Here is a 288,358-nt window from a genome sequence, read left to right on the forward strand (position 1 = left end):
TTTCACCAAAATCTATGCTGCCCCACAAGCACACTTAACCTTTCCATCTCGGCCCAGCATCCCCCCGGAGGAATTGCCTGTATGGCCTCCAGTTACCACTGAAGAAGTGGAGAATCTGATTGGACAGCTAAAGAGAGGCAAATCTCCAGGTGAAGACTACATTCCCCCTGATTTCTTAAGGGCCAATGTTAGCTGGTGGGCTCCGCTCTTAGCCTCCATATTCACTCATATAGACCGAACAACAAATATGCCCAATGGCTGGGGACAGGCCATTGTCGTTCCAATTCACAAAAAAGGCCCGTCTGATGACCCGTCAAATTATAGACCCATAAGTCTATTAAGCGTAATTGGTAAGCTATACGCTAAACATCTAAACTCAAAATTGTTGGACTGGATGGAGAAAGAAAACATTCTAGAACAAGAACAAGCGGGGTTCAGAAAAGGAAGATCTGTGATGGATCACTGTTTGGCCCTCCAGAGTTTAATAGAGAAATACGTTGAGGGCAGAAAGGCGCCGTTATATGTTGCCTTTATAGACTTTAAGAGTGCCTTTGACTCAATATCCAGGGATGCTCTGTGGGAGAAATTTGCAAACTCTTCTATCGACAAGAGATTGCTATCTCTAATATATAAACTCTACGAGAACACGAGTCTGAGAGTAAAATGTGACCACAATGGCCAATTATCCAGAAAGATCCCTGTAGAAAGGGGGGTCCGGCAGGGATGCATACTAGCCCCAGCTCTTTTCAATTTCTATGTAAACGGTCTAATCACCCATCTACGGCAAGTTGAAACTCATGCGCCAAAGATAGGGGACAGGTGTTTACCTATCCTGATGTATGCAGATGACACAGCCTTATTGTCACAGACCAGAGTTGGTCTAAAAAGAGCGTTAGAATGCTTGAGTTTGTTCTGCAATGAGGAATTTCTGGAAATTAACTAGACCAAAACTAAAATCGTGGGATTTGCAAAGAAGCAACGGGTTTTTAGATGGTCCATAGCTGGTGCCAGAGTGGAGCAGGTGAAGTCTTACAGATACCTGGGGGTGGTGTTTCAGTTTAATGGTGGTACCTCTACGCACACCAGTGCCGCTAAATTGAATGCCATTCGATCTTCCATGGCAATCAGGAAATTTTTCTGGGCACAAGGTGGTGGCTATATTCCGGCAGCTAATAAAGCCTTTCAGGCTAAAGTGATGCCTCAGCTGCTATATGGGATTCAGGTTAGACCACCAAAAGACTTACAAGCTTTAGAAAAAGTACAATCGGGCTTTCTGAGATCACTATTGGGGGTACCAAAATGTGTCCCGAACTCCTTAATACGGCTGGAGATTGGGCTATGGAAATTGGAGACCAGGGCCTGGCTGCTCATAATTCTGTATTGGATTAAGACTTATCTTTACCCGGCAGGACTTATACCTCATCTCCTTGCCGCTACCCCACAACCCCGTTGGTGTATGATGGTTGAGGAAAGACTCCGGAAGATGGGCTTCTGCCCAGTACAATTGTTAGAACAGGGCGAGTCAACAGCAAGATCCCTAGTTAAACAAAGGCTTAGGGACATAAATTTCCAGGAGGAAAGGGCCTCCGTAAATAGGCCGCTACAATTCCTAAGCACTAAGAAAGACTGGGTCACAGCCTCTTATTTCTATACAATCTATTCACCAAAGCTGCGCTGGGCGTTTACAAGAGCTCGCTTGAATGCTTTACCCTCAGCGATGCTAGTAGGGAAATTTGAGAGAAAACCCTATGAGGAGAGACTATGCCTTTGCGGAGCTGCTCCCGAAACACTGGCGCATTCACTGTTACATTGCCCACTTTATACAGATGAAAGAGATTTATTTTTATCTCAGTATCTGAAAGATCTCCAAAGCCACTCAGTGGAGACAATGCTTATATGCTTATTAGAAGACAGGGACCCAACAATATCCCTGGCGGTTGCTAAATTTTGTTATACATTGACCAAACTAAGAGAAGCTAGAGCACAGCAATCGGTTACTGTCAAAGATTCCTGATTTTATATATTTGATGACATTTTAGATTTTGTTTCCATTATTTTCTTTTTACTGTGTATATTCTGTGTATATTGATGTTTGATCTAAGATCGTAAATAAACAACAACAACAACATATAATGTGATGTGTTGTTCTTCCGTTTAGGTGTTATCTGAAGAAGTAATATTCAGTTACGAAACAGAAAATCCTTGTTTAAAAACAATAATACAAGGCAGTCTCCGGAAAATCTGTAATATTATGGTACATTGTTCGTATACTATGGTACATCGTTTGTTAAACGGTACATTATTCATACTGTACATTATTTGGGATATTGTACATTGTTTGGTCCCTGAAACGCATCATGGTTGAATTACTCATATTATCTCCACCTCTAACAAACTGAGAATGAGAATGCTTTACTGAGAATGAGAAAGAATTACTACGTCAGGATGAGACGTTTTCTCCCTGTTGGATTCAACTGGTATTGAACTCCATCAGTTGACTATCAGGACTACAAGTTCAGAACTGTTTACAACCAAGTGCCTATTGAACTATACTTCTGTTTGAGAATTTTGGATTATATTTTTATGCACTTTGTTACATCAAATGTAAATGTTACTCTAGCTCTGAGATGTCTAATATATAAAAGTATTGGGGGTATTAGTTTATGTCTTGAGCATTCCTCTTTTAATGTATTCCGTCACGGTGTGTAATACATTTATCTGACCTTCTCAAATGTTGACATTTGATCCACAAACCCAACCTTAAGATCCTTTTTATAAATTTCATTTAGCTGATGATACTGAAACCAATTACTAACCAAGTTTTGTACTTCATTTAATTTTTTTAATTTACAGCCCTTCTCTTGAAAACATAACAAATCCCTATGGGTACCCCATTCAGATTGCATATTGGTCTCTTTACGTGCCAAAGCTTCAATCGGGGATACCCATAATGGAGTTTTACATTCCAGCTATTTTTTATATTTTGCCCACACTCCCGCTTAACTCCCACTTATATTTTAACTCCCACTTATATTTATAACTCCCACTTATATTTTGCCCACACTCACACTTGCTTAATCACTCCTTCTTACATAGTGATTAAGAAAGTCTTTATGCACTTTGCTTTTATCATACCACAGATATGAGTGCCGACCAAACCTTCTTTCAAATCCTTCCAGATCAAGTATTCTGGGATTTCTTAATGTTATCCATTCTTTTAACCACGTCAAACAAACAGCATCGAAATACAACCTTAAATCAGGCAGGGTAAGACCACCTCTTTAGCTTCTGTTAAATTTTTAAATTTAATTCTTGGTCTTTTCCCTTGCCAAACAAATTTGGTTATGTCCTTATGCCATTGTTGAAAGAGGTTAACATGTTAATTATAGGAATAGTCTGAAAAAGAAACAACATTTTAGGTAAAACATTCATCTTCACAACTGAAATTCTTCCCATTAAAGAGAAGTTCATTCTAGTCCATCTTTGCAAATCAATTTTTACCGTATTCCATATTTTGATATAATTATTTGAAAACAACAAAGCATTTTTGTTTGTCAGCCAGATGCCCAAATATTTGATTTTCTTCTCCACTTTCAATTCGCTTATTTCATAAAGTCTGTCATTGGATTTCTGGTCCATATTTTTTGTCAGCACCTTTGCTTTACTCTTATTTTTTTTAAAAAGGCTATTGGTAGCCTGCCTTCTAAATTCCTTTCGGCCATATCACATTTTCTATCCAAAGTTGTAGAGATGTCCCCATTAAAATCTCCCAGAAAAACTAAATTAGCATTCAATAATTCAGCCATTTTCTGTTCTAAATATTTGTAGAATTCTAATTTTTCCCCATTACAGTAGGTGTATAAATTCCAATTATCACTGTTTTAACTCTGGAAACTATAATTTCTAGAGCTAGCACCCTGGAAGTGCCATTGGCTTCCACCCTTTGGGTAGTGCCCAATGGGTGGAAGCTACCACCCAAATTTCAAAGAAATTGGGCAAAGGGGAGATATTTAACAATTTTTTGAAGTTCACACATCTTTACGTTATTTCACATAGGGGGATAATTGGGATTTCAGCAGCCCCATAATGGGGATTTCTTTGAAATCTGGGTGGTAGCTTCCTTCTACCCATTGAGCACTACTACCCACCACAATCCACTCTCGGCCATCCTGGTGCCCCCCACATGGAATTATGAAGCTGCTGAATGGGCCAGGGGGGTTGAGTCTGGGTTTGGTCAGGGCAGGGGGTGGTTTGGTTTGACCTCAAACTGTCAAACCGAACCGGTTCAATGTCGAACTGAAGCAGTTCGATGTTCAACCTGTTTGCACATCCCTACTTAACAGCAGCATGTGCAAATAGAAACTCAGTGTCTTAGTGGACAATAAATCGACTATGAGTCATCAGTGTCTCATCTCTTTAGCAGAGATGCAGCTGCTAAAAAATAATAATGCAAACTTGGACTGCATTAATGGACACAAAGTGTCTAGCGAAAAATATCAATTGCCCTCTATTCTGTGCTAATCAGGTCTCACTTAGAATACCATTCCATTTTGACTTAAAATAACATATTTAATATATGTTTTGGTAATTTGTCATGATTTTGTATGGGCCATTTAATCCTATGGGATGATGCATGGACCCACTTGATTCACTTTGGACCTGGTTGATTCACTTTGGGCTAGTATTAATATTGGATTAACAATACCATAGTCATTTTCATTGGAATTGGATTGGTTCTGATGATTTGATCTGTGAACAGCCCCAGCAAGCACAGTGTTTGTCAGGATAGTAGCCACTATATAATTTATTTCTTGAAATTCAAAGTGTCTTACAAAACAGCAAATAAAAACAACAGCAGTTTACCAGTAAGTAAAGACCACCTTAAGTGGCGCAGCGAGGAAATGTTTGACTAACAAGCAGAAGGTTGCTGGTTTGAATGCCCGCTGGTATGTTCCCCAGATTATGGGAAACACCTATATTGGGCAGCAGCGACATAGGAAGATGCTGAAAGGCATCATTTCACACTGCGCTGGAGGAGGCAATGGTCAACACCTCCTGTATTCTACCAAAGACAACCACAGGGCTCTGTGATTGCCAGGAGTCGAAAGTGACTCGATGGCACACTTAACCTTTACCTAAACACATACCACTAGTCAAAAATAATGGCAAACCTCACATCTCACAGCAAATAAGATGTGGGAATGTCTGATGAAACAGACAAGTCTTTGCTGTCTTTCAAAGACTCCCACAGAGGGACAATTGATAGTTGTCTTCAAATATCTTCAGGGTTGCCACAAAGAGGGTGGAGCAGACTTATTCTCTGCTACTCTTTGAGGGCAGGACTAAAAGGAATGGGTTGACTTTACAAGGAAGCACATTCAGGCTAGACATTGGGAGGAATTTCCTGATGAAAGAACCATTTGCCAATGGAAGAGTTTGCCTTCCACAATGGTGGGGTCTCCTTTGCTAGAGGTTTTCAAACAGAGGCTGGACCACCATCTGTCTGGGATGCTGTAGCAGTTTTCTGCATTGAGCGGGGTGGTGGTGGTGGTAAGACTAGAAGATCTCCAAGGTCCCTTCCAACTCTATGATTCTATGAGAAACAGTATACTAGGAAGAGCACAGAATGTGAGCATACACATAGGAGAGGTGTGAACTAAACTGGAAAACCCGGTTTGACTGGAATTGAATAGGACTTGAGCTGAACTGGATCTGGTTCGGTTTTGTGTACACTGGATCCGAGCCCAGTTTGGTTAGAATCTGAACCGTTTTGGGCCCAGTTCGAGCAGGCAGGAGCCGTAAAAATTGTTTTTAAAAATGAATGACTTGCTGCTGCTGAGGGCTGTGGTGACCCCGAGGGTGGGTGCTGAAGTGGGTGCTCTCCTCCTGCCAGCCCCCCTCAAGTCTCCCTGGGTCATTTTGGGGAATATTCAGCCCTCTCTACATGCCCGGTGGCCATTTTTGTGGCCGCCGTGCATGCACACTGGCCATTTTCAGGACCCGGGTCACACAAATGGACAGTGTGCATATGTGGCAGCCCTTAAAAATGGCCACCATGTGCACACAGAGAGCCAAAATGGCCCCCAAACAGTTTGAACCAGCACGGTGAGCCACTGAGATCCCTCTACAGATCCTGCAGCACCATCTAGAGGCCACTGCAGTGCTTTTCAAAAACATTTTTACCCCCCTCCGCCACTCTTGAGCCAAGCCTTCAAGTTGACCTGGTTTGAGACCAAGCTGGCTCAATTTTGAGCCGGCTCACACACCTCAAACACACAGCCCTGATTGCATGTAGGTGAGGCTTGCTCAGATGTATAACACCGGGAGGTATTGAGATGAGGTTTGATGAACCTGAGGCTTTTATTGGTTCCATAATGTGTGAAGAAGCGGACGATGGACACAAGGGAGCTGAGAAATGCAAGCGAGCGGCATCTCATGAGCGTGGCACAGCACAGAGCTTGTAGGGCATTGGAGGTGTTGTAAACCCATCTGCAGGAGTTAGATCCAGGTCTTCTTTAGATGTTCCTGGGGCTGGCTGGAATGTGAATTTCTGCAGGAGACTTGCAAAGAAGAGGAAGAGCTCCATTTTGGCAAGGGTCTCACCTACACATATTCTCCGACCTGAAACAGTAAGTAGGATCAGGGAAAGTGGGCTTATTTCATTTATGTATGACAGGACTTTGTAAGCTTTATAATACTGTTACCTCTAAAATAGCATGCAAATTTACACGGCCCCGGGCTCCCTCTCCCCCGCATGTTCAAGCAGGGAGTTACGTAAAGATTCTAATCCTGATTTATGAATACTAGTCATAATGTCTGAATATGTTTTTAAAATGCTCCTATTTTGAAATTATTCTTCTGAATTTTGGAACTTGATCTGAGTCAGAAATAGATCAATGTTTCAACAATATGTTCTGATTTTGTGTCATCAAAATCCACACAATTTTTTCCCCTACCACCCAAATTGACAAAGTTGAGAGCAGACACAGCAGCAGTGCCTCTTTGGCCAATGGGTGGAAGAGAGTTCCCTCTCAGGACGCAAGCTCTTATGAGAGCTCGACTCCCAGGAGGGAACTTTCTTCCACCCATTGTCCAAAGAATTGCCACTGCTGGGTCTGCCCTTGGCCACCATCTCCAAGGCTCCAGGATGGTCAGGTGGTGATAGGAAGAAGACAATGAGACAGGAGACAACAACCACTCAGCTCCTCTGACACACCCAAAGCTGGAAGCAGTGATGCTTCTTTGGCTGCTGGGGCAAAGTTCCTCTCAGTAACTCTATTACACTCCATCAGCCAAAGAAGCACAGCTAGTATGCCTGTCCTTAGCTTTCTATGCATCAGAGGAGCAGGGTGGTTGTCAGCTGTTCCCCTGTCTCCCGCTCATTGCCCTTAAACATCCCTATGCCTTGGAGATGTCAATAAGAACCCTGCCTCCTGACAGCTCATGCCTGACCCCCTTATAAGATGCTTGTGACCCCTTAGGGTTCATTACTCACACTGAGAATCCTGAGGTATGATATTTTGAACTGCTTCCTATGACATGTGGCCCAAAACAATTTATGATCAAGCCAACAATAAAAAATATACTTAACATAAACACAGATTAAAGTACAGCAATAAAATAGTGGGTAATGGTACAGTAGAATAATGGTAATCATCCAAGAACAGTGAATTATTATCCAGTAAGACTGCTGTTTTATAGCTGCTCCCCTCACAAATACAAATAAATCTTACCTAAATTTAGCTAAAGGTTTATTCAGAAACAACTCAATCTTCTCCTTCTCCTTTCCCTTCCAATTTTTTCTCTCTGACTCCGCCTCCCACACTCTCTAAGGCAGGTGTGTCAAACTGTGGCCCTACAGCTGTTGTTGGCCTACAACTCCCATCATCCCCAGTCACCATGACCAGTAGCCAGGGATGATGGGAGTTGTAGGCCAGCAACAGCTGAATGGCCTCACTTTGACACCCCTGCTCTAAGGGATCCCCAATGGAACAAACTTCTCAACAACAAACCATAAAGGATTACTAGATAGATTACAACATATCCCTCCCCTTTATAACAACCAAAATTGAATTGGAAGTCAACATAAACAATCTGAAGTTTTATTCTGGAGACCTGGAAAATATTCCACTTGGAAATCAAAATTCATAAACCTGGTGATCCATTTGGCTATTCTTGGAGTTGCTTGTCTTGATCCCCAAGTAGAAAGAAAGCAGATGGGGGGTGGTGGCCTCACTGTAAATTGAATTTTCTGCCCCACAAGTAACATTTGAGCAGAGGAATTTGATGATAGGCCAAAGACAAGTCCAAAGTTCTGACCACTGAGACCTCCTTCAGAGTATGCAGCACTTCATTGATATTGTGTAATGGATGACAATCCACTACCATGCTGGAGTTCACAGCTCTTAAATCTATGCACATTCAAAGTGTATTGTTCAATTTTTGCACAAGAACATGGGAGAGACCCATTCTGATGAATCAACAGGTTCTATGAGGTCAGCATGCTGTAGTCTTAAGAGCTCCTCTCTAAGTGACTGGCACAATGTTCTGGGTACGTTCCTCATTTTGTGTTGTACAAATATTGCATTTGATTTCATCTGAGTTTTACGTTTGAAATGTATGGCAGTTCCAGGAGTATCAGCAACATTTCCCAAGAAATCAGCAGTCATATCAGCACAGGAATGCTCCATCATCTGTAAGATGGGCTACGTGCTATTAGGGGTTTAACACTGCCCGTAGATCTTCCAGCCCAATATTGAGACTCCTTTTTTTGACATATACACTTTCCCTTCTGAAGTACATCCTTTGTATTCCATGACAACAGTGAAGTATCCATTTATGGTAACAGGGGAACCTCTATATCCCCATGAGTGGATGAGTGAAGGCTTCAAGTGCAGATCTGATGTAGCAAGCAGTTTCTTGTAAAGAAGATGGGAAATGATAGTGTACGGAGAACAAGAATCAGCCAGCATTGGCACTTCATGACCATTAAGTTTAACTTGACAATATGGAGAAGCAGGCTCCAATTCTATCACACATAAAACACTTTCAGGAAGCAGTTCAGCTGCCTCATCCTTATCAGATGGTGAATCAATAATGGGGTGGACAGCAGACTTGCAAACCACAGCAAAGTGTCCTATTTTTTATTTATTTGTTTGCACCTTATTCAAGTGACCTCAGAATCATTTTATTTATGGCCATAAACCAAACAAAATTAAAACTCTCCCTTTCCCTCTCTTTGACACCAACCTGATACTCCCTACAGTATCCCCATTGGAACAAACATCTTAACAACACAACATAAAAGATTACTAGATAGAATACAACAACTGCGAAGAGCAAAGAGTGTAGGGAGTTGTTTGGTGTTGCTGAATGAGCAGCACAACAAGCACTCCGGTTTTCTAGAGCAGACAATAGTCCTCAAGGATGGTGCTCTTCCAGGTAAATGTGCTTAGGATGCCCTCTTAGTTAAGGCCATGTAGAATATGGAAGTTACCTGCAGAGAAAGGCATGAATGCATCCCTCTTTACAAATTTCCCATCAGAGTCGAGAAAATGCTCCGGGTAGAATTTGTATGGCTTCTCCCACTGGGTCTCATCTTGCAGCACAGAGGCCAGTAATGGCATGATCTCAGTTCCCTGCAAAACCAGAGCAGTGGGCAGTTTAAAAATGAACAAGTATGGTTCTGCAGCAAAATGTTGCCATGTTTCTCTTGTGTCCATGTGTTATCTGAGCCTGTGGCTGAGCATGATGAAAAAAAGGAAAAGGTTGTATCAAAATAAATAAATAAATAAATAAATAAATAAATACCGGCTCTAACTGGTTTTTTTTTTAACTGCATTTACACATTTCCTTTATTTGTGTTTTCTGGGTTTTGTTTTGTTTTTTGTGTGAAGGGCACTTGTTACTAGCTGTCTTTATTCTGCCTGTCTCCCAGGAGCCTCCCTGTTTGCAGTTGTATCCCCAGGCTTGGAGATTGCACCTTGGATATGCTCAGGAGCTTCACAGCAACATGAGCTCTCAATTTATGATACATGTGGGGACAGGTCATTTAGTTGGTAGTGGGCTAGTTGCCCCTAGATTTGGCTACAAACAAAGCAGATTGGAATGGGGATCAAGATGCACACCTCCGGGAGCCCCATCTAAGCAGACTCCAGGAATTAACTAACTCAGGTGAATTCCCAGGAGTCAACAAAGCAAGTTAACTCTCAAGGCCACCCTGCACTTAGAGTGAACTGCCTTAACTCCTCTCATCCTCTTGCAAGAGATAACAACGTGCTAACAAGCTGATTATGTCAAGCAGGAAGGAAAGTAGATAAGACAGTGAAGCAAGAGCCTCCCCATCACAAAGAAGATGAGTCAGTGACTCCATTGCAACAAGCGGTCACTTGTGCTCCACTTGCGACTCTTTCCAGCAATTTTCCTACTCTCCTTGTATGCTATACTTGGGACTCCATTGAGCATTCCATATGCTCTCCTGTAAAACCTACAAAGAGCCTGAAATCACTAGTTCTTTGGGCGATTCATGGTGCACATGCCATAGGCTCTGTTCAGTTTATCGTGCCACCTCCCAAATTGGTCCTTGTGCCAATCCACCCAGCTTGCCTTGCTCCCATAGGAAGCTGGACCCACGGAGAAACCCTTCTTGTGAGGACCTCTTTTCTACTAATACCTGCAACCCTCCTGCTTTCCATCTCACTTCCTTGGAGGACTGTTGAAGATTTTAGAAGGAGATATTTTGATTTTTTGAGATATGAATGCAGTCCTTAGTATGACTCAAGATATATCGGGAAAATATAAGAGGAGTACTGGCAAAGTACCTTGAAATGTGGAAGACTATATGTCATCATTATCGTTGGTTGATGCATGGAGATACAAAAACCCATTAGAAAAAGGATATACCTTCTTCTTGGCACTACATCAGACATATTCAAGAACTGATATGTGCTAGGTTTGTTTTACCCAAGTTTTACCCAAACTTGGTTTTACCCAGTTTTACCCAAGCTCATAGATGTGGAAGGGACTCTATTGGCATACACGGATCGTAATCCGAAAATTGTGAAACTGAAAAAAGAAAACTCTTCCCCAAGAAAATGGAGATTAAATAGCAGTTTGATATTACCAGAAGAAATCAAGCAGAAATGTCAATTTGAATTAGAGAGTTTCTTTCACATTAATATGATGGAGGTAGTCTCCTTATTTTTAGTTTGGGATTCAAGCAAAGCTTTTATGAGAGGACTCCTGATTTCATTGGCATCAAACAAAAAGAAAGTTCTGTGAGAGCAGAAAGAAACATTAGTAAATGAATTGCAGCAGCTTGAATTGAGACAAACAAAATCCTAAAGATGAGATTTCACAAAATCTGAAAGACCTTTGTAAACAAGTAGACTTAATGGATGCCAAAGAGAGTTATAAGAAAATGAATTTTGCCAAACAGAAATATTTTGAGAAGGGTAATAAACCAGATAAATTATTGGCGTATAAACTGAGAAAAGAGCAAGAGAGAAGGACTAGTGCTTCAATATGGAATGGCAAAGAATTTGTTTCGACTACGAATGAGATGACAGATCAATTTGTGGAGCACTGTTCTCAATTATATAAAACAAAAACTTCAATTAAGGACAAGATTCAGCCATATTTAGACAATTCACAAAGTAAAGAATTCACAGACCAACAAAAAGAGATATTAAATAACCAATTACAGAGGAAGAGACTAGCGAGGCGATACAGGGGTTAAAATTAGATGAATTGCCAGGCCTGGATGGATTTCCAGCATTTTATTACAGGACTTTTCAAGACATATTGGTTAAACCATTGACTCAGACAATGAATGAGATACAATATTGTCACAGTATACCCGACACATGGCAAGAAGCTTATATTACATTGATCCACAAAGAGGAACAGGATCCAACACATCCCGAATCCTATAGACCTATTTCACTATTAAATGTGGATTACAAACTTTCTGTGGCTATTTTGGTGGCAAGATTGAAGAGATTCTTAACAGAAAGAATGCATTCTGATCAGACTGGATTTGTTCCAAAGAGACACAAGATAATTTAAGTTATATTTTGAATGCTATTGAGGAGATAACTTTGAAAGGTAATAAGGCATCAATGGTCTTTCTTGATGCCGAGAAGGCCTTTGATAATTTGGAATGGCAATTTATGTTAACGGTGTTGGAAAAGATGAATTGTGGTCCGAATTTCATTTCTTGGATTCATGGTATCTATCAGGAGCAGACAGCGAAAGTAATAGTGAACAGGGCAATATCCCAAACATGTTCTGTTACGAAAGGGACAAGACAAGGATGTCCACTTTCCCCTTTATTGTTTATTTTGGCCTTGGAACAATTGATGTGGGAGTTTCAACAAGAGGAAAGAATATTGGGAATGAAGATTGTCAGGCAAGAACATAAGATAAAGAGGAGAACTGGTCTTGTGGTAGCAAGCATGACTTGTCCCCTTAGCTAAGCAGGGTCCACCCTGGTTGCATATGAATGGGAGACTAGATGTGTGAGGTGAGCACTGTAAGATATTCCCCTCAGGGGATAAAGCCACTCTGGGAAGAGCAGGAGGTTTCAAATTCCCTCTCTGGCATCTCCAAGATAGGGCTGAGAGAGATTCCTGCCTACAACCTTGGAGAAGCCGCTGCCAGTCTGTGAAGACAATACTGAGCTAGATAGACCAATGGTCTGACTCAGTATATGGCAGCTTCCTGTGTTCCTATATGCAGATGATGTAGTACTTGCAATTACTCAACCAGGGGTCTCACTAAACCATGTAATGGAGAAAATTCAGCAATATGGGAAGGTATCTGGATATAAATTGAATAACAGCAAGACACAGATGGTAACATGGAATATTAAAGATGAAGAACAGAAAGAATTGGGGGAAAGAACAGGATTCCAGTTTAGTGTTAAACCAGTAAAATACTTGGGGATTAATGTAATGGCAGTTAATAAAGACTTATTTAAAAACAACTATTTACCATTATGGGAGAATATACTGGCTGATCTGAACAGATGGAAAAAATTAAATCTTTCCTGGCTGGGAAGAATATCAGTGGTTAAAATGAATATTTTGCCCAAGTAATGTAGAAAATTCAGCAATATGGGAAAGTTTCTGGATATAAATTGAATAAGAGCAAGACACAGATGGTAACATGGAATATTAAAGATGAAGAACAGAAAGAATTGGGGGAAAGAACAGGATTCCAGTTTATTATTATTATTATTATTATTATTATTATTATTATTATTATTAATTCGATTTCTATACCACCCTTCCAAAAATGGCTCGGGGCAGTTTACAAAGAGAAATAAAACATAAAACAAACAAGATGGCTCCCTGTCCCCAAAGGGCTCACATTCTAAAAAGAAACATAGGACACACACCAGCAACAGTCACTGGAAGTACTGTGCTGGGGGTGGATTGGGCCAGTTACTCTCCCCCTGCTAAATAAAGTGAATCACCATGGTAAAAGGTGCCTCTTTGCCCAGTTAGCAGGGGTTTAGTGTTAAACCAGTAAAATACTTGTGCATTAATGTAATGGCATTTAATAAAGACTTATTTAAAAACAACTATTTACCATTATGGAAGAATATACTGGCTGATCTGAACAGATGGAAAAAATTAAATCTTTCCTGGCTGGGAAGAATATCAGCAGTTAAAATGAATGTTTTGCCCAAGATTAACTTCTTATGTCAAATGTTACCAATAAGAATTGAAGAGACGATACTAAATGAGTGGCAAAGACATGTCAACTCTTTTATTTGGGTGAATAAAAGACCCAGAGTGAAATTTAAGATCATGCAAGATGCAAAAGAATGTGGACGACTGGCTCTCCCAAATTTGAAATGATATTACCATGCCAGTTGCCTAACATGGATTGCAGAGTGGATCAAGGCACCATATGGATGGATTACAAATATGGAAGGGTCAGATATGATCAATGGCCTACACAGATATCTGTGAACAGATATAAAGAAAGTGGATGAAGAAATTAAAAAAAATTCCATTAGGAATAGCTTATTAAAGGTATGGGATAAATACAAATAAAAAGGTAAAGCCCTTCATTGTTGCCCATAGCTTCAATACTAAACACATATTTTCATAGAGAAGAACATAAGAGATGAAGCCTGTAACTTGCAAAGTCTTATGGTGGGAAGATCAAAAATGAAATCTATTCAATGTTTAAGTCATGAGTGGAATGTAACTCCTTCCTGGCTATTATATTCACAGATAAACAGCATAATTCAGGAAGAAGTATGGAAGCAATGTTGGGAAGTGAGAGATCTGACAGAATTCAAAATTTTCATAACAAAGCACTCAAAGCATATGTTAGGTCTTATATACAAACTATTATTGTATATATACTAAGTATATCTACTTAGTAGATATACTAAGCCGTATATTCCAGTAAAATATACTGAAATTTCTTTATATATGACAACGGCGGCAAGAATCCCTTATGCTTCCTGCTGGACAACAAATCTGTTTCCGACTTTAGATGACTGGCAACTCAAACTCTGGGAATATGCATCAATGGGGGAAATGACGACATATATGAAGAATAAATCTGAAGACTCTTTCTTTCAGACATGGGAACCATTTATTCAGTATAATATTTTGCAGGGTTTGGTACCTCATCTGAGATTTGGTTTTTCCTTATAGAAGAATTTGATGTAGACTGCATTTTATAGTATAGCAGGAATATCAATTTTATTACTTTTTAGTTTTGCAACTATCTGTTTTCAGCTATTAGAGAAGGAGAGGGGAGGATGAGATATGTGGGACCATAAAGTTGAAAAAGTTGAAAAAAATGAAGATGTAAAAATATTATGGGACTTCTGACTACAAACAGACAAACATCTGCCACACAATTACACCAGATATCACTGTAGTCGAGAAGAAAGAAAAACAAGTCAAAATAATCGACCTAGCAATACCAGGGGATAGCAGAATAGAAGAAAAAGTCTTCTGTAGGGACTATAGGGACTGTCTCTTCTATAGGGACTTACGAACTTGTTATATTTCCTCATTACTGACTGATTTCCCTGGTCATACAGATGCATTTTACGTCAACTATCTGCTCTCAGATCAGAAGGAGGAAGTAACATTTAAAGTTGCTAAGTTCTGTGAGGCAGCTAAGAAGGCTAGACAACAGATGGTAAACCAGATTATGCAAACGGGAAACTGCTGATTAGGATGAGTCCATGTTCCTGATTATATTATGTATATATTACTACTATATTATGTGTATTATTATGTATGTAAATATTGGTCTATGACCGTAAATAAACATGATGATGATGATGATGATGATGATGATGATGATGATGATGATGATGAAATAGAAAAAATCACAAAATACAAAGATCTACAAATTGAAATTGAAAGGCTGTGGCAGAAAAAGACCAAAGTAATCCCAGTGGTAATTGGCGCCCTGGGTGCAGTTCCAAAAAACCTTGAAGAGCAACTCAACACCATAGGGGCCACAGAAATCACCATCAGCCAATTACAAAAAGCAGCTATACTGGGAACAACATTTATTCTGCAATGATATCTATAACAACAGCAACAATATTGACAATAAAATTCAGCCATCTCAGGTCCTTGGGAAGGACTCGATGTCTGGATAAAACAAACCAGTCAATAACACCTGTCTGACTGTGTAAACAATAGTAATAATAATAATAATAATGCAGGAATAATAGACTGGACCCAGGCAGCGCTAGAGATGCTAGATCGTAAGACCAGGAAAATCATGACAATCAATCATGCTCTGCACCCCCGCAGTGATGTTGATAGGCTATACCTCCCTCGCAGCTCAGGTGGAAGAGGAATGCTGCAAGTCCATCAAAGAGTAGAGGAGGAGAAAAGAGGCCTTGAAGAATATATCAAGGACAGTGAAGAAGATGCACTTCAAATGGTCAATAACAAGAAACTATTCAACAACAATGAAACAAAGCAGGCCTACAAGAAAGAACAAGTCAAGAACCGAGCAGAAAAATGGAAAAAGAAGCCACTTCATGGTCAATATTTGCACAATATAATTGGAAAATCAGACATCACCAAGACCTGGCAATGGCTTAAGAATGGCAACTTGAAGAAAGAAACAGAGGGTTTAATACTGGCTGCACAAGAACAGGCACTAAGAACAAATGCAATAAGAGCAAAAGTCGAAAAGTCAAAAATAGGAGTTCACCATGCTTTACAGGCCTTAACTCTGCCAGCACCAAGTCTGTGGATTCCTCTGCCAAATGCCTTTGTGGGTCGTCTTAGTGGCAGAGAGCTGCAGCTGCATTAGTGACCTCTGCCTTTCCTTCCTCTAATGCAATACTTCTAGGGTCGCATCACTACCGGGTGTAGGAGCATTGCATGAAGGGTAAAACAGATGGCCAATAGTGCCCTTAACCAAGAGTGCTCCAGCTACTCCCACTGCCACTGCCACTCTTTTGGTACACCTCCAGTGTGGGGAACTTATCCATGTGTGGGCTTACCTCAGTGATGGTTTGTGGGAGGCTTACTATACCTTGAATGTAATGGCAGCAGCTTGGAATAATCCATGGTGACTGCCATCCTTTCCCAGCAATGTCTCAGGCGTTGGCTATGGCCTCTTGGAAGGTTCCAGCCCCTGATCAGTGCCCAAGCTGACCAGCTTCTGACAGTGCATCCAGCTCTCTCTGATGCTCAGCAACTTCCACCCCGTACTGTCCCTTTGACAGCTCTATTGACATATTGACAGCTCTACCATGGTGAACCAAAGTAAGATTGGAAAGGCAACACTGTGATTAAATCATACTGATCACCTTTGGGATGAAGTAGCCATTAAGAGTAACATCCACAGTGGTGGCATGTGGCAGGTTTGTTGGGATAATATTTCCAAATCTCTGAATTTCATGGATCACTGCATCTGCATAGGGCATTTTTGTCCGATGTTCAATCCGGGGCTGGGAAGACCCAACAACGGTTGCAATTTCCTCTTGGACTTTCCCTGAGAACATAAAATATCCCATGTTATTAATATAAGCTCCATGGTTTTCTATTTTGCACAAGTCCCTAAATAGATTAAACTCTAGGCTTACCCTCTATAATAAAAGCTTTGGGTGTGCGCCCGTGTCTCTGCGCCCGTGTCTTCCTCGGCCGTTCTGGGCATGCGCAGAGTTGAGGAGAGCGGCGGGCCGAGGACTGCTGGTGAGGGCAGAGGCGGCAGCGGCAGCGGGTCCGGGCCGACCGCAGGTAAGGGAAAGCCCGGCCAGAGCAGAGGCGGCAGTGATGGCCGCAGATGTGAGGCGGGGGCGAGGTGGCGGCGTGCCAGGCCGTGAGGCGGTGGCAGCCGGGCCCGGCCAACCAAGGCGGCCAACCAAGGCGGCCCGGCCGCAGATGTGAGGTGGGGGTGGTCCGGCCCGGCAGCTTGCCCATGGCAGCGGAGGCGGAGGCGAGGGGAAGGCTTGGCCCATGCCCACTAGCGGGCAGAAGGATTGGCTCCGCTGGTGGCGGCAGCTGCGGCGGGGGGACTGGTCCCGCTGGCGGCAGCGGCCGCAGCGGGAAAACTAAGGCTGCTGGCGGGGGCGGCCCGGCCGGCAGCGTGGCGAAGGCGACGTAGGCGAGGGATGTCTGGCCACGGGCCCACGAGCGGCCCACACAACTAACTCTCCCAGTGCCGGTCTGGACAAGGCGGTTGAGGAGGAGGTGTTGTCGGGAAAAGCCAAAGAGGAGTGTGGCAGGGGGAGGGGGAGGGGTAAGAGAGAGTGGGACAACCCTACTAGTGCCCGTTATTTAAACAGGCTTAAAAATACTAGTCAGTGTTATAAAACGCATATTCCCCAACTCAGTGATTGCTTAGTGTTGCCAGTGGTGCAATGTGGCATTTCGCCATTCACTCTGAGAAGGCAGCTCTGGGGTGCAGAAGGGGAGGCATACATGAAGCTGCCTCTCTGTATAGTTGGAGTACCATGTGGAGTATCATGCATTGTGCACTGAAGTGTGTTCCAGGTCCAAGCACTAATGCACCAACATCGTTCACCAACATCCTTTTGCAAAGAGTGGTTAGTGGCTTCAACTCACAGTACACTGCAAAAACCCAAAATGTGCTATTGTTACAGTATGTCTATTTTACAAAGGTAGAGGCCCATTCCAAATTTGCTAATTTGTCTCAGAATACTAAGCTATTTTAATCCAGGATGCGTGATTTCTAAATGTGTGGAATGTGGGATGCAGAGTAGAAGTCAGCAATACGTAATTTTAAATATGAAGTACCCACGTCCCTTGGAAGAACAGCCAGGGCAGGGCGAACAACAGAGATAGCTTCACTGGCTGGCATCCCATTGCCCTAGGAATCTCCCACCCCAGTCATAGTACCGACCCACCCGAGGATGTGGCTGCTCCAAGCCTTTGGCACTTCTTGATTGCAGCCTCTTGGAAACCCTCCTGTCAGCTAAGCAGCCACGGAGTTGCCAGGCTAGAGGGACACCGCCACACCCCACCCCACTCAGCCTGTCAAGCTGCACAGCCTTGTGAGAGAAGCTCCAAATCCCCCTCTGTCCCTTGTTCTCCCCAGACTGCAAGTGGTAGGGCCAGGGCATGGGATGACAGGAGGGGCGCTCAGTGCTTTGCTCCCCAAGAAGACAGCAACAGTCATGTATGTTCACAAGCGCAAGCACTCCAAGTGGCAACATAAGCAGGGCAACCCATCACAGCGCCAGGAGAGGAGCAAATGGCTGGGGGGGGGGGCAGGTGGAACCAGGGTTGGGTATGAAAGGCAGGCCCAAGCAGGGAACTTGGAGCAGCAAAGTTATATTTTTTCCCCCACAGAAAGTTTGGGAAAGCGGGTAAGCCCCTTCCCTGGGTGGGTATATTTTCTCCCTAGTCTTGCTCATGAGAAGAACTGTCTGTGAGGACTAATTGCAAATGTACAGGATGGCATCCCCGTTTTATGGGAAATGGCCACCACCATGCTGGAGACCTAGCCTGTTATCCCACAGACCACTCTCTCATGAGAGTGGCAGACCATGGGTGCTCTAAATAGAGCCAGGTTGCTGTATGCAAGTGAGTCATGGGGAAGGATACCCCGGAGACTGCTTTCCTCGTCTTCGTGACTGCAGACAAGCTGCTGCAAAACTGTTTCAACTGCCAGCCCGCCCGCCCATTTGTACAGGTTGCCATCACCCCAGAACAGCCACCCCGCTGTCCTGGTGTGGACGGAGAATGGGGGCTCACCTCTCCTTCGATTTCCCACACCTGTAGACCTGCATACAGTGCAATGACAGACCAGGACCCAGGATCACTACTGGCTTTAAAGGTCCATTCCAGTCTCACCCCCCTCTCCATTGCTCACTTGGCTGGGCAATGACATCTGGAGGTCAAATAGAACATCTGGATGTCCTTTGGATGCATGCAAGTCTGCACAGGGGAAGAGGGTGGGGAGGTTTAGGATATGTTCCATTTTGTTCAAAGAAAGTGTGGGGAAATGGGGCCCAGCCACTTTCCCTTGGGGATGGGGTGTTTACAACCCAGGCTTACTCATGAGCAGGGCCAGCAGAATCATGATCGATCTAGTTTTTGGAACAATTCTTCCTCTGTGATAATGATGGGTACCAACACCCCTGTTATGAGAGGGCTAGCCCACTCATCAGCAAGCTGCCAGACAGATTTAGAATGGGTCTGCATGGACTGCTTTGCCAGGGTTACCCCTCTCAACATCTTCCCTGGTTATGGCGGGACAGACTCCCCAGAAGCCTCTACATGCCCCCTTCTGCATATCCCCTACTAGCAAATGTGGATTTCACTCTCCCCTCCTGTAATGAAAGTGGAATTCCACTCTCCCCCCTGCCGTAGCCCCCAGACCAGCAGAGAATTCATGCTTGTGGGTATATTCAGGCTGGGGGTTACTTGCCGGGGGGCAGTGGTGCCATTGCTGGCATTGCGGGGCATTTAAAGGGCTTTAAATGCCCTTTCCCTACCAAGGGTTGGTAGATTGCTCTGAAAATTCACGATTGCACTTGGCATGCCCCCTTTGAGATCATGGCCAAACGTGGCCACCCCGCTGAAGTGGCGATGCTTTGCCCACAGTCTGGCCATGGAGCTGGATGGGATCTGCCTTGGAGGCCTCGCAGGACAGAGGGGCTCCTCTCTCTTGCAAACTGGAGTTTGGCAGGCTGCAGTTTGGTGAACATCTGTGGTGTGCTTTGGAGTTCCAGATTGAAACCTCAGTCACGTTTCCCTCTGGTTAGCTGTTACGTCTGAATGCAGCCATAGTTTGGTGAGAGTGGTGAGAATGTGTTTGAGATCTTTGGCTAATTCATAAAGAATTATGTTCAGGTTTTGATGTGGGGAGACTTAATATTTAAACCCAGTTAAGTGTAAAGATCAGATTTGGTGGCACATGTGCATGCCATGTGAAATGCCATCATTTCTACTAGACCTCCTTTGTCAGGAGTGCATAAAGTGTTCTATGGGTAAGGTGTTTCATGAAAAGCGGTGACTTCAGGATATATTGATCTTTGAATGGACATTTTTCAAATGATAGCAGGTATTCCCCTAATAGTGGTGAAGAGATGGCCTCTGCTAATGGTGGTGAAGAGATTTCCCCTTTTTCATGTGGAGTGAGACACACAGAGAATATTCAGACTCTGAATATGGTCAGCATGTTCTGTCCTTCATAGTCAAGCATTTTCAATCTTAGCTCATGCAGGGATGCTTTTTTTAGTTCCACTGAGCAGCAGTAATAGGGGAGGAGAACAAGAGAGCACAATATACACAGTGCCGGTACGACATTTGAAAATGTAAGCATACCGAGTCAGACCATTGGTCTATCTAGCTTAGTACTGTCTACACAGACTGGCAGGGGCTTCTCCAAGGTTACAGGCAGGAGTCTCTCTCATCCCTATCCTGGAGATGCCTGGAAGGGAACTTGGAACTTTCTGCATGCAAGCCTGCAAATGCTCTTCCCAGAGCAGCCCCATCTCCTGAGTGGAATAACTTATAGTCCTCACACACGGAGGCTATTCACATAGGTGTGCAAAACAGGGCTGAGGGAGCCCAGCCTGGTTTTGCATGCCCACGTGAACCGCCAGGATCAGGCCTGATCCCAGAGGCAAACCCACCTGTGAAGCCACCCTATAAAATGAGGTTAAGGGAGCGAGTGCTCCCGTAGGTTCATTTTTTTGCTTGTGTGGCAGCTGTGGCTGCCACACTGTGGGGAATCTGGAGAGGGGAGGGGGGTCCCCAGGATGCACCACGCACTTGTGCTGTGCATCCTGGTAGTTCCAGGGGCTGGGCCCCGAACCTCCCCACTGCCTTGTCGCATGGGGAATCATCTGGCCATGCGGGGAGCATGCCCAACACCGCTCATTCGATTGTGGGGAAGGTAAGCTTGACCTGCCTTCCCCGCAGACCGCCCTCTAGTCCTTCTCACTAATCGTGAGAAGAGGCTCAATGTCTCATTCAAATGCAAACCAGGGCAGAGCCTGCTTAGCAAAGGGAACAAGTCATGCTTGCTACCACAAGATCATGCTTCCTATCCATGCTCATTCCGATTTAGGAAGCAAGTTTAGGTTAGGTGTTAGGAGGAATTTCTTCTATATGAGTTGGTGAAATATCCTTCGCTGGAAGCTTTTCAAACAAAGCCTGGGCATCCATTTGCCAGATATACTATAGTAGATTCCTGACCTAGAGGGTTGAACTAGATTCCAAGGTCCCTTCCCGCTTTAAAATTGTATTATTCTATTTTGGTGACATCTTTGTCTTGTGGTAGCAAGCATGACTTGTCCCCTTAGCTAAGCAGGGTCTGCCCTGGTTGCATATGAAAGGGAGACTAGAAGTGTGATTACTGTCAGATATTCCCCTTAGGGGATGAAGCCTCTCTGGGAAGAGCAGAAGGTTTCAAGTTCCCTCCCTGGCATCTCCAAGATACGGCTGAGAGAGATTCCTGCCTGAACCTTGGAGAAGCCACGGCCAGTCTGTGTAGACAATACTGAACGAGATGAACCTATGGTTCGACTCAGTAAATGGCAGCTTCCTATGTTCCTTCAGTTCCTTCAACCAACCAACGGCAAAGCACTCACTCTGAATGTCAGGGTATTTCATCATTAGCAAGAGGCCCCAGCGCAGTGTGGTTGAAGTGGTCTCTGTTCCAGCAGCAAATAGGTTTGCCACCACACCTATTAGGTTATCATTATGGAAGTATCCATTAATATTGTTCTTCTTTTCCTAGATGGAATGGGGGGGGAAAGCAATAATTAAAACTTAGGGATGTGCACGTATCAATTTTTTTGGTTCCAAATCTGGCCAGCTAGCACAGGGGTGATTTGTTTTGTCCAGAAATCTCCCAAAACAGGTACATGTGGGTACAAATCATTTTGTACCCAAATTGATATGCACAGACAGCAGGTGCAGTCAGTGATTATCTTAGCAGCAGGAAGGGGTAGTACAAAATTCTCTTCTCTTTTCCTCAATCAGGAAAGCAGGAACAAAAAGTAGAGAATCCACTCCAGGCAACAGGCAAGCATGGCAAAGCAAAGCTCCTCTGGCTCTCTCTTCTCCCATGAGGCAGAAAGGCAGAATGGTGGCTGGTTGCCTCTTTAAGTCAATCCCTCCTTTGTACTCCTCCCACCCTTGTCCCTTCTTTGACCCTTCCCCTAGCCAATACGGGGTCAGTCACCCCTGGCAACACAAGATTTGAATGGAAAAAAGCCAGTCTGGAATCAGGGGGGAATCGCCAGCCAATCGTTGCACACTGTAAGTCACCAATCTGAAGCTTGGGAAGGCGGGATTTTTAAAAACATTTCCGACACAAAATTGAGACAGCAAGAGAGATTGCCACAAAATGGAGGTCTGCATCTGCTCATTTTTCAGGTCCGAAATCTAAATGATTTGTTTTGGACCCGAATCTGGCCAGCTAGCACAGAGCCGATTTGTTTTGTCCACTTATTGCCCCAAACAGGTAGATGTGAGTACAAAGCATTTTGAACCCAAATCGATTCACACATCCCTATTAAAACTAAATTAAATGGAGTGAAAGAATGAATCAGTAAAAATCAAAACAAATAGTAGAGGTCTGACAGGATCTCACAACATTCACAAGGATTAAAAGTCGAGGGATCATCTAGGACTGCCCTCTGCTCTAAGCCAAGACCAGCTACAGACAGGAATTATCTGCCCCAAAAGTAATCTCTCTACAGATTAAAAAATGTAAGAGAAGAAACATGTTGCCGAGGGTCAGCGATATGTTTCCTCCCAATCACTTCCAGAGTGCAGGGACAGTTCTACCACTTGTGCAAATGCACACATAATAGAGGGACTGGGGGAACTGTTTGCAGTCTATCAATGGCTACTAGTTTGGTGGCTATAGGACACCTCCAGTCTCAGAGGCAGGAAGCCCCTAAATACCAGTTTCAGGGGAGCAATAGTAGGAGAGAGAGCATGCTCTTGCCTGTTGGTTTCCTAGAGGTATCTGGTGGGTGACTGTTGGAAACAGGATGCTGGACTAGATGGGCCTTGGGCCTGATCCAGCAGGGCTGTTCTTATGTTCCTCTTTACATGTGTGCTTCAGGATATCAGCCACTATCTGCAACATGTGAACCACCTAGGAACTTGTATATTTATGGGGTGGTATAAAAATGTGTTACATACATAAATTCTATCTATCTATCTATGTATGTTAAGCATTGCTAGATGTTTGGAAATGCTTGCTAGCCTAATTTGTGTGGTTGCCTTTTCTTTAGATTTCTTGGGAACAGCATGTGCATCCACATCATGCACACATGCTTTGAAACCACAATGGGACAACTGCAATGCAATCAATGCCATATTTAAAAGTCTCCATTACCTCTTGCTGTCGGATAAGAAATGAATCAATAAAGCTTCTCTGGTCATTTTCATCCAATTCTTTGAGGTGTTCTATGAAGGTGGCAGTTACAAAGGCTTGAAATTCATCTCTGTTATTAAGGACCGTTTTGTGAGCTCCAGAAAGAAAGCCAAGAGCAGGAAACAGGCTATACAGCTGAAAAGAAGGACAAAGAACAAGATATATTAAGAGGGTTCAACAGTACATGATGTTACCAGGTGGACATCTCAAAGCAATTTTATCAAAATAGCTTTGTTCATATTCTAGAGAAGAATAAATAACGACACCGAAGGATTACTTAATACACCTGAAACTTTGTTTTGTGAATGTTCATTAGAGGCTAAGCTCTAAGAAATTGTGGATTAATCAGAAGATTGTATACAGACCACAGAAAAAGGGAGGTTGGGGAATTCCAAATTTAAGACTATATTATCAAGCAGCACACCTTGGACATATGATACCATTTATACTAGAAGATTCAACTAAACAGTGGGTCCAAATAGGGAATGCACAAGAGGCAGATGGTTTTTCAATACAAGTTCCTTTTTGTACATTTCCCCCCCAAAGACAGTCAATATTAATCATTTATTTACTAAAGCTATGTTCCTGATATGGAGGAAAAGATATAAGGAGTTGATGGGAACTATCTCCCCATTAACACTCTTGAAGATTTATGTTGACCTTGGTAATAAATATATGTCGACTCAGCTGGATTTATTGGGGAAATATAGGTGATGTAGATTTAGAGATTTTTTTAAATGGGGAGGGGTTATTTAATAGGGAACAGACTGAGTACAAGATAGGTTATCAAATACCATGGTTATTTTGGTTTCAAATAAAATCTGTTTTGAGTAACAAGGAGATAGTAAATTCAGTATCTCAATCACTTATGTTTTAAAAAGGAATTTTGTCATATCAGGATCAGCCAAAGGGGATTGTCTCCAAAATTTATATTTGATTGTTACAATTAGAAATAGGGGACCCTTCAAGAGTTTTGAAGGATATTTGGGAAATGGACTTGGGAAGTCCTATAGAAGAGAGTAAATGGCAATCATTATGGGAGCCTGGGGGATTCCTGTCTGCTTCCATACAAGAATTACAATGAAAGATCTTACATCGGTGGCATTTAACGCCAGTAAAATTGGCATATATCTCTCATAATTATTCTGCTCAGTGTCGGAGGGGGTGTAAGAAAAAGGGAACATTTTTTCATATGTGGTGGTCCTGTGAGAAGGTGGTTTGTTTTTGGCAGAAAATATTTGGAGAAATAAGAATTATAACAAAATGAAACACTGAGTGTTCTGCAGAGTTAGGGTTATTACATATGTTTGTAGGAAATAAGGCCAAGTGAAAAATTTGGAACTTGTAATTCTTTAAATTTTGGCAGAAAAAACACAAATTGGTCAACAATGGAAATATTTGGATCAATTAACAATTGAGCAATGGTATACTAAGGTGTGGTCAACTGCGCTTTTAGAAAATATCACTGATAAGATCAGATTAATGCAGGCTGTGAGAGTAGAACCACAGTTTCACCGTATTTGGGCAGTTTATATTTGTTATATTAACAGTACTAGATTTGATTCTGGATTTTCTTGGGATGTTTGGTAAACATGATTGTTAAATGTACTGTGTTATTATGTTACTGTTATATGTTATTATGTGCATATTGCAAATAAAAAATAAAATAAAATAAAATAAAAATAGAGGCTAAGGCTGCAATCCAGCAGTGTTACTCTGAGTGTGGGTGAGGCAGACTCAGGTTTGTGGTGGTCAAGAAATGATTAAAAGGGTCTGCAAACTGCTCTAATTGCAACTTGCTAAAAGCACAATAATTCTTGCTGACCTGCTGGAATGCAGGCAAAGGGGGCCCTCTGATATTTCTAGATAACAAGGCTCTGGCCAGCAGTAGGGCCACAATCTGTAAGGCAGTGAAAAATAGTTTGGTTGTATGGAGGGAGGAGGAGGGGAAAATGCTTAATTATAGCTTCGTGTCTGATTGGTATAATTGTAAGATGACGGTGCTTATTAATGAGAATTGTATCTACAATATGTAAATTGCTATGTATACAAAAGGCGAAGCCACAGTGTAAACGGGGCTCAGCCTTTGGGAAATTATTCCGCTGAGTCTAATTGCTAGCAATAAAATCTGATTTCTCTCAAACTGTTGGTGCCAGTCTCTGTCTATGAGAACGCGGGGGATTTCTACTACATGGGGCTGGGGGTGGTGGCGGTGGGTTTGGGGTTCTTCTTATCAGCTATAAAAATGAATGTATTAAGAACCATGTAGTCCCATGGGCAGCAATGAAAAAGATCCATTATAAGAGTGAATGTCATTCTTAGTTTAATGGTGCAACTGCAGGAACTGCAAAAACAGTTACAGTGTTGCTGGTGTATCCAGCCGAAGAAGGATTGCTGTGAGCCACACCCGCTTTGGTCTACTGCAGGCCTTTCCTTCTGGCTGGCTGTTTGCAAGTGCAGAAGCAGAGACATTATACGTGGCTGCAAGTGGGAAGGTCAAGACATTCTGCTGACCAAAAAACCTTTTGCTCTAGTCCTGGTGCATTGGCTGAAAAAAGCTGATTTGGCATCCTGAAATCTGATCAGTCTTCATCTACTGTCTACATCCACTGCATAGTTCAGGCCAAAGAGGGAGGAAAGGGAACAAATACTTCACAACAGCTTCTTACATTTTTTAAATTATTATTATTATTATTATTATTATTATTATTATTATTATTACATTTATATCCGGCTCTTCCTCCAAGGAGCCCAGAGCGGTGTACTACATACTTGAGTTTCTCTTTCACAACGACCGTGTTAAGTAGGTTAGGCTGAGAGAGAAGTGACTGGCCCAGAGTCACCCAGCTAGTCTCATGGCTGAATGGGGATTTCAACTCAGGTCTCCCCAGTCCTAGTCCAGCACTCTAACCACTACACCATGCTGGCTCTCTCATGAAATTTATGTTCATGCCCAAAATCCTCCTTTTCAAAGAACAAGATTTCTGGAATCTTAAGATTTTTAAAAGAATAATTGGAGAAGGAAAAGAGGTTTGTGGACAGAAGGCTATGGAGATTATGCACAAAGCAGAATATAATCTGTCTCAAGAAACAAATATCCTTTTTGTGGGAAATAGTTTGACAGAAAATGGAGTCAGGGAAAGGGAAATAACTCATCAATTTGTCAGTGCACACTTGCTTTTAAGCTTGAACATTATTATTTCTTGTTTACATAGTCAGGCAGGTGTTATTGACTGGTTGGTTTTATCCAGACATCGAGTCCTTCCCAAGGACCTGGGATGGCTGAATTTTATCATCAATGTTGTTGCTGTTATTATTATAGATATCATTGCAGAATATAGGCTGTTTCCCGCAGAGTTGCTTTCTGTTATTGGCTGATGGTGATTTTAGTGGCCCCTATGGTGTTGAGGTGCTCTTCAAAGTCTTTTGGAATTGCACCTAGGATGCCAATTACTACTGGGATTACTTTGGTCATTTCTGCCACAGCCTTTCAATTTCAATTTGTAGATCTTTGTATTTTGTTATTTATTCTATTTATATCATTATTATTTATTTATTTATTTACACAGTCAGACAGGTGTTATTGACTGGTTTGTTTTATACTGGGACCTGGGATGGCTGAATTTTGTTGTCAATTTCTATACCGCTCTTCCGAAAGTGGCTCAGGGCAGTTTACACAGAGAAATAATGAATAAGTAAGATGGCTCCCTGTCCCCAAAGGGCTCACAAACTAAAAAGAAACATAAGATACACACCAGCAACAGTTACTGGAGGTACTGTGCTGGGGTGAATAGGGCCAGTTACTCTCCCCCTTCTAAATAAAGAGAATCACCACGTTAAAAGGTGCCTCTTTGCCAAGTTAGCAGGGCATGACATGACAAATCTAAATATTGAAGCAATGAATGACAAGTTTATAGGAAGGTGCCAGGTTCATTTCGCTCCGTATTCTCTATCCTGACTGAGTGTCGTGCCCTATCTGGATATGCAAGGGACTGAAGCTGGGATCATCTGCATGGAAAGCATAGGTTCTCTCACTGAATGAAAGCCTATCCCTATAGCAGTGGGATGCGTAACTACTGAAGGCAGTGACGTTCTTCTCTTGAACCATCTGAAGCCCTCCTAAAAAGTGGTGCTTCTTTTCTGAACCTTCAGCATGTTTTCAGTCTTTTGAAACTGAGGACTAGAGAGTGGAGGAGGGGAATTTTGTGACAGGAAAACAAGGTGTGCAATAGAACATTCCTCAAGCCTGGGTGGGTGGGGTGAAGAATAGGCTAGAAGCTTTCTCTCTCTCTCATGTGAGACCATTTTTACATGAGGTTTTTACATAGGGGAAGCATCCAACATATGCTCACTCTCCTCTGTTCTGCAGTGGTACAGTTGTGGGGTGACTAGCACATGATTTCCCTACAAAATTGAATGAGCAAGTTCCTTGGAACAATTGGTTTTGTACCAGCCATTGGGTTCTGTGTTTATTCAGTGAATCATAGGAACACATGATTCATGAAGCTGCCTTATATTGAATCAGATCACAGGTTCACCTAGGCTGTATGATCTGACCAGTCTCAGCTCTTCGAGAACTCAGGGTTGTATCACACAGGCAGCAGAGCTGAGATTGTTTCACTTGCAAGTTGGAAATTAACCCTTTGCACGCAAAGCATACGGTTTACCACGGAACCATGACACCGCCAGTAACACATGGAATATACAAGATACAAAGTTATTCTGTGGAATGTACAAAATATGCACAGCCCTACCTACTCGTCATGCTCTGGAATTACAGCCAAGTGTTTTAGCAAGTTTAAAATTAACTATTGGTTACCAGGACTGAGGGAGTTCCCAAAAGCTGGATATTTTCATTGATCAACTGCAGCAGTCTTAAGAATGTGGGGTCTTCATATTCAAATCGCTTGCCAAGTAATATGGACACAATAATATTGGAAACAGAAGCATTCATGATTGTCTTAATTTCAAATGGTTTTCCTGTGCAAGATATTAAAATGAAACAGAAATATTTAGAGGAAATACACATTATGGAAATAGTATCACTATGAAAGTTACTCTTCACGGTCTTAAGATCCCCATGTCATCCTGTCTATGTTTAGTCTCCCTTTGTCTTAGAAATCAGTCCAATCCATACTTTGTGTTCAATGTGCATACAGTTTGTATACACTTCACACAGAATTGTTAACCTGTGCACAGTTATTCACACATTTACAAGTGATGTGTTCATTTTTGAGGGGACAAGTCCCCATATTGATTGTTAACATGAATGCTTGTAGAACCATTCATATGAAACCATTTAGACACATGTACAACACAATGTGGTTATTCACACAATGGGGTGAAATCGGGCTAGCGGAGGCTAGCTCGATTTCGCCCCATTGTGTGAATCACTGGGCTCGGCTTCGAGCCCGGTGGTTCCTAGGCGGGTAACCCACATAAGTACCCCTGCCCTAAAATCAGGTTTCAGAGCAAGCACTCTGCAAACCTGGTTTTTAAAATCATGAGTAGCCGCGCCGTGGCTCTGCACCATGGCTACTCATGAGGAGACCCCCGGAGGGGAGGTGAAAAGCCGCCTCCCGGCTCCGGGGGTCTCACCAGCATGCCCTGTGCGCTCGTGCAGGGCATGCTGGAGCTTCCAGGGGGCAATCGGCTCCCGCTCCCCCCAGCCCCTGCCGACTCCGTCACCCGGATCTCGCCCGGATCGCCCGGCTCCTGCCCAGATCGTCTGCAAGGTGAGCAGACTTAGCCCGCTCTCCTCACCAAACTGGGTCTCACCAATCATGAGACCCGGCTCATTGTGTGAATGACTTTATTGTTGGTGTATTTGGGGTTGTTTTGGCTAAGAATTGCTAGTATTGGTTTAAATGGCACAGGTACCCTTGAGATACATCTGCACACTACTGGCATAAGGAGGAGAACAAAATTATGCAAAACATCTTCGAATTAATACTCGCTAATCTTAACAATCTGCCAAAACAGGAGGCTCCTGTTGTAACCTATAACTGACAAAATACAGGAAGAATTACTGCTCTGGAGGTCCTCGGCTTCTAGCAGAGGACGTCCTATGTAGCCTGGAATGGAGCAGAAAAGGCACAACAAACCCCCTTAAGTTGTTGCAAGCAGACAATTATTCCTGACTGTTAATTAATATCTGGCAAGAAAACGGGGGTTTTAACAATGAGGAAGAAACAAACTAAAAACAAAAATAAACCGAATGGGAAAAAGGAACAGCAGAGTGTTAAACAAGCTGTTACTAGACCAACTACAAAGTCTGTGCAAACCAAGTTAGAATCCTATCTCCCAATGCGGCCATCAATTAGTGAATCCACAGATGGAACCTCAGACCAAAATTATAACCTACAAACTCACAACTCACAAATAGAATTTAATCCTACTGAAAGAACTGATTTAGAAAGAAGTATTTTTGAGGAACTGTTAAGCTCCCCACCTCCCAGGAATTTTGTTTCCCAATCTCCACTACTATCAGTGCTGCCAGAAGGCAATAAGAACGGAGCAACTCAGCCTGGCTACATGTCTGATAAATCTATAGTTGCTGATTTAGCCACAGACCCCACTTTAAAGACCTCTATTTTAATGGCCGAGACCTTAATCCATCTTTTCCAGAAGTTTTCAACAGTAATAGCTAAGTTGGATAACATCAGCACACAGATAAGTCATGTGACTATGCCTGATTCTAAAAAGAAGCAATTCACTACTCCAGAAGCCTATACTCAAACAGCAGATGCTGATCTAGAGATTGACTATCAAATCTTGAATATGAGTGATTCCTACAACAAATCAGAATCAGAGAATACTTTTCAGCCCTGCCAAAGTGAACTTACGATCATCCTGAACCATTACAATGACTATCGTTGGGAAGACTCCTTTAGTATAAGGAGATCCCTGGCACAGCTGTTAGGATTCTGTATGGAGTCTGTGGACTTAAAATTATATAAGAAACAGTCTGTGCGAAATCCTGACGTTTTAAAGTTACTCTTAATCTTTGAGTCCAGTTTGATACCTGCTTCCCTGATAAGGATGAAACAATTTCTGAACAAATGGAGAATTTTTCCAAACAGAGTATTTTCCAGGAATCCGATGACATCTCCGGCGAACGAATACCTGACTCAAGTCAAAAAGTGCATGAAACAATGGAGGAAGAAACTTGCCCCCAAATTTACCAGCAAACAAACTCAAGTTTATTCCCTTTTTAACGGGAAGATCTCTGAAACAGCAGACTCTGATCAGCATCTGGCGGACCTAGAAGACTCACATTTAGTTACGTTGTCCCAGATAGAGAGTTCTCTGGAGACCGTCGATTCTCTAGCTTCATCGTTGTTGGACATGCATGATGCTTCAACTGAGATTAATAGCATAACTCCTAAAGAAAATCACGAAAAGGCGAAGGCGACGGAAAAAAGTGTGCGACCTGCACACTGTTCTTCACCTCATGGCGACAAACAATTACAGCTATCTTTAGGAATCGGGAATAACCAACCCGTTGAGATTGATGAGACTTATAGTGGGAACTGCAATGTGGCAACTGTTGCTACCAATTTTTCGAATTATAATAAATCTGTTCCAAGATTGCCGCTGACAGCTGACCCGCACTTAGATGACTTCTTTTCAATATTGATACCTCCCAACTTTAATCGAATAGAGACTTCCTACAGACGATGATGGTCTGGGTTCGCAGAATCAACATAACAACTGCGACATACTGAAGCTACTTCATAGACCTGTGGAGGATTGATGCACAGCCCCTGATCCACATCAACAATCTGCCACCATAATCTCCTGGAACATCCACGGCTGGGGTTCAAAGTTGCTGGACTGTGATTTCTTAAACTTCATTTCGTCATTTGATATTATAATCATGCAAGAGACTTGGTGGATGGGCAAGTTAAGATTTCTGGATTATTCTCCCTTCACGGTGCCTGCCGCTGCGAGTCAGAAAGCTGGCAGACCACTTGGAGGTCTTACAATCCTTATAACTGCCAGTCTGAAAGGCCAGGTTGTAATGCTATCCTACCCAGTAGATTGGGCTTTGTCAGTGTTGGTCACCTCTCATAACACTAAATTTCTCTGTGTTGGTCTGTATGTCCCTACCCAGAGTTGCCATCGCCAAACAAAGGTATTATGGGAACAGATTGAGTTGTACATTTCAAGGCTAATTGAGGAATACCCCAATGTTCTGGTAATTATAGCCGGTGACTGTAATGCAAGATTGGGGTATGACGACGCTTCTCTCTATGGCAAATTTTCCCAGTGGCCCCCATTGAACGACATGGAGCTTAGTTCTTCAAATCGTGTCTCTCTGGATACTATGAGCAATTTTGCAGGACTGTGTCTAGCCCGTATGGCTAATAACCTGGATTTATTCCTGCTAAATGGAGTTGCTCCAGGTGATTGCCCAGGTCAATACACTTTTCATCGAGGGGAAAGTTTATCTACAATTGACTATGTGCTTGTCACAAGAGACGTCTTTGACTCAATAGACAACTTTAAAATTAGAGTTTGATAGAGCTATAAGAACTAATATGGATCTTTTCCCCACAAAATATCTGTCGACAAGTACTTTCTCTAAGTTTCGATGGATATTCACAAGAGTAAGGGTTAATTCCTTTCCATCCGCACTTCTAGCTGGGAGGTTTCAAGGTGTGCCTTTAGAAGAACGACACTGCCGTTGTGGGTCAGGAGATACAGAAACTGTCGCACATATCCTTCTCCACTGTAATCTTCATTTGTATCCCAGGGAACGCCTTATTGCTCCTCTAATATGTAAACTGGCAGATCAATCCGATGCTAACCTTGTAAAACATCTGCTTTCAGACAAAGATGCTTTAATTTCTATTCCTGTAGCTAAGTTTAGTTATATTGCTTTTAAAAGGTATAATGGGATATCACCCCAATCTTAAACTGTATATATGTATATATATATTTTAATGTTTACTGGTTTTTACTCTCTGTTTGGTCAATGACTGTAAATAAAATTACATTACATCTCCATGTCATTCTGTCTATGTTTAGTCTCCCTTCGTCTTAGAAATCAGTCCAATCCATACTTTGTGTTCAATGTACATACAGTTTGTATACACTTCACACAGAATTGTTAACCTGTGCACAGTTATTCACACATTTACAAGTGATGTGTTCATTTTTGAGGGGACAAGTCCCCATGTTGATTGTTAACATGAATGCTTGTAGAACCATTCATATGAAACCATTTAGACACATGTACAATGTGGCTATTCACACAATGGGGTGAAATCGGGCTAGCGGAGGCTAGCTCGATTTCGCCCCATTGTGTGAATCACTGGGCTCGGCTTCGAGCCCGGTGGTTCCTAGGCGGGTAACCCGCATAAGTACCCCTGCCCTAAAACCAGGTTTGCAGAGCAAGCACTCTGCAAACCTGGTTTTTAAAATCATGAGTAGCTGCGCCGTGGCTCTGCACCATGGCTACTCATGAGGAGACCCCCGGAGGGGAGGTGAAAAGCTGCCTCCCGGCTCCGGGGGTCTCACCAGCATGCCCTGTGCGCTCGTGCAGGGCATGCTGGAGCTTCCGGGGGGCAATCGGCCCCGCTCCCCCCAACCCCTGCCGACTCCGTCACCCGGATCTCGCCCGGATCACCCGGCTCCTGCCCAGATCGTCTGCAGGGCGAGCGGACTTAGCCCGCTCTCCTCACCAAACCGGGTCTCACCAATCATGAGACCCGGCTCAATGTGTGAATGACTTTATTGTTGGTGTATTTGGGGTTGTTTTGGCTAAGAACTGCTAGTATTGGTTTAAATGTCACAGGTACCCTTGAGATACATCTGCACACTACTGACATAAACTACTTTAATAGTCATTACTTCTCCCCAGGAAACCTTGAGAGTTACATTTCTTTGCATTGGGGATATGTGAGAAAACATTATCTGCAACTTTAAATTATTGGAACATAATTCTGCTCTCGAGTGCCAGAAGGAAACACCAACCTACCTTCATAAGTCTCAAATTTCCTTATTAGGAAACGGCACTCTTCAACAATTTTGTCTTCAATAGTCCTCTTGCCCATCCCATAGTCCCGTAACGTGGTTAATGTAAACCGCCTCATGACTTTCCAGTTTTCACCACGAGCAAAAACGAGACCTGATTAAAAGGTAGGGGAGCAACATTGAATGTCAGATCATTCTACGTTCTTTCGATTATATTCAGATCCCACCTTTTCCACATGGAAGTCAGGGTAGCATTCCTAAGGCTCTCAGGTACAGCGATGTGTCTACAATTGAACAATGGAGGAGCAAATGTCCCTGGGCACCTGAAGGAGGGGGGTTTGGTGGGCTTTAGACAGTGGTTTAGTGGTTTAGTGGTTTAGACAGCTTGCTTTTTGCCCTCCCCCTTTCACTCCTCTCTGAAGAAAAAGGTGAAGGGGCAAGGCCAATCTCCACCTTTTGTCCCATCCCAGGGCCCATGCTAACATGGCTATAGCCCTGCCAAGAGGTCTACTATGCAGGCACCAACCAGACTCAGATCTGCGTAGCCTCTGAGAAGTTACTGTAGCATGTTTTTTGATGGGTGGAAGGAGGCCCTGTACACTGTGAGGAATGGAGGGAGAACACAACGTGGACCTGTGGCGAGAGACACATTGTGGCTCCTTCATGGTCCCTCTCAGGTTGGGCTACAAGTTCAGGTTGGGCTACAGCTCAGGTTGGGCTACAGCTCAGGTTGGGCTACAAGTGTCAGAGGTGTTGGAGTAGTTTTCCCTCAGTGCAATAATACCCCTTTAGGTACCACTTTGTTTCCCCCTGTGGCAGCCATTCCTTTCTAGGAAAAATAAGGGGGCGAGTATGATGTTTTGCCCTCCTTAACAGTGTCCTGAATTACAGCCTGTTTTGCTTTAGCCCGTAACAGGCAATAGGATAAATCCACTTATATTGGGCAGTATATATGTATATATTCTCATATATATATATGTATGTGTGTGTATATATATATGTGTGTGTGTGTGTGTGTGTGTGTGTGTGTATATATATATATATATGAATATACACACACACACCTCTCTCTCTTTCTCTCTCTCTCAGGATATATATATATATATATATATATATATATATATATATATATATATATATATATATATGAATGAATATACACACACACCTCTCTCTCTCTCTCTCTCTCTCTCTCTCTCTCTCTCTCAGGATATATATATATATACACACACACACACACACACACACACACACGCACGCACACACACACACACACGCACACACACACACATACATACAGTATATGGTGCAGGTGCTGGCGGAGGTGTGGTGAGAGGCACCTTGAAGAGTAAATTAGTATACCTCCACTACCACTGCCCCGAGAGCTGCTCAGAGCAGCAGTTTAGCACACAGCACCTGCTGCAGCATGGGACCAGCTCTGTCACTCAGAGGCACCAGGCACTTGGGGTGCTGGACCATGTCCCCCTAGGTCCAGTGGGGCCTCCAAATGTCTGGGGGGGGCCTCCTGTGCCTGCCCCGCCTTGCTGATTTTTTCCATGATTGTCTCTGCCATGTGCACCGGGTGGGGCACGGAGTGAGCCATGCTGAGCCGGCCTCCCCCCATGTGGCAGCGGTGGCAGGCGGTGTAGCCACTGGGCCTGTCCATCTTGCCCAGCGGCCCTTGAGAACTGTGAGGCGCTCCAGAATGCATGCGGCACACCTGCACAGTAGGAATCGCGCATCGCAGGCCACTCTGCCCACTGCCCTCGCTTCTACACAGGGGGCGGGGAGGGCTGCTCATCTCACACACACCCCCACCTGCTGGCCATGCACGTGGTGGCTTCAATTATGGGGAAAAATCAGTACAGTCAGGCAGTGGCAGGCTTCTGAGAAGGACTTCCTGGACATTTGGAGGCCTCCCAAAATTCAGGTTTCTTTCTTTTTTCTTAAAAAATAAAAACTTGGAAAAAACTATATACTTTAAGGGGGGGCTTGTGATGGGGGCGGGGGTTCTTGTCTTCAGGTCTGGATGCCAAAATTACCTAGGTGCATCACTACCGCCACTCGGCTGGGGGAGGCCATTTAAGTGACCAGGAAATGGCCTCTACACATGTGCAGAGGTGGTGGAGCTGATCCTCCGCCACAGAGGTGCTGGGTAGTGTGCCACTGCTCCAAGCAGTGTTCAGGTGGAGCAGTAATGGAGATAAGCACCTACTAATTTACTCTCAAAGGTGCCTCTCTCCACACTCTCCCCCGCCCCCCATGACACCTGTACCGGCTGCTACTGATATCGGGCACTAGATAAATATGATAAATAAATAAATGAGCGATGCACTGCAGCAAGACGTCCAGTGCACTTTGTGAGGCTGTACTCACAAAGGCTGTATTCACTCTCTTTTAAAAATGTCTGAATAGGGCTTTTATCTTTTCTGCTGATTCTTTAATCTCCAACCACTCAGTGTGGTCACCATAATCTTTCTCCATTTCTCTGAGACTTTTCTAGTTGGAGGTTCTTCAGATCCTATGATAAATGATATAATGCAACTTCTTTCTGCTCTCTAACTCCCTAAGCCTTATGCTCTAGATGGCAAGGAGGGAGTGAAGGTGGCATGGGAAAGCATTTGCCCAGAACAATCTCTGGTTTGATTTATGCAAGAGTATCCCCTTGAGTTCATTGGTAACCATGTGTAGCTCCCAAGTAGGTTTACCAACTGATGGGAAAAGTCTGATTTGTGGATTTCCGGGACAATCCTGGTCAAACAGCGGTGGTTAAGCCACATTTAACCAGGACAGATCCCAGAGATCAGATCCTGGTGACCTGTCCTGGCTAAATGCAATTTAACACAGTAGTTTGACCAGGATTGTCTGGAAATTCTGGTTTCTCACAATCAGCTCTGTAGGCTTAGCGATCCTGGTTAATTATTTAACCTGGATTGCCATCATTGTAAGAATGCTGCCACCGTTACAGAGAGATATCTTTCTGTACAAGCTGTTTGAAAAACTGCAAAGTTACTCTCAGGCTACAGTTATACCCACAATTCTACAGAATGCCAAAAAAAGGTGGGGGACCTAAGGGGGAACTAAATGTCCACAATAACTTGTTGTGGGCATCTTGATTTTCCATTCCTGTTCATGAGTGCAAGCAACACAGACTCCTATGCAGAAGGAAGGACCTCACCATGGCCCTTGGAAATTTCATCAAGCATCGGGTTGAAGGGCCTCTCAGCAAATGCATCTGCCTGGTTCACCAATGCCTCCTTGACCGTCTCATATCCTGTCAGTACTACCACTTTCTTGAGTCCCATTTGGACACTGAAGATGGAGCCATACTGTTTTGACAACTGGAATTCAACAAAAGAAAACATAAAAACCAGTTCTGATCATCATGTCCCGCCCTATATGCTGAGGATGGAGTAACCTGATGCAAATCATCCCTCATGAGACTACAACCAGATGTGAACTTATGTAAACGTAAAGACCAGAGAGTCAAGAGATAACTGCTCATGCTAGTTGAAATGAGGTTGTTCAGTACATACCAGTGCACTCAGTGGCAGTCTAAGCTTCCCTCCTAGAGATAAGAGCTAGGGATGTGCAGGAAACAGATTTTGCATTTCTGAGATCCTCAGGGTGGCATGTTTAAATGTCATCAGCAAACCTGGCACACTTGATGATTTCTTCTAACTGCATGAAAGTGCCAGACCCACTGATGCATCCCTTCCTGTGGAAACTACTACACAAGACAAGAGATGAAAGTTTGGGGCCGTGTACAAATTTGAGGAAGAGAGAGAGAGAGAGAGAGAGAGAGAGAGAGAGATTGCACATGCAGCACCTGAAATATTTATTTATTTATTTATTTATTTACACAGTCAGACAGGTGTTATTGACTGGTTTGTTTTATCCAGACATCGAGTCCTTCCCAAGGACCTGGGATGTCAGAATTTTGTTATCAATATTGTTCTTGTTGTTATTATAGATATCGTCACAGAATATAGGCTGTTCCCAGTAAAGCTGCTTTTTGTAATTGGCTGATGGTGATTTCTGTGGCCCCTATGGTGTTGAGGTGCTCCTCAAGTTGTTTTGGAATTACACCTAGGGCGCCAATTATCACTGGGATTATTTGGGTCTTCTTCTGCCACAGCTTTTCAATTTCAATTTCAATTTGTAGATCTTTGTATTTTGTGATTTTTTCTATTTCTTGATTATTTTAACTTGACTTTCTTTATTCTCGACTACAGTTCTATCTGGTGTATTGTGTGGAAGATGTTTGTCTGTTTGTAGTCGGAAGTCCCATAAGATTTTCACATCTTCATTTTCTACCACTTTTTCAATTTTATGGTCCCACCAATCTTTGGCTACAGGTAGCTTGTATTTTTTGCAGATGTTCCAGTGTATCATCCCTGCTACCTTGTCATGCCTTTGTTTGTAGTTATCTTTTGACAACAGCTGATTAGGTGGTCCACTGTTTCATCTGCTTCTTTACAAAGGCAGCACTTGCTGTTTGTTGTGGATTTTTTGACTTTTGCTCTTATAGCATTTGTTCTTAGTGCCTGTTCTTGTGCAGCCAATATTAAACCCTCTGTTTCTTTCTTCAAGTAACCATTCTTAAGCCATTGCCAGGTCTTGGTGATGTCTGATTTTCCACTTATATTGTGCAAATATTGACAATGCAGGGGCTTCTTTTTCCATTTTTCTGCTAAGTTTTTGACTTCTTCTTTCTTGTAGGCCTGCTTTCTTTCATTGGTGTTGAATAGTTTCGTGTTATTGACCATTAGAAGTGCATTTTCTTCACTGTCCTTGATATATTCTTCAAGACCTCTTTTCTCCTCCTCTACTGTTTGATGGACTTGCAGCATTCCTCTTCCACCTGAGCTGCAAGGGAGGTATAGCCTATCTACATCACTGCGGGGGTGCAGAGCAGGATTGATAGTGATTTTCCTGGTCTTACGATCTAGCGTCTCTAGCTCTGCCTGGGTCCCGTCTATTATTCCTGCAGTGTATCTGATAACACGTATAGCCCAGGTGTTTATGGCTTGTATGGTGTTCCCACCATTGAGTTTGGACTTTAGGAATTTTCTAACTCTCCTGATGTATTAACTTCCAATTTTCTTTTAACTTCAATATGTGCAATGTTATCAGCCTGGATAATGTATTTGTAATGTTCTTTCTCTTCCAGGTTCTTGATCTTGCTTCCATTGGGCAGTTCTATTCCTTCTGTTTTTGTTGTTTTTCCTCTGTTCATTATTAATGCAGCACACTTATCTAGTTCAAACTCCATTGCTATATTGCTACTGAATATACGGACAGTATTTAGCAGTGATTCGATTTCTGTCTGGGACTTTCCATACAACTTCAGATCGTCCATGTACAGCAGATGGTTGATTTTACATGATGTTTTAGATGTTTGGTATCCGAGGCCTGTTTTGTTTAGTGTTTGTGAAAGTGGGATCATGGCAATTACAAACAACAGAGGGGATAGTGAGTCCCCTTGGAAAATGCCTCTTCTAATGCTAACCTGTCCAAGTGTCTTGCCATTGATTGTCAACTATGTACTCCACATGCTCATTACTTTTTTTTAATTTATAAATTTCTGAATGTTTTTGCTGACACCAGTTGTTTCTCAACATTTTAGTATCCATGTGTGAGGCAATGAATCAAAGGCTTTCTTGTAGTCAATCCATGCAACACTTAGATTGGTTTTTCTTCTCTTGCAATTTTCTAAAATCATTTTGTCAATCAGCAGCTGGTCTTTTGTGCCACTGGTGTTCGGGCAATTTCCTTTCTGTTCAACTGGAAGCTGTTTGTTAGTTAATAAGTGTTGCATCACTTCATCTGCTATTATTCCAGTTAATAATTTGAACATGGTTGGCAGGCAGGTTATCGGTGTATAATTACTTGGAACTGCACCTTTTGCTGGGTCTTTCATAATGAGATGAGTTTTCCCAGTTGTTAGCCATTGTTCAATATCACCGCCTTTCATAATGTGATTGAACTGTTTTGATAGTTGTTTATGAAGGCTTGTTAGGTGTTTAAGCCAAAGGCCATGCAGTTCATCGTCTCCTGGCGCTGTCCAATTCTTAATTTTCTTTGCTCTTTCACTTATTAATTCTGGTGTTATTATTAGGTCTTGCATTTGTTGGTTACATTTTTTGACCTCGTTCACCCAGCGTGCTTATTTATTATAATCTATTGGATTGTCCCATAATTTCCCCCAGAACTGCACTGTTCCTTCTTTATTTGGTGTTTCGACGTTTCTTGCAGTTTCTCCTTTTGTGCTTTGTTAGAAACGTCTCTGATTTGACTGGAATTGGAGATTCTACCTGTGTTGTGTAATTCTGGCTTCGTATCTGCTAATCTTCTTCGACACTGCTGTTATTTGCTGCTTTCCAGGACTTCTCTAATTTTCCAGGACTTCTCTAATTTTCCTTGAATCTAGGTGGTATTTTTGGATCAGATACTGTTTGGTGTTTTCATTCTTCAGCTTCTTGTTTTTCATATCTTTCAATTTACTAGCATCTGATCTAAGCTTGGAGATTTTATTTTCTAATCTAATCTTCCACTTAGGTGATGTACTGCTTTCTTTTTTTACAGGTCCACTGGTCTTATATCCGAGCTCTTGTGTTGTTATTGTTGCTGCACTGTACATTAGTTGGTTTGTTTCTTGCAAATTCTTGGTTGTTATTTCTGCAAGTGCAGCATTGACATCTTTTAATACCTGAGCAAGTTGTTTTTTGGCAACTGTTTTTAGAGCTGGAATTTGAACCCTGGTGGTTGTTTGGTTCATGTGCTCAGTTATTTTTTGCTTTAGTTCTTGTTGCTTTTCTGTTAAACAGCATTTGGGTTTTTGAGGTGAAGGCAAAGGGGCGGTTGCCTGGTTTTGATTTTGAAACAGTTCAGCAACAGTGGCTTCCTCGATTTCCAACACCTCCTCCACCTGTGCCTGAGCACCTTCTTCAATTGGTGGTAATTCTTCTTCCATATCTTGAGCCTGTGTTGCTCTTTCCAGTTCTTCCAGCTCAACTCCTGTGAATACTTTATTTCTTATTATGAATCTTCTCTGGTCTGCTAGCCTTTGTTCTGTTATTTCTGTATCTGGATGCTTCTCTTTCCAAATTTGGTACATTCTTTTTAAATAACCTCTTCTAGTTGGACTAGACTTGTAATAGCAGATCATTATTTCTTTGTTGGCGATTTTCGAATATATTTTTCGGTTAAGCGACGTTTCTTCCAGTAACCGTGCAGTCTCCAGCCCTGGTTGCTCAACTGAAGATCCTGAGTCCTGTTGCCCACTTGCCACCAGATGTCCAGGGACAATAGCACCTGGCATGGTCCTTGTTGACCCGGGCGACGACCGATCCGGTATAGATTTATTAAAGTTACATCTCACTATATTGTTGATGGGAGAAGCACTCTTTGTCTGGCTCCTCTGGTGAGACCTGTCCAGTATGGCTGGACCTCTGGCATAGCTCTCACCTTCATTATTATTATTATTATTATTATTATTATTATTATTATTTTACATTTTATATCCTGCTCTTCCTCCAACGAGCCCAGAGTGGTGTACTACATACTTATGTTTCTCTTCACAACAACCCTGTGAAGTAGGTTAGGCTGAGAGAGAAGTGACTGGCCCAGAGTCACCCAGCAAGTATCATGGCTGAGTTGAGATTTGAACTCAGGTCTTCCCGGTCCTAGTCCAGCACTCTAACCACGCTGGTGTAGTGCTTAGAATGTAGATAAGGAACACACAAGGCAGTGGATTGCCTTGACTACAGGGGTGGCTCATCCATGAGGCAAAGTGAGCTGACAGCTTCAAACAGTGGGATCTATTTTAGAAATGTATTGCTGATGCCTTAATAATGCATTCTGAGGCTTGTGTAGTACTAGTGGGAGATTTTAATGCAAGAATTAGCCCGGATGACAGGACCCTTTACTCTTACTACAATGCCCCCCCCCCCGAGAGTGAAGAGGAATTTCTTTTTTACTCCCACTTCAATCCAAAGGTCCGATATTTAACTGGTAGAGATTTTGGCTGCAACAAGTGGAAAGCAGACATTTATCTGGCCAGCTTAGAGAGTGGATGGACAATGAGGGAATAATTACTGAAGAACAGGCAGGGGTCAGAGAAGGGTGCTTTATGGTGGATCAGTGCTTGATTCTGCAATGTCTTATCGACAAATACTGTGCCTGGCCAAAGGGTGCCCTGTTTGTAGCATTCGTGCATTTTAAAGTGGCATTTAATTCGATAGCTAGGGACAGACACTATGGTGGAAATTGGAGGTCTCTTCCATAGACCATCACCTCTTGGCCCTTATACGTATGCTACATGATATCAACTGACTTATGATGCAATACAGTACCATTTAACACAGGCCATTTAACCATTTAACACAGGCCATTTAACACAGAGGATACCTGTTCAGTGGGGAGTGAGACTGGGTTGCATTTGACCCCTCCCCTCTTCATTTTTTATATAAACTAATTGACAGACTCTCTATTAGAGTCAGCTTTCCATCTTCTGAAATTTTTGAACGGCTGTACAAGCCTATCTATGTAAAGAAGAGAATTGTTCTGTCATCTGCATATAGCAGCACTAATACTGGTTGTTGGCCTAATTTTCAGTTTTGAATGGGTCTATTAAGAATGATCACCCGGATGAACTTACGTTGTGGTCTGGGTGCAGATCTAGCATGTTAGACTATATACTAGTTTCATACAAACTACTGAATTTTCTGGTTGATTTTGCCATGGGCCTCCAATCCCTCTCCCATTGCTGCCTTCCCCCTCCCCACAGCTGCTGCACAGTTGCTGCTCCCCCCAACTGCTGCCTCTCCCCTTGCTGCCTGTTTGCTGCGGCCGCCAACCACCACTGTGTAGTCTCTTGCCATGGGGAGATCAGCTCCCTCCTGCAAGCTAAGCAGTTCCACCCATTCTAGACGCAGAAAGTTTCCCCCGCTCTGGATGTGATATATATAGATGCACCTTGGAGCAGCAGAGTGTTTCCTTCTTCGATCTGCCTCCTAGAAATATCACATTTTTTGAGGTTGTGAAGTCATAGGAAAAATGAAATAGGTAAAAATGAAATATATGCAATATATATAAAATATATAAATAAAATTGCCCCACTTTTGATAAATTTTCCGGGTCGTGGAGAGGATTTCTATTGAAACTATTTGCTCACTAATCCTGATCCAGATGTTATTCATATCGTGGCCAAATATTGTTATATAATATGCCAAATGCGTATAAATGTAGTCTGATTTTATATTATCATCTTATTATTGTTATTATCATTATTATTTTAATATTGTTGTATTGCTGGTCTACGACCTAAATAAAGTTTTTTTAATATAAAATATATAAAATATATAGTCATAAGTAAAAATGTAATATATGCAATACAGTTAAAAATCAAGTCTAATTTTTATTTTTATTTTTGCACTAAGAACATGAAATGTGTAATGTAAAACGTCATTAGTTATCTTTGGGAAAATTATGAAATATAGAAGTATAAACATTCTAGTTTTATTTTAAAAATAATTACAGAAATGCCCAGTAGCTGCAACACAAGCTGCTACACCCTAAGATATCTAACTTCCTTCAAGTCCTCTCCATGGACTGACTTGATATTGAGCTTGGTTCACCTTCTGGAGTTAAGAGTGATGTCTGCCAATGGAAATGGATAGTGCAAATCTTTCACACCATTGTATTAGACAGGTACCCTATTTGGATATTCAGCTTGAATGTGTGGAGGAGAGAGTGATAGGACTCCACTGGCTAGCCAGATCCCTGCACCAGTCTGCTTCTCTAACTAGCCCCCTCCCCCCACCATTATCCCGGTGTTCAGGACTTGTCTGCAGAGGCAAGAGTGGAACCTGGGGATATTTCCCTTCTGTGATCTCAAATGCTGCAGACAAACTCTGAAACAGGGGAGATCCGCAGTGGGGGGTCATGGAATGTTCTGGCACAGGGGCATGACTGGCCACTCCTATCCCTCTCTGTTCTACAGGTCCATCTGAACTATGGATTATGTCCAGGTATTGTCTCTAGTGGATCATTTAAATGGTTCCATTCAATGGATGGTTTCCCTCACCTCCCCCTTCCCCCACCCCCTTCTCTCCAGCTATTCTCTAGTTGGAATGGGGTAGGATGACTACTCTCTGAGCTCTCTGACCAATATAGCACTGTGACATTTGCACACCCATGGAAAGAACACAAAGCTTTACCTTTAACATTGTTGTGTAGGGCTTCTTCATATCCATTATGTGGAGGTTTCCGATGATTGGTAGAGGTCTAGGTCCTGGTGGAAAATGTTTATTGTTCCTGCTATTCCAGAAACCTCCCATTTTCAAAAGGTACATAATTGTAAAGACAAAAAGAAACAATATGGAAATGGGATTAATCCAATCCATTTCAATAAGCAGTTTTCAATAGGAATTTAAAAAGGCAGTTTGCAATCCAGTCTGATCAAGGGCACTGTTGGTCAACTGAACTGAGTGACACAACTATATTCCTTCCAGTTGTACTAGACACTGCCTTCAGATTGTCTCTAGAGGATCATTTAAACCACCCAGTCTAAAGGAATTTGTTCCACTTTCCCACGTGTTTCAAGTCTACTCTTTATGGTTTACCTTCAGTTTAATGGTTATAGCTGAGTGGGTGGTGCCTGCTTTTCCAAAGAAAACATTGCAAAAGAGTCTTGAATGCCCTTGACTCCTAGCCGTAAAGATTAGTTAATTATTCTGGGTAGATAAAATGGCATTGGGAAATTACATTGAGTTGAACTGCAGCTAATCAGTCTCACACACACACACACACACACACACAGACACACACACACACAGTCTGGCATTTGTGTTTCTGAGCTTCCTGGGGACTCTTCCAACATTGAACCCTTTACAAATATTCTCTACTGCTGTAAGGAATTTCCCATTTATCAACCAGTCTAGAGATTGCGGCCGATTGCCTTGCCCTGCCCTGGGTGTGCTGGATTTGCCCTGTCCTTCTGTGAGTATGGGGTCGGGTGTGGGGGAGAGAATTGGCTGGGATTGGCTAGGAGGCGGCCGGGAGGCAGAACCAAAGTGTACATTGTGCCAGCCCTCAATCAGCTGCCATTCATCCGCCAAACATTATCACTCCCACCCACCCTAGATTGCAGTGTGGCTTGGTTGATCGTCCTTTTGGGGGCTGGATAGGAATACAGCAGGGGGGGCAAGTTCAGGGATTCTTTTTTGGCTGCCTCACACTCCTTCTCTTATATAGCCTTCCTGGTCACAACCGGCAGGAGCAGTGTGGGTCTCTTAAAACTTCGTGTAGACACCTGGTGGGCGGTACAGGGAGTTCTGTTTGGGGTTCCTTAACTTCAAAATATTGCTGGCCTTAAAGATTTCACAACTTGGGACTGGCAAGTTTTCCTAGCCTGTACCTTGACCTTGCTTGAGTGGCTAGGAAGAACAGCCCTTGGACTTAGTTCCGGGACATCGCTCTGAGTCCCAGTGCACTCGTCCAATAGATTTCAGCAGGAAGCCCAGAAGTGGCCTTTACCTTAGCATGGACCCATGCTGCTGGTGGGGATTGGTGGGTGGAGTACCATGCCCCATGCTTGAAATGTTTTACTATTCATTCAATAAAGCTGTGACCCTTTCCTTCCAACCCTTTCCTTCCAAAGTGTTTTTAGGGGTGTGGGGGCTATAGGATGGAAGGAGATGTGAATGTTTCTGTAGCATGATACACTTGGCTAGGGTTACCACATTCCTCAGAGAGAGGATTCCAGGACACAACTGTTTTGGGGCAGTGGGGAGGCCACAATTTTGTAAACCCTGCTTCTGCTGTTCTGTGCAGGGTTCCTTTCACAGGATGTTAGGAGCTCTCATATAGTTTTGGGAGCAGTAGCTGAGGGTGGAGCTTCTGCAGAGTTTCCTCTTTCATGTTGTAACAAAAAAGGACAGTTGTGTTTTAAGGCCTGTCAACCCCTGGCATTTCTTTTCTTTAATTGTTTTTTATTTTATTTTCAGACAACCAAGAAGCAACAACAAAAAGAAAAAAGAAAAAAGAAAAAAGAAAGCACATAAGGCATCTCACAGTTATCGAATACATCAGCTTGGATTCTGCTTCCCCATCATGTCTCATCTTTTTTCATTCTAACTCAATGACAATTAAATATCATGTCTACATATCTAAATAAACCTCAAAATTGGAAATATAAAACTTGTGGCCTTATTTACAAAGAAAATCCAAATCTCGGATGTGGTGTTAAACTATGTCCTGAATTATAATGTATAAACGGTTCCCATGTTACAACAAATTTATCCTCTGATTTGTTCTTTATGTATGAAGTAATCTTAGCCATTGATGCATTTCCCCATCGCTTAAGTTGCCACTCACCTAATGATGGAATTAAATTAACTTTCCAATATAAAGCATAAAGAATCGTAGCTGCTGCAGTTATCATATATAAAGACAGTGCTGTGTATTTTACCGCTACATAAGGTTTTGTCATACTTAACAAAAAAAAAATATGGTAGTAAAAGAAAGTTAATATTTAAGATTTGTTGCATCTTACAATGGATTGTCTTCCAAAATTGCTGGGCTTTACTGCATGTCCACCACATATGATAGAATGTTCCTGCCTGATTCATACATTTCCATCATTTTCCAGAAGATTTATTATCTGTCTTTGCAATCATCATGGGCGTAAGATACCAATAAAAATACATTTTGTATCAGTTTTCTCTTAAAGTGCTATTCACTTGTCAGACTCCCAGGGGACGAAGTGGGCTCCTAGCCCTTCTTGAATTCCAGAATGACTGGAGCAACCCCAAAAAGGTCAGCCTCGGGAACAGCCTGAGTCCTCCTCCTGGCTTGCTGCATTCAGCCAGTTCCCTCTCCTGGAGAGCTCCCGGCTCCCATACTCAGAAGCAGCCCCTCATCACCAGCTGCCTTGTCTTTAAATACCCCAGTGCAGAGCTGACAGGGCTTCAAGCCGACTTCCAGCCCCGCCCCCTTCCTGACCTGGCTTCCTGTTTCCTGCCACACCCAACCTAGCTGTCTCCCTGGAGCTGTTTCCTGCAGCTCTCCCTGCCTTGCCCTCTCAACCCCCCTGGGATCTGACCAGCTTGGGCCCTTCTCATCCCCACTGCCTCCTAAAGGGAACAAAAGCCTCAGGGGAGGGATGCTACGCCCTTCTCCAGCCTCCACAGGGACACCCAAGCAACCAGGTAACACGGCATCCCGACATCACTGTAAATTTAATGTTCACCTTCCATTGATACTTCCATTGATGCATATCAATCTTTTGGTTTATGTTTTGCATCCACTGAATCATGCAATCTTTTACCTGTTCCAATTCTGAGTCATACTTCAATGACAACTTGTATATAAGTCCTAATAAATGCTCTGAATTTTGTGTTATTAATATTTCAAATTGTATCAGTTCTCTAAGGTCCCCCCCCCTTGTTTTTGTATCTCTTTCTGAACTATACTGTTTATCTGCAAATATTGAAACCACGAAAGGGCACTTGTCCTGTCTGAAAAAAGATTCTCAGCTATTTCATTTTTATTTTACCAACATCGAGACTTTGCAAATCATTTGCCTGTTCTTTCCATTGTTCAAATTTCTTAATATATTCCTCTTTGTAAAATATATATATTTATTATTGAACCTAAAGGCGATAAAGTCGGACTTATTCGTTTTTATACTTGTCCCAAATATTTAGTAAACTATTTCTAATAGAATGATTTTTAATATCCACATCTGTTCTTTTTGTATTTGTCCATAAATATTTATGGACAAATACAATCCATCTGAAAGTCTTGCTCCTTCCATGTTCATGATCCATCCATATGTTGAGTTGATCCAATCTACAATTCACGTCAGAAAACTAGCTTGATAATATAACTTTAAGTTAGGGTCGGGCAGCTTGATAATATACAATATATATCCCAGCTGGGCAACTGGGATATAGGAAAATGCTGAAAGTCATCATCTCATACTGAGCAGGAGATGGCAGTGGTAAGCCCCTCCTGTATTCTAACAACTAAAACATGGCTCTGTGGTTGCCAGGAGTCGACCGACTCGACGGCACAACTTTACTTTAGGGACAGCTAATCCTCCACGTTCTTTTATGCCTTGCATGATCTTAAATTTAATTCTAGGCCCAAATAAGGTCCAAATAAAAGGATTGACATGTCTTTGTCACTCCTCCAGTGTCTTTTCTTTCATTCTTATTGGAATCATTAGGTTTATCCCCAGGTTTTTAATCGGTTTAGCACTAATATGGAATCCTGCTTTTTCTTTCGGGTATTGCTGTTCCTCCTCCGCTAAATTCCATTTAATAATCTGTGTTTTATTTTTATTAATCCTGTATCCTGAAACTATACTATCTTGCGTTCCACGTACCCACTGTAATTCTGTCTTTGCAGCTTTGGATTTTCTTTTCCCACATTGCAACACCAGCATCTAGACGTCCAAAAGGCTTTAACCTAACTGCGTCATAAACACCATCGGTACTCTCAAGGTTCCTCAGCTCATTCTCAGTAGCTTGTTGAGTACCATCCAACCTGAGGGGCCCATCACCCGGCACCACGTGGACAATCATTGTATCTTGTCTATCCATGTGGTTTTCCCTGAAAAAACCCGAGTGGTTTACCATTGCCGTCTCCTGCGCTGTATTTGTCGTTGTCACTAAAGTGATCGTCTGCCTGCAGCACCTTCCTACATCACTGCTGCCCATTATAGGTGCCTGCTTGCTTTAGCTGGGCAGCTGGGATGACCTTCATGCCTTGGATGACCCTACTGGGAGAATATCTACTGAAACATGATGAGGCAGCATTGCAGGACTTGGGGGGAGGGATTCTACATAGGGATTCATTATGTAGAATCTATGTGACATCACAGAATCTAATCCCCATTGTTCCCTATGGGAGAAATTAAAAACTTTTTAAAATAATTCAAAATAATTAGAAAATAGTCTCTTTGGCCGATTGCTCTGGGGCTTGGGTGGTAGTTGGCACCCATGGAGGCCTACCACACATCCCACTTTGGCACCCCTGGGTGCTACCCATAGGGAATAATGGGTCAGTTCAAGCCCCATTATTGTCTATGGAGAACATTTGAGACCCAGTTCTAGGGGGTTCTATTTGAACCAAATCACCGGCCATTTCTAACAGTTTAGAACCCAAACTGGTAGAACTGGTACATGTTCACTTTTAATTAAAACTGAACCACAAAAACTGGTTTTGTGCATATCCCTAAATGGCAATGTAACTGAGCTATTTACTCCTTACATGTCCTGCTCTCTTTTTCTCTGTTTCATGGCTAGTCTGTGTGTAATGGATATTAATCCTTGTTAATTGTGAGTGTGGAACCAGAGTCCATATTGAGGAACACAATCTCCTCAGTCACCCTATATTTAGAACTGGCTCCCTGAGAACTTGGGGGGAGGGAGAGGAACAGACCCAAAGGCTGGGCAAATTCTGGCTTATCTTCCCTCCAGTTTCCCTCTTCTTTCTCTTTTTTAACACTCTCATTAGTTTCAGTGGCAGTGGTTGTGTTGTCAGCCACTGGCTGTCAGCCAATATGCTTGTTTCAGATTTATTTTATTTATTTATTGTTAAATTTATATACCGCCTTTCATTAAAGCAATTCCAAGGAGGTTTACAGCAAAAGGTTTAAACACAAGATGGTAAAAAAGATACAATTAAAATATTTAGTGGAAAAAAATTAAACAAATCTGATTAAAAATTTAAAACAAAAGCATAAAAGCAGCAGCAGAGAATCAAATAAATGCCTGACCAAAAAGCCAAGATTTTACACTTTTTCTAAAAGCTGTGATGGAGACCGAGGAGCGAATAGCCACCCGGAGAGCATTCCAGAGTCTGGGGGCAGCAACAGAGAAGGCCCTGTCCCACGTGCACGACAACTGAGCCTATCTCATTGTCAGCAGAGCCCCCTCAGATGATTTCATTAAGCAAGCAGCAACCCTTGGAAGCAGGCGGTCCCTTAGGTATCCTGGGCCCAAACAGTTAAGGTCTTTAAAGGTCAAAACCAGCACCTTGAATTGGACCCGGAAACAAACTGGTAGCCAGTGCAGCTCTTTCAAAATGGGTGTGATGTGCTACCACCAGGCAGCTCCAGATAAAACCCTAGCTGCTGCATTTTGCACTAGCTGCAGTTTCCGGATATTCTTCAAGTGCAACCCCACATACAGCACGTTACAGTAATCCAGCCTTGATGTGACTAAGGCATGGGTAACTGTGGCCAGATCTGCCTTCTCGAGAAAGGGACGCAGCTGCACCAGCCGAAGCCGTGCAAATGTACATCTGGCCACTGCCTCCACCTGAGCTTCCAAAGCAGAGCCGGGTCCAGTAATACCCCCAAGCTGTGTACTTGCTCCTTCAAGGGGAGTGCAACCCCATCCAAAACCGGTAAAATCTCCTCATCCCGATTGGCTCTCCTACTGACCAACAATACCTCCGTCTTGTCTGGATTCAATTTCAGTTTGTTAGCCGACATCCAACCCATCACGGCCTCCAGCCCCCGATTCAGGACATCCAGCGCCTCCCCAGGATCAGGTGACAAGGAGAGATAGAGCTGAGTGTCATCCGCATATTGCTGACACCTCAGTCCAAGTCTCTGGATTACCTCTCCCAGTGGCTTCATGTAGATGTTAAACAGCATGGGGGACAAGACCGATCACTGCGGGACCCCACAGGTCAATGGCCACGGAGCCGAGCAGTAGTCCCCCAGCACCACCTTCTGGACCTCCCTCCAAGAAAGGACCAGAACCACTTCAATGCAGTACCTCTGATTCCCATACTCGAGAGGCGGCCCAGAAGGATACCATGGTCGATGGTTTTGAAAGCCACCGAGAGGTCCAGCAGAACCAACAGGGACACACTCCCTCTGTCTAGTTCCCGGCATAGGTCATCCACTAGAGCGACCAAGGCAGTCTCAGACCCATATCCAGGGCGGAAGCCAAATTGAAAAGGGTCCAGATAATCCATATCATCCAAGACCCTCTGCAGCTGGGACACCACTACACACTCTATCACCTTGCCCAAAAAGGGCAGGTTAGAGACTGGTCTATAGTTGTCCAGGTTGGAGGAATCAAGGGAGGGCTTTTTAAATAGTGGTCTTACCACTGCCTCCTTGAGGCACGATAGCATCTTGCCCTCCCTTAATGAAGCATTGATAATCACCGCCAACCATCTACCTGCCCCCTCCCTGGCAGCTTTTATTAGCCATGAAGGACAATGGTCAAGAGCACACGATGTCGCCCACACACTGCCCAGGATCTTGTCCACATCCTCAGGCTGCACCAACTGAAAAGAATCCAACACAATAGGACCAGATGGTACCAGAGGCACATCTGCCGGAACTGCCAAAACTCTGGAGTCCAAATCAGCATGGATGCGAGCTACTTTATCTGCAAAGTGACACACAAACTGAGCACAACGGGCTGTGGATGGTTCCTCCCCCATTACCTGGGGAGATGTGTGCAGCAATGTCTTAGCTACACGAAACAGCTTCGCCAGTCTGCACTGAGCAGAAGCAATGGAGGTGGAGAAAAAGCATGTATTCCTAGGTATTCCCAAGGGCATTCTGACAGCCTCAGTCAGCAGCCAGCAGGAAAACTGCTACTGCTGCTGTCACCTTTCACCCCTTTCTGCACCCTCCTCAACCCCAATACCTGAAATGCTTTCCATGCTCACTGTCTGCAAATTGGGTGGCAAAAATGCTGAGGAGAGCATTGAAGACCATTTATGACTGCAGTACTTGTCTGGGTTTGAAACTCTTTCCAATGGCTTATATGCTTGCCTATGGTGGATGAAGTGGGAGTTCTAATTCACTTCAAGCTTTTGCGAAGGAGAGTACAGAATCCAGTAGGTTATTGGTTGGGTTTTGGAGTCATAGTGACTCAGCATATTTCTTATCAATAAACCTACTTTCAAACTCCAAGGACTTTGCTGCCAGGCTGTGATTACAATAGAAGCACATTTATTCAGAAGATTTGTACTGTTTTCTGTCTAGTAACTCTGCATACAATAGTCAGAATACTCGAACTAGCTCATGACAATTGTTTGAAGTTTTATTTTTGCAGTGAGCTAATAGAGGAACCCCCCATCCCCCACCCTAAGGATGTGTGACTGTATGACGTATCTGGAAATGGCCACACTTCCACAAAACCCGTCCAGGCATGCTCAGAACAGGTGCAGAATAGGCTCCCTGCACCAATCTCAGACATTTATGGACCACTAGGAAATGGGTCCACCCATCCATTTTTTGCATTGTTACTGGCTGAAATGAGACACCGTGAGGCATTTTACACTTTTGCAGAGACCATGGTGGAGTTCAGGACACCACTGTGCCCTGTGGGTCTATTTTTACTGCTTGCATCCTTGAAACGTAGTAGGGCCCTGTCCATTTTTAGGATATCACAGAGCCAGCGTGGTGTAGTGCTGGACTAGGACCAGGGAGCCCCGAGTTCAAATCCCCATTCAGCCATGATACTTGCTGGGTGACTCTGGGCCAGTCACTTCTCTATCAGCCTAACATACTTCACAGGGTTGTTTTGAGGAGAAACTTAAATATGTAGTACACTGCTCTGGGCTCATTGGAAGAAGAGTGCAATAGAAAATGTAAAAAATAAGAATTAAAAAAAAAAATACTCCCCACCCTCAAGCATGATAAGATCTGGACTCCAGCACATCTCCTGAAGGAGTGGATATGGAATCTGAAAACAGAGATCATCAAGAAGCAGATATGGAATCTGAGAACCAAGAGCACAGAAAAGTGAGTTCCTCCGATTCTGAAACAGAAGCTCATGTGAAACAGAAGCTGCGTAGAAAAAAATGGGTGAATAGCAGACCCCATTATTCATGGTGTGACAAGCGATGCGATAGTTCATGTGGGGAGTATACTTATGATGATGAGCCCCTGGTGGCGCAGTGGTAAAACTGCCGCCCTGTAACCAGAAGGTTACAAGTTCGATCCTGACCAGGGGCTCAAGGTTGACTCAGCCTTCCATCCTTCCGAGGTCGGTAAAATGAGTACCCAGAATGTTGGGGGCAATATGCTAAAATCATTGTAAACCGCTTAGAGAGCTCCAGCTATAAAGCGGTATATAAATGTAAGTGCTATTGCTATTGCTATGAGTGTGGGTGTCATTCTGAACTAACAGACCCTGGGTATCTTATTGTTACCTTAAGTGCTGCAGGTCAAGTGAAGATTGGTCAGCATGTGTGTCCGGCTACATGTCCCTGTCCCCTTTACCAAGCCTGGGTAGGCTTACCGGGTCCAGCCTTAGAGCAGGGACAGGGAGGGAGCTGAGCGTCACCGTGTGCCTTCTCCATCCCATGCTGCTTGCTCCTTGTACCTGCCTCTTTTTATTCCCTGTAATTGTCTACCCTTTACAGCTGCTGCCAATGTCTCTCTCCCTCCTCCCTCCTCCTGCTGATGTTATCCTTGTGCGCCTCCCCTCTGGCCCTTTCTGTGCTCTGCGCCTCCTCCACTGGAGCCAAGCCCCACCCATTGGCAGTCATTCCTCCACTTCTCCCCGGCTGCCACCCGTTGCTGCCTCCTCGGACCCCCTCACCACTCCATCCTCAGAGGTAAGGAGAGCTGGCCTCGCCAGACACAGTGATTTTGAGATGCCAATTCCTGGCAATCCACAATTCTCTTACTGTAGGACTATATGCATTTCTTCATCATCGGAGAATGAGAGGGAGGTTTCTGATGACTGTGTACTTACAAAACCTGCAGAGAAAACACCAGCTGAGGAACTGTTGTGGAATCTGGGTGACCTTATGGGTGATAATACAAGGACTGAAAGGAAATGTCCATTAGGGATGTGCTATCGCCCTCTGGATCAAAACAATGAGAGTGACCTGGAGAAGAAACAAAGAGAGGCATCAAAAAGAAACAGAGCAGTAATAACTGGTGACTTCAATTACCAATACAAAGACAAATTTCTGTGCCTTAGAACAGTTAGTTGCAAAACCAATCAGAGAGATGGCGACCTTGGACTTAATCCTGAGTGATGCCCAGGATCTGGTGCAAGATGTCAGAGTTTTAGAATCATTGGGTAGCAGTGACCATAGTGTGATCCAATTCAGCTTATTTGCGAGTGGAGCATTGCCAAGGAAGTCCAAAGCTGATGCACTGGACTTCAGAAGAGGAAACTTCTCAAAATGAGAGCACTGGTAAAAAGGAAGCTGAAAGAGAAAGTCAGAAGGGTCAAATCACTCCAGAAAGAATGGAACTTATTTAAAACCAGAATAATAGAAGTTCATTTGGTATGCATACTGAGGAAAGGTATTGCCAAGTTCAGGAGGGCACCAACATGGCCAACAAGTAGAGTCAGGGAACCTATAAAAGGGAAGAAGACTTCCTTCAGAATATGGAAGTCCTGCCCAAATGAACAGGAAGGAACATAAACTCTGGCAAAATAAATGCAAGGAGACAATAACAAATGCAAAAAGAGAGTTTGAGGAGCATATAACCAGACGTGTCAAGGGGAATAAAAAAACCAAACTCCTTTAAATATATGAGCAGCAGAAAACTTGCCAGGGAGGTGGTTGGACCCTTAGATGATGAGGACATGAAAGGGATTATTAAGGAGGATAAGGAGATTGCAGCAGAGAAGCTGAATGAGTTCTTTGCATCTGTCTTCATGACAAAGAACACTGACCAGATACCCTCTCCAGAACGGAGCTTCCCAGGCGTGGAGGCTGAAGAACTGGGCCAATTTGATGTAATGAGAGAGGATGTTCTAAACTGTGTTGAGGAACTAAAAATTAAAACGACTCACCAGGGCCTGATGGCATCCACCCAAGATTTCTGAAGGAACCCAAATGTGAAATTGCTGATCTCCTAGCAAAAATATGTTACTTGTCCCTACAGTCAGGCTCTGTACCAGAGGACTGGAAAGTAGATAATGTAACTCCGATTTTCAAAAAGGGGTCCGGGGGGATCCAGGAAATTACTGGGTGGTTAGCTTAACTTCTGTGAAGGGTAAATTTATGGAAAGCATACTTAAGGACAAAATTGGTTAACACATAGAAGAATGGACCTTGCTGAAAGAGAAACAGCATGACTTCTGTAAGGGTAAGTCATGCCTCACAAAACCTTTGGAATTCTTTCATAGTGTCAACAGGAATGTGGATAAAGGTGATCCAGTTGACATAGTATACTTGGATTTGCAAATAGCTTTTGACAAAGTTCCCCACCAAAGTAAACTTAGGAGTTATGGAATAAGAGGACAGGTTCATGTCTGGATTGGTAACTGATCGAAAGACAGGAAACAGAGGGTAGGAATAAATAGACATTTTTCACAATGGAAGTAAGTAAGAAGTGGGGTCCCCCAGCAATCTGTAGTGGGAGCAGTGCTCTTTAACTTGTTCATAAATGATCTAGAAGTTGGGGTAAGCAGCCAAGTGGCCAAATTTGCAGATGACACTAAACTATTTAGGGTATTGAACTCCAAAACAGATAGTAAGAAGCTCCAAAAGGATCTCTCCAAACTTGGAGAGAGTGGCTGACAAAATGACAAATGCAGTTCAATATAAACAAGTGTGAAGTGATGCATTTGGGGGCAACCCCCCCCCCCCCAACATCACATATATGCTGATGGGATCTGAGCTGTCAGTGACTGACCAGGAGAGAGATCTTGAGGTTGTGGTGGACAACTCGTTGAAAGTGTCGACTCAGTGTGAAAGGCCAATTCCATGCTAGGGATCATTAAGAAGGGGATTGAAAATTAAAATGCTAATACTATAAGGCCCTTATACAACTCTATGGTGCAGCCACATTTGGAGTATTACGTACAGTTCTGGTCACTGTCATTTTAAGAAGGGTATTGTATAAAATTGTCAATGAGGATGGAACCAACCTTGCCCAGGACATAGTAGGCCTGGTGAATTTCAAATTACAAATTTGGAGATTCAGATGTTCATTTTGTGGCCACTGTGGGTTGGGTGGTAGTGCCCAATGGGTGGAAGCTGCCACCCAAATTTCAAAGAAATTGGGCAAAGGGGTTATTTTTAACAATTTTTTTGAAGTTCACACATCTTTTTGCTTTTAAAATTTTTTTTGGTTTTTACAATAGCTTTTACATTTCAAATTACATTCATTTATCTAATTCTAGATAAGTAATTATTGAATTCCCGCTTGCCTATCTGCGCAGCGCACAATAACTATACATATAAACTGTTGCTTTAATAAATCAAAACATACATACTCACAATGCTACTCGATTTTACCCAACCCAACCTGCTGTTAATTACTATATTTCAAACCCTAATGAAAAGTCCATATTGGAAAAATAATTCTTTAAATAAAGCAAAAATAGTTCCCAATCTTCTTTAAAACATTCCAAATTTTTGTTTCTTATAAATGCTGTAAGCTTTGCCATCTCAGCATATTCCAAAATTTTTATCAAACAGTCTTCTTTTGAGGGCATTTTAGTGTCTTTCCATTTCTGTGCATATACTATCCTGGCCGCCGTGGTTGCATACATAAAAAATGTTAAATTTCTTCTGGAGAACTCTCCTTGAGTTATTCCCAGCAGGAAGGATTCTGGCCTCTTGTCTCTTTAAAGATTTTCTTCAACTCATTATATAGCATATCCCCAAAAGCCTTTGCCTTCCAGCATGACCACCACATATGGAAAAAAGTTCCTTCACATTGTCCACATTTCCAACATTTGTTTGAAACATTTTTATACATTAATGCTAATTTGTTCGATGTCAGATACTACCTATACATCATCTTATAATAATCTTCTTTTAAAGTATAACATGCAGTAAACTTTAAATCAGTTTTCCATAATTTTCCCAAGCACCCATTTCTAAATTATGACCCACATCTTGAGCCCATTTTATCAGTCGTTTTAACCACTTCATCTCCTGTCTCCTCCAAAAGCAACAACTTATACATCTTAGAGACTAATCTTTCATCATTTTCATATAGCTCTTCTCAAATGTTACGCGATATATGCTCAGATAATAAATGCTCAAATAATGTTTAGACCTCAAATGGTAAGTGTTTTTAGTGGATTTGGGGGGGGGGGGTTTAACAGCACTTGGCAGAGATGTGAAAGTTGATGTGAGCTCATATAATGTGATGTGTTGTTCTTCCGTTTAGGTATTATCTCAAGAAGTAATATTCAGTTACGAAACAGAAAATCCTTGTTTAAAAACAATAATACAAGGCAGTCTCCGGAAAATCTGTAATATTATGGTACATTGTTCGTATACTATGGTACATCGTTTGTTATATGGTACATTATTCATACTGTACATTATTTGGGATATTGTACATTGTTTGGTCCCTGAAACGCATCATGGTTGAATTACTCATATTATCTCCACCTCTAACAAACTGAGAATGAGAATGCTTTACTGAGAATGAGAAAGAATTACTACGTCAGGATGAGAAGTTTTCTCCCTGTTGGATTCAACTGGTATTGAACTCCATCCGACTATGATAAAGTGGGCTCAAGATGTGGGGCGTAATATAGAAATGGCAGCCTGGGAAAAGTTATGGAACAATGATTTAAAATTTACTGCATGTTACGTTACTATTATAAAATGATGTATAGATGGTATCTGACACCAAAAAAATTGGCATTAATGTATAAAAATGTTTCAAACAAATGTTGGAAGTGTGGACACTTTGAAGGCACATTTTTTCATATGTGGTGGACCTGTGGGAAGGCTAAAGCCTATTGGGATATGATATATAATGAATTAAAGAAAATATTTAAAATGACATTTCCTAAGAAGCCAGAATCCTTCCTGCTGGGAGTAACACAAGGTGCAATTTCTACAACTAATTTAACATTTTTTATGTATGCCGCTATGGCGGCTAGAATTATATATGCACAGAAATGGAAGACTAGTGAACTGCCTTCAAAAGAAGACTGGCTGATAAAAATTTTGGAATATGTGGAGATGGCAAAACTCACAGCACTATTAAGAGATCAAAACTTGGAATGTTTTAAAGAAGATTGGAAACCATTCTTGTTGTATCTAAAGAATTTCTTTCCTACTATGGACTTGACAGCAGGGTTTGAAATTTAGTAAAAATTGCAGGTTGGTTAATTATGTTTGTAAGGGTTTGAATTTATGTCTTGAATTATTATTATAGCAAGGGTAAATTTTATAGTTGATGATTCACGAAGAAATGTGAGCGGGAAGTCTACCTTTTTTGTATGTATTTGTAATGAATGATAATATTACTATTGTTAAAATGAATAAAAATTAAATTTGAAAGAAAAAAAAAGGTCTTGAACTCCATCAGTTGACTATCAGGACTACAAGTTTAGAACTGTTTACACCCAAGTGCCTATTGAACTATACTTCTGTTTGAGAATTTTGGATTATATTTTTATGCACTTTGTTACATCAAGTGAAAATGTTACTCTAGCTCTGAGATGTCTAATATATAAAAGTATTGGGGGTATTAGTTTATGTCTTGAGCATTCCTCTTTTAATGTATTCCGTCACGGTGTGTAATACATTTATCTGACCTTCTCAAATGTTGACATTTGATTCACAAACCCAACCTTAAGATCCTTTTTATAAATTTCATTTAGCTGATGATACCGAAACCAATTACTAACCAAGTTTTGTACTTCATTTAATTTTTTAATTTACAGCCCTTCTCTTGAAAACATAACAAATCCCTATAGGTACCCCATTCAGATTGCATATTGGTCTCTTTACATGCCAAGGCTTCAATCGGGGATACCCATAATGGAGTTTTACATTCCAGCCATTTTTTATATTTTGCCCACTCTCCCGCTTAACTCCCACTTATATTTTGCCCACACTCACACTTGCTTAATCACTCCTTCTTACATAGTGATTAAGAAAGTCTTTACGCACTTTGCTTTTATCATACCACAGATGAGAGTGCCAACCAAACCTTCTATCAAATCCTTCCAGATCAAGTATTCTGGGATTTCTTAATGTTATCTATTCCTTTTACCACGTCAAACAAACAGCATCGAAATACAACCTTAAATCAGGCAGGGTAATAGCAATAGCAATAGCACTTACATTTATATACCGCTTTATAGCCGGAGCTCTCTAAGCGGTTTACAATGATTTAGCATATTGCCCCCAACATTCTGGGTACTCATTTTACCGACCTCGGAAGGATGGAAGGCTGAGTCAACCTTGAGCCCCTGGTCAGGATCGAACTTGTAACCTTCTGGTTACAGGGCGGCAGTTTTTTACCACTGCGCCACCAGGGTAAGACCAGCTCTTTAGCTTCTGTTAAATTTAAAAAATTAATTCTTGGTCTTTTCCCTTGCCAAACAAATTTAGTTATGTCCTTTTGCCATTGCTTGAAAGAGGTTAACGTGTTAATTATAGGAATAGTCTGAAAAAGAAACAACATTTTAGGTAAAACATTCATCTTCACAACTGAAATTCTTCCCATTAAAGATAAGTTCATTCATCTTTGCAAATCAATTTTTACCGTATTCCATATTTTGATATAATTATTTGAAAACAGCAAAGCATTTTTGTTTGTCAGCCAGATGCCCAAATATTTGATTTTCTTCTCCACTTTCAATTCGCTTATTTCATAAAGTCTGTCATTGGATTTCTGGTCCATATTTTTTGTCAGCACCTTTGTTTTACTCTTTTTTTTTTTTTTAAGGCTTTTGGTAGCCTGCCTTGTAAATTCCTTTCGGCCATATCAGATTTTCTATCCAAAGTTGTAGAGATGACCCCATTAAAATCTCCCAGAAAAACTGAATTAGCATTCAATAATTCAGCCATTTTCTGTTCTAAATATTTGTAGAATTCTAATTTTTCCCCATTACAGTAGGTGTATAAATTCCAATTATCACCATTTTAACTCTGGAAACTATAATTTCTAGAGCTAGCACCCTGGAAGTGGCATTGGCTTCCACCCATTGGGTAGTGCCCAATGGGTGGAAGATACCACTCAAATTTCGAAGAAATTGGGCAAAGGGGTGATATTTAACAATTTTTTGAAGTTCACACATCTTTATGTTTTTTCACATAGGGGGATAATTGGGATTTCAGCAGCCCCATAACGGGGATTTCTTTGAAATCTGGGTGGTAGCTTCCTTCTACCCATTGAGCACTACTACCCACCACAATCCACTCTGGGCCATCCTGGTGCCCCCTACATGGAATTATAAAGCTGCTGAATGGGCCGGGGGGGTTGAGTCTGGGTTTGGCCAGGGAAGGGGGTGGTTTGGTTTTACCTCAATCTGTCGAACCGAACCGGTTCAATGTCGAACTGAAGCAGTTCGATGTTCAACCTGTTTGCACATCCCTACTTAACAGTAGCATGTGCAAATAGAAACTCAGTGTCTTAGTGGACAATAAATTGACGATGAGTCATCAGTGTCTCATCTCTTTAGCAGAGATGCAGCTGCTAAAAAATAATAATGCAAACTTGGACTGCATTAATGGACACAAAGTGTCTAGCGAAAAATATCAATTGCCCTCTATTCTGTGCTAATCAGGTCTCACTTAGAATACCATTTCATTTTGACTTACAATAACATATTTAATATATGTTTTTGTAATTTGTCATGATTTTGTATGGGCCATTTAATCCTATGGGATGATGCATGGACCCACTTGATTCACTTTGGACCTGGTTGATTCACTTTGGGCTAGTATTAATATTGGATTAACAATACCATAGTCATTTTCATTGGAATTGGATTGGTTCTGATGATTTGATCTGTGAACAGCCCCAGCAAGCACAGTGTTTGTCAGGATAGTAGCCATTATATAATTTATTTCCTGAAATTCAAAGTGTCTTACAAAACAGCAATTAAAAACAACAGCAGTTTACCAGTAAGTAAAGACCACCTTAAGTGGCACAGCGAGGAAATGTTTGACTAACAAGCAGAAGGTTGCTGGTGTGAATACCTGCTGGTATGTTCCCCAGATTATGGGAAACACCTATATTGGGCAGCAGCGACATAGGAAGATGCTGAAAGGCATCATTTCACACTGCGCTGGAGGAGGCAATGGTCAACACCTCCTGTATTCTACCAAAGACAACCACAGGGCTCTGTGATTGCCAGGAGTTGAAAGCGACTCGATGGCACACTTTACCTTTACCTAAACACATACCACTAGTAAAAAATAATGGCAAACCTCACATCTCACAGCAAATAAGATGTGGGAATGTCTGATGAAACAGACAAGTCTTTGCTGTCTTTCAAAGACTCCCACAGAGGGACTATTGATAGTTGTCTTCAAATATCTTCAGGGTTGCCACAAAGAGGGTGTAGCACACTAATTCTCTGCTACTCTTTGAGGGCAGGACTAAAAGGAATGGGTTGACTTTACAAGGAAGCAGATTCAGGCTAGACATTGGGAGGAATTTCCTGATGAAAGAACCATTTGCCAATGGAAGAGTTTGCCTTCCACAATGGTGGGGTCTCCTTTGCTAGAGGTTTTCAAACAGAGGCTGGACCACCATCTGTCTGGGATGCTGCAGCAGTTTCCTGCATTGAGCGGGGTGGTGGTGGTGGTAAGACTAGAAGATCTCCAAGGTCCCTTCCAACTCTATGATTCTATGAGAAACAGTATACTAGGAAGAGCACAGAATGTGAGCATACACATAGTAGAGGTGTGAACAAAACTGGAAAACCCGGTTTGACTGGAATTGAATAGGACTTGAGCTGAACTGGATCTGGTTCGGTTTTGTGTACACTTGATCCGAGCCCAGTTTGGTTAGAATTTGAACCATTTTGGGCCCAGTTCGAGCAGGCAGGAGCCGTAAAAATTGTTTTTAAAAATGAATGACTTGCTGCTGCTGAGGGCTGTGGTGACCCCGGGGTGGGGGGTGCTGAAGTGGGTGCTCTCCTGCTGCCAGCCCCCCTCAAGTCTCCCTGGGTCATTTTGGGGAGGTGCCAGCCCTCTCTACATGCCCGGTGGCCATTTTTGTGGCTGCCGTGCATGCACACTGGTCATTTTCAGGACCCGGGTCACACAAATGGACAGTGTGCATGTGTGGCAGCCCTAAAAATGGCCACCATGTGCACACAGAGAGCCAAAATGGCCCCCAAACAGTTTGAACCAGCACAGGGAGACTCAGGGGAGGCCGGCAGGGGGAGGTGAGCCACTGAGATCCCTCTGCAGATGCTGCAGCACCATCTAGAGGCCACTGCGGTGCTTTTAAAAAACATTTTACCCCCCTCCGCCACTCTTGAGCCAAGCCTTCAAGTTGACCTGGTTTGAGATCAAGCTGGCTCAATTTTGAGCCGGCTCACACACCTCAAACACACAGCCCTGATTGCATGTAGGTGAGGCTTGCTCAGATGTATAACTCCTGGAAGTATTGAGATGAGGTTTGATGAAGCTGAGGCTTTGATTGGTTCCATAATGTGTGAAGAAGCGGATGATGGACACAAGGGAGCTGAGAAACGCAAGCGAGCGGCATCTCATGAGCGTGGCACAGCACAGAGCTTGTAGGGCATTGGAGGTGTTGTAAACCCATCTGCAGGAGTTAGATCCAGGTCTTCTTTAGATGTTCCTGGGGCTGGCTGGAATGTGAATTTCTGCAGGAGACTTGTAAAGAAGAGGAAGAGCTCCATTTTGGCAAGGGTCTCACCTACACATATTCTCTGACCTGAAACAATAAGTAGGATCTGTGGGCTTATTTCATTGATGCATGACAGGAATTTCTAAGCTTTATACTACTGTTACCTCTAAAATAGCATGCAAAGTTACATGGCCCCTGCCTTCCTCTCCCCCGCATGTTGAAGCAGGGAGTTACGTAAAGATTCTAATCTTGATTTCTGAATACTAGTCATAATGTCTGAATATGTTTTTAAAATGCTCCTATTTTGAAATTATTCTTCTGAATTTTGGAACTTGATCTGAGTCAGAAATAGAGAAATGTTTCAACAATATGTTCTGATTTTGTGTCAACAAAATCCACACATTTTTTTTCCTACCACCCAAATTGACAAAGTTGAGAGCAGACACAGCAGCAGTGCCTCTTTGGCCAATGGGTGGAAGAGAGTTTCCTCTCAGGAGGCAAGCTCTTATGAGAGCTCGACTCCCAGGAGGGAACTTTCTTCCACCCATTGGCCAAAGAATTGCCACTGCGGGGTCTGCCCTTGGCCACCATCTCCAAGGCTCCAGGATGGTCAGGTGTTGATAGGAAGCAGACAATGAGGCAGGAGACAACAACCACTGAGCTCCTCTGACACACCGAAAGCTGGAAGCAATGATGCTTCTTTGGCTGCTGGGGCAAAGTTCCTCTCAGGAACTCTCTTCCACTCCATCAGCCAAAGAAGCACAGCTAGTATGCCTGTCCTTAGCTTTCTATGCATCAGAGGAGCAGGGTGGTTGTCAGCTGTTCCCCTGTCTCCCGCTCATTGCCCTTAAACATCCCTATGCCTTGGAGATGCCAATAAGACCCCTGCCTCCTGACAGCACAAGCCTGACCCCCTTATAAGATGCTTGTGACCCCTTGGGGTTCATTACTCACACTGAGAATCCTGAGGTATGATATTTTGAACTGCTTCCTATGACATGTGGCCCAAAACAATTTATGATCAAGCCAACAATAAAAAATATACTTAACATAAACACAGATTAAAGTACAGCAATAAAATAATGGGTAATGGTACAGCAGAATAATGGTAATCATTGAAGAACAGTGAATTATTATCCAGTGAGACTGCTGTTTTATAGCTGCTCCCCTCTCAAATAATACAAATAAATCTTACCTAAATTTAGCTAAAGGTTTATTCAGAAACAACTCAATTTTCTCCTTCTCCTTTCCCTTCCAATTTCTCTCTCTGACTCCGCCTCCCACACTCTCTAAGGCAGGGGTGTCAAACTGTAGCCCTCCAGCTGTTGTTGGCCTACAACTCCCATCATCCCCAGTCACCATGGCCAGTAGCCAGGGATGATGGGAGTTGTAGGCCAGCAACAGCTGGAGGGCCTCACTTTGACACCCCTGCTCTAAGGGATCCCCAATGGGACAAACTTCTCAACAACAAACCATAAAGGATTACTAGATAGATTACAACATATCCCTCCCCTTTATAACAACCAAAATCGAATTGGAAGTCGACATAAACAATCTGCAGTTGTATTCCAGAGACCTGGAAAATATTCCACTTGGAAATCAAAATTCATGAACCTGGTGATCCATTTGGCTATTCTTGGAGTTGCTTGTCTTGATCCCCAAGTAGAAATAAAGCAGATGGGCAGTTGATATAGACAACCAGGAAGAGAAGGCTTGTTTACCATCTTTTTATAAACAAGTATATGCTAAGACGGATCTTGCCCCAGCAACGTATTTATTTACGATCACTTTGAGTAAATTCAGATGGGCCTTCTCCAGGGCTAGGATCAATGCTTTCCCAACTGCAATGCTGTATGGGAAGAATTTGAAGCTATTATATGAAGAACGGAAATGCCCCTGTGGAGAGGCGATCGAAACCATGGCCCACATACTTTTGAAGTGTTCAATATACCAAAACTTGAGATCTCAATTAATCAGCCCACTGTTAAATGATATGAGGGGACAACCTGAGGATCTTGCTGTCGCATATTTATTAGCAGATAAAGATGCAACTATTTCATACGTTGTGACTAAATTCTGTTATGTGGTCACCAGATTAAGAACTTCAAAAGAATAGAATACAGCTTTATATTCCTTACTGTTAATTTTAAATTATGCCTATACACTTACGCCTTACCAATGCCGTTATTTTATTTTTACGTGTAATTATTATTAATCAAAAGCTGCTAGCCATTTATGTGTAACTGACTTTCTTTTAATATTTTTCCTTTTAACTATGTAAAGATTTTTATTTCTTTTTTGGTCAAAGACCGTAAATAAAGTATGATGATGATGATGGGCGGTTGTGGCCTCACTTTTCTGAATTTTCTGCCCCACAAGTAACATTTGAGCAGAGGAATTTGATGATAGGCCAAAGACAAGTCCAAAGTTCTGAACACTGAGACCTCCTTCAGAGTATGCAGCACTTCATTGATATTGTGTAATGGATGACAATCCACTACCATGCTGGAGTTCACAGTTCTTAAATCTATGCACATTCAAAGTATATTGTTCAATTTTTGCACAAGAACCATTTTGCACAATTCACCATTCTGATGAATCAACAGGTTCTATGAGGTCAGCATGCTGTAGTCTTAAGAGCTCCTCTCTAAGTGACTGGCACAATGTTCTGGGTACGTTCCTCATTTTGTGTTGTACAGATATTGCATTTGATTTCATCTGAGTTTTATGTATGAAATGTATGGCAGTTCCAGGAGTATCAGCAAAATTTCCCAAGAAATCAGCAGTCATATCAGCACATGAATGCTCCATCATCTGTAAGATGGGCTCCGTGCTATTAGGGGTTTAACACTGCCCGTAGATCTTCCCGCCCAATATTGAGACTCCTTTTTTTGACATATACACTTTCCCTTCTGAAGTACATCCTTTGTATTCCATGACAACAGTGAAGTATCCATTTATGGTAACAGGGGAACCTCTATATCCCCATGAGTGGATGACTGAAGACTTCAAGTGCAGATCTGATGTAGCATGCAGTTTCTTGTAAAGAAGATGGGAAATGATAGTGTACGGATAACAAGTATCAGCCAACAGCATAGCCACTTCATGACCATTAAGTTTAACTTGACAATATGGAGAAGCAGGCTCCAATTCTGTCACACGTAAAACACTTTCAGGAAGCAGTTCAGCTGCCTCATCCTTATCAGATGGTGAATCAATAATGGGGTGGACAGCAGACTTGCAAACCACAGCAAAGTGTCCTATTTTTTATTTATTTGTTTGTACCTTTTTCAAGTGACCTCAGAATCATTTTATTTATGGCCATAAACCAAACAAAATTAAAACTCTCCCATTCCCTCTCTTTGACACCAACCTGATACTCCCTACAGTATCCCCATTGGAACAAACATCTTAACAACACAACATAAAAGATTACTAGATAGAATACAACAACTGCGAAGAGCAAAGAGTGTAGGGAGTTGTTTGGTGTTGCTGAATGAGCAGCACAACAAGCACTCCGGTTTTCTAGAGCAGACAATAGTCCTCAAGGATGGTGCTCTTCCAGGTAAATGTGCTTAGGATGCCCTCTTAGTTAAGGCCATGTAGAATATGGAAGTTACCTGCAGAGAAAGGCATGAATGCATCTCTCTTTACAAATTTCCCATCAGAGTCGAGAAAATGCTCCGGGTAGAATTTGTATGGCTTCTCCCACTGGGTCTCATCTTGCAGCACAGAGGCCAGTAATGGCATGATCTCAGTTCCCTGCAAAACCAGAGCAGTGGGCAGTTTAAAAATGAACAAGTATGGATCTGCAGCAAAATGTTGCTATATTTCTCTTGTGTCCATGTGTTATCTGAGCCTGTGGCTGAACATGATGAAAAAAAAAAAAAGGTTGCTATCAAAATAAATACATACATACATACCTGCTCTAACAGGGTTTTTACTGCATTTACACATTTACTTTATTTGTGTTTTCTGGGGTGTTTTTTATGTGAGGGGCACCTGTTACTAGCTGTCTTTATTCTGCCTGTCTCCCAGGAGCCTCCCTGTTTGCAGTTGTATCCCCAGGCTTAGAGATTGCACCTTGGATATGCTCAGATGCTTCACAGCAACATGAGCTCTCAATTTATGATACACATGGGGACAGGTCATTTAGTTGGTAGTGGGCTAGTTGCCCCTAGACTTGGCTACAAACAAAGGCGATTGGAATGGGGATAAAGATGCATGCCTCCGGGAGCCCCATCTAAGCAGACTCCAGGAATTAACTAACTCAGGTGAATTCCCAGGAGTCAACAAAGCAAGTTAACTCTCAAGGCCACCCTGCACTCAGGGTGAGCTGCCTTAACTCCTCTCATCCTCTTGCAAGAGATAACAATGTGCTAACAAGCTGATTATGTCAGGCAGGAAGGAAAGTAGATAAGACAGTGAGGCAATAGCCTCCCCATCACAAAGAAGATGAGTCAGTGATGTAGGTCTAGAGGTGTACCTATTGAAATTATTGATAGAATTACTAAAGAGCCCATCCCGGCACAGATACTCTTTGGCGCACCTGCACACTCTGATTTTCATCACAATCTGCCTTGCACACAAAAGGCAATCCCCACATTGTTACACCCAGGAAGAACACTTAGACACAATGCATTCCATGCTGGCCTGTCCTGGCACTTCTTATCAGCAAAGCAAAGCAAGAGGAATGTGCCCCCAAGGCACGTTTTCGGGTATAAATATCCTTAATTCCATGGCCCATTGTGCTCTCCCGTGCACTGGAGACTCCAAAGACCCCAGCAAGAAAACTTAATGCTCCCTTGGTTACTTCTCTTGGGACTCCATTGCAACAAGCAGTCTCTTGTGCTCCACTCGGGACTCCTTCCAGCAATTTTCCTACTCCCTCGTATGCTATACTTGGGACTCCATTGAGCATTCCGTATGCTCTCCTGCAACCTACAAAGAGCCTGAAATCACTAGTTCTTTGGGCGATTCATGGTGCACAGGCCATAGGCTGTGTTCAGTTTATCGTGCCACCTCCCAAATTGGTCCTTGTGCCAATCCACCCAGCTTGCCTTGCTCCCATAGGAAGCTGGACCCACGGAGAAACCCTTCTCGTGAGGACCTCTTTTCTACTAATACCTGCAACCCTCCTGCTTTCCATCTCACTACCTTGGAGGACTGTTGGAGATTTTTGAAGGAGATATTTTGATTTTTGGAGATATGAATGCAGTCCTTAGTATGACTCAAGATATATTGGGAAAATATAAGAGGAGTACTGGCAAAGTACCTTGAAATGTGGAAGACTATATGTCATCATTATCGTTGGTTGACGCATGGAGATACAAAAACCCATTAGAAAAAGGATATACCTTCTTCTTGGCACTACATCAGACATATTCAAGAATTGATATGTGCTAGGTTTGTTTTACCCACACTTGGTTTTACCCAGTTTTACCCACGCTCATAGATGTGAAAGGGACTCCACTGGCATACACGGATCATAATCCGAAAATTGTGAAACTGAAAAATGAAAACTCTTCCCCAAGAAAATGGAGATTAAATAGCAGTTTGATATTACCAGAAGAAATCAAGCAGAAATGTCAATTTGAATTAGAGAGTTTCTTTCAAATTAATATGATGGAGGTTGTCTCATTATTTTCAGTTTGGGATGTGAGCAAAGCTTTTATGAGAGGACTCCTGATTTCATTGGCATCAAACAAAAAGAAAGTTCTGTGAGAGCAGAAAGAAACATTAGTAAATGAATTGCAGCAGCTTGAATTGAGACAAACAAAATTCTAAAGATGAGATTTCACAAAATCTGAAAGAGCTTTGGAAACAAGTAGACTTAATGGATGCCAAAGAGAGTTATAAGAAAATGAATTTTGCCAAACAGAAATATTTTGAGAAGGGTAATAAACCAGATAAATTATTGGCGTATAAACTGAGAAAAGAGCAAGAGAGAAGGACTAGTGCTTCAATATGGAATGGCAAAGAATTTGTTTCGACTACGATTGAGATGACAGATCAATTTGTGGAGCACTATTCTCAATTATATAAAACAAAAACATCAATTAAGGACAAGATTCAGCCATATTTAGATAATTCACAAACTAAAGAATTCACAGACCAACAAAGAGAGATATTAAATAAACCAATTACAAAGGAAGAGACTAGCAAGGCGATACAGGGGTTAAAATTAAATGTATTGCCAGGCCTGGATGGATTTCCAGCATTTTATTACAGGACTTTTCAAGACATATTGGTTAAACCATTGACTCAGACAATGAATGAGATACAATATTGTCACAGTATACCCGACACATGGCAAGAAGCTTATATTACATTGATCCACAAAGAGGAACAGGATCCAACACATCCCAAATCCCATAGACCTATTTCACTATTAAATGTGGATTACAAACTTTTTGTGGCTATTTTGGTGGCAAGATTGAAGAGATTCTTAACAGACATAATACACTCTGATCAGACTGCATTTGTTCCAAAGAGACACATGAAAGATAATTTAACTTATATTTTGAATGCTATTAGATGCCGAGAAGGCCTTTGATAATTTGGAATGGCAATTTATGTTAACGGTGTTGGAAAAGATGAATTGTGGTCCAAATTTCATTTCTTGGATTCAGAGTATCTATCAGGAGCAGACAGCGAAAGTAATAGTGAACAGGGCAATATCCCAAACATGTTCTGTTACGAAAGGGACAAGACAAGGATGTCCACTTTCTCCTTTATTGTTTATTTTGGCCTTGGAACAATTGATGTGGGAGTTTCAACAAGAGGAAAGAATATTGGGAATGAAGATTGTCAGGCAATAACAAAAGATAAAGAGGAGAACTGGTCTTGTGGTAGCAAGCATGACTTGTCCCCTTAGCTAAGCAGGGTCCACCCTGGTTGCATATGAATGGGAGACTAGAATGGGAGACTAGCACTGTAAGATATTCCCCTCAGGGGATAAAGCCACTCTGGGAAGAGAGATTCCTGCCTACAACCTTGGAGAAGCCGCTGCCAGTCTGTGAAGACAATACTGAGCTAGATAGACCAATGGTCTGGCTCAGTATATGGCAGCTTCCTGTGTTCCTATATGCAGATGATGTAGTACTTGCAATTACTCAACCAGGGGTCTCACTAAACCATGTAATGGAGAAAATTCAGCAATCTGGGAAGGTTTCTGGGTATAAATTGAATAACAGCAAGACACAGATGGTAACATGGAATATTAAAGATGAAGAACAGAAAGAATTGGGGGAAAGAACAGGATTCCAGTTTAGTGTTAAACCAGTAAAATACTTGGGGATTAATGTAATGGCAGTTAATAAAGACTTATTTAAAAACAACTATTTACCATTATAGGAGAATGTACTGGCTGATCTGAACAGATGGAAAAAATTAAATCTTTCCTGGTTGGGAAGAATATCAGCGGTTAAAATGAATGTTTTGCCCAAGTAATGTAGAAAATTCAGCAATATGGGAATGTTTCTGGATATAAATTGAATAAGAGCAAGACACAGATGGTAACATGGAATATTAAAGATGAAGAACAGAAAGAATTGGGGAAAAGAACAGGATTCCAGATTATTATTATTATTATTATTATTATTATTATTATTATTATTAATAATAATAAGATTTCTATACCACCCTTCCAAAAATGGCTCGGGGCAGTTTACAAAGAGAAATAAAACATAAAACAAACAAGATGGCTCCCTTTCCCAAAGGGCTCACATTCTAAAAAGAAACATAGGACACACACCAGCAACAGTCACTGGAAGTACTGTGCTGGGGGTGGATTGGGCCAGTTACTCTCCCCCTGCTAAATAAAGAGAATCACCATGGTAAAAGGTGCCTCTTTGCCCAGTTAGCAGGGGTTTAGTGTTAAACCAGTAAAATACTTGTGCATTAATGTAATGGCAGTTAATAAAGACTTATTTAAAAACAACTATTTACCATTATGGAAGAATATACTGGCTGATCTGAACAGATGGAAAAAATTAAATCTTTCCTGGCTGGGAAGAATATCAGCAGTTAAAATGAATGTTTTGCCCAAGATTAACTTCTTATGTCAAATGTTACCAATAAGAATTGAAGAGACGATACTAAATGAGTGGCAAAGACATGTCAACTCTTTTATTTGGGTGAATAAAAGACCCAGAGTGAAATTTAAGATCATGCAAGATGCAAAAGAATGTGGACGACTGGCTCTCCCAAATTTGAAATGATATTACCATGCCAGTTGCCTAACATGGATTGCAGAGTGGATCAAGGCACCATATGGATGGATTACAAATATGGAAGGGTCAGATATGATCAATGGCCTACACAGATATCTGTGGACAGATATAAAGAAAGTGGATGAGGAAATAAAAAAAAATTCCATTAGGAACAGCTTATTAAAGGTATGGGATAAATAAATTTAAAAAAAGGATAAGCCCTTCATTGTTGCCCATAGCTTTGATACTAAACACATATTTTCATAGAGAAGAACATAAGAGATGAAGCCTGTAACTTGCAAAGTCTTATGGTGGGAAGATCAAAAATGAAATCTATTCAATGTTTAAGTCATGAGTGGAATGTAACTCCTTCCTGGCTATTATATTCACAGATAAACAGCATAATTCAGGAAGAAGTATGGAAGCAAGGTTGGGAAGTGAGAGATCTGACAGAATTCAAAATTTTCATAACAAAGCACTCAAAGCATATGTTAGGTCTTATATACAAACTATTATTGTATATATGCTAAGTATATCTACTTAGTAGATATACTAAGCCGTATATTCCAGTAAAATATACTGAAATTTCTTTATATATGACAACGGCGGCAAGAATCCCTTATGCTTCCTGCTGGACAACAAATCTGTTTCCGACTTTAGATGATTGGCAACTCAAACTCTGGGAATATGCATCAATGGGGGAAACGACTACATATATGAAGAATAAACCTGAAGACTCTTTCTTTCAGACATGGGAACCATTTATTCAGTATAATACGTTGCAGGCTTTGGTACCTCATCTGAGATTTGGTTTTTCCTTATAGAAGAATTTGATGTAGACTGCATTTTACAGTATAACAGAAATATCAATTTTGTTACTTTTTAGTTTTGCAACTATCTGTTTTCAGCTATTAAAGAAGGAGAGGGGAGGCTGAGATATGTTGGTTGGAAGAATCCAGGTGGATGTATACATACTGAAATGAGAATCAATGTATGTGCTGTGCTTGATTACTGTTTTTCTTTGTTTATATCTTTGTTAATAATAATAATAATAATAATAATAATAATAATAATAATAATAATAATAATGCTGCCTTTGGCTTAAACACCCAACAAGCCTTCATAAACAACTATCAAAACACTTCAATCACATTTTGCAAGGAGGTGATATTGAACAATGGCTAACAACTTGGGAAACTCATCTCATAATGAAAGACCCAGCAAAAGGTGCAGTTCCAAGTAATTATAGACTGATAACCTGCCTGCCAACCATGTTCAAATAATTAACTGGAATAATAGCAGATGAAGTGATGCAACACTTATTAACTAACAAACAGCTTCCAGTTGAACAGAAAGGAAATTGCGCAAACACCAGAGGCACAAAAGACCAGCTGCTGATTGACAAAATGACTTTAGAAAATTGCAAGAGAAGAAAAACCAATCTAAGTGTTGCATGGATTGACAAGAAAGCCTTTGATTTGTTGCCTCACACATGGATACTAAAATGTTTAGAAACAAATGGTGTCAGCAAAAACATTCAGAAATTTATTTAAAAAACCAATGAGCATGTGGAGTACACAGTTAACAATCAATGGCGAGACACTTGGACAGGTTAGCATTAGAAGAGGCATTTTCCAAGGGGACTCACTATCCTCTCTGTTGTTTGTAATTGCCATGACCCCACTTTCACAAATACTAAACAAAACAGGCCTCGGATACCAAACATCTAAAACATCAAGTCAAATCAACCATCTGCTGTACATGGACGATCTGAAGTTGTGTGGAAAGTCCCAGTCAGAAATCGAATCACTGCTAAGCACTGTCCGTATATTCAGTAGCGACATAGCAATGGAGTTTGGACTAGACAAGTGTGCTGCATTAATTATGAACAGAGGAAAAATAAGAAAAACAGAAGGAATAGAACTGCCCAATGGAAGCAAGATCAAGAACCTGGAAGAGAAAGAACATTACAAATACTTGGGCATTCTCCAGGCTGATAACATCGCACACACTGAAGTTAAAAGAAAAATTGGAAGTGAATACATCAGGAGAGTTAGAAAAATCCTCAGGTCCAAACTCAATGGTGGGAACACCATACAAGCCATAAGAGCCCCTGGTGGCGCAGTGGTAAAACTGCCGCCCTGTAACCAGAAGGTTACAAGTTCGATCCTGACCAGGGGCTCAAGGTTGACTCAGCATTCCATCCTTCCGAGGTCGGTAAAATGAGTACCCAGAATGTTGGGGGCAATATGCTAAAATCATTGTAAACCACTTAGAGAGCTCCGGCTATAGAGCGGTATATAAATGTAAGTGCTATTGCTATTGCTATAGCTAAATCAATTAATAATTAAAACAAAAAATTATAAAACATAAAACAATGATTAAGAATTAAAAACATCATAAAACAACAATTAAACAATCAGAACAATTTAAAAACAAGTTTTAAAAAGCTGAGGAATGCTGCAAGTCCATCAAACAGTAAAGGAGGAGAAAAGAGGCCTTGCAGAATATATCAAGGACAGTGAAGAAGATGCACTTCAAATGGTCAATAACAAGAAACTATTCAACACTAATGAAACAAAGCAAGCCTACAAGAAAGAACAAGTCAAGAACCGAGCAGAAAAATGGAAAAATAAGCCCCTGCATGGTCAATATTTGCACAATATAAGTGGAAAATCAGACATCACCAAGGCCTGGCAATGGCTTAAGAATGGCAACTTGAAGAAAGAAACAGAGGGTTTAATACTGGCTGCGCAAGAACAGGCACTAAGAACAAATGCAATAAGAGCAAAAGTGGAAAAATCAACAACAAACAGCAAGTGCCACCTTTGTAAAGAAGCAGATGAAACAGTGGACCACCTAATCAGCTGTTGTAAAAAGATCACACAGACTGACTACAAACAAAGGCATGACAAGGTAGCAGGGATGATACATTGGAACATCTGCAAAAAATACAAGCTACCTGTAGCCAAAGATTGGTGGGAGCAGAAAATGAAGATGTAAAAATCTTATGGGACTTCCGACTACAAACAGACAAATACCTGCCACACAATACACCAGATAGAACTGTAGTCAAGAAGAAAGAAAAACAAGTTAAAATAATCGACATAGCAATGCCAGGGGATAGCAGAATAGAAGAAAAAATAGAAAAAATCACAAAATACAAAGATCTACAAATTGAAATTGAAAGGCTGTGGCAGAAAAAGACCAAAGTAATCCCAGTGGTAATTGGCGCCCTGGGTGCAGTTCCAAAATACCCTGAAGAGCACCTCAACACCATAGGGGCCACAGAAATCACCATCAGCCAATAACAAAAAGCAACTTTACTGGGAACAACCTATATTCTGCAACGATATCTATTACAACAGCAACAACATTGACAATAGAATTCAGGCATCCGAGGTCCTTGGGAAGGACTCGATGTCTGGATAAAACAAACCAGTCAATAACACCTGTCTGACTCTGTAAATAAATAAAGAAATAAATATAATAATAATAATATTTCGGGTGCTGTATGTGCAATCTCTCTCTCTCTCTCTCTCTCTCTCTTCCTCAAATTTGTACACCGCCCCAAACTTTCTTTCCCCCCCTCAAATTCAATTTTTATTAATTTTTAAGAATAATAACCATTAACAATCATAATAAACACAAATGGACTTCCCGCGCACCCCCCTTCGTGAAATAACAACTATAAAGTTTAGCCTTATTATAATATTAATAAAAAACACAAATTTAAACCTTTAAAATAAAATAAAAAGAACCATTAATCTACCCAACCTGCATTTCAAATTTCAAATCCTGCTGTGAGATCAATAGTAGGAAAATAATTCTTTAAATACAACAAAAAAGGTCTCCAATCTTCCTTGAAACGTTCTAAGCTCTGATCTCTTATCAATGTTGTAAGTTTTGCCATCTCTGCATATTCCAAAGTTTTTATCAGCCAATCTTCTTTGGAAGGCAGTTCATTACTCTTCCATTTCTGTGCATATATTATTCTGGCCGCCGTAGATGCATACATGAAAAGAGTTAAGTTATTTGTAGAAATTACTCCTTGTGTTATTCCTAGCAGGAAGGATTCTGGCTTCTTAGGAAATGTCACTTTAAATATTTTCTTTAATTCATTATATATCATGTCCCAATAGGCCTTAGCCTTCCCACAGGTCCACCACATATGGAAAAAAGTACCTTCCGTGTGCCCACACTTCCAACATTTGTTTGAAACATTTTTATATATTAACTAGTATTTTTAAGGGCGCTAAAATAACGGGCGCTAGTACCCTTTTTTTTTTGTTTCTTTTATTCCTTTTCCCTCTCTCTCACCCTCCTTTCCTTCCTTCCCCCCCCCTTTCTCTCTCTCTCTCTTTCATTCCTTCCTTTTCTCTCCCTCTTCCACTCTTCCTTTCCTTACTTTCTTCCCTTTCCCTCTCCCTCTCTCTCCTTTCCTTCCTTTCTTCCACCTCTTCTCACTCCCATTTTTCTGTTTTCTTTCTCTTTTCCTCCTTTCTTTAACGGGCTCGCTCTTTGGGGCTGGCTGCTCCTCCCTCCCTCCTGTTTTTGGTTTTTTTTTTTTCCTTCTCCCTCACTCCTTTCTCCTTTTTTCCCCTTCTTCCTTCCTTCATTACTTCTCTCTTTCTTTCTTTTCCTCTCTCCCTCCTTGTTTCCCTTTTCCCTCCCTTCTCTCTCTTTTCTCTCCTTCCTTCTTTCCTTCTTTCTGTCTTTCTATTGTCCTGTCTCCCTCCCTCCCTCACTTCTCTCCCTCTCTCTCTGTCTGTCTTTGCCTTCCTCCCTCAGTCCTCCTGATCCCCTCCCGATCCCCCTGCTGCCGTCTCTTCCTTCTCCATAGTCTGTTCTGCACCCGCCGTTTTTCTCCTCTCTGTGGTGGGTGCTAGAAGGAGGAGGAGCCCACCCGGGAGTAGCTCTCTCTCGGAGCTGCACGCTTCAACGTCAGTCTGCCTGATGCGCTTCCTCCTTTCGGGCGCGCTTTTAGCTCCTCCGGCCGTTGCCTGCTCCAGGGACCTCCATGGCCGGCCGTGGTGGGTTCCCTCTCTCCCCACCGCCCACTTCCTCCTCCAACGCTGCTGCCCATCGTCACCCCGCCGGTCCTTTTTCCCCCGCCTGGCTTCGCCTCCCGTTCCCTCCATCTCTGGCGGGGCCGAGTGTGGCTGCTGCCACCAGTGGGCCCAGTCAGCCGCCAGCGGGCCAGTCCCAGTCCTCTCCCCGCCGCCGCCATTGGCCCCAGTCGCCCTGCAGCGGCCACCGCTGCCAGAGGCTGCCAGCGGGCTCAGTTCCCCCGGCGCCAGCGGGCCCAGTCTCGCAGCCGCTTGGCTGTACCCACCGCCTCTGCCTCTGCCCTCCCCGATCCCAGCTTCTCCCTCCCCATAGTTCCTTCTTGGCCCGCTGCTCCCTCAACATGGCCGCCGTGTCCCTGCGGCCATATCTTTCTCGGGTGTTCTGGGCATGCGCTCTGCGCATGCCCAGAATGCCCGAGAAAGACACGGGCAGGGACACGGGATCAGGCTCAAGCTCTTTATTATAGAGGATGCCAGTTTTTTTGGTGTCAGATACCATCTGTACATCATTTTATAATAATTTTCCTTCAAAGCATAACAAGCAGTAAATTTTAAATCACTCTTCCATAACTTTTCCCAAGCTGCCATTTCTATATTATGTCCAACATCTTGAGCCCACTTTATCATAGTTGTTTTAACTACTTCCTCTCTTGTCTCCTCTAAAAGTAACATTTTATACATTTTAGAAATCAGTTTTTCATCATCTTGGCATAATTCCTTCTCGAAATCCGAAATCTGATCTTCAAATCCAACTTTAAGGTCTTTCTTATAAATCTCATTTAACTGATAGTACTGAAACCAATCTCTAACCAAGTTTTGTATTTCAGTTAAGCTTTTAACTTACAATCCTTTCCATGAAAATACAACAAATCTCTGTAAGTACCCCAACACATCTGCATGTTTACTTCTTTACGCGAAAAAGCTTCGATCGGGGATATCCATAACGGAGTTTTTGGTTCTAACCAGTTTTTATATTTTAACCATACCCTCATTAAAATCCTTCTTACATAATGATTCAAAAAGTCTTTATGTATTTTACTTTTTTCATACCATAAGTAAGCATGCCATCCAAACCTTCTATCAAATCCCTCCAGATCAAGAACTCTGGGGTTTCTCAGTGTTATCCATTCCTTTAACCATGTCAAACAAACAGCTTCAAAATACAACCTTAAGTCTGGCAAGGTAAGACCACCTCTTTCCTTTGCATCTGTTAAGTTCTTAAAGTTTATTCTTGGTCTTTTCCCCTGCCAAACAAACTTAGTTATATCCTTCTGCCATTGCCTAAAACAAGTCAAATTATTAATTATAGGGATAGTGTGAAAGAGAAATAACATTTTAGGTAAAACATTCATCTTCACCACTGAGATTCTTCCCATTAAAGATAAATTCATTTTAGACCATCTTTGCAAATCATTTTTCACTGAGTTCCATGTTTTAACATAATTATTGGCAAACAACAAAGAGTTATTATTTGATAACCAAACTCCCAAATATTTCACGTTCTTCTCCACTCTTAACTCACTTATTTCAAAGAATCTGTCTTTAGTTTTCTGATCTATATTTTTAGTCAAGACCTTGGTTTTAGTCTTATTTATATAAAATCCAGCCAGCTGACCAAATTGTTGTATCTTATCCAAAAGTCTTTCAATCTTGTCCATTGGATTTTCTAAAAATAGCACAACATCATCTGCAAAGGCTCTCAACTTATAGTCTTGTTTCCCAATTTTGGGACCATGTAATTCATCATCTTCTCTAATACTTCTACAAAGCACTTCTAAAACCAATATAAAAAGCAATGGGGAAAGTGGACAACCTTGTCTAGTCCCTTTTTGTATTACAGAATTATCTGATGATTCCCCATTTGCAATAATCTTAGCGTATTGTTCCGAGTAAATAGTTTTAATTGCTCTAATAAAGTTATTGCCAGCAGTTATTTCCTCTAATAGTCCCCACATAAATTGCCATGAAATGTTATCAAAAGCTTTCTCTGCATCCAAAAAAATCATCGCTATCTGTTTATCATTATGTTTTTCGTAATACTCCAATACATTCAAAACTGTTCTAACATTGTCTCTCAATTGTCTCTTTGGCAAAAAGCCAGCTTGATCTTCATGAATGAAATCTCTTAATACAACTTTTATTCTTCTTGCCAAAACAGCAGCAAAAAGTTTATAATCATTATTTAAAAGTGAAATTGGTCTATAATTTTTAACTAATGTTAGATCTTGATCTGCCTTGGGGATTATTTCAATATTTGCATACTTCCACGAATCTGGAATAATCCCTTTTTGTAAAATGTCATTCATAGTCCATTGAAGAGGTTGTAAAATTTGATCTTTAAATAGTTTATAGTACAAGGCTGACAATCCATCAGGCCCAGGGGCCTTGTTGGATTTAGCTTGATTTATTGCTTCTGTTACTTCCATAAGTGTTATTGGAGCATTCATAATTTCTATCTGTTGCTGAGAAAGTTTTGGAATATTTTTGGTTCTAAGAAACTGCTCTATTTTTTTTTTGTCTTCTACTGTTTTACCTTTATATAATTCTGAGTAATATTTGAAAAATTCCATTCTTATCTCCTTTCCATTATAAGAGAGCCCATTTTTTGTAATGGGCTTTTGGATATAAAATTTTTCTTCCTCTCAAATCTAATTTTCCAAGCTAACAACTTGCCTGGTTTATTTGCAAACTCAAATGATCTTTGCTTAACATATTTCAAATTCTGTTCAAGTTCATTTGCTAGTAACATAGAAACTTGTTGTTGTAAGATCTTGATAGGTTGAGAAACCTTCTTCTTATCTTTAGCCAATAGCAGTCCCCTTTCCTTTTTGGAGATCTGCATCAATAATGCCTCTTTTTTCAATCCTCTTTGCTTTGTAAAATATGCATTTTGCTGTATGAAAAAACCTCTCATAACCGCTTTACTTGCATCCCAGAAAATTTTGTTATCCATTCCTTGATTTAGATTCAGTTCAAAGTAGTCCTTTAACTTCTTTTTAGCTTTCTCGACCACGTCTGCTTTTTTCAAGAGGTATTCATTCAGTCTCCACCGAAATGAAGTCACTCCTTCTTTCTTCCATGCAAAACAAATTGGATTATGATCTGAAAATGTCCTAGGTAAAATGTCCATTCTTTTCATATGAGATGTAATAGCTTTAGATGTCCAAACCATATCTATCCTTGAGTGTGATTGATGTCTTTAGGAAAAGTAGGTATATTCTTTTGCATTAGAATTTTTAATTCTCCATAAATCATAAAGATCCATATGTTCTACTAAGTCAAAGAATGCTTTAGGAAGTTTACCTTGTAAGTTCCTATCCGGTAAATCCGGTAAATCGGATTTTCTATCCAGAGATGTCAAAACAACTCCATTAAAATCTCCCAGTACAATCAGATTAACATTCAATAAATCTGCCATCTTTTGATCCAAATAGCTATAAAATTCAACTTTCTTTTCATTGGGGGCATTCCAATTATCACCGTTTTGATTCCGGAAATTAAAATTTCCAACGCTAATACCCTACCTTCTTCATCTTTAAAAATCAATTTAGGTTCAAATTGCTGTTTGACATAAAATACTACTCCTCTTTTTTTTTTTCTTGTCTAAAGAAACAAATTCTTGTCCCAGGGCCTTACTGACCAAAAATTTTTTATCTTGTTTTCTAATATGAGTCTCTTGTAGACACACAATGTCCAAATTTTGTTTTTTAAGAAAGTGAAAAACCTTATTTCTTTTAATTTTTGAATTCAACCCATTTACATTCCAAGAAAAAATTCTATAAGTATGTTTGTAATCCATATGAACTAATTTAGATTATGTGTTTATGGAGCAGGGTGCTCAGAGGCTAAGTCTTTTTTGTATTTCCGCCAAAATTCTTGTGCTTTGAGGAGCTCAGTGAATCTGTTCTTCTTGCTCTTGTAGAAAAAGGAGAGTCCCTCTGGTAATTCCCATCTGAAACGTTTTCCATTGGCATTTAATGCATCAGTCAAAAATTTGTAATCCTTGCGTTTTCTTAAAATTCTAGCTGGAATTTCCTTCAAAAAATTTATCTGGAGAGCTTGAATTGTTAAAGCTATGGTAAAATGAGCCTGGATGATTCGCTCAGCTATTGATTTAGTAGTGAATTGTACTAAACAGTCTTTAATTAGTTTATTTCTTATAGCAAAGTCTGAGTTTAGACAAAAAGCTATCTCAATCTGAGCCTCCATCTCTGCAGCTGTGATTCCCAAAAGTGATGCAAGTTCCTCTCCAAGTAGTTTCTTAATATTCTGGTTAGGAGTTTCTGGAATACCCCTAAACCTTAAAAATCTCTCTTTTTGTCTTAATTCCAACAAAGCCATTTGATCTAATAATTTTTCTTTATCCTCTTTCAGTGATCCCACATCCTTCTCTAAAGCTTCAACCCTTAATTTAAATTCTTTATTATCCTGTGCTAGTTTCTTGACAGTTTCATCAATATTTGAAGTTTTGTTATTTGTTATTGCAATCTCTCTCTCTCTCTCTCTCTCTCTCTCTCTCTCTCTCTCTCTCTCTCTCTCTCTCTCTTCCTCAAATTTGTACACCACCTCAAACTTTCATCTCTTGTCTTGTGTAGTAGTTTCCACAGGAAGGGATGCATCAGTTGGTCTGGCACTTTCATGCAGTTAGAAGAAATCATCAAGTGTGCCAGGTTAGCTGATGACATTTAAACATGCCACCCTGAGGATCTCAGAAATGCAAAATCTGTTTCTTGCACATCCCTAGCTCTTATCTCTAGGAGGGAAGCTTAGACTGCCACTGAGTGCACTGGTATGTACTGAACAACCTCATTTCAATTAGCATGAGCAGTTATCACTTGACTCTCTGGTCTTTACGTTTACATAAGTTCACATCTGGTTGTAGTCTCATGAGGGATGATTTGCATCAGGTTACTCCATCCTCAGCATATAGGGCGGGACATGATGATCAGAACTGGTTTTTATGTTTTCTTTTGTTGAATTCCAGTTGTCAAAACAGTATGGCTCCATCTTCAGTGTCCAAATGGGACTCAAGAAAGTGGTAGTACTGACAGGATATGAGACGGTCAAGGAGGCATTGGTGAACCAGGCAGATGCATTTGCTGAGAGGCCCTCCAACCCGATGCTTGACAAAATTTCCAAGGGCCATGGTGAGGTCCTTCCTTCTGCATAGGAGTCTGTGTTGCTTGCAGTCATGAACAGGAATGGAAAAATCAAGATGCCCACAACAAGTTATTGTGTACATTTAGTTCCCCCTTAGGTCCCCCGCCTTTTTTTGGCATTCTGTAGAATTGTGGGTATAACTGTAGCCTGAGAGTAACTTTGCAGTTTTTCAAACAGCTTGTACAGAAAGATATCTCTCTGCAACAGTGGCAGCATTCTTACAATGATGGGAATCCAGATTAAATAATTACCCAGGATCGCTAAGCCTACAGAGCTGATTGTGAGAAACCAGAATTTCCAGACAATCCTGGTCAAACTACTGTGTTAAATTGCATTTAGCCAGGACAGGTCACCAGGATCTGATCTCTGGGATCTGTCCTGGTTAAATGTGGCTTAACCACCGCTGTTTGACCAGGATTGTCCCGGAAATCCACAAATCAGACTTTTCCCATCAGTTGCTAAACCTACTTGGGAGCTACACATGGTTACCAATGAAATCAAGGGGATACACTTGCATAAATCAAACCAGAGATTGTTCTGGGCAAATGCTTCTCAGAGGCTAAGCAGATCTGAGTCTGGTTGGTGCCTGCATAGGAGACCTCTAGGCAGGGCTATAGCCATGTTTGCGTAGGCCCTGGGATGGGACAAAAGGTGGAGATTGGCCTTGCCCCTTCACCTTTTTCTTCAGAGAGGAGTGAAAGGGGGAGGGCAAAAAGCAAGCTGTCTAAACCACTAAACCACTGTCTAAAGCCCACCAAACCCCCCTCCTTCAGGTGCCCAGGGACATTTGCTCCTCCATTGTTCAATTGTAGACACATCGCTGCACCTGAGAGCCTTAGGAATGCTACCCTGACTTCCATGTGGGAAAGGTGGCATCTGAATATAATCGAAAGAACTTAGAATGATCTGACATTCAATGTTGCTCCCCTACCTTTTAATCAGGTCTCGTTTTTGCTCGTGGTGAAAACTGGAAAGTCATGAGGCGGTTTACATTGACCACGTTACGGGACTATGGGATGGGCAAGAGGACTATTGAAGACAAAATTGTTGAAGAGTGCCGTTTCCTAATAAGGAAATTTGAGACTTATGAAGGTAGGTTGGTGTTTCCTTCTGGCACTCGAGAGCAGAATTATGTTCCAATAATTTAAAGTTGCAGATAATGTTTTCTCACATATCCCCAATGCAAAGAAATGTAACTCTCAAGGTTTCCTGGGGAGAAGTAATGACTATTAAAGTAGTTTATGTCAGTAGTGTGCAGATGTATCTCAAGGGTACCTGTGACATTTAAACAATTACTAGCAGTTCTTAGCCAAAACAACCCCAAATACACCAACAATAAAGTCATTCACACATTGAGCCGGGTCTCATGATTGGTGAGACCCGGTTTGGTGAGATGAGCGAGGAGAGTGGGCTAAGTCCGCTCACCCTGCAGACGATCTGGGCAGGAGCCGGGCGATCCGGGCGAGATCAGGGTGAGATCTGGGTGACGGAGTCGGCAGGGGCTGGGGGGAGCGGGGGCCGATTGCCCCCCGGAAGCTCCAGCATGCCCTGCACGAGCGCACAGGGCATGTTGGCGAGACCCCCGGAGCCGGTAGGTGGCTTTTCACCTCCCCTCCGGGGGTCTCCTCATGAGTAGCCACGGCGCGGAGCCACGGCGCGGCTACTCACAATTTTTAAACCCAGGTTTGCAGAGTGCTCGTTCTGCAAACCTGGTTTTAGGGCAGGGGTACTTATGCAGGTTACCCGCCTAGGAACCACAGGGCTGATTCACACAATGGGGCGAAATCAAGCTAGCCTCCGCTAGCCCGATTTCACCCCATTGTGTGAATAGCCTCATTGTGTTGTACATGTGTCTAAATGGTTTCATATGAATGGTTCTACAAGCATTCATGTTAACAATCAACATGGGGACTTGTCCCCTCAAAAACGAACACATCACTTCTAAATGTGTGAATAACTGTGCACAGGTTAACAATTCTGTGTGAAGTGTATACAAACTGTATGCACATTGAACACAAAGTATGGATTGGACTGATTTCTAAGACAAAGGGAGACTAAACATAGACAGGATGACATGGGGATCTTAAGACCGTGAAGAGTAACTTTCATAGTGATACTATTTCCATAATGTGTATTTCCTCTAAATAGTTCTGTTTCATTTTAATATCTTGCACAGGAAAACCATTTGAAATTAAGACAATCATGAATGCTTCTGTTTCCAATATTATTGTGTCCATATTACTTGGCAAGCGATTTGAATATGAAGACCCCACATTCTTAAGACTGCTGCAGTTGATCAATGAAAATATCCAGCTTTTGGGAACTCCCTCAGTTCTGGTAACCAATAGTTAATTTTAAACTTGCTAAAACACTTGGCTGTAATTCCAGAGCATGACGAGTAGGTAGGGCTGTGCATATTTTGTGCATTCCACAGAATAACTTTGTATCTTGTATATTCCATGTGTTACTGGCGGTGTCATGGTTCCGTGGTAAAGCGTATGCTTTGCGTGCAAAGGGTTAATTTCCAACTTGCAAGTGAAACAATCTCAGCTCTGCTGCCTGTGTGATACAACCCTGAGTTCTCGAAGAGCTGAGACTGGTCAGATCATACAGCCTAGGTGAACCTGTGATCTGATTCAATATAAGGCAGCTTCATGAATCATGTGTTCCTATGATTCACTGAATAAACACAGAACCCAATGGCTGGTACAAAACCAATTGTTCCAAGGAACTTGCTCATTCAATTTTGTAGGGAAATCATGTGCTAGTCACCCCACAACTGTACCACTGCAGAACAGAGAAGAGTACGCATATGTTGGATGCTTCCCCTATGTAAAAACCTCGTGTAAAAATGGTCTCACATGAGAGAGAGAGAAAGCTTCTAGCCTATTCTTCACCCCACCCACCCAGGCTTGAGGAATGTTCTATTGCACACCTTGTTTTCCTGTCACAAAATTCCCCTCCTCCACTCTCTAGTCCTCAGTTTCAAAAGACTGAAAACATGCTGAAGGTTCAGAAAAGAAACACAGCTTTTAGGAGGGCTTCAGATGGTTCAAGAGAAGAACGTCACTGCCTTCAGTAGTTACTCATCCCACTGCTATAGGGAGAGGCTATAATTCAGTGAAAGAACCTATGCTTTCCATGCAGATGATCCCAGCTTCAGTCCCTTGCATCTCCAGATAGGGCACGACACTCAGTCAGGATAGAGAATATGGAGCGAAATGAACCTGGCACCTTCCTATAAACTTGTCATTCATTGCTTCAATATTTAGATTTGTCATGTCATGCCCTGCTAACTTGGCAAAGAGGCACCTTTTAACGTGGTGATTCTCTTTATTTAGAAGGGGGAGAGTAACTGGCCCTATTCACCCCAGCACAGTACCTCCAGTGACTGTTGCTGGTGTGTATCTTATGTTTCTTTTTAGTTTGTGAGCCCTTTGGGGACAGGGAGCCATCTTACTTATTCATTATTTCTCTGTGTAAACTGCCCTGAGCCACTTTTGGAAGGGCGGTATAGAAATTGACAACAAAATTCAGCCATCCCAGGTCCCAGTATAAAACAAACCAGTCAATAACACCTGTCTGACTCTGTAAATAAATAAATAAATAATAGAAATAGAAAAAATAACAAAATGAAAAGATCTACAAATTGAAATTGAAAGGCTGTGACAGAAAAGACCAAAGTAATCCCAGTAGTAATTGGCGCTCTAGGTGCAATTCCAAAAGACCTTGAAGAGCACCTCAACACCATAGGGGCCACTAAAATCACCATCAGCCAATAACAGAAAGCAGCACTGCGGGAAACAGCCTATATTCTGCAATGATATCTATAATAATAACAGCAACAACATTGATGATAAAATTCAGCCATCCCAGGTCCTTGGGAAGGACTCGATGTCTGGATAAAACCAACCAGTCAATAACACCTGCCTGACTATGTAAACAAGAAATAATAATGTTCAAACTTAAAAGCAAGTGTGCACTGACAAATTGATGAGTTATTTCCCTTTCCCTGACTCCATTTTCTGTCAAACTGTTTCCCACAAAAAGGATATTTGTTCCTTGAGACAGATTATATTCTGCTTTGTGCATAATCTCCATAGCCTTCTGTCCACAAACCTCTTTTCCTTCTCCAATTATTCTTTTAAAAATCTTAAGATTCCAGAAATCTTGTTCTTTGAAAAGGAGGATTTTGGGCATGAACATAAATTTCATGAGAGAGGCAGCATGGTGTAGTGGTTAGAGTGCTGGACTAGGACCGGGGAGACCCGAATTGAAATCCCCATTCAGCCATGAGACTAGCTGAGTGACTCTGGGCCAGTCAGTCACTTCTCTCTCAGCCTAACCTACTGTACTTCACAGGGTTGTTGTGAAAGAGAAACTCAAGTATGTAGTACACTCCTCTGGGCTCCTTGGAGGAAGATTCGGCTATAAATGTATTACTAAACAAAACAGGCCTCGGATACCAAACATCTAAAACATCAAGTCAAATCAACCATCTGCTGTACATGGATGATCTGAAGTTCTATGGAAAGTCCAAGTCAGAAATCGAATCACTGCTAAACACTGTCCGTATATTCAGTAGCGATATAGCAGTGGAGTTTGGACTAGACAAGTGTGCTGCATTAATAATGAACAGAGAGAAAATAAGAAAAACAGAAGGAATAGAACTGCCCAATGGAAGCAAGATCAAGAACCTGGAAGAGAAAGAACATTACAAATACTTGGGCATTCTCCAGGCTGATAACATCGCACAGACTGAAGTTAAAAGAAAAATTGGAAGTGAATACATCAGGAGAGTTAGAAAAATCCTCAAGTCCAAACTCAATGGCGTGAACACCATACAAGCCATAAACACCTGGGCTATAGCTGTTATCAGATACACTGCAGGAATAATAGACTGGACCCAGGCAGAGCTAGAGATGCTAGACCGTAAGACCAGGAAAATCATGACCATCAATCATGCTCTGCACCCCCGCAGTCATGTAGATAGGCTATACCTCCCTTGCAGCTCAGGTGGAAGAGGAATGCTGCAAGTCCATCAAACAGTAGAGGAGGAGAAAAGAGTCCTTGAAGAATATATCAAGGACGGTGAAGAAGATGCACTTCAAATGGTCAATAACGCGAAACTATTCAACACCAATGAAACAAAGCAGGCCTACAAGAAAGAACAAGTCAAGAACTGAGCAGAAAAATGGAAAAAGAAGCCCCTGCATGGTCAATATTTGCACAATATAAGTGGAAAGTCAGACATTATCAAGACCTGGCAATGGCTTAAGAATGGCAACTTGAAGAAAGAAACAGAGGGTTTAGTACTGGCTGTGCAAGAACAGGCACGAAGAACAAATGCAATAAGAGGAAAAGTCAAAAAATCCACAACAAACAGCAAGTGCTGCCTTTGTAAAGAAGCAGATGAAACCGTGGACCACCTAATCAGCTGTTGTAAAAAGATCGCACAGACTGACTACAACCAACGGCATGACAAGGTAGCAGGGATGATACACTGGAACATCTGCAAAAAATACAAGCTAACTGTAGCCAAGAATCGGTGGGACCATAAAATTGAAAAAGTCGAAGAAAATGAAGATGTAAAAATATTATGGGACTTCCGACTACAAACAGACAAACATCTGCCACACAATACACCAGATATCACTGTAGTCGAGAAGAAAGAAAAACAAGTCAAAATAATCGACATAGCAATACCAGGGGATAGCAGAATAGAAGAAAAAGAAATAGAAAAAACCACCAAATACAAAGCATGTGCGCAAAAGCCTTCCTAGAAGCCATTTGCAGCCCAGCCGGCAAAGGGGAAGGGGACGGCAGGGAGTTCTCCTGCCGACCTCTTGCAATGGGCAGAAATTTAGCAAGAAGGGGGCGGCAGGGGTCTTCTTGGGGGCTGCAGGGGGCTTGAAGGGGGCGGCCACCAGCCGAGCGGGGCTTTATGGGGGCGGCAGGGACTGGGAGCTATCCTGCCGCCCCATTCTGTATACAAAAGGAGGAGCTGCGCCGCGCCGAGCAGGGAGTCAAGCGGGCGGCAGGGAGATATCCTGCCGCCCAATTGCTCAAAAAAATACGGTGCCTTTGTTGGAAGGGGTAAGTAAAGCCCCCCTATCTTTATTGGAATACCCCACCCCATCTTCCCGAACCAAAACCACCCCGTGTCCGGACTGGTCTGGAGGCCTTTAGAATGGCCTCCGAACCGGTCCGTGCACATAACTATTACTCAAAATAGATTTTATTTGAAACCAAAATAACCATGGTAGTTGATAACCTATCTTGTACTCAATCTGTTCCCTATTAAATAACCCATCCCAATGATAAAAAATCTCTAAATCTGCATCACCTATATTTCCTGAATAAATCCATCTGAGTCGACATATATTTATTACCAGGGTCAACATAAATCTTCAAGAGTGTTAATGGGGAGATAGTTCCCATCAACTCCTTATATCTTTTCCTCCATATCAGGAACATAGCTTTAGTAAATAAATGATTAATATTGACTATCTTTGGGGGGGAAATGTACAAAAAGGAACTTGTATTGAAAAACCATCTGCCTCTTGTGCATTCCCTATTTGGACCCACTGTTTAGTTGAATCTTCTAGTATAAATGGTATCATATGTCCAAGGTGTGCTGCTTGATAATATAGTCTTAAATTTGGAATTCCCCAGCCTCCCTTTTTCTGTGGTCTGTATACAATCTTCCGATTAATCCGCAATTTCTTAGAGCTTAGCCTCTAATGAACATTCACAAAACAAAGTTTCAGGTGTATTAAGTAATCCTTCAGGGTCGTTATTTATTCTTCTCTAGAATATGAACAAAGCTATTTTGATAAAATTGCTTTGAGATGTCCACCTGGTAACATCATGTACTGTTGAACCCTCTTAATATATCTTGTTCTTTGTCCTTCTTTTCAGCTGTATAACCTGTTTCCTGCTCTTGGCTTTCTTTCTCGAGCTCACAAGACGGTGCTTAATAACAGAGATGAATTTCAAGCCTTTGTAACTGCCACCTTCATAGAACACCTCAAAGAATTGGATGAAAATGACCAGAGAAGCTTTATTGATTCATTTCTTATCCGACAGCAAGAGGTAATGGAGACTTTTAAATATGGCATTGATTGCATTGCAGTTGTCCCATTGTGGTTTCAAAGCATGTGTGCATGATGTGGATGCACATGCTGTTCCCAAGAAATCTAAAGAAAAAGCAACCACACAAATTAGGCTAGCAAGCGTTTCCAAACATCTAGCAATCCTTAAGATAGATAGATAGATAGATAGAATTCATGTATGTAACACATTTTTATACCACCCCATAAATATACAAGTTCCTAGGTGGTTCACATGTTGCAGATAGTGGCTGATATCCTGAAGCACACATGTAAAGAGGAACATAAGAACAGCCCTGCTGGATCAGGCCCAAGGCCCATCTAGTCCAGCATCCTGTTTCCAACAGTCACCCATCAGATACCTCTAGGAAACCAACAGGCAAGAGCATGCTCTCTCTCCTGCTATTGCTCCCCTGAAACTGGTATTTAGGGGCTTCCTGCCTCTGAGACTGGAGGTGTCCTATAGCCACCAGACTAGTAGCTATTGATAGCCTGCAAACAATTCCCCCAGTTCCTCTATTATGTGTGCATTTGCACAAGTGGTAGAACTGTCCCTGTACTCTGGAAGTGATTGGGAGGAAACATATCGCTGACCCTCGGCAACATGTTTCTTCTCTTACAGTTTGCTTCTGGGGGACATATGCACTTTGGTAGTCTCTTTATATATGCACTTTGGTAGTCTGGATGTTGGCCACTGTCGCTATATGTGCAAAGGCTGCATGCATTTCAAGAAACAAATCCTGAAAATTCACTATGAGAAAGCAAGGATGCAAAGAACATCTGCTGTGCAAATATTCAGGCACAATTTCTGGAAACCATGGGCTGAAGGGCCATGGTGGGCAACATCCAGACTCAGTTAGCCATGTCCCATTGAAATTAAGGGATCATAACGAGTTTGTCACATTGGCTGACATGTTCTGCAGCATAACATGCATGGTTCTGATCATATGCAAGAACCCATGTCTCCAAAATAGGAATGCTACTGCTGGGCATGTGCTCTTTTTTTGGTAGCACATGTGTAGCTTTAGTCAGAATGTTTGTTTGTCTGTCTGTCTGTCTGTCTGTCTGTCTGTTTGTTTGTTTAACTTATTTGTATACTGCCCCAAATGCATGTCTCTGGGTGGTTTACAATAAAACCAGTACAAATTATAACCTTAAAATATTAAAACAATTTCATTTTAACACAATGTTAAAACTGTTAACTGTTAAAAACTATAAATCTAATTAAAAGCCTGGGTGAACAAAAAGTTGTCAGAGATTGTGAGGTTCTCATTTCAACAAAGAGTGTATCCCAAAGCCTTGGGGCAGCAATGGAGAAGGCTCATCCCTGAGTAGCCACCAGATGAGCCGGTGGCAACTGCAGAAGAACCTCTCAGTCTCAGTTTGTTATCCCTCATCCAGCCCATCACTGCCTTCCGGCAAGCATTTAGGGCAGTTTTGTCTTCTCCTAATGATGTTGACATGGAGAAAAACATGTGGGTGTCATTGGCACACTGATAACACCCTGCACTAAATGTCCTGATGATCTCTTGTTTCATGTAGATGTTAAACAACATTAGAGACAATATGGAGCCCTGAGGGACAGCATACAAAAGTTCAGATTCTGAAGAGGAAAAGTCTCCGAGAGACACCATCTGGAATCCACCTGAAAGATAGGAGCAGAAACACTGCAGAACAGTGCCTTCCATCCCCACAATTACCACTACCCACAATTACCTTACCCAGCCATGGAAGGTTGGAGACAGGCCTATAGTTGCTGAACTCTGAGGGAGCCAATGCAGGCTTCTTTAGAATGAATCTGATGATTGCCTTCTTGAAAAAAGGAGCCATCCTGCCCTCCCTCAGAGAATGTTGACCACAGTCTTTTAAAATCCCCATGTTTTAAGGAGGGCATTTCTAAGTTTACCTTTCTACTGTCAGAGCCGCTGCAGTGTGGCTGCTTTCCATGCCACCTAGGTAACATCTGAGGCACATGACAGAGGTCCACTCAAACATGCCTTCCTATGCCAGTGTTGCTCTGTTTTACAAGAAGGCCAATATTGACATGGGAAGAAACTGCTTTGCGTTGTACCTGTTTCGGGAGATTTCTGGACGAAACAAATCGCCCCTGTGCTAGCTGGCCAGATTTGGAACCAAAAAAATTGATACGTGCACATCCCTAAGTTTTAATTATTGCTTTTCCCCCATTCCATCTAGGAAAAGAAGAGCAATATTAATGGATACTTCCATAATGATAACCTAACAGGTGTGGTAGCAAACCTATTTACTGCCGGCACAGAGACCACTTCAACCACACTGCGCTGGGGCCTCTTGCTAATGATGAAATACCCTGACATTCAGAGTGAGTGCTTTGCCGTTGGTTGGTTGAAGGAACTGAAGGAACATAGGAAGCTGCCATTTACTGAGTCGAACCATAGGTTCATCTCGTTCAGTATTGCCTACACAGACTGGCCGTGGCTTCTTCAAGGTTACAGGTAGGAATCTCTCTCAGCCGTATCTTGGAGATGCTGCCAGGGAGGGAACTTGAAACCTTCTGCTCTTCCCAGAGTGGCTTCATCCCCTAAGGGGAATATCTGACAGTAATCACACTTCTAGTCTCCCTTTCATATGCAACCAGGGCAGACCCTGCTTAGCTAAGGGGACAAGTCATGCTTGCTACCACAAGACAAAGATGTCACCAAAATAGAATAATACAATTTAAAAGCTGGAAGGGACCTTGGAATCTAGTTCAACCCTCTAGGTCAGGAATCTACTATAGTATCTCTGGCAAATGGATGCCCAGGCTTTGTTTGAAAAACCTCCAGCGAAGGATATTTCACCACTGCACAAAGTAGCTTGTTCCACTTTTGAGCAATTCATATAGAAGAAATTCCTCCTAACACCTAACCTAAACTTGCTTCCTAAATCGGAATGAGCATGGATAGGAAGCATGATCTTGTGGTAGCAAGCATGACTTGTTCCCTTTGCTAAGCAGGCTCTGCCCTGGTTTGCATTTGAATGAGACATTGAGCCTCTTCTCACGATTAGTGAGAAGGACTAGAGGGCGGTCTGCGGGGAAGGCAGGTCAAGCTTACCTTCCCCACAATCGAATGAGTGGTGTTGGGCATGCTCCCCGCATGGCCAGATGACTCCCCATGCGACAAGGCAGTGGGGAGGTTCGGGGCCCAGCCCCTGGAACTACCAGGATGCATGGCACAAGTGCGTGGTGCATCCTGGGGACCCCCCTCCCCTCTCCAGATTCCCCACAGTGTGGCAGCCACAGCTGCCACACAAGCAAAAAAATGAACCTATGGGAGCACTCGCTCCCTTAACCTCATTTTAGAGGGTGGCTTCACAGGTGGGTTTGCCTCTGGGATCAGGCCTGATCCTGGCGGTTCACGTGGGCATGCAAAACCGGGCTGGGCTCCCTCAGCCCTGTTTTGCACACCTATGTGAACAGCCTTGGTGTGTGAGGACTATAAGTTATTCCACTCAGGAGATGGGGCTGCTCTGGGAAGAGCATTTGCAGGCTTGCATGCAGAAAGTTCCAAGTTCCCTTCCAGGCATCTCCAGGATAGGGATGAGAGAGACTCCTGCCTGTAACCTTGGAGAAGCCCCTGCCAGTCTGTGTAGACAGTACTAAGCTAGATAGACCAATGGTCTGACTCGGTATGCTTACATTTTCAAATGTCGTACCGGCACTGTGTATATTGTGCTCTCTTGTTCTCCTCCCCTATTACTGCTGCTCAGTGGAACTAAAAAAAGCATCCCTGCATGAGCTAAGATTGAAAATGCTTGACTATGAAGGACAGAACATGCTGACCATATTCGGAGTCTGAATATTCTCTGTGTGTCTCACTCCACATGAAAAAGGGGAAATCTCTTCACCACCATTAGCAGAGGCCATCTCTTCACCACTATTAGGGGAATACCTGCTATCATTTGAAAAATGTCAATTCAAAGATCAATATATTCTGAAGTCACCGCTTTTCATGAAACACCTTACCCATAGAACACTTTATGCACTCCTGACAAAGGAGGTCTAGTAGAAATGATGGCATTTCACATGGCATGCACATGTGCCACCAAATCTGATCTTTACACTTAACTGGGTTTAAATATTAAGTCTCTCCACATCAAAACCTGAACATAATTCTTTATGAATGAGCCAAAGATCTCAAACACATTCTCACCACTCTCACCAAACTATGGCTGCATTCAGACGTAACAGCTAACCAGAGGGAAACGTGACTGAGGTTTCAATCTGGAACTCCAAATCGCACCACAGATGTTCACCAAACTGCAGCCTGCCAAACTCCAGTTGAAGGAGAGAGGAGCCCCTCTGTCCTGCGAGGCCTCCAAGGCAGATCCCATCCAGCTCCATGGCCAGACTGTGGGCAAAGCATCGCCACTTCAGCGGGGTGGCCACGTTTGGCCATGATCTCAAAGGGGGCATGCCAAGTGCAATCGTGAATTTTCAGAGTAATCTACCAACCCTTGGTAGGGAAAGGGCATTTAAAGCCCTTTAAATGCCCCGCAATGCCAGCAATGGCACCACTGCCCCAAGCAAGTAACCCCCAGCCTGAATATACCACACAAGCATGAATTCTCTGCAGGTTTGGGGGCTAGGGCGGGGGGGGGGGAGTGGAATTCCACTTTCATTACAGGAGTGGAGAGTGAAATCCACATTTGCTAGTAGGGGATATGCAGAAGGGGGCATATAGAGGCTTCTGGGGAGTCTGTCCCGCCATAACCAGGGAAGATGTTGAGAGGGGTAACCCTGGCAAAGCAGTCCATGCAGACCCATTCTAAATCTGCTGTCTGGCAGCTTGCTGATGAGTGGGCTAGCCCTCTCATAAGAGGGCCAGTCTACTGGGAATATGGCTGTGCTGTGCCCATAGAAGGCTAATTCCCAACCCACTGACTGCAAGCTCATGAGTACTGCCAGCCCACCAATGAACCCAAAGGGCCTCACTTTAGTGGGTCCTCCAACTCTCGATGGTAAAAAATAGAACTGATTCTCCAGTACCTCCCTCTCCCCGAATCCCTCTGAAGTCTTGCCTGCACCCCAGAGAAGATGTTGACACCCCATGTACCATAGCCTGGCTGCATGCCATTTTCCATAAAACGGGGATGCCATCCTGTACATTTGCAATTAGTCCTCACAGACAGTTCTTCTCATGCGCAAGACTAGGGAGAAAATATACCCACCCAGGGAAGGGGCTGACCCGCTTTCGCAAACTTTCTGTGGGGGGAAAAATATAACTTTGCTGCTCCAAGTTCCCTGCTTGGGCCTGCCTTTTATACCCAACCCTGGTTCCACCTCCCCCCCCCCAGGCATTTGCTCCCCTCCTGGCGCTGTGATGGGTTGCCCTGCTTATGTTGCCACTTGGAGTGCTTGCACTTGTGAACATACATGACTGTTGCTGTCTTCTTGGGGAGCAAAGCACTGAGCGCCCCTCCTGTCATCCCATGCCCTGGCCCTACCACTTGCAGTCTGGGGAGAACAAGGGACAGAGGGGGATTTGGAGCTTCTCTCACAAGGCTGTGCAGCTTGACAGGCTGAGTGGGGTGGGGCGTGGAGGTGTCCCTCTAGCCTGGCAACTCCGTGGCTGCTTAGCTGACAGGAGGGTTTCCAAGAGGCTGCAATCAAGAAGTGCCAAAGGCTTGGAGCAGCCACATCCTCGGGTGGGTCGGTACTATGACTGGGGTGGGAGATTCCTAGGGCAATGGGATGCCAGCCAGTGAAGCTATCTCTGTTGTTCGCCCTGCCCTGGCTGTTCTTCCAAGGGACGTGGGTACTTCATATTTAAAATTACGTATTGCTGACTTCTACTCTGCATCCCACATTCCACACATTTAGAAATCACGCATCCTGGATTAAAATAGTTTAGTATCCTGAGACAAATTAGCAAATTTGGAATAGCAATAGCAATAGCACTTACATTTATATACCGCTCTATAGCTGGAAGCTCTCTAAGCAGTTTACAATGATTTAGCATATTGTCCCCAACATTCTGGGTACTCATTTTACCGACCTCGGAAGGATGGAAGGCTGAGTCAACCTTGAGCCCAATGGTCAGGATCGAACTTGTAACCTTCTGGTTACAGGGCGGCAGTTTTACCACTGCGCCACCAGGGGCTCAGTGGCTCGGAATGGGCCTCTACCTTTGTAAAATAGACATATTGTAACAATAGCACATTTTGGGTTTTTGCAGTGTACTGTGAGTTGAAGCCACTAACCACTCTTTGCAAAAGGATGTTGGTGAACGATGTTGGTGCATTAGTGCTTGGACCTGGAACACACTTCAGTGCACAATGCATGATACTCCACATGGTACTCCAACTATACAGAGAGGCAGCTTCATGTATGCCTCCCCTTCTGCACCCCAGAGCTGCCTTCTCAAAGTGAATGGCGAAATGCCACATTGCACCACTGGCAACACTAAGCAATCACTGAGAGTTGGGGAATATGCGTTTTATAACACTGATAAGCCTTGAGTTTAATCTGTTTAGGGACTTGTGCAAAATAGAAAACCATGGAGCTTATATTAATAACATAGGATATTTTATGTTCTCAGGGAAAGTCCAAGAGGAAATTGCAACCGTTGTTGGGTCTTCCCAACCCCGGATTGAACATCGGACAAAAATGCCCCATGTAGATTCAGTGATCCATGAAATTCAGAGATTTGGAAATATTCTTCCAACAAACCTGCCACATGCTACCACTATGGATGTTACTCTTAATGGCTACTTCATCCCAAAGGTGATCAGTATGATTTAATCGCAGTGTTGCCTTTCCAATCTTACTTTGGTTCACCATGGTAGAGCTGTCAATATGTCAATAGAGCTGTCAAAGGGACAGTACTGGGTGGAAGTTGCTGAGCATCAGAGAGAACTGGGTTCACTGTCAGAAGCTGGTCAGCTTGGGCACTGATCAGGGGCTGGAAACTTCCAAGGGGCCATAGCCAACTCCTGAGACATTGGTGGGAAAGGATGGCAGTCACAATGGAGTATTCCAAGCTGCTGCCATTACATTCAAGATATAGTAAGCCTCCAACAAACCATCACTGAGGTGAGCCCACATATGGATAGGTTCCCCACACTGGAGGTATACCAAAAGAGTGACAGTGGCAGTGGGAGTAGCTGGAGCGCTCTTGGTTAAGGGCACTATTGGCCATCTGTTTTACCCTTCATGCAATGCTCCTACACCCGGTAGTGATGCGACCCTAGAAGTATTGCATTAGAGGAAGGAAAGGCAGAGGTCACTAATGCAGCTGCAGCTCTCTGCCACTAAGACGACCCACAAAGGCATTTGGCAGAGGAATCCACAGACTTGGTGCTGGCAGAGTTAAGGCCTGTAAAGCATGGTGAACTCCTATTTTTGACTTTTCGACTTTTGCTCTTATTGCATTTGAAATGCCATCATTTCTACTAGACCTCCTTTGTCAGGAGTGCATAAAGTGTTCTATGGGTAAGGTGTTTCATGAAAAGCGGTGACTTCAGAATATATTGATCTTTGAATGGACATTTTTCAAATGATAGCAGGTATTCCCCTAATAGTGGTGAAGAGATGGCCTCTGCTAATGGTGGTGAAGAGATTTCCCCTTTTTCATGTGGAGTGAGACACACAGAGAATATTCAGACTCCGAATATGGTCAGCATGTTCTGTCCTTCATAGTCAAGCATTTTCAATCTTAGCTCATGCAGGGATGCTTTTTTTAGTTCCACTGAGCAGCAGTAATAGGGGAGGAGAACAAGAGAGCACAATATACACAGTGCCGGTACGACATTTGAAAATGTAAGCATACCGAGTCAGACCATTGGTCTATCTAGCTTAGTACTGTCTACACAGACTGGCAGGGGCTTCTCCAAGGTTACAGGCAGGAGTCTCTCTCATCCCTATCCTGGAGATGCCTGGAAGGGAACTTGGAACTTTCTGCATGCAAGCCTGCAAATGCTCTTCCCAGAGCAGCCCCATCTCCTGAGTGGAATAACTTATAGTCCTCACACACCAAGGCTGTTCACATAGGTGTGCAAAACAGGGCTGAGGGAGCCCAGCCCGGTTTTGCATGCCCACGTGAACCGCCAGGATCAGGCCTGATCCCAGAGGCAAACCCACCTGTGAAGCCACCCTCTAAAATGAGGTTAAGGGAGCGAGTGCTCCCATAGGTTCATTTTTTTGCTTGTGTGGCAGCTGTGGCTGCCACACTGTGGGGAATCTGGAGAGGGGAGGGGGGTCCCCAGGATGCACCACGCACTTGTGCCATGCATCCTGGTAGTTCCAGGGGCTGGGCCCCGAACCTCCCCACTGCCTTGTCGCATGGGGAGTCATCTGGCCATGCGGGGAGCATGCCCAACACCACTCATTCGATTGTGGGGAAGGTAAGCTTGACCTGCCTTCCCCGCAGACCGCCCTCTAGTCCTTCTCACTAATCGTGAGAAGAGGCTCAATGTCTCATTCAAATGCAAACCAGGGCAGAGCCTGCTTAGCAAAGGGAACAAGTCATGCTTGCTACCACAAGATCATGCTTCCTATCCATGCTCATTCCGATTTAGGAAGCAAGTTTAGGTTAGGTGTTAGGAGGAATTTCTTCTATATGAATTGCTCAAAAGTGGAACAAGCTACTTTGTGCAGTGGTGAAATATCCTTCGCTGGAGGTTTTTCAAACAAAGCCTGGGCATCCATTTGCCAGAGATACTATAGTAGATTCCTGACCTAGAGGGTTGAACTAGATTCCAAGGTCCCTTCCAGCTTTTAAATTGTATTATTCTATTTTGGTGACATCTTTGTCTTGTGGTAGCAAGCATGACTTGTCCCCTTAGCTAAGCAGGGTCTGCCCTGGTTGCATATGAAAGGGAGACTAGAAGTGTGATTACTGTCAGATATTCCCCTTAGGGGATGAAGCCACTCTGGGAAGAGCAGAAGGTTTCAAGTTCCCTCCCTGGCAGCATCTCCAAGATACGGCTGAGAGAGATTCCTACCTGTAACCTTGAAGAAGCCACGGCCAGTCTGTGTAGGCAATACTGAACGAGATGAACCTATGGTTCGACTCAGTAAATGGCAGCTTCCTATGTTCCTTCAGTTCCTTCAACCAACCAACGGCAAAGCACTCACTCTGAATGTCAGGGTATTTCATCATTAGCAAGAGGCCCCAGCGCAGTGTGGTTGAAGTGGTCTCTGTGCCGGCAGTAAATAGGTTTGCTACCACACCTGTTAGGTTATCATTATGGAAGTATCCATTAATATTGCTCTTCTTTTCCTAGATGGAATGGGGGAAAAGCAATAATTAAAACTTAGGGATGTGCACGTATCAATTTTTTTGGTTCCAAATCTGGCCAGCTAGCACAGGGGCGATTTGTTTCGTCCAGAAATCTCCCGAAACAGGTACAACGCAAAGCAGTTTCTTCCCATGTCAATATTGGCCTTCTTGTAAAACAGAGCAACACTGGCATAGGAAGGCATGTTTGAGTGGACCTCTGTCATGTGCCTCAGATGTTACCTAGGTGGCATGGAAAGCAGCCACACTGCAGCGGCTCTGACAGTAGAAAGGTAAACTTAGAAATGCCCTCCTTAAAACATGGGGATTTTAAAAGACTGTGGTCAACATTCTCTGAGGGAGGGCAGGATGGCTCCTTTTTTCAAGAAGGCAATCATCAGATTCATTCTAAAGAAGCCTGCATTGGCTCCCTCAGAGTTCAGCAACTATAGGCCTGTCTCCAACCTTCCATGGCTGGGTAAGGTAATTGTGGGTAGTGGTAATTGTGGGGATGGAAGGCACTGTTCTGCAGTGTTTCTGCTCCTATCTTTCAGGTGGATTCCAGATGGTGTCTCTCGGAGACTTTTCCTCTTCAGAATCTGAACTTTTGTATGCTGTCCCTCAGGGCTCCATATTGTCTCTAATGTTGTTTAACATCTACATGAAACAAGAGATCATCAGGACATTTAGTGCAGGGTGTTATCAGTGTGCCAATGACACCCACATGTTTTTCTCCATGTCAACATCATTAGGAGAAGACAAAACTGCCCTAAATGCTTGCCGGAAGGCAGTGATGGGCTGGATGAGGGATAACAAACTGAGACTGAGAGGTTCTTCTGCAGTTGCCACCGGCTCATCTGGTGGCTACTCAGGGATGAGCCTTCTCCATTGCTGCCCCAAGGCTTTGGGATACACTCTTTGTTGAAATGAGAACCTCACAATCTCTGACAACTTTTTGTTCACCCAGGCTTTTAATTAGATTTATAGTTTTTAACAGTTAACAGTTTTAACATTGTGTTAAAATGAAATTGTTTTAATATTTTAAGGTTATAATTTGTACTGGTTTTATTGTAAACCACCCAGAGACATGCATTTGGGGCAGTATACAAATAAGTTAAACAAACAAACAGACAGACAGACAGACAGACAGACAGACAAACAAACATTCTGACTAAAGCTACACATGTGCTACCAAAAAAAGAGCACATGCCCAGCAGTAGCATTCCTATTTTGGAGACATGGGTTCTTGCATATGATCAGAACCATGCATGTTATGCTGCAGAACATGTCAGCCAATGTGACAAACTCGTTATGATCCCTTAATTTCAATGGGACATGGCTAACTGAGTCTGGATGTTGCCCACCATGGCCCTTCAGCCCATGGTTTCCAGAAATTGTGCCTGAATATTTGCACAGCAGATGTTCTTTGCATCCTTGCTTTCTCATAGTGAATTTTCAGGATTTGTTTCTTGAAATGCATGCAGCCTTTGCACATATAGCGACAGTGGCCAACATCCAGACTACCAAAGTGCATATATAAAGAGACTACCAAAGTGCATATGTCCCCCAGAAGCAAACTGTAAGAGAAGAAACATGTTGCCGAGGGTCAGCGATATGTTTCCTCCCAATCACTTCCAGAGTACAGGGACAGTTCTACCACTTGTGCAAATGCACACATAATAGAGGAACTGGGGGAATTGTTTGCAGGCTATCAATAGCTACTAGTCTGGTGGCTATAGGACACCTCCAGTCTCAGAGGCAGGAAGCCCCTAAATACCAGTTTCAGGGGAGCAATAGCAGGAGAGAGAGCATGCTCTTGCCTGTTGGTTTCCTAGAGGTATCTGATGGGTGACTGTTGGAAACAGGATGCTGGACTAGATGGGCCTTGGGCCTGATCCAGCAGGGCTGTTCTTATGTTCCTCTTTACATGTGTGCTTCAGGATATCAGCCACTATCTGCAACATGTGAACCACCTAGGAACTTGTATATTTATGGGGTGGTATAAAAATGTGTTACATACATGAATTCTATCTATCTATCTATCTATCTTAAGGATTGCTAGATGTTTGGAAACGCTTGCTAGCCTAATTTGTGTGGTTGCTTTTTCTTTAGATTTCTTGGGAACAGCATGTGCATCCACATCATGCACACATGCTTTGAAACCACAATGGGACAACTGCAATGCAATCAATGCCATATTTAAAAGTCTCCATTACCTCTTGCTGTCGGATAAGAAATGAATCAATAAAGCTTCTCTGGTCATTTTCATCCAATTCTTTGAGGTGTTCTATGAAGGTGGCAGTTACAAAGGCTTGAAATTCATCTCTGTTATTAAGCACCGTCTTGTGAGCTCGAGAAAGAAAGCCAAGAGCAGGAAACAGGTTATACAGCTGAAAAGAAGGACAAAGAACAAGATATATTAAGAGGGTTCAACAGTACATGATGTTACCAGGTGGACATCTCAAAGCAATTTTATCAAAATAGCTTTGTTCATATTCTAGAGAAGAATAAATAACGACCCTGAAGGATTACTTAATACACCTGAAACTTTGTTTTGTGAATGTTCATTAGAGGCTAAGCTCTAAGAAATTGCGGATTAATCGGAAGATTGTATACAGACCACAGAAAAAGGGAGGCTGGGGAATTCCAAATTTAAGACTATATTATCAAGCAGCACACCTTGGACATATGATACCATTTATACTAGAAGATTCAACTAAACAGTGGGTCCAAATAGGGAATGCACAAGAGGCAGATGGTTTTTCAATACAAGTTCCTTTTTGTACATTTCCCCCCCAAAGATAGTCAATATTAATCATTTATTTACTAAAGCTATGTTCCTGATATGGAGGAAAAGATATAAGGAGTTGATGGGAACTATCTCCCCATTAACACTCTTGAAGATTTATGTTGACCCTGGTAATAAATATATGTCGACTCAGATGGATTTATTCAGGAAATATAGGTGATGCAGATTTAGAGATTTTTTATCATTGGGATGGGTTATTTAATAGGGAACAGATTGAGTACAAGATAGGTTATCAACTACCATGGTTATTTTGGTTTCAAATAAAATCTATTTTGAGTAATAGTTATGTGCACGGACCGGTTCGGAGGCCATTCTAAAGGCCTCCAGACCAGTCCGGACACGGGGTGGTTTTGGTTCGGGAAGATGGGGTGGGGTATTCCAATAAAGATAGGGGGGCTTTACTTACCCCTTCCAACAAAGGCACCGTATTTTTTTGAGCAATTGGGCGGCAGGATATCTCCCTGCCGCCCGCTTGACTCCCTGCTCGGCGCGGCGCAGCTCCTCCTTTTGTATACAGAATGGGGCGGCAGGATAGCTCCCAGTCCCTGCCGCCCCCATAAAGCCCCGCTCGGCTGGTGGCCGCCCCCTTCAAGCCCCCTGCAGCCCCCAAGAAGACCCCTGCCGCCCCCTTCTTGCTAAATTTCTGCCCATTGCAAGAGGTCGGCAGGAGAACTCCCTGCCGTCCCCTTCCCCTTTGCCGGCTGGGCTGCAAATGGCTTCTAGGAAGGCTTTTGCGCACATGCTTTGTATTTGGTGGTTTTTTCTATTTCTTTTTCTTCTATTCTGCTATCCCCTGGTATTGCTATGTCGATTATTTTGACTTGTTTTTCTTTCTTCTCGACTACAGTGATATCTGGTGTATTGTGTGGCAGATGTTTGTCTGTTTGTAGTCGGAAGTCCCATAATATTTTTACATCTTCATTTTCTTCGACTTTTTCAATTTTATGGTCCCACCGATTCTTGGCTACAGTTAGCTTGTATTTTTTGCAGATGTTCCAGTGTATCATCCCTGCTACCTTGTCATGCCGTTGGTTGTAGTCAGTCTGTGCGATCTTTTTACAACAGCTGATTAGGTGGTCCACGGTTTCATCTGCTTCTTTACAAAGGCAGCACTTGCTGTTTGTTGTGGATTTTTTGACTTTTCCTCTTATTGCATTTGTTCTTCGTGCCTGTTCTTGCACAGCCAGTACTAAACCCTCTGTTTCTTTCTTCAAGTTGCCATTCTTAAGCCATTGCCAGGTCTTGATAATGTCTGACTTTCCACTTATATTGTGCAAATATTGACCATGCAGGGGCTTCTTTTTCCATTTTTCTGCTCAGTTCTTGACTTGTTCTTTCTTGTAGGCCTGCTTTGTTTCATTGGTGTTGAATAGTTTCGCGTTATTGACCATTTGAAGTGCATCTTCTTCACCGTCCTTGATATATTCTTCAAGGACTCTTTTCTCCTCCTCTACTGTTTGATGGACTTGCAGCATTCCTCTTCCACCTGAGCTGCAAGGGAGGTATAGCCTATCTACATGACTGCGGGGGTGCAGAGCATGATTGATGGTCATGATTTTCCTGGTCTTACGGTCTAGCATCTCTAGCTCTGCCTGGGTCCAGTCTATTATTCCTGCAGTGTATCTGATAACAGCTATAGCCCAGGTGTTTATGGCTTGTATGGTGTTCACGCCATTGAGTTTGGACTTGAGGATTTTTCTAACTCTCCTGATGTATTCACTTCCAATTTTTCTTTTAACTTCAGTCTGTGCGATGTTATCAGCCTGGAGAATGCCCAAGTATTTGTAATGTTCTTTCTCTTCCAGGTTCTTGATCTTGCTTCCATTGGGCAGTTCTATTCCTTCTGTTTTTCTTATTTTCTCTCTGTTCATTATTAATGCAGCACACTTGTCTAGTCCAAACTCCACTGCTATATCGCTACTGAATATACGGACAGTGTTTAGCAGTGATTCGATTTCTGACTTGGACTTTCCATAGAACTTCAGATCATCCATGTACAGCAGATGGTTGATTTGACTTGATGTTTTAGATGTTTGGTATCCGAGGCCTGTTTTGTTTAGTAATACATTTATAGCCGAATCTTCCTCCAAGGAGCCCAGAGGAGTGTACTACATACTTGAGTTTCTCTTTCACAACAACCCTGTGAAGTACAGTAGGTTAGGCTGAGAGAGAAGTGACTGACTGGCCCAGAGTCACTCAGCTAGTCTCATGGCTGAATGGGGATTTCAATTCGGGTCTCCCCGGTCCTAGTCCAGCACTCTAACCACTACACCATGCTGCCTCTCTCATGAAATTTATGTTCATGCCCAAAATCCTCCTTTTCAAAGAACAAGATTTCTGGAATCTTAAGATTTTTAAAAGAATAATTGGAGAAGGAAAAGAGGTTTGTGGACAGAAGGCTATGGAGATTATGCACAAAGCAGAATATAATCTGTCTCAAGGAACAAATATCCTTTTTGTGGGAAACAGTTTGACAGAAAATGGAGTCAGGGAAAGGGAAATAACTCATCAATTTGTCAGTGCACACTTGCTTTTAAGTTTGAACATTATTATTTCTTGTTTACATAGTCAGGCAGGTGTTATTGACTGGTTGGTTTTATCCAGACATCGAGTCCTTCCCAAGGACCTGGGATGGCTGAATTTTATCATCAATGTTGTTGCTGTTATTATTATAGATATCATTGCAGAATATAGGCTGTTTCCCGCAGTGCTGCTTTCTGTTATTGGCTGATGGTGATTTTAGTGGCCCCTATGGTGTTGAGGTGCTCTTCAAGGTCTTTTGGAATTGCACCTAGAGCGCCAATTACTACTGGGATTACTTTGGTCTTTTCTGTCACAGCCTTTCAATTTCAATTTGTAGATCTTTTCATTTTGTTATTTTTTCTATTTCTATTATTTATTTATTTATTTACAGAGTCAGACAGGTGTTATTGACTGGTTTGTTTTATACTGGGACCTGGGATGGCTGAATTTTGTTGTCAATTTCTATACCGCCCTTCCAAAAGTGGCTCAGGGCAGTTTACACAGAGAAATAATGAATAAGTAAGATGGCTCCCTGTCCCCAAAGGGCTCACAAACTAAAAAGAAACATAAGATACACACCAGCAACAGTCACTGGAGGTACTGTGCTGGGGTGAATAGGGCCAGTTACTCTCCCCCTTCTAAATAAAGAGAATCACCACGTTAAAAGGTGCCTCTTTGCCAAGTTAGCAGGGCATGACATGACAAATCTAAATATTGAAGCAATGAATGACAAGTTTATAGGAAGGTGCCAGGTTCATTTCGCTCCATATTCTCTATCCTGACTGAGTGTCGTGCCCTATCTGGAGATGCAAGGGACTGAAGCTGGGATCATCTGCATGGAAAGCATAGGTTCTTTCACTGAATTATAGCCTCTCCCTATAGCAGTGGGATGAGTAACTACTGAAGGCAGTGACGTTCTTCTCTTGAACCATCTGAAGCCCTCCTAAAAGCTGTGTTTCTTTTCTGAACCTTCAGCATGTTTTCAGTCTTTTGAAACTGAGGACTAGAGAGTGGAGGAGGGGAATTTTGTGACAGGAAAACAAGGTGTGCAATAGAACATTCCTCAAGCCTGGGTGGGTGGGGTGAAGAATAGGCTAGAAGCTTTCTCTCTCTCTCATGTGAGACCATTTTTACATGAGGTTTTTACATAGGGGAAGCATCCAACATATGCGTACTCTTCTCTGTTCTGCAGTGGTACAGTTGTGGGGTGACTAGCACATGATTTCCCTACAAAATTGAATGAGCAAGTTCCTTGGAACAATTGGTTTTGTACCAGCCATTGGGTTCTGTGTTTATTCAGTGAATCATAGGAACACATGATTCATGAAGCTGCCTTATATTGAATCAGATCACAGGTTCACCTAGGCTGTATGATCTGACCAGTCTCAGCTCTTCGAGAACTCAGGGTTGTATCACACAGGCAGCAGAGCTGAGATTGTTTCACTTGCAAGTTGGAAATTAACCCTTTGCACGCAAAGCATACGCTTTACCACGGAACCATGACACCGCCAGTAACACATGGAATATACAAGATACAAAGTTATTCTGTGGAATGCACAAAATATGCACAGCCCTACCTACTCGTCATGCTCTGGAATTACAGCCAAGTGTTTTAGCAAGTTTAAAATTAACTATTGGTTACCAGAACTGAGGGAGTTCCCAAAAGCTGGATATTTTCATTGATCAACTGCAGCAGTCTTAAGAATGTGGGGTCTTCATATTCAAATCGCTTGCCAAGTAATATGGACACAATAATATTGGAAACAGAAGCATTCATGATTGTCTTAATTTCAAATGGTTTTCCTGTGCAAGATATTAAAATGAAACAGAACTATTTAGAGGAAATACACATTATGGAAATAGTATCACTATGAAAGTTACTCTTCACGGTCTTAAGATCCCCATGTCATCCTGTCTATGTTTAGTCTCCCTTTGTCTTAGAAATCAGTCCAATCCATACTTTGTGTTCAATGTGCATACAGTTTGTATACACTTCACACAGAATTGTTAACCTGTGCACAGTTATTCACACATTTAGAAGTGATGTGTTCGTTTTTGAGGGGACAAGTCCCCATGTTGATTGTTAACATGAATGCTTGTAGAACCATTCATATGAAACCATTTAGACACATGTACAACACAATGAGGCTATTCACACAATGGGGTGAAATCGGGCTAGCGGAGGCTAGCTTGATTTCGCCCCATTGTGTGAATCAGCCCTGTGGTTCCTAGGCGGGTAACCTGCATAAGTACCCCTGCCCTAAAACCAGGTTTGCAGAACGAGCACTCTGCAAACCTGGGTTTAAAAATTGTGAGTAGCCGCGCCGTGGCTCCGCGCCGTGGCTACTCATGAGGAGACCCCCGGAGGGGAGGTGAAAAGCCACCTACCGGCTCCGGGGGTCTCGCCAACATGCCCTGTGCGCTCGTGCAGGGCATGCTGGAGCTTCCGGGGGGCAATCGGCCCCCGCTCCCCCCAGCCCCTGCCGACTCCGTCACCCAGATCTCACCCTGATCTCGCCCGGATCGCCCGGCTCCTGCCCAGATCGTCTGCAGGGTGAGCGGACTTAGCCCACTCTCCTCGCTCATCTCACCAAACCGGGTCTCACCAATCATGAGACCCGGCTCAATGTGTGAATGACTTTATTGTTGGTGTATTTGGGGTTGTTTTGGCTAAGAACTGCTAGTAATTGTTTAAATGTCACAGGTACCCTTGAGATACATCTGCACACTACTGACATAAACTACTTTAATAGTCATTACTTCTCCCCAGGAAACCTTGAGAGTTACATTTCTTTGCATTGGGGATATGTGAGAAAACATTATCTGCAACTTTAAATTATTGGAACATAATTCTGCTCTCGAGTGCCAGAAGGAAACACCAACCTACCTTCATAAGTCTCAAATTTCCTTATTAGGAAACGGCACTCTTCAACAATTTTGTCTTCAATAGTCCTCTTGCCCATCCCATAGTCCCGTAACGTGGTCAATGTAAACCGCCTCATGACTTTCCAGTTTTCACCACGAGCAAAAACGAGACCTGATTAAAAGGTAGGGGAGCAACATTGAATGTCAGATCATTCTAAGTTCTTTCGATTATATTCAGATGCCACCTTTCCCACATGGAAGTCAGGGTAGCATTCCTAAGGCTCTCAGGTGCAGCGATGTGTCTACAATTGAACAATGGAGGAGCAAATGTCCCTGGGCACCTGAAGGAGGGGGGTTTGGTGGGCTTTAGACAGTGGTTTAGTGGTTTAGACAGCTTGCTTTTTGCCCTCCCCCTTTCACTCCTCTCTGAAGAAAAAGGTGAAGGGGCAAGGCCAATCTCCACCTTTTGTCCCATCCCAGGGCCTACGCAAACATGGCTATAGCCCTGCCTAGAGGTCTCCTATGCAGGCACCAACCAGACTCAGATCTGCTTAGCCTCTGAGAAGCATTTGCCCAGAACAATCTCTGGTTTGATTTATGCAAGTGTATCCCCTTGATTTCATTGGTAACCATGTGTAGCTCCCAAGTAGGTTTAGCAACTGATGGGAAAAGTCTGATTTGTGGATTTCCGGGACAATCCTGGTCAAACAGCGGTGGTTAAGCCACATTTAACCAGGACAGATCCCAGAGATCAGATCCTGGTGACCTGTCCTGGCTAAATGCAATTTAACACAGTAGTTTGACCAGGATTGTCTGGAAATTCTGGTTTCTCACAATCAGCTCTGTAGGCTTAGCGATCCTGGGTAATTATTTAATCTGGATTCCCATCATTGTAAGAATGCTGCCACTGTTGCAGAGAGATATCTTTCTGTACAAGCTGTTTGAAAAACTGCAAAGTTACTCTCAGGCTACAGTTATACCCACAATTCTACAGAATGCCAAAAAAAGGCGGGGGACCTAAGGGGGAACTAAATGTACACAATAACTTGTTGTGGGCATCTTGATTTTTCCATTCCTGTTCATGACTGCAAGCAACACAGACTCCTATGCAGAAGGAAGGACCTCACCATGGCCCTTGGAAATTTTGTCAAGCATCGGGTTGGAGGGCCTCTCAGCAAATGCATCTGCCTGGTTCACCAATGCCTCCTTGACCGTCTCATATCCTGTCAGTACTACCACTTTCTTGAGTCCCATTTGGACACTGAAGATGGAGCCATACTGTTTTGACAACTGGAATTCAACAAAAGAAAACATAAAAACCAGTTCTGATCATCATGTCCCGCCCTATATGCTGAGGATGGAGTAACCTGATGCAAATCATCCCTCATGAGACTACAACCAGATGTGAACTTATGTAAACGTAAAGACCAGAGAGTCAAGTGATAACTGCTCATGCTAATTGAAATGAGGTTGTTCAGTACATACCAGTGCACTCAGTGGCAGTCTAAGCTTCCCTCCTAGAGATAAGAGCTAGGGATGTGCAAGAAACAGATTTTGCATTTCTGAGATCCTCAGGGTGGCATGTTTAAATGTCATCAGCTAACCTGGCACACTTGATGATTTCTTCTAACTGCATGAAAGTGCCAGACCAACTGATGCATCCCTTCCTGTGGAAACTACTACACAAGACAAGAGATGAAAGTTTGAGGTGGTGTACAAATTTGAGGAAGAGAGAGAGAGAGAGAGAGAGAGAGAGAGAGAGAGAGAGATTGCAATAACAAATAACAAAACTTCAAATATTGATGAAACTGTCAAGAAACTAGCACAGGATAATAAAGAATTTAAATTAAGGGTTGAAGCTTTAGAGAAGGATGTGGGATCACTGAAAGAGGATAAAGAAAAATTATTAGATCAAATGGCTTTGTTGGAATTAAGACAAAAAGAGAGATTTTTAAGGTTTAGGGGTATTCCAGAAACTCCTAACCAGAATATTAAGAAACTACTTGGAGAGGAACTTGCATCACTTTTGGGAATCACAGCTGCAGAGATGGAGGCTCAGATTGAGATAGCTTTTTGTCTAAACTCAGACTTTGCTATAAGAAATAAACTAATTAAAGACTGTTTAGTACAATTCACTACTAAATCAATAGCTGAGCGAATCATCCAGGCTCATTTTACCATAGCTTTAACAATTCAAGCTCTCCAGATAAATTTTTTGAAGGAAATTCCAGCTAGAATTTTAAGAAAACGCAAGGATTACAAATTTTTGACTGATGCATTAAATGCCAATGGAAAACGTTTCAGATGGGAATTACCAGAGGGACTCTCCTTTTTCTACAAGAGCAAGAAGAACAGATTCACTGAGCTCCTCAAAGCACAAGAATTTTGGCGGAAATACAAAAAAGACTTAGCCTCTGAGCACCCTGCTCCATAAACACATAATCTAAATTAGTTCATATGGATTACAAACATACTTATAGAATTTTTTCTTGGAATGTAAATGGGTTGAATTCAAAAATTAAAAGAAATAAGGTTTTTCACTTTCTTAAAAAACAAAATTTGGACATTGTGTGTCTACAAGAGACTCATATTAGAAAACAAGATAAAAAATTTTTGGTCAGTAAGGCCCTGGGACAAGAATTTGTTTCTTTAGACAAGAAAAAAAAAAAGAGGAGTAGTATTTTATGTCAAACAGCAATTTGAACCTAAATTGATTTTTAAAGATGAAGAAGGTAGGGTATTAGCGTTGGAAATTTTAATTTCCGGAATCAAAACGGTGATAATTGGAATGCCCCCAATGAAAAGAAAGTTGAATTTTATAGCTATTTGGATCAAAAGATGGCAGATTTATTGAATGTTAATCTGATTGTACTGGGAGATTTTAATGGAGTTGTTTTGACATCTCTGGATAGAAAATCCGATTTACCGGATTTACCGGATAGGAACTTACAAGGTAAACTTCCTAAAGCATTCTTTGACTTAGTAGAACATATGGATCTTTATGATTTATGGAGAATTAAAAATTCTAATGCAAAAGAATATACCTACTTTTCCTAAAGACATCAATCACACTCAAGGATAGATATGGTTTGGACATCTAAAGCTATTACATCTCATATGAAAAGAATGGACATTTTACCTAGGACATTTTCAGATCATAATCCAATTTGTTTTGCATGGAAGAAAGAAGGAGTGACTTCATTTCGGTGGAGACTGAATGAATACCTCTTGAAAAAAGCAGACGTGGTCGAGAAAGCTAAAAAGAAGTTAAAGGACTACTTTGAACTGAATCTAAATCAAGGAATGGATAACAAAATTTTCTGGGATGCAAGTAAAGCGGTTATGAGAGGTTTTTTCATACAGCAAAATGCATATTTTACAAAGCAAAGAGGATTGAAAAAAGAGGCATTATTGATGCAGATCTCCAAAAAGGAAAGGGGACTGCTATTGGCTAAAGATAAGAAGAAGGTTTCTCAACCTATCAAGATCTTACAACAACAAGTTTCTATGTTACTAGCAAATGAACTTGAACAGAATTTGAAATATGTTAAGCAAAGATCATTTGAGTTTGCAAATAAACCAGGCAAGTTGTTAGCTTGGAAAATTAGATTTGAGAGGAAGAAAAATTTTATATCCAAAAGCCCATTACAAAAAATGGGCTCTCTTATAATGGAAAGGAGATAAGAATGGAATTTTTCAAATATTACTCAGAATTATATAAAGGTAAAACAGTAGAAGACAAAAAAAAAATAGAGCAGTTTCTTAGAACCAAAAATATTCCAAAACTTTCTCAGCAACAGATAGAAATTATGAATGCTCCAATAACACTTATGGAAGTAACAGAAGCAATAAATCAAGCTAAATCCAACAAGGCCCCTGGGCCTGATGGATTGTCAGCCTTGTACTATAAACTATTTAAAGATCAAATTTTACAACCTCTTCAATGGACTATGAATGACATTTTACAAAAAGGGATTATTCCAGATTCGTGGAAGTATGCAAATATTGAAATAATCCCCAAGGCAGATCAAGATCTAACATTAGTTAAAAATTATAGACCAATTTCACTTTTAAATAATGATTATAAACTTTTTGCTGCTGTTTTGGCAAGAAGAATAAAAGTTGTATTAAGAGATTTCATTCATGAAGATCAAGCTGGCTTTTTGCCAAAGAGACAATTGAGAGACAATGTTAGAACAGTTTTGAATGTATTGGAGTATTACGAAAAACATAATGATAAACAGATAGCGATGATTTTTTTGGATGCAGAGAAAGCTTTTGATAACATTTCATGGCAATTTATGTGGGGACTATTAGAGGAAATAACTGCTGGCAATAACTTTATTAGAGCAATTAAAACTATTTACTCGGAACAATACGCTAAGATTATTGCAAATGGGGAATCATCAGATAATTCTGTAATACAAAAAGGGACTAGACAAGGTTGTCCACTTTCCCCATTGCTTTTTATATTGGTTTTAGAAGTGCTTTGTAGAAGTATTAGAGAAGATGATGAATTACATGGTCCCAAAATTGGGAAACAAGACTATAAGTTGAGAGCCTTTGCAGATGATGTTGTGCTATTTTTAGAAAATCCAATGGACAAGATTGAAAGACTTTTGGATAAGATACAACAATTTGGTCAGCTGGCTGGATTTTATATAAATAAGACTAAAACCAAGGTCTTGACTAAAAATATAGATCAGAAAACTAAAGACAGATTCTTTGAAATAAGTGAGTTAAGAGTGGAGAAGAACGTGAAATATTTGGGAGTTTGGTTATCAAATAATAACTCTTTGTTGTTTGCCAATAATTATGTTAAAACATGGAACTCAGTGAAAAATGATTTGCAAAGATGGTCTAAAATGAATTTATCTTTAATGGGAAGAATCTCAGTGGTGAAGATGAATGTTTTACCTAAAATGTTATTTCTCTTTCACACTATCCCTATAATTAATAATTTGACTTGTTTTAGGCAATGGCAGAAGGATATAACTAAGTTTGTTTGGCAGGGGAAAAGACCAAGAATAAACTTTAAGAACTTAACAGATGCAAAGGAAAGAGGTGGTCTTACCTTGCCAGACTTAAGGTTGTATTTTGAAGCTGTTTGTTTGACATGGTTAAAGGAATGGATAACACTGAGAAACCCCAGAGTTCTTGATCTGGAGGGATTTGATAGAAGGTTTGGATGGCATGCTTACTTATGGTATGAAAAAAGTAAAATACATAAAGACTTTTTGAATCATTATGTAAGAAGGATTTTAATGAGGGTATGGTTAAAATATAAAAACTGGTTAGAACCAAAAACTCCGTTATGGATATCCCCGATCGAAGCTTTTTCGCGTAAAGAAGTAAACATGCAGATGTGTTGGGGTACTTACAGAGATTTGTTGTATTTTCATGGAAAGGATTGTAAGTTAAAAGCTTAACTGAAATACAAAACTTGGTTAGAGATTGGTTTCAGTACTATCAGTTAAATGAGATTTATAAGAAAGACCTTAAAGTTGGATTTGAAGATCAGATTTCGGATTTCGAGAAGGAATTATGCCAAGATGATGAAAAACTGATTTCTAAAATGTATAAAATGTTACTTTTAGAGGAGACAAGAGAGGAAGTAGTTAAAACAACTATGATAAAGTGGGCTCAAGATGTTGGACATAATATAGAAATGGCAGCTTGGGAAAAGTTATGGAAGAGTGATTTAAAATTTACTGCTTGTTATGCTTTGAAGGAAAATTATTATAAAATGATGTACAGATGGTATCTGACACCAAAAAAACTGGCATCCTCTATAATAAAGAGCTTGAGCCTGATCCCGTGTCCCTGCCCGTGTCTTTCTCGGGCATTCTGGGCATGCGCAGAGCGCATGCCCAGAACACCCGAGAAAGATATGGCCGCAGGGACACGGCGGCCATGTTGAGGGAGCAGCGGGCCAAGAAGGAACTATGGGGAGGGAGAAGCTGGGATCGGGGAGGGCAGAGGCAGAGGCGGTGGGTACAGCCAAGCGGCTGCGAGACTGGGCCCGCTGGCGCCGGGGGAACTGAGCCCGCTGGCAGCCTCTGGCAGCGGTGGCCGCTGCAGGGCGACTGGGGCCAATGGCGGCGGCGGGGAGAGGACTGGGACTGGCCCGCTGGCGGCTGACTGGGCCCACTGGTGGCAGCAGCCACACTCGGCCCCGCCAGAGATGGAGGGAACGGGAGGCGAAGCCAGGCGGGGGAAAAAGGACCGGCGGGGTGACGATGGGCAGCAGCGTTGGAGGAGGAAGTGGGCGGTGGGGAGAGAGGGAACCCACCACGGCCGGCCATGGAGGTCCCTGGAGCAGGCAACGGCCGGAGGAGCTAAAAGCGCGCCCGAAAGGAGGAAGCGCATCAGGCAGACTGACGTTGAAGCGTGCAGCTCCGAGAGAGAGCTACTCCCGGGTGGGCTCCTCCTCCTTCTAGCACCCACCACAGAGAGGAGAAAAACGGCGGGTGCAGAACAGACTATGGAGAAGGAAGAGGCGGCAGCAGGGGGATCGGGAGGGGATCAGGAGGACTGAGGGAGGAAGGCAAAGACAGACAGAGAGAGAGGGAGAGAAGTGAGGGAGGGAGGGAGACAGGACAATAGAAAGACAGAAAGAAGGAAAGAAGGAAGGAGAGAAAAGAGAGAGAAGGGAGGGAAAAGGGAAACAAGGAGGGAGAGAGGAAAAGAAAGAAAGAGAGAAGTAATGAAGGAAGGAAGAAGGGGAAAAAAGGAGAAAGGAGTGAGGGAGAAGGAAAAAAAAAAAACCAAAAACAGGAGGGAGGGAGGAGCAGCCAGCCCCAAAGAGCGAGCCCGTTAAAGAAAGGAGGAAAAGAGAAAGAAAACAGAAAAATGGGAGTGAGAAGAGGTGGAAGAAAGGAAGGAAAGGAGAGAGAGGGAGAGGGAAAGGGAAGAAAGTAAGGAAAGGAAGAGTGGAAGAGGGAGAGAAAAGGAAGGAATGAAAGAGAGAGAGAGAGAAAGGGGGGGGGGAAGGAAGGAAAGGAGGGTGAGAGAGAGGGAAAAGGAATAAAAGAAACAAAAAAAAAAGGGTACTAGCGCCCGTTATTTTAGCGCCCTTAAAAATACTAGTTAATATATAAAAATGTTTCAAACAAATGTTGGAAGTGTGGGCACACGGAAGGTACTTTTTTCCATATGTGGTGGACCTGTGGGAAGGCTAAGGCCTATTGGGACATGATATATAATGAATTAAAGAAAATATTTAAAGTGACATTTCCTAAGAAGCCAGAATCCTTCCTGCTAGGAATAACACAAGGAGTAATTTCTACAAATAACTTAACTCTTTTCATGTATGCATCTACGGCGGCCAGAATAATATATGCACAGAAATGGAAGAGTAATGAACTGCCTTCCAAAGAAGATTGGCTGATAAAAACTTTGGAATATGCAGAGATGGCAAAACTTACAACATTGATAAGAGATCAGAGCTTAGAACGTTTCAAGGAAGATTGGAGACCTTTTTTGTTGTATTTAAAGAATTATTTTCCTACTATTGATCTCACAGCAGGATTTGAAATTTGAAATGCAGGTTGGGTAGATTAATGGTTCTTTTTATTTTATTTTAAAGGTTTAAATTTGTGTTTTTTATTAATATTATAATAAGGCTAAACTTTATAGTTGTTATTTCACGAAGGGGGGTGCGCGGGAAGTCCATTTGTGTTTATTATGATTGTTAATGGTTATTATTCTTAAAAATTAATAAAAATTGAATTTGAGGGGGGGAAAGAAAGTTTGGGGCGGTGTACAAATTTGAGGAAGAGAGAGAGAGAGAGAGAGAGAGAGATTGCACATACAGCACCCGAAATATTATTATTATTATATTTATTTCTTTATTTATTTACAGAGTCAGACAGGTGTTATTGACTGGTTTGTTTTATCCAGACATCGAGTCCTTCCCAAGGACCTCGGATGCCTGAATTCTATTGTCAATGTTGTTGCTGTTGTAATAGATATCGTTGCAGAATATAGGTTGTTCCCAGTAAAGTTGCTTTTTGTTATTGGCTGATGGTGATTTCTGTGGCCCCTATGGTGTTGAGGTGCTCTTCAGGGTATTTTGGAACTGCACCCAGGGCGCCAATTACCACTGGGATTACTTTGGTCTTTTTCTGCCACAGCCTTTCAATTTCAATTTGTAGATCTTTGTATTTTGTGATTTTTTCTATTTTTTCTTCTATTCTGCTATCCCCTGGCATTGCTATGTCGATTATTTTAACTTGTTTTTCTTTCTTCTTGACTACAGTTCTATCTGGTGTATTGTGTGGCAGGTATTTGTCTGTTTGTAGTCGGAAGTCCCATAAGATTTTTACATCTTCATTTTCTGCTCCCACCAATCTTTGGCTACAGGTAGCTTGTATTTTTTGCAGATGTTCCAATGTATCATCCCTGCTACCTTGTCATGCCTTTGTTTGTAGTCAGTCTGTGTGATCTTTTTACAACAGCTGATTAGGTGGTCCACTGTTTCATCTGCTTCTTTACAAAGGTGGCACTTGCTGTTTGTTGTTGATTTTTCCACTTTTGCTCTTATTGCATTTGTTCTTAGTGCCTGTTCTTGCGCAGCCAGTATTAAACCCTCTGTTTCTTTCTTCAAGTTGCCATTCTTAAGCCATTGCCAGGCCTTGGTGATGTCTGATTTTCCACTTATATTGTGCAAATATTGACCATGCAGGGGCTTATTTTTCCATTTTTCTGCTCGGTTCTTGACTTGTTCTTTCTTGTAGGCTTGCTTTGTTTCATTAGTGTTGAATAGTTTCTTGTTATTGACCATTTGAAGTGCATCTTCTTCACTGTCCTTGATATATTCTGCAAGGCCTCTTTTCTCCTCCTTTACTGTTTGATGGACTTGCAGCATTCCTCAGCTTTTTAAAACTTGTTTTTAAATTGTTCTGATTGTTTAATTGTTGTTTTATGATGTTTTTAATTCTTAATCATTGTTTTATGTTTTATAATTTTTTGTTTTAATTATTAATTGATTTAGCTATAGCAATAGCAATAGCACTTACATTTATATACCGCTCTATAGCCGGAGCTCTCTAAGCGGTTTACAATGATTTTAGCATATTGCCCCCAACATTCTGGGTACTCATTTTACCGACCTCGGAAGGATGGAAGGCTGAGTCAACCTTGAGCCCCTGGTCAGGATCGAACTTGTAACCTTCTGGTTACAGGGCAGCAGTTTTACCACTGCACCACCAGGGGCTCTTTTTAATTGGTGTTTTAATGTAAACTGCCCTCAGCCTTTTGGAAGGGCGGTATAAAAGTTTTAATTAATAATAATAATAATAATAATAATAATAATAATAATAATATTAATAATTTTAAAAATCCTCTTCCAACTGAGCTGCGAGGGAGGTATAGCCTATCGACATCACTGCGGGGGTGCAGAGCAGGATTGATAGTCATTATTTTCCTGGTCTTACGATCTAGCATCTCTAGCTCTGCCTGGGACCAGTCTATTATTCCTGCAGTGTATCTGATAACATGCATAGCCCAGGCGTTTATGGCTTGTATGGTGTTCCCACCATTGAGTTTGGACTTGAGGATTTTTCTAACTCTCCTGATGTATTCACTTCCAATTTTTCTTTTAATTTCAGTGTGTGCGATGTTATCAGCCTGGAGAATGCCTAATTATTTGTAATGTTCTTAATCTTCCAGGTTCTCGATCTTGCTTCCATTGGGCAGTTCTATTCCTCTGTTCTTCTTATTTTTCCTCTGTTCATTATTAATGCAGCACACTTGTCTAGTCCAAACTCCATTGCTATATCACTACTGAATATATGGACAGTGTTTAGCAGTGATTCGATTTCTGACTGGGACTTTCCATACAACTTCAGATCATCCATGTACAGCAGATGGTTGATTTTACATGATGTTTTAGATGTCTGGTATCCGAGGCCTGTTTTGTTTAGTATTTGTGAAAGTGGGATCATGATGATTACAAACAACAGAGGGGATAGTGAGTCCCCTTGGAAAATGCCTCTTCTAATGCTAACCTGTCCAAGTTTCTCGCCAATGATTGTTAACTGTGTACTCCACATGCTCATTGCTTTTTTTTAAATATAAATTTCTGAATGTTTTTGCTGACACCAGTTGTTTCTAAACATTTTAGTATCCATGTGTGAGGCAATGAATCGAAGGCTTTCTTGTAGTCAATCCATGCAACACTTAGATTGGTTTTTCTTCTCTTGCAATTTTCTAAAATAATTTTGTCAATCAGCAGCTGGTCTTTTGTGCCTCTGGTGTTCGGGCAATTTCCTTTTTGTTCAAATGGAAGCTGTTTTTTAGTTAATAAGTGTTGCATCACTTCATCTGCTATTATTCCAGTTAATAATTTGAACATGGTTGGCAGGCAGGTTAACGGTTTATAATTACTTGGAACTGCACCTTTTGCTGGGTCTTTCATGATGAGATAAGTGTTCCCAGTTGTTAGCCATTGTTCAATATCACCTCCTTCCAAAAGATGATTGAACTGTTTTGATAGTTGTTTATGAAGGCTTGTTAGGTGTTTAAGCCAAAAGCCATGCATTTCATCGTTGCCTGGTGAAGTCCAATTTTTAATTTTCTTTGCTCTTTCACTTATTAATTCTGGTGTTATTATTAGATCTTGCATTTGTTGGTTACATTTTTTGACCTCTTTCATCCAGCCTGCTTTTTTATTATAATCTATTAGATTGTCCCATAATTTCCCCCATAACTGCACTGTTCCTTCTTTATTTGGTGTTTCTATGTTTCTTGCAGTTTCTTCTTCTATACTTTGGTAGAAACGTCTCTGATTCGACTGGAATTGGAGATTCTGCCTGTGTTGTGTAATTCTGGCTTCATATCTGCTAATCTTCTTTGACACTGCTGTTATTTGCTGCTATTATTTCCAGGACTTCTCTAATTTTCCTTGAATCTAGGTGGTATTTTTGGATCAGATACTGTTTGGTGTTTTCATTCTTCAGCTTCTTGTCTTTCATATCTTTCAGTTTACTAGCATCTGATCTAAGCCTGGAGATTTTATTTTCTAATCTAATCTTCTACTTAGGTGATGTACTGCGTTCCTTTTTTACAGGTCCACTGATCTTATATCCGAGCTCTTGTGTTGTTATTGCCGCTTCTCGCCTCCGTGTGAGGCGGGGGGCAGGGTTGTGCGCCCGGCGCGAAGAAGCAGGCACGGAAGCGCTATCTTGGCCCTCTCCATGTGACGAGGGACTGTCCAATCAGGAGGGGGCCGGGGAAACAGTGTAGCCCGGCAGCCATCGCAGAAGCAGTCTCTCTTCTGCCGGGCAAGGAGGAGGAGCGAGCGCCGTTCGCTCCTGGGACCAGAGAGGAAGAAGAGCTCGGCCACGTGCAAGCCGGTCAGGCTCAGGGCTCTTCCTCTCGGCCGGTAGTTGGTGGGAGCAGCAGCTGCGATCGGCCACAGCCCAGGTCGATCGCAAACGGTTGCTGTTTGTTCCTGGGGCCAGAGAGGAAGAAGAGCTCGGCCACGTGCAAGCCGGTCGGGCTCAGGGCTCTTCCTCTCGGCCGGTAGTTGGTGGGAGCGGCAGCTGCGATCGGCCACAGCCCAGGCCGATCGCAAACGGTTGCTGTTTGTTCCTGGGGCCAGAGAGGAAGAAGAGCTCAGCCACGTGCAAGCCGGTCGTGCTCAGGGCTTTTTTCTCTTGGCTGTTAGTGGGAGCAGCAGCAGCAGGAAGGGATCAACAGCCTTCGCATACGTTGCAGCAGGAAGGGAGCAGCTTGATTCTCAGCAGCCAGAGCGCCGGGGGACCAAGCAGACAAAGGCCTTTCTCGGAGGCCTAGGGTGATATACGGGGCTTGGTCTTTTTTCTTTGCATAGTTTGAGGAATGGGGAAGGGGGCTTCTTTCATGGGGGAATGCCCTTTTTGAGGTCATTTCATAGCTTGGGGAGTTCTGAGGGAGTTGATGTTCAAGCATTATTATATTGGATTGATCGATTAATTGGGGACCCAACCAACTGATGGTTAAGTTGATGTGGGAGTGTTAGTGTATTGGATAGCTTACTTGGGGATACCGAGGGATGAGTACTTCGCAGAAGGACTGAAGCAGTAAAAGCTTGGATAACAAGCAGAGGGCTACCCAGTGTAAGGAGCCTGGCCCACAACCAAAGCTTGTCTGGCAGTTTATTATTATTATTTTTAAAAATTGTCTTGTGGTAGCAAGCATGGATAGTCCCCTTTGCTAAGCAGGGTCTGCCCTGGTTTGTATTTTAATGGGTGACTACATGTGAGCACTCCAAGGCAAGGGTTTTGTTTTGTTTTTCCCAGTTAATGGTCCTTCAGTTGTGCTATATATTTGCTCCCAATGAGTTAAAACAAAATAAATTAGAAGAAATAAATAGATAAATAATAAATAAGTGAAGTGAGAGGGAGAGGCCTTAATACCTTATACTCTAGGCCAGTGGAACGTTTAGGAGGACTGGTCTTGTGGTACAAGCAGGAATTGCTTCCTTTGCTGAGCAGGGTCTGCCTTGGTTTGCATTTGAAGGGGTGACTACATGTGAGCACATGGTCCTTCAGTTGCGATATATTTGCTGCCATTAAATAAAATAAAAACAAATTAAAAAGAGAGAGAGAGAGGCCTCCCTCAATCGCTTCCACCCATTGGGTGGGGCATCAGTTGCAGCCTCTTCAAGGGATCCTGCCAGGCCTGCTGAGTCATGCCATCAAGGAAAGGGCCCGGCAAGGAGAAGGGAAAGGGGAAGGCCCCGGCCCCTAAGCGGCCTCAAGCACGGCCCAGGGAACCCGACCCCTCCTCGGGATCAGAGGATGAAGGGCAGCTGGTAATGGCGAGGATCTTGTCTCACTTAGAGGCATTGGAGTCCAGGAAGAAAGCTACTCGAGGGGAGGGGTCCAAGGCGGTTGGAAAGCAGGGTGCGAGAAAAGCGGGGAACCAACCTAATAAGCAGCTGCAACTTTTACAGTCCATTGAGGCGAGGCTGGATGCACTGGAGAGTGGCGAAGGGGAGGCAACTGGAGCAATGGAGAATGCCAGCCGGAACGCCTTGGATGCAGATGTCGGGTCTTTTGGTGAGTCTGATTGGGGATGGTGCTATCCACCCTGGGCGGGGCACCTGGCTAGCGTGTGGGGGGGGGGGATGCCAGCATGGCCAGTAGGGCTAGGTTACTCAGCACCCCCAGTCTCAGGGACAGGTGGGGCACCTGAGAAGAAGGCAGAACCTGAGAAGAAGGCAGAACCAGAACCATCCACACGACAGCAGCAGCTCACACCCTGGGAGCAGAAGTGGCAGAGCGGTAAGGTGGCCAGTGCAGACCCAGGACGGTTATCTGAGGGCAAAGAAACAGTGGCTACAAATGATAAGATTGACCATTACCCACAGGGGGAGGTGTCCCTGCCCCTGGGCGATCACTTGTTGCTCGCCACAAAAGAAAAGATATGGAGGAACGAATTTGTTGATATGTTCTCATTACTGTTTCGGGAAACAGAACCCAGAGAGGGGGAGAAAGGGGACCGGAGGGACAGAGAAAGAATCAGGTACAAAACAGTTGACCGTAACTGGTCTAACTGGCTGGCCGGGTACATGGTGTACATGGGGGTGGTGTTACAGAAACAGCCAGCGCGGGGAGCATCTATGGTGAAGTATTTGGACATCATATACCACGCATTCTCGGAGTACAGTGGGCCCGCGTGGGCTCGCTACGACGAGGCCTTTAGGCAACACTCAGCCATGAACCTGGAGCTCCCGTGGGATTGTCAGCACCAACAACTCTGGATGAGGATCATGGGCCCCAACCGACCTGGGGGTGGGGAATTCTCTGACAGTGGACACTTCATAGTAAAATCTGCTGCCACACCCGCCAAGGGCCAGATGCCTGGTGTGGCGGGACAGTTTCGTCAGCCTTGCTGGGAATTTGCATCAACAGGGACTTGCTCGCGCCGCCCATGTCGTTTTCGACACGCATGCACCATTTGCGGAGGCGCTCACTCATTTGACTTCTGTCCAAAGGGCTGCTGGCCCCGGACCGGCCCCAAAGATGGGCCTGCCGCCAGAAAAGGTGGTAGCCCCGCTCCGGCAAAAGGGACCTAGCCCCATAAGGCTGGGTCCGTTGTTGCAGCTGCTGCAACAATACCCAATAGTGCAGGATAGGGACTATCTGGGGGAAGGGTTTCAAAGGGGTTTTCGGATACCTTATCAGGGTCCCAGGGTTAGTTCCTGGGCAGAAAATTTGCGTTCAGTTAAGGGGTTGGAGCAGGTTGTAAGGGCAAAAATTGACAAAGAAGTACAGGAAGGGAGGGTGCTAGGCCCCTTCTCTCGGCCGCCCTTGCCCAGCTTTAGGGTTTCCCCTCTGGGGGTGGTGCCTAAGAAGGCAAAAGGGGAATACCGTTTGATCCATCACCTTTCCTTCCCTGCTGGCGGATCAGTTAATGATGCCATACCTCACCAGCTGTGTTCTGTTAAGTACACAACTTTTGAGGCAGCAGTGGAGATGGTTCGAGAGCAGGGCAAGGGCGCGTTGATGGGGAAGTGTGATATCAAGTCAGCCTTCAGGCTCCTTCCAGTCCATCCAGATGACTTCGACCTCCTGGGTTTTGCTTTTGAAGGCGGCTACTATATTGATAGGGCCCTGCCCATGGGCTGTTCCATCTCCTGTTCTGCCTTTGAGCGTTTCAGTTGTTTTTTGGAATGGGCAGTCCGGGAGAGGGCGGGGCTCGCCTCAGTAGTGCATTATTTAGATGACTTTCTTTTTTGTTGCCCAGGGTCTTTATCGACCTGCAAATATCTAATGGACACATTTTAGGGGCTGGCAAAGGAACTGGGCGTTCCATTGGCGCCGGAAAAAACAGAGGGTCCAACCACCCGGCTGGCCTTCCTCGGAATTGAAATAGATACAGTGGCTCAGTGCTGCCGCTTGCCACCAGAGAAGGTCCTTGCTCTCGAGCAGCGCCTGCGGCAGCTGCTGGACACCAGGAAGGTCACATTGAGGGACCTACAGGTCATAGTGGGACACTTGAACTTCGCATGCAGGGTGATTGCACCCGGCCGCGCCTTCCTTCGGAGACTCTGTGATGCTACTAAGGGGCTTCGGGCCCCACATCACCGGGTGCGTGTGACACATGAGCTTAGGGAAGACGCTAGGATGTGGGTGGAGTTCTTGAAGGACTTCAATGGCATTTCCCTGTGGCGGTCCAAATTTCTACTAGAAGCAGAGCTTCAAGTCCAGTCCGATGCAGCAGGGGGGCACGGTTTTGGGCTTTTCTTCCGGGGATGGTGGTGCACTTCCAGGTGGCCCCCAGACTGGGAAGAAAGGGGAGTGACACGAGATATGACATTCCTCGAGTTCTTCCCGATAGTGGTCGCTGTGCACATCTGGGCCAGGGATTTTGAAGATAGGGCTGTCCAGTTCTGGTGTGATAACATGGCCACAGTGCAGGTGATCAACTCGGGGACTTCCAGGAGTCCTCGGGTGATGCACTTGGTTCGCTGCTTCATGCTGCAATGCCTGCGCCACAACATTCTTTTCACCGCACGGCACGTGCCGGGGCTGGATAACAGCATTGCGGATGCGCTCTCTCGGATGCAGGAGGAGCGCTTTCGAACTCTCGCCCCAGCAGCCAGGGAGCTTCCCGAAGTTTTTCCACTCCACCTATGGAACCTTGGATTCTAGAGGCAGAGGAGGCCATTCGCCTATCCCTAGCACCTAGCACAAGAGTGCGCTATGCGTCGGCTATCCGTGAGTTTCATGCATTTAGGGTTGACACAGGGCTGGAGGACCTATGGCCCATCCCAGTTGAGCACATAATGTGCTATAGCACACATTTACATGGGAGGGGCTTGGCCACGGGGTCCATTGGGGGTAAGTTGGCAGCACTGGCTTTCCAGGCAAAAATGAAGGGGTTTGCGGACTCCACCGCTGACTTCCGGGTGCGCAGAATGCTCGAGGGATGGGCGCGAGTAAACCCCTCTCAACCAGATACGAGGGTCCCACTGGCGCCAACAACATTGCAACAGGTGCTCCCACTTTTTAACGATATTTGTTTTTCCAACTTTGAGGTACGGTTGCTCAGGGCTTCCTGCCTCGTGGCCTTCTTCGGTGCCCTGCGAATCAGTGAGCTGGTCGCCTCCTCCAGGTCTGATACATCAGCGCGGGCCCTGCAGTGGGGGGATGCCCGGGTAGAGAGGGACAAGGTGGAGTTGCACCTGAGGCGGGCTAAGACCGACCAGAAGGGCAAGGGAGCCACCATCACCCTGGCAGAGGGGACTAATGAGGGCCTGTGCCCGGTGAGGGCCATGAGGGATTACATGGCGGTGTGTGGGGAGGGAGAAGGCCAGTTGTTCCGTCATGCGGATGCTACGCCCTTGACGCGCTTCCAGTTCTGGGCTCTGGTCAAAGAGGCTTTGAGGAGAGCAGGCCTGGACCCGCGGGTTTATGGCACCCACTCCTTTCGGATAGGGGCAGCATCTTCAGCGGCAGCCGCGGGGCTGACGGAAAAGCGGATCCGGGCTTTGGGGAGGTGGCGTTCATCCGCATGTCGCCGCTACATACACCCACTGCCGAAGTGATGGCCCACAAAAAGTAACACCCAATTTTGTCTTGCAGACTGTCAGGCACCTCCTTTCCCTTTGCGGATACTCATCTATGGGCACAGCTATGTGTTCTGGGCTAGTCGGCGAGCTCGGCAGATCAGCTTGGGTACCCAGTTGGGTCTGGCAGGAGCGGCAGAAGTGGAGTGGATGGGCCGCCGAGGAATGCTGTGGGACCTTTTCCTTCCACTTCTAGATGAGTACATCACGGCAAAGGGGGCACCACACATTTTGGTGGTACACCTGGGAGGCAACGACTTGGGTTTGTTGCAAGGCAGGGCCCTGAGCCTGCAGGCAATCAAGGATTTCCAGGGCCTGGCGGCCCGGTGGCCTGAGATGCAGTTGGTCTGGTCTAACCTGCTCCCAAGGACACGCTGGAGGGGCCAAGGGGGCCCCCTGTGCTTCAATAGGGCACGTAAAAAAGTCAATAAGGCGGTTGGAAGAGCTATTACCGCCTTAGGGGGGACAGTAATACAGCACCCTGACATACGAGTGCAGGATGCGACCCTGTATAGAGGGGACAGAGTCCATCTCTCTGACCAGGGGAACGAGGTGTTCCTCTGGGACTTGCAACGTGGTCTCCAAGAGGTGCTAGCTGGGTGGGGAAAGCGGGGCTAAACAGAGGTTTGCCCCACTTCTGTGGCAGGAGAGTGCGGGTGTTGGGTAGGTAGATTCAGGGATCGGTGTTTGGCTGGAGGGCCAGTTGGGTGAGGGGGGGTCAAGGAACAGCCTTTCAGGGCTTTGACGGCCCGTAAGGTTGGGAATGGCCCCCACTCGGGGGGTGGGCGCGACTCACCGGCTCAGAGCTTTGACAGCTTGGGTTGGGGGTGTGGCGTACCACCACCCCCCCTCGGCGGGGTAGACCCCCGCGGTGAGAGGAGGCCAGGACTTGGAGCCTGGCCAAATCAGGACCCGGCCCTTCGCCCTGGGGTGGGGTGCTCTTCATTAGGAAGGGCCACCACGCGAGAGTAGTACTTGCACTCTAGTGTATTGGGACCTCGTTGCAAGTGTCGTTACCTATGTACAATAATAAAGTGGCCCTTATTTACTCCAACTAATGGTGTCCTGTCTTCATTGGGGGCCTGGGGGTGCAATGCCGCTTCTCGCCTCCGTGTGAGGTGGGGGGCGGGGTTGTGCGCCCGGCGCGAAGAAGCAGGCACGGAAGCGCCATCTTGGCCCCCTCCATGTGACGAGGGACTGTCCAATCAGGAGGGGGCCGGGGAAACAGTGTAGCCCGGCAGCCATCGCAGAAGCAGTCTCTCTTCTGCCGGGCACCCACCCACCCTCCCGGTACTCAGTGAGGGATAGCCAGTAGCCTACGGGGGCCAAGTAGGAATTTTTTGGGTCGTGCCAGATTGGCTGGGGCACGGCCTTTTTTCGCCTACTTCTCACTGAGGCTTAGGAGCTGGGCCATAGGTAGCCATCGTTACCTATGGTCACCGGGTGGCAGGTAGGCATTGAGAATTGGTTGGTCACTTTGCAGGAGAGTGCGGGTGTTGGGTAGGTAGATTCAGGGATCGGTGTTTGGCTGGAGGGCCAGTTGGGTGAGGGGGGGTCAAGGAACAGCCTTTCAGGGCTTTGACGGCCCGTAAGGTTGGGAATGGCCCCCACTCGGGGGGTGGGCGCGACTCACCGGCTCAGAGCTTTGACGGCTTGAGTTGGGGGTGTGGCGGACCACCACCACCCCTCGGCGGGGTAGACCCCCGCGGTGAGAGGAGGCCAGGACTTGGAGCCTGGCCAAATCAGGACCCGGCCCTTCGCCCTGGGGTGGGGTGCTCTTCATTAGGAAGGGCCACCACGCGAGAGTAGTACCCGCACTCTAGTGTATTGGGACCTCGTTGCAAGTGTTGTTACCTATGTACAATAATAAAGTGGGCCTTATTTACTCCAACTAATGGTGTCCTGTCTTCATTGGGGGCCTGGGGGTGCAATGTTGCTGCACTGTACATTAGTTGGTTTGTTTCTTGCAAATTATTGGTTGTTATTTCTGCAAGTGCAGCATTGACATCTTTTAATGCCTGAGCAAGTTGTTTTTTGGCAACTGTTTTTAGAGCTGGAAGTCAAACTCTGGTGGTTGTTTGGTTCATGTGCTCAGTTATTTTTTGCTTTAGTTCTTGTTGCTTTTCTGTTAAATGGCATTTGGGTTTTTGAGGTGAAGGCAAAGGGGCGGTTGCCTGGTTTTGATTTTGAAACAGTTCAGCAACAGTGGCATCCTCGATTTCTGACACCTCCTCCACCTGCGCCTGAGCAACTTCTTCAGTTGGTGGTAATTCTTCTTCCATATCTTGAGCCTGTGTTGCTCTTTTCAGTCTTCCAGCTCAACTCCTGTGAATACTTTATTTCTTATTATGAATCTTCTCTGGTCTGCTAGCCTTTGTTCTGTTATTTCTGTATCTGGATGCTTCTCTTTCCAAATTTGGTACATTCTTTTTAAATAACCTCTTCTAGTTGGACTAGACTTGTAATAGCAGATCATTATTTCTTTGTTGGCGTTTTTCGAATATATTTTTCGGTTAAGCGACGTTTCTTCCAGTAACCGTGCAGTCTCCAGCCCTGGTTGCTCAACTGAAGATCCTGAGTCCTGTTGCCCACTTGCCACCAGATGTCCAGGGACTACAGCACCTGGCATGGTCCTTGTTGACCCGGGCGACGACCGATCCGGTATAGATTTATTAAAGTTACGTCTCACCATATTGTTGATGGGAGAGGCACTCTTTGTCTGGCTCCTCTGGTGAGACCTGTCCAGTATGGCTGGACCTCTGGCATAGCTCTCACCTTCATCATCATCATCATCATCATCATCATCATTTTACATTTTATATCCCGCTCTTCCTCCAACGAGCCCAGAGTGGTGTACTACATACATAAGTTTCTCTTCACAACAACCCTGTGAAGTAGGTTAGGCTGAGAGAGAAGTGACTGGCCCAGAGTCACCCAGCAGGTATCATGGCTGAGTTGAGATTTGAACTCAGGTCTTCCCGGTCCTAGTCCAGCACTCTAACCACGCTGGTGTAGTGCTTAGAATGTAGATAAGGAACACACAGGGCAGTGGATTGCTTTGACTACAGGGGTTGCTCATCCATGAGGCAAAGTGAGCTGACAGCTTCAAACCGTGGGATCTATTTTAGAAATGTATTGCTGATGCCTTAATAATGCATTCTGAGGCTTGTGTAGTACTAGGGGGAGATTTTAATGCAAGAATTAGCCCGGATGACAGGACCCTTTACTCTTACTACAATGCTACCCACCCCCCCAAGAGAGTGAAGAGGAATTTTTTTTTTTACTCCCACATCAATTCAAGGGATTGTTTTTTCTCCCACATCAATCCATATTTAACTGGAAGAGATTTTGGCTGCAACAAGTGGAAAGCAGACATTTATGTGGCAAGCTTAGAGAGTAGATGGACAATGAGGGAATAATTACTGAAGAACAGGCAGGGGTCAGAGAAGGGTGCTTTATGGTGGATCAGTGCTTGATTCTGCAATGTCTTATCAACAAATACTGTGCCTGGCCAAAGGGTGCCCTGTTTGTAGCATTCGTGGATTTTAAAGTGGCATTTAATTCGATAGCTAGGGACAGACTATGGTGGAAATTGGAGGTCTCTTCCATAGACCATCGCCTCTTGGCCCTTATACGTATGCTACATGATATCAACTGACTTATGATGAAATACAGTACCATTTAACACAGGCCATTTAACACAGAGGATACCTGTTCAGTGGGGAGTGAGACTGGGTTGCATTTGACCCCTCCCCTCTTCATTTTTTATATAAACTAACTGACACACTCTCTATTAGAGTCAGCTTTCCATCTTCTGAAATTTTTGAATGGCTGTACAAGCCTATCTATGTAAAGAAGAGAATTGTTGTGTCATCTGCATATAGCAGCACTAGTACTGGTTGTTGGCCTAAATTTCAGTTTTGAATGGGTCTATTAGACTTTGAATGGGTCTATTAGGCATGTTAGACTATATACCGTATTTTACGGACTATAAGACGCATTTTTTCACTCGAAAAATAGCCACCAAAATTCAGGCGCGTCTTTTACTCGCAAGCCTGCCCGAGGGGGGGGGTATCTCCCAGCAAACAATGCTAAATGATGCTATTAACTCTGTGCAGCCTGGGGACTGCCGCTCCAGCTCACCCTCCGCCGCTAGGCCTGTGAACTCCCCGATCGTGCAATTACATCACCACCAGCAACACCATTGTTTTCAGCTTTCTGTTTTACTTTCTGCAAGCATATTCAGCTGAAAAAAGTGTAAAGAATTAAGAAAGCCGAAGTGGTAGCCGCTCCCTCCTCTGGTATGTGCATACTGATGAGAAGCGGAGCGCTGGAAAACGAAAGAGGGTGGTGTTTTTTTTTTTAAATAGAGTCAGAAGCAGGTTGAAGAGAAAACTAGGAGTGGAGTACCAACAATTGAAAGAGGACTTATCTGAGGCGAGGAGAACAAACTGAAGCAAGGCTGAAAGTCCTTTCCTGGAGCTAGCAGGAGTGAAGAAAGTGAAAAGAATTAAGAAAGCAGAGCTCCCTCATCTGGTATGTGCATACTGGTGAGGAGCGGAGAGCTGGGAAACGAAAGAGGTGTTGTTGTTTTTTAATAGAGTCAGAAGCAGGTTGAAGAGAAAACAAGGAGTGGAGTAGCAGCAATTGAAAGAGGACTTATCTGAGGCAAGAAGAAAGGAGAACAAACTGAAGCAAGGCTGAGAGTCCTTTCCTGGCGCTACCGGTAGCAGGACTTTTCGGTACAGTTGATAACAGTTTAATATGTTAAAACCCTGAAAAACTGGATTAAAATTAAGGTGCGTCCTATAGTCTGTAGCGTCTTATAGTCCGTAAAATACGGTACTAGTTTCATACTACTGAAATCTCTGGTTGATTTTGCCATGGGCCCCAATCCCCTTCCCATTGCTGCCTTCCCCCTCCCCATTGCTGCTGCACAGTTGCTGCTCCCCCCAACTGCTGCCTCTCCCCTCGCTGCCTGTTTGCTGCTGCCGCCAACCACCACTGTGTGGTCTCTTGCCATGGGGAGATCAGCTCCCTCCTGCAAGCAAAGCCGTTCCACCCATTCTGGACGCAGCAAGAGCTGTTTCCCCCGCTCTGGATGTGTCGCTACAATTGATGGAGGAAACTGCACTTTGCGAATGGCAGGGGCCAGGGTGAATGCAAGCCTGCTGTAGTCAGGGAGGCTCCCTGCTGCACGACGAGCAGGAAGAGCCAGCATGGCAATTCTAGCTTGTTTACTAGGGATGTGCACGGAACTGGCTGGCCCGGTTTGGTTCGAGTCTGGACTAGACTCAAACCTGACAGGACCAGTTTGGTCCGGCACCCCCTCGGAACCCCCCCCCCCCCGGTTCAGTCCAGAGGTTCGTGATTTTTTAAAAAGAACAATTTTTTTAAAAAAATCTTCTCCACTCCAGGAGAGTTCCTTAGGGCGGCCTGAGGTTCCACAGAGGTTCCCCCTCCCACCTCCAGTCTCCATACTGACCCCCTCTAACCCGTTCGGCCAGTTTTTCGGCCCATTCGGGCCTCCGTATTTCTGTGCAGTGGCCATTTTGGCTGTCGCCGCACATGCACAAATGGCCTCTGCAAGGCCTGGCATGACCCAGGACCTCATAGAAGCCATCTGTGCTTGCGCAGTGGCATCCAAAATGACCACTTTGGTGAACCTCAGAGGTTCATGCCAGGCCTTACAGAGGCTATTTGCACATGCACAGCAGCATAAAAAATGGCCGCCGTGCAGAAATATGGAGGCCCGTTTAAAAATAAAAAGTAAAAAAATTAACGAAGCCCCTGAACAGTTGGGGTGTTTAGACTGGGGTCGGACCAAACAGGGAGTGGTTTGGTTTGACCCCAAATGGTTGAACCAAACCGGTTTGGCGTTGAACATGTTTGCACATCCCTGTTGTTTACAATGTGCCTGTCTGAATTGCTGTGGCTGAAGTAATGTTTTACACATGCATGGAGATATGCAGAAGGCATCATGGTGGGGAGATTAATTTTCTGAGTGAATTTTAGAATTCTAATTATTGATGTTAAATCACTGCTTTAGGCTTTCTAAAAGACATATTCCACTTTATTCTCTTTTTCTGTATTGTCTGATGCTTTGCTATGCAGCTTTCGCTACTCCCCCATCACCACTGCCTCTTTCCCCCTCTCACAGCTGCTGATCCCCCCCCCCCACAACTGTTTGCCATTGCCAGCCACTGCTGCCTGGGCTCTTGCCATGGCAAGATCAGGGAGATCGCCGACTCCCTCCTGCAAGTGAGAGAGCCGTTTCCCCACTCAGGCAGGCCTCAGCAACAGCCCTACTACAAATGACGGCAGGATGCCTGCGCTTTGCTAATGGCAGGAGCCAGGGCGCAAGCATGCTTGCTGTAGTCATGGAGGCTCCCTGCTGCAGGAGGAGCGGGAAGAAGCTGTTGTGGGGCTGACTAAAGTGTAAAGGGGCAAAGCACAAACACACTGACAAAGGGTGATTTTTTTAAAAAAAACTGATGGTAATCTTGTGGTGGTGACCTCATGAGACTGCGGGGCAAGAAACTTGAGGGGGAAACAGCTGGGAGAGGGCTAGTAATGGAAGAAGGACTGCATGGCAGAGCAATTCATTCATTGCTGCTGCTGCTGAATCTTTCTGAACCTTTCTTGACTGACTTGACTTAAGTACCTTTTCAAATCCTCTCAGAGAACCCCAAAAGGCTGAGGTACGAATTTCGCTAATAACTTATAATATTTATAAATTTATTTACAAATGATAAGTATTGGGTGCTGCCACTGGTATGGCACCATGGAAACAATACAGAATCCCCCCCAACACCCAAGATATAATTTCAAATGTTTACTTATTAGTTCAAAATAATGTTTACTTCTTAGTTGAATATTAGCTGAATTAGTCCCCTTCTTTTTAACAGACGTGCTTTTAAAAAATCTTAACACATAAGGAAATACCTCCCATGCATCCCCGCTCTAACTTCCCACCCCCACAAGACTTGATTTCTTTTATTTTTATATTGCACATGCGTGTTTGTGTGTGTGTGATATCTAGAGTGGCACATCATAATGCACGTGCACCTGCTGCCTTGATACTGCCGCGCAGAACAAAACTCATTTTGCATACACAAGACAAAATTTAGAAGGAACACTGGTGCAGGGTATTATTAATATGCTGATACACCCAAATCTATTTCTCCATGTCACCCCAATCAGGAAATGGCATAACTTCCCTAAATGCCTGCCTAGAGGTAGTAATTGGCTGGATGAGGGATAACAAACTGTGATGTCACAGGCTTGCAACGATCTTTTTCTGAACTGCGCAGGTGCACCTCGCAGTTCACAGCAACCGCTGGGCAGAGAAGATGTGCCCAGCGGTCACTCCCCTCATTGCCGCTGCCGGGGGAGGGGGAGGGGGAGGAGGAGGAGGTTGACTACTCGGTTCGGCCCCACCCCAGCAGCCACCCCTTGGCCACACAGACACCCGGCACGTAGGGTTTAAAAAAAAAAAAAAGGCACGTAGGCATGGGGTAGCTGTAGGAGCAGTATATAAATGTTTGTAGTAGTGGTAGCAGTCTGAATAGGTCTGTGAGCATTCTGAGGATTTCCTCTTGTGATAGAGAAATGGGACACCAATCCATCTCTAGAAGTCAAAGCACAGTTCATTCATTTGAACAGAAAGAAGACATTTACATTTGACCTTCCTCAGCAAAGGTCTAGGGAAGAAGAGGAATTGGAGGAGTTCTAATGCTTCTGGACAGTTGTGCACTCAGGTAATGCTAAGGTTTCTCTGTTAAAGGTATATTCACTTCCCAGCCTTGTCCCTCCCAGCTCTAGTCCTTAGAATAGGAGTCCAAAGATGACACCTTTCTTCTCTTCCTCTATTCTGCTGAAGGTATGTAATGCATGCATGTCATGTGTGGCTCATCAGGAGCCTCACTCTTGATGGCTGAGCTTTTTCTACCCACCAGGGATACATCAGGTGTGAAAGGTCATCTCATCACAACTCTGTTGCAAATACGTGTGTTATATATGTGACATTCTGTGTAGTCTTTGGTTGGGCTCAGCTGCTTGAATTATGTACTCTGAGTTCTTGCTTTGTGATTTTGACATGGTTGGAATATGTAATGTACAAATGACATATGCTGGCTTGATATGATGCATATCTATCTTGCTGGCAAGAGGATTGAAAGCAAATTCAAAACTATGCACCTTGGAGCAGCAGAGTGTTTCCCACTTGGATCTACCTCCTAGACATATCACATTTTTTGAGGTTGTGAAGTCATAGGGAAAATGAAATAGGTGAAAATGAAATATATGCAAAACATATGAAATATATAAAATATATAGTCATAAGTGAAAATGTAATATATGCAACACAGTTAAAAATCAAGTCTTTTTTTTTTTTTTGCACTAAGAACATGAAATGTATAATGTAAAATGTCATTAGCTATCTTTGGTAAAATTATGAAATGTAGAAGTATAAACATTCTAGTTTTATTTAAAAAATAATTGCAAAAATGCCCAGTAGCTGCAGCACAAGCTGCTACACCCTAAGATATCTAACTTCTTTCAAGTCCACTCCATGGACTGACTTGATATTGAGCTTGGTTCACCTTCTGGAGTGAAGAGTGATGTCTGCCAATGGAAATGGACAGTGCAAATCTTTCACACCATTGTATTAGACAGGTACCCTATTTGGATATTCAGCCTGAATGTGTGGAGGAGAGAGTGATAGGACTCCACTGGCTAGCCACATCTCTGCACCAGTCTGCTTCTCTAACTAGCCCCCTCCCCCCACCATTATCCCAGTGTTCAGGACTTGTCTGCAGAGGCAAGAGTGGAACCACGGGATATTTCCCTTCTGTGATCTCAAATGCTGCACATAAACTCTGAAATAGGGGAGATCCGCAGTGGGGGATCATGGAATGTTCTGGCACAGGGGCATGGCTGGCCACTGCACTCCTATCCCTCTCTGTTCTACAGGTCCATCTGAACTATGGATTATGTCCAGGTATTGTCTCTAGTGGATCATTTAAATCGTTCCATTCAATGGATGGTTTCCCTCACCTCCCCCTTCCCCCACCCCCTTCTCTCCAGCTATTCTCTAGTTGGCATTTGGAATGGGTTAAGATGACTACTCTCTGAGCTCTCTGACCAATATAGCACTGTGACATTTGCACACCCATGGAAAGAACACAAAGCTTTACCTTTAACATTGTTGTGTAGGGCTTCTTCATATCCATTATGTGGAGGTTTCCGATGATTGGTAGAGGTCTAGGTCCTGGTGGAAAATGTTTATTGTTCCTGCTATTCCAGAAACCTCCCATTTTCAAAAGGTACATAATTGTAAAGACAAACAGGAACAACATGGAAATGGGATTAATCCAATCCATTTCAATAAGCAGTTTTCAATAGGAATTAAAAAATGCAATTTGCAATCCAGTCTGCTCAAGGGCAGTGTTGCTCAGGGTTATAGCTGAGTGGGTGGTGCCTGCTTTTACAAAGAAAACATTGCAAAACAGTCTTAAACACCCTTGACTCCTAGCTCTCAGGATTAGTTAATTATTAATTAGAATTAACATAATAATTATTTATTATTATTTATAATTGTAATTAATTAATTAGAAATTAGTTAATTAGAAATAATGGCACTGACAAATAAGATTGAGTTGAACTGCAGCTAGTCAATGAAGCTATTCTCACGACCAGCAAAAACAGGGCTTGAGGTCCGAAAGTGGCGGGGTCAGCACTACCGTGTGGAACCTCAGTATGCTCCCAAACAGAGCTCTGTCAAAAGAGGGTCACCCAGTTCCCAGCCCCTCCTCTAAAACCAGGTTCAGCAAGCAGGTGAGGTTGCCTACCCCCTCCCAGTGCTCCTGTGGAGCCACGGGACTGCTGTGCTACGCTCCTTGAGGCTCCCTCCCCTCCTCTTCACCGGGATACCATAGAGCCAGGATACCAGAGTGCCCTGCAAGGCAAGCAGAATGTTTGGGAAAAGACTGGCCAGCCACAGCTCTCAGCAGCACTCGCTCCAACTTTCTTAAAGTGACGGGCACCTTGCAAATGAGCCCAATTGAAAATATGAACATAGGAAGCTGTCTTCCACTGAGTCAGACCATTAGTCCATCCAGCTTAGTACTGTCAATACACAGACTGGCAGTGGCTTCCCGAGGCTCTCAGGCAGGATTCCCGCTCAGCCCGACCTGCAGGTGCCAGGCAGGGAGCTCAAATCCTTCTTCCTATAGCAGCCCTATCCCCTAAGGGGAATAGTTGCACAGACATATGCCATACTATTCATTGATTTTACATTTTACTAGCTGACCCTGCACAGAGCATCTGACTGTGTGGTCTTGCACTGAGCCTGTGGCATTGCACCCCCACAACACTCTTCCTCGCTCTGGCCACCCCTGCAATGCTCTCGCTCACTTTCGCCCCCCCTGCTCGCCCCCCGCAAGTCTCTCGCCACTCCCGCAACGCTCCTGCTCACTCTCGCCCCCCGCAAGTCTCTCGCCACTCCCGCAACGCTCCTGCTCACTCTCGCCCCCCGCAAGTCTCTCGCCACTCCCGCAACGCTCCTGCTCACTCTCGCCCCCCGCAAGTCTCTCGCCACTCCCGCAACGCTCCTGCTCACTCTCGCCCCCCGCAAGTCTCTCGCCACTCCCGCAATGCTCCTGCTCACTCTCGCCCCACGCAAGTCTCTCGCCACTCCCGCAACGCTCCTGCTCACTCTCCCCCTGCGCGCGCCCCCACAAGTCTCTCGCCACTCTCGCAATGCTCCTGCTCACTCTCGCCCCCCGCAAGTCTCTCGCCACTCTCTCAACGCTCCTGCTCACTCTCACTCCCTGCAAGTCTCTCGCCACTCTCGCAACGCTCCTGCTCACTCTTGCCCCCCGCAAGTCTCTCGCCACTCCCGCAATGCTCCTGCTCACTCTTACCCCCCGCAAGTCTCTCGCCACTCCCACAACGCTCCTGCTCACTCTCCTCCCCCCCCGCAAGTCTCTCGCCACTCTCGCAACGCTCCTGCTCACTCTCACTCCCCGCAAGTCTCTCACCACTCTCGCAACGCTCCTGCTCACTCTCCCCCCGCTCGCCCCCCGCAAGTCTCTCGCCACTCCCGCAACGCTCCTGCTCACTCTTGGCCCCCGCAAGTCTCTCGCCACTCCCGCAACGCTCCTGCTCACTCTTGCCCCCCGCAAGTCTCTCACCACTCCCGCAACGCTCCTGCTCACTCTCGCCCCCCGCAAGTCTCTCGCCACTCCCGCAATGCTCCTGCTCACTCTCCCCCCCGCGCGCGCCCCCGCAAGTCTCTCGCCACTCTCGCAACGCTCCTGCTCACTCTCACTCCCCGCAAGTCTCTCGCCACTCTCGCAACGCTCTTGCTCACTCTCGCCCCCCGCAAGTCTCTCGCCACTCCCGCAACGCTCCTGCTCACTCTTACCCCCGCAAGTCTCTCGCCACTCCCACAACGCTCCTGCTCACTCTTGCCCCCCGCAAGTCTCTCGCCACTCCCGCAACGCTCCTGCTCACTCTCCCCCTGCTCGCCCCCCGCAAGTCTCTCGCCACTCCCGCAACGCTCCTGCTCACTCTTGGCCCCCGCAAGTCTCTCGCCACTCCCGCAACGCTCCTGCTCACTCTTGCCCCCCGCAAGTCTCTCGCCACTCTCGCAATGCTCCTGCTCACTCTCCCCCCGCGCGCGCCCCTGCAAGTCTCTCGCCGCTCCCGCAACGCTCCTGCTCACTCTCGCCCCCCGCAAGTCTCTCGCCACTCCCACAACGCTCCTGCTCACTCTTGCCCCCCGCAAGTCTCTCGCCACTCCCGCAATGCTCCTGCTCACTCTCCCCCCGCGCACGCCCCTGCAAGTCTCTCGCCGCTCCCGCAACGCTCCTGCTCACTCTCGCCCCCCGCAAGTCTCTCGCCACTCTCGCAATGCTCCTGCTCACTCTCGCCCCCCGCAAGTCTCTCGCCACTCTCGCAATGCTCCTGCTCACTCTCGCCCCCCGCAAGTCTCTCACCACTCCCGCAACGCTCCTGCTCACTCTCACCACACCCGCTTACCCCCTGCAAGTCTCCCCCCAGGGACTGTCGCCTGCTCGCCTGACAGCCTCAGAGCTCCCTGCTCCCTGCCGCCCGCAGCCCTCAGAGCCAACTGTCCAGCTCCCGAAGCTGCCCCCAGCCTCCGAGCTCCCTGCTGTTTCACAGCACCCCCCCCCGCCCCCATCCAACTGTCAAACTGCTTTCCAGCTGCCCCGCATGGCCTGTCTAGAAGAATTAATAATATAGAATATCCCACTCCTCCTCCAAGGTGCCCAGAGCGGTGTACTACATACTCAAGTTCCTCCTCACCACAACCCTGTGAAGTAGGTCAGGCTGAGAGTGAAGTGACTGGCCCAGAGTCATCCAGCAAGTCTCATGGCTGAATGGGGATTTTTGTGCTCCTTCCTGTCCCCTGCAAGTCACTGAGCAAGAGCAGGAGCGTCCCTCCTCTTGCCTGCAGCTGCCCTTGCCTGCAGCGTGGTGTAGTGGTTAGGGTGCTGGACTAGGACTGGGGAGACCCAAATTCAGATCCCCAGCACCCTTGCTCTATCCAGGTGGAAACTGCACAGGTGATGGGGCTGCTGCTCTCCCCTTCCTGGTGCCTGTGGTGGGGGGGAGTGTTGCTGCTGTAGCTGCTGTTGCTGGGAGCCAGTTCAAAGGGAATCGGGCTAGAGGTGCGCTTAGCAGAGGTGCTGAGGGAGCAGCCCAAGAATCAAGTCCCTGCCCGGCTCAGAATCCAGGGAAAGGCAGGATAGGGAGCAGCAGCCGGGCCTGCTCACGGAGGCGGAGGGCGCACATGGTGACTGGGATGCATGCAAAGTGTTTCGGCCTCGTGATGGCAATGGCGGTGGTGGCGGGGGGGGGGGGGGGGGGGCTTGCAGTGGCCACAGGGGGCAGAGCAGCTCCTACACCCACTCGCCTGGTAACGTGAGTGGCCTCTGTGCACGCGCAGAGGACCAAAATGGGTTGCAGATTGACTTCCCTGTTATTTGGGAGGCTGCCAGGGAGTGGCAGATTGATGGGGAGGCAGAGTCGCCACTTGGCTACGGCGGCAGTGGGGGGGGGCAAGGGGGGTTCTTACCGTCTACACACACTATACAGTGGGATGGGGGGGTGGCATGGAGGCCACAGCTGCAGGGAGGGTGAGGGGGCGGGGCAGGTTCCCCCTTCCCAAACCATGCTGTTGTACGGTGGGATGGGGCGATGGGGGCTGCCACAGCAAGAGTGAAGGGGGTGGTGGCACATGTGGCAAGGAGGGCAGGTGCACACTCCCCATTGCCTGCTTGTCTACCCGTCCACTGTGATCAGGGGGGGCAACTGGACAGGGGTGGTCGGAGACACATCTCATTGCCCTTGCCACCAGCTTAGTGCCTGGGCTAGTTGTGGGGCATCTGGCAGCTGCTCTAGGGGGCATCTGCTGTGTCCCTCCTGGATCTGGGGTGTGTGTGTTGGGGTTTGTGTGTGTTCATGTGGGCTTTTCCTCTGCTGGCAGCGGCAGCTGCAGCGGCTCTCTTCTCTCTCCTGCCTTGTTGTGAGCAGGGTGTTTGGGGCATGGGGACGGAGTTCAGTGCCTTTGACAGTGCTGCAGTTGCCAGGAAAGGGTTACCTGAGGCTACCAATCAGGGAGCAGCAGAGCGGGACTGCAGCTTGGAGCCCTCTGAGTGGTCTCCTTGGGTCACGTGCTTGCCCCGTCCACTCAGGGAACTGCTCGTCGTGAGTGTGGCTGGAGGACCAACAATGCTACCTGGGGCTGGAGGGAACCTCAAAATGCTAATCATGTGTCCCTCACTCTCCGTGCTGGGTCTGCAGCATGTGCCCGTCTGTTTGCTATGAGGTAAAAATAGAGTTCTATCTGCTTTCAGGGGGTAACCCTGTTTTCTGCTGGTCTGAATGGCTTCACTGATTCCCTCCCCACAATCTGGTAATTGTATTCCTGAGCTTCCTGGGAACTCTTCCAACATCAAACCCTTTACAAATATTCTCTACTACTGTAAGGAATTTCCTATTTATCAACCAGTCTAGAGATTGTGGCCAATAGCCCAACCCTTCCCTGGGTGTGCCAGGTTTGCCCTGCCCCTTTGTCAGTATGCAGTGGGGGTGGGGGAAAGATGGCTGTGACTGCCTGGAAGGTGGCAGGGCAGCGGAACCAAGTAGTGCGCTTTGCACCAGCTCTCTCCCAGCGGCCATTCGTCCGCCAAACCACCCACCCTAGAGTGCAGTGTGGCTTTGTTGGTCATCCTTTTGGGGGCTGGATAGGAACTTTTGGGGCCTTGTGGACTGGCAAGTTCAAGGGTTCTTTTTTGCCTGCCTCACACTGTTTCTCTTAGATAGCCTCCCTGGTCACAACTGGTAGGAGCAACGTGGTTCTCTTGAAACTTAGGGTAGACACCTGGCGAGCACCTGTAGGTATGTACAGCAATCAAAGGGACTTCCAGGCCAGCCTGAGAAGCTTTGTGGCTCAGCGAATTCTTTCTGGGGTTCCTTAACTTGGAAACATTGCTGGCCTTAAAGTCTGCTAGGACTGTGGAGGGAGGGGAGGTATTTGAGGGAAAGGCTAGACTCACTCTCCAATACAAAGCACAGAATTGGTTGCTTGTATTCAAAGAGTTCCAGTGCGGTCCCAGGGCTGCTGCCAGATGGCTAATTTTGGCCTCTTCTTATCTCCCTCTACTAGTACTCCACCCGTCTGGTGTTTGCTCTCTGTCTGGGTCATTGATTGATTGATTGATTAAGTGCCATCAAGTTGGTGTCGACTCTTAGCGACCACATAGATAGATTCTCTCCAGGATGATCTGACTTCAACTTGGCCTTTAAGTTGTCTCAGTGGTGCATTCATTGCTGTCGTAATCGAGTCCATCCACCTTGCTGCTGGTTGCCCTCTTCTTTCCTTTCCTTCAACTCTCTTTTCCTTCTTTCCTTTCCTTTCATTTTAAGAATCCTGGATTGATTTGTTCTATGATCCATTTGTTTGTTTTCCTGGCTGTCCATGGTCTCCTCTGAAGTCTTCTCCAGCACCAAAGTTCAAAGGTCATATTGCACCATTTTACTGTTATGCAATGGCAACAGTGCACACATCACAGAGAGGCCCAGCCAGCTTATCTTTTTTGCTGGTCCTTTTAGCAACTTCTTTAAAAGGTGAGGGGAAGCTTGGTTTGGCTAAAACTGGGGGAGTCAGGAGATGGGGCTTGTGGATTTTATAAAGGGTTTCCTACCTTTCCCCCTACAATTTGAGCACTGCAGTTTGAGCACAGGCTGACATTTGAGGTGACAGTTATGGATCCTCCCAGACAGCAAAAAGTCGCACTACTTGAAGAGCCTGTGTGCGAGTTCTAAGTGAGGGTTTATTCACCCTCCATGCCAGCACCAGTTCAAGGGCTTCTGCAGCTCAAAGCGAAGCCAAGAAGCCATCGACCCACTCCCTGATGCTGGCCCAGCCCCCGATGTGGATGCCAGCATCAGTGGCGGGCCAGGCCTTCCTCCTTCTTCAGGGCCACCTCCCCCATTTCCCAGCAGCCTTATCTGCCGGGCACATCAGTGGCAGCAGCAGGAATGGAGGCAAGAATGGAGTGTCTAGCGTGGAGTGGAGGGCTCTGCTTATTGCTGCTGCTTCGCTAGCTGGCTCACTTTTTCTCCCATGTTCTCCCATGACTTGTGCACTTTGTCTGCTCCATGTTAGGAGCAAAGCACAAGTCTGTTGGTGGGAGGCACAGGGAGGAGAGAGAAAGCGATCCAGCCAGCAAAATCAATATCATGTCCTTATCCTGTCAGTATCAGTCAAAGAGCAGATGGCAATGTAACTGGGCTATTTACTCCTTACAAACATGTCTTGCGCTCTTTTAGGGATATGCACAAAACTGGTTTTTGTGGTTTGGTTCTGTTTAGAACTGAACCTGAACTGGTTCTACCAGTTCAGGTTCTGAACTGTTAGCACTGGCCCGTGATTCGACTCAGATTAGAAGCCCCTAATGATTTTTAAAAGATTTTTTAAAAGTTTTATTATTTCTCCCATAGGAATAGTGGGGATTAGATTATTCGATGTCAGATAGATTCAACATAATGGAGCCCTGTGTAGAATCTATGTGCCATCAGATAATCCAACACTATTGACATCAGAGAAACCACATGTGTTGGATCAAAGAATCTAATCCCCATCTGAAGCCAGGCTAGTTGGCTGGGCAACAAGCAGGAGGAAGGATTAGGGCCCCACCACGCACTCACTCACTCCACACACAAAAATTTAAGCACACTACAGCCAGCCAGGAAATAAAACACTTAAATATTGCTAATTTAAATAAGAAAGAGGCCCAGACAGACAGCGTGCTTCCAAAAGAAAAATTGGAAGGAAGCCGCTGCTTCAATTATCAGAAATAAAATTTAAATGAATTTTTAAAATCCTTTTAAAATGAAAGGCAGCCAGAAAAAAGGGTAAAAATTGGGGGGAAATGGGCCAGAGGCCTGAAGACAGGCTAGCTGGCTGGGCAACAAGCAGATGGGAGGATTAAGGCCCTACCATGCATTCACTCACTACATACACAAAAAATTTATGCACTCTACAGACACAAGCAGCATAGACAGAGATTCCAAGCCACGTGGTGGTCTTTAAATATACTTTGAATAACCCTCCTTGGAGCACCCCCTCTTGTCCCTCCCCCCTGGCCAATGGGGTGACAGGTGTCCCTGAGTGACACACTTTCAAAGCCACTCAAAGGGCCAGACATATCTGGCCAATCAGGGGATCTGCAGCACAGCCAATCGCTCCAAGTGATGCAAGTGTCATTAAAGGGATGGCAGTCTCTTACACCAAATGGAGGCTCAAGCCAGGGTGGTTCTATCTAGAACCAGTTCGCACATCCCTACTCTCGTTTTCTCTGTTTCATGCCTAGTCTGTGTGTGATGGTTATTAATCCTTGTTAGATGTGAACGTGGAACCAGAGCCCATATTCCGTAACACAATCTCTTCAGTCACCCTGTAGTTAGGACTGGCTCCAAAATCATCCCTTGAGAACTTGGGGGGCGGGGGGGACCAGACCAAAAGGTTGAGCAAATTCTGGCTTATCTTCTCTCCAGCTTCCTCCTCCTCCTTTACCACTATCACTACTTTCCTGGCGGTGGCAGCAGCAGTGGTTGTCTTAGCAGCCACTGGCTGTCAGCCGATAGTCTTGTTTCCCATGTATTCCTAAGGGCATTCTGACAGCCTCCCGTCAGTCAGCAGCCAGCAGGAAAACTGCTGCTGCTGCTGCTGCTGTCACATTTCACCCCTTTCTGCACCCTCCCCAACCCCAATACCTGAAATGCTTTCCCTGTTCACTATCTGCAAATTGGGTGGCAAAAATGCTGAGGAGAGCATTTAAGACCATTTATATCCACAGTACTTGTCTGGGTTTGAAACAATAGACACTTTCCAATGGCTTCTATGCATGATTTTTATGGATGAAATGGGGGTTCTAATTCACAGAGAGAACGCCAGGGAGAGAAAAGAATCCAGTAGGTTATTGGTTGGGTTTTGAAGTCACAGTGACTCATCTGAGTCCCCTGCTAACTGAGCAAAGAGGCACCTTTTAAAGTGGTGATTTTCTTTATTTAACATGGGGAAAGAAACTGGCCCTATCCATCTCCAGCACACCATCCCTCCAGTAGCTGTTGTTAGTGACTATCTTATGTTTCTTCTAGATTTTGAGCCCTTTGGGGACAGGGAGCCATTTTTATGTATGTATGTATGTCTATGAAATCCACTTTAGAATTTATTTTGCTGAAAAGCAGCATATTAATATTTGTCATGTTGTTGTTGTCAGCATGTTTCTTATAAATAAACTTCCTTTCAAACTCCAGGCTGTAATCACATTTGAAGCACATTTATTAAGATGATTTGTATTGTTTTCTGTAAAATAACTTTGCATACAATAGTCAGAATACTTGAATTATCTCATGACATTTTGTTGAAGTATTCTTGCAGTAAGCTAATAGAGGAACAACGTATGGTCAGGATATTTAATCAGAAATGGAAAACAAGAGCAGGAACATAGCAAGGTTGGAGTAGTGGGCCCTGAGACAAAAAGTGAAGATGGGCCCCTGCCCCTACCCTTCTTCAGTGGGGTACAAGGGGGGATCAAAGAGCAAGTTGCTACACAGCTGGTGTGCACCCCCCCAGGGGCCAAGGGACATTTATCCCCCATCCCCTTGTTCAATGGTAGCTAAGTCCCTGAACAAGAGCGAATGTTGAGAAGTTCCTTTTATGTTTCAGTACTGATTTTGTAGTGATCCCCCTGGTGATAAGACACCTCTTCAGTGGGAACCTAGGGGGAAAAAAGTTGATCTGATTAGATGACATTTCGCCTGCTTTCTCCTCATATGAAGTTTGTGCCTAGTTCTCTTGTGTCAACCAAAGAGAATTTTTCCAACCAAAGAGAACTTTGGTTGAAAAGTGGTATTTAATGCTTCATTAGTAGTAGTAGTACCTCAGAAACATTTCTCCCTTGGGCAATGCATTTTATTGCTTCTAGTGCAATGAGCCATTCAGCAATCCTGCATTTCACTGCTCTTACCAGCTGCCTGTGACAAACTCTAATCCTTGAGCCACCCATCCCAGGGCTCAGCCCTTTAGAGAAAATGGTTTAGAGAAAATGGTCTGCAATGTCAGTAACCTCCCAAAGAAAGTATCTTTTGAAAGCCATCATGTTAATCCTAATCCCTTGTTATTGGCAATGTGATTTTAGCCTTCAACCCCCAATACATCTTATATTTATTTCCAAAAATGCTGGAAATATTATGATCCGTATGGACGCGTAACTGAAGCACCCACTTCAGTGAGAGGAAGTTCCCAGCAGACTTTAGGTAACCAGCAGATATATTGGTTTAGAAAATTCTGAAGAAGAAAAAAACATAAATGAACCATCCATCCACCGCTACTGCCCTAATGTAACCAAATGGAGCAGAATGTTCATGAACTCAGAGAGCAATTAACAGACAACCAGGTGAGTGGAGCTAATGAAATACATGCACATCAGAAATATACTGCAACATTTTTTGTGTGAGTCCATACTTGTTGAGTCATAATAGTAGTGTTGACTTTCTAAGATTTTCATGAAAAATTAAAGGAACATAAGGGAACAAAGGAAAGAATCCTGAGTATCTTTAATGTTCAAATTACTTTTGTTCCTATAAGGAGACAGTCATAAAATATTGTGTCAATGATCAGTTCTTTGCCAAAGCAGCATCTTTTGTCCATTGTATACATCTCCATGTGGACAGTTTCATTGACTTCAGTGAGGCCACCAAGCACCATGAAAGAATTCATGGAGAGGGGGAAAGTTCCCCTTTGGAAACTGTGGAGACAGGCAGCTATGTTCCAGGATTCCCATTGGCAAGAGAAAACACTTGAAAGGACATGATGAAGTAGGCCCATCTAAGAAGAAACTGGAAGCTATATTGATTGGACTAGAGATGAACCAGCAGCAAAAATTGGTACTGACCACCCAGTATTGACCTTTAATTGTGCTGTATTGAAATTTCTGATATCATGAAAGAAAAACAATGTGTTTGTCCTATCTGCTACTTGATTATGTCCTACCTCCCAATACACTGTGTCATCATAGCAGTTCTGATCTGGTGGCTGTCCCAAGAAAGGCAACTTTAGAATTAATCCTGTATCATGGAGGAGAAAACACAATAGTTGTTTATAAGTGAGCAAACCCTTGGTAACAGAATTGATATAAACCAACAATAACAGAATATTGGAGGCGTCTGTGAATGACTTACAAATGGTGCAGAGTGTTGCACTGCACATGCAGAGGAATCATTTTCACCACGCCCCCCACCCTTGGCAGTACTCCCTGTGACCCTGAAATAGGCACTTGAGGGTTGTGAAGCCTGCAGGCACCTATTTCTGGGTCACAGGAAGCACTCTGGGTGGGGGGGACTAGTCAAAATTGTTTTCTCTGCATGCACAGTGTGACTATGGCTAACTAAACACTGTGGAAGCGCTTTGTACATTGTGCCTCCACACAATTAATAAGAATGTCAGTCGCTATCTTTGGACTGGTTCAGGTAAGGAGAAGCATATGCATGCACATCTCCTCCTACACATGGCGCACCCTTCTGTCACTACAGGGTGATATTGGGGGCAGGGGACACACACATCCAAATCACCCATAAACACATAATTTAAATAACTACTACTTTAAAATAGTATTTAAGTTGCACATTTAGGGCTGCTTTGAATGTGACTATGTGGGAATGGAATAACACTCCAGTTATCTTCTGAATTGGCACTCTGGCTTCACTTTTACACACAGCTCTAAATCTGTAAAAGTGGTCTCATAACATTAAAGGCTTAAACATAACATAACATAACATAACATAACATAACATAACATAACATAACATAACATAACATAACATAACATAACATAACTGTAAAGCCCTTGGCTTGGGCGGGGCAATTCACCAAGCGGGGAGCAGGTCAGGCTTGGCCTCAGAGTTAGGCTGCCGGGGTTGCTTCCTTTCACAGCCGGTCATGTCCCCCAATGGCAGACTTCTGACTCCTAGAGCTCCCTTCAGCAGCGCAGCCCTTGCCCATCTGGACCCTCATCATGGGCCTGCCTGCCTATATATGCCCGTGGAATCTCACGGGTAATCTCGTGAGACTTCACAGTCCCATCGGAAGTGCCGATCTGCTCCTGGAAACAGGTGGGTCCAGGGGATCTTCGGCGGACCCCTGACAATAATACATGACACAACACAATGCAACACAACACAACATAGGCTTAAACATTACATCACATAAACATTAATTAAAGGCTTCATCACAGAGGATACAACCAGCGCAAGAATAAGTACTACCCGACTTTTGTAATTTTCTTGGAGGACAAACTTAAAACCTTTAATTAGCTGACAACTGCACCCAGTACATAGCTTCAAGTGAACAAGCCCTACATACTCTAAATGTTGGAGATGAAAACTCCAACACTAAATAGCCAATCAAACCAGTTATGAAGGTAGAATGCCAGCAGGGGAGGGGGTGCTTCCGGGCTGTCCTTAGGGCATGGCCCCGGGCCCCGCTCTTTTAACCCCCATTACAATTAACTGGAAGGGGCCTCGCACTGGCTGATTTGCCCTGGGCCCTGCACCAGCCAGGGCTCTCTAAGGACAGCCCTGTTAATGTATTGCATAGAGTGTTGCGTATATGACCATCTGCCTGAGGAGCAGAAGTTGTGGGTGTTTGCTCAGTGCAAAGAGCTCGTGGTTCTCAGGGAAAAGTTCGTTCTCTCGAAGCAAAAGTGGCTGACCTGGAGAAGCTCGGGAAGGCAGATAGGTGTGTGGATGAGACCTGCAGGGATGTGATAGAGGCATCCTACTCCCAGGTTGACAGCACTTCTGCTATCATGGAGAGTGAAGATCTCAGGGATGGAGGACATCAGTCTGAGGAAGAGGGAAACTCTCCCTTAGCAGGGACCCTTTCCTTGTGTGATGTGCCCATATCCTCTTGCACAGAGGATACTCCTTCAGGGGGTGGGGGCCTCCTAGAAGTGGATGATTTGATTATTAGGGAAATAGAGAGATGTGTCTGTGACCCACGTGTAGACCGCACGGTGACCTGCCTGCCTGGTTCGAAGGCTGCAGATGTCACACTGTGTCTAGATAGGCTGTTAGGCAGTTAGGAGTCAGCTGTCATGGTACACATTGGAACAAATTATATTGGGAAATACAGTTGGGAGGTCCTGGAAGCCCAATTTACACTGCTAGGTAGCATATTGAAGTCCAGGGCCCCTAGGGTAGCATTCTCTGAAATGCTACCTGTTCCATGCGCAGGGATAACGAGACAGGTGGAGCCTAGGGGTCACAATGTGTGGATTAAAGGGTGGTGCTGAGGGTTTAGATTAGACACTGGGATATATTTTGGGGCAAGTGAAGCCTGTACAAAAAGTATAGGCTCCACTTGAACCAATATGGAACCAGACTGCTGGTGCTTAAAATCAAGAAGGTCACAGAGCAGTTTTTAAAATGATGCCCGGGGGATTCCCAGCAGGAAGTGGGAGGTATCTGGTTCAGCCAGCAAAATCCCCAGGGGTGCACATGTTTCGGATAAACCAGAAGGGGGAAGAGTAGAGCCAGGAATTGAGCAGAAGGAAACACATGACAGCTTGCCAAACAGGTCGAAGGCTGGTAAGGGGGATAGCACATGCCAACACCAGGTGAGAGACTCGGTGTACAGGTGTCTATATACCAATGCCAGAAACCTCCAAGCAAAGATGGCTGAGCTGGAGTGCTTGCTTACTAATGAAAACACAGATAATCATTATGGTTAACATTATGAGGACTGAAAGGAAATGTGTTACTAGGGACGTGCTATCGCCCTCCAGATCAAAATGCGGAGAATGACCAGGAGTTGGTGAAGCAAATAAGAGAGGCGTCAAACAGACAGGGCAGTAATAATGGGTGACTTCAACTACCACACATAGACTGGGTAAATTCATATTCAGGTAATGAAAGAGAGGTCACATTTCTAGACATGTTAAATGACTGTGTCGTAGAACAATTAGTCGTGGAACCAACCAGAGAGATGGCGACCTTGGACTTAATCCTGAGTGGTGCCCAGGACCTGGTGGGAGATGTCAGATTTGCAGAACCATTGGGTAACAGTGACAATAGTGTGATCCAATTCAGCATATATGCAAGTGGAGAATTGTCAAGGAAGTCTAACACAGATGTGTTGGACTTCAGAGGAGGAAACTTCTCAGAAATGCTGGTAAAAAGGAAGTTGAAAGGGAAAGTCTGGAGGGTCAAATCACTCCAGAAAGCATGGAACTTAATTAAAACCACAATACTAGAAGCACAGTTGAAATGTAAACCAAGAAGCTGGAAAGGTACCACCAAGTTCAGGAGGACACCAGCTAGTGATGTGCACAGACCGGTCCGGAGGCCATAGAATGAGGCCTCCGGACAGGTCCGAGCATTGGGCGGTTCGCGGTTTGATGCCGCAGGGGGGTGTTCCTTTAAGGGTGGGGGGAGGGTGTACTTACCCCTCCTGCCACTTTCCCCCCGCCGGCGTGTGTTGTTTTGCAAGCATTTGGGGTGGCGGAATACTTCCCTACCACCCCTTCCCCCTCTCAGCAGCAAAAGACTTCAGAAAGCCTTTTGCACGTGTGCACCTCATGCACGCGCGTCACATCTCCGCGGGGAGAAAGCAGAAACCCTCCCCCCCACACACTTAAAGGAACCCCCACCCCAGTGCCGGACCGCAGCTCTGCGGTTCTGTGCATATCTTTAACGCCAGCGTGGCTAATAAGTAGAGTCAGGGAACCTATAAAAGGGAAGAAGACTTCCTTCAGAAAATGGAAGTCCTGCCCAAATGAAGAGAACAGAAAGGAACATAAACTCTGGCGAAGGAAATGCAAGGAGACAATAAGGGATTCGAAAAGAGCGTTTGAGCAGCATATAGCTAGAAGTATCAAGGGGAATAACAAAAACTTGTTTATTATTATTATTATTATTAATTATTTATTTACACAGTCAGACAGGTGTTATTGACTGGTTTGTTTTATCCAGACATCGAGTCCTTCCCAAGGACCTGGGATGGCTGAATTTTATTGTCAGTGTTGTTGCTGTTGTTATAGATATCGTTGCAGAATATAGGCTGTTCCCAGTAAAGCTGCATTTTGTAATTGGCTGATGGTGATTTCTGTGGCCCCTACATTGCTGAGGTGCTCTTCAAGGTCTTTTGGAACTGCACCCAGGGCGCCAATTACCACTGGGATGATTTTGGTCTTTTTCTGCCACAGCCTTTCAATTTCAATTTGTAAATCTTTGTATTTTGTGATTTTTTCTATTTCTTTTTCTTCTATTCTGGTTCCCTGGTATTGCTATGTCATTTATTTTAACTTGTTTTTCTTTGTTCTCGACTACAGTTATATCTGGTGTATTGTGTGGCAGATGTTTGTCTGTTTTGTCAGATGCTTGTCTGTTAGTCAGTCTGTGTGATCTTTTTACAACAGCTGATTAGGTGGTCCACTGTTTCATCTGCTTCTTTACAAAGGCGAAACTTGCTGTTTGTTGTTGACTTTTCTACTTTTGCTCTTATTGCATTTGTTCTTAGTGCCTGTTCTTGCGCAGCCAGTATTAAACCCTCTGTTTCTTTCTTCAAGTTGCCATTCTTAAGCCATTGCCAGGTCTTGCTGATGTCTGATTTCCCACTTATATTGTGCAAATATTGACCATGCAGTGGCTTATTTTTCCATTTTTCTGCTCGGTTCTTGACTTGTTCTTTCTTGTAGGCCTGCTTTGTTTCATTGGTATTGAATAGTTTCTCGTTATCGACCATTTGAAGTGCATCTTCTTCACTGTCCTTGATATATTCTTCAAGGCCTCTTTTCTCCTCCTCTACTGTTAGATGGACTTGCAGCTTTCCTCTTCCACCTCAGCTGCGAGGGAGGTATAGCCTATCAACATCACTGCGGGGGTGCAGAGCATGATTGATGGTCATGATTTTCCTGGTCTTATGATCTAGCGTCTCTAGCTCTGCCTGGGTCCAGTCTATTATTCCTGCACTGTATCTGATAACAGGTATAGCCCAGGTGTTCATGGCTTGTATGGTCATTGAGTTTGGACTTGAGGATTTTTCTAACTCTCCTGATGTATTCACTTGCAATTTTTCTTTTAACTTCAGTGTGTGTGATGTTATCAGCCTGGAGAATGCCCAAGTATTTGTAATGTTCTTTCTCTTCCAGGTTTTTTATAATAATAATAACAATTATTATTATTAATTCAATTTCTATACCGCCCTTCCAAAAATGGCTCAGGCCGGTTTACACAGAGAAATAATAAATAAATATAAGATGGATCCCTGTCCCCAAAGGGCTCACAATCTAAAAAGAAAGTTTAAATATATCAGAAGTAGAAAACCTGCCAGGGAAGCAGTTGGATGCTTAGATGATGAGAGCATGAAAGGGATTATTATAGAGGATAACGAGATTGCAGAGAGGCTGAATGAGTTCTTTGAATCTGTCTTCATGCAGACTATACTGATCATTTACCCTCTCTGGAATCGAGCTTTTCAGGTTTAGCGGCTGAAGAACTGGGCCAATTTGAGGTGACAAGGGAAGATGTTCTAAACTGTCTTGAAAAACTAAAAATTAACTAATTGCCAGGGCCAGATGGCATCCACCTAAGAGCTTTGAAGAACTCAAATGTGAAATTTGAAATTTGATCCCTAACATCTGAAATTTGAAATATAACCCCTAACATCTGCCTGCAATCACTGTACCAGGTTGCCCCAGGTGTCTCTTGTGAGAGGAGTGGCTATTTAAGGAAGGGGGAGTTGGGGATAGGAAGCACTGCTTTGCAGTTGTTGTGCTCCTACCTCGTAGGTAGATTCCAGATGGTGGAGCTTGGTCACAGCTGGTCCTCAAAACAGGAGCTGTTATATAGAGTCCCTCAGGGCTCCATTCTGTCACCAATGCTTTCTAATATCTACATGAAACTGCTGGGTGAGGTCATCAGGAGATTCAGTGCTGGGTGTTATCAATATGCTGATGACACCAAAATCTACTTCTCCTTTTCATCTTCATCATCAGAAAATGGCATTCATTCCCTAAATGCCTGCCTACAGGCAGTAATGGCCTGGATGAGAGATAACAAATAGAAACTGAATCCAAGCAAGACGGAGATGCTCATTGTAGGGGCTCAGAATCTGAGGGATGAGTTAGACCTTCCTGTGCTGGATGGGGTTGCACTCCCCTGGAAGAAGCAGGCACGGAGCTTGGAAGTACGGAAGAACCCAGGCCTCACCCTGGTATCTCAGGTGGAGGCTATGGCCAGGAGTGCTTTCTATCAGCTTCGGCTGATTCGACAGCTGCGTCCACTCCTTGAAGAGGACAATCTCAAAACAGTGCTGCATTAGTTGATAACCTCCAGGCTTGACTACTGCAATGCGCCCTACGTGGGGCTGCCTTTTACATAGTTCGGAAACTTCAGTTAGTTCAAAATGCGGCAGCCAGATTGGTCTCTGGGGCAAGCCAGAGAGATCGTATTATGCCTCTTTTGAAACAGTTGCACTGGCTGCCGATATGTTTCCGGGCAAAATACAAAGTGCTGGTTATTACCTTTAAAGCCCTGAACAGCTTAGGTCCAAGTTATCTTAGCGAGTGCCTTCTTCTGCACAATCCCCACTGCACGTTAAGGTCATCTGAGGAGGTCCGTCTTCAGTTGCCACCAACACTTCTGGTGGCAACTCAGAGGCAGGCCTTCTCTCTAGCTGCTCCTGGGCTGTGGAATGCACTCCTGGCAGAAATCCGTAATCTGAGTTCATTATTGACCTTCAGGAGAGCCCTTAAGACCTATCTGTTTGGCCTGGTTTTCCAGGGTTTTCAAACTGTTTTAATTGTTTTAATAATGGTTTTATGTTGTTTTTACAGTTTTTGATTTTAATAGCTAATTGATTTTGTTTTTGTTTTAATGTAAACCACCCTGAGCCATTTTTGGAATGGCAGTATAGAAATCAAATAAATCAAATAAATAATAAATAAATTGCTGATCTCCTAGCACAAATTTGTAACTTGTCCTTACAATAAGACTTTGTACTAGAGGACTGGAAAGTAGCCAATGTAACTCCCATTTTCAAAAAGGGATCTAGGAAATTACAGGCCAATCAGCTTAACTTCAATGCCAAGTAAATTGATAGAAAGCATACTTAAGGACAAGATTGTTAAACATATAGAAGAAAAGGCCTTGCTGAAGGAGAACCAGCATGGCTTCTGCAAGGACAAGTCTTGCCTCACGAACCTTTTGTAGTTCTTTGAGAGTGTCAACAGGCATGTGGATAAAGGTGATATGGTTAATATAGTATACTTGGACTTCCAAAAAGCTTTTGACAAAGTTCTCCACCAAAGGCTTTTGAGTAAACTTAGCAGCCAGGGAATGAGGGGACAGGTTCACGTGTGGATCAGTAACTGGTTGAAGGACAGGAAATAGAGGATAGAAATAAATGGACAGTTTTCACAATGGAGGTAGGTAGGAAGTGCGTTCCCTCAGGGACTGGAACTGGTACCAGTGTTCTTTAACTTGTTCGTAAGTGATCTAATAGTTGGGGTAAGCAGCGAAGTGTCCAGATCTATGACACTAAACTATTTAGGGTAGTGAAATCCATAACCGATTGTGAGGAGCTGCAAAAAGATCTCTCCAAACTGGAGGGAGTGGGTGACAAAATGGCAAATGAGGTTTGATGTAAGCAAATGTAAAAGAAAGGAATATTGGGGCAAAAAAACCCAGCTTCACATTTATGCTGATGGGATTTGAGCTGTCGGTGAATGACTAGGAGAGAGATCTTGGGGTCATGGTGAACAGCTCATTGAAAGTGTCATCTCAGTGCACGGCAGCTGTGAAAAAGGCTAATTCCATGTTAGGGATCATTAGGAAGGGAATTGAAAATAAAACTGCTAATATTATAATGCTCTTATACAAATCTATTGTGCGGCCACATCTGGAGTACTGTGTACAGCTTTGGTCACCATATCTTAAGAAGAATATTGTAGAACTAGAAAAGATGCAGAATAGGGAAAATAAGATGATCAGGGGCCTGGAGCACCTTCCTTATGAGGCTAGGCTACAGCATCTGAGGCTATTTACCTTGGAAAAGAGGTGACTAAAGAGAGATATGATTGAGGTATATAAAATTATGCATGGAGTGGAGAGGATGAATAGAGATAAATTTCTCTCTCACACATACAATACTAGAACCAGGGGTCATTCCATGAATCTGAAGGCCAGGAAATTTAGTACAGACAAGAGGAAGTACTTCTGCACACAGTGCATAATTAATCTATGGAATTATTTGCCATGGGGTGTGGTGACGTCCATCAGCTTGGATGGCTTTAAAAGGGGCTTAGACAAATTTATGGAGGACAGGTCTATCAATAGCTACTAGCCTGGTGGCTGTGAGTCACCTCCAGCCTCAGAGGCACTATGCCTCTTTCAATACCATTTGCAGGGGAGCAAAAGCAGGAGAGAGGGCATGCACATACCCAGAGGCATCTGGTGGGCCACAGTTTGAAAGAGTATGCTGGATTAGATAGGCCTTGTGCTTGATCCAGCAGGGCTGTTCTTATGTTCTTCTTAATTTATATGAAAGTTTTGTATATTTTTTTCCAATTTTAAAAAAGGGGGATGTAAACACTCCTTCCTTTTCCTAGATTCAAATAAGATCTAATGATTATCTACCAACGGTGCAATCCTAAGCATGTGTTGTCAGAATTAAGTCCAATTTTATTTATTTATTTATTTAACACACGTCTATACCACCCAAATCTCTGGGTGGTTTACAACAAACAAACAAAAAGCTAAAACAGTTAAAATAAATGTCAGAAAAAAACTTAAAACAGTAGTTAAAACAAAATAAATGACATAGTAAAAGTTAAAACATTACAACAATTTAAATTTTTAAAACAACATTTTAAAAGAATGATAAAGCTGTTAAAACAATATTTAATTAAAAGCCTGGGTGAATAGGTGTGTCTTTAAAGACCTTTTAAAAGTTGTCGGAGATGGGGAGGCTCTTATTTCAGCAGGGAGCACATTCCAAAACTCTGGGGCAGCAGCAGAGAAGGTCTGTCCCCTAGCAGCCACCAAACGAGCTGGTGGCAACTGCAGACGGAACTCTCCTGATGATCTCAATGGGCAGTGGGGTTCAACTGAGCTCAGTGGGGCTTTATCCCTATTATGTGTATTTAGGATTACAATCAGTGTATGTTTTAAAAGGTAATCTTCTACATTTGTTAACAGTTTGGGCCTATGCAATATCAGAATTCTGATAATATTGGAACTATATTGACATTATCAGAAGTATAGGAAATAATTCTAATATGATTGAGTAAAGTGTCCTGTCATCATGCACTACATTTGGTGCAATTTTTCAAAGATTTCTGCTGAAACCATTGAAACCATTGTGGAAATATAAAATAGGAAGCAGAAAAGTGGGGTGTGTTCCCTTTTACATATAGGCAAAGGACAGATTCCTCCACATGAAGGTGGAATAATAGTCAGAGGGAGGGACTTTCCTGCATTTTTTGGGACGTTATGCCTTGAAGCAAGCTGTTTATAGCACTTTTAGATTTTTTAAAATATTTCCCCAAAAATTCATTAAATATCATTACATGCACTGATTTGCTTCAAATTAAATACACAGAGTCCTGTCATCCTGTATTGAAACTGTGCCCAATTTCAGAGCCCACTGCCCAGCCATTCCTGACTTAGGATTCCACCCCACCCCCTTTCCTATTAACTTCAATGTGAAACAGAATTTCCAATTTTGATTTCTAATCAGAAATCCGACAATGATACAATATTCAATATCTTTAGGGGTACCTCAATCAGATTCCAATACTTATCAGATCAGATTGGATCTTATCAGATTTTTTGTGGGGGTGCAGAGTTTATCATTTCAAAACAATCTATCTATCATCTCACACATTTTGTAGAATACAACTAGCACATTTCTGAGATGAAATTGATAAGAGCTTTATTTTACTCACCTGTGACAGCTCCTCCTACCATAGCAATTGCAAGGGTGCATCCCAGAGCAGCAGCCTGAATCGCAGGCTGTAGGCTATAAGAGAGAGAAATAAAGCACACATTGCATCTCTTTCAACTCTGCTGGATGGAATTTGTTATGTATGTCCGCTTCTATGTGCAACAAAATAACACACTGTGGTAATTACTGCATGTAGGAGTTTCATTAAAAAAAAAACATCCCTCCACATTTCATGGTCGGAGGAAAAAACATGCACTGTGGTTGTACCATTCTCCACAGCTATGAGTGTTCCCTTAATGATTTGTGGCCCTTTCCTCAGGCTTTGTGATGTTACTCATCATTTCAAGTGGGGAGAGGGTTTCATGTTTGAATATTCCTTTCCTCCAATTATGGGGAAATTACTGATCTAGTTGCAGTTGATACTTTAACCACCACCACCAACCTGCACACTTCCCATGATCTGCCTACTACAGCAGCAGGGAAATTTCCTAAGAGGCAGAGGCAAGCAGCAGTAATAGCTGCAAAAACTTCAGTCAGGCAGCTCGGAGAGGTACAGAAGCAAGGGACGGTCAGCTCAACAAAAGCCAGGAAAAGCCTGCTGACCATTCCCAGACAGTCAAGAATAGCAGCAGGCAGTCTCTTGCCTGGGTCTCTCTCTCCTCTCCCTCCTTCCACTTGGCGGAGGCAGCAGTGTGCAAGTCCACTCAACCTCAGACATTGGACAGGCAGGCAGGCTTGTTCTCACACACGCTGGTGGACCGTTTGGTTGGTTCAGTCTCTCCCTCCCTGGCCAAAATAGCAAGCCGGTTGGCTCAGCCCAGACACAAGCGTCATCTCCCTTCCTCCACTCTTAAGCAGCAAGGGGGAAGGCACACATTTGCAGCTTCCTGGCTTCCCAGCACCGTAAGTGGCAAGGCACACATGATGCAGCTGCTGCTGGAGTGATTTCAGGGGGATGGGATGTAACACAGGGCTGGGCTTGCCTAGATTGCAAAACAATTAGTTGTCATTTAAGCTCAGGACTTCAGGCAGCCATGGGCTCTTTGTGAAGGATGGCCTGGGGGCAAGTGCCACTCAAGCCCCCGCCTTAATCCAGCTGTGCCCTCTGGGGGAATTTCCTTGCCACCCCTTTATCTGAAGCACAGAATGATGGCTGCCGTTATGCAAGTTCAGCAAATGGATCCAGCTCCTGTTCTCTTGCCATCCTTATTGGTCCATGTCAAATCCATGTTTTACTGCTGTGTGGCAGACCAAAGGACTAGGCTAGAAAATCAGCAGACATCCCCAAAAGTTAATCAGAAACAACAACAAAATCTTCCTTTCATTCTTGGATTCTTTGTCTTTTGTCAAGACATAGATTACAACCTAATTTATGTCTTGACAAAAGGCAAAGAATCCAAGAATTCTTTTAATTACCACCTAATCAAAAATACTGTTTCACCAACAGACAAAAGGATCGTTCAGACGATCCAAGAGGCTGGGGTTGGGGAGGGCTGTGGGAGAAGACAGGACACAACTAGCCTTCCCCCACACAAGCTTGGGCTCATCTGGACACTACTGTGCCACACACACCCACATGTTCAGCGTAGTGGTGGCGTTCTGAAGGGGATCTGGAGGAGGAAGTGTCCCCTAACCTAAGTATGTAGTACACCCCTCTGGGCTTCTTGGAGGAAGAGCGGGATATAAAATGTAACAATAAATAAATAAAATAAATAATGCATTGCACAGGCAGTGTAGAGGCTCCCCCCATCAGTGCAGAAGCTCCCAGCTTCCTGGCCACTTTACAGGTGGCCTTTCGAGCCAGGCTGCTGGGAGCTGCTGCAAACAGCCCTGATCGCACACACAATTGGGGCTGGGTGGTAACATGGGGGTGGTGTGACTTTAACCTTGGTTAAAGCCTAGGTAAAATATCTGGGTAGCCCTGCTCTGGAGCAGCAAGGTAGGAGTGGGTTCTATGCCTCCACATCAGCCTTGCTACCTGGGTTTCCCTGCTCATATTCTGCTTTGGCTGGTCGTGAGCACGACCTTAAAAACTGTCAGATATTCTGTGCCTAAGGAAATCATTTGTGAAACTCACTTTTTCAGTAGAGCAGCTGCAATGATGCTTCCAATGCCCCCCAGAACTCCAGGTAAGCCATGCAGGTTATGGACTCCACAAGTGTCCTGAATATTCATCCTGGAGGCAAGAAATGGCTAGAAGGAAGGGGAAGTTATTTCTGAGAATCTGCCACTTTAAAATGAGCTTTCAAAAGAAAATGACTTATTTTCATTGTTGTTTCTACATTATGGAAGCTGTATTATGCAGTGTATAAAGGACATTCAGCAACATGATCTGCATTAAAAGCTGATTTGAGGCTGCAATCCTGCAGAGGAATGACAGCAGGATGGGCGGGTTCACACATCAAAGTGAACCAGTGGTTCGACCAGGCTGCCAGTTCCCCGAGTGTGTGCCTGAGTCCAGCTTCCAGTGCTGGGAAGGATATGCTGACATTGGGCATGATGTGGAAACCCACCAATGTGGGCATATTCTACCCTATTTGCAGTATGGAACCCAACATCTGCATCTAAGATTTGAAGTGAAGGACAGATGGTTCCATACCACAAGTAGGCTAGAATATGCTGACATGGATGGGTTGTCACATCGGCATATCCTCCCCAACACTGGAAGTTGTGTAGGTGCTCAGAGAACCAGCAGAACAGCCGAACTGCGGGTTCTTTATGATGTGTGAACCTACCCATTATGATATGTGGGTTCCTTGTGACGTGGGTACCTGACTTGTTTTCCTGAGATCTAAGAAGAAAAAGATGCTTGTTCTGCCTCATACTGGTAGACACACAGAACTGAAGGTTGTATGTCTGTGTGCTTACTGAATGATCAGGCAGATCATCAACATGAAGAAGTCAGTATGACTTTCAATGTGATCTAGAGTGGGATATGTATTGTACTGGGATCTAAATATATCACAAAAAAGCCAAAAAGCGTCCCTCCTAAAATAACCAATAGATTGAGAAAGACCACAATAAGATAGAAATTACTATATTGTGAAATATATACAATTTGAATCAATTAAATATGCATAATACAATCAATGGTCATACCAGCCATTGGTGCCACAATAGATATAACCATATGAATGATAAAGTGGACTGTCCATGGATATGCAATGGACTGCATGTCAAGAACAGAGTACATGAAGACTATAACCAAGTTGATAGTAAAAACATCCACATACACTAAAGTGACCCAATGAACCTCTGTTTCAAAAATAACTTTGTCAAGTGATGGACATAAAACTTTTATGTTGAGACAAATCAATGTTCACATTTCTTGATATTAATAGTCTGGTTGTTTTGTCAATTTTGCTAGAACTATTCCAGTTACAGTAAGACTGGAGCTGTAGAAATATTTTTATTTATTATTTATGTATTAAAACATTTTTATACCACCCAAAACTTACGTCTCTGGGCGGTTTACAACAGAATAAAAACAAAGTAAAACATTCATTAAGACAAAAAAGGGGGGGAGGGGGACACACACACATTACAACAATTAAAAATTTTTAAAATAATATTTTAAAACACCATTAAAACCATTAAAACTATTAAAATAACATTAATTAAAAGCCTGGGTGAAGAAATGTGTTTTTAAAAAGCTGTCAGAGATGGGGAGGCTCTTATTTCACTAGGGAGCGCATTCCAAAGCCTCGGGGCAGCAGCGGAGAAGGCCCATCCCTGAGTGGCCACCAGACGAGCCGGTGGCAGCTGCAGATGGACCTCTCCAGCAGATCTCAGTGGGCGGTGGGGTTCATGCAGAAGAAAGCGTTCCCTTAAATATTCAGTATTGTGTTGCCTCTTCTGATTGTTTCTCAAGAATGCCCTTGTATAGATAGGAGCAAAGCTTGAACTTAGTAGGCAACAGCTAAGCTACCAGAATAATCAGAATCAATCCTGCTGAACTTTTCCCATACCATTTGCTTTGGTCGCCTTGTAAAAAGGAGGAGAATGTTTGCAATATGTGCCACAGTAATAATAAATAATCACACTAATTCTGATCTTGGGTACACTAACATACTCACATAAATTAAATACACGTATACACACAGTCAGTATAGTATGCAACAAGTAGTAGAAAAACAGGGCTTCAGAGTAATTCATATTTCCAATGCACCCTGCCCCCACCCCACAAAACTCACAGTCAAGTATTTGAATCCAACAACTGAGATGATTCCAGCAATACTGCCAATTAACATAGCGCCACAGGGTAAGATTTCCAAGTCCGCACAGGAACCTACAGCAACTCCTCCTGCTAAGGTAGCATTTTGAATGTGTATCTGTGTGGGGCATAACATATCGACATGAGATGAAACCAGTACAACCGAAAGACCAATTTGCCTTGCCTATAATTGACTGATGCTACATTCAGAACATGGCTCTCTATTGAGGCAATGGAGGTCCATTTGCAAAAATGGCATAAGGAATACAGAAATAAAGGACATGCTAGAGATGGCATCTTATAACTCTGGGCAAGGGAAGCATATGAAAACTGTTTCACATATTGTGCAGTCCACCATAGATTCAAGCGATGTGCATGCACACTGCTGGAATCTGTTCAAATCTGCATGCTCATGCTGGTTGCAGAAGCGTGGGTTCCTCTGTGTCTGCTAAGCACATGGTCATTGCTGTCCCAGCACTGCTTCCATCTTGCCCAATGGGAACCGAATCAGAACAATGGTAGTGCTGTGCTTAGTAGGCATTACTTAGAGGAGCCCCGCCTCTGCAAGCAGTGCCTACGTGCTTTTGAGTAGAACACAGCTGTGTGTGTGTGTGTGTGTGTGTGTGTGTGTGTGTGTGCATATTGCTTGGATCTACAGGGGACTATGTAAAATGTGGGCACTACCTTTAGGGAGGCTCGCTGATGCCAACCTTTCTGTCTTTTTATGTGTTCTGTCATATGAAAACCTTTTTTCTTTGCCAGGCTTTTTAGCGTGATCTTGTAGGCTTTTCAAAATCCCAGAGCCTTATGTATTTTTACTTGATTGTGCCACAGCTACTGCTTTTGTGTTGTGTTGTTGTTGTTGTCATTTGTTGTTGTTGTTAGAGCAATTCTAATGTTGGCAGCTGCCGGGAATACAGATATTTGTAACAATGGGATAAAAATATTTGCAATAAATAGACAGTAGGGCTGTATGTGGGCTGAATTATTGGACAATTCCCATCTGGCCATTCTCACATCATGTTAACAATGCAGGGTATGTGTGGCCAGGATTGCACTGAGCTGAAAACTGGTATAAGCAAGATGCATTGGGAAGGGATCTTTTTTTTTTTTAAATGACAAGCCAGCTTCTGTGAATAAATTAGCTGCCTTCCGGGTAGCCGCAAAAGTAGCATTTCAAATTGCCACCTTCCCTTTCCTGGTATCACCCCAGAATGCCCCAGGAAAGGAAGCAATGTCATGATGCTGCATCTTGTTCCTGGTGCATTAATGGGGGGAAATGGTTGCATGCTATAGTTACAGGATGTAGCCATTTGTTTCCCAGTAATTAGGGGTATGCACAAACAATTTGTTACCGAACTGGTTTGCCTCAAACCAGGCCAGTTTGGAGGTTCGATCGCAGACTGAACTAGGCCCGGTTCGGGTGAACCAGTCCGGCAAGGAACAAGCTGCTGGGCAGGGGCAGCGAGGGATGTAGTAAGATCCTTACCCAGCTGTTGCAACTGCCGGTGTCACCACTCACCCTTCTTGGCACAGCCCCAAGTGCATTTAAGGAAACCACCCACACAGCAGTGGAGAAATCCTGACATCCACACATGTGCGGATGCCATGCAAATGGCCTCCACACATCTGTGGAGTCCAGAACCTCTCTGCCACCATGCAGGTGGTTTCCTAAAGAAGGCAAAGCATGTGCTTGGACCAAGGAGGGTGAGCAGCCACAGCGGCAGCCATGCCAGCAGCCACACTGGCCAGGTAAAGATCTTACTACCTTCCTTGTCACCCCTTACAATTGCCAGGGTGCCCCACCCCTGTACTTGTAAAGAGGAGTCCTCACAGGATTCCCTTTCACAGGTATATTAGCCACCTGATCTGCCGAACTGGACCGACCTGTCGGTTCAACCGAACCGGTTCAGCAGTACACGGTTCCGCTCAAATTTGATTTGAATTCAAGCCAAACAGCAATTTTTGGTTTGTGCACACCTTTTCCAGTAATACACCCAGAAAAGGAGGAAATGTCATGGCATTGCTTCCTTTCCTGGTGTATTGTAGGGCTTGACCAGGAAAGGAAAATGGGAATTTGAAATGTTTCGAAGGCAGCCCCTTTCTTCTCAGAAGCCAGCTCTTTATTAAAAGGCATGCCCCCACAACCATCTGATAATATCCAATACAATACAGATATGAATACATTGGAATTGTAGTAAATTGACTCCTGATACTGGAGACATTTTTCTTCCAGATTGTTTCCAATGAAAATGATTAGCAGTTTGCTGTAATCCTCAGCCCTAATAGACAGGTAGATGGATAGATAGAGCTAAACCAGTCAACAGATGCCCATGTCTTCAGGCAAAGGTTTGTCCTAGTGCTATTACTTGAGATTCATTTATTGGAGATGCAACCTGGGATCTTATATAAACAAATGCCACTGAGTTACAATCCTTCAACAATCTGCCCTTTATTGGTAATGGTTCACACTGCACAATATTATTCGTTTTGCTATTTGACATCCTTCTGACTGGAGAGGACTGGCTTGAACCTAGGCATATTTAGCCAATTCACTTAAGTCTATGCAGCTCCTGACTTGGAGGGTATAATGCTACAACTGTATATGAAGCTTCTAAGAAGTCCTGTCAGTCCTTATATAAAGAACTCCTGTTAGGTTTGATAGAAATATATAGACTGAATGAATGACTGGAGCTTAAGATGAAGCTTACCATGTTCAGTTTGCCTTTGCATTCAACCAGGCTAGAGATGGCAAATACTGTGAGTGTGCAGGCTGCCAAAGAGAAGTATGTGTTGATGATTGCTCTTTGCTGAGCTTCTCCTGGCTCTGCAATTGCTGAGTTAAAACTGGGCCAAAACAGCCACAAGAAAAGGGTACCTGTATAAATATCAGAAAGCACATAATGCCATTAAACTTGTGTGTGTGTGTGTGTGTGTGTGTGTGTGTGTGTGTGTGTGTGTGTGTGTTTGTAAGGTCATGCCCCACTGACTACCCAACCCCCTCACCCTTCCCTCCTACCCTACTTACCACCAGTGCTTCTCTTTAAATTTGGCAATGGCAGGAAACCACAACAGAGAGGGTTTTCTTCCCCTCCTCTTTCAGATGCCTGGCACGCGGCATAGCATAGCAGCATGCCAGGCCAAAACAGCTTTTGGGAAATATAGAATTTCTAAGGGCTCCTGATATTGCAGCAGAAACAGCTTGGTATGCTGGGTATACTGAGACAGCTGAAGGTCAGCTATTGCTTTTGTTACAAATTTAAACATTCTGCGTAATTTTTAAATTGTAAAGGCATTTTTTAGAGATATTAAAGGTGATAAGTTATTCACGGCTGTTTCTGAATTGCCCTTTTAATGTTTGATACATCACCAAGATGTAAAAGAATAACAAATCAGAAACAAACTTTCTATGGCAGCACTTATTAAGTGCTGGATTCTCATTTAGGGTATCATGCAGGCAAAGTTAAGCACTGTGACGTCCCACAGATATCAAAGGAAGAGGTCCCCTGAACTGAGCCAAGGGGTACCTTTTAAAATGGTGATTCTCTGACATTTTAGCCATGGGAGAGCAACTGTAATTATGCAACCCTAGCACAGTATCCTTCCAATGGCTATTGCTGGTGTCTCCCTTGTGATTGTTTTTAGACTGGGAGCCTTGGGGGGACAGGGAATCTCTCTCTCTCTCTCTCTCTCTCTCTCTCTCTCTCTCTCTCTCTCTCTCTCGTAAACCACTTTGAGAACTTTTGTTGAAGTAGTAAAGCACTAGGGGTGTTTACGGAACTGGTTTGGGTGGTTCATTACAAATTTGAACCAAATTTGAACCAAACCACCAATCAGTGAGCTAATTTGGTTGAACTGGCTAGCGGTCCAGTCCATTTGGTTGAACTGGATTGGCTTAGTTTGAGGGGCTTGGTTGTAAAAGGGGAATCTGGTGAGGATTCCCCTTTCACAAGCAAAGGGGAATACTACCTTTAAATGGCTTCTAAGGGTGGCCAAGGGTGGTGAGAGGGCACCTTACTGGCTTCGGCAGCAGCGGGGAGGTCAGTGACTCCTCTAAACCCCACTGGTGCTCCTCCCAGCATGCGCGTAAGCCATTTGCATGACCATGTAAACATGTGACCATGTGCCAAGGCCAAAGCCAGGCTGCCGCCAGCCTGCTCTGTTGATGGGGAGTGCCAGTGGGGTTTAAAGGAGCCAGTGTTTAGAAGATTCCACTTTGCTTGTAAAGGGGAATCTTCATTGGATTCCTCTGTACAAGAAGATATCCTCGAACTGGGTTGATCCAGTCCGTATCAGAATGGGCCTGGTCCAATTCAAACATGGACTGGCTTCATTTTTTCTGAGGCCAGTCCAGTTCAAATCCGAACCTGTCTTACCGGGCTGGTTCGAATTGAACCTGGTTCGGCATACCTCTACTTAAAACCCTCCTATCCAAACCCATACGAGTTAAACATGATTAACTTGGACCTTTACAGCTCTTTTGTAAAGGTCAAATTACCTGTTTTTCCTCACACAATTGGTTTTAAAAATTGACCATGCAGAAAAAGCATACACAGTCAGTATGATGCTGCTTATCAGGGGCCAGGGAGATTTTGTTGACCACCCTCATGGTATGGTACTATTCCACAGAAGTAGTTATTAAAATTGCCCCATAGTAGAGAAGAAGCCTCTTGCTCACCAATCATAGCAAATATGTCTGACTGGTAGACAGAACCTTCATTTTCATGTCCATCTTTCAGACCTGGGCGGTATAGGACTCGGGCTGCAGCCAGACCAAAGTAGGCTCCAAAAGCATGAATAGTCATGGAAGCTCCAATATCAACAGCCTGCAAAATGACAGGATTAGCTTTGATAGTCCATTGCAATTTCTTATGTAAACAGCCTTTAAAGGCAAAAAGAAAAAGAAAAAAGTAACAATCCCAATTATCATCTCAAGGAAGAAAAATCAATAAAAACCACTGTTGTATGCAGAGGACTTCTGACTTCATAAATAAGGTGTTTTTGAGGCTCTGAGGCTCTAATGACAGTGCCAGTGCAACAATGTAGGTGTTAAAAAAAGGCTTTTATAGCAGTTGTTTCCTCCCTGCTCCTAAAGAGGATGCCAGAGGGTCACATGGTAGAGGAGGCAGAAAGTAGTGGAGGCAAGCTGATTCACTGAGGAGGATAGCAGCTGTCTATTTTTAAAGTTTGTATTTTTGTACTGTACTTCTCACTCTTTAAACTGTAGAGGGAGCTGGGAGAGCAGAGGGAAGATAGAGCCGTGAGTGGAAAAATATAGGGGTGTGCATGGAACCGGTTTTGCTGGTTCAGTTAGAATCGACCCAGCCCAAGTCAAACTAGACCTGGTCTGGTTCAGCCACCGGACCAACTCAGGGGTCTACTGGTAAAGGGGAATTCGGGGAGAATTCCCCTTTGCCAGTAGATTATTCCCCTTTGCCAAAAGGGGGGCTTATCTAGGGAAAAGGGGGCAGGATGGGAATCAGTTGTATGCAAAAAAAGGATAGGTAGTGGCCACAGGGGGGGAGTGGCAGGGGCAATGGCTCCACCCCATTCTCGCCAAAATCCCTTAAAGTAGCCTGATCCAGCGGTGGCCTGGTTTGTTCCTTTTCCAACCCATTTTTGGACTCCGCGCAGGTCCAGAGGCAATTTTAGGCCCCCAAACCAGGCCAGATCAGTCTGGTTCAAACTGGGGCCAGTCCAATTTGAACTCGGACCAGTCGAACAGGGCCGCTTCTATCAGAACCACAGTTCAAACTGAGTCAGCTCACACATTCCTTGAAAAACAGGGATTCCCCCCCCCTTGGGTATGCAGTGGGAAAATGGATCTGGGGGAACACATTTGTAGATGGGAAAACAAGTTAATTTGCAGTGGAATGTGGAGAAATGATATTTTGTAAGAGGGGATGTGGTGGGAAATTAGTGCTTAGGGAGAAATGAATTTTTGGAGGGAAAATTATATTGGGGTGATCTGGGAGAAAAATGAATGTTCTGGGGAAACACGGAGGGAATATGGGGACAAGTAATGAATCTATATGGAGAAGCTTTTCAGTAAATGCGGGGTACAGCAATGGTAATTCAGGACTTAGTTTTTGCTTTAGGACTGGGGCCATGGCACACAGGAAGAGGGTATGTAATTATCTCCTGAACCTGCTATTAACCCGGGGCAAAAAGCTTCCATTGGTGCCTATGGAAGCCTCCCTCCCAAGGTTCATAGCAGCCTTGAGGGCAGGGGCGTAGCTATAATTGGGCAAATGGGTTCAAAGAACCCGTGCCGTGCCAAATCAGGAGCCGCCATTCACGGCCCTGACATGCCCCCTGCATCTGATGTCAGACGCGGGGGCGGGAGTTTAGCTCCCGAGCAGGGGCTGCGCGGCCCCTTCGAGAGCTAAACAAAGGCTCGTGCTGCGTTCGTAGCGCCAGCCAGGAGCGGCTCTTCTCTGCAAAGGCAGGGAAGAGTTGCTCCTGGCTGGTGCTGCGAACGCAGCACCTGCCTAACTAGCTCCTGAAGGGGCCGCCCGGCCCCTTCAGGAGCTAAGACTGGTGCTGCGTTTGCAACGCAGCCCAGAAGCGGCTCTTCCCTGCAGGGAAGAGCCGCTCCTGGGCTGCACTGCAAACGCAGCACCAGCCTTTGCTTAACTGCCGAAGGGGCTGCATGGCCCCTTCAGCAGTTAAGCTGCTTCTCCCGAACGGAGCCTCAAGGCTCCGTTCGGGAGCCAGACCACGCCTCCCACATCTGATGTCAGACGCGGGGGTGTGGCTATCCCCTGCGTTTGATGTCAGACACAGGGGGCGGGGCTATCGGGCGCCCACCGCGGCCACACACAGGCTGCCAGCGGGCTAGCTAAGCCTCTGCTTGAGGGAGTGATTTTTGTTGGGATCATGTGCAAGGGGAAGGGGTTAAATATCCCTCTCTGCATGCCACAGTCCCAATCCTGATCAGTCCCAATCCCAACAGCTGCTATTCAACCTTAGGAAAAAATGAACGCTCTAATGTCACATTTAGCCTCATCTGGAGACAGCCATTTTAACAATTGTAATTGTTACACTAACTGTACACTGTTTTTGCTATGAGGAAATGTAGGCTTCTTTCTCATTTTGGCTCTCAAACTATATTCTCAAATTTTACTTCCAAGAAATAACATCTACTTAGTACAACAGTTCCTTTTTGTAATAATAATTCCTGGGCAATAATTTTAAGCCTCAGAATTTTCAATTCAATTTTAATATTTAATTTACCTAGGAACTCTGTTTAATCTGATATGCAATTTAACCGTATTTACCTCTCTCTACTGTCTTGTAGAGATGTATTCTTTGTTAATCTTGTATCTACTGATTTAATTGTGAATCAATCATTTGCAACTATAAAGAATTAAAAAATAAAATCATTCTTCAGTTTTGTTTTTTTGACTCGGGGAAGACTGTTCATAGTAAAGAGATTGATGACAGAATAAATGGTTAGTGTGTTTAAAAAGTTATAAAGTCATGTGTCTCCCTTACAAAGAGAATCTTTGAACAGCTTCACACATCACGCTTAACCTGAAATTTGGATGAGTGGCTGGAACCCCAAGAATGCCTGGGTGCCCTCCTTCCAGTGCTGGAAGGAATGTGTCAACATTGATGTGTCATACAGCTCCACCAGTTCTGGCATATTCTACCCTACTTGCAGTCTGGAACCCTTCTATCCCTCAGGTTAGATCTTAGTTACAGATGTTGGGTTCCGGACTGTAAGTAGTATAGAATAGGCTAAGAATGGCAGGTTTGTACAACACACCCAATCTCGACATGTCCTTTCAGACACCAGAAGTAGGGTGTGTGTGCATTCTTGGGGCTCTAGCCATTCTGTTGAAGGTGAGTTCTTTATAATGTGTGAAGCTGCCCTTTCTATGCAGCATGGAGGTCAAGATATTCCACAAGAGCAAAGCAGAAGCAGAGGAGGTAATTGCCGTCTTTATTAATGAAACAAAACAAAATGAAAATTAAAATTAAAAAGTGACATAGTTATTTATTTATTTATTTATTTATTTATTTATTTATTTATTTATTTAATAGGCTTCTCCTACAACATAGGAGCATTTTGATGTGGATAAAATAGTTTTTCTTCCTCAATTCATATATTACTGAAAATTTGTACCTTGAATATTTTAAAAACAATGTGTTCATTGACTGCAAAGAGGGTGATTTCCAGAATGGTCATTATCAGCATCTGGACTGGACTTGTTCTCCCCAGGACAGCTCCAAATGAGATCAGGACTGTAGCTGTGCTGAAGTCTGCACTGATCATACTTTCAATGTGAAATGGGAAAAACAAAAACAAAATACAGTTTAAAATAATACTATGAGGTTATTATGCACTAGGGACCAGAAAATGAAATAAATGCACGTGAGAGGAGAGCTGGTCTTGTGGTAGCAAGCATGATTTATCCCCCTAGCTAAGCAGTGCCTGCTCTGGTTACATTTGAATGGGAGACCACATGTGAGCACTGTAAGATATTCCCCTTAGAGGTGGATGTTGCTGCAGAAGGTTTCAAGTTTCCTCCCTAGCATCTTCAAGACAGGGCTGAGAGAGATTCCTGCCTGCAACCTTGGAGAAGCCGCTGCCAGTCTATGAAGACAATACTGAGCTAGATAGACCAATGGACTTCCTATGTTCCTATGTAGGGGTTTGCTGAACTGGTTCAAATTGAACTGGGTTCGATTCAAACTGGCCTGATTCAACCAGTTCGAACTCAAACGTGACCAGCCTAATTAAAAAAAAAGGTGGCCTTTCCAAGTTTGAAACAGACTGGGCCCAGTCCAATATGAACCAGTTCAACCCAGTTCAAGGGCTATGTTTGTAAATGGGAAACCAGTGAGGATTCCCATTTAGAAGCAAAAGAGTGGGGGAATCTTTTAAAAGTGTTCCAAGGGCGTCTGGGGGTGGTGGTTTGAGGGAAGCTTACTGGCTTCGTTGTCATCAGCTGCAGCGATGCGGCTCCTCTAAACCCCGCCGGTACTCCCCCATTCAGCAGCGCAGACCACTGCCAGCCCGGTTCCAGCCACTGTGGATGTGCAGAGTCTGGGACAAAGCTGCCACCGGCCCGCACTGCTAGGGGGAGCACTGGCGGGGTTTAGGGGAGCTGCTGCTGCTGCACTTCCACCACTGCACCACAGCCACTGATGAAGCTGGTAAGGTGCCCTCTCGCGGCCCCCCAGTCAACACTTTTAAAAGATTCTCCCACCCCTTTGATTGCAAAGGGGAATCCTTACTGGATTCCCCTTACAAGCACAGCTCTCAATCCGGGTCAACCGAATGGACCGGACTGCTGGCCAGTTCGATTAAACCTGCTCGCAGACTGGCAGTTCAGTTCGAATTTGAACCGAACTGCCTGAACCAGTTTTATGCATACCCCTAACGTGATCCTGTTCCGCAGCAGAAGCTAAATAGTTTTGGCCCTATACTCTACTTGAATGGGGACCAGATGGAAACTGGATGTAAGTCACTCTGAGGGCCAAACCACTGAGGGGTTTGAGGAGAAACATTAAAATCCTCTTCCTAGATGTCCTGGAATGACAGCAACTGAACAATTCTAATGGACTTTTTACTTACCAAGAGAGATCTATTAACCTAACTCCTCATGCCTCTAGTGGCCAGAAGAGGTTGCTGTGGTGCTAAGAGCAATGCTTTAGAATTCTCACTTCTAACACAAACTAGATGTCCCAGAACTACAACCACTCTGTGTCTCTTGTCCCTCTCTTCCTCACACAAACAACAGGTGAGATGACCTTGTTACACTGCTCAACTGTGCCTCATACCATTGGGTTGGAGATCTTGATGAATGGGAAACCATGAACAAACAAATAATCATTGCTTTGATTAATTAATTAATTATGTATTCACTAAAGTTATAGCTTCTTGGGCTATAACTTTCATGAAAGTATGAATCCATAAACAAAATAAATAATGAAAAGGACTTTTATGCTGCATTTTTGCCTCAATATGAGGAACTGAAGGTAATGTGCAATAGACCACTATGGCCTCAGCATATCAATAAAAAGAACAAGAAAAATATCCAAATAGTTTAAAACAAGCACAGCAAGGAAAAAAGAAAAGTCACAATCCAGAGGCAAACAAAAGCTTCAAAGATCCAGGAGCACCAATTCAGATATGGGGTAGTTAACAGTCTTCCAGAATAAAAAGCTCTTCCACCTGGACCAGAACGCCAACACAGAAGAGCCCTTGTGTTTTCAGATGCTGTCCCAGAACAGGACTTGCCACCATTTAGCAAAGACACTGAATTCAGCACAACTCATTGACAACAGCACCCCCTTGAGGAAAGATACCTGGATTCCTAGCAAGGACTGCATACAAAAGCCAAAATAGGATAATTGCTGGAGAAAGTAAAATATCACATTGTGTGTGGTGGAAAAGCCTTTGTATTCTTCAGAACTCACAAACAGGCTTTTGTTAAGCAAAACAAAGTGTGAGGGGAAGAGACTAAGTAGGGCATGAGGCAAGGTCCTCTAGCTCTGCAGTGTGTAACAGTTTAAGATGAAGTACAGGAGGTTTTATGCAGTCTTAAAACCTATTAACCTCTTTTGCTTTTCTGTTTTTTCTAATGGGCCAACGCAGCTACCCATAATTTTTCTTGCAGCAACTGACTAACTGTTGTGTATTTTTTGCACTAAAAATAATTATAGTCACTGCTAGAACCCCTAGCAATTCAGTTTACATATATGCTGCCAGTGAAATTCATTCTAACTGCAGTTGTTTCATTGATATATTTTACTTTTATTTACTGAATTCAGTGTTTTTACAATGCTGAAATACAACCCAATTATATTTGGACTGACATGTGCAATTTGGAGCTGGGAAAATAATGGGAGTCCAGTTACTCTCCAATGTTTTCTGAAGACATACAAAATGCTGTTAACAACTTTTGGTGCGACACAGATCCCTTAAAAGCAATGGGTTTCACTTGATTCTGTGTGAAAGTTAGCTCTGGAACCAGGTGACTCTGGGTAGCTTTGGAAGTCAGACAGGAACACTAAAATGAGGACACATTAAAGGGTTTGGTTTTAGGGACTGAGTTTCTAGATGTGCATCCAGCCCACAGGAGAAATGCATGACTTTGGATAAGAAACATAGCTACTATTAAGCGGGGGGTGGGGGTGGGGAAGAACCTTATTTGAAAACATCACGGTATGGAACCGTAATAAATCTAAACCTGATTTTTTAGCTTCGTTCTTGTTGAAACAAGGGTGAAATGCAGCAATAGAGAATGCAATAGTAGCAAGATTTGTGGATGGAAATGGAGTTGAGTAAATGTAGCTTTGGAACTATCTATCATTCTAAAAGAAATAATTGGCTAACTGTTGGAGCAGGGTAAATTTGGATCCTGGACCTAATGGGCTTATGCCCCCCCACCCTTGCAAAATAAACAGCCTCCCTGTCTGTAGACACACACACACACACACACACACACACACACACACACACCATGGTTTCACACATTCTTGAGCACACATACCTCACTGTAGAATTTATTAGTGCATCTAGAGTGCTGGACTAGGCTAGACATTGGCTAGAGTGCTGGACTAGGACCAGAGAGACCTGAGTTCAAATCCCCATTCAGCCATGATACTAGCTGGGTGACTCTGGGCCAGTCACTTCTCTCTCAGCCTAACCTACTTCACAGGGTTGTTGTGAGGAGAAACCTAAGTATGTAGTACACCGCTCTGGGCTCCTTGGAGGAAGAGCGGGATATACATGTAATAATAATAATAATAATAATAATAATAATAATAATAATAAGAAGAAGAAGAAGAAGAAGAAGAAGAAGAAGAAGAACTACCCAATGGAAGCAAGATCAAGAACCTGGAAGAGAAAGAACATTACAAATACTTGGGCATTCTCCAGGCTGATAGCATCGCACACACTGAAGTTAAAAGAAAAATGGGAAGTGAATACATCAGGAGAGTTAGAAAAATCCTCAAGTCCAAACTCAATGGTGGGAACACCATACAAGCCATAAACACCTGGGCTATACCTGTTATCAGATACAGTGCAGGAATAATAGACTGGACCCAGGCAGAGCTAGAGACGCTGGATCGTAAGACCAGGAAAATCATGACCATCAATCATGCTCTGCACCCCCGCAGTCATGTAGATAGGCTATACCTCCTTCGCAGCTCAAGTGGAAGAGGAATGCTGCAAGTCCATCGAACAGTAGAGGAGGAGAAAAGAGGCCTTGAAGAATATATCAATGATAGTGAAGAAGATGCACTTAAAGTGGTCAATAACGCGAAACTATTCAAGACCAATGAAAGAAAGCAGGCCTACAAGAAAGAACAAGTCAAGAACCAAGCAGAAAAATGGAGAAATAAGCCCCTGCATGGTCAATATTTGCACAATATAAGTGGAAAATCAGACATCAGCAAGACCTGGCAATGGCTTAAGAATGGCAACTTGAAGAAAGAAACAGAGGGTTTAATACTGGCTGTGCAAGAACAGTCACTAAGAACAAATGCAATAAGAGCAAAAGTCGAAAAATCAACCACAAACAGCAAGTGCCACCTTTGTAAAGAAGCAGATGAAACAGTGGACCATCTAATCAGCTGTTGTAAAAAGATTGCACAGACTGACTACAAACAAAGGCATGACAAGGTAGCAGGGATGATACACTGGAACATCTGCAAAAAATACAAGCTACCTGTAGCCAAAAATTGGTGGGACCATCAAATTGAAAAAAGTGGTCGGAAATGAAGATGTAAAAATATTATGGGACTTCCAACTACAAACAGACAAACATCTGCCACACAATACACCAGATATAACTGTAGTCGAGAAGAAAGAAAAACAAGTCAAAATAATTGACATAGCAATACCAGGGGATAGCAGAATAGAAGAAAAAGAAATAGAAAAAATCACCAAATACAAAGATTTACAAATTGAAATTGAAAGGCTGTGGCAGAAAAAGACCAAAATAATCCCAGTGGTAATTGGCGCCCTGGGTGCAGTTCCAAAAGACCTTGAAGAGCACCTCAACACCATAGGGGCCACAGAAATCACCATCAGCCAATTACAAAAAGCAGCTTTACTGGGAACAGCTTATATTCTGCGGCGATATCTATAACAACTGACAATAAAATTCAGCCATCCCAGGTCCTTGGGAAGGACTCAATGTCTTGATAAAACAAACCAGTCAATAACACCTGTCTGACTGTGTAAACAAGAAATAATAATAATAATCTAGTGCTTCTATAAACACACACATACACACGCCCTTTGGTTTCACACAGTGTTCTTGAGAGACAAACCTGGCTGAAGTGGTGAGCAGCCGCTGAAGTCAGGACAACTCTTGGAGCACCAGCAAGGAGGTGGCAGCAAGCTCAGGCAGCATGCATAGGCAGCGAGGTAACTCTCACTGCTTGACAGTGCCCTCTACCTCTGCCCCTTTGGACTTCCTGTGTCCACTGCCCAGAAGAGCTAGGGATTGGCAGGCAGACAGAAAGGAAGACAGGCAGGGAGGCAGCAGTGCACAATCCTGGCATATTCTGCCTCAGCGAGCCCCAACCCGCCAAACAACTGATCATCTGGTGCATTTTATCAGATGCACGAAGTGGGATATGCCAGCCAACTTAGATACCACCATGCATCTGATTTATTAACACATATTATTGTTGTTGTTGTTTTATTGCCTCCAAAATATTTTTAGCCCTCAGGTTGTCACAGGACTCTTTATGAAAGCTAATGAGCTTTGGAGGAAGCTGCTGAAAAGCTAATCCTGAACCTCCAAAGTGATGGGTGCTTGTCAAAATGCTACCATTACCTCTCCGTGTTAACGTGAATGTTGTTGGAATCCATATGCCAAAATCCCTGTAGGAGGATGCCCCACTGGAGACCCAAGGCAGCAATGAGCATGTTGATACCAACACTGGTGAAGCTATATTTCTTCAGAAAGGTCATCAAGAAACCAAACCCAACAAATATCATCACGTGAACATCCTGAAAGTCTGTGGAAGGAAAAGTATGGCAATGCTTTAGGGTTATATGACTAGCTTCATCCTAACACACACACACACACACACACACACACACACACACACACACACACCAATTTCTCCTTATTTCTAATTACTTTTCATAAAGGAACCAATATTTTGTCACATGACAAAGATACGGACCAACATCCAGACAAATGCTGCATGCATACAGCAAAGGAAGGGAGTATGCAGCTGCTGCATTCCCAAGTAAGGCAGCATGCACACTTGTGCATGAGGGGAGGAGACTATTGTAGTGGATAGTGCTTCAGAGAAGAGTCAATCAGTGAAAATCACCTCTCCCACACATGAGTATCCATGCTGCTTTAGTTGGGAAAGCAGCAGCTGCATGCTCACTCTGCAGCATGCACAGAGCATTAGTCTGGATGTTGGCCACAGGCAACCATTTCTAAATACAGAAATCAGGACAAACCATTGCCAAACTCAGAAAAGTCACCTAATAATCATGGCAGTGTAAACATGCAGTTCCTGGGAAGATATTGTAATATCTTTTATTAAAAGTTAATTAACAGACATATTTTAAAAATATTATTTTCATGTGCGTTTTAAAAATCTGTCCATTATTAAAGGTGGTTGTTTTTTTTAAAATTTAGCATACTGGAAGCCTGATACTTTGCTTCCTATCACTGTTTGTTGCATAAATATGGATGTGCACAGTAACAGTCACTGCCACATCCTGCATGAAGCAGAATGCAAAACCCAAAAGTCAAACTTGCTTGCCTCTAAGCAAGGCAAATCATTTACTTTCTAGAACTGATTACATTAAACAAGTCTGCCTATTACTATTCAGTATAGGTTTGTGTGACATCTCACAATTTAATAAATGAGAGCTATTCATTGCCAACGTGCACCTCAGCACACAAATGCATTACACAACATACAGCAATACACCACACACAAATCTGAGTTGCAGGACACTAGGGATGTGCATGGAACCAGTTTTGCCAGTTTGGTCTCGGTCTTGGCTGAACTGAGTCCAGCCTAGCCATCGAACCAGGCAGAACTGGTTCACAGGCCAACTTGGTGGGTAGACTTGTAAAGGGGAATCTGGTCAGGATTCCCTTTTACAAGTAATGCAGGGGGGTGGTGAGTGAAAGGGTACTTTTAACCTTTAACTTTCAGATGGCAGCCAAGGCCACGATGGAGACATCAGTGGTGGGGGCTCCTCCAAACACCCCGCCAGCCTCCTGAATGACAGCCTGTGCTTGCTGCGGCCTGATTCAGGGCTCTGCGCACACATGGAGGCAATCTTTGTGATGCAGAGGCAATTTGCATCACCCTGCAAATTACGTGGTGATGCAAATGGCCTCCGGAGGCCATTTGCCATTAGGAGGCCACAAAAATGGCCTCCATGTGTGTACAGAGACATGAACCAGACTACAGCTGTTCCAAGCTCTCATTTGGGATTCCAGAAGAGAGGTTGGGGGGCTTCCGCTGCCACCACCACCTGAAAGTTAAAGGCAAAAAGTACCCTTTCGCTCCCCCCATCCCATCCTTAAGCTAGGGAATCCACCTTTACTTGTATAGGAGACAGGGCCTTCTCTGTTGCTGCCCCCGGACTCTGGAATGCCCTCCTGGTGGCTATTCGCTTCTTGGTCTCCATCACAGTTTTTAGAAAGTGTGTTAAATCTTGGCTTTTTACCCAGGCTTTTACATGATTGTCTCTACTGCTGCTTCTTCGTATTTTTTTTACAGTTTTTATGCTTGCATTTTAAATCTTTTTAATCAGATTTGTTTTATATTTTAGCTTAATATTTTAATTGTGTCATTCTTTATAGTCTTGTTTTTAATTTTTGTGTAAACCATCTTGGGATTGTTTTAATGAAAGGCGGTATATAAATGTAACCATAAATAAAATAAATAAATAAGGAGAACCCTTGCCAGATTCCTGCACAAGTAACAGGCCACACACAAACACCATCACACAATGACACGTCCTGTAGCACACAAATACATTGCAAAGATGTCAATTGCACATATCCCATTAAATACATACAGCACATGGCAATACATTCTGCAGCATGCCACATTCAGATTTGCACTGCCACATAGTGAGTTTGTCCACATGACCAGAAGGGGGTGGGCTGGGGGGAAGGAAGGGGGCCCACCTGCCTTTCCTTAGATGACCATTTCTCCATCAGGGCTCCACCACCCATTCACCCACATGAGCAGCACAGCGGTGAACTCAACAAGCCAGGGCCACCAGGCATCCCACAATGCACAGCACGAGCAGCGTGGTGCATTAGGGAAGCTCCACACTGCCTTCCCTCTGGCTCTATGACAAAGATGGCTGCCAGAAGCCTGGGAGCTGCTGCCAGCAGCACAGAGCCCCAGATGAGCAGAGAGTGGGGTAGGAGTCGTGCACTTGTCCTCCCACCTCACTTTAAACCTGGGCAGCCGATCAGGGCTATCCAGGGGAGGAGCGATGGGATTGGGATCCGAGGGGGCCCCAGACGACCAAAATTCTGTACTTAAAAAAAAAAAAAAAATCAACTGCACAGATGTGGGATGGAGGATACCTGGCTTGGCAGTAGCACATATGAAAAGCAGCTTGGGACTGCAGCTGACCACAGGCTGAACATGAATTTAAAAGGTTAATATGATTTAGGCTGCATTAATAGAACCAACGTTTCCATGTCATGAGAAGTAATTGTTCCATTTTATTCTACGGTAATCAAACTTTGTCTGGAGTAGCGTGTGTGTCCAGTTATGTGCTTCATGCTTTAAATAGGCAAATTGCAACAGGTTCAGATGATGACAACAAAGAGAGTCTGAACTCTGCAAAACAATCCTGAGGAGGAAGGATGGAAGGAAGCTTTCCCTTATTCCCTGAAGTCCGAAAGAGCAGGACCATATCTAATGGGCTTAAGTTACAGGAGGGTAGATTTTGATTGTGTAGGGGAGAATGGCAGATCAACCCCAATCAGCAGAGTAAAACTAGAATAGTGAGAATTCAGCCAAGCAGGAGGTCTGGAAACAGTTGTTTCAATTTGAAGAAACAAGGATTTATTTAGAAGTTGCAAACAATATAGGAAAGCCTTCAGCCTGTTCTAGCTGAGCTCATGGTTGCAGGGAGGAGAGAGAGAGAGAAACTAAGGCCACATTTGCACATAACACAAAACTGGAGGTCTCTTCACCTCTGGTTTCACTAACCATACGTCCGAATGTGAGCAACCAGTTACAGGAAAAGAGGGCGGGAGGAGGACCTGCATTTTCCCTCTCCAAACTCCATTCTGTACCTTTGGTTATCTCAAAGTTTTGTGGCCTCCACCTCCAGTTCGGCGGTGCCAGTGTTATGTCTGAAAGCTGGCACTGCTGTTAGCCAACTCCCAAGCCAGAGCTGAGGAAGGAAGCTCCTCCCTCACTCCCGCTGCTATTGGCTGTGCGGGCTTCCCTTCATGAAAGAAGGAAACCTGCATAGCCAGCTTCCCACCTCTCTGCAGTCTCCCTGACAGCAGAGAGGATGCTCCGCAAGACGTTCAGATGTGGATGGGACAGCCGGGGGTGTGGGGGGAGTGCACGTGGTTCTGCATTACGTCCGAAGGCGGCCTAACTAATTGCTAGTTCAGAGAGAGACTACACTAAGAGAACAAACTACTAGGAGACTACTCTAGGAATCCTGCACTCTCTATCTAAGCTCTAAAGCCCCTGGTGGTCATTAGGAGACATTGCTGCTGAAGCTGATGTTACTAGAATCCCAGCGTCAACAGATTGGACATCAGGAGAAGGTTTTTAATGGTAAAAGTCGTTTGTCAATTACCTAGGGAAGTGGTGAGTTCTGCCTCGCTAGAGGCCTTCAAGCAGAGGCTGGGTAGCCATCTGTTGAGGATGTTCTAGCTCTGGATTTCCTGCATCAAAGAGAGGGCTGATGTGGGCCGTGATGGTCCACAAGGGTCCCCCCAACCCTATGATTCTATACCCCCTCACAAGATTTTCCATTCCAAACTTCCTGAAGATAGGAAAAAATGATTTTTAAATATCAATAGAATTCTTAAGCTTTACAATGAGAGAATGAAAAAAAAAGCCAGTGAACGTAACTGTACAGGCACTCCCATGCCTATATAATACATATAGGCCGCCATTGGACATACCTTCACACTGTGGGTCCAACAGACCCACAGTTTCCCTCAGAGTCCCCGGTGCACTCTCAGACAATCGTGATTTGCAGTCTGGGAGACTGAAAAGGGGGTGTGATTGGCTGTGCAGCTTTCCTCCAACCCATGAAGGGTGCCAGTCAATGAGATTCCAGCAGCGAGAGGAGCTTCTTCCTTTAACTCCAGTTTGGGCAAGAGGAAACCTCTTGCACAAAGCAGACTGAACCATGCAGCCTCTGGACTGTGACTGAGGGTTCAGTCGGAGGTTTGGGGAAGGAATTGGAACTGCAGTTGGGTCTGAGAACTTCCAATAATTCAGACATCACGGGTGGAGGTGGGAACCTGAGATGAGTTTGCCTCAAGTTTCCCATGACATCTGAAGGCAGCCATACTGTTTACATACATGTGGCCTATAGATAGAATGTTTACTCAGGGCCAGTTTGGATGACGCGTCTGAGCTGGTCCCACCCATATATGATTAGAAAAGTGAGCACACAGATTCTGCTCCACCTACTGACATTCCATTTTCCTTCTCATAATCATATGGAACACAGTTCATTTGAATGGCCTCTTCACACCCAATTTAAATAATGCTTTATAGAGTGTTTAGACTGAGTATAAGGGAGTGGGTCAGATAACTTATCCTGGTTCTGTGAGATCAGAAGGGGAATGACATGCTGGAAGCAGGAGGGTAATGTGAGTGCGGGGCTGGTTCAGAAATCATGTCCAAAGTGGGCCTCAGAGATTTGTTTTTTAAAGACTCTGGAGAGGGGGCTGAAACCTTAGCAACATAAACTGGCAAAATTTTAAAGTTATCCCCAAAAGACAAAATAGAGACAAACCAGAGGCAAAATAGAGACTGACTAGGAACTAGGGATGTGTGAACTCGTTCAAACTTGAACTGGTTTGAATTCAAACCAGGGTTTGAATTCGAACCAAACCAGCCATCAGGTTCGAGCTGGAGGCTCGAATTCGAACCAAACTAGGGGTGGTTTGATTTGAACTGGTTCAAACTGGTTAGAACTGGTTCAAACCTCCAAAAATGGGTGGGATGGTAGCTGGCACCCATGGGTAACTGCCACCCAAATCCCAAAGCAATGGGACACTCGTACAATTCTTTATGAATTTTTGAAATTTATTTTTATTTTTCTCTCATAGGGTATAATGGGACTTGAACCATCCCATTATTCCCTATTGTGTAGCACCCATGGGTGACAACAACCACCCAAACCCTGAAGCATTTGGGCACCCCTATGATTTTTTATGAATATTTGAATTATTTTCAATTATTTTTCTCATAGGGTATAATGGGACACAAACCAGCCCATATCTCCTATTACGGAGCACCTAGGAGCACAAAAGTGGGGTGGGTGGTAGGCACCCAGGGATGCCTACCACCCACAAAGCCCCAAGGCAATCAGAGACTCCTCTGATTATTGGTGAATTTTAAAAGTATTTTTGAATTCCTCATAGGGAATAATGAGGATTGCAGCAAATGTATAGCATTTGTATAGCATGGTTGGCACCCTCTGTGCACTAGACCACCACTCACTCTGGGCCACCTCAGCACCCCACAAGTGGCTTTAAGGTTTTTCTCCATAGGGAAGAATGGAGGTTTCAGCAGCCCCATAACTGCACTTGGGGGGTGCTGGGGTGGCCCAGAGTGAGCGTGCCAACCACTCCTATGGGTTGCTAACCCATGGGGTAGTGGGTTTTGTTGTTTCTGAGGTGTTCTGAGTGTAGATTCTTTGGTAGATTTTCAATGACAAACCATGAATCCATTCTCATTGCTAACCTTAAACACACATAAACTTCAAAAATCACTTAAAAATCAGCCCTTTGTCCAATTCCTTTCAAATAATTCTGGTAGCTTCCTTGCCCCCCTTGGGCACTACTATCCACCACACTCTGCTCTAGGCCACCCCTTTGCCCCTGACGTGAAGCTATACATTTGCTGACACCTCCATGCTTCATTATGGAGAAAAACCTTAAACACACATAAACTTCAAAAATCACTTAAAAATCAGCCCTTTGCCCAATTCCTTTAAAATAATTCTGATAGCTTCCTTGCCCACCTTGGGAACTACCACCCACCACACTCCACTCTAGGACACCCCTTCCACCCCCGACGTGAAGCTATACATTTGCTGCAATCCTCATTATTCCCTATGAGGAATTCAAAAATACTTTTAAAATTCATCAATAATCAGAGGAGTGTCTGATTGCCTTGGGGCTTTGTGGGTGGTAGGCACCCGTGGGTACCTACCACCCACACCACTTTTGTGCCCCTAGGTGCTCCACAATAGGGGATATGGGCTGGTTCATGTCCCATTATATCCTATGAGAAAAATAATTGAAAATATTTCAAATATTCATAAAAAATCATAGGGGTGCCCGGATGCTTCAGAGTTTGGGTGGTTGTTGTCACCCATGGGTGCTCCACGATAGGGAATAATGGGCTGGTTCAAGTCCCATTATACCCTATGAGAGAAAAATAAAAATAAATTTCAAAAATTCATAAAGAATCATACGAATGTCCCATTGCTTTGGGGTTTGGGTGGCAGTTACCCATGGGTGACAGCTACCACCCCACCCACTTTTGGAGGTTCAAACCAGTTTGAACCAGTTCAAAATGGTTCAAAACAGTTTGAATTTGAACCGAACCAGAGGAGGGTTCGAGCAAAACCAAAACCGAACCACCCCCTCCTGGTTTTAACCCAGTTTGAATTCAAACTGAACTGGGCAAACTGGTTTTATGCACATCCCTACTAGGAACAGCTACTTGGAATCTAGGACTATCTCTTATGAAAGGGGAACATTGGAGTGTTTTACCTCAGTGTGATAATCTCAGAATCTTGATTCAGGCCCACAGTGCTCAAACAGATGCCCAGACACATAATCTTCCTCGAGAGTGACTCAGCTGAGTCATAACTCTAAATGAATATGGCAGTTGCATGCTTTCTGTGTTCCTGTGCCAATGAGGACAGGCTCCAGAAAAGGTACCTATTTATGCTGCTGCATCAGTTTAATTACTAAGAATTGGCCCTCACTGATACTCCATTGTCTGCCACACAAAATCCAAATGAGGGGTTGTAATTATATTCATATTGCTCACATTCACAGTGAGTCTGTCCCTCACAATATAAAAAATGAACCAAATTCAGGGCTATGCAAGAGGTTTAATCCATGGCAGTCTATTGCAGCAAAACAATGAAGAACCTTTTAGAACCTTCAAAGCTGACACATTTTGTAGCATAAACATTTGCGGATCAGAGTTCATTTCATCATCAAATGCATGAAGTGGTCACCCAAGTGGGTAAATATACTTTTAAAGTCTACCTTCTTTAAGGATCTGCAGAATGGCTGTCGAATGACTAAACACCAGGTATGGCGGGTTAAAATGGAATGCAGTAAGGCTTTTTCACCAGGAACCTTTGAAAAACCCACTGCAATTTAAGGAATTAAAAATCGTCCCTCTTATGCCAGCATGCTACAAGATACCTCTTTGTAAAATACCTTTACTGCTTTCAGACAGATCAGCCCTGTTTGTGAGTGGGCAGAGAAAGAAAATAGGAGTTCAAAACTGTAAATGAGAATCCTCTGTATTATCTGTAAAGTCAAACAAATCCAAGTGCACAAAGCTTACACTTTTAATGCCTGAATTCCATAAACATTATAGAAACTGAGTAAGATCTCGCTAGCAACAATACCTCAACTCGTGCTGTTGATAAAAGCAGAATAGTTAGATTCCCCATGTCCAAATTATTTTGTAATGAGCCTGCTATTGAGAAATAATGTGCTTTGGTGAGAAGGAACCTTCTGCACTTTGGCAATTTCATATTCTACCAGTTTGTGCTGTACAAAATACATATTAAAAGAGATGGCAACAAGTTCTGTAACTTTAGCAGATGAACTTATGGCTGTACATAGTATTATGCTTATTCAAAGGACTGCATGTTCAAAGAAATATATACTACATATAAAGTAACTAGAGATATATAATCTGTTAACAATAAATAACAACACTTACATGGATATAAGTTAAGAGATGTCGCTTTAGCAGTCGAGTTGTCACTTTTCTCATACTTTACAAGTGTTCCAAATAAAATAATAATGGCCACCTCCAAAATAGTGATCAGTATGGGGAATTTGATCCGCATGGTGGTGGAGTAAGAAGACTTCATGTGATGTGTCCTCACAGTAGGCTGCAATGGAGTGATAATGAGAGACAGAGAGCTTGTTTGTTTCAACTGGGTTGCACACAGTTGGCCGTTATGACAAGCAAAAAAATGCACTTGTCCAAGTGTCAAAGCTCTAAAGGAAGGATCTAAGTTGATGTACTGGTTCCTGCTCAGAGGCTTGCCATCCATGGATATAAAACAGTATTAAATATTAGTACAAATTAGGTAGTTCATCTCTTTATTGTTTTAAAACATGTAGTTTCCTTGCATTTTTTATAACACCAGACTTTACTGAATATAAAAAAACAAGAGTCAAAATACATTTATGCCTAAAATGCAAAGCTCTTGAAGACACTCTATGGCTTTAAAGCATTATATTGTATCCAGAGTCATATGTTTCCAAAGATAAGACAAAAATAAAAACCTTTTGTTCTAGTAAATAGAACACTGTTTTCACTCAAGATGCCAGGTTTAATGATGTAAAAACCTTATTTTGCTTTATGCTATTTCAGCAAACCAAAATGTAAAAGCCAACTTTGGGTAACAACTCTTTTATAGGAATGTTGTAAAATATTGTATTAAATGCCCCTATTGTAAATAAAGATTTCTATTAAGTAAAATAATGTTTCTTTAAAAAAAAAACACAACCCAACAACCCTCTGTACATTTCATTCATTATGATAATATTCCGATGTTTTGAAATCGCACCAAAAATTTAAGTTGCTTGTAAAATTATTGGCTGATATCTAGACTAATGCTGTGCACACACACCCCCCCCAAGGTTCACAAATACAGTGGAAGAGGGTCAATTTTTGCCAGCCTTCCCTTCCCTCTGCAGCTTACTGTGCCTCCTCAAAATATATCCCTGAGGATTACAGGTCTCTCAGAGACATTTTTGTGGGGAGGCACAGTGGACTATGGAGGACAGTAGTAGCCTGTACTAACAAGCTGGAGCGGTAGAAAACGAGCCCCAGCTGTTTGGGGACCAGCACCCACTCTATTGCTGCCTTCTGGCCCTAACCCAGCTGGAATTGAGCCATGCAGGCTGGTCATTCAGTAGAGAAGAGGAAATTCCCAACCTGAGGAATGGCCATGGTTGGGGATTCCCTGCTGATATGGAAACTGCTTTGAGAACTTTTCTAAAAAATGAAAGTGGTATATAAATGCTCTAAACGAACGAATGAATGAATATCCATGTAAAAACCCCATGTTCCTGGTTAGCTACTTCTACACTGTTGTGGGGAAAGAACTGTGTGGCCAGGGTTCTGGTTAAAGAGTGGATGAGGGGGAATAATACCAGAGTATTTAAAAACATTTTATTAGAAAAATCACATTAACTGTTTTAAATTATTTGCAGTAACAACAGGAAAAAAGTCAGAAAAAAACACTTTGATACATTTTTTTAAAAACTGTACACAGTCAACGCATAGCAGCATTGTAGTGAGGTGAGTTGTACAAGCAAATCTCTGCATTGTACAAACAAATCTACCCTCATACCTTCTGCAAGATTTGCAATCTAATGCTCCTGGGCAAAAACTACAACATGCATTTCTTTTTCCAGTTTGCAGATTGGTGGGTTGGGTATTTGTAGCTGAGGACATTTATTGAAGCTCTGATGGATTTGTTCAGATGCTGGACTTCTATCATTTGTCTTTTGATCTGATCATTAATCAACTGGTACCCAAGCTCAGTCAGATATAGACACCATTTTCCTTTAGGCAATTTCTTATTCCAGGTTAGGAAGTTGCCTATCCAAAGCACAAAGTTGCCAATTGCACCATTATGTGTCCCCTGCTAAATGAGCAAAGAGGCACCTTTTAAAAGTGATGATTCTCTTTATTTAGCAGGGGGAGAGCAACTGGCCCTATCTATCCCCAGCACAGCATCCCTTCAGTAGCTGTTGTTGGTGTCTATCTTCTGTTTTTTGTGAGCTCTTTGGGGACAGGGAGCCTTTTTATTTATTTATATCTATGTAAACTGCTTTGGGAACTTTTGTTGAAAAGCGATATATAAAGTGTCGTATTCATATCTGTGTATGTGTGCAGGCAAAAAAGGGGGGGGGGTTAATGCACTGGGACAATGAAACATAAGAAATAGCACTGCCTTCCCCACAGGGAAAAAAATTCAGGGCAGCATCTTGGCCAGCCTTGGCAACCATGGTAGAGAGGCACTGTGGGCATTTCTTCCCACAATGATGGGAATTCTTTGTCAAAGGGACCTGGCATGCTACCTGGGAGCATGGTGCAACAGGTCAGTGGTGCAATCTTTTGAATTTTTATTGGAGTACAGAAATCTTCTGGAGTGACAGGGAACGTCCTTAGGACCCATTTCCTTCCTGATTCTTCATAGGCCTCCAAATCCTTAGGAACATAGGAAGCTGCCACATACTGAGTGAGACCATTGGTCTATCTAGCTCAGTATTGTCTTCACAGACTGGCAGCAGCTTCTCCAAGGTTGCAGGTAGGAATCTCTGTCAGCCCTATCTTGGAGATGCTGCCAGGGAAGGATCTTGAAACCTTCTGCTCTTCACAGAGCGGCTCCATCCCCTGAGGGGAATGTCTTACAGTGCTCACACTTCTAGTCTCCCATTCATATGCAACCAGGGCAGACCCTGCTTAGTGAAGGGGACATGTCATGCTTGCTACCACAAGACCAGCTCTTCTCTCCTTGACTCTTCCTTGGCCACCACATTACTTCACAGGCAACCTCTGTTACCTGTTGCTTCCTAGGGGGTTGCTCTGAGGTTCCTCTGCTTCTTCCCCCAATATACCTCACACACTTCTCTCATTTAGTGGGGTGGTGCGTCTGCTTAGGCTCCATGCTATGCTATCCTACACTACAGCTAGAACCTGGGATTCTCCTGCGTGTCAGGAAGTTATAATGAAGTTATAATGAATAATCCTATATAAATTAATGGGACAAGTTCACTTGCCCTATTAATTTCAATGGGAATACTTGGTGCTAATTTTTTGAAGCCTGTCAGGCTGAGGTGAAGGATATGCTTAGCTTCAGCATGTAGCCAGCCAATTAGGAGCAGAGGAGGAAGGTGTTCCCCTCCCTCCCTCCTCTTCTGCACTGGACACATTGCTGAGGATGTGCCAGCTTCAAGCTGGCAATCCTCAGATGGGGAACAAATAGTGCAGCTGCAGTAAGGAGGCAGGAAGGCCCTGAGTAGCCCCTGGGAGCCCTTCTAATACTAGCTCTTCAAATCTTCAATTTGGAAACCCCTGAGTTAGGGGAAGGGCCATACCTCAGTAGCAGAAGACCTGCTTTGCCTGCAGAAAGACCCAGGTTCAATCCCTAGCCTCTCCAGAAAGGGTGCTGTCCTTTGGATGACCTGGAATATAATAGATGTAACATTTGTTTCCTTCATAAGCGTTATAAGAGCCTGAACAAGTGAGTGAATGAAAGGCTCTCATTAATTCTCAGGGTCTTGGACTGCGCTTTGTGTGAACAGGGTGGTGTGCCAAGCTTTAAAAAGCCATGTAAACAATCGCTCCATCCTGTAATTGTTCTTCTGGACTAGAGTAGTGGGAGAAAATCGGCATTAGCAGAAGCAGGCTGCAAAAATGGGAGGTCAGGAGCCAGAATGGACCAGCTCAGAAGGTTCCCCACAGAATGTAGGAAAAAGTTTAGGTGTGGGTGCTGTTGGTCTACTTGGAATCAGCTGCTTCTACCTGTCCTAGGAGCTCACTAGCTACATTAGGTGGGTAGAGGACCAGCAAAAGAGCTGCTGTCCAGGTGAAGGAGCAGCAAGAGTGTCTTGCCCTCCCTTACCTGGGTAGCAGCTGCCCCTTTCCCCGCTGCCAATTGTCCAGTTTACCTGGGCATGAGAGCAATGGGCAGAAACAGCAGCAGTGGTCACCCCTTCTTGCTCTCTAGGGCAGCAACTGCTTCTAGCTGCCCTAACCAATTGCCCGCGAACAAGGCGGTAAACTAGGACAAATTGCTTATCAGAAAAGCCAGAGGAACCAGAAGCATCCCCCTCTCTTTCCCTTTCTGGGGGCATATGGGATCAGAGGGAAGGCTTCTGTGTTAACAGGCATGAATTCCAGGTAGGGTTAAGTCCCAGATTACTCTTATTTTCCAGATTAAGAATTGCATCCTTTGTAATTCCCAGCATGCAGGATCTGATATCTAATAACTGATGCCCAGTTAATGCATAATTTACATAATAATGTAAGAACAGCCCTGCTGGATCAGGCACAAGGCCCATCTAGTCCAGCATCCTGTTTCACATAGTGACCCACCACATGCCTCTGGGGAGCCCACAGACCCCTTAGGGGTATGTGCATGCCCTCTCTCTTGTTGTTGCTCCCCTGCAACGGGTATTGAGAGGCACCATGCCCCTGAGGCTGGAGATGGCCCACAGCCACCAGGCTAGTAGACATTGATAGACTTGTCCACCATGAATCTGTCCAAGCCCCTTTTAAAGCCATCCAAGTTGGTGGCCATCACCACATCCCAAAGCAAAGAATTCCATAGATTAATTATGCACTGTGTGAAGAAGTACTTCCTCTTGTCGGTTCTAAATTTCCTGACCTTCCATTTCATGGAGCAAGCCCTGGTTCTAGTATTATGAGAGAGAGAGAGAGAGAGAGAGAGAGAGAGAGAGAGAGAGAGAGAGAGAGAGAGAGAGAGAGAGATTTCTCTCTGTCCACCCTCTGCCCTTCATGCATAATTTTATACACCTTGATCATGTCTCCCCTTAGTCGCCTTTTTTCCAAGGTAAAGAGCTAGGGATGTGCGAAACGTTTCGGATACAAAACGTTTTGCACCCAAAACAGCCTGTTTCAGGTGTTTTGTAGACAAAACAAAACACCCATTTTCCAGATCCCAAAGTTTTGTATACAAAACAAAATGTCCCTGTTTCGGCTACAAAATGTTTTGTTATTTTGGACCTCCATTTTGTAGTGATCTCTGAGTCAGTCTCCATTTTGTGTTTGACATCTCTTTGAATTTCCCACCCTTCCACCCTTCTGATCGGTGACCTAAATCATGGGCTGACCTGCTGACAATTCCCTCCTTGTTCCCCATTGGCTCTTTTGCTTCTTGCCACTCTTCACTGACCCCACATTGGCCAGGGGAAGGGTTGCTAACCCATGGGGTGCTGGGTTCTATTGTTTCTGTGGTGTTCTGAGTGTAGATTCTCTGGTAGCATATGAGAGTGGATTCTTGTTTTTCACTGAAAATCTCATATGCTACCAGAGAATCTACAATGAACACCTCAGAAACACAAAACCCAGTACCCTAAGGGCTTGTGGGTATGGAGGTGGTTGGCACCCTATGTGCACTACACAACCCCTCACTCTGGGAAACCCCAGTGCCCCCCAAGTGGAATTATGGGGCTGCTGAAACCTCCATTATTCCCTATGGGAGAAATCTTAAAAGGCGCGTAAACTTCAACAATTCACAAAAGATCAGCCCTTTGCCCAATGGAGAGGAGAACTGGTCTTCTGGCTGAGCATGACTTGTCTCCATAGCTAAGCAGGATCTGCCCTGGTTGCATATGAATGGGAGACTTGATGTGTGAGCACTGCAAGACATTCCCCTCGGGAGATGAAGCCGCTCTGGGAAGAGCAGAAGGTTTCAAGTTCCCTCCCTGGCTTCTCCAAGATAGGGCTGAGAGAGATTCCTGTCTGCAAACTTTCTGCATAATTCTGGAAGTTTCCTTGCCCCCATTGGGCACTACCACCCACCACACTCCGCTCTGGGTCATCCCTTTCCCCTTGATTTGAAGTGATACATTTGCTGGAATCCCCATTATTCCCTATGGGAAAATTCTTAAAGATGTGTAAACTTAAAAAATTCACAAAATATCAGCCCTTTGCCTAATTCCTTTGGAATTTGGGTGGTAGCTTCCACCCATTGGACACTACTACCACCACCCACTCTTTTTGCCCTTGGACCCTTTTTAAAAATCCAAATCGATTCGGATTCGGATTCAAAAAATTCGGCTACAAAAACAAAACAGGGCTGATTCGGATTCAGAAAATTTGGGTACAGAACAAAACGGGGGTGTTTCGATTCAGATACAAATCAAAACAAGAAAATTCCAAAATGCACACCCCTATAAAGAGCCCCAGATGCTGTAGCCTAGCCTCATAAGGAAGGTGCTACAGGCCCCTGATCATTTTGGTGGCCCTCTTCTGCACCTTTTCCAGTTCTACAATATTGTTCTTAAGATACGATGACCAAATCTGTACACAGAACTCCAGATGTGGCCACACCATAGATTTGTATAAGGGCATTATAATATTAGCATTTTTATTTTCAGTCCCCTTCCTAATGTTTCCTAGCATGGAATTAGCCTTTTTCACAGCTGTTGTGCACTGAGACGACACTTTCAATGAGCCCCCACCATGACCCAAAGATCTCTCTCCTGGTCATTCACCAACAGCTCAGATCTCATCAGCGTATATGTAAAGTCAGTTTATTTTGCCCCAATGTGCATCATTTTACACTTGTTTACATTGAACCGCATTTGCCATTTTGTCGCCTACTCCCCCAGTTTGGAGAGATCTTTTTGGAGTTCCTCACAATCCATTGTGGATTTTACTACCCTAAATAGTTTAGTGTCATCTGCAAATTTGGCCACTTCGCTGGTCATCCCAACTTCAGATCATTTATGAACAAGTTAAAGAGCACTGGTCCCAGTACAGATCCCTGGGCGACCCCACTTCCTACCTACCTCCATTGTGAAAACTGTCCATTTATTCCTACTCTCTGTTTCCTGTTCTTCAACCAGTTACAAATCCACACATGAACCTGTCCCCTCATTCCCTGACTGCTAAGTTTACTCAAAAGCCTTTGGTGGGGAACTTTATCAAAATCTTTTTGGAAGTCCAAGTATACTATGTCAACCGGATTACCTTTATCCGCATGCCTGTTGACACTCTCAAAGAACTCCAAAAGGTTAGTGAGACAAGACTTTCCCTTGCAGAAGCCATGCTGATTCTCCTTCAGCAAGGCCTTTTCTTCTATATGCTTAAAAATTTTGTCCTTAAGTATGCTTTCCATCAATTTACCCAGCACCGAGGTTATGGGACTGAATATAGGCAATAATGTGGTCTGAGTAGGTTGTTTTGACACTGGGCTGGTTCGAGGGAGGTATCTGCTGGTACATGCGATCAGGATGAGGTTGTGCCAAGAGTGCACCTATTCTGATGTCACTACAGAATGTCCTGATGCACTTTTGGGCATCCCTTAATTGAAGGGCTCATCTGAATCACCTCTCTGTATGTGTTCTATATACCTGTCTAAATGGAACTGATTCACTTGGGAGAAAGTGATCAAATGCAATTGAGCAGGACAGGGTTTCACATTACTTTCAGCACAATTACTGCTTTGTATGTATCACAGACAACTTCTTGGTAGTGAAGTTTCTTTTCTCTTTCTGCAAGTCTCCATTTGCCTGTCCAACTATATTACTGTTAATTTCAGTAATGTTGTCAATGTAAATGGCAGGTTAGGGAATTAGGAAATAGAGAGAGCTTTGAGGCTGACAGGCTTCTAGAACAGGTGGTCAGCTGGTCACCTCTGACTGGCAAGAATCTCCTCCAAGGAATCAGAAAACTTCTGATAACTGGGAAAGACTGGGCTACTCTCCCCCTCCGTCGAGGTTACTTATGTGCCACAAGCAGTGTACTGGGGCAGACTGGTTAGTAGTATTTTTCTCTGTGTGGGCTAGTAACTTTTTAAGGGTTGTTTGCATAGCTGGGTAAGTGTGTATAAGATTCTTGGATTCCCAGAGCCTCTGCATAAATGTGAACAATGTGTACACTGTACATCATTATTCACAAGTTTTAGGAGCACAAGTCTGGTCTCCTATATTTCAGTCAACTGCCTAGATTGCAACAGTGGGAGCCTTAGGATGTAACATGGAATCACAGATCCAATGGACCCACAGATCTGCATGCCCCTCCCCCTGCTCTCCCATCTGCATTCGGATGAAATGGAGAGTGATCTAACAATAGTTACACTGACTGAAGAGAGGAAGGGGAACTGGCTGCCGGGGCTTCCTCCTTTAATGAAGGACAGCACTAACAGCTAATGGCGGCCAGAGCAAGAGAGGAGCTTTCTCCCTCAACTCCAGTTGCATAAGGGGGAAACTGCGGACCGGTGTTCAGATGTAACGTTAGTAATGTGCAGCTGGAGTTGAAGGGGGCGAAACTCCACTCTGAACCAAAGGTTCAGAATGGATTTCAGGGAGGTAAACCATCGGTCCATTTTCCCACTTAACTCCAGTTGCCTGCATTTGGATGTACAGCTACCGAAACCAGAGGTGGAGGGACCTTCAGTTTCATGTTATGTCCAAATTCAGCCACTGTCTGTCAACCTTTTTGATGCCATTGACTGGCTGGCTACCAGTTCATCATGTAGACTGACTAGCTATGCTTCCGGTGACTGGTACCAGTCCATAGACCAGTGGTTGAGCAACACTGGATTGCAAGACCACAGTAACAGCCATAATGGAATAATGTCGTATTCTATACCTTGAAAAGCCTCCAGCTTGTAAATGTGCTTCCACACCACCTTCCAGCTTCTTAAGCCTTTTACAGATCATAGCTCCACTCAGCTACAAGACACTTGTGGGAAAATGTCATTGCATGCAAAGCAACAACTATTTCTAATCTTAACTGCACACAATAGACACTATGTCATGGATAGTTGTGTCAGATTTGGACATTATTGATGGTTTGGCAGACTGTATCTCTATTTATTTCATAAGAATGACTGTGACAAAGCCAAAGCCCTTGCTTTTCAGTATCTCACTTGTGTGAGTACTGATTAAATCAATCCCGCCCCCCGGCATATGATTTAAAATACATATTTCAGTTAAAGGGCATGTATAATCTTTGTTCAGTAAAAAGCTAACATGTGATCACCCAAGTCTATTGATATTCTGGGGGCATAAATTACTTTTATAAAAAATAATATTTCTGGTTCTTTTGAAATTCATTTTGTAATGTCCCCTTTAATCCAGAATGCCAAAAGACAAAAGTAAACAATTCAATTCCTATTATTTCCTCAAGCCTCATGACATCTAGGTCCATTGCATGAGTTTTAGGGGATGAACTTATGTTGAATATTGAAGATGACGCTCACTGAAATTGAGAAGAGAGCTGGTCTTGTGGTAGCAAGCATGACTTGTCCCCTTCGCTAAGCAGGGTCTGCCCTGCTTGCATATGAATGGGAGACTAGAAGTGTGAGCACTGTAAGATATTCCCCACAGGAGATGGAGCCACTCTGGGAAGAGCAGAAGGTTTCAAGTTCCCTCCCTGGCATCTCCAAGATAGGGCTGAGAGAGATTCCTGCCTGCAACCTTGGAGAAGCCACTGCCAGTCTGTGAAGACAATACTGAGCTAGATAGACCAATGGTCTGACTCAGTATATGACAGCTTCCTATGTTCCTATGTCATTGCTGACTGCTCTAAAAAGATCACTTCTGAGAGTGCCAAATTAGCCACAATCTTTTGCACATGTGTACCTCTCAGAACCACTTACTTGCTCCATCAAAGCCTCAAGCCACAAGTGGTTCCCAAGCTTTTACTCCTCCTCCTCTCTCACCCAACATGCAAGCAGCCACAAGAAACATGATAATCTTGCAAGTCAAGATTGCACCAAAGCAATCTCCTGGTAGTTTGGTTCAAACCAAAGTGAGAGGAATCCCACAAATCCTTCTCTGCCCCAGTCAGAAGCAGTCAGTTTGTGATGTGCCTGAGCTAGTTGACTGCACAGCACTTATGCTGACTGCATAAGTAGGGCTGCACCAAGTGTCTGCACAGTTGCCAGAAGTTCAGCATCTGCCTTTTCCTTTCTTTTCCTTTCTTTCTTTCCCCATCAAGCAGCTGGGGAATATCCTGGTGGGCATGCAGCATCTCACACCACTGGTTCCAAAGGCAGCAGAGCTGGCTGCTGTTGCATGGCTGACCCGATCTCCCTGCCAGCATCTGTCAGTGGAGTATGGGGCTGCTGGGCATGGCATGATGTGCTGTAGCTTAAATGGGCAGGAATGAAGGTGGTGAGACATTGCTAGTGTGTGTAATGTGTTGTGTTGACAGGCAGAGTATAGCCAGTGGTGTCGGGGCTTGGGAAACATGGAGTAGGTTGGGGATGCTAGAGTGCCTGTACATGCCGTCAGCTCTAGGTGCAGGTGTCTATGGTGCAGGAGAGGTCATGCTCCATCAGCCACCCTACTTCCGATCCTAAAAAATGGATGCTGGTTTTCACTCTGGAATGGAAATTGGTTCACATGATCACACCAATGGGGGTAACCAGCATTCAGCTATAATTCCTGCAATCATGAGAACTCACATATTGTTTGTTTGTACTTCCCACATTGCCATCTGTAAGTATCTATAAAGTAAAGTTGTGCTGTTGAGTCGGTGTCGACTCCTAGCGACCACAGAGTCCTGTGGTTTTCTTTGGTAAAATACAGGAGGGGTTTATCATTGCCTCCTCCCACGCAGTATGAGATGATGCCTTTCAGCATCTTCCCATATCACTGCTGCCCAATATAGGTGCTTCCCATAGTCTGGGAAACATACCAGCAGGGATTCAAATCGGCAACCTCTTGCTCCCTGGGCAAGTTACTTCCATTAGGTGGCAGATATAAGTATCTATAAGGACCACATAAAACAAGCAATGAAAACAAGATAAATTTACATTAAATTACGACCCATAAAGCCACGAAAAAGAAGCATGAAAATGAGCAGAAGCATTCAGTTAGCCTAAAATATCTCTGAAATGCCAATTCCCTCCTCTGGGCTCTCACAGTTTGGAGCAGGTGGGGATGTGCTCAGCCATTAGGAAAGTGGAACCCCCTGACTGTCACCCCCTTGCCTGGGTGAGCACTTGATCCCATTCACCCAATGGGAGGCAAACAAGCTGGCCGCTTTATAGGCAGACCCTGCTTCTTCAGCTTCACTTGCCTGGTAGCATGGCACCCACCCACCCAGCCTTTACTCAGTGGGGGATAGCTGGTCACTATGGGGGCCCAAGTAGGAATTTTTTGTCTTCACCCAATTGGCCTGGGTTGAGACCTTTTTGCCTTCTTCCCACTGAATCTCTTTGGGCCTTTCATTAGCAGGGGTGATTTAAATAGGGTAGTCTTGTCACACTGGCTGGTGAGTGCGGGTAAGTAGGATTGCCTATTGGTGTTTGGCAGGAGGCACCACTGTGGTGAAGGGGGACTCTAGGGAACCAACCCCTTTGGGTTTTGTGGCCTCAGGGTTGGGAATGGAACCCCGTGGGGATGTTTGAATCACCCTCTCAGAGCTTTACAACTTGGGTGGTGGTGAATTGAGTAACCCTCCCTCAATGTCAATGAAGCCATAAAGGGGAAGAAGACTTACTTCCGAAATTGGAAGGGAAGTCCAAATGAAGAGAACAGAAAGGAACACAAACTAGGACAAAAGAAATGCAAGGTGACAATAAGGGAGGGGAAAAGAGAGTTTGAGGAACATTTAGCTAAAAGCATCAAGGGGAATAACAAAAACTTCTTTTAGGTGTAGGAAACCTGCCAGGGAGGCAGTTGGACCATTAGACAACGAGGGAGTGAAAGGGATTATTACAGAGGATATGGAGGTTGCAGAGAAGCGAAATGAATTCCTTGCATCCATCTTCACAGCAGAGGATACTGAGCATATACCTGTTCCTGAAACAGGCTTTTCGGGGATGGAGGCTAAAGAACTGAGTCAGATAGAAGTGACAAGAGATTGTGTCCTAAACTGTATGGAAAAATTAAAAACCAGCAAATCGCCAGGGCCAGATGGCATCCATCCAAGAGTCCTCAAAGAACTCAAATGTGAAATTGCTGACCTCCTTGCTAAAATATATAACTTATCCCTACAATCAGGCTCTGTACCAGAGGACTGAAAAGTAGCAAATGTAACACTGATTTCCAAAAAGGGGTCCAGGGATAATCCAGGAAATTACAGGCCGGTTAGCTTAACATCCATTCCAGGCAAATTGGTGGAAAGCATTCTCAAGGATAAAATTGTAAAGCACATAGAACAATAGGCCCTGCTGGGAGAGAACCAGCATGTCTTGGAAATCCTGCCTCACAAACCTTTTGGAGTTCTTTGAGAGTGTCAACAAGTGTGTGGATAAAGGTGATCCAGTTGACATAGTATACCTTGACTTCCAAAAAGCTTTTGACAAAGTTCCTCATCAAAGACTCTTGAGAAAATGTAGCAGTCATGGGATAAGGGGACAAGTACATGTGTGGATTGCTAACTGGATTGCTAGGGTTGAAGGACAGAGGGTAAGGATAAATGGAGCGTTTTCAGAATGGAGGGAAGTAAGAAGTGGGATCCCCCAGGGATCTGTACTGGGACTGGTGCTTTTTAATTTATTCATAAATGATCTAGAAGTAGGGGTAAGCAGCGAGGTGGCCAAACCTGCAGATGATACCCAATATGCAGATGATACTGTTTCGGGTAGTGAAATCCAAAACTGATTGTGAAGAGCTCCAAAAGGATCTCTCCAAACTGGGTGAGTGGGTGACAAAATGGCAAATGTGGTTCAGTGTTGGCAAGTGTAAAGTGATGCACATTGGGACGAAAAACCCCAACTTCAAGTATACGCTGATGAGATCTGAGCTGTCGGTGACTGACCAGAAGAGGGATATTGGGGTTGTGGTGGCCAACTCGTTGAAAGTGTCAAGCTGCCACACTCAATGTGTGGCAGCTGTGAAAAAGGCCAGTTCCATGCTAGGGATCGTTAGGAAGGGGATTGAAAATACAACTGCTAATGTTATAATGCTCTTATACAAAACTATGGTGCAGCCACACCTGGAGTACTACTGCATATAATTCTGGGCACCACATCTAAAAAAGGACATGGTAGAACTGGGAAAGGTGCAGAAGAGGGCAACCACGATGATCAGGGGCCTAGAGCACCTTCCTTATGAGACAAGGCTACAACACCAGGGGCTTTTTAGTTTAGAAAAAAGACAACTGTGAGGAGACATGATAGAGGTCTATAAAATCATGCATGGTGTGGAGAAAGTGGATAGAGAGAAATTTCTCTCTCACACACATAACACTAGAACCAGGGGTAATCCCATGAAATTGGTTGCCAAGAAATTTAGGTCCAACAAAAGGAAGTACCTTTTCACACAACGCATAATCAACTTGTGGAATTCTCTGCCACAAGATGTAGTGTTGGCTACTAGTTTGGATGGCTTTAAGAGGGGTTTGGATAACTTCATGGTCTATCAACAGCTACTAGTCAGAGGGCCTTAGGCCAACTCCAGCCTCAGAGGCAAGATGCCTCTGAATACCAGTTGCAAAGGAGTAACAGCAGAAGAGAGGGCATGCCCTCAGCTCCTGCCTGTAGGCTTCCAGCAGCATCTGGTGGACCACTGTGTAAAACAGGATGCTGGACTAGAAGGGCCTTGGGCCTGATCCAGCAGGGCTGTTCTTATGATGTTCTTAATGCAGGATACTATGTGGTTGGGAGGAAGCTGGGAGTCATTTCTGGCATTCTCTGCACCTGGCTGATTTGCTCAGCTAGATGGACCAATGGTCCGACTCATTATTAGCCAGCTTCCTATGTTCCTATGCTCCTGTTTTCTTTGGGGTGTGGTTGCAGTAGCCTTGCCTTAACTTGAAAAGATGGCTTCTGAACAAGGAGGCTCTGCAAGGTCCTGGGTTTTATCTTCACTCTCCAGTGTAATTTAAAATGTCTCAGCTGCCTTGCATCAACATAAACTGATAACAAAAAAAAACAACAACCCCTGAAGTCTTGTGTGGCAGCCACACTTATCATGTCTCAACACATTTGCCTGTCTCTGAATGAAACTATATCTGTACTGTAACCTAAGAAACAAAACCTTGTTGTGAAGAATTTTCCTTCGAATTTTGCCCTAGTTGAGATCATTACTTGTCTAATAGTGCAGGTTTATAATATTTAAAGAGCAAAATGTGTCCAGCACTGTTCAACAGAGCACTATTCAACAGTGCCTTTTCTCCAGCACTGTTCAACAGAGCTTGACCCCTGAGTCTCCCTCACTGGCACTGAAAGCAAGAACAAAAGGATTCAGATCCTGGGGGGAGGGAAAGTATCCTCTGTGCATGAAGATTTCAGCAGAGCAGCTGATTCATGGTTTGTTCTTATTACAAGATCTCTAGGAGCTATCACTGAGCTGAATACTTGCAGAAAGAATTCCTAAGTCCTGCATAGGATCTTACAATTCCCATTGACTGAATTCATGAGTGCATGGACCCTTCCTTTTTTGCTGAAACCTCTATTGGGAAAGGAAGAATTTGAACAATCTTAAGAGCTGGATTCCTGACATATAGTTCCTCTTGGCTGAAATCACAGGTGGGTAGGCTCTTTCCATTCTTGCTGATATCTTTATTAGGAAAGGGAGGCCTTGAGCAACCTTAAGAGTTAGGATCCTGCTCTGATTCCCACTGGCTGAAGTGATGGGAGTGAATCACAAGGACCTGTTGCTGCAAGCTGCTGGACTCACCTCATTACAATGCTCTCAGTGTTTGTATTTTGGTAGAGCAAGCATAGGACGCTGGCCAGCAGACCACGCCCTTGGATTATCTATGATCCAGACCACAGACTTGCCCTGGCACATGTAGACTTCGGCAGGGGGAAAGAGGAGTTTGGGATTCATGGGTATCTTTGTAGTTTTGTTTATGCTATTATTTTTGCTAGTTACATTTGAATAGACAGTGTTATCTAACCACATCACAGGCTGTGCACATGTGTGGAGAGGGGAGATGGCTATCTTTGCAGGCCAGGCATTGCTCTAGGTGAGGGCTTGAGCTGCAGATAAACTGAAGGAAAGTAATTCCCTGACTTTCTAGGAGACACTTGCCATCTTCTTCCAGCAGCAGGATTCAAACCTGCATCTCAGTTGCTTCCCATCACAGCTCTTTTCTTCAATGGGCTACTGCTTATTAGCAATAGCAATAGCACTTACATTTATATACCGCTCTATAGCCGGAGCTCTCTAAGCGGTTTACAATGATTTAGCATATTGCCCCCAACATTCTGGGTACTCATTTTACCGACGTCGGAAGGATGGAAGGCTGAGTCAACCTTGAGCCCCTGGTCAGGATCGAACTTGTAACCTTTTGGTTACAGGGCGGCAGTTTTACCACTGCGCCACCAGGGGCTCTACAATTACTACAATGATGATGGTGGTAGTGGCGGCGGCTATTTATAGTATTTAAATATACTATATACCGCTCTTCACCAAAGTTCTCAAAGCAGTTTACATAGAAAAATACATAAATAAGATGGTCTCCTGTCCCCAAAGGGCTCACAATCTAAATCTCACAACCTTACAGCTGCTTTTGGCTGTGCTTATACAGTGGCTGTATGCATGGGCCTTGTTTGTGTGCCCCCAGAGCAGCCCATTGCAAAACAGTTTTCTCCATGATATGGCCACCCATGCATGTCCATGTGTGGTACTAACTGCATTGATTTATTATTTCTCTGTGTAAACCACCCTGAGCCATTTTTGGAAGGGCGGTATAGAAATTGAATTACTACTACTACTACTACTAGTAGTAGTAGTCCTCTATGCACAATGGTCATATTTGGGGCTGGCACGCATGCATGCAGGCCATTTGCATGATGGGATCACAACCCGGGTCAAGCAAATGGTCCGCACACATAAACAGGGCTAAAACAGCTCCAAAACAACTTATAGAGACTCGGGGCGGGGGAGCCACTGGAGACACCCCTGTGGCCGTAGCAGCATCTCCCCGAGGCTGCCAAAGCCAAAGCCTTCAGTGGTGGTAAGTCAAACATTTTTTTTAAAAAACAAATTTTAATGGCACCTGGCACCCTTGAACCAGGCCCGAACTGGTTCAAATTTGACACAAACTGGGGGGCCCATTTGGGGTGTGGGGAGTGTGGACATGCCCAGTTTGGTTCAAATTTGAACGAATTTGGGCCTGGTTCAGGGGTGCTGGGTGCCATTACATTTTGTAAAAAAAATCTTTTACTTACTGCCACTGAGGGGCTCGGCAGCCTCGAGGGTGCTGCTGTGATCACAAGTGGGGTCTCTGGCAGCTCCCCTCACCTCACCAGCCTCCCCCCAGTCTCCATGGACCAGTTCGGCCTGTTTTGGGGCTGCTTCATCCCTCTGCATGTGCACAGCGACCATTTTCAGGTGCCTTTTTTTCAGGCACCTGGCCATAGGCGGAACCAGGTGGGGCAGGCAGGGCATGTGCCCTAGGCGCCACTGAGGGAGGGCACCATGCCAGTTCCTGCCACCCCACCCCATTGCCCACCTGCCCAGCCCCAGGGCCCCTCAGCCACTTGCCTCTAGCTCCAGCCTAGGATCGGAGCAGCCTGCAAACTGCAGAGCTCTTCTCTCCCCGCCTCTCAGCTGATCGGCGGGCGGGTGGGTGGGGCTTCCAGAGAGGCCTCCGAGTAGGCCTCCCTGAAGCCTGAACTCTGCAGGCCCCAGCAAGCCAGGAAGTAGGCTGGCAGAGCTCCCTGCAGCAGACCAGACCATCCAGCACAGCTTTTGCAGGTAGGCTGTGAATTCCTTTTTGTGGTTACCCCCATATATAGGGATCTGCTTGCCGTAGGGCTTTGATATGGGGGGTGGAGCAAGACTGAGAAGTCTCTGAATATTTAATTTAAAACAGACCTAAAAATGTGCTGGCTTTAAAAACAAAAACTATCTAAAAAGGCCTATAAGTGGCTTGTTTAATGTCAGAAAATTACAAAAACTTCTGGAACAAATATTAGTTTATTCATTCATTCATTCATTCATTCATTTATGCACTTATGTTCAAGTTGTTTTGCAACTCAGAAGGTCTGTGTGAGAACTGTGAAGCATGTGTTGTGCTTTTATTTTATTTTATTTTTCTTGTGTGTGAACTGCTCTCCAATAACTTGCAGGGACTTCAGAGTAAATATGGCCAACATGTGAATGCAGCACCTCCATTCCAGAGGAGATGTGTGTTAAAGGGCTTTCAAAGCCTCTTGTGAAAAACCTCCTGGAATCAAACTTTACTGAATTTGTTAAGAATTCTGAGAAAACAAACATAGGCTCACCCTGCATGGTTGAAAGTCTCCTTTGCTAATCTGCAGCGAGGGGGCCATTTTAATAATTATCGTTGCTAGTGTGTTCTAGGCATTAAAAGTAGCACAAATATATAGTACTCAATGTATATCACTATATACTGTGAAGTGTGCATGTGTATATTCAGTGAAATGTATTTCCAGGCAGCATACTTATTTTGAAATATCAGACTTAAATCCTTGGGGGCCTGGGATGTGTGGAGGCCCTGGACTTTGAGGGGCTGGGGGCCCATTTTAAAATCTCATCTTGGCCCATTCCAACCTTGCTATGCCCCTGACGGTCACTACACATGGGTTTCTGCACAACACCTGCACAGAAGAAACTTCCATGTAGAAAATGTGTCTCTTGTAAATTGACTGTGAATTTTCCATCCATGACTGGGATATTTGAGAGTTAGAGTCAATAATAAAAGAACAGCACACTGCTTGTGACAGGAAGGGGCAAATTACAATGATTTCTTAGTCTGGCAGAGGCTGGTTTTGGCCCTGGCAGAACTTGGCTGTCTTGCTGTTTGGACAAGGGCGCAATCATTCCTGTTTGGACAAGGGCGCAATTTCAGTGCTTGCCCTAGGCGCAATTTTCCCTAGTTACACCTCTGCACCTGGCTTTCTTTCTAATGATCCTGAGGGGGCCAGCTGCATCTGGAATGGTAGTTTTTTTCTGAGGCTGCAACCATGGCAGAAGACTTAGAAAAACGATGAATGCCAGAAGCCCTTGCAGCACCAAGGGAGTGACTGGAAAAAAAAATCACAGGAGCCTTTTTAACACTCAAGTCTCAAGATGAGGAAGCAGGTTCTGTATGGCTTCTGGATGCAAGAGGGCAGAGGTACTCTTATCCCTGGACTTTGGGGCCAAAGTCCAGGGCCTCCACATCCCCTAGGGCCCCCCCTTTATTCTGGCGTAGGTGGTGTGGTTTGTGCTCTCCAGAACCTATGTTAAAAAATTTTTAAAAAATGATGCTTACTGTAACTTGCCGAGGGGGCCCTCAAAGGCCTTTAGGTCCAGGCTCCAAAATTACCTAGGTGCACCTCTGAATGTGGAACGCAGGTTACATACATACTGTATCTGTGTGGGCAGTGCAGGATGCTGGGGAGCACTGTAGCATAGTACACCTTTACAGTAATTGTCTAATATGTATTAAAATTTGTTACAGCTATTTCCTTTTTTTAAAAGGGAATGCTATGTATCCAGAATGCTGTGCATGTAATCTAACATGCTCTGCATGTTATCTAAGAGAGCACCTTCTTTTACATGATCCCCACCGCACATTAAGGTCATCTGAGGAGGTCTGTCTCCAGTTACCACCGGTTCGTCTGGTGGCGACGCAGAGGCGGGCCTTCTCTGTAGCTGCTCCTGGGCTGTGGAATGCACTCCCGGCAGAAATACGTAATTCAAGATCATTGCCGTCCTTCAGGAGAGCCCTTAAAACCTAACTATTTGGTCTGGCCTTCCAGGGTTTTAAATGATTAACTGTTTTAAATTGTTGCCCTGATTTTCAGGGCTTTTAGCTGTTTTATTGGTTTTATTGTGTTTTAATAGTTTTTAACTGTGAATTTGTTTTTAATTGCTTTTATCATGTTGTGAACCGCCCTGAGCCATTTTTGGAAGGTCGGTATATAAATCTAATATAAATAAATAAATAAATAAAATAATACTAGAATTTGGGGAGGGCAGGGGGGAATTGAAAACATTGCAGTGATGACACATTGAGTTTTGATGTGTTCAGAATATTTTCTAAAGCACAACAAGAAAGAAACAAAAATAAACAAACTGAGCACAGGTGTTGATACATTTACCTCACAGTCTTTACAAATGACTTGGGATGTGTGTGTGTGTGTGGGAGGGGAATCTTACACCAGTAATTTCAAATGCCAGATTTTGATCAGGTTCAAAGACATGATTTGGAAGGTCCCTTTTTGGAACTGAACTGCCATCCTTGTCCGTCAAGAACAGTCATCTCACAGGATTTTGTTTGAGCATCCACAGGTGGCTTGGCATTCTTTGGATACCCACGGCTGATCACAAGCGAACAGATTTAGGAGACTTCTGCAGTCCTTTCTCTTATCCTTCAGATAGCACGCATTGGCTTAAAGAAATCAAACCAGAACAAAGTTAGATGCAATGACAAAAAGCTACCTACACTGCTCCTCTCTGGTTTGCACAGAACACTATTTTAATCTTGCAGCAGTCAGGCTAATTTACCCTTACTGATCCAAAATACTGACAAGTCTCATTCGGTGCATTCTTTCCCTGAAGGACAGGAACCTTGACAACATTTCATATGCCTTGATAACTCCTCCGCTGTCTTTCCGTAATACACTTCATTGAGATCCATCTTTCAAAAATGTTCAGAAACTAGAGCTGGTGCAGAATGCTGTGGCCCAATTGTTACTGTTGTTGTTGCTGCTGTTCTTGGCTGACATCCTGACTACTGAAGCACTTTCAAAATGAACAAGGTTGTACCCGTACAAGAAGACGACATCGTTTTGCAAAAAAGGGGGATTTGCGGAATTGTGCTCTTGAACAAAAGTCCCCTTTAAAAGAGATCAGGCCGTGCCACAGTTATGCAACTGTTGTGCATGTGCAAGCATGCATGCAGTAGTGTCACAATAATTGTGATCGCAATCTCCAGATTTAGCACAAGCAGCTCGCACAACAGCTTTGTGCTAGCATAATGTCGTCCTTCAAGCGCTTCATTAGTCAGGATGTTGTTAAAAATGGCCAACATGAAGGGCAGCCCTCCATTAATGGTAGGGATCCACCAGAGCTGCTGTACAAGTGAAACGGCACCTCCAACAGTGGTAGTGATGAGGCTGCTGCAGATTGACTTTAAATCACATCTGAGCAGCTGTGCAGCATTCTTCCCATTGTTTTCTGTGGAAGGAGGACTGTGCTGCTGCCCAGAATTGGTTAATAGTTATTGCACAGCAGCCCCATTGCTACACTGACAGATCTGGCTTTTCAGTTGTGCATTAGCCCCAGTGGGCCCTTACTGTTGATGGAGGCTTGTCACTCTGGCCAACATTATTATCACAAATACTGACATACCATACCAGTTCTCAAAACAGTTCAAATAGCAAAAGGTATGAGGAAATTGTTCTCTGTCGCAAAAGGTCTTGCAATCTAATCAACAACCACACACACAACACCACCAATAGTCAATTGAACAGATGGATGCTGAATAGGGAAAGTTGTTCTACCTCTGCTAAATATCAAAGTTCCCACTTTAAAAGGTACCTCTTAACCATAGTAGATACTGTAAGATCCAAATGAGTCCAGGCTTGGGTTCAGTTCCTCGGTTTCTGTTGGGGTTTTTTGGTTCAATTTTGTCATTATTCCTAAATGGCTTAGGCTCAGCCTACTTTAGGAAATGTGTCTCCCATAATAATCGCCCCATCAACTGCTAAGATCCTCTTAAGAGATCTTGCTTAAGGTTCTGCAAGATGTTCATTCAGCAGATATTTAAAACACCACCTTCTTTATGGTGGCACCTAAATTATGGAATTCATTCTCCATGGAATTTCATATGTCTGCACATTATGATATAGCTTTAGATAGCTACTAGCCTATAGGAAATTGTCTAGATGACTCCTCCTACCAAGGAGAATTATCTTTGGAAGAGGTTCTGGAGTGTCTTAATACATCTTTCACATATAATTAAGAAAGAGATTAATATTAGTCGAATTGTTGCTTTATATAATAAGTAACTTACTGCAGAGTTTATCCTCACAATCATTAGGACAGTCGCCACATGGTGGACCTTCTTTGTAAGGTTTTTCTATTATTTCTAAAATGTTGCCTCTGAAATCACAGAACAATGCAACGTATTTATTTTAGCCTCATAGTACAGTTCTTAGAAAGTAGGAATGATTTAATATAGGATAACTTGGATAGCTTACATAGCTTGGCAGAGTTGCCAGAACCTAAGGGGTATACTCATGGGTCAAATGGGCCATAAGCCAGAATTCGGCTTTTTAAAAGCCAAATCTGGCCACCTAGTAGCTTGGTAGTTTTAATGGAGCTCAAATCACTTCTTAGTTGTAGATTTAAGAAGGTAGCACAACCACTTGCATGAAATAATTTTCATGTCTATAATGTAGCACCATTTTACTGACTTAACTGGTAGAATTCTGGTACATACCACCAGACTGCAATGGTACATATAGAAAACTAGCACATAAAAAAGGCAAGGTTAAGTACCGCCACTTCATATGTGCACTGGAGAACCAAGATGAAAGTGGAGTTCTTCCCCCAGCCACAACAGATATTCATTCAATTGCCAGAACAGCAAGTTGTCTGTCCACCCCTCCACCATAATCTGTAGAATAAGGATTATTATTTTTTGCAGGCTCTAAGAAGAGTCATATAAATGTTTTTTTCAAAGCACTCCCAGAAAGGATTAAAATTTATAAAATCCAAAGTTGGATTCTACATATGTCATTAAAAGGAGATGTGAAAGGATAGTCTCTTTTAATATCAGTGAACGTCAGTGGTATTTAATATGTATGAAGGAGTCTGGATATTTTCTAGACACAGCAGTAGCAAAGGAGAACGTCTACAAACTACTACATACATGGTATTACACACCAAAAATATTTGGAAAAAAATATAGAACGAGATAAGTGTTAGATGGAGATGTGGGGGGTATTTTAAGTAGACCTGCTGGACCTGTTAAAATAACACGACTTTGGAAGATACGATCAAGGGTTTCAAAGATTCAGAGGTGTAACTATGAATGAGGGAGGGAGGGGATAGATGTGCCTGGGCCCTGGAGGAAGGGGTTGCCACCGGCTGGGCAACAGTTTGCTCTTTACAAATATGGCAATGAATATTTATATACTGCTTTTCCACAAAAGTTCCCAAAGCAGTTTACCTAGATGTAAATAAATAAGTAAATAAATAAATAAAATGGCTCCCAGTCCCCAAAGGGTTCACGATTTAAAAAAAAAAGAAACGTAAGACAAATACCAGCAACAGCCACTGGAGGGATGCTGTGCTGGGGGTGGATGGGGCCAGTTGCTCTTCCCCTGCTCAGTAAAGAGAATCACCACTTTTAAAAGGTGCCTCTTCACTCAGTTAGCAGGGGTCTTCGCTCTTTGCTCTCCCCTTCACAGGGGCAGAGGCCCATCTACACTTTTTGGCAACTCCAACCTTCTTACACACCTGCAAAGATGTGACTGGATCCACTTGTGTTATTGGGAAAGTAAACTATAATATCTTAGGAAAGGAAAGGAAAAGTTCTGCTGTCGAGTCAGTGCCAACTCCTGGCGAATACAGAGTCATGTGGTTTTCTTGGTAGAATACAGGAGGGGTTTACCATTGCCATCTCCTGCGCAGTATGAGATGATGGCTTTCAGTATCTTCCTATATTGCTGCTGCCCAATATTGGAGTTTCCCATATTCTGGGAAACACACCAGCGGGGATTTAAACCAACAGCCTTCTGCTCTCTAGGTGGGTTGCTTCCCTGCTGCACCATTACGTGGCTTCAAGGGGACATCAAAATAAGATAATTGGCAACAAGTTGTTAGCAGCATGTATAATCACTGCAAGTGACTTGAAACAGCAGCCCCTATGATCAGCCAGAAAATGGTCAAAGAAATGTGGAATCTGATTCTTCCACATCAAGTTATATGCCCTAATCAAATATGGGAAGGATGATGACAAGATTCTATTGATAGAGACAGGGGTTAAGACAGGAACAAGAGCTAGGAAAAGCAAGAGCTTCATTGTGGTGACCTGCAATGTGTGTGTTTGGATTCTTGCCTGAGAGCATCAAAGGCTATAGAATGGCGTAGAATGCTGCTGAACACGCTTACAGGGCTACAAGTGGGTTGAAAGTCCTGCCCCCAGCCTATCACTCATCCTCTCGACTCCACTGTTCACGATTACTGCAGCATGCATTCATTTGTCTGAAGAGATGAACACTGCAAGTATGATTGTGTCTGTTTTGTTCCCGAACTGATACTTACGCAGGGCAGTAACGGCAGACATAGAAGAAAGCAAAGCTGCTTTCTGGACAGTGAGCCACTGAACATCCAATCTCCTTTGAATTATACCAAATGAGCTGTGAATAAGAAGAGGGAAACACATGAAAGTTAAGCCTTATTGCAGGGTTTAAGTCCTCTTGAAGGACTTGATAGTAGGGATAGGGCAGAGTTCCACCCTGAGACCAGACCCAAAGGTTGCGTTCTGGCTGGTATAGATGCATTTCCATAACAGACTGAGAATCTGGGGTTTGTTTGGGTTTGCCTGTTTTGGGTGGTTGTTGTTGATACTGGGTTGCTTTTTTAATTTACTGTAGAAATACCATGAGAGATGTGCATAATGCAGTCCAAGATGACTGACTGAAGCAGGTTGAATTGAAGCCGATGTGTGGGAGGAGGAGCCAAGATGATGACCAGTTAGCAGCACCTCAATGAGGCTCTGCACATCCACCAGACACAACCCCCCTACAGGGCATCCTTTCCCCTAATTCATAAGGTCAACGAAAAGGGGGAAACAAAGCAGGGACAACAGAGAAAGCCCTGATAATGAAAACAGTGCCCAGCTTTAATCAGGGAGGAAGAGGAAGGAGAAACAACTGAAGCTTGATTCATTCTTGCCACCAGCAAGGCAAAGGGAAGTAACAAGACTTCCTTCATTAAGAACAGATTTATGGCCTTGTGCACTGATGAATTGGAGAGCCCTCCCCACCCCAGCAAGGTATGTGCCGCAGGGGAGCCGCCATTAAGCCAAACTATTCCCAAATCATCCAAGCAGTCTGGCCGGAGCTATTCCTCGGGACTGAGAAGTGGAGCCTCTACATCTCCCAGGCATACTACACACCTCCCCCACAAACTCCTCATCCACTATCTAGGAGATACCTGTCTGTTGTCTGCAGAATCCATGGTCACGAAAACTGGAACATTAAATGCGATTTCTTCTAAAGTTGACAAGCTCAGGCTTGCCTTTGGACAATTTATTTCTCAGAGTGCACAAGGGGATTGCTCCCCCTCCTGGGAACATCAAGGAGTTAAAAATGCAATGGCTCCTGTTTTCAGTAACTCTCAGTCAGCCCCTCCATCTGTGTGGGTTCCAAGAATGTCACATCAACTGGAAACAGTCAGCACTGACGACTTCCACAGAGTGCTGCAGTTCTCCGCCAAATTCTCATTGAACTTCCCGGAAAGGACTCCCAAATATGGTCAAGCCGAAAAACTATACTGACCTCACTGTCTGAGATCCTAAAGTGCCAGACTGAAAGCACAGAACACTGAAAGACTTTCATTTTCTCCTGAGCAGAGCTGGCTATAAACGTCTATTTCTAACATTTAAAACAGCAGCTATCTCATCCCAACTCCTATGCTTGAATCATCACTTAAGGGTGCACAATTTATGAGCTGTTTGTACTTTTTAAAGCCCCAGTGAACTCATCTCACTCACCCAGTGAACTCACTCATCTCTGGGAAGCGAATTACTAACAAGAAAGCCATCAATTCTAACTTCAATGAATCCTCCCCGCATCCAACAAACCTTCCAGCCACTCTAACTTTCTACAAGTTAACTCGTTGACAGAGTGCCAAGCTAAAAGCAATTCATGCTGACTTTGCTGATTTACAAAGAAAATTGGCTGTTAAAAAGAAAAAAGCAAAGCCATTGATTGATTTACTGACAAAACCTGAGGACTCATAACCCAAGACTTCTCAGATTTCTGACTGACAGTGATATGAAGGTCCAGCCCTTACAGGAGGTCACATACCCACCCCCTAGTGGGCTGAAAAGGAAACTTTCAGTGCATTTTGAAGACTTCGTGGACCCAGACCAAGTTTCCTCCAAAATGAATTTCCTGGTTCCACAAATCCCCCTGTGTGCCCACACCATCCTGCACCTGGGAAGGGTCTCCCTCCACCATCTTCCCTCCTATTAGAAGTGGACATTGTTACGCCAAGGGAGGACATGCATGTATCAACGGCTGCATGTTCCAGTGAGACACAGTAAAATCTGGCTGCCCCTGACGATCTTCTTTGCCCCAGCTCCTCATGTCCCCTACCACGTATCATGCCCTGAAGGAGGAAGGGGTCTCTCCTTGCCATGCCTTTCACCCCAGACGAGCAATGCCCTGCAGGCATCTGGCACAGGGTTGCCATTTGCCAGTGATCCGCATTTCAATGATATCATTTTGTTGATCAGCCTGCCTATGCCGAGGGATCTGCAGACCCACCATAATGTCCAGCAACATCCCCCAGATCATAGAGAAGACAGTTCCACCCAGAGACACGAACTAGAGGAAGCTCCCATCACTTTGTAGGGTTGGTGCACTGATGCACCTGATGAAGACCTGATGTGTCCACAAAAGTGTTGGTTCACAACTGAGCAGCTCTTTAGATCCATTAAATGTTACTGAGTTTAATGGAGGTAGGTTATCAGAAGGGTCACTTAAATAGCAGCAGAAGAGCAAATATTCTGTCCATTATTTCCAAAGTGCTAGCAGTTGTGTTCCTGAAATATTATTATGTTATGTGTCAGATTCTTTTGGTATTTCTGTTCATACCTGAGTATAGCCGTAAATGTCTTTCTTTGGATCAATTGCCCCAACGCCATACTTGAAATTAGACTTTTTGCGATGCCATGTTTCAATTACTTCAGACCAGGGGGCAAGATAGTTTGCTTGCAGTCTAGCTTCACCACAAAAGGTTGCTGCAATAAGATGAAATATGGCTTTGTCTAAGGGTACCTACTCAAAATCATTTTATGCAGCTTCATTACAGTTAGCTGCAAAATTGATCCAAAGAATTTACACTAGTATCAGTGGTACAGACAGAGGGGAAGGCTTGAGAAGAAATTCCTTCCTTACATATTTTTTAGGGAGAGGAAGGACAAGGTATGTGTTAATAGGTTTGGGAGAGATCTCAGGAAAATTTGGGGTGTGTGTGTGGAGGTCCTCAAATGCTTGGGGGTGGAATGCACTCCTGACCAGTATGGGCATTATATAGTAGATGAAATTTTTGGACTTCTTTAATGCATACAATTAAGAAAAAAATACAGGCTCTTACAAATCAAGCAAACACATTTCAATTTCCAAACACCATTATCAATGCTGTGTTTCAAGAAGCTGGGAGCACTTGAGATCCAACCAATCCAATGACAGGAGAAAAGGGGGAGGAGAAGATGAGTGGCTCTTCAAAAATTAATGCTTTTATTGCCTCTTATTTCCTCCTTAACATTAATAGAGGGTTGTAACTGTTCAATATTATTTATTTATTTATTTGTTCCTTACATTTATATCCCACTCTTCCTCCGAGGAGCTCAGGAGTACATAGTTATTTTTATCCTCAAAACTACCCTGTAAGGTAGGTTAGGCTGAGAGATACATGACTGGCCCAGAGTTACCCAGTGAGTTTCTTGGTTGAAAGGGGATTCAAACTCGGGTCTTCCCAGTCCTAGTCCAACACTCTAACCACTATGCTTCACTATATTTCTTTCATTAATTAGCCAGAATAAGCACCCTTTTTTGTTCAACCTCTCCTTCATGCTTTTCTTTCATATACTTTGCCCAGAGTTTCAATGGATCTTCATTATATTGCATATCAGCTAAATGCTCTTTCTACCTTTTAATCAGAGGTCTCCCTGTGTCCCCAATATAACATTCCTCACATTCCATACATACAATACATTCCATACATACACTCTTCCATTGACTTGGCACCAACTCTCTTCCTTCTCACAAACCAAACAATCCATCATCAAACATTTACTATGTGAAAGTATAGACTTGACCAAATGTTGTTTTAAAGTAATGGGCGCTGTGCAAATTACATCAACTTTCAAACCATGTCTTCTAAAAATCTTTTGTGTTTTTGTCCATCAATCTCACAAAGAACTTTAAGTAATCACATAAGGAACAGTGCATTTGCATTTGGAAAGAAACACATGGGTTTATTTCAGACTTCTTTAACTTTATTTAACAGCATTGCATTGGCAGCCTTTAAATTTGCACAGCAGGGACAGATGTTTCCAATTTCTACTCCTGCTGATGCTGCAGCTGCAGGAAATGACCCTGTGCTACCATCACCGGTTTTAAGAGCAGCACATCCTTCCAGCACCACACACCCACCCACCTTTTCTGAGGGCAGGAGGGAGATGCTATCAGGCATGTCTTGCGAAGGCTGCTCTCACTGCCCACTTCTCCCTGCTGCCGCACACAATCCTCAAGAGCGGGGCCATGGAGGCCACCACCACAGCATCCTTATCTCCACCAGGCAGCCTGCACCACCACTCTCTCCCTCTGGATGTGCGAGCAGGTCTAAGGGCTCCTCCAGCAGGATGTCTCCCCTGGACTGGCTTATATTGTGCAGGATGCAGCAGGCCATGATTACTTTTGGCACTAGATCCTCCTCGATATCCAGCAAAATGTAGAGGGTATGCCACCATGCCTTCAGCCTCACAAATGCCTACTCTATCACAATTCTCACACTGCTGTGCCTGAAGTTGAAATTCTTCGCTATGTGTGTGTGATAAGGGGTTATCATCCACTCCAGTCAAGGGAAGAGTGTAGGGATGTGCTGAAAGGTTTGGAACCAATCCAGTTCAACATCGGACTGACTTGGTTTGATGGCTCAGTATCGAACTGAACCACCACCACCCGGTTTGGCTCGATATTGAGCCAACCCCCGAACCTGTTTGTGGGGTTCTAAGTGTGTGTGTGTGTGTGTGTGTGTGTGTGTGTGTGTACACACACACACACGCACGCACACACACACATGATTTCTATACTGCCCTTCCAAAAATGGCTCAGGGTGGTTTATACAGAGAAATAATAAATAAATATGATGTATCCCTGTCCCCAAAGGGCTCACAATCTAAAAAGAAACATAAGATAGACACCAGCAATAGTCACTGGAGGTACTCTGCTGGGGATGGATAGGGCCATTTACTCTCCCCCTGCTAAATAAAGAGAATCACTACATGTAAAAGGTGCCTCATTGCAAAGTTAGCAGGGGTTTAATATTTAAAATTAACTTACTTCCTCCAGGGGGTACTGCCACGGCTGCAGGGGGTCTCCAGAGTTCCCCCTTCTCCCCACTGGCCTCCATTATGGTAAATATTTCCTGGTTTGGGCAGTCTTTGGCCCATTCTAGGCCTGACCTGCATGGTGGTGGCCATTTTGGAGGCCTCCATGCATGCCCAATAAGCTTCTACGTGGCCTTGGTCATGAAAGCAACCCCTGGAGGGAATCAGTTAATTTAAAAAATAAAAATAAAAATGTTCATGAACACCACGAACCAAACACTGAACTGGCCCGACCCAGTTCAGGTCTGATTTGGACGTGAACCAATCTGGGTCAGCCAGTTTTGTGCACACCCCTAGAAGAGTGTATAAGATTGTATGTATGGAATGTAAGGAATGTTATATTGGGGATACAGGGAGACCCCTGATTAAAAGGTATAAAGAGCATTTAGCTGATATGCAATCTAATAAAGATCCATTGAAACCCTGGGCAAAACAGATGAAAGAAAAACATGAAGGAGAAGTTGAACAAACAACAGTGCTTATTGCAACCCTCTAATAATGTTAAGGAGGAAATGAGAGAGGCAACGGAATTTATTGGTCAATAAAAGGGTTAATTTTTGAAAAGCCACTCATTTGTCCCTACTCCTTTTCTCCTGAGCTTGGATTGGCTATCTAGTTTCAGATACTGTACTTAATCTCAAGTGCTCCCAGTCTCAGCTGCTTGAAATAGAGCATTGATAGTGATGTTGGGACTTGAAATATGTTTTCTCAATTTGTAAGATCTTTTTTTAAAAAATTGTATGCATTAAAGAGGTTAAGAATTTCATCTGAAGAATGGGAGTGTGCATATTTCATCACCACTATATTACCTCATTATAAATGAATATAATTGTTGCTATAATGAAAGAAATCAATTGAAGTAGCTATCCCAATACCTTTGGGATAGGACACAAGAACACTAGAAAGAAGAAGCTGGTTTCTTTCTTCCTAAATGAGGGCTAAATGAGAGCATGTATCAGTCTCCCCAACAGTATTTTCATACATATATACCCACACACATACATACATACCAGCCTCTGGAGGCTGTGAGCAGAGAAATCAAACGGAGGGGTGGGTCTGCTTAGCCCTATTCTTTTGGGCAATTTTTCTCCTCAAGCCAACCCTGTCCAGTCTTCCCTGTACAAAAAATATTCCCCCAAACAAAACACATCCATTTTTTTCTGCATAAAATGTGAAATAACATTTTGTCTCTTCACTTACCACCAACAATTCGCTCCAGAACGGGACTAGCTTTTTCTTTACATTTCCCGGCCCATTTTTTAGCACTCTCCGCAGCGTTATCACTCCATGTCTTAGGAAAGCAAACAAAGGGGGGAAAGCCCAAACGTCAGATTTCAGCATTCTTCAGTTGCTGGATGGATAATGATGGGGTGACAACAACCAGGACAGGAAAAAAGTGTGAGCGGTGGCTGGAAGTTGGCTAGGTGGTAAATTTCATAGAAAGAGCATATGGCCAGGATCTCTGCAAACTGGGGAGTGGGCAACAAAATGGCAAATGCAATTCAATGTAAGCAAATATAAAGTGAGCCAGCGTGGTATAGTGGCTAGAGTGCTGGACTAGGACCGGGGAGACCCGAGTTCAAATCCCCATTCAGCCATAATACTAGCTGGGTGACTCTGAGCCAGTCACTTCTCTCTCAGCCTAGCCTACTTCACAGGGTTGTTGTGAGGAGAAACCTAAGTATGTAGTACTTACTTGGAGGAAGAGTGGGATATAAAATGTTAAAAAAAGAAAAAGAAAAGTGATGCATATTGGGGCAAAAACCTGCAACTTCACATATACGCTGATGGGATCTGAGCTGTTGGTGACTGACCAGGAGAGGGATCTTGGGGTCGTGGGGGATAACTCATTGAAAGTGTCAACTCAGTTTCCGGCAGCTGTGAAAAAGGCCAATTCTATGCTAGGGATCATTGGGAAGGGGGTTGAAAATTAAAATGCTAATATTATAACGTCCTTATACAAATCTATGGTGTGGCCACATTTCGAGTACAGATTTGTATAATGTTCAAAAGGACATTATAGAACTTGATAAGGTGCAGCAGGCAGCAACCACAGCAGGGAACAGGAGCACCTTCCTTACAAGGTAAGGCTACAAAACTCAGGGGAGATATGATAGAGGTCTATAAAATTATGCATGGTGTGGAGAGAGTGTGAGAGAGCGATTTTTCTCCCTCTCTCACAAGACTAGAACCAAGGGTCATCCCATGAAATTGATTGCCAAGCACTTTAGGACTGGCAAAAGGAAGTAGTTTTTCATATAAGGCATAATTAACTTGTGGAATTATATGCCACAAGATGTGATGATAGCCACCAGCCTGGGTGGCTTTAAGAAGTGCTTAGATAAATTCATGGAGGACTAGTCTATCAATGGGTACTAGTCTGAGGGCTATAGGCCACCTCCAGCCTAAGAGGAAAGATACTTCTAAATACCAGTTGCAAGGGAGTAACAGCAGGAGAGAGGGCATGCCCTCACTTCTTGCCTTTGGGCTTCTCAGAAGCATCTGCATGGCTACTGCATGAAATAGGATGCTGGACTAGACAGGACTTGGGCCTGCTCCAGCAGGGCTGTGCTTATATTCTTATGACAGACTTTTCTGTGCTAAAGAGACCCACAGTCTGAATCACTCTGGTGGCACTGCCTCTCTCATGGCTCTGTGCCCGCCAGCTTTGGCAACTGACTGGTCAGCTTGACCTGGCCTCTTGTGGGGCTTTATGGGTTCTGCAAAAGAACAGGATTTGTTGGGAAGTGGAATAGGAAGCTGCCTTCTACAGACACAGGCCATTGGTCCACCCAGTCTGTTATGGTCTACAGTGACTAGCAGCAGCTGTCCAAGGCTGGGGTGGGGATCATTTCTCAATACCTTGGCCTAACAAAACTGTAGTTCTCCAGAGTTCTATCTTGTCACACATGCTACAGGTGAAACTCGGAAAATTAGAATATCGTGCAAAAGTCCATTAATTTCAGTAATGCAAATTAAAAGGTGAAACTGATATATGAGACAGATGCATTACATGCAAAGCGAGATAAGTCAAGCCTTAATTTGTTATAATTGTGATGATCATGGCGTACAGCTCATGAAAACCCCAAATCCACAATCTCAGAAAATTAGAATATTACATGGAACCAAGAAGACAAGGATTGAAGAATAGAACAATATCGGACCTCTGAAAAGTATAAGCATGCATATGTATTCAGTACTTGGTTTGGGCCCCTTTTGCAGCAATTACTGCCTCAATGCGGCGTGGCATGGACGCTATCAGCCTGTGGCACTGATGAGGTATTATGGAAGACCAGGATGCTTCATTAGCGGCCTTCAGCTCTTCTGCATTGTTTGGTCTCATGTCTCTCATCCTTCTCTTGGCAATGCCCCATAGATTCTCTATGGGGTCAGGTCAGGCAAGTTTGCTGGCCAATCAAGCACAGTACACTGTATACTTTTCGGAGGTCCGATATTGTTCTATTCTTCAATCCTTGTCTTCTTGGTTCCATGTAATATTCTAATTTTCTGAGATTGTGGATTTGGGGTTTTCATGAGCTGTATGCCATGATCATCACAATTATAACAAATTAAGGCTTGACTTATCTCGCTTTGCATGTAATGCGTCTGTCTCATATATCAGTTTCACCTTTTAATTTGCATTACTGAAATTAATGGACTTTTGCACGATATTCTAATTTTCCGAGTTTCACCTGTATATGAAAGTGCTAAAAGATATAATCTGGATACTTGGTGTATGGTGTCATCAGTATGCAGATGACATCCAGGTCTATCTCATCTTTCCACTCCAATTCCAGGTGACTACTGAGGTCCTAAAGGGTTGGATGTGGACAACAAATTAAAGCTTAATCCTGACAAGACCAAAAAAAAAGTTCTCTTAGTTATTAGGAATGCTGGTCTGGAGATCTTTGTATGGAATTACACTCCCCTTGAAAAACGTTCACAGTTTGGGGAGTGTTTCTGTGCCAAGCTTTGCTCTTGGATGTCCAGGTGGTGGCTGTGGCCAGGAGTTCCTTGTCTGGGGACCTTGTCTGGCTAATCTGAAATTGGCCTTAAACAGAAGCTTGAGAAAGCAAAGGGCCAAGGTGGAGAGGGGATAGGACTGGAATAGGCAGAGGAAGGAGAAGGAAACCAGAGGAGACTGGTGGAGTGAACAATTAGAGCTACAGGAGCAAGGAAGAGTGAAGTTCTCCTACTTTGGCAGCAGGTCTTTAGTATGGGTCTCTAACTGAACATTTCAGAAATGCTGGCCTAAGGAATTTTCATTTTGGATTCTAAATTGACCAACTGGGTGGTGTCCCAGCTGTATATCAATTTGGAAGTTATGAGGGTAGAAGGTTTATATATGAAATATCATAGTTTTTCAGTAATGCCTAGCAACACTGATGAATTTTATTGTTATGATAATTTATATAGACTAACTACTTCCACAACCTGACCATCCCAAAAGTAAGGAGAATAGTGAACATTTATTTATTTATTTGTTTGTTTGTTTGTTTGTTTATTTATTTATTACATTTATAAACCTCTCCATCCAGAGGCTAATTGATGGGGCTTAATGTATTGCACTTGGATGTTGTGGAAGGTCGTTATTCACACACCCCATATCATTTGCGTCTATGCCCTTGTCAGTCAGAGATGGTTGAGCTGGTTGATCATGTTTTACTCCACTGCCCATTTTACAGAGATACGTGTTTATTGTTTAAATCACCTATTTTAGCAAAATATCCAGGCAGGTCACTAGATTTTTATAATTTTCTCCTCTTATCAGCCATGAATACCTCTCTCAAGGTGGCAAAGTTCTGTAATATTGCAAATTGTGTTAGGAAGCAGTTGATAAAAGTTTGACGGTGTTGTAGATTATTGGCTTTTGGTGTTATTGTATAAGATAATATATTTTATGATTGTTGTAAGATTTATTTATTTATTTATTTATTTATTTATTTATTTATTTATTTAACATAATTCTATACCACCCCAAACTTGCATCCTTGGGCAGTTTACAATTAAAATCATTAATTGTAATTGATTAATAAAATCAAAAGTATTAAAACTATAAATCTAATTAAAAACCTGCATGAACAAACATGTCTTAAGTGTCTTTTTTAAAATTACCAGAGATGCGGAGGCTGTTATCTAAACAGGGAGCACATTCCAAAGCCCAGGGCCAGCAACAGAGAAGGTCCATCCCCGAGTAGTAATAATAATAATAATAATAATAATTAATAACAATAATAACAACAACAACCCAGAACTAACCTGGCTGCTACATTCTGTACCAACTGCAGTTTCCGGACTACATACAGAGGCAGCCCCACATGCAGTGTGTTGCAGAAGTCCAGTCTGGAGGTTACCAGCATATGTACCACCATTCTGAGGTTATTCATCTCAAGAAATGGACACAGCTGGTGTATCAACCAAAGCTAATAGAAAGCACCTCTGGCCACCACCTCAACCTGGGACACTAGGGAGAGGTTCAGATCCAGAATGCACCCCCCAGTTCTGAGCATGACCCCATACCTGTTCTGAGCATGACCCCATCCAGAACTGGCAAATTAAAATCGTCTCCCAAGTTCCGATCCTGCACAATAAGTACCTCTGTCTTATCTGGATTCCGCCTCAGTTTGTTATCCCTCATCCAGCCTATCACTGCCTCTAGGCAAGCATTTAAGGAGGTTATGTCTTCTCCTGATGAAGTTGACATGGAGAAATAGATTTGGGTGTCATCAGCATATTGATAATACCCTGCACCAAATCTCCTGATGATCTCTCCCAGCAGCATCATGTAGATGTTAAACAACATTAGAGACAATATTGAGCCTTGAGGGACACTATATGAAAGTTCAGATTTTGAAGAACAACAGTCTCTAAGAGACACGATCTGGAATGTGCCAGTGAGGTAGGAGTGGAACCACTGCAAAGGAGTGCCTCCCACCCCCAATCCCCTTAGACATTTCCAAAGGATACTATGGTCAATAGTATCGAAAGCTGCTGAGAGATCCAAAAGGACCAACAGAGTCACACTCCCTCTGTCAGTTCCCAATCAGAGATCATCCCTCAGGCCGACCAAGGCAGTCTCCACCCCATAGCCCACCCAAAAGCCAGTTTGAAATGGGTCTAGATAATCAGTCTCCTCCGGATTTTGTCTGGTCATTGACTGTAATAAACTCTGGTTATGATTATGATCTCACCATTTTCAGCATGTTCCTGGCAGTTGGCTCCACCTTTCTTCTTATATCATTTATTAGGTTTAATATTTCCTCCTGGTCCTTTTTGGGAAGATCATTCCCTACGGAATCCTAAAATTTAAAACAAGTTATGCCACAGTTTTCATTGATTTCAAATGTTCCACTTCCTTCTATCTCTCATGAGCCTAAGGTACAATAATGGTGGATTAATTCAGTGCAGCGCCCTGTCTCAGTGGCACCTAATGTTTGCATCTTCACTATAGCAAAAATGCCCCCATGATTCCCAGTGGCAGTGTTGTTGCACTGCAGCATTGTCACAATCCCCAGGCATCACAGAGCCCCTCTGTGCTCGGCAGCAGCGGACACTAAGCAGAACGTAAGTCACTGTTTTCATTAATACCCCATTTGGGATATTAATCCATGTAGGGATAATACAGGATGTTGAAATCCTTGCCTTTGGTCCAGGAGCATTGGCGATGCTAGCACTGGGCACAAGAGACATGTGTCCCCAATGTTTGGCTGCCCCAGTAATCCCCTCTAACAACCTTGAATGGGCAAAGCAGGAGGTGATGACAAAGGGGTGCAGTCTGAGCGGCAATGTTTAATAATGGTAGTGATGGGGAGCACCTGCTAATAGAGGTAGGAACACCTAGTGGTAGGAGAGCTGGTCTTGTGGTAGCAAGCATGACTTGTCCCCTTTTCTAAGCAGCGTCCACCCTGGTTGTACTGAATGGGAGACTACATGTGTGAGCACTGTGAGATATTCCCCTTAGGGGATGGGGCCGCTCTGCGAAGAGCATCTAGGTTCCATGTTCCCTCCCTGGCATCTCCAAGATAGGGCTGAGAGAGATTCCTGCCTGCAACCTTGGAGAAGCTGCTACCAGTCTGGGTAGACAATACTAAGCTAGACAGACCAATGGTCTGGCTTGGTAGAAGGCAGACTCCTATGTTCCTAGGGACAGGGAGCACCTGCTAATAAAGGTAGTGACAGGGAGCAGCAGTTGGGCTGCAATTAAAAATTCCAAATCCCTGCACAGTCAGCAGCTGCTGCTGCCACCAGGACTGCCAGTCTCAATGACAATGTGAGCCCGAGCCACCATTGTCTCTTCCTCCCGCTCTAGCCCCGCGCCAGCAGCCATTCAGTGGAGCCTCCTTTCCTAGGTCAGCGTTGTACCACTGAAACAAAGTTGTCAAGTCAAAAGAAGGTGGCAAGTTATAAACTTCCTAAGTGCCATTTGTCTTAACTTGGAGTGTCTGAAGTCAGGAACTGCCTGTAAATCACACTTCAGGAAGCTGTAGTTTATTCTTTACCATATGTAATTTCACTGCAGCATTCTATTCCTGCTTATTTGTAATTTCTATTAAAACCTGCCTTTTTGGCATTCTGGGTTAATAAGGATACTTCTAATACAAGCTTTGAACGTTTCATATACCATAACAGGATCTGCAGTCAATGACTGTTGAAAAAGAAAGATTCTATTTCCTTCATTATTTAGTTTCTAGCGGGGGGTGGAGCTATTAGTGAGTGGACGGGTTCCAAGGAGCCAAGTTGCCCAGCTTCTGGGAGCCTCCCACTGTGTCCAGAGGTTGCCTCTCACCCCCCTCCCCCGGTGCTCCCACTGCCCGCCGGCTGCCAAGTCCATTATCTCTCCATCGGGGCCACTGGGAATGAGGATGTGCATGTGCCCAATGGAAGTCAAATTGGCCTGGGAGCCAGCAAGCGGTGGTGGCGGGAGTGCCATGGGAGGGGATGAAAGGTAACAGTGGGTGGGACAGCACCCATGAAAGGTAGGGCCACAGAGGTGACAGTGGGGCTGTAGGCTATCCAGTCAGCCAGCTGAGGGGTCAAGCCAGTTTGGACTCAAACCGAACCAAGCAAACCAGTTTTATGCTACCCCTAATGCTGATGCTACCCCCATGTGAAAATGCAAAGCCTATTTATTATTTATTTTGTATTATTTATTTCTTAATCAAATTTGTACACCGCCCCAAACCTTCATCTCTGGGCGGTTAACAATAGCATAAAACAAAGAACAAGTAAAAATATATACAAAAACTTAAAACAATTTAACCATTTAAAAATCACCTACAAATTAAAACCTTAAAATTTTAAATAACTAAAAAAGCTTGGGTGAAGTGGTGGGTTTTCAAATGCTTTCTAAAAATTGTCAGAGATGGGGAGGATCATATCTCAGTAGGGAGTGCATTCCACAATCTCGAGGCAGCAACCGAGAAAGCCCGTCCCCGTGTGCCAACCAACTGAGCTGGCAGCAACTGGAGACGGATCTCTCTGGACGACCTCAATGGGCGGTGGGGCTCATAATGAAGAAGACGTTCTCTTAGATACACAGGGCCTAAGCCGTTTAGGGCTTTATAAGCTATAACCAGCACTTTGTATTTTGCCCGGCAACCTACTGGCAGTCAGTGTAACTCTATCAACAAAGGAGTGATGTGGTCTCTCCGAGATGACCCAGAGACCAACCTGGCCGCCAAATTCTGTACCAACTCATTTATGCAATGAATGTATACTCTAATGTTTTAAATAATGTTTCTCCTTTCAGATCAGGGGTATTCAGCATGCTGTGCAAATGCACACTTGGGAGTACCAAGTGCATTCTAAAGCACGTCCTCAATTTGCCTGTGGCAATGGCAGCCCCCAGAAGGGTTCGCCAGTTTTCTGCTGCTTGAACTCAGTCTGTGATCTGGAATTCTTTGCAGTTTGCTGGCGCTTTATGTGAGATATCCAAGGGTTCAGGAATGGTGGGGCACCAATTTACTGTGAATTCTTGACCAAGCTACATCTGATATATGTTCTGCTTCACAGGATCATACCTCTCCTAGAGATGGTTGTACCATAGCAGCCAAGGGCAGTAGGAAGATCAGAAGAAACATTTCTGTGTGGGGGAAAGAATCAGCAAACAGGGTTAGAATCCTCACTTTCTTGCACTGTTTGTGAACCTGCAGTGTTAAGCTTAAGCATGAGTTCAGTGGGGCATACTTCCTAGTAAGTGTAGCTTTAGGTTGCAGCCTTAGAGTGGATTCACATCACACAACATTTCCCCCCAGTCTGCGATATGACTTTTGCTGTGTGGGAGATCTTGATCTTGTACCGGCCTCCAGAATGTCACACAGCTCACAAAAGCGCTGGTTGTGGGGGGCGCATGAGCCTTGTGGCCTGGGACCACACCGGGTTCATCTGGGGAGAAGGTAGGTGTGCTATCTTCCCTTCCTGCCTCCCGCCCTCCCCAGCACTCTCAAAGGTTGTATGAACAACCACCGCAAGTAAGTAAAGGGATTATAGAAAATTACTTCACCACATGCTAGCATCAATTTCTTAGTCCTCTTTATTCCTTAAGAATACCCAAATGTACCTCTTTTACTGCACCTTAGTGGTAAAACGTACTTACTGGTGTAATAACTTGCTCAGTGTGGTGTAGTGGTTAGAGTGCTGAAGTAGGACTGGGGAAGTCCCAGATTCAAATCCCTGCTCGATCATGAGGCTCACTGGGGCATTTTTCACACAGGGCTTTTAGCTTACATCTCCTTTGGAATGGAGTCACATATCAGCCAGATTTACCTCAAAGTCCCTGCGAGCTATTGAGGAGCCCTTCACACACAATTTGGGTTTTTCACTGCGCATTAGAGTGTAACTCAATTTATATCCGGGGCAACTTTGAACTCGCAGTAAAGCCTGCTGTGTGAAAAATACCTGGGTGACCTAGGTTAGTCATTTTCTCTTAGCTTAACTGACTTCACAGTGCTTTTTTGAGAATAAAAATGCTTATTGCACCAGTTGGAAGGAGGGGTTTCCAATAGGACCAGAAGGAAGAGTGTGTGGGATTGATGCATGCCTCATGCTCCAGTGCTCCTGGGAATGCAATTGTCCAGGGCAGATCCCACACCTGCACAAGAGTTGCTCACCTGGCCACTCTAAATCCCATGCAATTCAAGAGCAATGACTGACAGATAATTGGAGTAAGAGTGCAACTTATTGAGCCAGTACATAAATATTAATGGATTACTGCCATAAAAAGAATCAGTAGCATTTCCTTTAGCTAAACTTGCAAAAAGAAAGATATGGTGCTAACAGTAGGATGACACTTTCTCCAGAGTTTACTTCAGTATTGGAGTAAATTATCTGCAGTGTCAGCTTTTCCTGCCTTACCAGCATCCTCAAGCCAGTTTACCTTCATTCCCAATAATCCTTCCTTTTTATTATTCTAGTAGGCCTTGCATTTAATATGGTTACTCCCACAACAAAACGATGTAAAGTACTAAACAAATTGCTTGCTGACGTCAGCACTTAGTATTTCAACAGAATACATATTCACAAGGACTGATCTATATTTTGCCAGGTATAGAACAGAGTAATTCATACCTGCCCTGTCAGCTTGCTTAATCATCTTTCCTGGAAGATATCTTTTGCAACAGGATAGAGTTATTTAATTATTGTAAGAACTTATACCTCCCCTTTCACATCCGCCTCAAAGTCTAACTAAATGTCTTTACGGCGGGCGGGGGGGGGGGGAGCAATACCAAAACAAACAAAGAAGCAGATTTAAAAAGGAATTGTGATCTAGCAACTAAAAGTCAATAAAATAGCAACCAGACCCTTAAAGCGGAGGGGGCACGGAGCCATCAAACATCACTAAAAGCCCAAGAGAAGCAGGCAGTCTTTTCCTGGCACTGAAAAGACAGTACATTAGGCACCAGGTGAACATTCTCAGTGAGGGAATTCCATACAGGGGGTAACTGTATGGTAACTGCATTAGAGAACAGGCCTCTCTATAGCACCCCTCCATCCAATTACCTTCCAAAGGCTAGTACTATAGTTTGAACACCACTGACTTAATGACTTGCAACTAATAAAACCTTGATACGTTTCATCTTGATTAATTCAAAGGAGACGAAATAAATGCAAAACCTATATTATATCCAGGGATATGTGGATTACTTTTAAAAATACATTTGTTATGAAAGTGATGGACAGACATCTAACTTGGAATGTGAATCTTTTTTTTCAGCAGCAGAATTTTTGTCAAAACAAAACATTACCTTTGAGATTACCTGTGGTGCTTTTTATGCCTTCTGAAGGGCTGCAGGAGGTAGATCATAAAAGCACACTGAGATCTGTATATATAGCAGGGACACTTCCTCCTTTGTAAATAAGTGTTTTAAAAAACTACATCAGCACCAAGCTGCATTTTTTTCAGACTTCTAATCACAAAGCAAAAAGCTGCCACTTCCACTTTGATATTTTATAGATTTTTTTTAAAAAAAATATTAATCAGTGTTAAAATATTATGTCTATCAACAACAGATACATAGAAGTAAAATAATTACAAAATAATGTGAGAAGTCAGAGTACCTGATGGCAATACCTTGAACTGCGGGAAAGAAAGAGCAACTGAGATTAGTTTCGAAGCTTCAAGAACTTGGTACATGTGTGTCTTCATCAGAGGCCCTTCAGAGCCATGTGCATTCTCATTCTATATTGGAAGGAAAGGTTCTTTCAGCATTGCTTTGGACGATGGAGAAACCTTCCGGATGGACCTACCCAATTTGCCGGAATTAGCTTTTGGATCCCACCACATGAATTGGTTAAGAGCCATGTGTAAGAATTTCTACTCTATCCAATGTTCCTGACATCTTCGGGGCAACTCTGAACAGAACACACTGAAGTAGTCATAAGAACATAAATAAGAACAGCCCAGCTGGACCAGACAAGGCCTATCAAGTCCAGCATCCTGTTTCACACAGTGACCTAACAGATGTCTCTGGGAGGCCCACAGGCAAGAGCTGAGGGCATGCCCTCTCTCCAGCTGTGGCTCCCCTCCAACTGGGATTTAAAAGTGACTTGCCTCTGAGGCCGGAGGTAACCCATAGCCATCAGACTAGTAGCCACTGATAGACTTGTCCTCCATGAGTTTATCTAAGCCCTTCTTAAAGCCATCTGGGCTGGTGGCTGTCACCACATCTTGTGGCAGAGAATTCCATAGGTTAATTACTGTATGTGTTGTGTTAGAAAGTACTTCCTTTTGTCGGTCCTAAATTTCTTGGTAATAATTCTCATGGGATGACCCTTGGTTCTAGTGTTATGTGAGAGGGAGAAATATTTCTCTCTCTCTCCACACCATGCATAATTTTGTAGACCTCTATCATGTTACCCCTCAGTCATCTTTTTTCTAAACTAAAAATTCCCAGATGTTGTAGCCTTACCTCGCAAGAAAGGTGCTCTAGGCCCCTGATCACCTCGGTTGTCCTCTTCCACACCTTCTCCAGTTCTTTAATGTCATTTTGCCAGAACTGTACACAGTACTCCAAATGTGGCTGCACCATAGATTTGTATAAGAACATTATGATATTAGCAGTTTTATTTTCAATCCCCTTCCTAATGATTCAAGCATGGAATTGGCCTTTCTCACAGTTGCCGCACATTGTGTCGACACTTTCAACGAGCTATCCACCACAGGGCTGTTCTTACATGTTTATGTCTTATGTTCTTAAGTTGAGTTGTTGGTTTTTTTGGCCCCAATGTGCATCACTTTACACTTGCTAACATTGAAACACATCTGCCATTTTGTCACCCACTCACCCAGTTTGGAAAGATCCTTTTGGAGCTCCTCACGATCTCTTTTGGATTTCACTACCCTAAATAGTTTGGTGTTTGAAGCTGCTTACCCCAACCTCTAGATCATTTATGAATAAGTTAAAAAGCACTGGTCCCAGGACAAATCCCTGGGGGACCCCACTTCTTACTTCCCTCCATTTAGATAACTGTGCATTTATTCCTACCCTCTGTTCCCTGTCCTTCAACCAGCTACTAATTCACACACGAACCTCTCCCCTTATCTCATGACAGCTAAGTTTTCTCAAGAGTCTTTGATGAGGTCCAAGTATACTATGTCAGCTGGATCACCTTTATCCATATGCCTGTTGACACTCTCAAAGAACTCCAAAAGGTTAGTGAGGCAAGATTTGCTTTTGCAGAAGCCATGCTGGTTCTCTTTCAGCAGGGTATGCTCTTGCTCTTTTATACACTTAGCAATTTTATCTTTGAGAATGCTTTCCATCAGTTTGCCTGGCACAGACCAATTTGCCCAGCACATTCCAGCCTTACGGTGATAAAATCATAAATGGTTGCCAGATTAGCATCTGATGAAAAGGACAGAACAGATCTGATAACCATCATCCATCCATTCATCCATCAGCTTGTAGTATTTTAGTTTCATTTGACTGAATACACCATAGCCACCTCTGAAAGTTGAAATTCTCATGTACTTTTAAGAGATGCACAGAGAAGGTAATTTCAGCAGGTGCAAAAAAGTTGCACATACTGAAATTCCCTCTTTTGTCCATCAATTAAAGGTACAGGAGGATGTTCTCTTTTCCATATGGCAGCCCAAGTACTGCATCATCTTCAATATTCTCTTTCAGTACTTTACATAATTTCCCTCTTCATTTTAGTAGGGTTAGTACCTACTTTGCATGCAAACCATTCAGATTTGCCATGGAATCCATGGTGAGTGGTAGTTTGAGGCCTATGCCTTTCAGTTCTCCTTTTGAAAAAATGACATATAAGACATCCTTGCTTGGCACACAAACCTAATACTCTAAAGGCTTCAAAGTAGGCAGTGGAATGCAGTATTTAAATAGGAGATGCTTACATTGTAATTCAGAATCTAAGCTCAGATGTGATCCTTCATGGTCCTGGCAGTGACACAGGCATTTCTCAAAGTCATGTGTGAATTATGTGTTTCCAAGGGATTGATAGTGGAGAATTGTAGTGGAATTGTAGTGACAGTGGAGAGCAGAAGGTTCCAAGTTCCCTCTCTGGCATCTCCCAAGATAGGGCTGAGACAGATTCCTGCCTGCAAACTTGGAGAAGCTGGTGCCAGTCTGTGGAGACAATACTGGGCTAGATGGACCAATATATGGCAGCTTCCTATGTTCCTATGCAGGTATGGGCTGCTGCTCCCATCTGTCTGTCCTGGATTTGCAGGGCATTAGAGCCCAAGAAGGGGGAAGCTGGAAGAAAGTACTTTTATCAGCTTGGCTGAAAGAGATGTAAATGTCTATCTGCCACTGGCACAATTCTGTGGAAAGCACCTGAGCCATAACACAGAGCAAAGGTGGAGCCCAGAGGTCAAAGGCAATGACTCTCTGGCTTGCTATTTAATAGAGACTTCAACAAACTGTGAGATTTGTACAAACCTCATGAAAAAAATTGGAACTATCAATTTTTTTCAACTGTAACAACTGATCTCATCCTCCACAGGCAAGCAGATCTTAAAGAAGCCCATTCCCATGATGTATTTTCAGAAAACAAAAGCCAATAATTCAATTTGCAATTAACTGTGTGGGATTTTGAAGCTTTCATCCTTATAGCATTCCTGAAGTTTCTCATTTTTTCAGTACTGGTGGGAGGGACATGACTCATTAGCAAACCTCTTTCTAAGGCTACAGTTTCAAAGCAAGCAAGAATGGCAAATCCATTTGTAAGTTGTTCCCAGTTTTAATCAGTCAGTAGATAAAGCAACTGAAGTTTTGGTTTGATTAATGCATGGAAGTTAATTTTCATTGGTGGCTCTGCCAGTTAAGAACACATATGTTTTATTTTTTCTGATGCTGTTTTGATTCTGGGATGTAGGGACTGAAAAAGAATATGCTATGCAAGTATTATGCAAATATAATATTTTAAATATAAAATATGTAATGTAATATTTAGTTAATTAAAAGGCATATTATGACTCAAAATATTTTTAATTGCTTAACAGCCCTAATTGTTTCCAGTCAGAAACTGGAAGGTATTTTCAAGGGAGGAGAGCTGGTCTTGGGGTAGCAAGCATGACTTTGTCCCCTTACTAAGCAGGGTCCATCCTGGTTGCATAAGAATGGGAGACTACATGTGAGCAATGTAAGATATTCCCCTCAGGGGATGGAGCTGCTCTGGGAAGAGCAGAAGGTTCCAAGTTCCCCCCACAACGTCTTCAAGATAGGACTGAGAGAGATTCCTGCCTGCAACCCTGGAGAAGCTGCTGCAAGTTTGTGTAGACAATACTGAGCTAGATGGACCAATGATCTGACTCGGTATATGGTAGCTTCCTATCTTCCTCTGTTCACATTGCTCTAGCTCATGGGTATAACAGGCCATTGCTGAGCTAATTTCACTTCCATTTGTCCAGAAGGCACCATAATTCTGATTTGATTGCCTATTGAGTGTCTTGAATGAGTCTTGGGTCAGCTGGAACCATTTAATGCAATGATTTGCTGTGCTATAAAATTCCTGCTGTCCCAATAATTCCCAAGAGGTGAACATGCAAGCATGTAGAGAGCTGGAAAAGCTGAAAAGGTCACTACAAAGTCCAAATAACCATCTGCTTAGTCGCCTATCAACACATCAGTGTTCTGTTCCAGCTGATATGGAACCCTAGGCACATTTTGCCTGGCACATTGAGTATTTGAAGATGGGCATTAAGTGCTTCAAAAGGTTTCATGGTGCCCATTTTTGAGAAAGAACAGCTGGATTCTAGCTTGGGCGTTAAGTTCCCATTGTCAGAGGACTTACTGGACACACAATGTACTTAACCACTACTTGATAAGCAACAAAATGCTTGCTAACATTTCCTGGTTGTTTAAGATGGTTCTTTCATCATTTAGAACACCCATATTTGTTATGCCAAAATGACAGAAGGCTATAAAGTGGGTACATGGTAGGAAGGCACATGTGGCTGAATGCATGACTTTAAGGAGAAAGATACCATTGCTTTGTTCACCATGAATGCAGTCATTCGTTCCACCGGATGGTTGCAATAATAGTTTCCAAGTGCAGTCATGATGAAAGTTAAGTAATGGTCTGCTTCCTTCCTTCATTATTTAGTCATAAATACTTACCCGTAACCCTCTGGAAGAAAACTTAGTGGCCCCATGTGTCCACCAGTCAAACAGCAACACCGTGCCAGCCAAAGACATCACAGCTGTTTTTGTATAGTTGGGGTATTCCACAGACATGCAGGAAAAAATTAGCCCCCACCCACCCCCAAAAATCACAAGGCATGTACAAACATTACCAAGCAGAGTAAAGCAGTACAGTAAAACAAATCAGCTGTACTAAACAAGAACAAGGGCGAGGGTGTGGGGACAGAACAGATATGTATTCATTGAGCAGAAATAAAAATCTCAAAAATAACTGTGACAAATAACTGTGCCTGCCCTCTCAAATGAACACCGCAACACACAACAAACACACACCACAGCATCTTGCATGCATGCATCCCACTTGGGACTCTAAGAGTCTTGCTGGAGCATACAATAGATCTCTCCATGTTATAACGAGTTCAGGGTTCATCAGAATGTCAAATGCATTGTCATTGTGATATCGGCGAGTTGATTTGATACTGTGTACAGCACCATGCGGCATGCTGCAGAGTGCATACAACGTAACACACTTATGTTTGCGTGTGACATGTTGTGGTGCATATTTGCATATGGCATGCTGTGGAACCTGTTTACAAGTGGTGTGTGTGTTTGCGGTGTGTTGCAGAGTCAGCCAAAATGAAGACAGCACTCTCTTTTGACACTGTCATTAGCCCAATATAGACATTATGCTGTAAATGTATATGGATGTCTGTATACTGTACATGTGTTTGTGTGAATGACTGTACCTGTGTTCATTTTAAAAGTGAAACTGGATCCAGGCCTTTCAAATGCATGGTACAGATAGGAAGTGTACTGCTTTACCTGCATTCATCATAATGTGTGAATGACTATACCTATGTGCAGGTCTGTACCTGTATACACTGTACACTTGTACAAGTGTTGAACATAATGTGTGAATGGGCTTATTGTGATTGGAGTTTCTGTGTCTCAGGAAGCTGAATCAGATTCTTTGGCACTTTCAAATATGTATCTGAGTTTTAAGTTGTGAGGCCTTATGCTATCAGTTTCCCCTATGCTCTCATTTCCCTCCATTCCTTACAGATTATCTTGCAGTTTACTGTTATGCATCCATATAGGAAACGCAAAAGGAATAAGTCTTTTGCTGATTTTTGTTTTCAAAGTATGCAACTGATTTTGTTCTGTGCCCATCCTCCCATTGCAGAGGAATGTGCAACTTTCTACCACCAAAGAATTCCCTTTTTGGATAAGAAAGCAAAACTTGTAATCCATTTAAGTGTGTGTGTGTGTGTGTTTTGAAGCATTTAATTATCTCATTCTGCCATACTGGATTTCCAGAGTGGCTCAGGTAAAAATAAAACAACAACAAAATGCAAACCATTTATATAACATAGGAATAAAGAATGAGTAATAAAAGCAGAGTTAAAAGCCAAAAATCTAAAGCCCTGAAAAATAATAATTTAAAAATTCTCTAGTGCCAAAAAGATAGTAAACCTGGGGTCAGGTAAGTCTCTGGAAAAGACTTCCAAAGACAGGGAGCCACAATAGAAAAGGTCCTGTCTCATCCATCTCACTTCTGATGGCAGGCAGTGGGCAGGAGGCTGGACAAAGACATCTGAGATAAGATCTCAGTACATTGACTGGCTTGTGTGGGAAAAGATTGGCCTTGGGTTCACCAAGTCCTAGGCCATTTAGGGCTTAAGAAGTGCTTCCAACAGTGTCCGGCAATGATCTGGGTGTCAGTGTAACTGTTTAAAAACTGGCATGATGTGAAGCATATGACTGGTCCTAGTTTGTAGCTTTCCTGCTGTATTTTGGTTAAGGTTGGACTCACAGTCACTTCCCACCTTCGTGGAGGCAAGGGACCTATTAGGATGGTCCACCCGAGAAGGTTATTGGATCCAATAGGATTTCAAGAAGCCTTGGAGGGATTTAGTGTTGGCTCTGCCAGTGATCCTGTTGATGCCCTGGTGGAGAATTGGAACAGCAAACTCACCGAGGAAGTAGACATGATTGCTCCTAAGCATCCTCTCCAATCCGCTACAAAACTGGCCTCTTGGTATACAGAAGAACTATGGGGCCTGAAGCGGTGAGGTAGACGACTGGAGTGCAAGTGGAGAAAGACTTGGCTTGAATCTGACAGATTGCAACATAGAGCTCATTTGAAGACTTATGTTCAGGCAATACGTGCGGCAAAGAAGCATCTGCAAGTTCATGTCTGGCGGAGTTGTTCAGGGTTGTGAAAGGCCTAGTATGTGCCCCTCCTCCTTTGAATCAGAATCTGTAAACATCGATCACCTGCTGTGATGTGTTTAACGAATTCTTTGTGGGGGAAATATCTCGTATTCAGGCTGATTTAAACTCCATCTCCACAATTACTTCAGTGTCTGATGTGGAGCTGTCCAGCGACTCCTCTCATGTGATTAGGTTGGATCAGTTCCAGTTTGTGACTCCTGAGGATATGGACAAGCTGATTGGAATGGTGCGGCCTACCACCTGTTCTCTTGACCCTTGCCCGACATGGCTTATACTGTCTAGCAACGGGGTTGTTGTAGAAGGCCTGGTAGAGGTTATAAAAGCATCTCTGAGGGAAGGTAGGATGCCTCCTTGTCTTAAGGAGGAAATTATTAGACTGCTTCTGAAGAAGCCTACCTTGGGTCCCTCAGAGTTGAGCAACTACAGGCCTGTCTCCAACCTTCCATGGCTGGGCAAGGTAATTGAAAGGGTGCAGAGGCGTAACTAGGGAAAACGGCGCCCGGGGCAAGCACTGAAATTGCGCCCCCCCCCCCGCGCCCCTCCCCCAGCATACATACATCTGACTGACACACATGTTTCAGAAAACTTTTATTTAAAAAATTTTAAAAATCACAAAAATCACAAAAAAATTCAAAATGCAATAAATAACCAAAAATGCGATAAATAACCAAAAATGCGATAAATAACCAAAAATGCGATAAATATCCAAAAATATATAACCTAAAATCATAACTGGGCCCTCCTTGCTTTCATGGATGCAAATTGGTCTATGATGCCATCAAAGTTAGTTTTGTCCGTTTCCTCTCTCTCTATGCTCAGCAGAGCAAGATCACAGAGTCTGTCTTGACCCATGGAAGCTCTCAGACAGGAAAGTATCAGCTTTAACTTGCTGAATGATCTTTCACAGCTGGCAACGGAAACTGCAACAGTCAGCATGATCTGCAGAGCAATGCAGAAGTTGGGGAAGGCGGCTTCATCTCCATATTCAACTATAAATTCGAGAAGCTGTTCTGGTGTTGCTACTCTCATGTTGGTCCGTGCTGCTAGCAACATTCTGACGTCCAAAATCTCGTCATATAGCTGCACATCAACATCAGTCCTGTACATTTGGCAGAAATTTTCACAGTTTGTCTTTAGGTTCTCTCTGTCAGCACTGTAGCACAGTCCCTCGATATCGAGAAGGAACCCAAACTTGGCATCAGTGTCATGCAGGCGGGTGAACCTTTCGCCCAGTTCTCTGTTAAGACGGCCGAGTGTTCCCTTCATGACTCTTTCCATCTCCTCCCTTGCTGTTAACCCAATGTCTCTTGATTTCTCACCAGGCATTCGTTTTTTCCGTCTCGGACGTCTTTCAAAGTCAACATCCCATTCTTCACAGAGACGATGTCCTACGTCGAGTGCCTCTCTGACCAGCACTTCTCTCTCACCATCAAAACGAGCCTGGAGGCTTTTCAAATCCACAGCAGCATTGTGGAAGTTCATTTTAGGATCCTGCAGTCTCTTTTAAACACTGTCAATTCGAGCGAGGATGTTATTCCAGAAACCTAGAAGAGTCAGAAAACAATAGGTCAACAAGTGGCTGCACAGCTGCTCTGCATCACTTCTGCTTTCCTTGCTCTCATCTTCATCATCTATCATGTCCTGAAGAACTTGAAGAATCTCCTCCAGGTGGTTGTTGACTGGCTTCACTGCTTCCGTCCTTGAGCTCCACCTTGTTTCAGACTCTGACTTAAGAGACACGGGCATGGCGTTTTTGAGTCTTTGCCAGCGCTGTGTTGAGCAAGAAAAAAACAGGTAGATGGAATCAATGGTTCCAAAAAATGTCACCATCTTCACATCCTCTTGGGCTGCATGTACACCCACCAAGTTGAGTGAATGATTGTCGCAATTCACAAACACAGCCAGGTTGTTTTTCTCACGTATCCGTTGGGCAACACCGCTTCTGTGTCCAGCCATCACAGCAGCATTGTCATAGCACTGTGACCGACAATATTTCAGCTCCATTCCGTCCTTCTCTAACTTATCCAAAATGTCTTTAGTCAAGCTCTCAGCATCCTTCCGGCTTAGCTCGATAAAACCAAGGAAGGACTCTCTCACACGGACTGTATGACTCTCATAATCAATTTCTACATATCGAACTACTTGTGACATCTGCTCACGGTGTGCCAGGTCAGGAGTCGAGTCGAACATGAGGCCATAGTATCTTGCTTTGCAAATGCCTCTCAGTAGACTCTTGCGAACAGTGGATGCCATCAGGTGGATGAATTCATTCTGGACTGCCGGTGAGAGATAAGAGGGGGATCCAGGATGACGTTCCACATAGGCCAGGTGTTCTCTCATGACTGGGTCATGAGTAGCCAGTAATTTCACTAAGCAAAGGAAATTTCCTACATTGGTGTCATCCTTGTCTAGATGAATTGACTTCCTATGTCCTCGCAAAGCCAGGTTCTGAGTTGCAAGGTATTTGATGCAGGAAAGGATTCTTGACAAGATTTCGCACCACCTCTGCTTCTCCTTCTCAATCTGTGATCGAAGTTCCGCATCAACGAGTCCTCTGTTTCCAGCTATATTTCTTTCCATTTCTTTCCACTGTGTGAAGCACTCCCGATGATTCTTGGCATTCTCATGCACACAAATCCTTTCAGGTGCTTTCCAGTGGTTGAATCCACTTTCCTGCTCCAATGTCGACTGATGCTCTGATCGGGAAAAGAGGAGACAGCAGAAGCAAAATGCCGACCTCTTAGAAGGGGAATAGAGCAGCCACTTACGAGTCACCTCCTCACCATGGCCACTTCCCAATCTCTTCCTGAACCAAGTCTTGTTCATCGCACAGTTTCTAATTGGTAGGAAAGGCCCCTCAGAGTTCTGGAAAAACTTTGCACCCAGCTTAATCATTTCTGTTCTCAGCGTGTCAGGGATAATCGGTCTTCCAGTATCCTGGTCAAACTGCAGAAGTCCGATGTCATGCCGCTCAATCACTTCCGGCCTAAGAGTTAGAGGCTCTTGGTCAGCATCTGGTTCAATGCACATACTGTCCTCCTCCTCCTCCTCCTCCTTCTCGGGTCTAGTCTCACTCTCATCAGTAGACTCGACATCAGCAGCAGCTTGCCCTCCTGTCACGTCCACACTCTCTGTGGCAGCCTCTTCATCTTGCTGGACTTCCTCCTCCACTTGTGGTGGATTTGCACTTGATCCACCGTCATCTGGCTGGACTTCCTCCTCCACTTGTGCTGGCGGTGGTGCCGGAGGTGGTGTGGAGCTACTTGTCCCGGGCCTTGTAAGGAATGACTCGAGGAACCTGCTCGACCTCTGGGCTTCCTCTGCCTCCAGCCGCCGCCTCTTCCGTCCTTCAGCTCCACTTGCCTTCTTCCGTGGCATCATGATGTTCGAATCTCTAAGGGAATTTGTTCATTATGTCAACATCCCACTCTTCCTCCAAGGAGCCCAGAGCACCCCCACACCTGTGTCTGCATTTGACACCCCTGGTTACACAAAAATGCTTTCCAAGATACTGGAATTCTTGAGAGCCAGCTCACCCCCACAACTGTTCCTGCATTGAAGTCTAGGCATAGCAAGGTTGTAGTGGGCCCAGAAGAGACAATATTTTAAATTCCTCACCCCCATCAATGAAGCTCAGCACATGAAGCCAAGCAATATTGACTTCATTAATATCAAATTAACTCATTTACAATAAATTACACTGCTCAACATCAGATTGCTCAGCTCATAAAGTCAAGAAACATTAAATAGAACATCATCCTTAATTATATTTTAACAGGTTTGTTAAGTTGTGGATGATGCAAGTCAATTAATAGCACTGGAGAAAGACATGATTGAAGTGTTCAGATTAATCCATTTACAATAAATTACACTGCTTAACATCAGATTGCTCAGCTCATAAAGTCAAGAAACATTAAATAGAACATCATCCTTAATTATATTTTAACAGGTTTGTTAAATTGTGGATGATGCAAGTCAATTAATAGCACTAGAGAAAGACATGATTGAAGTGTTCAGATTAATCCATTTACAATAAATTACACTGCTTAACATCAGATTTCATTTGACTTAGAAAGGTTTGCTTTACTCACAGTAGGCTGGTTCTAAGCGCTGGTTTGTGGTTGGTTGTGTGCCTGCAGTTCCAGTCAGCAGAGTTGCTATTATTGTTTTTTGAGAGAAAATAGTATTAATTTTTTGTATTTCAATTTATTTGTTTTTACATGTTATATCCCGCTCTCCCTCCAAGTAGCCCATTGTGGTGCACTACCTTCTTAGGTTTTTCCTCACAACAACCCTGTGAATTAGGCTTGTGTCCCAAACATCAAAATTACGACTGTGAGATAGCAACTTCATGGTAGATCTCAGGCCTACATTACTGTATCATTGCAGATGAACATCCAGGTCCACTCAAGCCATGAGGTTAGCTGTATCATTGCCCCTCAGCTTTTGACATTAAAATGGGCAAAATTAATCCAAATTCCGCACACATAGTGTAAGAAATCCTATCCCATGTGTTGAGTGCAGGATGGATAGTATTTTTGGGGATCACTGGAAAATGCATTGATGAATCCCCTGCTAACTGGGCAAATAGGCAACTTTTAATGTGGTGAGTCTCTTTATTTAGCCATCATCTTGTTTATTTATTGATCCTTTATGATGCCATTGCATGGTTCTGTAATAAAGCGGGTTAAAAACCTGCTTGATATTTACTGTAAATGGGAAACAGTTCACTGGCATTTATTTGTTACATTTTTACATTGTATTTTTTTCCAATCAGGGAGCACAAAGTGGTGAACAACAATGGCACAGATATAGTTTAAAGCACCAACCATTAAAATTTGTTTCCTGATACAAGAACAGGTAATAGAGAATACAGATGGAATATTAAATTGCAGGGTAGGCATAGTGATCCCTATTTGCTTGTACTGGAACTTTATGTTCAAGCCACCATCTTAAAGGCAAAAACATGCACAATAAAATGGTCACTTTTAATTTGAAACTCACACATCTTAGAAATAATGGCCCACGAGATTTACTCTGAAATGAGTCCAATTGCAGTTGATAGGACTTACTTACAACTTAGTAAAACTGCACAAATTGCAGCTAAAAATTTGAAGAAACAGAAAAATTGAACAAGAATCAGACATGTTGGCATTGAAGAAGACTAGGCAATCTTAACTCGCAACAGTTTGTTGGGTTATTTCAAGATTAGTGTTTTGCAAAATATGTTTTCAAAATATGGATTGTTTTAAGTTGGGGTCTTTATTTAGACAGTAGGGGAAACATGCCAATTTTACAATCCACATTGGAAAGAGAGAGGACTGAAGACATAGTTATTTGCAGACTGCAGATGGTAGTTATTTATTTAAAGGACATGAATGCACTTTGTTCCAGGACTGAAGAGCACACACAAACACACTCACAAGGAAAATGTACCACCAGAGACCAACTTGGTATACCTTACTCAACTCAGCTGGCAAACAGTAATCTTTGTTTCTGTGTGTGTAGGCTGAAATCAAGAAATGGATGAACACTGAGGTGCAAACTGGAGTTAAAATTAGTTTTTTGCAATCCCTTTTGGAGTGTATAAACAACCTCCCCTTTTCATCACTTGTTGAGAAGATGTTTGTTTTAAGTGTTTACTAGTGTGCTTGTTTACTAGTTTGCTTGTTGAGAAAATGTTTGCACACACTCATTCTCAAATGGTCTCAATAGATCTCTTTGATATATCACCACAAGAGAGAGAGAGAGAGTGGGAGGAGGAGGTGGAAGCAGCAGCAGCCAGCGTGAGTGCGGTGGAGAAAAGGAGGAGGGAGGACTACTGGCTGCTAGGCTAGGCAAAGAGTGTGTGGTGTGTGAGTGATGTGTGCTTCTATGTGGCTGCGGGCGGGACAGGAGGACCATGCGGAGTGCCGAGAGAGGGGTGGGGGGAGGGGGCGGGGCACGAAGGGGAGGAAGCGAGGCTGCCGAGTTGCGGAATTAAATATTGTCACACTGACTCACTGACTCACACAGGAATGCTGTCTGTTCTGCGTGCTGTGCTGCTGCCGTGCCGATGCTCTTGAGATGGGTGGGGAGTGGACTGGAGTGAGTAAGCAGTTCCAACTGCGCAGGCGCGCGCCTCGCAGTTGGGCTAGGCTGGGCTGGGCTCCTTAGTTGCGGCAGCAGCAGGGCCTGCTGCCCTCGGGTCGTCATCACTGCCTGGGTGGCTCACTGGCTCGCCTCTCGGACTTGGTGAGAGAGGCTCAGTCTCTCGCGACTCGCGAGAGACAAAGGACAGAGAGGCCAGAGCCGAGCCGCCGGGTAGAGAGAGGTGAGCGGAGCGGGCGGCGGTTGGCGAGGCTGGGCCCGCTGGCGAGCTCTCATTAATCCACCGCTGCGCCGGGGATACGGGGGAAACAGGCTGCAGCTGCCTTACTAGCGCGGGCGGGGTGGGGGGGTTTGGCAACTCCTGGCAGGACTGACTCGGAACCAAACGGGAGATGGGGGAGAGAGATGACAGACACTGAGTTGTGGCACGCCAACAAGCAAAATGCCCACCTGCCCCTGCCGCCCAAGTTAAAAAAACACATCTCACTGATTCAAACATCTCACTAATTCAAACAAATAAACACATCTCACTAATTCAAACAAATAAACATTTTATTTAGATAATCGTCACACAGACACACCTTATTATCTGGTTTGCAGGTCAGGTCTCCCCTCCTCTGGAATCCTTCTTCCGACTTTGAGTCCGTCTTGTGTGCGGCGCTCACACAGCCCCCAGGCCCAGCCAGCAACACAAATGATTGCCTGCCTGCTGCAGCGTCTGACGCTGCGTCCTTCCCAAACAAACTCTGTGGACGGACTAGTCCACGTGCAGGCGGCAACCAGAAGGACACTCACGCATGCATGAATGGCGGAGGGGCGGGGAGTGAGCGGAGGCGGAGCGAGGCAAGCAAGCCCGCCCAGGCTAGTGTGAGTCTCAGTCAGTGATGAAACAATGAACCGGCCGTTTTTGCTGCTCAAACCGCAGCAAACTTTAGGTGCCCAGTGTGGTGAGCAGGCGGGGCCAGAGCGGGGGGGGGGGGGCGCTGGGGACCGCCCAGGGAAGAGCGGCTTGACTGCAGCCGCTGGTGCTGTGCGCTCTCAGCGCTGCGCCTGCAGCGGGATGCAAAAAAAAAAAAAAATTTTTTTTAAGGAAGGGGATCGGCAGGCAGGGGCACTTTTTGGCGCCCCCCCACATGACCTGCTGGGGTGGAGCCCAGGGCACGTGCCCTGCCTGCCCCCCCTATCGTTACGCCACTGAAAGCGTGGTGGCCTCCCAGCTCCAGACAGTCTTGGAGGAAACTGATTATCTAGACCCATTTCAAACTGGCTATGTGTTAGAGACTGCCTTGGTCGGCCTGATGGATGATATTCAGTTGGGAATGGAGTCTGACTCAGTTGGTCCTTTTGGACCTCTCGGTGGCTTTCAATACTATTGACCATGGTACCCTTCTGGAGCGTTTGAGGGGGTTGGGAGTTGGAGGCAGTGCTTTGTGGTGGTTCTGCTCCTACATCTTGGGCAGGTTCCAGATGGTGTCCCTTGGAGACTGCTATTCTTCAAAATCTGAACTTTTGTATGGTGTGCCTCAGGGCTCCATATTGTCTCCGATGTTGTTTAACATCTACATGAAACCGCTGAGAGAGATCATCAGGAGATTTGGTGCAGGATGCTATCAGTATGCTGATGACACCCAAATCTATTTCTCCATGTCAGCATCAGTGGGAGATGGCATAACCTCCCTAAACGCCTGCCTGGAGTCAGTGATGTCCTAGATGCGGGATAACAAACTGAGAGTGAATCCAGATAAGACGGAGGTACTCATTGTGTGGGGTCAGAACTTGAGAGACGATTTTGATCTGCCTGTTCTGAATGGGGCCACGCTTCCCCAGAAGGAACAACTATGCAGTCTAGGAGTGCTTCTGGATCTGAACCTCTCCCTGGTTTCCCAGGTTGAGGCGGTGGCCAGAGGTGCTTTTTATTGGCTTCAGCTGATACGCCAGCTGTGTCCGTTTCTTGAGATGAATGATCTCAAAACAGTGGTGCATCTGCTGGTAATCTCCAGACTGGATTACTGCAATGCACTCTATGTGGGGCTGCCCTTTTATGTAGTCCAGAAACTACAGTTGGTCCAGAATGCGGCAGCCAGGTTGGTCTCTGGGTCATCTCAGAGAGACCATATTACTCCTGTATTGAAGGAGCTACACTGGCTGCCAATATGTTTCCAGGTGAAATAGAAGGTGTTGGTTAGGCTGCTCCGAAGGTAGTGGGTTATTACAATTGATTGTTCACAGTCAATACAAGGTGTTGGTTATAACCTATAAAGCCCTAAACAACTTGGGCCCTGGGTATTTAAGAGAACGTCTTATTCGTCATGAACCACACCGCCCACTGAGATCATCTGGAGAGATTTCCGTCTGCATTTGCCACCTGCTCATCCGGTGGCCACTCAGGGATTGGCCTTCTCCACTGTTGCCCCGAGGCTTTGGAATGTGCTCCCTAGTGAAATAAGAGCCTTCCCATCTCTGACAGCTTTTAAAACGTCTTTAAAGATGCATCTGTTCACCCAGGCTTTTAGTTAATATTGTTTTAATGGTTTTAATGCTGTTTTAAAATATTGTTCTAAAAAATTTAAATGGTAATGTTTTAAACTTTTTGGTGTCCCCCCCGCCCGCCCAACTAATGTTTTACTTTCTGTTTTTATTGTGTTGTAAACCACCCAGAGACGTAAGCTTTGGGTGGTATAAAAATATGTTAGATAGATAGATAGATAGATAGATAGATAGATAGATAGATAGATATTTTGAACTAACTGGTTTCTGAACGGTCTTCAACCCTATTTTCAGCATATTACAGTAATCCAGCCTGGATGTTACCAGACTATGGGTGTCCTAGCTGATGTGATTGAATGTTACTTCATCCCATGGAAGCTACTTGGGCTTTCCAAAACAAGGCCAACTCTAATAACACCCCCAGACCAGGGACCTGATCCTCCATTCAGAACTGGCTGAACACCACAAGTGGAAGCAAATGAACCACCAGTCAACAGCACCTCAATCTTGTCTGGATTGAGTTTCAATTTATTGACCTTATCCAGTCCCTTCCTGATTCCAGGCATTGGTTTAGCACCACCACTACCTCACCTGACTCAAATAAAAAGGAGAAATTGAGTTGGATGCCATCAAAGAAGTGACAGTACCTCACTCCAAATCCCTGGATGGGCTCACCCAGCCATGAGGTCATCTAGGGTGTGGCAAATTGGCGTGGCAAGTGGAAACCATGAAGCTATTCTCATGACCAGGCAAAACCGGGCTAAGGGAGCCTAGCCCAGTTTCGCCTGGTCGTGTGCTGCAACAGGAACCAAGCAGCTCCCAGCAGCGAGCCTCCCTAAATGCCCCTCCCCTTAAACGGGTTTAGCAGAGCGAACACTCTGTTAACCCCATTTATTGGGTCACGTGTCACTGTGGCTTGGCTCTGCACCACAGCAACTCACGAGGAGACCCCAGACCAGGTGGCTACAACAAGCCTCCCGCATCAGGGGGCTCCCCAGAATGCCCCCCACACTCACACAGGGCATTCTGGGACTTCTGGGGGTCAGGAGGCCCCAAATCCCCATTGCCCAAACCGGCTCCATGATGGAGCCAGTAATCATGTGAGCAGCCAATCCAGCCACCCAGGACGAGCTGACAGCTCATATGCGGGGAGAGCAGGCCAAGTCCACTCACAGCTCTCCATGCTGCTCATGTGGAGAGCCCTCATAGTTCATTAAAAGGCATCTGAGAAGGGGTTAGAGAGTCCAAACAATGCTAATATGGAAGAGGCTTTCTTCATGTTTTTGGACTCTAACATTTGCAAAAGTGTCCTGCCCTTTAAAGCCAAATACCCTCTTTGATCTCAGTATTCAGTCCAACAGCATGCACACCCCATGTCCCAGTTGATTTAGCGCAGCCATTTGAACTCATTAACACCAGAGTTTGTTAGGCACATGTATGGTAGGCCTCCCCCTACCACCTGCTCCTCAAGGCCAGTCTGTCCAGCACTGGTCTTCTGGTGGTTCACCAATGCAACAGCTCTTCTCTTTTCCCCTCTGTTCCTCCTTCCTTCCTCCCCAACCTCCTTAAATGCCTCCTTCCCAACATTCCACATTGTTGCTTGATGTGGCAGCTGCTCCTTAGACCCTGTTGCCTGTAGTGGTGTGCACGGAACCGCACCTCTGTGGTCCAGCACTGGGGAGGGGGGCTCTTTAAGGGTGGGGGAGGGTGTACTTACCCCTCCCACCGCTTTCCCCCCTCCAGCACTCCTGTTTTTAATGCATTTGTTCCTCTTTATGTTCCTGTTTTTAATGCCCCGTTTCTCGGCAAAAGGCTTCAAAAGCCTGACTGCACATCATGTCCATGTGTACGTCGTGCGCGTGCACATGTCTGACGTACTCATGCACACAACACACGGACATGACACACACGCGCGACCTGTGCACGCGCAGTGAGGCTTTTGAAGCCTTTTGCCGAGGAACAGGGGATGGGGCAGTAGGGAGGTACTCTTCCGCCCCAAATGCGTTAAATAATGGGAGCGCTGGACGGGGGAAAGCGGCAGGAGGGGTAAGTACACCCTCCCCCAACCTTAAAGGTCCACCCCCCTGGCATCGAACCACCGAACCAGCCCCAGGTCCAGACCGGTCCAGAGGCCCTTAGAATGGGCTCCAGACCAGTTTGTGCACATCCCTAGTTGCCTGGAGTCTCCCTCTGACATTAGTCCATGGGCTTTTCCTCCTACCTCATTCAGCAACTGGGTACAGCTACTGGGTAAGGTGAAGCCTTCCTATCCAGATTTGCAGATGATCCCTGCTCGAGTCTTTGACCATGCTCTTTTCTCACAAACTGGGAGCATGCACAACTCTCAAACTTTAATTGCTCCCAGGCTGCATTCACACGTAACATGAAATTGGTGTTTGATGAGCCTGCGGTTTCAATTTTGAATCATAAATCACATCGTGGCCATTTGTCCAACTGCTGTCCAGCAATCTCCAGTTCCAGGAGAGGGGAGCCCTTTGCTGCTGCTTGGCCAACAAGACCAACCCCAGCAGGCTCCATGGACGGACTGTGGGTGAAGTATCAGCATGTCAGTGGAGCGGCCACTATCTTGAAGGGGGTGTGCAGATTATGATTGTGCATTTTCAAAGTGGTCCGCCCGTCCTCAGCATGGAAACATCATTTAAATGCCATGCCATGCCATGCCAGCAATTCTTCTGACAGCAATGACACCGCTGCCCTCCTAAGAGCACTGCACCAAAATAGTCCCACACAAGTATGATTGGGTTGGGTGGGGACATAACCCTGTTGCTCAGGAAATGGAAGGGAACAGGATGACTTCCTAGGAAGGCATATGTTTTTGAGGGAATTCAAAGGATCCTGCGGGTCTGTCCCACCATGACCTAAGATGCTCTTGCAAGGGATCACACTGGCAAAGCAGTGCATGTGGACTAAACCACATTCCTGCTCTGCTTGCAGCTTGCTGCCATTGGGCTATCCCTCTTATGAGAGGGCGAGTCTTCTGGGGAGGACAATGAGGTTGTAAACCCTAGGTATTTGGCTGGACTGCACGCTCAAGTATTGAGCTAACTGAAGAATGGTCTGACAGTATATGGCAGCTTCCTATGTTCCAGTGGGACCCCCACTCTCTCTGGTCAAAGATAGAAGTTTTGCACTGCAACCCCTTCTGGGAAGCCTTGCATGCAGCCAAAGGTGATTTTGATGCTTCATGTCCTGGCTGCATGCAGGGGGCGGGGGACACTGGGTGTGAGGATGGATCTTTACTCCCATTCAATATTAATTAATTAATTAATTAATTAGTATACTGCCCCTCCGAAATGGCTCAGGGCAGTTTACAACAAATAAAAACAACTGAAATCAATTTAACAGTTAAAATCAAAACTAAATCAATTAAACAATCAAAATCATTTAAACAAACATTAAAATAATTTAAAACCAGCATTAAAAATCTAAACCATGAATCTAATTAAAAGCCTGGGTGAATAAATGTGCCTTCAGTGCCTTTTAAAAAGTTGTCAGAGATGGGGAGGCTTTTATTTCAACAGGGAGCACATTCCAAAGTCCAGGGGCAGCAACGGAGAAGGCCCGTTCCTGAGTAGCCACCAAATGAATTGGCAGCGACTGCAAGCGAACCTCTCTAGATGATCTCAGCAGGCGGTGGGGCTCATGGTGAAGAAGATGTTCTCTTAAATACCCAGGACCTAAGCTGTTTAGGGCTTTATAGGTAATAACCAGCACCTTGTATTTTGCCCAGAAACGTATTGGCAGCCAGTGTAATTCTTTCAACCCAGGAGTGATATGGTCTCTCTTAGATGATCCAGAGACCAACCTGGCCTCCGCATTGTCCTCTTCACAACCCTGAATAACTCTGCCAGACGTGAGCCTGCAGATGCGATACAGGAGGAAAAGAATAGCTTCTTTGCTGCACTTATCGCCTGAGCATCGATCTTGAAATGCTAGAGTCGAGTCGAGTCTTTCTCCACTTGCACTCTAGTTGTCTACCTCACCGCTTCAGCCCCCATAGTTCTTCTGTATACCAAGGGGCCAGTTTCGAAGCAGGTCGGAGAGGATGCTTAGGAGTGATCGTGTCCACTGTCCTGGTGAGTTGATTATTCCAAATCTCCACCAGAGTATTGACAGGATCACCAGCAAAACCAATACTAAATCCCTTCAAGTCTTCTTGGAATCCTGTTGGATCCAATAACCTTCTTGGGTGGACCATCCTAATGGATCCCCCACCCCTGTGGAGGTGGAACATGGTCGTGAGTCCAACCTTAATCAGATGGTGGTCCATTCATGACAATGGGGAAATCACAGAAGTCCCCACCCACGGAACACTGCCCTGTTCAGAGTGAAAGACCAGATCAAGCATGTGACCAGCAATATGCATCGGTCACAAGACCACTTGGGATAGGTGCATAGTTGTCATGGACACTATGAACTCCTGAGCTGCCCTGGAAAAATTGGCCCCAAAGTGAACATTGAAGTCACTCAGCACCACAAGCCTGGGAGACTCCAATGCCAAACCCGAAACCAAGTCTGTCAGCTCAGTTAGGGACTCCATTGGGCAGTGGGGGGGATCGGTACACCAACAGAACAGAAGTCCCAGTCTATCCCTGGTGCCCAAACTTAAGGTACACACATTCAATATGGTCAGACACTTCAACAGGGATCCTGGCAAGGGAGATATTGTTCTTATAGACCACAGCCACTCTACTTCCCCACCCATTCTAAATATATACAACTATCTTGGGAGAGAGTGTTGTCCTGGTGCAGCATGGGTGAAAAAGAATGCTGCCACCATGAAAAAAGGGTAGCTGCAATACTGGCCATAAAAATGAACAGGGTTCCAAAACTTGGTTTTTATTTTTTTTATTGTGCATCTAGTGTTTAGAAATTGGTTGCATCAAAAACACATAAATTGAATAACACTTATTTTTAATTTTGGAAGATTGTACCTACTTTCAATGGACACATCCAATAAATAAATGAACACCTCAGTCCTCTCCACACTAGGGCTCTATAGTGTAGATTGTTGTTTAACAAATGGTAAGGAATGAGGCCATGCTCCCAGTCTTGTGCTAGAGGGGGTGAACTTGCCCCATCTGGCTTCATGAAAGACAAGGCTGAAAGTGGGGTTCAGACTCCAGGGGCAGAGATAGGCATAGTCAGAGTAGCCATTTGTGTGTCTTCCCACCTTCTTCCTCATTACATTCACCACAGCCCTCCCTCCCTCTCTCCCTCAAGGACAGGATGAGTATTGCTGGTTGCCCTGTTGGGGGCTGAGTAGCAATTTTTTTACTCCCCAACAGACTGATTAAGCTTTTCTTTTAACCTACCCCATCCTGTCCTCTTTAGTTAGCGCTAGGTCACAACAGGCAGATTTAGTGTGGGTAGGGTGTGCATGAATGTTTCGTTCTGAACAGGTTTGCGTCGAATCAGGGCCGGTTCAAAGGTTTGATCGCAACTGGAGATGGATTGGTCATGATCAAACCAAACCAGGCCCAATTCAGGTGAACCAGTTTGGAACCATAAGTGGCAGCTGGGCGGGGACAGCAAGAGCATCCTTACCTGGCTGGCAAGGCTGCCAGTACTGCCGCTGCTCCCCGCTGCTCGCCCTCTCTGGAACAGCCCCAAGCACGCTCCCCCTCCTTTACCCAGCTGCCAAAACTGCAGTGGCTCAGTTCTGGCCTCAGTGCCTATGAGGAGGCCTGAACTAGGCTGCAGCCAACCCAGACTGCTCTTCAGGAGGCTGTCAGGGGCTTTGGTGGAGCCCCAATGCCAATGTGTCCACCACTACCACTTCCATAGAAGGCACTAGTCCTTGCCGCCTCTATAGAAGGTACTAGTAAGTACCCTTTCTCTTCCCCTCCCCACCTTAGCACTTACACTTATATTTATATACCACTCTATAGCTGGAAGCTCTCTAAACGGTTTACAATGATTTAGCATATTGCCCCCCAACATTGTGGGTACTCATTTTACCGACCTCGGAAGGATGGAAGGCTGAGTCAACCTTGAGCCCCTTGGTCAGGATCGAACTTGTAACCTTCTGGTTACAGGGCGGCAGTTTTACCACTGCACCACCAGGGGCTCCCCTTTAGGGAATGCCCCTTTACTTGTAAAGGGGAATTCTCACCAGATTCCCCCAAACCAGCCCATTAATCGCTTCAGCCAGACCCAGACCCAGACTGGACCAGTTCGGTTCAAATCCAATTTGGGTTTGAACTGAACTGGCCAAACCAGTTCTGTGCATACCCCTGTAACACCCCCCTGTATTCTTGGTGGGCATCCCTGGGCATCTTTGATAAAGGGGGGAGTTGGCAATCAGTCTTTAATGGCTTTGTGGCATGAGGGGTATAGTGAAGTTGAATGCAGCCCCAGGGTGAGATTTGAGGTGGCCCCACCATCTGCCTTTAAAAGATTTGAGGTGGCCCCACCATCTGCCCCACCATCTGCCATTAAAAATGTGGTTTGATGACATCACTGCTCTGGGGCAAGAATTCTCACCCATGCCCATGGAAGAACAGGCCTGCCTAGAAGAGGCCTCCTGATCTTGCTGGCATGGGGCAGCTCCAGACTTGGTGAGGTGGCGAGCGCTGGGCCCAAGTGAGTGGTGAGTACCCAGTACAGGGGGGACAGGAGGGGGCAATAGGCAGCCCAAGCGCCACAGCACCATCTGCTCATATTTTAGCCACACACCTATGATTGGAAGGACTCTCTAGTTTGATGGTATCATCTACCTCAAAGACTGAAATGTTTGGGTGCTGATGCCTCTGAAAGCCCCCAACCCACTGGTTGGGGGGCAAGTCAGCAAGGAACTGAATTCTTCTAATCCATTGCTTTGTGCTAGTGTGTGACTGCTCAGGCTGATAGGCAGGAGGACACTAGTGCCTGATCTTAGACAGTGCCTTTATAGCATGGGGGAGGCACAGACCTGTTGTCTTTTTGGTTAACTGACACACTGAAAAAAGTTGTGGCCCATTTCCCAGCCTGTTGCCTGAGTTTGTATTGTCTTATTTCTCCATGAAAACAATGGAGCAATGAAGAGTAATCATACACTGGCATCAGTTGAGTTTTAGGATATATTATTTTGCAAGATTGCTTTCACTTTACAATCAACAAAAAGCTCTGAGGTAAAGAACTGAAACTTACTAATGGATGCTTAAAATACATGAAAGATTCTTCCTTTAGGCTTCCTCATAATTTTTCAGAATCAAGTTAATGGGAATGTTATACTTGGAAGTGTATGCTATAGAAGTGTATACCAGTTATTACCATCAGATTCATGTACAACAAGAAAGAGTTATAAAATTAATATCTAACTGACTGAATAGCATTCAGGATTAACATATCTATTGTTCTGCTATGAAACGAAATCTAAGGTGAAACTAGAATTTGGGGAAATTTAGAACAGTTCACAATATTTAAATATCTAGGTCTGAAATATTCAAAACATTTTCTAAAGTTGAACTATAAATACAAAGTGGACTCAGATGTTGACAAATTTCTCTCACTCTTTTTGCCAATGATGTTTGGAACTGCTCTTTTAAAAAGTGTTTTTGAAAACATCTGTGTTAACACCAATAAATTTCAGCTGTTACTTTTGACCATTTTAAAATAGATATTTGGGAGTTACTTTTCATACAGAATTTCTGTCCTCTCCAGTTAAGAACTATTCTCTCAAGATCAATATTGTAATGTGTATATTATATCTATTTTTTTTATTTTTTTAACATTTATATCCCATTCTTCCTCCAAGGAGCCCTGATTATGTTTATCCTCACAACAACCCTGTGAGGTAGGTTAGGCTGAAAGATACATGACTTGCCCAGAGTCACCAGTGAGTTTCATGGCTGAATGGGGATTTGAACTCAGGTGTCCCCGGCCCTAGTCCAACACTCTAACCACTACACCACACTGGCTCTCATGCACCCCACTGGCTCTCATATATGCCTTATGTACATCTACAGGTGGCTCGGCATTCTTGGTCTACCAATTTATTTTTACAGTCCTTCATCAGTGCTAGTAGTACTTTGCAGCTACTGGTATCCTTATACTTGCATGGGTTATCTGAAATAAATAAAATCAAACTGAAATTAGATGATAAAGAAACCCACTCCTTATCTAAAAAGGTTATGCTTCCCTCTACTATGCATAGTGCATTATTTTAATCTTGCAACAAACAGGCTGATTTACCCTTAGTGGTCCTTGCAAATACTACTACGACAGATATATACAGTATATACTGCTCGTCAGCCAAAGTTCTCAAAGCGGTTTACATAGAAAAATAAACAATACATAAATAAAATGGTTCCCTGTCCTCAAAGGGCTCACAATCTAAAAAGAAACATAAGGCAGATACCAGCAACAGCCACTGGAGGGATGCTGTGCTGGGGTTGGAGAAAGACTGTTGCTCTCTCCCTGTTCAATAGAACAGAAGGAAGCACACTTTAAAAGGTGTCTCTTTACTCAGTTAGCAGGGATAATCACCCAAGAAGTAACTACATTCTGTAGTCTCACGTATTGTGCTCATACACATGTGGACAAATGTGTTGGTACCCTTCCACAAAAAAAGAGTAACCCACAATTGTCTCTGAAATAACTTGAAACTGACAAACGTAATTAGCACCTATCATTGTTTATTCTGCATTTAACAAAAACCAGACTTTGCTTTAGAGTCTTGATGCAACAGAATATTTCAAATAATAATAACAAATGAAAATGGCATGGACAAAAATGATGGGACCCTTAACCTAATATTTTGTTGCCCACCCTTTAGAGCAGGCATCCCCAAACTGCGGCCCTCCAGATGTTGCTGAACTACAACTTCCAGCATACCCAGGCACAAAAAATTGTGTCTAGGGATGCTGGGAGTTGTAGTTCAGCAACATCTGGAGGGCTGCAGTTTGGGGATGCCTGCTTTAGAGGCAATCACTGCAAACAAGCGATTCCTGTAGCTCTCAATGAGACTTCTGCACCTGTCAACAGATAGTTTGGCCCACTCTTCCTGAGCAAACTGCTCCAACTGTGTCAGGTTTGAAGGGTGCCTTCTCCAGACTGCATGTTTCAGTTCTTTCCATAGATGTTCGCTAGGATTCAAATCAGGGCTCATAGAAGGCCACTTCAGAATAGCCCAATGTTTTGTTCTTAGCCATTCTTGGGTGCTTTTAGCTGTGTGTTTTGGGTCGCTATCCTGTTGGAGGAACCATGACCTGTGACTGAGACAGAGCTTTCTGACACTGGGCAGTACGTTTCACTCCAGAATGTCTTGATAGTCTTGAGATTTGATTGTTCCCTGCACAGACTCAAGGCACCCCATGCCAGATGCAGCAAAGCACCACAAAACATAATGTTTTGTATGGTGTTCTTTTCTTTGAAAGCTTCATTTTTTTCATCTGTGGACATAGAGCTGATGTGACTTGCCAAAAAGCTCCAGTTTTGTCTCATCTGCCCAAAGGACATTCTCCCAGAAGCATTGCGGCTTGTCAATATGCATTTTAGCAAATTCCAGTCTGGCTTTTTTATGACAAAACTGTTTGGGAGAACAGATTTCAAAGAAAAGAACACCATACCTACTGTGAAACCTGGAGGAGGCTCGGTTATGTTTTGGGGCTGCTTTGCTGTGTCTGGCATGGGGTGCCTTGAGTCTGTGCAGGGAACAATGAAATCTCAAGACTATCAAGACATTCTGGAACAAAACGTACTGCCCAGTGTCAGAAAGCTGTCTCAGTCGCAGGTCGTGGCACCTGCTAACATGATGCAGAAGTTAAAATGGGCACCTTAACTTACAATTTACATGCACTGAAGGGTTTTTAAAATATTATCCAAGTAAGTTGTTTTTATATCATCAATTACTTACCGCAGAGTTTATCCTCACAGTGGTCAGGGCAGTCTTCACATGGTGAGCCTTCTTTGTAAGGTTTTGCCATTTCATTTTCTATGTTCCCCCTGAAATTACAAAGCAATGCCATGGGCAACATCCAGATTAATGTTGATCTAATAGAAAAATGTTTTGTTTGTGCAAGGAGGAAAGGGCTATAATAGCTGATCTCTCTTCCCTTCACTGCCCCCAATGGCTTCTGAAAATATGTTTCTGAGGGTTGAGAGACTTTTAGGAACATATTTTCAGAGGACATCAGAGGAAGCAAAGGAATGGGGAGATTGGCAATGAAATGTTCTTCTGTGAACACAATAGTAGTCTGGATGTTTACAAGTGCAACATTACGTAGTCATATATTTATCATCAAAGTACAATTCTTAAAAGGAAGTTGCAGTATCTTGCAGAATGACATTGATAGCCTATGTAGCTTGGTAATTTTGCTGGTGCCCAAATTGCTTTTTAATTATTGATTTAAGCAAGTAACATGGCACTTGCAGGTAAGAATTTTCATGCATGTTGTGGTAAGACAAATGTTTTCCTTGTGGAAGGGCAAGGTATCAGCAGTATTAAAGGAAGTAGAGGTGTAACTTTTATTTTAAAAGCCCTCTTTGGACATCTATAAATCAATAACCTTGCCTTTTTCTAATATCCCTTATTATTAGCAAGGTATCTAATATCCCTTATTATTAGCAAGGTATTTGAGCATGCTGGTAACCCAACTTCATGTAGTCTTGGATGCTATTTATCTACCCATTCAGTCTGACCTCTGGCCTGGATCTGAGTCCGAGATTGCCTTGGTCCAATTGTGGAATGCTCTATGCTGGAAACTGGACAAGGGGAGTGCAATTCCCAATTGCAATGAAGTGCCAGCAGTCTGCAGGTGATGAATACACTCATTCGCACCTTAGATCTGCTACCTTCACTGAAATGAATGGAGAAGCCCAACTGCCCCAGCTCAAAGGAGCTCCGAATGTGCATCAGTGTATGCTGACACTTACCTTGGTTGGTACTGGCAGACATAGAAGAAAGGTAAGCCATTCTGTGGGCAGTAGGCGACTGCACATCCAATCTCATGTGTACTGTGCCAAATAATCTATGAGCATAAAAACCCCTCACATTAAATCTGTATGTTTGAATGAAGAGTTCAAGTCCTGAAGATTTCAAATGCTTGTAATTATCCAATTACAGAATAGAATGGTTTCTTGAAGCAATGTAAAGCATATCTAATTCTAGCTGCTTTAGGGAGGCAGAAATCTTTATAACTCATATATTGTGGTTTGTGTTCCAAATTTTGGTTTGTGTCATAAATTACATGCCATCATTCCTCACCTATGGTGGGCCACTTCTTACAAACAAAGCAATGTGCACTTAGTGGCAAATCCCAGATCACTGAACCACACACACTCCCACAGAGCCTGTCATGTGGCCTGCAAAAAACTTCCAAATCCCAGATTCACACTGTGACTGACCAACATTTAACCAGATCGTTAATCTGAGATCAGAACTCCTTCAGTTGATCCCAGTTAAATGTCGGTCAGTCACAGCACAAAGCTGGGATCAGGTGGTTTTTGGCAGTCCATGCGGGTGGGTGCACATCTTGGCAATCTGGGATTTGCCACTAAGCACACATTGCTCTGATCATGAGAGCTGTGTTTTTAGGCATACACGTGGAACATTTTCGGTGCACACCTAAAATTTTATGTGGGGCATTTTATGTGGGGAGTAGCCCTCTGGTTGAAGGCCAATGGGGATAATTTACTAACCCTGACTGAGAGTTTGACATCTTTCTAAGTGTAATGACAGGCAGGAGCAGCTCACTATGAAGAAGGGAGGCGGGCTTTTCACTGCCTATACCAATTCCTACTTTAATTAGGCTAATTACAGCCTCTAGTTTCAACAAGGTCAATGGACTGTTGGAAATGATTAGACTGTATTGCAGGTAACTTCTTGTACAAGGATAGATAGATAGATAGATAGATAGATAGATAGATAGATAGATAGATAGGAAGGAAGAACTTCTTGACACCCATGGGATTCTTGGGAGAGAAAGGTGGTGTGAACTTCAATCAGAGTAAAACCATTTGGAAACAAAAGTAGCACTATGAACTGTGTATGACTGCTCACGAACAGCAAATAGGGGAGCCAGTCTTGATTAATGATCACAGCAAGAGGGAAAGTGCTAAATTGCACCAGAAGTTCAAAAATTGCTAAGCTGCTTAAACAAGAGCTAGTTGCATCAAAAGAGGAAGAGCTCAGCTGCATAAAAAGTTTAGAAGCCAATGCAGGTTGGTTGGCAAAGTGTCAGAAATGTTGTGTGAAGTCTCATGTTACCTAGTGGGAATATTGTTGCCTGCACTATAATGATCTCGAAGCATGATTCAACATCCTACATATCTATCTATCAGGCCTGTGTGCATTCAGAAAATTCAAATTTGACCCAGTCCAAATATTTCAGATTTGGATTATATGGGCTCTGGTGATGTTGGATATCAGATCAGATTTGGAATCTGAATTCAAATTCTGACTTAAATCCATATTTTCCCCCATAGTGGTTAATGGGAGAAATTTAAAAAAATAACAAAAAATTACTGGTTGGTCCTAGATCCTTGACACATGCCTCACAGGTGCAGAAGGAGGTTGAGGCACCCTGTAGTGAATTTGAAGAAAATTGATCAATTCCATTATTTTTGATGAATTTTTGAAACTTTTGTAAAAATGGCTAAAAATGGTAAAATGTGGCTTGTTTCAAGCCAGAACTTTTCAAAAGGTTCTAGATCTAAAGCCCTTCCTTGGACCATAATTCCTTCCCCATGTGGAGGAAAAAAGACATTCCTTTGATTTTATATTAAGTTTTCTTTCCCCATTGCAGGAACAGGCAGACCTTTCAAAATGGATTAAAAGGACTTCACACCTTTTAATCCCTTAATGGCTAGAAGGGAAAGTGAGAAATTCATTCTAGCCACAAAAATAGATACATTCAAAGTACTTTCACTTTTACTGACTGTGTGCTTCTGCAATGGAGAAGACAAAAATTTATATAAAATCAAAGGGATGTATTTTTCTCTCTACATGTGGGTGGAATTATGGTCCTAGGGAAGGCTTCATATCGAGAACATTTTGTAAAGTTCTGGCTTGAAACAAGCCCCTTTTAGCTCTTTCCTCCCAATTTTTAATTTTTTATGCACATGTACCTCAAAAATCAGAAGAGTTACCTATAGCCTACCGGGGCGGGGGGGGGGGGGGGGGCAGAATAGCACATTCCTGCCACTATGGACTTCATGTGTACCAGATTTTATAACTGTGTGCCCATCCATTCGGGAGATATAGAAGGGTATGCTGTTACCCCTTTTCATGAAGGCAAAGTGTAGATTCCTCCACTTGGTTGTAGAAGGATGGTCCAAGGAATGGCTTCAGATCCAGAACTTTTTGTAAAGTTATTTCACCATTTTTAGCCATTTTTTAGAAGTGGCATGATGTTATCCCTTTTCATGAGGGCAAAGAGCAGATTCTGCCACATGCTGGTGGCATGATGGTGCGAGGAAGGTCTTCAGTTTCAGAAGTTTTTGTAAAGTTATGGCTTCACAAGCCAGATTTCACCATTTTAGCTCTTTTTTAAAAATTCAAAAATTCACCAAAAATCATCAAATTGACCAATTCTCTCCAAATCCACTACAAGGAGCACCTCCTTTTCCACATTTGTGGCAAGTTTCAAGGTTCTAGGACCAATCAGTGAGTTTTTGTTATTTTCCCCAATTTCCACATTCATTTCTGGGGGCGGGGTGGGAATTGCACCATTTTGAGAACTCCAAAATTCCGGAGTATTTCAGAAATTAATTTTGATATTTTGGAATTAATTCTGACTTTTCCAGTCTTATATTTGACCAAAAAAATCATATTTAGATTTTGCCAGTTTTTACCAATTTTGGGCAATTTCAGATAAAATCCAAATTTGCACAGGCCTACTATCTATATAGTATCTATATCTCAATGTGTGGACCATGTGTGTGGGAAATGCATTTTGCCAACAATGCCAATCTCCACAGTAGCAAGGAGGCTCGGATTCTATAATCTCCTTGGCATACAAAGACCAGGCCTTGCAAAAGACACTTAACTCAGAAGATACATACAAAACTTTGTAAGCAAAGGGTAGTAGTAGAACTGTATTCAGTCCATATATTGGAAACAGTTGTCACCCTCTCTGTGATGGGCAGAAGTGTACTGGGAAAGGGTTGAAAGAGCACTGTTCTTACAAGATTCCCATTAATCTTAATTAAGATTCCCAGATGCAGACTCCTGTAGTACACCAACTCATAAGAAAAGGGACATCCACGTGAACGGCAAGATTTCCAAATCTTCCACCCCTTTCTCGACACAAACCACTACTGACAAAGTGCTCCCAACTTTTGTAGAACTTTGGGAGGAACTTTCCTTGTAGGGAAAATGGTGATGGGGTGGAATGTAAAGCCCTGCTGGTGTAGTGAAGTTCTGGTTTACACCAAAGCAGCTCATCAGATCCCAGCCTACATCCATTGTATGGCTTAATGAAGGTACAATATCAGAAGGATTACTTAAAGCGCATTAAAAAAGGTCCATTATTTCCAGAGTGCTTTGGTTTTGTTCCCAAAATATCATATTGTGGAACAGATGCTTAGAGTGTTTCTGTTTATACCTGAGTATAAGGAGAAATGTTTTTTGATGAGTCAGTTGCCCCAATACCATACATGAAACCAACTGCAGTACTAGACCATGCTTCAATTACATCTGTCCAAGAGCTGGGATAATTTGCTTGGAAGATATTTTCACCAAAGGTTTTTTCTGCAATAAAAAGGAATAAAGTTCCATCAAAGTGTGCATATTCAACATTACAAGTTGTAAGTTGCAAGTTGCAAGTTGTTCTAGTAAAAACTAATATTCCTACTTTCCTTTCACAGTCTCTACAACTGGACTAAACTTGGTTCAAATCAAGGTCCACCATAACTTAGATCTCTTGTGCCTCAAATATTCACACATCCCCATCTTGGATCAGGGTGGATGACATCACTACAAATGACACCATTGAGGTGTCCCTGTGTGTCACTCACTACAACTGCACCTCATTTGGTTCAAATCAGTTAAGACTGTCCACAAATTAGCCGACTTGAGCCTCAAACATGCATGCATCCACCATCTTGAATCTGGGTGAATGACATCATCACATACTATGCCTTTGAGGCATCCCTATATGTCCCTACAGCTGTAGCAAATTTGGTTCAAATCGGTTAGGCAGTTCACAAGTTAGCCCACTTGAGCCTCAAATGTTTACACATCTGCCATCTTGAACTGGAGTGGATGACATCATTACAGGCTATGCCATCAAGGTGTCCCTATGTGTCCCTACAACAGTACTTGATTTGGTTCAAATTGGTTAGACAATCCACAGGTTAGCTCACTTGTTCCTCAAACATTCACATGTCAATCATCTTGGATTTGGATAGATGACATCATCACAAACTATGCCATTGGGGCATCCTTATGTGTCCCTACAGCTGTAGTAAATTTGGTTCAAATCAGGGTACTCAAATCATGAGTACTGTATGGGGTTGGGGTTATGACATTATGTAAGATGTATTTTATAGAATTGTGTTGCTGTATATGTTATTGTTTGTAAGCTGCCCTGAGTCCTATGGGAGTAGGGCAAAATATAAATCTAACTAACTAAATAAAATAAAATAAATAAAAATCAGTTAGGCGTTTCACAAATTAGCCCACTTGCACCTCAAAAGTTTACACGTCTGCCATCTTGAATCAGGGTGGATGACATAATCACAAATTACACCATTGTGGTTTCCCAATGTGTCCCTAAACTGTACCCAATTTGGTTCATATTGGTCCAGGCATTGTGAAGTTGATGGGGACACACACACACACGGACACACAAAATGTTGGGTCATCTCATAAGCCTACTGGAAAGTAAGCTAAAAATTGATTAAGCTTGGGTGTTAAATTGACCCATGAATGATCCCTGCTAACTGAGAAAAAGAGGCACCATTCCAAGAGGTGATTCTCTTTATATTTAGCATGGGGAGAGCAGCTGGCCCCAGCACAGTGTCCCTCCAGTGGCTGTTACTGCTGGTGTGTCCCTTGAGTTTCTTTTTCAGCTTTGAGCCCTTTAGAGGACAGGGGACCGTCTTCATGTTATTATTCTCTTTCTATGTAAACTGCTTTGAGAACTTCTTTGTTGAAAAGCAGTATATAAATAATAGTTGTAAGAATTTGCACCAGCGTGCAGTTGTGAAAACCCTAATTAAATAGTAAAGGTAAAGTGTGCCATCATCGAGTCGATGTCGACTCCTGGCAACCACAGAGCCCTGTGGTTGTCTTTGGTAGAATACAGGAGGGGTTTACCATTCCATCCTCCTGCGCAGTATGAGATGATGCCTTTCAGCATCTTCCTATATTGGTGCTGCCCGATAGAGGTGTTTCCCATCGTCTGGGAAACATACCAGCGGCGATTCAAACCGGCAACCTCTGGCTTGATAATCAAGTCATTTCCCCACTGGGCCATTAAATAGTAGCCTAATATATTTACATTAAAGCTAGATGTTTAACTAAATACTGATAAAAATAAAATGCAATTTTAGTTTTTTTCTTTAAAAAGTGCCAAGTAACCAAATGCTTTTCAGCCATCCCAAGGCTCTTGCACTCATTGGCCAGAACACTGGAAGCCAGAAAGTGGTTTCTTTCTTACTGAGGGTTAGAGTAGGATCAATAAGGCAGTATTATTAGAACAGTTTCCCCAAAGGTGGTATTTGTCGGTTGGTTGGTTTTTTGCTGCTTTTGGGATTGAATAGAAGCTCCTGGAGGCTGCCAGTTGAGTGCATAAACCTTTGAGCATTCTTTCCTGCTGAAATTGTCCTGACTCATGCTGCTGTTCTATCTGGTGGAAAACCCACTTTATACTGTACTAGTATTTTTAAGCCCGTTATAACAACGGGCGCTAGCTCCCCCCCCCACCCTTTAAGCATTCTTCCTTTCTATTGGTACCCCCCCCCCGTCTCTCTTCCTTTCTTTCCTTTCCTTCCTTTTCTTGCTCTCCTTTTCCCTCTCTCTGTCTCTCCTCCCTCATTCCTTGTTTTGTCTTTTGCTGTCTGTCTGTCTTTTTGTCTCTCTCTCTCTCTCTTTCTCTCTGTCTTTGTTTTCCTCCACCCTTTTCTAATTTACCCTTCCCTCTCTCTTGGTTCCCCCCCCACTTGTTCCGTCTGCCGGAGGCGCTTGTCTTTGGAAGTGGGAGCCCTCTGGGGCCAGCGAGCCACTGATCTCTTGCTGATGAGTTCTCTAGGCAAACCGCTTTGCGGGGGACTCCTGTGGAAAAGCGGCCTCTACAGATTTGCTCTCCGGCTGGCCGCCGCTGGTCCCGCCAACCCTGCTCTAGCCGCCGCTGCCTGCAGGCCAGGAGCAGCGAGGAGCAGCGGCAGGGAGGGCGCGGCGACGGCTGCTCCTCCATCCTCCTTCCCGGAGGACCCACGTGGAAGGTCCGTGGAAGGCAGCCGCCGGCCAGAGCCCGCGAGCAGCAGACCCGTGCCTGGCAGCAGCGAGTGCCGGCAAGGCAAGCTGCAGGCAGGGGCTGCCTGTTCTGCTCTGGGGCGCGCAGCAGCGGGCGAGCAAGGTAGGAGCGGCAGCCTGCTCCGTCCTCCCCTCCAGCTGCTGGGACCTCCTTCCACCGGGCTCTCCCCTCCCCAGCAAGGGAGAGCACAGCGCAGCGCCCCCTCCCTTCCCCATCCCCCCCAGGGATGAGGACACCAGCAGTTGTCCCTTGGGGGCGCAGCGCAGCCTTTCCTTTCCCCCGCCGCCTCTTCCCCGGCTTCGTGGCGGCTGCTTCTGGCCTTTTCGCGGCCGGGCGAAGCAACCAAGATGGCTGCCTGGTGCCTGTGTCCGTTTCTGACTCGGCCGTTCTGTGCATGCGCTCTGTGCATGCTTAGAACGGCCGAGGGAGGCACGGACACACGCTTGGTTGTCCACGGACGGACACCAAGCCTTTTATTAGAGAGGATTAGATATACAGTCTATTAGTAGAGGAAATACGATATTCATCTACATCAAAGGATGTCCTCTGCTCGGGTTCAGAAAATGAAAACCTTCAAGTGACAAACACATATTTATCTGGGGATATGAAAGGTCAAGGAATGAGGGTCCTAGGGGCTATTCCCAAGCGCAGCAAAAATCGGGCTAGGCTCTCCTAGCCTGGTTTTTGCTGCTCATGTAAACCACTGGGCTCGCAGGCGAGCCCGGTGGCTTACAAGCGGCTAGCCCACTTAGTTAGCCCGCCCCTTAAACCGGGTTTGCGGAGCGAGTGCTCCGCAAACTGGGTTTTTAAAATTGTGAGTAGGCGCGGCTCCGCACCGTGGCTACTCATGAATAGACCCCCGGTCGGGAGGCTGAAAAGCAGCCTACTGGCTTTGGGGTCTCTCCAGTATGCCCTGTGTGCTCACACAGGACATACTGGAGCTTCTGGGGGCTGCACAGCCCCCAAACTCCCCAGCCCCGAACAGCTCCGGGACGGAGCCAGTAGTCGTGTGGGTGGCTGCTGCTGCCACCCAGAGCAGATGGCTGCTTGTGTGCGGGGGGAGTGGGCTAAGCCCACTCTCCCTTCAAACCCCCTAGAGGTTCTTCTCCATAATCATGGGAAGAGCCTCCTAGCTTATCAATATTCCAATAAACAGTTAAAGGTCAAGGGTAATGTGTTCTAAGGGTTTCGTTGGGGAGAAATTGAGTAGTAGAGAAAGGATGGGAGATTTAGCCAGTTTTACAGAAAAAGCTCTGCGCTAACTCTTCAAGGCGTGTTCACCTCAGCTAGCTGAAAACGATTGTATTCATATTGATCTATGGTAAGCATAATAAACAGCCATCTAATGGCGCAGCGGGAAAATGCTTGACTAACAAGCAGGAGGTTGCCGGTTCGAATCCCCGCTGGTACTATATCGGGCAGCTGCGATATAGGAAGATGCTGAAAGGCATCATCTCATACTGCATGGGAAGAGGCAATGGGAAACCCCTCCTGTATTCTACCAAAGACAACCACAGCGCTCGTTGTCACCCGGAGTCGAAATCGACTTGACGGCACACTTTAAGCATAATAAAGCACTTGTATATCTTTAAATGAATAATTGTGTCCAGAGATTTTTCTGTGGGTCAATAAGACAAATCGTTCTGAAGGGCCTAGCTATTAGTCCACTGCATTTCTGCTGAGGATAATGGCCATGCCCTAGCAGAGGATAATGAATGTTTCCAGAAGGTAATGATAATTTCTTTCATAGGTGTGAACAGCCCTTAGTCTTTTCGCTTCACTTACCATCCACATGTAGTTCATTTTTGGGACTGTTTCCTCCTCTACATTTTGCAGCCGATTTTTTCGCATTCTTACTAGCTTCCTCACTCCATGTCTCAGTAAAACAAACAGAAGAAAGGATCACATATTTAGCTACAAGGACCCTCCCCCAATACTGTGGAGCACATCTAGGACAGCTAAAATGCCACCAGTCCACTACTTGGTATGGAAAGGGAGGGACAGCCCTAGACTATATAGTGTCCCAGGCAAGGAGTATAGCTGGTGCCCTCTCCATTTGTTCAGCTTTTGAATACCAGATTTGAAATTTATTATTTCCCATTTTTAGCACTTTTCATGACTGAACTATCTGCATGCATTAATCCCTATCATAAGACTTTGAACCCACACATCTGCAGACCTGTATTCATGTATGCAATATATACACACACAAAAATAGTTTCTTCTGTTCGTATAGATGAGTAGTTAAAAAATAATTGTTATGTCTGACCTCCCACCACACCATGATAAGTGTCCCAAACAGTTGTCTTGGACACTTGCACTAAATCAAGCCCTATATTAAAGAAAATGCACTTTCCCCCACCCAAATAGCTGTTGACCAGGAATTTAGATTTCCAAAAAGAGCTCCACAGATATAGAATAGAACAAATATTCATATACTGCTTTTTGCAAAAGTTCCCAAAGCAGTTTACATAGAGAAAATAATAATACTTTAATAATATGTACCCCTGTCCCCAAAGGGCTCACAGTCTAAAAAGAAACATGAGGTAGACACCAGCAGCAACTACTGGAGAGATGCTGTGCTGGGACTGGATAGGGCCAGTTGCTCTCCCCCTGCTAAATATAAGAGAGTTGCCACTTTAAAAGGTGGCTCTTTGCTCAGTTACCAGGGGTCTATAGCTGCTGGACTGGATTGGGGAGCCACATCTGGAGCACAGGCCTGTGTATGCAATTCCCAATCCACAATGGTTGTGTGTATAGCAGCCACATTGCATTGTGCCCCTAGCTGGATCAGGGTCAAAGAATTTAGTAGGGGTGTGCGAACTGGCTTCACTTTGAGCTGTTTGGCTCAAAGGGGTTCGGGTCAAGCCGAACTGGGCTCAGTTCGGCTCGAGCCAGCTCGAATATCACTGGTAAGTTTCAGTAAAGGAGCGGGGTGGGGGACAGGAGGCTTTGTTAAACATAGTTGGAGCAGGAGGGGAGCCAAAGGCTGCAACAGCCAGCACCATAGCTGCCGGCAGCATCACCTTTAAGGTAAACCTTGACGCCCCTTCTGCCCCAACTATGTTTAAAAACGTCCCTTGGTCCTCCCTTCTTCGTTACTGGTAAAGGGGAATCCTTACCAGATTCCCCTTTACCATTACAGCTTTGATCTCACCCCAACCGAGCTTGGTTTTAACCCAACTGGGCCCAGTTTGAGAGTTCACTAAACTGGACCAGATCAGTTTGGCTTGAGTCCAATTTGATTCGATCTGAACCAGGTTTTCCGGGTTTGTGCACATCCCTAGAATTTAGCATCAGCAGTAGCGTGTACAGGTGGGATGGGAATGTAAACATGCCACAAGTGCGGCTCATTCCTGTTCTCCTCTTCCACCCTGGCCACCCCACTCTGCCTTGTCTTCCACCCTGGCCACCCCACCTACTGGTATGTTAACCCTTGGTGCACAGGCTGTTTATATGCCCTTGGCACACAGGCTGTAATCTGGGGGACTCGGTTCACTAAGTTTGCCAGGAGAGCTATGCCCCAGCTGCATAGCATGAGGGAGGAAGGGGTGCCTTCAATACCATACTGAAAGGAAGCCTTTCAACAATATCCAGCAAAATCTGAGGAACTGTAGCTTACCATTTTAAACATATTGCTGGCAGTTGGCTCCACACCTCTCCTGATGTTATTGTGTTTGTCAACAATTTCCTTCTTTTTCTTTTCTGATAAATCACTCACTAGGACAGAGTTATCCTAAAATTAATATATATAGATATGCCTTAGATATCTATGATTTAAAACATTCAGCTTCCTTTCATCTATCGCAAGACAATTTATGTGAATATCCCATGAGGATACTGCAAGACGTTTTAATTCTTGTTCAGTGTTGCAAATCTGGTGTTGATTTCATTGATCAATATCTAACCCAACCAGAAACTTAACTTCATCATGGCTTGCCTCACATTTGAACTCAATGTGCCAGCCTATGAGACAATGTGTACATTTCCTGCATACTGATAGAATGTGTGGAACTGAGCTCTTTGTGGCCTCATAGAGCACAGTGATTCCCCACTGATCCTTCCAAAGCCAAGCAGGGTTGGAACCAAAGAGTTTAGCTCGCAATGGAAAGATAGCCTTTTACTACTAGGGCTGCACTCCAATAGCTCATCTAAACTCCAATAGCTCATCTCATGTAGTGTTTGTTTTTGAGAGTGACAAAGAGCACCTCCTGTTGTCAATTAAACTCTTCTTCTTTCAGTGCTGTTCTTTTGGCACCATTTTCCTTTTGTGCCATCAGAGTCTTCAGCCCTAGCTGTCCACACTCTTACTATCACCCAAGGGCCCACATAAATTTGTCAATGATGTTGTGATGCTACATTGAGATGATGTCACTGATATCCATATATAAAATGTCATGCATCACGAGAGCCAATAGGATTAAATGGCATTGTGGGACAATGAGTCAAAGGAATATGAGGGCTGATTAGGATCCACCCTGCTGACACAGATCTCCCCAGAAATTACGAGTTTACCTACTACCACCAAGTAGACTTCTGTGCTTTAGGCCAAGTCTACCACAACAGCCTTTCAAGCCTGGGTCGCAAAAACAAACATTGATAAAATGGTAAGGCCTATATGTGTGGGGTGGAGAAACAATAAATTTTACTTTGCAATTAGTTCAATTAAAAGTTGTTTCACAAGTTCAGTACACACACACACACACACACACACACACACACACACACACACACACACACAATATATATCAACCAAAAGAGCATAGGGAAAAAACAAAATGTGGTCAAAATGCATCCACTAACCTATTCTATACTGGTCCCTAACACAAGTTGTCTATGAGGCTGTTCTCACGATCAGCCAAATTTGGACTAAGGGAGCCTAGCCCGATTTTGGCTGAGTGTGAGAACCTCACGCAGGCAAGCCCGGTTTCTCCAAAGCAGGTGACCCGCTTTTGTAGCCCTCCCCTTAAACAGGGCTAGCGGAGCAAGTGCTCCGCTAACCCCATTGTCATGATCATGTATTGCCATGGCTTGGCTCCACATCACGGCGACGCATGAGGAGACCCCCGCTGGGAGGCTGAAACAAGCCTTCTGGCCCTGGGGGTCTCTCCAGGATGCCTCATGCGCTCACGCGGGGCATCCTGGACTTTCTGGGGGCTGTGCGGCCTCCGATCCCTGCAGGCCCCACCAGCTCTGTGATGGAGACAGCAGTCGTGTGGGCTGCCAATCCACACTGATCGTGTGGGTAGCCGATTGTCTGCTCTCCTCGCAAACCCCCTTCCGGCGAGTCTCACTGATTGTGAGACTCGCCTCTTTGTTACCTTCTCTTGTCAGCAACTTGGCTTGTTCCTTCCTCAGCCTCAGGTCCTAGTCACTTTTGCAGTCCTGGGGATTCAACCCAGACTGGTCATTCCATTATTTCAGCTCTTGCTACAACTGCAACACTGATTCTCTCAGCCTGGGCTAGCAATTCTTCAGCCCTGATTAGATCCAGCTCCTCCACTTGGACTGGACCCAGTTCCTTCAGCTCACCAACATTTATTTCTTCAACTCTGATTTCTTCCATGACTCTCCAGCTCTGACTAACTCCCTGCTAAAGCAGTCTCCTATATATACACAAATTGTCCTAACAGTTATTTTGAAACAATCCAATCCCTATAACACAAAGTTCACTCAATTTTTCAAAAATTCTCTTCCCTCCAAAATGGCACGAACTCTTGACCCTGCCGGGTTTTTGTTTTCATTTTTCCATGCATAGGGATTTGCAGGCATATTAACACAGAACTCCTGTTTACAATAATGAAGAGAGTTGTGCATATTAATACAATTTACAATTCATTTATAATACAAGGTTTTATTTACAAAAACCAAGAGGTCTAGGCCTTGTTCCTCCACAAGGGCAAAGAAATAGCAGCAGCAGCTTGGCACCAAGAAGAAGCATAAGTCAAGGGAACTAAAAAAATAGTCAAAGTGGCACCAAAACAGCCCATGTATAAAGTGAAGTGAGTATGTTTGCAAGCATCAGTTTCACAGTGTTTTACCTGTTCTAATTTTGAAGCAGATATCTAAAATATAGAATGTGGAACATAGACCAGTTTGCTAGGGATATGCAAAAAATTTCAGGCACAGATCGATCTGTGCCCGAAAGGCGAAATTTTGGGTGATTCGGGGCTGAACTGAATCACCCCCGATGCCCCCCAATATTTTTCGGGGCCAAGCCGAATCACCCAAATTTCGGGGCCAAAAAATTTGGGTGATTCAGCTCATGACCAATTTTGGGGGAATTTTTGAAGTTTTAGTGACTTTGGGGCAGTTTGGGGGCATAGCATGGGATCTGGGCAAAAAGAGTGGGGTGGGGTGGTAGTGCCTAATGGGTGCAGGCTACCACCCCAATTTCAGGGGGATTGGGCAAAGGGCTGATTTTTGCTGAATTTCTAAAGTTTTCATGTCTTTGGGGCATATTGGGGCATATTAGGGCAGAAAGTGGGGCCCGGGGCAGAAGAGTGGGGTGGGGTGGTAGTGCCCAATGGGTGGAGGCTACCACCCCAATTTCAGGGGGATTGGACAAAGGGCTGATGGTTTGGGAATTTTTGAAGTTTTAGTGTCTTTGGGGCAGTTTGGGGGCAGAAAGTGGATCTGCCCCAAAAGAGTGGGGTGGGGTGGTAGTGCCTAATGGGTGGAGGCTACCACCCCAATTTCAGGGGGATTGGGCAGAGGGCTGATTTTTGGGGGATTTTTGAAGTTTTGGTGTCTTTGGGGCAGATTGGGGGCAGAAAGTGGATCTGCCCCAAAAGAGTGGGGTGGGCTGGTAGATAGTGACTAATGGGCGGAGGCTACCACCCATCCCCAATTTCAGAGTGATTGGGCAGAGGGCTGAATTTTGGTGAATTTCTGAGGTTTCTCTTCATAAGGTGCAGTGTGCTAGGTTGATCCATTCATCATATTCTTAGTAAATGAGAGTATGAAAAGGTGAAAGTGGGGTCATGAGATTTGTTTAATTGAAAAAAATCTCATTTGATATCATAGAATGAGAATTCACACCTCAGAAAATAAGGGAATAACATCCCTTCAGAAAAACTTCGGAGCGGACGGGTGAAATTGGGGACGGGTGGTAGCCTCCACCCATTAGGCACTATCTACCAGCCCACCCCACTCTTTTGGGGCAGATCCACTTTCTGCTCCCAATCTGCCCCAAAGACAACAAAACTTCAAAAATTCCCAAAAAATCAGCCCTCTGCCCAATCCCCCTGAAATTGGGGTGGTAGCCTCCAGCCAATAGGCACTACCACCCCACACCACTCTTTTGGGGCAGATCCACTTTCTGCCCCCAAACTGACCCAAAGTCACGAAAACTTCAAAAATTCCCAAAAAATCAGTCCTTTGTCCAATCCCCCTGAAATTGGTGTGGTAGCCTGCACCCATTAGGCACTACCACCCCACCCTACTCTTTTAGCCCAGATCCCATGCTATGCCCCCAAACTGCCCCAAAGTCACTAAAACTTCAAAAATTCCCCAAAAATCTGCCCCTTTCCCAATCCCCCTGAATTTGGGGTGGTAGCTTCTACCCATTGGGCACTACCACCTCACCCCAATATTTTGCCTCTGGGCCCCCTTCCCCCCAAATTGATTCAGATTCGGATTCAGATTAAATCCAAATCCGAACCGAATCAAGGGTGATTCGGGTGGCCCATATTCGGGCACAAAACAGAACAGGGGTGATTCGATTTGGGTCCTGAACCAAATCACTGAAAATCCAAATTGCACACCCCTACAGTTTGCTCCCTCTATAGACTTCGCCATCTCAAGGAATAAAGCTTGAGCTCTCAGTCCTAGAGATTTCTATGGTATCTGTAAATGTCCCTATACAAAAGGGAGGGAAAGGACTCTCCTTGTAATCAGTCCTGTTGGCTTTATGTCTCAGCTGACTTGCATGAAAGTGTCTTAGCTAGCAGCTAGTCATTACACAGGAATGCCCTCGTGTAGATACTAGTAAATCATGCAGGTTTCAAACTTCTTCCTTTAATCCTCAGCTTTTGATGTTCTCTACTTCTGTCCTGAGCAGCTGGTAAGTAGTACTACCACCTACACCCCAACTCACTGGGATAAAAGGTGAGTTCTGGAGTCTCCTTTCTGACTTTCCACCTTCTGTTCACCTCCACCCAGTTCTGACACATAATAATCTCTGTGAGTTTTGTAGCAACAGCAGTGGTGCAGAGACAACAGCGCACCAGTTCATGTGTCTACATCACTTTAGGAATGTTTGATTTTATCTCCAGCCAGTTCAGTCCATCGCTCCTACACCATATTTACCATGGATACAACTCCTCCTGTCTCTCTACACCAAGCCTGCTCAACTTAGACCCCCCCCCGCCCAGCTCTTTTTGGACTACAACCCATAATTCCCAGCCACAGTAGCCAATAGCCAGGGATTATGGGAGTTGTAGGCCAACATCTTCAGGAGGACCAAAGTTGAGCAGGCCTGATCTACACCATGTTTAAATTTATTCATTGGATTTTATAAATACAGGTAAAGCTTTATAGCCCACCTTCCATTTGTCCTGGTTTCTAGAGATGCACTCTTTGCAGTTCTGCCCAGACATGCTGTGATGAGGGGGTTCTTCTTATGTTCTTATAAAGGATCATTATTACCTATGAGAACCTTTAAGACCCATCTTTTTAGCCTGACTTTTAATGATATCTAGTTTTAATTTTAATCTGCTTTTAAATTGTTTATTTTAATTGGTATATGTTTTTTATTTTAATGTAAACCGCCCTGAGCCTCTTTAGAAAGGCTGGTAAATAAATCGAATAACTGATGAATGAAATGGAGTGACACCCCTCCCCCACCAGTTCTCACTGTTCCGTTCACTGGTGGCAAACACGGAGAAGCTGGTTTTGGCAAATATTTTCCCTTAGGTATACCCCAGGGAAGTTATAGCATAATTCCTAGGGCACTGTAAGGGAAATAATATTGTGGTGGAGCCGGTCTACAGTTAAGAGCTTCCTTTCTCTCCCTCACACACACATGGTCTAAGAAAGGTGAGGGGGAGAACTGGAAAGCTCTGAATGGTCTGCAGTAAGAGCTTCACTGCTGCCACTCAAAAAAGGGGAGTCTAAGGGAGGGGGGAGGGGGAAAGCTCTCCCCAAACCTTTTGATGAATTTCTAAGCACACCCCCACCCACCAGCACCAACCTGGTTTCAGAGAGCAAAAGGGATTCTCCCCCTCACATCTCCAGTTTCGGGGTGGAAGTTGTCCAGCACCTTGAAAGATGTTTCAGTTTCTTCTTTCATCCACAGAAATAGAAGCAGAGATCTGATTCCCTCTTTATTGGAGTGAGATGTCAATTAACTCCACATAGCCAGTATATAAAACCGAATTGTGTTTGCTCGGTCTGTGTAGGGGTCAGAAGGTGCTGAAGTAATCATGTGATCTCCTCAGTGTGCAACCTACCTTGTTACTTACTAGGACAATCCATGTGGGTTGAGATTTATGAAAGGCTGAAGATGAATATATAATCATTCTGAAGTGGTTCACTGAATTATTAGAGAGTGGGGGGAATTGACACTGTGGTCAGTTGTATGGATGTATGTCTGAACTAGGCAAATTCACAGACTGGATCTATTCATGGTACTCTACACTGCAACCCTCTCACATGTTTTGCACTGTCTTCTCTGAACTGCCAATGTCCATTTGCCCTTCAGACAGCTACATCCACTGAGTCAATAGAGTAACTTATCTTTGCAGTATTGTTCCAGCTAAGACTGTCCCATTAACAATCATTCATTCCAAAGAGCAGCAGTTGTACTCCTAAAGAAGGCATTTACTTTACCCTGCATTAGGAAATCCTTTTGCTTATCATATAAACTAAGGACCATACAAATTAAGCAGGACAAAACTATGGTGCGACCACACTTGGAGTACTGTGTACAATTCTGGTCACCACATCTTAAAAAAGACATTGTAGACTGGAAAAGGTGCAGAAGAGGGCAACCAAGATGATCAGGGGCCTGGAGCACCTTTCTTATAAGGCAAGGCTACAACAACTGGGGCTATTTAGTTTTATAAAAAGATGACTGTGGGGAGTCATGATACAGGTCTATAAAATCATGCATGGTGTGGAGAAAGTGGAGAGAGAGAAATTTCTCTCCCTCTCACATAACACTAGAACCAGGGGTCATCCCATGAAACTGATTGCCGGGAAATCTAGGACCAACAAACGGAAGTACCTTTTCACACAACGCATAATCAACTTGTGGAATTCTCTGCCACAAGATGTGGTGACAGCCAACAACCTGGATGGCTTTAAGAGGGGCTTAGATAACTTTATGGAGGAGAGGTCTATCATCGGCTACTAGTCGGAGGACTGTAGGCCACCTCCAGCCTCCAAGGCAGGATGCCTCTGAGTACCAGGGGAGTAACAGCAGGGCATGCCCTCTGCTCCTGCCTGTGGCTTCCAGTGGCATCTGGTGGGCCACTGTGCGAAACAGGATGCTGGACTAGATGGACCTTGGGCCTGATCCAGCAGGGCTGTTCTTATGTTCTTTTGACATGTTGCCCTCGCACTCACTCTAATCCCTCGTGTGGACTGATATAGGGGAGGAGCATTCTGCTGCAGTCAAGGACAGGCGAATAAACTCTCCCTCCAACAAGTACCAGAGAACAGAAGAGATGGCACAGGCTTTGACTGAAACATTCAAACTAGAACCAGGTAAACTGTAGATTAAAAGCTGGAGAGATACAGCAGGCATTGCTAGGGAAACAATCAGCTAACAGCACACATTCCACAGCTGTCAATATAACAGTGGTGGTAAGAGCAAAGAAGTCTACTTTTCTTATGAATATGTTTGTTCATAAAGCCCGCATTCATTAGGAGAATTTGTTTATGTTGCTTGGGTCTGATTTTAAGCAGTAAATGTCTGCATTTCTTGCCACCGGGGTGTGTGCGTGAATGTCTTTCACACCTTATATGGGGAAAATGTGTGTTTTCCCATCTGGGCTCACACTGTAGGAAGTCCAATGGGGAGTTTCCTGCCATATGTTCCTGAGTCAAACATGTATTTTCTTCACTGAAGATTATGCTTTTGTCTTTTAATATGTATTTGTGTTTATTCTATTATTTATTTCGCTCTGGGAGTGTTGCACTGACTTATAAACAGACTAAATAAATAAGCATGTGATTAAAATGCCTCCCTAAAATTGGATTCTCAGTACTGCTTAGGGGTGGGGCTGAACTTGTGTTTTCAAAAAGTAGTGAACATCTATCTTGACAGGCCTGTGTTGCTCCGTTGACACAGTGAATGAAGCCATCTGACAGGGGCGTAAGTATAATAGGGCAAGAGGAGACAGTTGTTTGGGGGCCCACTGCCTGGGGGGGGCAGAGGCAAGTCACATGACTGACTCCCCCAGCCACACACCCACCTGGGCTTCCTTCAGTTGTATTCATCCTCCGAAACTGATGTGAGTGTTAAGACCTGGAGCTACCAGAACCGCATGTCTTTCTCTAGTACCATTAAATGACTTGCATCATCCACAATTTAATTTTACTATGCTTTTTGTTACCACTATTCAGCCTCATTTAAGATTTCTTTACTTCATGAGCTGAGCTTTAGTGGGGGGGGGGCATTTTAAAATCTTGTCTCTGGGCCCACTCCAGCCTTGCTATGCCCCTGCCATCTGAAGGGCAAAGGGTTATAGGCAATGCATGGGAGACTATGCAGAAAGTTTCAGTAGACCTGCTTGTAATTCTTCAAACAGATTCTACCTATGAGTATAAGTTTGAGGTTGGTTGAGCCATTCCAGGCACGATTGTAGCTACGCCTATAAACCTTTCCCTAATTATGGGGTGGGGGCTTGTCTGAACTATTCCTTTCCTTTTAGATTGTGAGCCCTTTGGGGACAGGGATCCATCTTATTTATTTATTATTTCTCTGTGTAAACTGCCCTGAGCCATTTTTGGAAGGGCGGTATGGAAATTGAATAAATAAATAAATAAATAAATAATTTACATGTGCTATAAATAATAGTCTAAACTACTATTTGTAGTGTATTACAAGGGTGGCTTGGATGCATTGCCCCCCACCCCCGAAGGAAAGCTGCCTCAGAGTACAGGGAGGGGCAAGAAGAGTGAGAACTACGCAAGGGTGTAACTCATTTTTTCTTCCCCCCTTCACCCATATTGGCCACAAATGATAGATAGCCTGTGTAAGAACATAACATAAGAACAGCCCTGCTAGATCAGGCCCAAGGCCCATCTAGTCCAGTATCCTGTTTTGCACAGTGGCCCACCAGATGCCGCCAGAAGCCACAGACAGGAGTTGAGGGCGTGCCCTCTCTCCTGCTATTACTCCCCTGCAACTGGTACTCAGAGGCACCCTGCCCTTGAGGCTGGAGGTGGCCCACAGCCCTCTGACTAGTAGCCATTGATAGACCTCTCCTCCATGAAGTCATCCAAACCCCTCTTAAAGCCATCCAGGTTGTTGGCTGTCACCACATCCTGTGGCAGAGAGTTCCACAAGTGGATCAGGCGTTGTGTGAAAAAGTACTTCCGTTTGTTGGTCCTAGACCTCCTGGCAAGCAATTTCATGGAGTGACCCTTGGTTCTAGTGTTGTGTGAGAGGGAAAAGAATCTCTCTTTCTCCACTTTCTCCACACCATGCATGACCTTATAGACCTCTATCATGTCTCCGCGCAGTCGTCTTTTTTCTAAACTAAAAAGCCCCAGGTGTTGTAGTCTTGCCTCATAAGAAAGGTGCTCTAGGCCCCTGATCATCTTGGTTGCCCTCTTCTGTACCTTCTCCAGTTCAACAATGTCCTTTTTAAGATGTGGTGACCAGAATTGTACACAGTACTCCAAGTGTGGTTGCACCATAGTTTTGTATAAGGGCATTATAATGTTAGCTGTTTTATTTTCAATCCCCTTTCTAATGATCCCTAGCATGGAATTTGCCTTTTTTACAGCTGCCGCAGATTGAGTCGACACTTTCAACAAGCTGTCCACCATGACCTCAAGATCCCTCTCCTGATCAGTCACCTACAGCTAAGATCCCATCAGCATATACTTGAAGTTGGGGGTTTTCGTCCCAATGTGCATCACTTTACACTTGCTAACATTGAACCGCATTTGCCATTTTGTCGCCCACTCCCCCAGTTTGGAGAGATCCTTTTGGAGCTGCTCACAATCCGTTTTGGATTTCACTACCCAGAAGAGTTGGGTATCATCTGCAAATCTGGCCACATCGCTGCTTACCCCTGCTTCTAGATCATTTATGAATAAATTAAAAAGCACTGGTCCCAGTACAGATCCCTGGGGGACCCCACTTCTTACTTCCCTCCATTGTGAAAACTCTCCATTGATACCTACCCTCTGTTTCCTGTCTTTCAACCAGTGTGCAATCCACACATGTACTTTTCCCCTTATCCCATGACCGCTAAGTTTCCTCAGGAGCCTTTGATGAGGAACTTTGTCAAAAGCTTTTTGGAAGTCTAGGTAGACTATGTCAACTGGATCACCTCGATCCACACACTCGTTGACACTCTCAAAGAAGTCCAAAAGGTTGGTGAGGCAAGATTTACCTTTGCAGAAGCCATGCTGGCTCACTCCGAGCAGGGCCTGTTCTTCTAGGTGCTTTGCAATTTTATCCTTTAGGATGCTTTCCATCAATTTGCCTGGAACGGACGTTAGGCTAACTGGCCTGTAATTTCCCGGATCACCCCTGGATCCCTTTTTGAAAATCGGTGTTACATTTGCTACTCTCCAGTCCTCTGGTACAGAGTCCGATTTCAGGGATAAGTTAAATATTTTAGCATGGTGGTCAGCAATTTCACATTTGAGTTCTTTGAGGACTCTTGGATGGATGTCATCCGGCCCTGGTGATTTGTTAGCTTTCAGTTTTTCCAGACAGTTTAGAACATCATCCCTTGTCACTTCTATCTGACTCAGCTCTCTAGCCTCCATCCCTAAAAAGCCTGGTTCAGGAACAGGTATATGCTCAGTATCCTCTGCCGTGAAGACAGATGCAAAGAACTCATTCAGCTTCTCTGCAACCTCCATATCCTCCTTAATAATCCCTTTCACTCCCTCATTGTCTAATGGTCCAACCACCTCCCTGGCAGGTGTCCTGCTTCTGATGTACTTAAAGAAGTTTTTGTTATTCCCCTTGATACTTTTGGCTAAATGTTCCTCAAACTCTCTTTTTGCCTCCCTTATTGTCACCTTGCATTTCTTTTGCCAGAGTTTGTGTTCCTTTCTGTTCTCTTTGTTTGGACAGGCCTTCCAATTTCGGAAGGAAGTCTTCTTCCCTTTTATGGCTTCCTTGACGGTACCCATTAGCCATGCTGGCATCCTCCTAGACTTAGTGGTACCTTTCCTCCTTTTGGGTATACAATCTAACTGGGCTTCGAGTATTGTGGTTTTAAGTAAACTCCATGCACTCTGGAGCGAAGTGACTCTCCTGAGTTTCCCCCTCAACTTTCTTTTCACCATACTCCTCATTTTGGAGAAGTTTCCTCTTCTGAAATTCAAAATGTCCATGTTAGACATCCTTGGTGATTCTCTCCCCGCATGTATGCTGAATTTGATGGCACTGTGGTCACTGTTCCCTAAAGGGTCAATGACACTGACATCACGCACCAGGTCCTGGGTGTCACTCAGAATTAGATCCAAGGTCGCCTTCTCTCTGGTCAGTTCCATGACCAACTATTCTAGGGCACAGTCATTTAGCATATCTAGAAATTTGACCCCTTTGTCCTGACTTGAATGTGAATTTACCCAGTCTATGTGTGGGTAGTTGAAATCACCCATAATTACAGCCCTGCCTCTCTTTGATGCCTCCCTAATTTCCTCCTGCAACTCCCGGTCACTGTCGGCATTTTGATCCGGAGGGCGATAGCACGTCCCCAGTAGCACGTTCCCTTTCCGGCCTTGTATAGTCACCCACAGGGTTTCTGTGGAGGACTCCAGTCCAGTGTAACAGTGTCCTGCCCTCCATCAGCCCTTTTGTATAGCAGCTCAGCCAGAAGTGCTCTTACCCCTGGAGCTCAGGCCTGAATTCCAGGGCCTCCACATCCCCTGGGGGTCCCCAAATCCTCTTTAGTCTGTCCTGGGTGGTGTGGTTTGTGTCCTCAGGAACCTATTTGTTTAAAAAAAATGATGCTTAACTTGCAGCCGGGGAGGTGGCAGCAGCGGCAGCGGTTCCAAAGGCCTTTACGTCCAGGCTGCAAAATTACCTAGGTGCACCTCTGAGCTCAGCACATGTTCACCTACCCAGTTCTTGGTGCACGTGTAGCTGGTCATCACTGCTTTCTTTCTCTTTCTTCCTTTAACTGGGGGGTATTTTGCCTGCTCACCCCTGGGGGCATTGGAATGGTCCCTCTGAATTTATTGTTAGATGGCGATGCCATGAATTAATGTAGCCTCTTGACCACAATGGCAGCTTAGTGTGGGTACAGAAGGATTATGTAGAAGAGCATTTGGTGAGCATCCAGAAGCACTAGTGAGGTGAAAGGGAAATTTCCACAGAACAGGCCCTAAAGGCTTTGAAACCTGAGGGTGACGGGAATGGAGCTGCTTTGAAGCCTGCCTCCTCACCTACTCAGACCCCTGGGAGGGGTGTGATAATGATGTGGATGGGGCTCCTTCCTGGGTCCGCTTCTTAGTCAATCAAACAGACTCAGTGGGAATCATTTTAGAAGCTTTATTGCTACTGCAGTTTAGCAATAGGTAATCAATAGGCTCACGCTCTCAACCGATTACGGCTTGGTTACAGGTGCATCTTACATTTATACAAACAATCTGAATGATGCTGACACCCTAGACACAGTGTACATGGCAATAAAATGGTGGTCTAAGTATCTAGTACGCATGCCAATGATTCATTGTTCATCTGGTGATTACTCCTTATTTGGTTAAATCCTGTTTTCTTAACTGTCAGCGAAAAACAGTGAGAACCTTGTGAGAACCAAGTTTCATAGATACAATTTAGTGGAGAGAGATAATGACGTTGATCATGAGAGGCCGTGATGTCCCTGAGCTGGGCTGGGGTTACCTTAAGTTAAAATGAGGTTTTCTAAGTAAAATGGAGTTGCTTTGGTTTTTCTAAACACATCAATAACAAGGGCAAACAAACAAACAAAAAAAGCCACAGTAAGCTGTGTAGCAGTGAGGAGGCCTGCGCAGTCTGGTGGCTGCTCCTAGATTTTGAGTCTGGGTTCATCAAGGGTCAGAGGAGGAGCTGCCTCAGCCCAGGGGTTGTATCTATGCTTTAGCTATAGATCTCTGTTAAATTGGTTAATAAAATTGTGGTGCATGTTTAACCTACATCGTGTTATATGTTCCTCTCTTATATCTGCGTACGAGTAAAATCAATGTGCTCGTAATCCAACTGGGGCAATAGCTAGGCCCAGCAGGCCTAGTGAGTGCTGTGCTTGAACTGAGTGTGTAGCCTAGAAGCCTCTGCACTGCATTGGGGCCAGAGGCGTAACTAGGGAAAACGGCGCCCGGGGCAAGCATTGAAATGGCGCCCCCCCGCCCCCCAACATACTACCTTATACTTAGGTTTTTCCTCACAAGCGCCCGCCGCCGCCGCCAAGCCAGGCCACTGACTGGCCGCCAGGCACCAGCAAAGCAATGGGGGGGCGGCGCAGGCGGCGCGGAAGGGACCGCTCGTGGGGGAGGGGGCGCCGACGCACTCCCTTGACTGCTGCAGCGCTGCTGCACTGAGCAGGAAACATTTGTATTAACAAAAAAATTTTAAAAAATTTTTTTTAAAAAAAATTTTTTCATGGTGGCGCCCCCCCACGTGACTAGAAAAGATGGCACCCGGGGCGCGTGCCCCCCTGCCCCCCTATAGTTACGCCTCTGATTGGGGCTCTGTGGCAGATGTGCCACAGTTCCTTAGAAGAGCAAGTAATGAGGAAAGGATTCCCTGAAGGCAGAAAACCTCTGCGGCACTGCCTCCCACTTTTCCTCACATACGTTCTTGACTCTTTGGAAACGAATGGGAAAGAAGTTAAATTGTATGTCCCACTGGAAACAGTGACTGACATACTGCGCAATGGTATTACAACCTAGTCAACATGCATGCAAATTATGCAAGTGATGTTACACGAGAGCAAATCCACTGAAAATGAAGGTTTTACTCTTGTGTAATACCATCTGTACAAATGTTTTATATTTGCCTAGCTTGTGCAGGCATGCAGTGTTGCTAGCTGGCTATGATTATGCAGTATGTAAGACAATAGTACTAGTGAGAAAGTATTTCCGGAAATTGTAGGACTCAGTCTCAGATTAACTGTAAGTTCCTGGCCAAGCCACATCTGACTATATTGTATTTAAGTTTTAAGGCTCATACCTGTCCTAGAGATTGCTGCAGCACAGCAGTCAAGGGCAGCAGGATGATCAGAAGAAGCATTTCTGAGAGGGAAAAGATTAACAAATATGATTAGAACGTCTTTGTGCACATGTACTGTAAGCCTAAGCATAGTGACTCGGAAGCAAGTCCCACTGAGCCTAATGGGACTTGCTCCCTGTTAAAAGTGCTTAGGATTGCAGCCTTAGAGCAAGGTTCACACAACATATTTCTGCTTGTTAGGTGACTTCTTTGAAAGTGCTTGTGGTGGAGGTCTTGATCTTGTGCAAGTGTTTCTTGTGTTCCGTTTGTGTGCCAACATAGGTTATACAGAAGCTGGCTTCTAAATATCATGGAATGTGACTTTAGGCAACAAAGTATGTGTACACAGACACACAAGATGCCCAAGTGTGCACTACTACATGAAATACCACTGTGATGTTTTAAATTTACTTTTGAAAAAACCTGCTAAAGGCAGCAGCATCTGAATATGCTTTTAAAAGGAGGGAGATCCCTAAGGGTGGGGCACCCCCACAGAAGAGGCCCTCTCTCCACTAGCCACTGTCTAACGTCCAGATCCTAGACCTATGAACAAAGTAAACTTCACTGCCTACAAATCATTAATTTCCCATTTTTACTTTATTGTCAGAATAAGGTTTATATAAGTAAAATAATATGTAAATATAACTGATTCTCTTTTTTTGAAAGCAATTAGTAGCATCTGCTTTGAATGTGATCCATGATTTGGGGCAGCAGAACTTATCTGGAAATAAAAGGCTTTTCTTACCTTTGCCAGTGTGGTGCTTTCTGTGTCCTGATCTAATAGCACTGGAGAGTATATATAGCACAAATACTTCCTGCTTTGTAAATGAGTCCCACAAGAGGAAAAACCTACACCACCACCAAGCTGCATTTTTTAAAAATGTAGTTAATCTGCAAACAGGTTGTTATATCCGTGTGTGTGAAGTTTGTGGATTGTGGGAAGTTAATATTGTGGGAAGTTAAAGTACTTGACAGCAATATCTAGAAGTGGGAGAAAGATGGGGCTGTGCTGTGATGCAGCTGGGGTTGGTTTGTGACCTTAGGAATCAATGTGCCAACATGTGTTTTCATCAGAGGGTGCTGAGAAGGGCAGCTTGATCTCTCTGTGTTGGTATGAAATGTTTTTCCCCCCTATGCGGAATTATAGATGGAGAAATCTTCATGATGGACTTACCTTGTTTGCTATACTCATCGTTTGGACTGGGGTGTGTGTGTGTGTGTGTGTGTGTGTGTGTGTGTCCGTCCCCTGGCCTTATGTTTAAAAGAGAGGCCAACCTATCCTTATTCAAGCTTTAACCCTAACCCACACTTCCTGCCCTGTGGTGCAGGTGATACCTAAGGCTGTTTCCTGACCTCTTCCCATTCATGAGTCACCTCTGGAAACATCAGTACCTGACACAGCTGGCTAGGAACTGGAACTGCCATTCAATATGTCTTCAAAGCAATAATCTGAAACATTTCTCTTAGTATCTAATTCACTACCTGCAATACATTGTCTTGTTCATGCGAGGAAGCTACCTGATAGGCTAAATCTGTAACTGGACTAGCAGATCCATTAATAAGTACAATAGAGTAGAATAGTTATGTTAAATGTCCTGTTGTGCAGCTCTCAGGGGAATATACTCAAAAGTACTAAAAAAAGTACTTTTGGAGGAAGACGAGAGAATCAAAAATCTCTCCTCCTCTGCATGTATTTGCCTGTTCAGTAACACACTGGGCTGAGCACTTATGCAGCTCTTTTTATGGACACAGCTCCTGTTATGCAGTTCTAACTCTGAGCAGAATGTGAGCCATGGATCTGTAGTCCTCACATAACTGCAATATATCGTGCCAAATATCTCCCCCTTTTCAGTGGATCAGATTTTATAAAATGCAGAGATGTCTGTGGGTTATATATACATTCTGTTCCTTTGAATATAAACACACATTTAAATGTGTCAAATTTAAATAATTATTTAATTCATCAATTAATTATTTTTCTAAATAAACCACTTTGGAAACTTTTGTTGAAAAGTAGTATATAAATAGTAGTCATAGTAGTACTTTGCAATGTATTATCATCACACAAGCAGATTGTATAGGAAATGTGTGAAATCACTTGGGAAATGTGTATTTAAATATGTATTGTTTCTGGTGATGGCAAAAGCTCCAGGTATCTTTTAGCAGAAGATAACATAAAAGGAAACCATGCAAAATTGGGTTGCAACAGAATAGAAAGGTATGAGCCTTAAAACCTAAACATAAAATTTCATTCAACACCATGGTTGGCACACATATTTCAAAAAAGTGTAATTTGAAGTGAATGTCACACTTTTCTCCCAACATGACACTTCTGAGAAACAAAGCTAATCAGGTTTTTGTAAGACAAGTGAAATTCCTCAGGAGGGTTGTGCCCAATCCATACGCAGAATACAGTTATGTTCTGCCAGGGAAGTGCCGAGAAGCAGAGTACATTATTTTGCTGTGAATTTTCGTTGGATTAAAATTTCAGAGCTCTCCTAGTAAAAGATTAAAAACAAGTTGTAGTTTTTGGATGCTACATACATACGGGCCAAGCAACATGTTCAATGGATATATCACATTATGTCTCTATTTTCCCCCAACATGAATTAAAGGAAGCTTTATGAAGCATTGTAAATATGGATGTCCACGGAACTGGTTCGGAGGCCCTTTATGGGCCTCCGAACTGATTGGTTCCAACGGTTCAACGGCAGCAGGTGTCTAGCTTTAAGAGTGGGGGGAGGGTGCACCTACCCCCCCCCGCTTTCCCTCACCAGTGTCCATTTTGAAAAGCTTCTTACTGAAAAAGGAATGGTTCTACCACAATTGACAAAACAACCAGTTCGTTAATATCAAGAAATATATATATTTTGATTTATGTCAACACACAAGACTCAAGTCCGTCATCACTTGATAAAGAGTTCTTTCAGAAGGGAGGTTCACTGGGACACCGTAGTGTATGTGGACATCTTTACTAGCAACTTGGTTACAGACTTTATGAACAGAGCACATAAGGTCCGTAACCAAGTTGCTTGTAAAGATGTCTTTATCAAGTTATGATGGACTTGAATATTGTGTATTGACATAAATCAATGTACTCCTGTTTCTTGATATTAATGAACTGGTTGTTTTGTCAGTTGTGGTAGAACCATTCCTGTTTCAGTAAGATCTGAGCTGAAGAAATGCTAAGTATTGTGCAACCTCTTCTGATTATTTCTCAAGAATGCTCTTGTATAAACCCCTGCTAACTGGGCAAAGAGGCACTTTTTTAACGTGGGGATGCTCTTTATTGAGCAGGGGAAGAGTAACTGGCCCTATGCAGCACCAGTACAGTACCTCCAGTGACTGTTGCTGGTGTCTATCATGTTTCTTTTTAGATTGTGAGCCCTTCCAATAATAATATTTTATTATTATTATTTCTCTATGTAAAACGCTTTGGAAGCTTTTTTGTTGAAAAGCAGTATATAAATATAAATAGTAGTAGTAGTTGTTTGTTGTTGTAGATAGATGCGTGCGAAAAGCTTGGCCACTGTGTGAAACAGGATGGTGGATTAGATAGGCCTTGGGCCTGATCCAGCAGAGCTGTTCTTATATTCTTATGTTAACTCAGGCTACCAAGCAGGGAAGCACTTGGATCAGGTCCAATCTCAGCACTCCACATGAGCAGCCCTACCCAGGTAGATTTGTGCAAGTCCAGGTAGGGCTGCTTGTGTGCATGCCCTTCTAGTCTATCCAATATTACATTTCAGCTCAGGTCAAGTGCATTCAAGATGCCTGATTACGGTAGATTAGGTAGAATGTACCCTGACTTTCTTTTTCTTGACATGTCAAATATTTTTAATGTTTGCAGCTTGACTTTGAAAAGTTTGGTAGTGCCCAATGATAAAAGATTGCTTCTACTAATTCATCAGCTCCACAAGAATCTCAACCTAGGGGTTAGATGTAACCCACAGGGCTATCTTTCAGCCCCTATTTCTACAGAAAGAGGAGTTAAACAAGGTTGTATCCTTGCTCCCCTTCTATTATGCTCCCTGCTGAAAGAAGAGCATCTCCTTCTCTATTTGTTTTCAGGAAGAACCTAAGGACTCTCCCGTTTTTGCAGGCTTTTAATTAGCATTTATTTTAATAATTTTTAAAACTTGTTTTAATAACTATTTTATTCTATTTTTATTGTGTCATGTATTTCAGTTGTGACTTTTAAATATTTTAAAATCTGTACATCATCTAGAGAATATATATATATGCACACACATACATACACACAAATAGAAGGGGAGCGAGCAAATATATATATACACACACACACACACACACACACATATATACACACACACACATATATTCTATAAAATATAAGAAAATATAAATATATTATAAATATAATCTAGAATTACACCCTCCAAAGTTAGCTCAAAGACATATTTCAGTCTTGTTATATGTGGATGATGTGGCAATTTTGTCACTAACTCCTTTAGGACTTCTGAGGACTCTAAAGATATTGACCAAATAGAGTGGTCAATATATACTAGACAAATATTGAGATACCATATCTAGATACTAGATAAAGAGGATTTGCAGGTAAATCATCAAAATACCAAAATAATGGTTTTTGCAAAAACAAAAAACAAAAAGAAGAGGTGGTACATATATGGCCATGAGATTGAGCAGGTTAAGGTATTTAAATATTTGGGAATAGTTTTACAAGCGTCTGGCAGTAGACGGGAACAAGAAATATATGGTTCAATCTGTATCAAGGAGTGCATTTGTTGTACACAAATATTATAATGATGAGAACATAAGAACAGCCCTGCTGGATCAGGCCCAAGGCCCATCTAGTCCAGCATCCTGTTTCACACAGTGGCCCACCAGATGCCACTGGAAGCCTACAGCAGGAGTTGAGGGCATGCCCTCTCTCCTTCTGTTACTCCCCTGCAACTGGTACTCAGAGGCATCCTGCCTTGGAGGCTGGAGGTGGCTATAGCCCTCCAACTAGTAGCCGTTGATAGACCTCTCCTCCATGAAATTATCCAAACCTCTCTCAAAGCCATCCAGGTTGTTGGCTGTCACCACATCTTGTGGCAGAGAATTCCACAAGTTGATTATGCATTGTGTAAAAAAGTATCTCCGTTTGTTGGTCCTAAATTTCCTGGCAATCAATTTCATGGGATGACCTCTGGTTCTAGTGTTATGTGAGAGGGAGAAGAATTTCTCTCTATCCACTTTCTCCACACCATGCATGATTTTATAGACCTCTATCATGTCTCCCCACAGTCATCTTTTTATAAAACTATATAGCCCCAGTTTTTCTAAACTGTTGTAGCCTAGCCTCATAAGAAAGGTTCTCTATGCCCCTGATCATCTTGGTTGCCCTCTTCTGCACCTTTTCCAGTTCTACAATGTCCTTTTTTAGATGTGGTGACCAGAATTATACACAGTACTCCAGGTGTGGCTGCACCATAGTTTTGTATAAGGGCATTATAATATTAGCGGTTTTATTTTCAATCCCCATCCTAATGATTCCTAGCATGGAACTGGCCTTTTTCACAGCTGCCACACATTGAGTCGACACTTTCAACGAGCTGTCCACAAAGACCCCAAGATCTCTCTCCTGGTCAGTCACCAACAGCTCAGTTCCCATCAATGTATACTTGAAGTTGGGGGTTTTCATCCCAATGTGCATCACTTTACACTTGCCAACACTGAACCACATTTGCCACTTGGTCGCCCACTCACCCAGTTTGGAGAGATCCTTTTGGAGCTCTTCACAATCAGTTTTGGATTTCATTACCTGAAAGAGTTTGGTATCATCTGCAAATGTGGCCACCTCACTGCTTAACCCTACATCTAGATCATTTATGAAAAAATTAAAAAGCATCAGTCCTAGTACAGATCCCTGGGGGACCCCACTTCTTCCTTCCTTCCATTGTGAAAACTCTTCATTTATCCCTACCCTCTGTTTCCTGTCCTTCAAACAGTTAGCAATCCACATATGAACTTGTCGCTTTATCCCATGACTGCTAAGTTTTCTCAGGAGTCTTTGATGAGGAACTTTGTCAAAAGCGTTTTGGAAGTCCAGGTATACTATGTCAGCTGGATCACCTTTATCCACACACTTGTTGACACTCTCAAAGAACTCCAAAAGGTTTGTGAGGCAAGATTTATCTTTGGAGAAGCTATGCTGATTCTCTCCCAGCAGGGCCTATTGTTCTATATACTTTACAATTTTATCCTTGAGGATGCTTTCCATCAGTTTGCCTGGAACGGACATTAAGCTAACTGACCTGTAATTTCCCAGATCATCCCTGGATCCCTTTTTAAAATCAGTGTTACATTAGCTACTTTTCAGTCCTCTGGTACAGAGCCTGATTGCAGGGATAAGTTATATATTTTAGCAAGGAGGGCGGCCATTTCACATTTGAGTTCTTTGAGGACTCTTGGATGGATGCCATCTGGCCCTGGCAATTTGCTAGTTTTCAGTTTTTCCAGACAGTTTAGAACATCATCTCTTGTCACTGCTATCTGACTCATTTCTTTAGCCTCTATCCCCGAAAAGCCTGTTTCAGGAACAGGTATATGCTCAGTATCATCTGCCGTGAAAATGGATGCAAAGAACTCATTTAGCTTCTCTGCTAATTGAGGACATTTTGTTCCAGCAGTCCTTAAACCTTTTGCGATCAAATTTATCTCCCAAATGTTATATGGGGCACAACTTAGGCCATTTAATAATTATAGCCCAATTGAAGCAGTTCAAATGAAATTCTTAAGGGCAATCTTGCAGATGGCAAGGGGAACCTCTAATTCCTTTTTATGGTTGGAGATGGGCATGTGTAAAATTGAGACTTGGATGTGGATCTGTCTATGTAATTATTGACTTAAAGTGAAGTTACATCTGGTAGGGTTGGTTGCTTTAATTTTAAAAGATTGATTTAATTTGACATGGAAACAAACTATAAACAAGCAACTTAGCACCAAAGGGTTGGATTTCTAATTCCAGATTAATGTAGGTAATTTGGTATGGAGCATCTAAAGTCAATGGTTAAGCAACGACTAACAGACATAGATAGACAGAATGATATAGCACAGATTCCTGAAAGTTGAGAGTTGCTACCAGAATTGAGAGTAAACTGGCTAATTACTTTTCATTTCTTGTAATTCCATTTCATAGGAGAGCATTTGTACGAGCAAGATCTGATGCCCTTTCATCAGTCGTTTTGGAAGGAAGATATCCTAGAATTCCCAACGGAGAATGTGAATGCCCCTGTGGTGCTCACATGGTTGAATCCATCGAGCATATGTTTTCAAATTTTCAATAATAAAGAGATGATGATGATGATGATGATGATGATGATGATGATATTAGGGGTGTTCAAAAAACCAGAAAACCCGGTTCGATCTGAGTAGAACAGGACTTGAACCAAACTGGGTCCGGTCTGGTTCTCTCCACACCAGAGGCGTATCTAGGGAAAATAGCGCCTAGGGCAAGCACTGAAATTGCGCCCTTGTCCAAACAGGAATGATGGGACTTGTAGTCAACAATATCTGGAAATCCCTGTTAAAAGGAACACTGTACCATCTAGGCATGGTTGTTGATCAAAACCTGAAAACATGAGCCATCTCTGTAAAAGACTTAGAACAACAGTCAGGAGTTATGCAAGGATTCCAAGTGTCATTTTCTCTGTCTCATCTCATGCTTTTAAAAAAAACATGACTTTGTCCTAGACTAGAGGATCACCTGCCCAAATAGCCACTAGCAAAATAGGGGAAGAAGAAGGCAGTGGTGTGTCTGTGTGTGTCTATAAACCAGTGAATGATTCCTGCCAGCCTTTGTCTTATGATGACTGTTGGCTCATGATGGGGTATATGTGCATTCACCACACTAGTGCTTACTTACTTTGACACCAGGAGGGAGGAGGATACATTAGTTTGCCACACTAGATAGAGGAATTTTCAATAGGAGCAAACAGCCATGTTCTGCCAGGTCCAAAACAAGCCCCTGCCCGACTAAGAAATCATTGTAATTTGCCCCTTCCCATCACAAGCAGTGTGCTGTTCTTTTATTATTGACTCTAAATCTCAGATATCCCAGTCATGGATGGAAAATTCAAGGTCAGTTTACAAGAGACACATTTTCTACATGGAAGTTTCTTCTGTGCTGGTGTTGTGCAGAAACCCATGTGTAGTGACTGCCAGGGGCATAGCAAGGTTGGAATGGGCCAAGATGAGATTTTAAAATGGGCCACCAGCCCCTCAATGTCCAGGGCCTCTACACACCCCAGGCCCCCAAGGATTTAAGTCTGATATTTCAAAAAAAGTATGCTGCCTGGAAACACATTTCTGTCAGGGTCTGGCCAACTGCCAGGGAAGATCACGAGACAAAACAGAGCTGCTGAAACTGGATATAGCTCGGGAAGTTCGTCTTGACCGGACTTGGCTGCACGCTGTCAACACAGAGGTTGACGGATGTTGCTTTTTAGCAGTGAGTAGAAGGCTGGTGATGTGATTTATAGTGCAAGCCGAGAGCTCCCAGCTGGCAGGAATTCAAGGCTTATCAGCCCTCTGCAAGAGGTGTTTGCTTCTCCTAATAGTCTCCAATTGAGCCCTGCGTCTTGTGACACGCTGCTGTTGTGGAGTCAGTGGGGGTTGGTTGCATAGCTCCTCTTCGGATTGGTCTTTCACGATTTCTGCTGCCTCAGGTTGTTGTGCCTGCTCTGAATCATTAGCCACAGCTGTTTCATGAACACTGACAGCCGGGCTCTTCCCCTCAGACACTCCTGCATCGCCTGGAAAGTTGACAGCTTCCCCTTCCTCCTCGCTGTCTGAGATCAAGGGCGTGACAATTTCACTGAATACACACATGGACACTTCACAATATATAGTGATATACATTGAGTACTATATATTTGTGCTACTTTTAATGCCTAGAACACACTAGCAATGCTAATTATTAAAATGGCCCCCTCACTGCAGATTAGCAAAGGAGACTTTCAACCATGCAGGGTGAGCCTATGTTTGTTTTCTCAGAATTCTGAACAAATTCAGTAAAGTTTGATTCCAGGAGGTTTTTCACATGAGGCTTTTAAAGCCCTTTAACACACTTCTCCTCTGGAATGGAGGTGCTGCATTCACATGTTGGTCAGATGTACCCTGAAGTCCTGTGAGTTATTGGAGAGCAGTTCACACACAAGAAAAATAAAATAAAATAAAAGCACAACACATGCTTCACAGTTCTCACTCAGACCTTCTGGGTTGCAAAACAACTTGAACATAAGTGCATTTATACATGAATGAATGAATATAATATTGTTTGTTCCAGAAGTTTTTGTAATTTTCTGTCATGAAACAAGCAACAGGCCTTTTTAGATAGTAAAATGCCAGAAATTTAAAGCCAGAAATTTTTCAATCTGTTTTAAATTAAATATTCAGAGACTTCTCAGTCTCTCCCCCCCCCCCCCCACATATCAAAGCCCTATGGCAAGCAGATCCCTATATACCTGGGGTGGGGGGAGGGTAACCACAAGAAGGAATTCACAGTCTATCTTGCAAAAGCTGTGTTGGATGGTCTGGGCAGAGAGTCTGCTGCAGAGAACTCTTCCATCCTGCCTCCTTCCTGGCTTGTGGGGGAATGCCAAGTTCAGGCTTCAGGGAGGCCTCTCTGGAAGCCCCACCCACCTGCCAATCAGCTGAGAGGCGAGGAGAGAAGAAGAGCTTTCTGCAGTTTGCAGGCCGCTGGGATCCTAGGCCAGAGCCGGAGGGCAAGGCAAGCAGGATGCCGGTGGGCAATGGGGTGGGGGTGGCAGGAACTGGTGTGGCGCCCCCTCCTCAGTGGCGCCTAGGGCACGTGCCCTGGCTGCCCCCCCAAGTTCCACCCTTGAATGCAGGTGGTGTGCCTTTCTCTTGACAAGATGCATCCTTCCTTGCCTCGTTGCAGGCACTGTCATGGTTAGGTGTGCAGTGGCTTGTGATATCCATGTAGAGATCTGATTTGGCAATTTTGCTGAGACAAGGCAAAGGGATGTGTATTAGTTGCTAGGCAACAGCAAGGGACTTTCAGCTGCTGTTTTGTTGGCTCCCCGACCCCTAGGCCAAATATCCCATTTACTTTTGGAGTTGGCCCTGGGCTGGCATATATTGATACAGATATGAACTATTCCCTATCAGAAGAAAAGAGAGAGAGTGAGTGAGAAACTATTTGCTAAATGTGCTTTCAAAATTCAGCCATCTGGTCTTGGCAAAATAAGGAAATTCTATAAAAGTAGTTCCATTTTTATTAAGGGGCATCCAAAACAGTCATATCTCCTGGAGCTGTTTATTTCTCTTAAGTTAAAACAATTAGTAGACTAAATGCTGGTCACTCTGGCCAGAAAATGGAATCCTTTTAAGAAACCCAATGTATGACCATCCAGTTAGCATAATGTTAATTAAATGTAATAATGGTGTCAGGATTACAGAAATGCTCTCTTCACTTTTAAAAGGAAACTGACCTTGAAGATTGGATGATATTCCTGAATCATTGCCAGAGTATCAAGCTTGTTGTTGCCTAGAGCTGTCTGAATCAGGCGCACCATTTGTCTGAAACATCACCTCTTTGCATTACTGCATTCATGGGCACAGCACTCCCATGGTGATGTGTTGTTCTAGGTGCAAACACTCAGCCCAATGTATCCCATTAAGAAGGCATCTTCTGTTGATTCTAATGATTCTTCTCAGTGCGTGCACAATGAGCCTCAAAAGCAAATCATGCTCTACAGAGAGCCACCCCCACGGCTTTCCTCCTTCTCTCTTCTCCGGCAGAAAAACAGCCTGGAGGCTAAAGGTCTAATCTCATTGCTGATCCTGCATTTGGGAGGAGGCCTGCTATGTAGGGGGTCTCTTCATTCTCTTTCCCTGAAGTATCAGCAGGGATGGATTGCCTTGGGTGGAGGTCTGATACAGAGCTCTCATGATATAAAGGTGGTCTCCTTGGGTTCTTTTGCCAGAGTACAAGCAAGGCTGGAAGGTCCTGGGAGGTGGCCTGATATGGAGGCTGCCTTTTTTGGTTCTTTCCTGTCATGCTCTACAGAGAGCCACTCCCACAGCTTTTCTTCCTGCAAAGGAAATGGAGGTGCCACCTCCTAGCTGTTCCCCCAGGGCCAAATCAGTCACTCAGTTTGACTCCGCCTGGATCTAAGCCTCCAGCTGCTGCTTTGGCTCTTGGTGGAAAATAAGAGGGCTGGAGAATAACATTTGGCCTCGAACTTGGGCCTTCCAGCTGTTGTTTGATTACAGCTCCCATAGTCCCCAGTAGTCGCAGTAGCCAATAGTCAGGGTTGATGGGAACTGTAGCCAAACAGCAGCTGGAGGGCTGGAGTTGTGCAGCCCTGCCCTAAATCAAGCTTCCTCTTCCTCATCACCATTCCATCCTCTTCCACACGGGGCAGATCCCTCTTCAGGGCCAAAATCCAGCCTCCTAGCCATACATGTTGGGGCAGACAAGCTCTGTATGAGCCTCCTGGCAAGGAACTGTCTATCTTGAGCGACATCTTGAACCTCTCAAACATCTCTTGGCCCTGAGTGGACTGGCCAAGAGAGTCTTTTCTGTAGCTGAGTTTGACCCAAAGACCTTTTTACCCAACTCTACCCAAAGAATATTCAAAGCAAGACAAATGTATTTTCTTTAAAATAAAACATTTTTTTAAAACAATAAATATGCAAGTTTTATTGCTGTTCTATCTCTATATCCTATTAAAACAAATATTTAATTTTTTAAAAATATATACACAGCATTTTATTGCTACTTATGTAAATAGTAGCACAGTTGTCTTTTAATTTGCCTTCCCCTTCTTCCTCAGCAACGTCCAGCTCCCTTGGAGGAACCACGATCCTCATAGTGGCTTCCACCCTGGCCAGTCTGCTCCTTAGCCGCCTCAATTGTCCCCTCAGTGCCTTGAAGCTTTGTAAGCATTCCTGGCAGCTGCGGAGGTCTCTTTGACCTTGAAGGAGAGAAACAAACAGGGTGAAGGGGCCTGTCCTCCACCATGTCAGTCCCTGCATGGACTTCTAGTCCCCTTCCATGCCCAGAACAGACTCCTCCTCTCTGTCTTGAAAACCCTTCATGGCTATGCACCCCCACCCCCACCAGTGAACTTGCACCTCGTCAGGTTGATTTTTGCTCTTCCAGCTTCTCTGTCTTCAGGAGCCACCTGAAGGTCTCCTGCTCTCTAAAACAACTCTTTGTCTTCCCTCTCGCTGACCCTTGGGTCTGGAACTGCCACTCAGATGTGGCCCCTCGTCTCTCTCCTATCCCTCCAATGATACCTGAAAACCCACCTCCACTGCGCAACCTTTGGTGTAATGCCTCAGTAGAGGCAGCTCCATCGGCTTGAATTGAATGCCCCTTATGCTTTCCTCTCCCATTCCTCCTCTTCCTCGCTTCTCTCTCCAAAGCCAAACTTTAGACTGTATGCTCCTGGTGGCAGGGAACTTTTGCCCATGTACATTGATGACACTATAAGGAGGATTTGCAATATGCACAATTGTATATCATCCTCCTTGGTTTCCTGTATCATCTCAGCTTAAACTCAAAAGGGCTGATATTTGTTTTCCTTTTAGCATTCATATTCTGCTCTTCCTCAAGCAGCTCAGGGAGGTTTATACATGATTATTTTTTCCTCATAATAACCCTAAGAGGTAAGTTAGGCTGTGGGACAAGTGACTGGTCCAAAGTCACCCAGAGAGTTTCATGACTGGATGAGAATTCAAACCTGGGTCTCCCTGGTCCTAAGGAGGTGCAGCTGAAATACATACACATCTTTCCCCCACTTGCCCCCACCTCAGCTTCCCTCTACTTCTTCTATTGTATCCCTGCCTCTGTTTTTAGACTATACGTTTTTTAGAGTGTAAGATCACAATGAGGATGGAAAAGGTAGAGGTTATGGAGTGCTGCCTCTGTGAGACTTACAGTCACGCAGCTGATGGAGCTGCATCTCTACCAAACTCTGCAGAGTTTCTTTCACATTGCTGAGGTCCGGCTCCAGAAGAGTTGGGGAAGGAGGAGGAGGTGGAGAGGGATGCAGGAGGAGGGAAGAGGTGGAGGTGGAGGGTGGGATGGAGGCAACCTCAAGGGAGGCAGAGGACAATGATGAAAGACCCAGAGGGCTGGAGAAGTGCAGCAGGGCCTGCAGGAACATCTGCAAGAGAGAAGAAGAAGCAGGAGGTCAGCTGCAAAGGCTGACATCCTACCACACCCACCATCACTTGCCCTCACTGCTCACTCTGAGAAGCTGCTTGGATTACAGGCACTGGAGCTTGGATACATGAAAGACAGAAAATGAAGGAACACTTCAGCAAGCACTGACAACCCACTCACAGGCCTCCCCCCTGAAACCTTAGATGCAGACTCAAATCAAGCATTTCAACATGAAATAAACAAAAGAGCCATTCTTAGCCCAGCAGCAATTTCAGGGGCATGCTGTGAACATACCTTCCCTTTCCCACCACTGCAGCCGAACTTCACTGCGGATGAGCCTTGTCCGCATGTGTCCAGTTTGCAGGTTGATGGCCCGGAGAGAACGAGGGAACTGTTGGGAAATGCGGCGAACCCTCAGTTCTGCAACAAAGAGAACAAAAAGGAACAAATGTTGTACGTGCTGACCAGGCTGAGTACTATTGACTTGCAAAAAGGGCAGTGTTAGGGCTTAGTCCATCATCTGGGCTGGGTATCAAAACTGCAGCTGATCTTTGTGCTGGGTGTATATGCAAAAGGTTTCTGAGGTGTCGCAATACTTATGCTGCTGGACATAGTCATGCTGTAACCCTTTGAGGAGTTCTACTTCTTGCTGAAGATAATTATCAGCAATGGAAGGCTCTAGTAAGGGCTCTGACACAGAAGCTGCTTCCTTTGGAGTGTCTGTGAGGATGGAAGGACCTGGCACGGAGGTTTCCTCAATGAGCTCTTCCTCCAGGATGTCGTTGGTGATGCGAGGTGCTGGAAGGGGTTCTGGCACAGAGGGTTCCTCAATGAGCACTTTGCCCAGGATGTCATTGGTGGTGTGAGTTGCTGGAAGGGGTTCTGGCATGGAGGTTCCTCAGTGAGTGCTTCCCCCAAGATGTTGTTGGTGATGTGCATTGCTGGAAGAGGTTCTGGCATGGAGGGTTCCTCAGTGAGCTCTTCCCCCAGGATGTCATTGGTGATGTGCATTGCTGGAAGAGGTTCTGGCATGGAGGGTTCATCAATGAGCTCTTTCCCCAGAGTGTCCCCCAAAACATTGGGGAGTCCCCCAGAAAATGGTGCAACATGGGTTGGGTTTCTGGGATGACCTGAAAGAAAGGAAATAAAGCAGGAATCAGGAAATGATCATGGCTTGTAGGCCTGATAGAAATGGCCTTCCTTTTCTGCCTAGGTTAGCCAGCTGGGAAGGAGCCTGGGATTGTGGGTGAGGTGGGCCACCCAAGGAAACAAGCAAGGTATGAAGAGGAGTACATTGCATAGCACTGACTGGCAAGACAGCCCTCACCAAGTACACTTCAGAAGGGAGTGCAATGGCCAGGCTCTGTCTGCTGTACAGCAGCTGCCTTCTACCAAGTCAGACTCTTGGCTCTCTTTGCCCTACTCTGGCTGGCAGCCACTCTTGGGCAGAGGCCTTTTCCTAGCTAGCTAAGATCCTTTAACAGAAGATGATGAAGTCTCAACAGGAGACCTTGTGCATGCAAAGCAATTGTTCCACTACTGGGCTATGGGCTCTCACTTCTGTGTGAGGAAAGAAGCTTCTCCTTTGAGCAGAATGGGAGCTGATGGTTGACATGGACTATCTCTGGTTCACGAACCAACCCCCAGTTACAGCCTCTTGACCTAGTGGGGTGGGAGGTCTTGAAAATCTGCCTGGATGTCATAAGCAGGAAGCATAGCTGTGATCTCAGGAATGCGGGCCTGGCTCCTAGAGGTAGAAAACTGTGGTCGGAGAAAGAAAGAGTCTCTTTGGACCAAGCTCAGAGCACATTGGCCAGGGAATGTTGCCCTTGTTTTCAGGTGATCCTCCAATTCCATCTTGACCCATGTAATTGTCAAAAAATGTGATACTTTGGAAATAATTAGCTTCCTCTTCTTGAAGGCAGGGAGAAAAAGACCCAGAGGATGTTTTGGGGCTGGGTGTGGGCAAAGGGTTCTCACAGGACTTTTTCAAAAGTGCACAACCTCTAAAGGAGAATGACCAAACCTACCTGCCTGCTGCCACAGCCCTTTCCCCATCTCCTCCTCGAATGGAAGATAGCTAGATGTGACTCACAGAGCCCCTCCCCCCAGTCTCCTCTAACACTTTCGGCTGCATCAACAGCAAAGGATAGAGGTGGCTGAACCTGCCCTCCTGCTATCCATCCATCAGATGGATGTCTGCCCATCTCTCTCCATTGTCTAAGAGAAACAGTTCTCCAAGGAGGCTTTCCCTGGGGGGCTGGGGAGCCCTGAGGAGAAGCAGGCACTCTCATCCACTTACCTGTCAGTGCCCCCTCTTCATCTTCATCCCTGCAGAGATAAGGAGAAATATTCTTAGTAGCAAATCACAGGAAAGAGAGGGTCTCCTCCCCCAGTAATACTAGGGGTATTACTAGTATTACTAAGGGTATTACTAGTATGTGCCCTCCCTCTAATTTTAATTCACATGCAGCCAAGTATGTCCTCTCCCCTAATCCTTCTAGCTGGCCCTGATAATTTTGGATGATTCCATAGTTGGGAGCAGTGAATGTAATTGCCGTTGAATGTCACTCACTGCATTTTGCTCAGAGTATTTTTCATTGAGGATTGACTGGTTGTGGCGGGGCGGGGGGTGGGCCTGCTCTCGTAGTTCACAGTCATGAGGCCAGCTTTCCCACCCCTCTCCAGTGTAGTTTCCCCACTTTTTAAAAAGTCCCCCCCCAAAGGGACACATACATGCTGTTTTGTGTTTTAAATAGGAGGGAGGCAGCCTGCCAAAGGTATCAAGGTATCAAGTTGACGAAATTGGCATTTGATTCAGCAGCCAATTACTGGCATTCTGAACATGGAAAGGAGATGGGCTCACCTTGATGAGGCAATATATGCCACACCTGGGTTTGGGCTATGTCTGAACACCTCCCCCTCATCACTCCCCCCCCCGATCCCTTCAGCTGGCCACACCAGAGCCAAAAGCATTAAGAGGAGTCAAGGGTAGAGAAGAGAGCAACTCACTTTGGTTCTGCCTCTGGGTGAGACCTATGGGAACATGAAAGAAGAAAAGGTTAGGCATGTTCTTGGAAATAACATGGGGGTGCTGGGGGGCAGCTTTTCAAGTCAGCTTCAACTGGTGAGCAGGATTTCCCCACAACCCCCCAAGTGGGCCCACAGGAGCCAGCCAGTAGCTCCTGAGTGATACAGCTTCACCGGTCTAGGACCTCCAAGCTTAAGAAACACAGTGGAAATCAGCCAAGCAGGTGACCTTCGAGGGCCATCTGCATTTCAAGGAGAAGCTATGTGGTGTGAATAGTGGTGGTGAACTTGTGACCACTGAAGTTCCCACAGGGAGCACAAACACGTGTGAACACAGCAGGCTGGGCTTCAGTTCTCTGCCCAGACAGGCTAAAACAACGGAAGGGCATCTTTAAAAACCAAGTCCACACCGCCATTAGATTTTGCTTCACCCACCATGCCAGAGACTTACCTGCAGGCCACACATGACCAACAGCCACCCATCTTGACAACTAAGCTGATAAGCTGCTAATAAACTGACAGCCGAAGACAGCCAATTTATCGAAAATGCTTCAGCTAATCTACCTGTAAAACGCTGCCAAGTGAGCCTACTGCAGAATCTTCGCAGGTTTCCAAGGGGAACCATGATGGCAAAATTCTGTGGCTGACTGTGAAGTCACAAGTTACTGTTACTGGTCATGCTGGCTCTGGTTTGAATCCAAACACTGTCTTGGGGGTGCAGCTCAAAGTGTCAGAGCACCAGGGGTGAGTCATCCCAGTCCTGCCCTCCTTGCTCCCCACATGTCACTTTCTATTCATTTGACTTTCCCCTTCTGTTAACAAATTCTGAAGGAAGGGGATGTTTGTGGATAGGGGTGGGCTGCAGCTGCTGCTTGTACAGTTGGACACAAAGTTTATAATAAGCCTTGCATGAGTCCTCTGTAACATGTAAAAGGGCAAAGGCAACAGCCACATCCATTGCATGTCCCCAGCTAATTTCCTACCCAATCACTTAGATTAGATTTCCACCTAATCACTTGTTGAAGTCCTTTAGCAAGGAAATTCCTCTAAATCACATTCAGCACTGAGGCCCGTCTCTGTTCAGAATACACAAAAAGAAAGCCAATTAACTTGTGGAACTCACCACCTCTAGATGCGGTGATGACCACTTTCAAGCTTAGATGGGCTTGAAAGGGGGTTAGAAACATTCACAGAGGAGGAGAGATCCCTCTGTGGCTATTAGTCATGATGGCTGTAGAGAACCTCCAGGTGCACAGGCAGAATCCCAGATGCTGGAGACATGCAGTGGGTGCGGCTGTTGCCTTTGTATTCTTACATGTTACAGAGGAAGCATGCAGGTTTATTATAAACTTTGTGTCCAACTGCACAAGCAGCGGCTGCAGTCCACCCCTACCCACAAGTATCCTCTTCCTTCAGAATTTGCTTACAGAAGGAAAAGGGCGAATGAATCGAAAGTGACTGAGAGGGAGGGAGGGGAAATAAGAAGGACAAAGAAAGAGGGGAAGCACAAAAAATGAAGATGGCCCACAAAGAATGAGAGGGCGCAACAGAAGGCTGTAATGTACTTTTTGTATAAGGTTATGACAATGGAAAGCAAACAATTATCCCCGCCCCCTCTGTTTCTTCTTAGGAAACAACCCACATCCTTATTAAACTCAATAGGCCCAACTGTACAAAATCTTAGTTTCTGCTACATATAGTCTGATGTACTGCACATTAAAATGAACATTGGACAAAGGGACCTCCTCTCTGTCCTCTCAAAAGACCCACCATGGTAGCTCATGGCCCCACAGGGGATGGATGAATCCCGCTAAAGATTCTACTCTTACATTTTTAGGCATTCTAGCGATTGCCTCCTTACAGCGATTATTTCTGCCACTATAGTTAAACCATATGTTGTTGTTGGAAGTGCTTTTGCTTCATGTTTTGTTGACATTCTGTCAGCTGGTATGTATCCCTCACTTCCTGCCCCTCTGGCTGCTGCCGCCACCAACAGCACTGCAATTACTCTCCAGTATATTATTTTATCAGGAAGCAAAAAGGTGTCACATAGAAATACGGAAGCACTCAGTTGCTGTTGAAAGTCACTTTGCTCAGAGTGTTTTTTGCTCAGAATGTTCTTCCTTGAGGATTGACTGGTTGGTAGTGTGTGTGTGTGTGGGGGGGAGAGGCGCTCTTACCCCCGGAAAATTGGGGCCCTGGTCCATGGCCTCCAGGGGCAGACTCCAAATGGTCAGGGGGGGCCCCCTCCTGCAACCACCTGTGCCCGCCTCGCCACACCGTACGTCTGGTGTTTTTGTTTTGCATAATTTAAGCGAGGAATGGAAGCTGGGGAGTGAGCTTAGCAAGACTTGCCCACCTCCTCCCCCAGTGTTGTCCGAAGTGACCGCTGGGCTTGTCTATTCAGCCCAATGGCTCTTGATAACTGCGAGGCGCTCCAGCACATGGCATCATGGGCTTGTGGCAATCTATTTTAACTGCACCGGTGCACTGTAGCACCTCGCAGTAAACAAGAGCCTCTGGGCCGAATGGACAGGCCGAGTGGTCACTCCGGTCACCACCACCGGGGGGGTGGGAGGCAAGTCCTGCTCAGCTCACCCCCCGGCCCACCCCTCAGCCACATACATGCCATGGTGGCTTGAATTATGCAAAAAAAAAAAAAAAAAAAAACCCACCGGAAAAAAAAAACCAGAGGCGTGGCGGGTGCAGGGTGACTGCTGGAGACACCCCAGGTGCCTAGGTGCATCCCTGGCACGAAGAAGGGCGGACCTGCTCTCATAGTTTACAGTCATGAGGCCAACTTTCCCACCCCTCTCCACAGAAGTTTTTCAACTTTTTAAAGAGTCCCCCCCCCCACAAAAAATAAATAAAAATATAGCAATAGCAATAGCACTTACATTTATATACCGCTCTATAGCTGGAAGCTCTCTAAGCGGTTTACAATGATTTAGCATATTCCCCCCCCAACATTCTGGATAGGGATGTGCAAAAAATTACGGGCACAGATCGATCTGTGCCCGAAATGAGCAATTTCGGGTGATTCGGGGCCAAACCGAATCACCCTCGATATCCCCTGATATTTTTTGGGGCCGAGCCAAATCACCCAAATTTTGGGGCCAAAAAATTCGGGTGATTCGGCTCATGACCGATATTGCGGGATTTTTTGAAGTTTTTGTTACTTTGGGGCAGTTTGGGGGCATAGAATGGGATCTGGGCAAAAAGAGTGGGGTGGGGTGGTAGTGCCTAATGGGTGCACGCTACCACCCCAATTTCAGGGGGATTGGGCAAAGGGCTGATTTTTGGGAAATTTCTGAAGTTTTCATGTCTTTGGGGCAGATTGGGGCAGAAAGTGGGGCCTGGGGCAGAATAGTGGGGTGGGGTGGTAGTGCCTAATGGGTGGAGGCTACCAACCCAATTTAAGGGGGATTGGACAAAGGGCTGGTTTTTTTGGAATTTTTGAAGTTTTAGTGTCTTTGGGGCAGTTTGGGGGCAGAAAGTTTATCTGCCCCAAAAGGGTGGGGTGGGGTGGTAGTGCCTAATGGGTGGAGGCTACCACCCACCCCCAATTTCAGAGTGATTGGGCAGAGGGCTGGATTTTGGTGAATTTCTGAGGTTTTTCTTCATAAGGTGCAGTGTGCTAGATTGATATTCATAGTAAATGAGAGTGTGAAAAAGTGAAAGTGGGGTCATGAGAGTTGTTTAATTGAAAAAAATCTCATTTGCTATCATTGAATGAGAATTCACACGTCAGAAAAGAGGTGTGAATTCTCATTCAATGATAGCAGATGAGATTTTTTTCAATTAAAGAACTCTCATGACCCCACTTTCACTTTTTCACACTCTCATTTACTATGAATATCAATCTAGCACACTGCACCTTATGAAGAAAAACCTCAGAAATTCACCAAAATCCAACCCTCTGCCCAATCACTCTGAAATTGGGGACGGGCGGTAGCCTCCACCCATTAGGCACTATCTACCAGCCCACCCCACTCTTTTGGGGCAGATCCACTTTCTGCCCCCAATTTGCCCCAAAGACACCAAAACTTCAAAAATTCCCAAAAAATCAGCCCTCTGCCCAATCCCCCTGAAATTGGGGTGGTAGCCTCCACCCATTAGGCACTACCACCCCACCCTTTTGGGGCAGATACACTTTCTGCCCCCAAACTGCCCCAAAGACACTAAAACTTCAAAAATTCCCAAAAAACCAGCCCTTTGTCCAATCCCCCTTAAATTGGGGTGGTAGCCTCCACCCATTAGGCAATACCACCCACCCCACTATTCTGCCCCAGG

At 44.0% G+C, this 288,358-nt stretch overlaps 5 protein-coding genes across 16 annotated transcripts; 1 reads left to right on the top strand and 4 right to left on the bottom strand.

Annotated features, from left to right (window-relative positions):
• Positions 1-4,786: 4,786 nt before the first annotated feature.
• On the bottom strand, positions 4,787-134,354 carry LOC128339760 (cytochrome P450 2K6-like). Of its 5 annotated transcripts, none has more exons than XM_053284150.1 (12): positions 134,270-134,354; positions 131,150-131,262; positions 66,022-66,163; positions 44,079-44,191; positions 37,034-37,196; positions 33,860-34,009; positions 28,694-28,854; positions 23,836-24,009; positions 22,073-22,217; positions 16,817-17,001; positions 9,497-9,638; positions 4,787-6,621 (listed from the first exon to the last, which is right to left on the bottom strand). In XM_053284150.1, the coding sequence occupies exons 1-12, from the start codon at positions 134,337-134,339 to the stop codon at positions 6,434-6,436; spliced, it is 1,746 nt and encodes a 581-aa protein (XP_053140125.1). In that variant the 5' UTR covers positions 134,340-134,354; the 3' UTR covers positions 4,787-6,433. The 5 variants fall into 5 exon arrangements, with proteins under 5 accessions (XP_053140125.1, XP_053140128.1, XP_053140126.1 ...); XM_053284153.1 differs by lacking the exon at positions 134,270-134,354 and adding an exon at positions 131,804-132,341 and having other exon boundaries at positions 131,150-131,223; XM_053284151.1 differs by lacking the exon at positions 134,270-134,354 and adding an exon at positions 131,804-131,900.
• LOC128339762 (cytochrome P450 2K4-like) lies at positions 80,581-88,322 on the top strand. The gene is made up of 4 exons (XM_053284164.1): positions 80,581-80,830; positions 81,786-81,935; positions 83,020-83,180; positions 87,765-88,322. Exons 1-4 carry the CDS (start codon positions 80,644-80,646, stop codon positions 88,011-88,013), a joined length of 747 nt encoding a protein of 248 aa, XP_053140139.1. The 5' UTR covers positions 80,581-80,643; the 3' UTR covers positions 88,014-88,322.
• A 5,453-nt stretch (positions 134,355-139,807) lies between the features above and the next one.
• Positions 139,808-194,376, bottom strand: RHAG (Rh associated glycoprotein). 8 transcript variants are annotated; one of them, XM_053284156.1, is made up of 11 exons: positions 194,320-194,376; positions 177,872-178,046; positions 169,516-169,699; positions 163,839-163,989; positions 160,386-160,533; positions 158,419-158,585; positions 155,688-155,825; positions 153,572-153,687; positions 151,496-151,569; positions 141,544-141,617; positions 139,808-140,269 (listed from the first exon to the last, which is right to left on the bottom strand). In XM_053284156.1, exons 2-11 carry the CDS (start codon positions 178,023-178,025, stop codon positions 140,207-140,209), a joined length of 1,269 nt encoding a protein of 422 aa, XP_053140131.1. In that variant the 5' UTR covers positions 178,026-178,046; positions 194,320-194,376; the 3' UTR covers positions 139,808-140,206. The 8 variants fall into 8 exon arrangements, with proteins under 8 accessions (XP_053140131.1, XP_053140130.1, XP_053140138.1 ...); XM_053284155.1 differs by lacking the exons at positions 177,872-178,046; positions 194,320-194,376 and adding an exon at positions 173,839-174,085; XM_053284163.1 differs by lacking the exons at positions 177,872-178,046; positions 194,320-194,376 and adding an exon at positions 173,786-173,804.
• Positions 194,377-196,663: 2,287 nt separating this feature from the next.
• Positions 196,664-215,220, bottom strand: LOC128339763 (cysteine-rich venom protein piscivorin-like). Its single transcript, XM_053284165.1, has 7 exons — positions 215,161-215,220; positions 212,332-212,439; positions 207,341-207,431; positions 203,622-203,767; positions 201,061-201,155; positions 198,803-198,891; positions 196,664-197,176 (listed from the first exon to the last, which is right to left on the bottom strand). The coding sequence occupies exons 1-7, from the start codon at positions 215,218-215,220 to the stop codon at positions 197,049-197,051; spliced, it is 717 nt and encodes a 238-aa protein (XP_053140140.1). The 3' UTR covers positions 196,664-197,048.
• Positions 215,221-241,012: 25,792 nt separating this feature from the next.
• LOC128334855 (cysteine-rich venom protein piscivorin-like) lies at positions 241,013-254,416 on the bottom strand. Its single transcript, XM_053272312.1, has 6 exons — positions 254,104-254,416; positions 252,267-252,357; positions 247,608-247,753; positions 243,937-244,031; positions 242,918-243,006; positions 241,013-241,128 (listed from the first exon to the last, which is right to left on the bottom strand). Exons 1-6 carry the CDS (start codon positions 254,113-254,115, stop codon positions 241,013-241,015), a joined length of 549 nt encoding a protein of 182 aa, XP_053128287.1. The 5' UTR covers positions 254,116-254,416.
• Between the last annotated feature and the right edge of the window lie 33,942 nt (positions 254,417-288,358).

The sequence above is a fragment of the Hemicordylus capensis genome, chromosome 1 (assembly GCF_027244095.1).
Source record: "Hemicordylus capensis ecotype Gifberg chromosome 1, rHemCap1.1.pri, whole genome shotgun sequence".
NCBI lineage: Eukaryota > Metazoa > Chordata > Lepidosauria > Squamata > Cordylidae > Hemicordylus > Hemicordylus capensis.

Bases quoted from the DNA above. Each gene is read 5' to 3' on its own strand.
- LOC128339762 (XM_053284164.1), top strand. From the start codon at position 80,644: ATGTTTTCTTTTGTTGAATTCCAGTTGTCAAAACAGTATGGCTCCATC. The intron at 81,936-83,019 runs GTAGGTTGGTGT...TATCTTGCACAG, and splicing joins GAAATTTGAGACTTATGAAG to GAAAACCATTTGAAATTAAG. The intron at 83,181-87,764 runs GTAACCAATAGT...CCTTCTTTTCAG, and splicing joins TGGGAACTCCCTCAGTTCTG to CTGTATAACCTGTTTCCTGC.
- LOC128339760 (XM_053284149.1), bottom strand. From the start codon at position 131,335: ATGGATTGGATTAATCCCATTTCCATGTTGTTCCTGTTTGTCTTTACA. The intron at 44,192-66,021 runs GTAACTTCCATA...TGAAAATGGGAG, and splicing joins ATTCATGCCTTTCTCTGCAG to GTTTCTGGAATAGCAGGAAC. The intron at 28,855-33,859 runs GTAGGTTGGTGT...TATCTTGCACAG, and splicing joins GAAATTTGAGACTTATGAAG to GAAAACCATTTGAAATTAAG.
- RHAG (XM_053284155.1), bottom strand. From the start codon at position 174,070: ATGGTTCAGTCTGCTTTGTGCAAGAGGTTTCCTCTTGCCCAAACTGGA. The intron at 153,688-155,687 runs GTGAGTTTTGTG...CCTTCCTTCTAG, and splicing joins TTGGATTCAAATACTTGACT to CCATTTCTTGCCTCCAGGAT. The intron at 151,570-153,571 runs GTGAGTTTCACA...TCTCTCTTATAG, and splicing joins GCAGCTGCTCTACTGAAAAA to CCTACAGCCTGCGATTCAGG.
- LOC128339763 (XM_053284165.1), bottom strand. From the start codon at position 215,220: ATGTTTCTTCTGATCTTCCTACTGCCCTTGGCTGCTATGGTACAACCA. The intron at 212,440-215,160 runs GTATGATCCTGT...TTTAAATTTTAG, and splicing joins TACAACCATCTCTAGGAGAG to GATTCCGTAGGGAATGATCT. The intron at 201,156-203,621 runs GTATGAACAGAA...TCTTATTCACAG, and splicing joins ACATTTACGGCTATACTCAG to CTCATTTGGTATAATTCAAA.
- LOC128334855 (XM_053272312.1), bottom strand. The intron at 243,007-243,936 runs GTAAGTGTCAGC...TTGTAATTTCAG, and splicing joins GTCTGCCAGTACCAACCAAG to GGGGAACATAGAAAATGAAA. The intron at 241,129-242,917 runs GTAAGTAATTGA...TATTTATTTCAG, and splicing joins CTGTGAGGATAAACTCTGCG to ATAACCCATGCAAGTATAAG.